Genomic DNA, 245,776 nt, shown 5'->3' on the forward strand with positions numbered 1-245,776 from the left:
AGCAGGCAGTTAATTCAGGATGTCCAGACTTTGATAATGCACCTTTTAAAACAACTTTAAACTGGTATTTCAAACAGCAGTAAAATAATATTTTTTTTCACTGCACATACAAAAATCACATTCTCCCTTGGTCCCAAAGTACAGGGGTTCTATGCTAACTCTATATGGACTGTAGCTTTTGGCACCCAGTACTCTCCTTAGTTTCATTTGATTTATTACAATTTTTTTTTTGAGTAATTTGTTTTTTTTGTTTTTTTTTTTTTAATAAAATTTTACAAAAATGGTCACAAAGTGCTCTCGTGCCCCAGTGAATCCCCCCATGTGAGCTGTCTGGGATCTGTTGGGCCAAAAGTCCTGGCACCGCTCTTTTACTATTGGGCAGAAAAATTCATCCTTTTTTCAGGGTTACCCCCAGCTTTTTCACAGCCTCCACTTCTGCCAAGGAAAAGCATGTTGCCCCACCCTGTGCTTTTGCTTCCTGAAAAGCCACACTCACACTGCCGTTTTTTCCTAGGGCTCCCCCCTGCTTTATTATCAGCCAAATTGTTTCTTTTTATTTTATGATGCTTGTATCTTTAAATAGTCTGTTCAGTTGGTGTTGAATATTGAATTCTGCAGCTTTAAGACTGATTCCAGGAGTGAAAGAGGAGAGAAAAAGTGCAGAATTAGTTATCAGAAACTACACTGACTCCCCTGCATTCCTGCTCACAGACCTAGTTGTCTGCAGTGGACAGCGGGAGAGAACTCTCTTTTGCTTTTTGGTTAGGTTGTTTGTTTTTTTTTTTTTTTTTTGTTTTTTTTTTTTTTTTTTCTTAACCAATTAAAGTAAAAAATTCCCTGGAGTGTGTTTTTCTTCTTTTTTTTCTTGAATTATTTAAATTTGCTCTGGACTGAAAACCCAAGAAAGCACTGGAAGCTCACACCGTAGCCCACCTAGCCTGGCCTGGGCCAAGGCATTTCCCAGTACTGAAGGAACTGATACCAGACTAAGTAAGTTAAGCTGCAACTTACAAAAAAACCTTCTTTTGAATCTGTCATCTTTTTGAAACAATAAGAAGTTTTGTTGTTTAATATTGTTCATTTTTATACTGAAAAGTGTTTTGCCTGTTAAATAAATAGTTATTTTTTCCACTTCTCTCTGAGGAAATATTTTTTTTCTTTAACTAATTAAAAAAAGATTGCTTAAATTTGTTTCTCAGAAAAATTCTATTCAAAAGTTTCTTTCTAAATTTACCTTAAACTAAAACAAAGTCCTTGTGTCTACTAAAAATATGATTTCTTCATTTTGAGAATCTACTTTCAGCTTTATCAAGGGGTCTTCTGGTATTTTGGTTCATATTAAATAAATGAGCCCCTGACCCCTCCTTAGTTTTCTTGAATTAATATTTTTTTTTTTTTTAATGACAATAGAAACAAATGTGTCCTGTACCCCTAGAAACAGGAAAAAAATTTTGTAAATGTTCTTTTTTGTGACAAGAAAAGCACATAGGTCTTGTGTCCTCAGAAGCAGGACCTGATTTTTCTTTCTTCTTTTTATTCTTTTCTGATAAATTCTTTGTGTTTGTGGCTGCTTGTATTTCTTGGATTGCTGTCATTAGAATCCTGGCTTTAATTTTCTTTTCCTCATCTCTCCGAACATACGCTTATTGTGCTTTCTTTAACAACTCCTGAAGCTCCTATCCTGCTAATTTTTCAATTTTTCTAACTTTTTCCTGATGTCCCCCCACTAAGACTTAGCTACAAATTGTGTTTTCAAAAGGACCTGCCCTGCTGGTGTATCGGGGTCTATGCTTGAGTATAACTGCAAATCCTTTTCTTTTTAGTCTCTTTAACCATTCTGCCAGGCATTCATCTTTCTCTTGGTGCTCACTCAGACATTTCCCTATATTTTGTCCTCTGGGCATTGCTTCCTGAATACCTTGGATAATCATTTACCTGAAATCTCTCATATTTTGCCTATGTTCTACCTCCTGATTATTACAATTTGGATCTGCCATAGGCCATTTCTGATCTCTTTGGTTTGGCTTCTAATGATCTCTATTCTAAGCCTGTATTCCTGACTATCTAATCATTTCTCTCTTCCACTGTAAACAAGATTTCTAAAATAGACTGCAATTCCACTCAGGTGTAAATATTCAGTCTTAATAACTGATCTAGTTTCTTTGCTACCTCAATATGATCTTCTGGCATCCTGCCCATCTCTTTCTTAAATTTCCTAAAGTTCCTAGTATTCAGGGGAACACTCACGTAACCAATAGGTCCCTGTCCTGGGGCCAGATTTGCCATTGGAACCTCTCTAAGAGGGTATAATCTATCTTCCCTTCCTGCTTCCTCACTCTCTTTGTCACTTTCTTCCTCTTGTTCCCTTCTGCCTCTAGTTCTGTGTGCTACTGGCTCGTCTTGAATAGGGGGTGCATCGGGGACCAAGGGCTGGACAGGCTGGCCAGGCTGTCTGTATGGGGGTGGGAGGTGATCTAACGAGTCCCATGGCTTTAGCCAGTCCCTTCTTGCTGCCCGTCCGTTAGTTTGCAAAGGGTATAACGAATAACCTTCTTTTTCTTGCCTTTGAACTATAAATTTACCCCCCACACACTTTTTGGAAGCCACAAAGCAGCATATTCACTTTTTTTCCTAATTAAAATGTTGTTTTGAACTCATATATAGATTTAAAACCTGACAAATCTAATCTTCAAATGATTTAAACTCTGGCCAGTACAAATTATTTGCACAAATCTTTTCTTTTCTCCACTCAAACATACAGTACTGTATAATTTTCTGCTTACTTTTTCTCTTTGGGATTCCCTTATACTTTAGTATTGTAACACTATCCCCAGGGGGCTGTCCTGAGGAATCTCGCTCCCCTTCTGGGAACCCCCTCTTGGTTCCCAGGCACACTGGGTTCTTGTGAATTTTTCTCACACTTCACAACCCCTGGGTCAGAGATTTTACTTTTCCTCTGACCCATCTCTGGCGGCAACATTTCCCCTGCTCTCTCTCATTCGTTCTGCAGTTCAACTCCTTCGCTTAATATACCAATCTCACTTCTTTTGCCAAACACTTGTTTCCTACCTAATTCCTTCTTTTCCTTTTATTCTCTCCCCAACCTCTCTTTCTGACTATTTTCCACAATTCTTTCTTAATCACATACTGAAACTTCCATCTATTATCCTCCCAACAGATAGTTGAACCTGGTTCATTTACTCCCTTCTTAAATCACTTCTTTCGAGCATCAGCTCCCTTCTCAAAGACTTTTCTCGTGAGTTCTCGGGCTGGGACTTTCCCTCCCAGTCCCTCCCGGGGTATTCACTTGCTCTCCCCTTTCAGACATTCCTCACTCACACACAAGCACACAGCCGCCCCCTTTACCCAACCCCATGGTACTCACACAGCCCATTTTCGCACAGGGTTCTTGTGCACAAGACGTTTTACGGGCACCTTTCCCTTTCTGCCGGCGTTCTCACGGGAGCCTTCTTCTTCTGGCATGCCTCCTTGTAGCGAGCTTCTTTTGCTTATGCTTTATTTTAATTTGGAACTCCTTTTCCAAGAGAGCCTGGTCTAGCCTTGGGACCACCTTAACAATTGGTGGGGAGCTCCTTCCCAAAACTAGCCACTCTTCACTTGGACTGGAGTTCCCGGGTTTCGGCACCAAATTGTTATGAATGATGTTCTATTTTTCTCAATTTATCAAGCAACAAGATTAAATTTAATAGTAAGTTTTTAATAGTAACAAAATGAATACAATCAAAGTATTGGAGATGACAATTAAAGTATTGGAGATGAAACAATCAAAGTGCATATATTTAAGAATATACAAAATTTGGCAGTAAGTAATTTAGTATAATTGAGGTTCGTATAAAGCATAAGCAAAACCGACCGGGGAGGGGCTCCCCTCCGACCGGGGATACGGGGAGTGGTTCGCCATTCCTCACGTAGCAAAGCATCCAGGCTAACAATCCCACTTATATACTGTAGGCTACAGAAGTTTCTAGAAAGCTCCTCCTAGTTTCTATTCCTAAGATCTACGTAACTATACTGCACGGCGCATGCTCTACTAATGGGTTAGGGGGTCTCTTATCCTTTTGAGGGTCTTATTTCCGATGAAGGCTCATCATCTTCATCAGTGACCGAGGTGTGACCTGCAGGTAGCGCAGGCGCCCTGTGTGACTGAGCAGATGTTTTCCATAACATGACTTTAATTAAGTCCCATGCTTGTGATCATTCCATTTTTGACAGCTTCAAGGTTGAAGCTGTATTTCTAGATGCCGCTTATCAGACCTTTGTCCTTCGACTATTCTTATCTGACTTTCTTCCAACCTCCTTCTTCGACTCCCAACATCTGTAAGATGTCTTTTATCCTGTCTCACCCATCTCCCCCTTCTCACTCTGTAACAATTGTCTTCTATTGATCTAAATACAATTTTGTTAATATAGTTACAACTTAATTAGCACGAATCACATTTATCACAAGCAGCCACTGCAGCCCATCCCATGGAAAGGAGAGGGACAAGGCTGAGCCATCTCTACCCAAAGTCACCCCCACCCCAGCCAGGGTGCCCAGGGGACATCCCAGTCCCCATGCTTCCTTAGTGAGAGAAACGAGGAAATCAACAAGATGCAGAGTCACCCTTCCTCAAGGAGAACAGATCCAGGGGAGATGGGATCAGCCCTGGGATCACCTGCACACCCAGATGCTCTGTACAAAACTAGAGAACACAGGACAGGGCAGCCCAGAGCCCCACTGCCCTGGGGGATAGAGAAGGGGAACAGAGAAGGAGACAACCATGAGCTCTCACAAACACCTGAGCACAGGAAAGGCCATCACAGCATACCCAGCTCCAGCTGCACCTTCCTTGGGGTGCTCAGGGCAGCCCTGGCTCCCTCCTGCTGCACCCTCAAAGCACCTGAAATGCTCCCAAAGTAGCATGAAAATGCTCAATGACTGCAAAAGCAGACTGGATATTCCCAGGTTCCCTGGGAATCCCCAAGCACTCCTCAGCACAGACCTACCCTGAGGCCTCTGCACCTCCCAAGGGTGGCTCCAAGGATGGTTTCTACCCTCAAAATCCAACACAGATGCAGGATTTATGACCCAAGGCCATTACCACAGCAGCTCCTTAAGTACTTTACCTCAGCACTGGTATTTCAACAAATCCTCACCAGATTCCTGCTGTAACTCCTGACTGACTCCTCATAAGGAGCAGGATGCCTGCTCCATGGGCTGGCACAGCCACATTGTAAATGACCAGACAGAGCAATGCAGACATGAGTAAAGGCTCCTACTCCTCCCACTTCACAGGAGCCTTCAGGAGGTGCTGAAATGGCAATGAGGAGATGGAACACACAAAGGAATACAGCTAAAGATCTGCTCTTTAATTGCATTTATTAGAAACATGGACAGCAAAACTCATCCCATCTCACATGAACATAAGACCTCGGTCCCCTCAATCAGTTACCCAGGCAGCAGAGGACACAAACATCATGATCAGCATAGAAAAACACTGAGGCTGAGTGTGGCTGTGTCAGGACGAGCCAGAAGTGCTTTCCTCTGGCTCTGTTCTCCAGCAAAGAGACTTCCTGCTCCATCCACAACATTGCCCATTGGCACAGCACAATCTCCATCTCATCTCCACTCCAGGGCAAAGCCAGCGCTGGCAGATCACATTTCTCCAGACAAACATCTGGACACACAGGCAAAATCCACAGGGAGCACTGACACCAAGTCATGGTGGGCACAGGTTTCATTCAGCCATAGGAAGAATCTCCAGTGCTTGGCAGGGGGCTTGGAGCCCACGTGTCAGTCACACGTGAAGAAGAATTTTTTACGGAGGAAATTGAAACATCCTGGGATCTGCTTGTACCTCCCCTTGGCAGAGACAGCGTGTGCCACCTGGCAACAGAAGAGAGGCTGAGAACAGGATGCTCTCCCATCCCTTGAAATCAATGGCTGCCATGCCAAGGTGGCAAAGAAGCACCACAACAACCAGACAATAACAAGGTGATTCTGTAAGTCCTCTCTCCCTCCACATTGGACTTTTCTCCTTCCCATGGAGAACAGAAAAAGTATCTGGGGCACCCACACTTGTAGGCAGCTTTGGCAATATTGAGTCAACAAGGCACACAAAGGAAGATGTTGATCAACCTGACTCATTGCATATCCCTGTGCACTGTGCTCCTCCACCCCCAGGACAAGCTTACAGAAGCACCCAAATCCCATCAGCTTGGATAGGACAAGACAAGATATTTTTTAGCAATTTCTTCAGAAGGATTAAAGAAATCCTCTATTGCCAGGATTACTCCTCACTGGAGAAACTTCCAGTGATTTTTAGCAGATGGAGGCCAGACATTTTCTTTGTAGTTAAAGCTCTCTGCAGTACCTCCAATTAGCCCATCCCTAAACTCAACACACAACATCCTCATCCCATTTTTGAGTGTAGGCCTCCATGCCCCAACTGATCACAGCCCTATTTCCTTCATCAACAAAGAGCAGAACAAAAAAGACATTTACCCTCACTAACATGTTGAGCAGATCTTCTGAATGGGCGTACTGCTCCAGCACATTATCCAGCGTTTCCACGTACCATGAGCCACTCGACTTCTCCCTCCAGGAGACAAAACCTTCAGAGAAAGAAGGGGAATGTTATGCCAAAACTCAGCTGCTGTTCTCATCCAACAAGCTCCTGCTGCTCCACAGAGCTGGATTGTCTTGAATTGCCCCATCCTTGGCCATGAAGCTCCAACTGTTTTGCTAATTCCCCCATGCTCAGAAAAGGATTTGCACAGGCTGTTTTACCTGGAAAAGTTGAGTAGGAAACCAAGATGTCACCGGGTGTGGGCAAACTGGCAATGGCATCGGGCTCATCCACATTACCCGATGGAACCCGAAATGGGGTCGCATCTGATTCCAAAGAACCCCCAGGAGCTTCCTCTTCAGGTGAATCACAATCCACTAAAAAGCCTTGATCTCTTTGTTCTGAAAGAAGCAACAACAAGACAGCTCCTGACATTCATCCCACCCAAGACATTTACAGTTGTGAATCATCCAACTTTAAGAAAAGATGGGCAAAGAAAAGGACAAAGACCCTAGAACAAAACAAGGCTTTTTGGCATTAGGCTGCACCAGTTGAGTCAAAGTCATCGGTGGTTTATACAAAATTCCTCACTATGTGTGAAGAGCTGGAACAGCCTCTCAGCACATGGTAAGAGGCAGCTGGTGTGAGAAGACAGCTGGAGAGAGGGGCAGTCGTTGAACAGACAGGGAGCCAAAGCCACAGCCTGACCACATCTCCACAGCCCAACGCTACTGGAGCCAACACAAAGATTCACCTCCACCACAGGCCTGGATGAAGAACAGTTTGGGTTTTCCTCTCAAACTCGGGCAATTGGACCCATTGAAATAGTTCACAATCTTTTCTATGGGAATGGGTTTTCCATCCGTTCCGTAAACGCCTCCAGGAAACTGAATATGGCTCGTCTGCAAGAGGAAAATGCAGGAGCTAGTGACATGGAAGGCAAGGCCAGGTCTGAGGGAGCCCATTTCCCATCAGGTGCTTCATGGCATAAAGGTACCAGAACAAATCCTAGTGTTTGTGGGAATACCTGTTGCCAAGTCAGGGTAAGGGGACATCCAAGAGACATTTGAAACACACTAAAACCAATTCAACTTCTATTATCTGTATCCTCCAGCAAAGGAATTCTTCATCCTCTGGTACAATGGGCACTTACCATACACCATTTCCCTAAGAAATGCCTCTCCTCATCCTTCAAGAACTGACTTGGAATAAACAGGCTTTATTGCTAATAGCATCTCCCAGTCAGAGCTGGAGAACAGGAAGGACTGATTCATCACAGCATGAGGATGAGTGGGACCTCCCTTCAGTTCCAAAGTATTGACCCCAACTTCCAAAATAGGAAACACTTGCCCACTGTCACCACTGGATCAGACCACACCAGAGAAACTCCTGTTTTCTTTAACCCAGAATAAGAGTGTAACTCTTTGAAATGTACTGTGATGGCAGAACAAGGTTTTGCCAAACCACTTCCCTCTCACCCTGTGTGAGACCACAGGACAGGGAATTGACCCTTTCCCATGCCTAAGGAACAAAGGGAGAGATGGGACAAACCCACCTGGCAGCCATGGGAAAGGATGACCACAATGCAGCAGTCCAAAGCACTGTGGTCCTGCCGTGACAGCTTCAGCAGCTCCAACACCATTTCCTGTGTGGAAAACATCACAGTGAGAGTCTTTTGAACCATATTTCAGCCACAGGTTACAGCCAGGCCCTGTTCTAATTGCACTGCCATGGAGCCAGTCAATCTCTGCCACAGGATAAGATGATCCCCAAGTACAGCTGGCAAAAGCCATTGGCAGAGAGTGAGTATTTCTGCATCTCTGCCCTTATTTAACACTGGCTGCTTTAATCACACAGATCTCTCACCTCTCTGCACTCTTTACAATGCAGCACCACAAACCAAAGCACATTTCCACATGATTTATCTGATGAAATCCACTGCTTCTGACTGGGAGCAGGTGGGTGAGCAGAGAACTATATTTTACTTTCAATTGATCAAGTTCCCCCTGACACTTCCAGTAATAGCCAAGGATGGCACAGACAGACATGACACAGCTGTCTGAGCTATCCCAAAAACACAGCCTCATCAAATCCCTACAAATCACAACCAGGACTCAACATTTGTGCAGAGGGATGAAAATGTGGAAGGTCCTCTCTCCTTCTGCAACTGCAGCTCAACAATAAAGTAAGAGGATGCAAGTGGTTCATTGCTTCTTTGTGGGAGGTTTTGGGGTGTGCTGCCAACACAAGACACATCCCCTAAAGCATTCCCATCACTTCCAGGGGCTCACCTCTCATCCCTCATGTGAGCAGGATACACCCAGCCTCACCTGAGCTTTCAGATCCCGCTGGGTCAGGACAGTGAAATGCAAGGCCTTGAAGCGCCTCTCCAGCTTCTCACAGTCAATGTCAGAGCCCTCTCGGGTGGACAGGCCCGAGTCTCTGGAGAAATTGACGTTATTGAGGATCAGGCAGTGTCCACAGGGATCAGCTTTCATCTCATATTCCTGGCAGGGACACATCACAATTAAATTCCCTCTTATTCCAAGTGCTTGCTGGCTAATCCAGCAGGATACAATGCCAGTGAGGAATGGGAGTCTTTATAGTGGCTCACTTCACAGCTTTTTCTTTTCTCTAGTCCTAAGGATGGGTAGAAGCACCCATTCTCCACACACATCAGCAGCCAGGAACAAGAAACAACCCACTAAACTGGGAAAAACCTTTGTGGAAAACCAGCTGCTGCTTTATCTGCATATTCAACATCAATTTGAAATTTCTGGGAAATTCTTTCAGGCAGCATCATCAAACCTCTCCAAAAGGAGCCAAGAATTTGTGTTATCACTGTGGTAATCTTAAGGAATATCTGGCTAATGACTGACTCACTCTGAGACCATTGGCCCTGTTACAGCTCAGGGAGTAATTGCTCAGGTAAGATAAAGTGAGAACTAGCTCTTCCAGAAATATTTTCTGGAGTCACCCATGAGGAACAGAGCTTTTGCCCAGTAGGGAACACTTTCAACCTTCTCAAATACTAACTTGGTCACGACTCCTCTTGTCAACAGCTGAACCTACAACACAAAACAGACACAGGATTCAGCTCACCACACTCCACAACAAGACCACACCTAGAGTTCATGTCTTTCCCAACACATATGAATTGCCCTTCCCACCATACTGGAAACGAGCCTTTGGCATGGCTCTAGGAGTGGAATGTGGCTTACCCCGGGCTGGCACAGGACGTATTCGAGGTCTTTCACTCTCTGCTTGGACTGGGATAGACAAACGTTCGTGAGGGGTCACATCTGTAATGACATGGGACAAAAATACAGAATACGAGTCTGAGATCAAAAGTTTCCACTGCTGAAAAGTGTGGACATACACATTTAGAGAGCTAGGGAATTACAGTTTGGAAATTCTTTTCAGGCCTGAATTTCTTCTGACTCTCAGCTCCATTCCCAGGCTGACAAGCTGACTGCAGCTTCAGTTAGGGAGGAGTCTCCCAGGGTGACAACATGGTGACAAACAGAGTGGAATTCATCATAAAGATTAACACCTGGTGTCTTTCTCGTGGGATACATCCTGAGGTGCTGTCCCAAGGATGTTTTTCCCAATTGTCCAATGAGCTCCTGTCCTGTCATAGCTGCACATAACACACTTTAAATCCGGGCTGTCTGTACAATAAATTGGCCTTTTTTCCCCAAAGAGCTCCGTGTGTGTTGCTGTCCTTTCTCTCTCCTTTTAGCGCAGTGACCACAGAAAAGCAGGACATACAGGCTGCCCTGAGAGGCTGTGGAGGCCCATCCCCAGCAGTATTCAAGACCAAGTTGGACAGGGCTTGGAGCAACCTGGGCTAGTGGAAGGAGTCCCTACTCATGGCAGGGGATGGAATGAGATGAGCTTTAAGGTCCCTTCCAACCCAAACCATTCTGGGATTCCATGATCCTCCCAACAGTCACCTCTACCAGGATAATAAAAATCAAGACTTCCTGGAGTCTTGCCCACAGCAAGAGGGATCCCAGCTGCCAACCCCAATGCTGCTGTTTGCCAAACACACACCACCCCCTCAACACTGACTTCTCCGCTGTTTTTCTTCCCGCAGCTCCAGCTCCACGGGCCGCAGGTCCGGCAGCTGCGGAGGCACCGCCTGGGATTCACACTCCTGGAGCAGCATCTCTGCGAGGCTGCCCTGCCCAGTGTCCCTCAGGATGGATAGGAAGGCGGGGAAAGCCTGCTTCCCTCGAGTCTCCAGGTCAGTGATCAACTTCCGGGCTTGGTCTCCTCGGCTGCCAGCGCTCTGCAGAGGGGAAAAACCCAAAACAGGTGTTCATGCAGTGCCTTCAACCGCTCTGAGCAGGGCAATGCGGGATCCACACCCAGGACATGAACATGGGGTAAACAACAGCAAAACTGAGTGGAAACAGTCAGAGACCCCCAGCCCTGACCTCTCTCCAACAGTGGTCATCACTGAGACACCCAGCCCAATAATGAGTCTAGAGGCAAAGGGGAGAAGGAGCACCCCAAGTCTGGTCCCTGGGGACAAACAGGCACCCCTGGGTTGTCCCCAGTGTGTAAGACAGGGTAAAAATACCCCCAAGCCTGCCACCTGTAACCAAGGGGGGAAACAAGAATACCTTAAGGGTGTCATCAGATTGGGATGGAGACACAAAGAGAAACCCCTAGAAACCCCTACACCTGGCACTGCCTGGGGCTGGGGACAAGAAGGGACAAGTGGGGGCTCTCAAACATTTTATTCGCACAAGAACCAACCCCAGGCCTTGTCATCAGAGTGGGGGGACAGAGAACCATCCCTCTGGGCCTATCACCAGTGCTAAAGGGACATGGAGTCCCCCTATGAGCTTGTCACCAGAGTGAGGGGACCTGGAGTCTCCCTTGGACTTGAGAGGACACAAGACAATCGCTCCCATGTCTGTCACTACAGTGAGGGGCCTTGGGGGCCACCCCACAGACCTGTCAGTGGGCTCAGGGGGCATGGGTTCCCTCTCTGGGCCCAAGGGAATATGGAGCCATCAGGGTGAGGAAACATGGGGGCCACCCTTCAGTCCTGTCACCAGGGCTCGGTGACACAGGACCCTCCCTTGGGCCTGTCCCCTGGGTTCAGGGGATGCAGCAGCTACCCCGCCATGCCCGTCCCCGGCTCTCAGGGAACACGGACCCTCTCGGGCCGCCCCCGGCGCTCAGTGTCCCGCTCCCTGCCCACCTGCAGCTCCTCCAGCATGGGCCGGGTGAAGATCCCGCGCTGCTCCAGCGGCTCCCAGAGCGGCTCCACCCGCAGCGCCGCCACCAGCCGGGCCCGCCCGCGCCGCAGTGCCCGCCGCTGCTGCTCCTCCATGGCCCGAGCCTGGGCTGCCGGGACTGCCGCCGAGCACCGGGACCGCCGCCGAGCCCCGGGACCGCCGCTGAGCACCGGGACTGCCGCTGAGCCTCGGAACCGCCGCCGAGCCCCGGGACTGCCGCCGAGCCCCGGGACCGCCGCCGAGCCCCGGGACCGCCGCCGAGCCCCGGGACCGCCGCCGAGCACCGGGACCGCCGCCGAGCCCCGGGACTGCCGCTGAGCCCCGGAACAGCCACTCAATGTCTGGAGCCGCCGCCGAGCCCCGGAACCGCCGCTGAGCACCGGGACCGCCGCTCAATGTCCGGAGCCCGCTCAATATGTCCGGAGCCGCCGCTCTGCCCCGGAACCGCCGCTCAATGTCCGGAGCCGCCGCTCTGCCCCGGAACCGCCGCTCAATGTCCGGAGCCGCCGCTCTGCCCCGGAACCGCCGCTCGCCGCCCGGAAGCGCCCCCGTCTCCGAGTCCCAGAATCACACACGGGGTGCGGCTGGAAGAGCCCTGGTGTGGTTCAGAAGAGTCGTCCCAGAGCAAACGAAACAGAATTCCGTCCTTTTGTGTTTTGGTGTTTGGTTGGGTTTTTTTAAAATACCTCCGGGGATGGACACTCCGCACTCTCTCTAGACACTGTATCACCCGCAAAGTTCTTCCTCATGTTCAGATAGAACTTCCTGTGCATCAGTTCCTGCCCGTTGCTGTCCCTGCAGACAGGGACGGACAGGGACAGACGGGGCTCTCCTCAGCTGTGTCTCCTCTCGAGGCTGAACACCCCCTGCTCTCTCAGCCTTTCCTCAGCAAGGGAGATGCTCCATCAGCCTTCGCTGGGGAGGAGCCTAGAGCTGGACACAGCACTCCAGCTGTGCCTCCCAGGGCTGGGCAGAGGGCCAGGGTCACTGCCTGACCTGCTGCCAATGCTGCTCCCAGTGCACCCCAGAGCCTCTTGGCCCCCAGGACATTCTGCTGGCTCCAGGACAGCTCACTGAGCATGGGACCCCCAGGTACTTTGTGCAGAGATGCTCCAGCAGGTCACCCCTGCCTGTGCTGGTACTTGGGGTTCTTCCTCCTCAGAGGCAGGACCTGAATCTGCCCTTGTTGAGCATCATTAAGTTTCTCTCTCTCCAATTCTCCAGCCTCTCAAAGTCCTGCTGAATGGCAGCACAGCCTTCAGGTGCATCAGCCACTTCCCCAGTTCCATATCATCACCAAACCTGCTGAAGGTACATTCCACCGCTCTGGCCAGATTGTTTATAAACAAGTTGATTAAGACTGGGCCCAGTATAGAACTTTGGGGAAGCCACTGACTGCAGACCTCCAAGTGGATCATGCCCTCTGAGCTCTGCCACCCAGCCAGCCCCTGATCCACCTCACCACCCATTCATCCAACCCACACTCCCTAAGCCAACTGTTGTGGGTTAAGCTGAGCTGGAATTTAGGCACTACGCAGCTACTTGCTCAACTACCCCCTTCTCTTCCCCTCCCAGTCCGCCGAATGGGAAGGAGAATCTAAGTAAAACTTGTATGTTAAGAAAATAACAGTTTAATGATTGAAAATAAAGTAAAATACAGTAGTAATGGTAAATTATAACAACAATAACAACAACAATAACAATAATAAAGGGGAAAGCAAGTGATGCACAATGCAGTTGCTCAGCTCACCACCCACTGACTGAGGTCAGATCATCTTCCTGAACCCAGATCAGCTCCTTCCTTCTCTTCAGTCACTCCCCCCAGTTTATATACTGGGCATTCTGTGGTGTGGAATATCCCTTTGGCCAGTTCAGGTCACCTGCCCCATCTGTGCTCCCTCCCAGTGTGAACCTCCTCACTGCCAGAGCACGAGACAGGAAGGAAGTCTTTGGATAAACACGACTTAACAAAAAAAAAAAAAAACAAAACAGAATCACAGAACATGCTAAGTTGGAAGGGACTCACATGGATCATCAAGTCCAAGTCCTGGTCCTGCACAAGACACCTCAAGAGTTACATCATGTGCCCAAAAGTGTTGTCCAAATGCTCCTTGAACTCAGACAGGCTCAGTGCTGTGCCCATTCCCTGGGGAGCCTGTTCAGTGCTCAACCACCCTCTGGGGGAAGAACCTTTTGCTAATATTCAACTGAACCCTCCCCTGACACAGCTCCAGCCATTCCTTGGGCTCCTGTCACTGTCACAGAGCAGAGATGAGTGTCTGTCTCTCTTCCCCTCAGAGGAAATTGTAACTGCAACTGAGTCTCCCCTCAGTCTCCTCCAGGCTGAACAGACCAAGCGCCCTCAGCTGCGCCTCTTCTCCTCCAGGCCCTTCAGCAACTTCACTGCCCTCCTCTGGACGCTTTGTAACATCTTTAATCTCTTATGTTGCGGCGCCCACACCTGTCCACACTATCCCAGGTGAGGCCGCCACAGCACAGAGCAGAGCAGGACAATCCTCTCGCTGGCCCGATGCCCGCCAGGACACGGCTGCCACCATCCCCATCGCAAACCCAACCCATGGCACTGCCGCAGCCCCTGAGCCGCCATGAGCTGTCCCTCAGGGGCTCCTGAGCCACCATGACCTGTCCCTCCTTGGCTCCTGAGTCACCATGACCTGTCCCTCAGGGGCTCCTGAGCCAACATGAGCTGTCCCTCAGGGGCTCCTGAGCCACCATGACCTGTCCCTCCTTGGCTCCTGAGCCACCACGAGCTGTCCCTCAGGGGCTCCTGAGCCGCCATGAGCTGTCCCTCCTTGGCTCCTGAGCCACCATGACCTGTCCCTCCTTGGCTCCTGAGCCGCCATGAGCTGTCCCTCAGGGGCTCCTGAGCCAAGATGAGCTGTCCCTCAGGGCTCCCCTCGGAGCACGGCCTCACGGCAGCCGCGGTTCCCCGGAAGCGCTCGGTCTCCATGGGGACGGCGGGCGGGCGCGCCGGAAGCGGCGGCGCTCGGTGCGGGAGGGCGGCCCGTCCGCTCCGTGCGCCCGCGGGCCCCGCCGCACCATGGAGCCGGGACGGGCCGGCTGCCTCCTGCTCCTCCTGCTGCTGCCGGCGCTGGCAGCGGCCGCGCTGGGAGAATTCGACCCGTACCGCGTGCTGGGGGTCGGCCGGAGCTCCAGCCAGGCCGACATCAAGAAGGCCTACAAGCGGCTCGCCCGGGAATGGTACGTGCTGCCCTTGCACCCCCTCGGCCCGGCCCCGGCAGGGGATCCCGGTGTGGGTTCGGTGACAGCGCCGGGCCCTGCGGTGCCATGAGCCGCCCGGCCTGGCTGTGCGTCCCGGCTGCCTCGCAGGCCGCCTGGCACACGTAGATGCTCCATGCCAGCGATACTTGCTGTAAAACCCTCTGGAGTCTGGCTGCAGGGGAAGAAGTTCACCCAGAGTCTGCTTATAAGTCTACTTATTCTCCCAGAATCAGGATACAGGGGGGAAAGTTCTCCCAGAGTCCGGCTAGGGTGGGAAAATTCTCCCGGGGTCTGGCTACAGTGTGAGGTGGGAGGAAGTTCTCCTGAAATGTGGTTGTGGGGGGAAAATTCTGGCAGAGATTAGCAGCAGGAAAAAGGTTATTCCAAAGTTCTCCCAGAACCAGGTTACAGGGAGAAAAGTTCTCCCAGAGTCTCGCTGTGGAGGGAAAAGTTCTCCGAGAGTCTGGCTACAAGGGGAAAAAGTTCTCCCAGAGTCAAGTGATGGGGGAGGAAGTTCCCTTGGAGTCTGGCTGTGGGGAGAAAACTTTCTCCCTGGGAACTTCTGATACACAAAGGTTGAAGTCTCAGCTTGATGCCTCAATGTCTAAGGGTTGTTCAGTCTCTGTGCTGTGGAAGGGAAATGTGTTGGCTGCACAAATGTCATCAGCTCCTCATGTAGTTGGTGTGTGGTGAGGAGCAGGCTTATGGCACGGAAATAAAATTAATAAAGTAGGTTTACCTGCAGCTTTTAGAGCCCATGTTGCTCTATGTGAGACATCCCCGAGGCCGTGGCAGGAGGTGATTCAAGGAAGAACCAGGTAGTTATGTAGGGCAGCAGCCAAGGGAGGCATTGCTAGGAAGGAGACACGCTCCCTGTCCTGGACTCAGGCTGCTAGGGATGGAGCAGACAGAGGGACAGGTCCACAGGCACACAGCACACATCCCAGTGCTGCATTTTGGGATGGGCTTTGGGCAGGGACAGCACGTGCTGGGTATAAATCTGATCTCAGCCTTGAGGATGTCACTGCATGCTCTCTCTGCCCATGTTCTTCTCACCTCCAACAGCTCCCCCACTGACCCCTTTTCCTGTGGTTCTGCCCCATAGGCACCCTGATAAAAACAAGGACCCGGGAGCAGAGGACAAATTCATCCAGATTAGCAAGGCCTACGAGGTAACACGTGCTTCCTGTAAACTCCTGCCATCGTTAACATTAAGTGACCTTGTTTTCCATACGTGACTTTGTGTTTTCCCGGTGTATTTCTTTGTGGAAAAGGTGCTTGACTCTGTGGAGGTGGACATTACCCACCCAAAATATTTCCTCAGCTTTGTTGACAGAGCTGGGGTCACCAGCATGGTTTCTGCTGTAAATATTTTGCTACAGGTCTGCCCTGTTCTGCCTAAAAAGCCTCAAAGGAGAAAGGAGTGGGTATTCCCCAAGCTCTGCCTGACTGGGCGGCGTCTTGACTGTGTCACACCTACATAAAGCATTTTGGGGTGATGTAAGCAACGTTCATCATCACAGGAATTCAGTCACCCCAAATTATTCTTAGCAGTAGTTATTTGCATGTTCTGGAAATTGGTTGCTCCAGTTTGTGGCAGCCAAGCCCATGGAAATCAAAATAAATCCTTACTTCCCTGCTAAAAAAATGCAGTTTCTCTGCAGGGCTTCTGGCTGCTCATTGAAACTTTTGACACTTTCTGAACCCTCCAGATTCAAAGAGACACCAGCCAGAGCCACTCCAGAAAAGAGTGTTTGTGCTCAGAACACAAGATATTCAGACCCAAGGAGCTGTTGGTGACAGAAGTGGGTACAGCAGTCTGGATTCAGGGGCTCCTTTTCTTTGGGCTTTGAGGATTTTTTTATCTAAGAGCCTAAGAAGAATGTGATGCTTCCTTTTTCTAAATATTTCTCCATCTGATGTGCAGCAGAGGCTGCACATTCCTTATGTTATTTACTGAGGGATTACAGTCAAGGCAGCTCCCCCCATGGTTTCAGGCAGTCATTTTTCTATCATTTACTTTCCAGATTCTCTCCAACGAGGAAAAGAGGGCAAACTTTGATCGCTATGGAGATGCAGGGGAAAGTCAGGGCTTCTCTCAGCAGCAGCATCGCCAGTTCCACCGCTTCCATGATGGCTTCTACTTTGATGAGTCCTTCTTCCATTTCCCTTTCAATTCCGAGAGGCGTGACACCTCTGATGAGAAGTATTTGCTCCACTTTTCCCACTACATCAATGAAATCGTGCCAGATAGTTTCAAGAAACCTTACCTCATTAAAATCACCTCAGACTGGTGCTTCAGCTGCATCCACATCGAGCCTGTGTGGAAGGAAGTTGCTCAGGAATTGGAGGCTCTGGGTAAGGATGAGGTTATTGATGTTGGGTGTGTGTCCCTCACCCAGTAAGGCTGCAGTGGTTTGCCTTCAGGTTTGTGTGACCCAGTTTAAACTCTGTGGATTTCCTCAGGCTTTTATCCTAATGCCCTCCCAAACATTCCTAACTAAAGCAGGATGCTGGGCAAAGGAACAGGTCATCAGTTTTCCACTGGGCATTTGGGTTGCTGGGGATGTGACAGGTGAACCTGGTGCTCTCCTTTTGCAGGAGCAGGAATCGGCGTCGTTCACGCGGGGTACGAACGGCGCCTCGCCCATCACCTGGGTGCCCACAGCACCCCGACCCTGCTGGGGCTCATTAATGGTAAAATAACCTTCTTCCACAACGCTGTCGTTCGTGAGAACCTGCGGCAATTCGTGGAGAACCTTCTGCCAGGGAATCTTGTTGAAAAGGTAGGTTCTAGCAGGGGTGTCAGATGCTGCTGCTTCTCTCTGCCTGGAGATCCCTCTCTTGTTTCAGTGGCTAATCTGTTTAATTCAGGCTCCAAGCTGATCTGTGTCACAAAGCTGCAAACCCTGGTGCTGTCAGAAGCGTTCACACCCTGCAGCTCTGTAACACTTGTCCTTTAAAAGAGCTGATCCTGCTACTAGATGTTCACACCAGTGATTCTAGTGGGGGCTGACCCCAGCTGTGACACCCCACAGCTGCCAGGGCTCTACCCAAGCTATCCCTAGGACATGAACCTGCTGGATTTCACTCCTCTCCTGCTTTCTCGGCATTTCATCCAGCAAATTAGGGACTACTCGCTACCTCATAGGACACATCTGCTAAAGCTCACTGGCACAAAGTCCTGTTTTGCCCAGTTTTCCTTCAGACCTTTGAATAAGTAAAACCTCCTACCTGATAAAATATTCCTGCATTTCAGCCTTATGGTGGTTTTTGACAGAATCCTAAAATGCCCACCGCCCCTGAGATGTGGCTGGATCAGCCCCCACAGCACTCTCACCTGCCTGGCCTGTGCTTATGGCCTTGTTCACCTCACCTCATTTTCCCTTGGGATCATTACATGGGGTCACCATCCCCAATGGACTCTTGACTTGTCTTCTGGGTATTGGAGTTATTGGACTTCTCGCCCCAAAAATAGGGATCGTTTCCCCTTCTGCAGTAACTGCAGCCATGTATGTCCTTTCTGAGAGGTATCACACCTCAAACGGAGCAGATTTAATGAAGGTCTCGGGTGCCTTTTAATCCTTGGCTTCCCGTTATACACATATATATATATATATATATATATATATATATATATATATATATATATGGTCCCAACAAACAAGAGAATAACAGTGCTGTTGGCATTGACTTGGAATGGCATCAACAGAGGCTGCAATAACTAAGAGGGCTGAGAGAGATCAAGAGTGATGGTTTTAATTCACTTATTAATCAGGAATATATGTTGAAAAGACCAACCCAGAGTCTGCTTCCTGCAACACCTGGACAGCCTGTTCAGGCTCAGCCCTCCTTTAGACACCTCATTGCAGAGTGTTGCTGGTGTCTGACAGCTTAAAGGTTAAACTAATGTTCTGCTTCTGTCTGAAGATTACAGATAAAAACTACATCAGTTTTTTGTCTGACTGGAGGAAAGACAACAAGCCCCACGTGCTGCTGTTCGATCACATGCCAGTTGTGCCATTGTTATACAAGGTAATGTAATTTCTCTCACTGCATCATTGATAAATCCAGATGTTCCAAATAAAACACTCCACTGCTGTGAGCAGAGGTGGACTGATGCCTCTAGACCTCACTGACTGGTTCAAGAAGAGCAAGGTGATTTGTGCAGGTTGTAAATGACGTGGCCAGGCGACCAGCTTTGTTAGGAGTCTGTTTCTTTACCCTTCATGGGTGTGAAGGTACAGCTGTGTTCAGAGGTAGCAGCGACACAGATGAACAGCCTTTATTGGGACTGAGAGATGTTTGTGGCATGTTGCTGAAAATCCCATTTCCTAAGAAGCCCCTGCTACCCTACAACATGTCAGGCTGTAAACAAAGCTGTGGATCCCTGCACAATGACTAAGAGGACACAAAATTTGGTTCAGTGAGGGAGAGGGAGGGTTTGCACCTCTCACAGCATATCTGATAGCATTCAAACAGCAGGAACCGTTCTTGGAGCAGTCACCACAGGCACCTGGGGGAGAAAATGTTTACTCTGTGACATAAACACTGCTGGGGATTTCCTCCCTCCCAGCTGACGGCCTTTGCCTACCGCGATTACCTGTCCTTTGGGTACGTGTACGTGGGACTCCGAGGCACTGAGGAGCTGTCCAGCCAGTACAACATCAACGTCTACACTCCCACCATGATGATCTTCAAGGAGCACATCGACCGGCCCGCTGACGTTGTGCAGGTATCACTGAGCCCTTCCCAAGAGCTTAGGGAAACGGGCACAGAGCTTTTCTGATCAAGCTGGCCATGAGGGGGTGGGCAGTGGTGCAGTTTGGAGGAAGAGTGTTCTCAGCTTAAACTCAGGCTTTGGGGCAGGAGAGGGAGTGTTAGGAGGAAGCTTGGGGCACTCCAACCTGTTGGGGAGGGGGGCACATGTAACTTCGCAGTGTTGGGGCCTCAAAACATCTTGGGTGATTGCAGGGAGGACCACAAGGGTTGGCAGCCTTTTCCAGGAACATCCAGCAGCTTTCCCCTCCTCTTCCTACTGATTTCTGACTTCTGCTTTCTTGGTCCTTGCCAGGCACGAGAAATGAAGAAGCAGCTCATTGATGACTTCCTTTCCCAAAATAAGTTCCTCATGGTGGCCAGACTCACCAGCCAGAGGCTGTTCCAGGAGCTGTGTCCTGTGAAGAAGTCTCACCGTCAGCGGAAGTAAGTGACGTGTCCCTGTTTTATTCCCCAAGGCTCTGGGGCTGCTCCTAGAGTCACTTTTGGTTTGATTCTGAGGGAAAAGAGCAATGACTACATTGGATCATGCTCAATATCCACACTGTCAGAGAGGTTTCTGGCTCATCAGGATCGATTCTGGCAAGAGGAAAGGGGTTGGTCATTCCCTCTCACCTCCAGACTGGCTCTTAATCTCACGTCTTGTTGTGTCACCCAGGCACTGCGTGGTCTTGCTTACTGGGGAAGGAGAGAAGTTTGCTGAGGCTTATGAGGCCTTTTTGACTTTTGCTGTGGCCAACACAAAAGACACGCTGAAGTTTGTGCATGTCTACAGCGATCGGCAGCCGGAATTTGCAGACGCCTTGCTGATGGATGAGGAGAAGTATCATGGAAAATCAGCTGTGAGGGTTTCCTTTTATTTTTTTAATCCCTTCTTCTCTTAACCTGTCATTTGATTGATGCTGTACTTTGATCTGACACCTGATTCTGGGCAGTGGTTTGAAATGAATCATCTGTCTAGAAGAAAACAAAAGCCTCTTTCTCTCTGACATCTGCCATGCTCTTGGCTCATCCAGGTGGTCATTCTGGAGAGACGCAATAATGCAGGGAAGATCGCCTATAAAGCCTTGGAGGAGGCCTGGCAAGGCAGCAAAGAGGACAACTTCATCCTCCTGGATCTCCTGGACCAGCTGAGGACAGACCCTGGCCTTCTCTCATCAGAGACTGTTGTGGCAGACCTGAATGACGAGCTTGCTCCTGTAAGTGCACAGCCTTTCCAGATTCCTGACAACCATGTGTTACCTTTGTGGACAGTCACATTATGGTTGTTCAGGCACTATTTATATTATAAAATAACAAGGCAAAACTCTTAGAAGATTTCTTACTTACAGAAGGAAGCTCATGGCATGCTCCTAATCTGTTGGGGCTCTTTATAGCAGTTTTGTCATTTAGTTTTCTGCTTTTCATTCTTTTTCAACAGATGTTCCTTATCCGATGGTTCTACTCCACACTGGACTACATCTCAGACTGCTGGGACAGTTTATTTCACAGTAACTGGTACGGACTGGGCATCCACTGTTGGTATTCACTGCTTCCCTGTCACTTTATTTTAAAACAGATCCAATTTTAGCCTCCTTTTGGGTGGGAACAGGACAGCACTCAAAAACATGATGGTCTTTAAGACCAAGAAACAAGCTGAGTTTCTAGGGAAGGCAGACAGGATTATCTGACATAAGCAGGAACCAAAACTGAGACAGAAAATGTGAACTCACAGATCTAACTGCTGCTTGCACATCTTCCCCTCAGGCGAGAAATGATGCCACTGCTGTCCTTGCTCTTCTCTGCACTCTTCATTCTCTTTGGCACCGTTATTGTTCAGGCTTTCAGGTGAGTGCACACCAAAATGCCCTCAGGGACAGCTCCCCAGTCCAATCCCAACCTTACACACAAAATCACCTTCCTCTGCAGTGATTCAAGTGACACAAGGGACGCTCCACCCTCGGGGAAAGAAGAAACGGCTGCAAAGACGGAGAAGAACGACGTGAACTTCAGCAAAGAGAGTAACAGGTTCCCTCTCTTAACTTCTCCAGAATGTTTTCTGCAGAAGCATTACTCAGGGAGCACCTGTGCAGGGAGGGTTAGTGAAGAGTAGAGAAGTGCTGATGTTGCACATAGTGCAGTTGTTGTGCAGGGCAGTGCAGGCACAGCAGGGAGGGAGGAGCAGTGTGCAGCCAGCACCCAGCCAGCAAGGACAAGGGGACACTAATCTGCTTATTAAACAATTCCCACCAAGTTTGCCCAAGACAGCGTCCTCAGGGGATAGGTAAAGGTCTGACCCACTCATTGAGGGAGGTGCAAACCAAGCCATTGCACCAGTTACACTGGCTTTTGCTACAGGGCACAGGGATGGCTTGGCATAAAGGGCTGGCAAATGCACTCACAGTTTCTCCATTCTCAGTTGCTCCCAGTCCCTTGTCCCCCTTTCACCCAGTCTTTTTGTTGCAGCAGGATTCCCAAAAAGGGCTTTGTTGAGGTGACTGAGCTAACGGACATCAACTACACCAGTAACTTGGTGCGCTTGAGGCCAGGGCACATGAACGTCGTCTTGATCCTGTCCAACTCCACCAAAACCCCCCTGCTCCAGAAGTTCGCCCTGGAAGTCTACACATTCACAGGGTAGGCTGGGCCTTCTCCCAGGCTTCTGTTGCAGTGTTAACCACTCGTGTGATGCTGCTCTGGTGACACATGAGGAGGGGGGTTGGCTGCATGGCCAGGACTGAATGCTTCTGGTGAGCGAAGCGGCCTCTGCCCTCATCAGTGGCAGTGAGGCACCAAAAACCCAGACTTGGTGTTCCCAGCCAGACTTGGTGATGGTGGCCAGAGGGGTCGGTTGCTGGTGCCACTTTAGCTGTACCCAGTTTTTGACAAATCAAAAGCACGACAGTGCTGCATACATTGAGCTGAAAAAGGAGCTGTGGCAACACAGAACAGCCCTGCCCTTGCTGACAATTCTTTACCTGTTGAATAGGAATCCAGCCAGACTCAGGACACTTGCTAACCCCACTGTCTTCTCTGCTCTTCCTCCAGGAGCAGCTCTCTTCACTTCTCCTTCCTCAGCCTGGACAAGCACCGAGAGTGGCTGGAGTATCTGCTGGAGTTTGCTCAGGATGCAGCCCCCATCCCAAACCAGTACGACAAGCATTTCCTCGAGCGTGACTACACGGGCTATGTCCTGGCTCTGAATGGCCACAAGAAATATTTCTGCCTCTTTAAGCCTCACAAATCAGGGGACGAGGGGGGAACCCTGGGATCATGCAAGGATTACGATGCTTCACAACATGTGGAAGCCAGAGGGAAATCCTCCTCCAGCCCAGGATCTAGGTCCATTAAAAACAAATTACACAAATTGTCCTTTTGGATGGAACGCCTTCTAGAGGGTTCCTTACAGAGGTTCTATATCCCCTCGTGGCCCGCACTAGACTGAGGGATTTTACAGAGATTCTAAGGGGACAAACTTTTTATGAAGATGACAAGGGACAGCTCTTTCCAGGAATACTCAAACAAGCGTGATAAATGGACCTTAGGATTTAGGTGAACTCTCCTGGGGCTGAACACGTGCCGCGTCCGGAGCCCGGGAGCGCGGCCAAGCGCAGCCACGCGCCCTGCACCGCCCCGCCGTGCGCTCGGACGCCACACGACCGAAGAGCCAAGAAGTCTGTTCTGCCCCTCTTGTCCTGCCACATCTGCTTCCCGAGTCGCCCCCGTCCCACCTCGTTTTACCTCGGCTGAAGAAATCCGTGACTTGCCTGGGTCCGGACCAGCTGCAGCCGGTGATGCAGGCCGGTTCTCCCTCCCCGTCCCCGTGTGCTTAGCCCATGGTGCATGGTGTAACTCTGGCAAGACCCTGCAGACCCTCCAGGCCCTGCCCCTCCAAAAGACCTCCTCCCACCAGGCAGTCGTACTCTCGGCTTTCCCCATGGTAAGTGATGCAGAATCCAGTCAGGAGGATCTCCCTTGTAGCAAACCTTAGCTGGGACTTCCCCGTGGTGCAGCCTTGTGGGCAATCTGCATGCTTCGTGCTCCTCCTGTCATGGTTCCACCTGCAGCTGCACTGGCTGAACCATAACAGGGAGGGAAAGGGCATGGCCGTAAAATACTGTCAAAGTGTTGAGCCATTTAAATGTCACATTGATTTTTCAGATGCCTTTTCTGCTTCTGTCGATTTTAGACTATGTATCCTAGAGCCATAACTTTACCTGCGTCCTCAGATTGTAGGCGTGAGCTGCTATGAGCCAGTAGATGTGTAAAAATCTACGTAGCTGCCAGGGAGTCACTTGGGCTCCTTGCAAACACCTTTCCAGCTGTAGTACAAACCAACCTTCCTTTGTATCGAGGAACCTCATCCTTCAACGATTGTATTCCTGAAATGTTGCCCCAGAAGTGCTGTATCATCAGACCGTTGCGTGCGTGTGAAGCTCCTTTGGTTTAGTCTGGGGTTGAGATGTTTGGTTTCAGCCTCTCACCCATTCTTACCCCAAACCTCCATGTCTCCACACTCAGGCTGCTCCCTTGGCTTTGTGTTTGTTTTCTTGGGTATTTCTTTCATCTTTGGAAGCGGTGGGGTGTGTAAGGTTAGAGCAGCTGCACAGCCCTGGGTTTGGACTGTGCTTTGCTGTAGCAGTGCCCCGGCAGCTGCTTCCAACACCACAGGGAAAGGGTGGCCCTGGGTAAGGCAGCAGCCTTGTGGCTGCTTAACACTCCTCAAGTGACCAAGCAAGGCAGCATGGCTTCTCTTTATGGCCAGGACTGAAATCTTGCGAGGTTTGTTCTTCCTTTTCACTGCTCCAGGGCTGACATTGGCACCCAGGCCTCCTCCTTCTGTGGATCTGGACCCTGTGGCACCGTCAGGCTCTGGCACTGCCAAAGCACAGGGATAGGGGCCACTGGCCTTTGCCACAGGGCTTGGAACACAGAGCACTCAGTGAACACTTGGTGTTAATTCCAGGCTCAGCCCTTACCACCTTAGTTACCATCTTAGCAGAGCAGCCAGTCATAGGAATAACTGCCCCCCTGAGCTAGCTGCTAAATCCTGCACAGAAGCTGGGAATACTCTATTCACTGTACTCCCTACATGCCCTAATTGCTCCTAAAGCCTTGCTTCATTGCATTTCCCCATCCTGAGAGCAGACTGGCATGCTCCAACCCCCACAGGTACCTCAGATCCCCTGTAAAACATGTTCAAATAAAGGCTGCAATGCTACAAACCATCCCTACGTGAGGTTAGTTAATTCCAGCCCACTGCACTCTGGGCTGCCAAATGAGGCACTAAAATAGAGGGAAGGAAGGAAGGTGAGGTCTTCTCCCTGCCCAGGAGCTCCTGTGAAGGTGCACAGGCAGCACTGACAGAGAGCAGAGAGGGAGCAAAACACCAGCCTGATGCTTCTAGACTTTATTTCCACCTGGCTGGAGCAATCACCACAGCATTCCTGCACTTTTCTCACAGCTTGCAATGCAGGATGTGGCTGGAATAGATTTTAGCCCAGCAGAAGGCTCCACATAATGTCTTAAACATTTGCAGTAGCAGAACGCTCTCTGGATCTCTGCTGTCTCTTCAGCTGATCAGAAACAAGGAGAAAACCCTCAACTCATGAAAAAAAGTGCCTAGTTATGCTATAGCAAGGGAACTCAGCCCAACCCTGAGGAAGGGGAGAAGGCTTTATGGCCTTCACATCCACTGTGTGTGTTACATGTTGCCAGAATCCTTGGGTTTATTTTCTTTTTAGCACGGGTAACCTCCCCTTTCAGCCAGAGTCGAACTGAGGGCATGCTTGTATCACTCCACCTGTGCCAGCTGCAGCTGGACAGGAGCACAGCTCCTGGATTTTTATGAAAACTTTTGCCTGGGTTGAAGCAAAAGTCAAGCTGCTCTGACCCCTGGTTTAGTTGGCTGCAGTGCCAGCGTGGCACTCCAGGTGTTTGCTGGATTGAGACCACGGTCAGAGCTGCTTATCCCAGGATCTGCCCTCTCCCAGCAGCCGTGAGCCATCACCCCCATCATCTTCTGAACACTTGAGTGATTCTGTTCCACACATGGTGATTTGTAATCCAAAGATTGAGGAGATTCGGTCCTAGTGCACTTTCCTAGCGAGATCTGAGCACTGTGCCAGTGCTCAGAGCTGAGGCAAAGGAATACAGGCCCCGGAGTGGAGATTGTTTCCACACTCCTCCCTGTCCCTGTCTCCGCCCTTCACCCAGAGCAACCAGGAGCCAGGACACAAGCACAGCCTGACAAGTAGGACTGAGAACTAGGTACCTATTTTGCACTTTTGATACTGGGAAGGGGGGAATTAACTTATTTGGCAAACTTGTCTTTTTTTTTCTTTTTTTAATTTGGGGGGTTTTTGTTTGGTTGGAGTTTTTTTTTTCTTTTGGGTTTTTTTGTTTTGTTTTGTTTTGTTTTTGTATTTGTGAACAGGCACTGATGTCATTTTGTTTTAAGACAATTACAGGTTTGCAACCAAAATAAACTATTTTAATGTGTGATGAGGTGGCTCTGTGTCTCCGTGTACAAACCAACCTCACCTCCATGTCCTCTCAGAAATTTCAGGAGCGTTAAAACATTCCTACCATATGAAACTCCTGGTTATTCCACCAGCAGGAAATCTAGTCAAATTTATCTCCCTACTCTCAGCAGGAGGCTCAGGCCCCCTTCATGTCCTCCCTTTTTCTACATTCATTGTCCTTCAACATCCTAATGGGACAAACCTTTTACCAGTGACAGTTTTTCCAGGCGCCCTGTGAGATGGGTGAATCATTCCTGAGGCAAAATGGCATTAGCTTCATCTATCCCTTTCCCAGGCTAACTTCAAAGCTCCAGACCCCAGTTAAATGGGGTGTCTAGCCTGTTCCCTACACTTTCCCAGATTAGAAGTGCCTTTTCTAGCAGTAAATGGCGTTTATTTCATGCTGCAAAGGCCACGCTGGCTGCAGCTGGCTGAAGGGAAGGGGACGTGGAAAGCCTGGCAGAGGACACGAAGTAGCATTGCCCCAGGGCAGGTGGGAACTGCCCTCACAGTGTCTTCACTCCTGGGAGGACACACAGCATCTCAAACAGTAGGTTTGCCCCCAGAAGGGCTGTATTGCCTAAAAACAAAAAGACAAATAAAGGAAGAGGTTTGTGCATATCCAAGGGCTTTGACCCACAGCCGCCTGTGCCAGGCACTTGTCTTGCCCTGAGGCATCTTCAGACTCACCAGAGACATCGTACATTGGTGCGACTTCCACAAGGTCACACCCCACTATGTTCAGGCCTTTGCAGCCACGAATTATCTCCAAAGCCTAGGGAAAAATGGATTTGGGATCAAGAAACACATCTGACCTAGCAGACCAGTCTGGACTCTGCTTTCCCCATATTCCAGTAAGGAAAGCCAACGTCTCTACAGACCAAATCCTATCAGTTCCATATTTCCCTTCCTCATCATCATGAGGAAATATTTCCTGGCCTCCCTAAACTTCCACTGTGCTGTGCTGGTGAAACGATCTCCTTTAAAGGGAGCAAAATAGGGGAAAACCTGGGAAAACTGGGAATGGCAGCAGTGTCCCCCTCACCTGTGCAGGTGTGAGCCCGGCTATCTCCGGAGTGCCAGTGCCCGGGGCGTAGGCGGGGTCCAGCCCATCGATATCGAAGCTGATGTACATTGGCTTGTCCCCCATCTGTGCCCTCACCTCCCTCATCAGCGGCTCCAGGGACTTCATCCAGCACTCCTCAACCGGGACCACCCGGAAACCCTGCGGGAGCACAGACACACAGGCGCCTGCTTAGGGAAACGGGGAGGATGAGGAGTGTGGAAAACGAGGCTCACTTTCCTGGTAAATTATAAAAGGTGTAATAAAGGATAATAAGAGACAAACAATAAAGCAAAAGGTTATACGGCCAGGTGCTTGGCCTTCAGGCAAGAGCACACCACTAACTCAGAAAATACTTCTTTAAATGCATCAACATGTTGCCTATTCATAGATCTTCATGCATTATTCAAAATCATTCCCCCCAACCTGAAAATCAACTTTTTTTTTAAATTTCTCCTTGTGGTTCCATCCTGTCAGTACTCCCTGATAACAGAAGATCAATAAATTCCTTCCCTGGGGTCTGGCGTCCATCACCAATAATCCAAGAATGTGAAAAATTTCCTGATTATCTTTTTTACCATTCTCTGAGTTAGTTACATGAACAAAAGCTTTTTACATCACCGTTTTATAGTCCAAGAAAAATAAATATTTATCACACTACTATTTCTAAGTTTTGTTAATAGCAGAACTAAAAGAAACTATATTCATACAGCAAAGTTTTATACATATACATATACATACACATAATACATATAGCATTCATTTTCATATTTGCAAAAGGCCAATAATATAATATGTACTTGTAACAAGGAGCATCCCCCGCCCTGCTGGGGAATATCCACGGGGAACAACCCTCATTCCAGGGCGAAGCTGCAAAGTGCACCAGGAAACTTCCCCAGCCACATTTTCTAACTTTCCACTCAGCTGACACTCAGCGAGCTGGGAGTGCTTGTCCTACAGACAAGGGCTGGCATGGAACAAGAGGCAAAAAATGCATTTATTTCCCTGCTGAAGCCAAGTAAGCATTACTGACATGATATTTGTGGCAGTGAGAGCACACAGCGCCGGGCTGTGAATCACTTTACCTGTTCCCGGCAGTACTTGTAGGGGTCGGGGTCATAGGAGGAGCCTCGGATGCCGATCTGCACCACGCGGCCGCAGTCCAGCAGCCCTTGCTCCGCACAGCGCCGGAACGTGCTGCCGTGGTAGATCTTCTCCCCCAGAGCGCTGTCCCCGGTGTCGGTGTGAGCATCCACGTGCACCAGTCCCACGGGACCGTGCCTGCTCCGGACAGAGTGGCCACGTTAGTCCTGTCCTGTGCATGGTGGCCCTGCCGACAGCAGGGACAGCAAACCAGGAGCCTTCCTGAGGCTCCTTCCCAGGTCTTTTCATTTCCAGATGAAAAACTTACTTTGCCGCCAGGGCCTGCAGGATTGGGTATGTTATGGTGTGATCTCCACCTGCAAGAGGACACAGGGAAGAGGGGGAATACACTACAAGAGCTGCTCAGTGCTCATTACTTTTGTTTCCAAGTCGTTCTTTCCCTCTTTGCATTTATCCTGCACTTATTTATGCAGGGCTTCATTGTTAAAGGGAAACTAACACTCCCAGGTGCAGGTTGCTTCCTCTCCTGGGTCCTCTCTTCTCCTGGTCTTCCTTCTAGGGAGGCCCAGATATGCAGGACTGTTGCCATGAATTTCTCTGCCTTCTGATGCTTTGATGTTTATACATTTGTTCAACAGTTCCCATGCTCTCTGCTAAACAAGAATAGTTTACATTCCTCAGCATGAGGAAGAGAGCATCTGACGGACAGGTGATGAGGCCAGTGAAGTCAGGAGGTCTTATCATCATTGTCCAATCCGTGTTCATTGTTAGATGTCTTTAAATAGACAAGTCATGTAAATAAAGTACTCTTTTCCTGTTCACCTAACCTGGTGTGAGGAGCCTCTCCTTTTCCCCTCTCGTGTGGGTGTGACACAGCACCTACCCAGGACTACCAGCAGGGACAGCCTGTGGAGCAGGACCCTTGATTGGGCATATAAATAGACATTCGATCAGCTTCTGAGGACGCTGTAACTGGTGACTTGCCCCTCCTTACTCCACATACTCACTGCCTTCAGCGATGCCAAGCAGTAACAGCTGTGAGCTTGAACGTGCACCCAAATCAGGCCTCATGCAAAGCCTGGTGCTCGCTCAGCTGGAGGGACACAAGGGACAAAGCCTGCTCTTGCTTTGGGTACTGCTCAACAGGACACCAAAACCACGTCACTAGTTGTATTTACAGACTGACCCATCCTCCTCATTTTTGACCCAAAGGAAGAGACATCACAGAACATTCTGTTCAGCAGAGAGCCTGTGAATTTACCCATGATACAGAACAGCCCAGGCAGGGGACAGATTCATCCTGCCAAGCCTGGATTGAACGATGGGAGGAAGAGTAGAGGGAGTTTGACAGAGCCAGGACGTGGCAGGACAGGGAGACACGGGCTCCTTACCCAGGGTGAGGGGCACACAGCCAGAGGCCACGATGTGCTGGTAGGAGTCCCGGATGAGGCGGCAGCTGTCGGGCAGGTTGTAGAGGTTCACGTTGATGTCCCCGATGTCAGCCACCCGCAGGGAGTCGAACGGTGCCGCCCCGGTGCTGCTGTTGTACCTCCTCAGCATCGCGGACTCGGCGCGGATCTGACGCGGGCCGAACCTGGGTGATGGCACGGCTGGGAAACAGCAGCAGGCATTGTTCCCAGCGCTCCTCTCAGCACAGGAGAGCCGTGCTCCATGGCCAGAAGGAAGCAGCAGCTTCCCCGGCCGGCCCTTACCTGGCTCCCGGCCGGTTGGATGTGCCCGTGTCCAGCGGAACACCAACAAATGCCACGTCCAGTCCCTCTGCTGACGCCTGCATGGGAAGCTTCATCATGGAGCAGACCCCCACAGGCCGGGCCACCAGCAGGGCACTGGGGGGCACATTGAACTCAGAGCTCCAGCAGCTGGGGGCTCTGCTCCCTGGGAGCAGGGGCCGGAGGAACCCTGCAGATGCACTGGCTCGGGAGCTGGAGGTGGCCGGAAGGGTCGGGGGCTGCAGGCTGTGGTGTGAGGTGGTCACCATAGTGGTCACAGCCAGCTTGGGAGCGCAGAGCCCAGCTCCCCGGGGCAGCAGCTGGCTGCAGGCAGCCCAGAGCAGAGGCCTCATCCTGACCCACACACTCCCACCCTCTGTCCCACCGGGAACACAGGGGTGCTGTGGAGCCCGTTCCCAGCTTGGGAAGAGCACCAGCTGCCTCTGCCAAGCCTCCCTCCAGAGATCAAAGTGCACCAGACACTCCACTGCCCGGGGAAGGGCAGAAATCCAGCCCAGCCTCCACATTCACCCTCCCAGTCACCCCCTTTCCCAATGGCATAGTCCTGGCAAACACCGGGAACAAACACGGCAGTGAGGGGCAAGAGCCTGTGCAGGGATTAGCTGGACAGGACAGGAGGGACATGCTGGGAGATGTGCCCCAGTTTGTTCCCCTAGGGCATTTGCAGACAGACAGCATGACACGGCATTTGTTGCATTAACAGCCTGTACTTTTAACCTGCACTCCACAAAAGCACCCAGAATGCTGAAGAATCATAAAAACCTCTCGTTAGCGGAAGGCAGAAGGGAAAGAAAACAAAAGGGAAGTCTGACCTCAGCAGAACCACGGAGGGACAAAATGCAGGCACAGGGGAAGCATTAACAGGGATTTAAGGACCAGAGGGACAAGTTGCAGGACAAGCATTTTAGGCCATTTTTAAGGACAGAATTGTAACAGTTTCCAGGGGCAGCAAGTTTCCAACGAGTGGAATTCATCAGCGCAGATAAAACCCTGATTGAGCAAATACAAACACACTTGATACTGGATGGCTCCAGCCCCTAATTCTGCTCTCTACTTGTATAGAGACTGGACCTGGGAGAGAAAAGGAAAGACATGGAAATGATGTTCATGGTAGAAAAAGGGCTCAGAGTAGAGATCCACCACAAACAAGAGCATTTACACCTCAAAAGGCTCCACAGTGTCCAGGGCATGGGACTCACTGCCAGACCCAGGCACACACAAAGCAAAGGCAGCAGAAACACACTGCAAGAGGTCAGTAATGTAAGAAAGAGCAGCACACACTTTGGTTGGGGGTCAGATCAATGTTATAAAGGTCTTTTTTGCAGGTTTTCCCCCTCAAGAGCTCATTTCCCCCGATTCTCCATGCTCTGTGCTCTTTGCTGCACCAGAACAATGTGCAGAACCCTGAGCACAGGTTACCCTGTGATGAATAGGGTTATCAGCCATTGTCATCCACCTGGAAACTGCAGGAGCAGCCAGTGATTTACCATGCAGGAGAGTACAAAACACATCCTCAAGGCAAGGTCTCTTCCTCTTTGGGAAACTCCACATGGAGTAAAACACCATGTTCAAGAGTTTAGCACTGGAAAGAGCTAATTTGCATTTAAGACACCCCAGAACCAACACTCCACAGCCCAAATTGGATTGAGAGAACCCACACAGCCACAGAGCTTAATCTTTAATTTATTGTGCAACAAGCATAAATAACTTTCTCCCCAAGTTCCTCTAAACACAATTATAGCCACGAAATTGAATGCTGTTTCATAAACATGGCTGTTGTTATTTAAAGATTGATGTCTCCCATCTTCTCCACCAAAGGATATTAATTCATTGAAGGAAACAAAGGCAGGTGAAAGAACACTAAGCTCTTTAAGCAGGGGCTGCTGCCCAACCTCAGTTTGTTTGGAGCATTGTCCCTAACAGGAGAGTCTGACTCAGCCTTGGACCCCGGGGCAGCCGTCAGCACAGTGCTACAACAGATAAGGACAATGAGAAGCGGGATTTGAGGATGATGTGCTTCCACTATCCTGCGTACAACTGAGAGCTCTTTAGTGCTGCTGACGCTCACGTTACCAGGCAGCATCTCATCAGGAAATTTTCAGGCTGTCATTTCACAGCTCAGAAGAAAATGAGTTTCAAATCACCCTGGTTACCCAATAACAGAGACTGCAGGTCCCTTTGTCAGCTTGGATTTCTGTGTGTTGTTTAAATTGTGATGCAGCCAGATAGTGCCTCCTCCCAGCCAGCCCTCTGAAAGGAATCTGCTTCCCTCAACACACAACTTACGAGTCACTTAATTCCCAAATGGGAGCAAAACCAACCATGTACCTCTGGGCACCTGCAAGGTCCACACACCCTCCCCCCAGAGGGTAAGGAAGCAAGGGCATCTCCTCTAGCAGGGACAGAAAAGCAGCGTGGTTAACACTTGCTAGAGAGAAACTCAAGCTCCTAAACACAGGCCTGCAGCTTGTTCCCTAAAGCACTACAGGACTCCAGACAGACAGAAAGGACAGGTTCCTATGTGCCTTTAAAAAGTGCCATTTATGTGGGATGCTCGTGTTCCAGGTAATTCCTTCACCCAGACTGGCTTCTCCAGGCCAGCAACAGGAATATTGCTGCCCAGAGGTCTTCAAACTCGAGGTTTGCCAAGAAGCACATCTTCATTTTGGTTTCTACCTGGCTCTTCTCTGCCAGCCTGTTGGTGAGCAGGGTGGCTGCAGACTGGCAGAGCAGCCAGGCAATCATCTGGTCAGGTTTCAGGGTCTTGGATGTCACAAAACTGTCACCCCAGAGGCTCAAGTGCAGCACGTTCGCAGCCACTCTCGCAGACAACCTCTGCAAGAGGAAGGGGAGGGGAGATTAGCTGATCCTGCTGCACGCAGCCACATCACCAGCATGCCCTGGGGCCCCCCTAAGGCACCACCCTGTCAATTAGAAAGCTCTTTGAGACTATTACTGTATATATATATATATATGTATAACGTTGTGTGTAACCCTCCAATGTGAGGTCTGCTCCCAACACAAATATCTCCTGAAATCCCTGAAATGATTCAGCACCACTCAGCAAAGACTTTTTTGGCTTTGATCCTTATGCTGTCCTTTGATCCTGCAGTGAGATCTGGATTAACCCCTGCACCCATAGGCCTCCAAGGCAAAATGATCCACCAGGGATACTTCCAAAGAGGATTTCTCAAAGGCAACAGCTTCCTACCTTGCTGGGATCTCTCTGAAGCAGCATCTTTATCACCTGCCTCACTTCGAGGGGCACGTGGTCGGGCAGGCTTGGCAGCTGGTCCTCCTGGTAACTTCTGCTTTCCAGAGCCGAGTCCCCGTGGCCATAGAAAGGATTAGGCAGGCCCAGGATTTCGTAGGCAATCGCTCCAACAGCCCAAGCATCAGCTTTACTGTAGTTGATCACTGTGCTTGGACCAGGTGACGCTGTGATCACCTGCCACAGAGAAGGGGCTTCTCAAATAAACAGCTCGAGTGCAGCCTCTGTGCTGAAATTCGATTTTTAATGCTCAAACCAGTGTTCTCCCTGTAATAAACTTAGACACTGGACCCAAAGGTGGGTTGCACCTGAATCTGTGGTGTAAATATTCCCTATTGGCATGCTCTAAGCCTCTGGCACTGCTCAGCCCACTGGGGTGCTGGGCGGAGTCTGAACATTGCACTGAGGCTTTAGCCCTGACAAGCATTCCCAGAGCCCCAAGGGCTGTCTCCTGTTGGAATTATGGAGACAGGAGACCTGCAGATGAACAACCAACATCACAGCAAGGTGCTCCAGGCCCAGCAGACAGTTAAGGGTGTCTTGGCTTTTATTAGGCTTATCATCAGAGAAATAAAAAGGAACTGTAAATAATTTCACAACCGCCTTGAACTTCAGCCAAAAGCTACCGTTGCAACACAAGGACTGTTGCATAAAATTCTTAATAGTTACATGGAAAGGGACCTGCATAAAGACTAAAGAGTAAATTCGGGAGGGGGAGGGAAGGCTGATTCTGCCTCTTAACACCAACTGATTATGTTTCACCTGTTAGAACTCAAGATGTCTATTTGACATAGTTCAGCACAGATGTTCACCAAGCCTAACTCAAGGCAGGACACAAACCTTCTATGCCACCAAAACTTTTAGCCCCGACAACAGGACAAGCAGAAAACCAGCAGCACAAAGCACTGCTATAGAGGGATTTACCTCAGGTGCCATAAGGCAGCCATTGCCACCCCGATCCACGTAGGAGCTGGTGAAGGGCAGCCTCAGGCCAATGTTTTCATCTGCCAAACAGCAGCCAAAGTCAGTGATGACCAGCCAGGGACAGCCAGCTGTGAACAACACAGGGCTGCCAGAGTTAGGGTTCAGTTTGGGAGCACCAAATACCACATCACATCAACACCCAGCTTAGTGTCCTCTGCAAACTGACTGAGAGGGCATTCGATCCCCTTACCAAGACTGCAGGTGAAGATATTCAGTAGAGTAACCTGGTCTAGTGGGAGGTGTCCCTGTCCATGGCTGGGGGTTGGAATGAGAAGAGCTTTAAGGTTCCTTCCAACCCAGGCCATTCCACGATTTTATGATTCCAAATCCTGAGCCATGGGGAACAGATAATCCTCTGTGTCACCTGCCTCTTGGGCTGCTCTCCAGGAAGGCAGGGTGGATTCCAATGGTCTCTCTGTCTCTCTCCCTGATACTCTTCAACCAAATTCTCCCACTCCTAATTACACAGACCTGCCTGCCTCCTATTGCTTCCACCAATTTGAATCTCAATCAGACCAAAAAAGAGCTCAGGTAATTAAAACTGTTATTAGAGGCTGACAGGAGAACACGTCAATGAAAATGCTGCATCCCTTCCCTCCCACCCCATGTTTCATCATCCCAGGGTGCAGCACTATTAACCTGGCCATGCAGTGGGATTTTAACAGGCTCCCTGTACTCTTTGGCTTGGAAAGACGACAGAGCCAAGAGCCTGAAGCAAAGGCTCCTGCAGCATCCCAAATGTGGTGTTCCCAGATGCTCCAGGCAATGCTGGCTGTGCTCACACAATGCATCACCTCAGCAATGCACTCTGTCCATGGTAATGACCCAAAACCTCAGGCACACACTGGATCAATGACTTGCTGCAGTGACAGCAAACACTGAGCTGAAAACTAAACCTGAGATTATTCAAAAGGTTTGATGCTTCTTTCCCCAAACACAAAGCTGGGTGGGACTTCCCTGAATACCAATGTGACCGAACCACTTCTGTGAATTAACTGGCATTTATCCTCAGGGATCTACGTACCAGAATCAAATTCAACCAGAATGTTGTCAGACTTGAGGTCTCTGTGTGCTATTCCATGTCGAACAAGGTGGTCCACACCTTCCAAGAGCTGCAGAATCATCATTGTGGAGAGGTGAACATCTGGAGTGTTCTCCTGCAGATACTGGCGCAGCGTGCAGGGGTAACTAGGCAGAACAAGAGAAAAAAGGGAATTAGCGTCCTGGAGGCTTATCACTGGCAGTTCAACCTCAGTGTTGGCTCATCTCATCACTGATTCTACTCCATCTCTAGCAGTGTGCTCAGACTAGTGGTGAAGTTCGGGCTTAGAAGGGCAGACAAATGGGGACAAACTCCACATTTCTCACTTCAATTTGGGGTAATTATTAAAAAGAACGGTTTGTCTTCATTGTGGAAGCACAGTCAGAACCTCAAGGACTTGGAACAGGTCCTGGGAAGCGTTTCCAAGAGCATACTCTGCTCTTTGGCAGCAGCCCAGACCCAAGCTTTGCAGGGACAGAGTACCCAAGTCACGTTAAGCAGTTTCTCTCCACCTACTTCTTCATGACCAAGAAGAGCGTGCGGCTGTGACCGATCCCTCTGGGGTTCAGGCTCAGTGGAAGGACATCAGGATAGTCAGCAAAGGCTCCAGGCAGCAAAGGGACAGAGGATGTGAATGCTCGGATCACCTGGATTATATTGGGATGAGGTTGCAGCTTCTTCCTCCCAAGGACAGGTTTTCTGTGCAGAGAAAAGACACCACAGATTGCACCAATCCCTCAGTCAGTTCTGATGGATCACAGGCACACTGCTGTTATTGCTTGAATTATTTTTCATTATTACAGCCTGTTCTCCACACCAAAGGGTTCCCCAGCAGTGAGCAAACACATTTGTTCTGCACTGGAAGCCTCATCAGAGGGAGATTTAAGTTGCACAGGGTGGATTACAGGACTGCACGTTAAGCAAATAGTCAGACATTCACATCCTGGAATGCATTCACTGAGAAAGACATGGCCCATTTCCCAACAAGCATCTCAGCCCAGTGTTTCCCAGGTGGATGCAGAGCACCCTCAGCCCTATGGACCCACTGCAGCAACAGGCATCTCCCAGCACATTCTCCAGAGCTCAGAATCCACCCCAGGGCCTCCCAGAGCAAACTGAGCCAACCAAGGTCTCACAGGGGCTCTGCTGTAACTGGATTTCCCTATTCACAACGGCCAAACAGGAAATAAGGTGCTTTACCTGCACTACAAACAAAGCTTTGATAAAAACCCTCACACATAACATGCAGCTTTCATTTTACTCAAGCTCCACTAACCCTTCCATGCTGCTAACAAAGGCAGAACCAGGCAGAGGCTGCTTATCTATTCAAAAAGAGCTGCAGCAGCTCTAGAGAATAACATCCAAATGCAATTACTTTGTTAGATATAATAAAGGTCAACTTCACACTGAGAGTATCAATTTGAGCCCTCTATTTTATGGCACAGGCAGGAAGCTCTCCCTACCCTGAAAAGCAGGTTACCTATTTGTCTGCAACACAGATCTCTCATCCCCTGAATGTCAAATATCCCTTTGGCTGCTCTAGTGCATTCCCAGCCAGCCACGGGCACAGCATTCATTATTCATTTGTATTGGCAGCCGGGATGGATTTGAAATTTAAATCAGACAATCTGGGCTGTGGACTCCATTGTTTCAAATGGAACAAAAAGATGAATTTCTGAACAAAAAGATAGCTAACTTGAGGTAATTTAGAAGTTTCCATGAGATTTTCCACCTTCATGCTGTTTGCTTATTTCCCACTCAGGTCAATGAGCAGGAACTGAGTAATTTCCATTTTCCTTCTCACCAGTTTTCCTGCACAAAAACAGTTTCAACCTCCCTGTCCAGCACCCATTTTACACCAAACCAGTTCTCAAACTTCACAGTCAAATTGTATTACAGTGAAATCATTTGATGTTTAATACACTCAAACTGTTACTGATTGCAGCAGTGCAATTAAAAAGCATCACAATACAAATTTAAATGGTGCTTAACCAGTGGCTCCTCCAGCCTTTACCTCAGCAAATGCCAACACATTTCAATACAGGGAAACTAAAGACACAGCCACAGCTACCCACCTGACCCTGGTAGGACCCCAAATTCTCCCAAATTATTGATGCACCCTTCCAACCTCCTCCTGACCACACAGTTTAGCAATGCAATTCCCTGCATGCCAACAAACTTAAAAATCTCCAGGTTTACCTGCTTTCAGCAGTTATTCTAGAAAGCCCTGCTGTGGACACACACATTTAGAGAGCTAGGGAAATACAGCTTGGAAATTCTTTTCAGGCCTGGATTTCTCCTGACTCTCAGCTCCATTCCCAGGCTGACAAGCTGACTGCAGCTTCAGTTAGGGAGGAGTCTCCCAGGGTGAGAACATGGTGACAAACAGAGTGGAATTCATCACCAACATTAACCCCTGGTGTCTTTCCCGTGGGATACATCCTGAGGTGCTGTCCCAAGGATGTTTTTCCCAATTGTCCAATGAGCTCCTGTCCTGTCCTGGCTGCACTAACACACTTTAAATCCAGGCTGTCTGTACAATAAATTGGCCTTTTTTCCCAAAGAGCTCCGTGTGTGTTGCTGTCCTTTCTCTCTCTTTTCAGTGCAGTAACCACACCCTGTCCACCTTCTTAACAGTGCAAATTGCTGCAGAATTCATCAAGGGATAAAATGACACCTTGGCAGCTCCCTACCTGCGGCCAGAGGCAGCTCCGTATTCCCCGGACAAGGCGACACCCGTGGCTGGGACGAGCTCTCGGCCCATGGCATCCAGGATGGCTTCACTCGAGGAACCAGCCTGCAACAACAATCACACCGAAATCATTCAGCTCCTAAATCATCCAGCCCCAATGCAAGCTGAGAGCAGATAATCCTGATGCTGGCACTGCGTCTGGAGCTGCATCAACTGAGACCAGATTCCAGGACTTCCCTCCCTTGAAAATCAAGGAAAGCAATTAACTAATTAAAGAGTTCACCAAGGGAGGCTGCAAGGCCTTTATTTGCAGAAAGAAATCTATTTGTCTCTTCAAATTAATCCCTGACTGTCAGCAATCCAAACTACATTTTAGCACTCACTTTCAACTTCCAAATTCAAGTGGAAAAGCCCACAGCTAAATGCCAGGGCACTTCTGGAGTCCAAGGGATTCCAGATGTTGGCATTTTGGAAGATTCTCTTGAAATATTCACTTGTCACATCAATGGGGAAAGCTACATGGAATTTTTTTAAACATGGAAGAGCCACATTAAGGAACTGGATCACCAGTCACCCGGGCTGGGAAACACTGGAGCAGATCTTGGACAGTCACTTCACGGCAAGGGGACACAGCAGGCAGGTTACTGTGCACCCTGAGACCACTGAATCTTCAGGAAGAAAACCCACCTCTGTCCTGACACTGACAGGACACCAATTCCTAAAGCACTGGCAGCAGTGGCTTTGCCCTTCTTAGACATTTCCAATAGAGCCAGCCTCAGAAAACCTTTTCTTCCCAAAGCATCACCTTCATACCCACCAGCTCCAGCAGCAGCTCTCAGTGCCTCTTCCAGAGGATGATGAATGCTAATTACCTCGCTCTGGGACTCTTTGCTAACACTCAACGTCTCCAGTGTCACCTACCAACAGCTTTGTTGTGACACACTCATCCTGCACTCCATAATTAGTGCTTTCAACACTTCAGTATTAAACATTCCAGCCAGAATTCCCAGCAACAGCCACAGGGGATTCAGTGATGACTCCTTACCGAAATGTTCCACATCATTTTAATAGCTAAGGGAAAAGCCCCTTTTGGTTGGTGCTTCACTACAGGCTCCTCTTCAGCCTCCTGGGAAGCTGAGCCACGGTCCTGCTGCACGGCCGGGAGATGACTGCTCTCTGCATGATCCCGAGCACTGGGAAGGAAGGGAATAGCTGCCTCATACACAGCAGCACTGCAGCCCTTCCCGATGGGCTGGCCGATGAGATATTCCTCCAGCTTGAAGCCCTGCCAGCGGAAGGAGCTCAGGGGATCTTTCTGTGGCTTGTTCTTCCCAACAAACACGGTCTGAAAGGAATATGAACACAAAAACCCGCTCAGTTATCCCAGACTTCCCAGCAGGAGAACTTGGTGTTTCAGTGGTATTACATGTCCCGGTGGGTTGGTCCAACCTGAAAGTCTCAATCAGAGTCTAACCACTGGGCTCAAATCACTGTAACCACATAAAAGATCATCTGCAGGCCATATATCTTTATCTGATACAATTCACCCCTAAACCAGTCTTTTCTAAAGGTGTCCTTTTCAAGGGAAGAAGAGGAACCAGGAGGGGGAGTCATATGCCTATCTAGAATATAAATATATTTTGCCCAGAGAAGCTGTGGCTGCCCCATCCCTGGAAGTGTCCAAGACCAGGCTGGACAAGGCTTGGAGCAGCCTGGGATATGTCCTGTCCATGGCAGGGATGGAAAGAGATGTGTCTCAAAGTCTCCTGCAGCCCAAACCATTCCATGATTCTGTGGTCGTGTAAAGAAAAGTTTAACTAAACACTTCTGAAAACAGAGGCATTATTACACTCTTCTCCCTCTCCATAAATAAATCAGGCAAACAGCACTTCAAAGAAAATCCAATTAAAAGCAGCAACAGAAAAAACAGTGGCCTTTTTGTGGCAGACGACTGTGAGGACTGGTTAGTTTGAGGAAGAGTGAACCTATAAAGGGAGGGAGCTGGGGGAGGAAATCAAGAGACGTGGGAAAACAACACACAGGAGGCTGTTCTGGAGTTTCCTCACAGTTCCGGTCTGGTGATGCCCCAGCTGTCACCTGGACTGATACAAACAAGTGGCCTTCTCTGTAAGCTGCAGCCCCAGAGCACCGGTGACACCCTAGGGATGTGTCATCAGACACAGACCCAGGGACAGCAACTGGGACAACCCAGCGAGGACAGAGCAGAGAAAGCATCCTGAGAAACTTCAGAGAATGTATCTGCTGGTCGGTGGAGCAGGTGACAGCTGGCTCTGAGCACCAATGGTCTATTTTTAGCCAGGAAATATGTTCAGCCCCATCCGTCCCCTGTGCCCTGCCAGGATGGCCTGGCCCAGCACGACAGGGTCCCCGTCTGTCTCAGGCAGAGGGGATGGACCTGGGCATCACCATCCCTGTCCTGGAACATGAAACCCCCATCACCAGGGCCCTGAGCCTTCCCTCTGTGGGGGGACAGGGAGTGAGGGTCCCCTGCTCTTTAAAGTACCTGCTTTAGGGTGATGAGGGGCTGTTGAGAGACTTCCCCAGCACCCTATTTTTGGGGAGAAGGAGGTACCTGTGGGGCTGCTCCCAGCAACCCTCCTTTGGGGAGATGCCTGAGGGCTGCTCATTGCAGCACCCCCCACCTTCCTTGGGGAGAGGTGGGGAGGTGTCTGGGGGCTCCCACAGCAGTGATCCCCCTTCCCTTCATAAGGGGGTGTCTGAGGGGCTCCACAAAACAAAGCTGTCCCCTGCCCTTCACCAAGGGTGTCTGGGGGGCTCCCCACAGCAGCGACCCCCCCCTCCCTTTTCTTTCAAGAATCCCCCTCCCCTTTATGGATGATGTCTAAGGGCTTCTCCAGAGCGCTGACCCCCCACTACCATCAATGGGGGGGTGCCCAAAGCAAGAACCCCCCTTCCCTTCATGGAAGGCGGGTCTCAGTGACTCCCCACAGCACTGACACTCTGTGACGTTCATGGGGGCGGTTCAAGACGCTCCACACATCAAGGATCATCCTCTCTTTCACGAAGGATGTCTGGAAAGCTACGACCCCCTGTGCCCTTCTTGTGGGGTGACTGAAGGTCTCCCCCGCAGCAAGGACCCCCCCCCCATTCCCCTCACGGAGAGCGCCCGGGCCCCTTCCCACCTGGATGTGGCGACACGCCGCCTCAGCCCGGCGCTGCTCCTCCAGGCGCGGCTCCACCAGGCCCAGCGCCATGGCCAGCGCCAGGCAGACTCCGCCGCGGCCCCGCCGCGCAACAGCCGCCAGCCCGCCCGCCGGGCCGCGCAGGAAGAGGCGGCGGGCGGCCGGCAGCCAGGCCAGCCAGGGCCGCCATGGCGCGGGCGGCGCGGCGGGCGCGGGGCCGGGGCTGGGCCGGGGGTCGGCGCGGGGGGCGCGGGGCGCGCAGGGCGGGCGGCACCGCGGGAGGAGCCGCAGGGCCCGGGCCAGCAGCAGCCGCACCGCCATGGCCGCCGCGTCACCGCAGGGGGCGGGGCCCAGAGCGGGCCAATGGGGACGGGACACGCCCGGTGACACGCCCATGGGAAGGCCACGCCCCCTGAGACGGGACGGGGACGGGAATGGGGAGGGAGAGGGAATGGGGCACGGAATGGGGCATGGAGACAGGGATGGGGAGGGACAGGGAATGGGACACGGAATGGGGCATGGAGACAGGGATGGGGAGGGACAGGGAATGGGACACGGAATGGGGCATGGAGACAGGGATGGGGAGGGACAGGGAATGGGGCACGGGGTGAAGCGTGGAAATGGGCATGGAATGAGCACGGAGACAGGGATGGGGAAGGACAGGGAATGGGGCACGGGGTGAAGCGTGGAAATGGGCATGGAATGGGCACGGAGACAGGGATGGGGAGGGACAGGGAATGGGACAGGGAGTGGGGCACGGAATGGGGCATGGAGACAGGGATGGGGAGCAGGGCATGGCAGTGGGGCATGGAATGGGGCATAGAGCAACACCTGGAGCAGGCGTGGAGTGGGGTACTGAACAGGGCATGGAAGGGGTCATGGACTGAGGCATGGAATGGGATGTAGAGGGGGCATGGAATGGGACACATAGCAAGGCATGGAGCAGGATATGGAAGGGGACATGGAGAGGGGCATCAAGCAGGGCATGGAATGGGTCACGGAGCAGGGCACAGAACAGGGCACAGAGCAGAGTGCAGCCACGGTGAAGCCTTGTGCAATGCAGGGCATGGAGGACACAGATAGGAGTGCCTTGGCATGGAGCACGGCACTGCCCTGGGAACAGCCAGGGCACAGCCCAGTGTGTGGAATCTTCAAAACCACAGGATCACAGACTGGTTTGGGCTGGAGGGGATCTCAAAGCCCATCCTGTTCCACTCCTGCCATGAGCAGGGACATGTTCCACTATCCCAGCTTGCTCTAAGCCCCATCCAAACCTGGCCTTGGACACCTCCAGGGATGGGGCAGCCACAGCTTCTCTGGGCACCCTGTTCCAGAATCCCTTCTTCCCCTGCTGCCCATGCCATGGGATCAGCCCCACAGCCGAGGCACATCCAGCCTCTCATCCACCAGCATGTCTAAGTCCTTCCCAACAGGAGTGTTCTCCATTGTCCAGCCAGTAAGGATGCTGGGGGTTGCCCTGACCCAGGTACAGCACCCTGCACTTGGCTTTGTTAAACCTCATGAGGTTCCCAGGGCGTATCCAGCACTCTCCAGCCCTGCTGGGGCTGCAGGACAGCCCCAGGACCCCACTCCTTGTGTTTAGTCACTTCCTACAACTGCAGGACATAAACCAGAAGTGCTTTTATTTCACTTGGACATGGCAGAAATGCTCAACCCAGCGCTGGTTGGGAAATGTAACAAATTCATTTATCATTGTATTATAAATCAATACAATATTGATCAACAAGTGGCATTACCCTGGAGGCACAAAACCCTCCAGAAGTCCCCAAAAACACCTTGTCCTCTTCTTCACCCCAAACAGAACAAAAGCAAGGAAAACAAGCTGGGGAGAAACGAGCAAAGGACACGCTCAGTGTGATAAACATCCTGTTCTAGCAATCCACCTAATCTGGATTGGTTTACTAATTACTAATTACTTCTGGGGTTGATGGACCTTTTCCTTCTTGGTTTTGCTTCTCTTTAGAGCTGAAGGATCCAGCACTTTCCCAAGCAATGATTTTGCATTATTCAGGAGTGGTTTCTGTACCAAAGGCTGTTTGAGCTGTGCATCAAACCCATGCCCTCCCTTGCCTACAGGGATGTCTGGACAGGACTTTTACTAATTACAGGGGATTATTTGATTTTTCCATTTCCTTGGGGCAAGGTGGAGCTGGAGTCTTCGAATCAACACTGAATCAGAAGATGAGCCAGAGGAACAGGCAATTTAACAGTATAAATACATTTCCCCCTGTGTTGTTCCCGAAAGTTGCTTACAGGCTGAGGAAATTGGGGAAAGCCATGGTCCCCTGTGCCTAAGGGCAAAGGCTGGTGGTGGCCACGCTGCTCAGACCTTCTTCAGGTCCTCAGGGCCAAAGGAGAGCGGCAGCAACTCCTCCAGCCTCTTGACAATGTAGGTGCCATCTGCTTTGGTCAGGTAGACATCCCAGTCTGTGCCAAACTGGAGGAGAAGAGGAGAAACAAGAGCCTGATGAGGGAGAAGAAGGGAAGAATCTGCATTTCTTCCCCAAATTATTCATATACCCCTTTTTTTCAGGCTCACAGGGAGCATCTCTCTCTATTGCATGCATTTTGGGTTGGCTTATCAGCATTACCTCCCCCAGAGGATATTTTGGGCTCAGATCCTGTGTTTTTACCCCACCAGCGTGAGCCCCAGTACCTCTGAACCTGCTGAATCTGACCCTCGAGCAGAGCCCTGCAACCCATTAAATATTAACAACCCAAAAATGGGCTGTGGGTGCTGGGATTCCTGCAGGGGAGGGAGACAGAGCCGGACAGGATCTGTGGGAAGCTCAGCTTTTGCTGGAAAATCCCCATTTTCAGGCTTGCAAGAGCCAGAGCAAAGACTCAAGGGCAAAACCCTGCACCCGGAGGAACAAACCCCCTTGTGGGGGGCAAGCGATGGATTCCCACTGAACACCCACTCAGGGCTGGAATACCCCTTTCCCAGCAGATAACAGAATTTGAGGAGCCTGGAGCCAGCCCTGGGGCTGAGGATGGGGAGTTGTACCCTCCTTGGTACCTCCAGGTGTTTCAAGGGGGAGATGCCTGGGGTCAGGGAATGGTGTCTGGGGTCAGGGGATGGTGTTCTGGGGTCAGGGGATGGTGTTCTGGGGTCAGGGGATGGTGTTCTGGGGTCAGGGGATGAGCCCCACATGAGCTGTCACCTCTCTCATGACTTGTCTGCAGGCTCCACAGGGCGTGATGAACTGGTCCCCCATGTCACTGCCAAAGAGAAGGGCACAGAGCTCAGTCCTGAGGTCAGAGGAGGGGAGAACACCTGCAGAAGACCTTCATGCCCAGATAAATACAAAGCCACAACAGATTTGCCTCCCAATTCCTCCAGAAACACCACGCAAAAACTTTATTTCCCTCCCCAAAAGACGGGGCTGCTGCAAAAGCAGCTGTCCCTGAGGAGCAGCAGGGATTCTGCTGCTGGTTCGCTATCCCATCCCTCACCATTCCAGCTCTCGGAGCACCCTCACCTGGCGATGGCCATGGCTTTGAAGCTGGTGTGCCCCTCGGAGATGGCTTTTTGAATGGCGGCGCGCTCGGCACACATCCCAAGGCTGTAGCAGGCGTTCTCCACGTTGCACCCTGCAGGGACAACTCCGGCATCAGCCACCCCACACCCCACCGGCTCATTTCTTAGGGAATTCACAAAGAAAAGCCATTTCCCCTGCTCCCCCTGTTTATTTTCCCATCTGCTGTGATCTTTGGCTTGGTCCGGGACGGCGCCTGCCAAGAGGCAGCGGGAGAGGACGCACAACACCAGCACCCCGGCATGACCCCGCTACACCCTCATACACCACCCGGGGCTTGCTGGGGACTCCCCAAAATCCCCGAGGAGGGGTGTCTCAGGTCCCCATCTTACCCGAGAAGATCTCTCCGCCGGTGGTGAGCAGCGCGGCTCCCACCGGGAAGTGGCTGTAGGGACAATAGGCGCAGTTTTTGGCCTCCTGGCTGCGGCGCAGCAGGAGCTGGAGATGGTCACCCTTGGGCTGGCCCGCGGGGACAGCAGGGACCGGGTGCTGCCCGCCTCTCTCCATTCCTGCACCCGCCTGCCCTGCCCGCTGACGCCGCGGTTAAATATTTCCTCGCCTGGAAAATAGGCTGGCCGGGACGCCGGGATAACGCCCCGGCACGCAGCTCAACTCCGGGAAGCATCCTCAGGGGCAGCCCTGGCCCCCAAAGCATCGTGCTCAGGGATTCCCACACCTTCTCCCTGCCTGCTGCCTCATTTTTTTCCATTCTCCTCTTTTCATTATTTACTTCCTCCTTTCTCCGTCCTGGCAGAGCATTTTTCTGCCGCCGTCCTAGAGGGTTTTTTCCTCCTCAGTTCAAAACTGGTTCTGTGGCTCCACAGGAAAATGCCGTTAAATCATTCCGGGGGGGAAAGGAACAACAGCTCCTGATCAGCGAGATCAAAAGAAATAAATTACTATGACTGAAGGCATAAAAAAAAATACCTGTGTATATCACATTTTCCCAGGTCTTCTAACTACAGGCAGCAGGGGAAAATGGCTGAAGACACAGGTGGTCAAAAGCCCTTTTTGAGATGCCCTCATGCTGGAGCCCAAATTCAGTTTGGCTGATGCTTCCACGGGAATCAGCCCACACAATGTAAAGGGTTCCCAGGTGATCATCAAATTGCTTTTTAATTAAAGATTTCTCTATTTTTCCCCTTGCCCAAGGAGCTTCCTGCCCCATTTTCTAGCTGCAATGATGGGTTTCACAGCCCCCAGGGATTTATCACTGGGATTTTTATCTGGTTTGTTGGATTTTGGGAGGTTTTGGACTTTACCTGCTGGTTTGCCAGCAAATCTTGCTGCTGAGGAACCACAAGAGGCTGGGAAGCAGCATCCAAATTGGCAGTGGCTTCTGATGGGGCTGAAACAGAGTATGGGACAGTAGAACCACCACAGGCACCCCAAGAAACCAAATTTGGGATGCTGAGATCGTTATTGTCCAAGGGATTACCAGGAAATCCACCTCCCACATACTGTGAGGGTGCTTGTTCCCTCTGGAACCCAGTCATGACAGTTCACCACTTGCCAGGGCAGTGAGTGAGAGGAGCCCTGCCCATAACTCTCTTTTTCACCTTTCAAGTGCAAATCTAGGTTGTTTTGCCCTATATAAAATGCGGTGCAGAGTCTCCTTTGCCCCACAAAATCTGTGAGAAAAAAGGAAAACCAGTCCTAGGGCAACTTGTGGGATCAAAGCAGAGCAAAGGGACACCACAGCCCTCCCCCCCGACCCAAATAATGTGGGATCTGTAAACAAAGAAGCTTTCAGGGTGGGTTCACACCTGCCCTCTCAATATGAACACGGAGCAAGTAAACACAGCTCTCACCTCAGTCAATGAGGGCAAGAATAGAAATTATGAAAGACAGAGGCTAGCATGGATAGAAATCTTCCTCATTAGCACTAATTCCCTAATTGCCATCTCCCCAAAACCATCCTTGCACCAAGAACAAACCACACAGCCCATGTTTGCATCAGAAAAACTGAAAAACAGACTAATTCATGCATTTTTTATTATTTTGGCTGCAAAAACCTGAGAGGCTGTCAAGGCCGCGGCAGTGAGAGAGTGGGGCTGGTGCTGTCTGCCTGTGAAGCTGCTATTTTAAGATTGTATTTGCTTCACTCAAACTGCAGAAAATCTGGGAAGCTGCTGGGAAATGGCTTCCTGTTCCCTGCAACACCCCACCCTGGTTTTCTTCCCCAAATAGACTAAAAGTGGGGGCACACGGTGTTATTTTACCCCTTTCTCCTCCCCATTTGTCAATCCCAAGGCAAACAGAGCATCCCCAAGCCCGGGGGTCTCCCTGCTTTACATCCAGATGGTTAAAAAAAAAAAAAAAGGTGGAAATCAGGGTTTGAGCCAAAGGCACTGAATCCTGAGCAGCCTCAGACTCCACTGCAGGGCTGAAACCTTGCAGTGCTCCCCAAAACAACACTCCGAGCTGTGCCATGGGGAAATAACATTCCATTTCTCCAGGAGAGAAGCTGTCCTAGGGCCTTGGCCAGAGATAAAAGCAACAGGTTAAAAGCTAGCTCAGCCCAAAAGGAGAGGAGAAGCAAGGAGATCTGTCTGGCTTGGAAATAACAGGGGCAAATGGGAGGTTTGGAGGAAAAAATGCCAGCAAACCTGCAGGATCTGCAAATCCTGGCACACATCCTTGTGCAATGTACTGATTTGGGGGGCGGAAAACCCCACCTTTTTGTCGTTCCAGTGTCAGAAGCCATATCTGACCCTCCCAAAATCATTCTCTGGGTGGGAAATTAAAGAATTACCCCTCACGCCGGTGGGATTCGGCGCTCAGGGTCTGGTTGCTGCGTGGGGTGAGGGGCTTGATTTTTGCCGGGGCACGGAGCGAGCACGCACGGAGTTGGTGGGGGCCGCTACCCGGCGGGGGCCGCTCATTCACCGACGGGGGGCCGTTCGTTCACCGGCGGGGGCCGTTCATTTACCGACGGGGGCCGTTCATTCCCCGGCGGGGGCCGTTCATTTCCCGGCGGGGGCCGTTCATTCACCAGCGGGGGCCGTTCATTCCCCGGCGGGGGCCGTTCATTCACCAACGGGGGCCGTTCATTCCCCGGCGGGGGCCGTTCACCGGCGGGGGCCGTTCGTTCACCAACGGGGGCCGTTCATTCCCCGGCGGGGGCCGTTCATTCACCAACGGGGGCCGTTCGTTCACCGGCGGGGGCCGTTCACCGGCGGGGGTCGTTCACCGGCGGGGGCCGTTCGTTCACCGGCGGGGGCCGCTCATTCCCCGGCGGGGGCCGTTCAGCGGCGGCTCCCCGCGTGCTCGGGGAGGTGGAGCAGCCCACGGAGAGAGCGCCGCGTCCCCGCAGCCGCCGCGTCCCCGCAGCCGCCGCCGTCGCTCCCGCAGCATCAGGCGCAGGCGGCGCCCGGAACGCGGCGGCTCCTCGGCTCCGCATCCTCCGTGGGCTCCGGATCGGATACGGCGGTCCCGCTGCTGGGGTAGGGGCTTCACCCCCTGCTCGGGGGGTGCGGGGACACCCCCCCAAACCGGATTGGGGTGGTGGGGGGGGTGGTCCCGCTGGTTGCGAGCGAGGCCGGGATTAAAGGAGCGGAGTCGAGATGCTGCCCTGGCGCCGGAGCAAGTTCGTGCTGGTGGAAAATGAACGTAAGTGCAAAGGCAAGAGCCTGGGGCCGGGGCTGAGCTACGCGGCGCTGCTGGCCGGCTTCCTCCGCTCCTGCCCGGACCTGCTGCCCGAGTGCCCGCTGGAGCGCCTGGGCAGCGTCTTCCGCGGGAAGCGCCAGAAAGTGGAGCTGAACAAGGAGGACCCGACGTACACGGTGCGGTACCTGGGCAATGCCGTCACCCTGCACGCCAAGGGCGAGGGCTGCACCGAGGAGGCGGTGGGCAAGATCTGGGCCAAGAGCGAGGCGGGCGCCGGCGGGGCCAAGATGAAGCTGACGCTGGGCCCTCATGGCATCCGCATGACGCCCTGCGAGAAGGGAGCCCGCCGGCCGGGCCACGCGTACCTGCTGCACCGCATCACCCACTGCGCCGCCGACCGCCGGCACCCCAAGGTGTTCGCCTGGGTGTACCGGCACCAGGTGAAGAACAAGGCGGTGGTGCTGCGCTGCCACGCCGTGCTGGTGTCCAAGGCCGACAAGGCTCGCGCCATGGCCCTGCTCCTCTACCAGACCTCGGCCTCCGCCTTCAACGAGTTCAAGCGCCTCAAGAGACAGAGCGATTTCCGCCACGTCCAGCAGCAGCTCCTGGGCGAAGCCATCGTGCCCTTGGTGCCCCTCCGCAGGCTGCTCAACGCCAAGTGTCCGTACCGCCCGCCGGCCGAGCGGGCCCGCTGCGCCCCTCGGCTCAGCTCCATCCTGGAGGAGGAGGAGGAGGAGGCCTTCGGCGCTGGGACGCCCTTGGGGGACCCCGAGCGAGCGGCCGTGCTGCGGCTGGCCAGCGACATGAGGGGGTGCAGCCTGCGCGGGCCCCGGGCTGCCGTGTGCTGAGCGCCGGAGGTCACCGGGCATGAGGTGCCCTCTCCCTGCGCCCCAAGCCAGTGCTGGACCCTCCTCGGGGATCAATCTGGACAAGACAGCGGCTCCGCTTGCAGGAAGACCCACGGTGGGGTGGGTTTGCATCCCAGGGATCCCACCCCAGCCCCGCACATGAACCTGCTCTCGTGCCTCCTCCACAGTGGCCATAATAAAAAGATTAATGTGTGTTTTCTGCGGTGTGACGGCACCTGTGTCTCGGCTGGAGCCTGGTGGATGACAGAGTTAAGCTCGGCACTGAGGCAGTTTGGGGGGTTTGTGCTGTATTTACCCCTCGAAAGGAAAGCCAAGGAGGGGGGCTGCGGTGTCCACAGTGCTTTCCTGCGGCACCGAGGGCTGGGGAGAGCTGCTCCGTGTAGTCATGGCAACTTGATTTTTAAAATATAGAGCTGGGGGACGGCTGTGCCGCCCACGTCGCGGGAGCAGTGACGGGGGTTTAGCCCCTTGGACCCCACTGGAGAGCAGAACTGGAGAGCAGCCCCTCACATACACACTCCAAATTAGCACCAAGGGCCTGAAGATCAATAATTTACGAAAAATTGCTATTTTTTTTCTTCCCTTTTTGCTGCTTTCCCAGAATGAGCGATGGTAAGAAGATGGCGAGGTGAGGGTGGGGGGGTATTGTGTCCCTGCCACTCTGCCATGGCCCTTTGTGGGACGGGGGTAAAGGACTCTGCAAAATGGGGCTGGGGGCTGCGTCCTGAGGCTGAGCCCTCGCAGTGGAGCTGGACTGATGCTGCTGCCCCACAGCCCAGTGAAGGGTTGTAACCCCTTCCCCAAGGTGCTGCAGGGCTGGGATTTGGGGAAATATCCCCCCCCAGCCACCGGGGGACATGCTTTGGTCTGACCACTGCTCCCCCAAACTTAGCAGAAGGGTGAGATTTGTGTTGCCTTGCCATCCCCAAGGTGGAAGGGGGGGGTACGGGGGATGCTCCCACTCCCTCCGCACCCGGGGGCATTAGGATTTGGGGCTAGCTGACAAGATCCTAAGGGATGACTGGGATTTGGGCTAATCCCCCCTCAGATACTGGTGAAGCTGAAGTTTGAGGTCTTCCCCAGGACCCCAGGGTGGAGGTTTGGAGTAAAGGGGTGGAGAGGCTGCGACCTGTCCCGCCCCGCCGAACTCCCGAGGATGGGGTTTATCCCCCTAAAGCTCCCTGGGGCCGGGACCTGACCCGCAGCCTCTGTGGGGGTGCAGTCTGTGCTACCCCCGCACCCCAACAAGGCTTTGCGGAGTCCCCATGTCCCCCCGTCCCCCACCCGGCCTCGGCGGACCGCCCGTCTCGATGGCGGCGCTGCGGCTGCCAGAGCGCCGCTCGTGACGTCATCACCAGGCGCCGGCGCCGCCGGGCGGTTGCCGTGGTAACGGCAGGCCTGGCGGCCATGGAGGGCGGCGGGCGGCCCTCGGCCGCACAGGCCGTGCTCTTGACCGCCAGCACCGCCATCACTGCTCTGCTCTACTCCGTCTACCGGCAGAAGGCTCGCGTGGCCCGCGGGCTCGAGGTGCGTGCGAGGGGTGCGACAGGGGAATGCATGGGCCCGGTCCCCGGGCCGCGGCCTGGTCGCGCAGGCTGAGCCGCGGCCTCTGTTTGCTCCCCAGGGCGCCAGGAAGGTGCGGCTGGACGGGGACCTGCGGGCCGTGCTCCTGGAGGCGCCCGGGCGCTGCGTGCCCTATGCCGTCATAGAAGGTAGGGTCAGGAAGATTAATCCAAAAACACCGGAAGTTTGTGTCCAAAAAGGAGACAGAGGAGTCCTATAACTTTATTCGAATAAAGGGAGAGGCCGTGGGCATTTCGCATGGGGTGTCTCAAATTGCTAGAGGACGCAGCCTTCCTTTTTATCCTTGTTACCTGGCCACATTTCCCTCTCTCTTTCCCCACTGGCTGAGGTACTTGAGAGGTACAGACTTCCTGAAATGCCTAATACCTAAGAACCTCTTCTAATAACCCCACCCCCCCCCTTTCCTTTTCCTTGTGCCAGTCAGTGGAATTCATAGAGAATTTACGGGTTTTCCCATTGTTTCTTTTATCTCTCAGTATCTAGTTTTATCTACCAGCAGACCCACAGTTTGTTTGTAAAGACAAATCCCTAATTTCTTTCAAACAGGACCCAAAGCGGTGCCCCAAATGGCACATCCCACCCCACGGCTGCTCCTCACCGGGGGATTTCATCCCCAGCTCCTCCTTCTGTGCCTATCAGGTCATATCCTCCCTTGCAGCCACAGATCCCTGACAACCCTTTTAACCACATTTTAACCCTTTTCTAGAATGGTTTTGGTTGAAAGAGACATTAAAGCTCATCCAGGTCCACCTCCTGTCATGGCCAGGGACATCTTCCACTGTCCCAGGTTGCTCCAAGTCCTGTCCAACCTGGCCTTGGACACTTCTAGGGATCCAGGGGCAACCACAGCTTCTCTGGGCACCCTGTCCCAGGGCCTCCCCACCTCACAGGGAAGGATTTCTTCCCAGCAGCCCATCAAAACCTGTCAGTATGAAGCCATTCCCCATGGTGCTGTCACTCCAAAGTGACTCCTGTCACTTTGTTTAATGAGCACCTCGCCTTCCCCTTGGACTCCCGTTGCAGGTGTGGTGCGGTCAGTGAAGGAGACCCTGAGCAGTCAGTTTGTGGAGAACTGCAAGGGCGTGGTGCAGAGGCTGACACTGCAGGAGCACAAGATGGTGTGGAACAGAACCACCCACCTCTGGTATGTGCCTGGTACCCTCAAACACCTGTGCTGCCCTCGGGGGGGGTCTGACACCCTGAAGTGGCATCAGGCATGGCCAGAGTGACCAAGTGCCTCAGAGCTGGATCCCAAAGTAGCCCCCACAGTGACAGCTGCCGGAACAGAGAGTGTTTGGCTGATTTTAGGGCTTTCACAGAGGGGCTGGAGGAGAAGAGCACGTTAAATAACCCAACACAGGCTGAACATTGATCAGCCCCACCTTGTTACAGAGGTGGCCAGAGGATGGCATTCCCAAAAAAACCTCACTTGCAGAACAGAAATTAATTGGATTTGGGTTATCCCTGCATCCAGGGGACCTGAGGAGGATCCCAGAACTGCTGAAACAGAGCCCAGTGATGCTGTTTGATAAGCATTTGGTAACACTTATCAAATTGGGATGTGTGACACGTGGTGCTTCTCAGGGGATGGTTTTGACAGCTGGGAATGCCACAAACAGGTGAGGAGGAAGTAGATGTGGATGGAGGAAACCATCCAGTGCTTGTGGAACACTGAGGTGAGGGTGGAGTGGCCTGGTGCACACCTGGATAGTGCCGTGAGGGGAAAAGTGCTCTCCAGAGATCCCCATCAAAGAAACTCCACTGGGAGTCCCCAAAACCAGCAGGTCATCCCATTCCCATCAGGGGAAATCAGTTCACTTCCTCCCCTTCTCCCTCCCCAGGAATGACTACGAGAAAATCATCCACCAGAGAACTAACACCGCCCCCTTTGACCTGGCCCCTGCCGAGGCCGGTGCTGGTGTCACTGTGCGGGTGATGAAGCCTCTGGATGCTGTTGAGCTCAGCCTGGAGACGGTCTACGAGAAATTCCACCCCTCTGTCCAGTCCTTCACGGACGTCATCGGTCACTACATCAGCGGGGAGCGTCCCAAGGGCATCCAGGAGACCGAGCAGATGCTGAAGGTGGGCACGGCCCTGACCGGGGTGGGAGAGCTGGTCCTGGATAACACCACCATCAAGCTGCAGCCCCCGAAGCAGGGCATGCCCTACTACCTGAGCTCCCTGGATTTCGAGTCCTTGCTGCAGAAACAAGAGTCTGGCGTCCGGTTTTGGAAAATCCTGACCATGGTTTTCGGCTTTGCCACCTGCGCTGTGCTCTTCTTCCTGCTGCGGAAGCAATACCGGCACCACCGCGAGAGGCAGCACCTCCGGCAGATGCAGGAAGAATTCCGGCAGGCCCAGGAGCGCCTGATGAACGCCGAGGGGGGCGAGGTTCTCAAAAACGCCTGCGTGGTCTGCTTGAGCAGCACCAAATCTTGCGTTTTCCTGGAGTGTGGCCACGTCTGCTCTTGCCACGAGTGCTACCAGGCTCTTCCCGAGCCCAAAAAGTGCCCAATCTGCAGGCAGGGCATCACCAGGATGGTTCCCTTGTACAATAGTTAATGTTTTGTGATTTCTGGGGGGGAGATTTTGGATTTAAAGCTGCCACTGGCAAAGGGGTTTTTTTGCCTCGCTGCTTGGATGGTGGATTTTGGGGAAGGGGAGGGAGCTTGAGGGAGGGGGTGCTTCAGCAGTGGAGCAGAGCTGAGTCTGAAAAGATGACTCTGCAGCTTGCTCATGCTGTGCTCTGGAGGTGTTTTTGAGAGAGGTGATTCCTTGCAAAGGGTGAGGTGCTTGGGGGAGGTGCAGCTTGAAGCTCTTCTGTTAAGGTTTGGACTCTCAGGGTTTGTGTCATGGGTACAGAGCCTGCAGCCCCTTACCCAGCTGATAAAAACATGGGGAAAACAAAAATAAACTGTATTAAGGGTTCTGAGAGGCTGCAGAATTCCTGTGAGGCTGCCAGAGGGCTGAAAGGCCTAACAGAGCAGGAGGGGCTGTCAGAGAGCTCATACCAGGGGGTATGAACACAGGTAATTCTCTGATTCCCCCCAACATGGCTTTGTCACACCAAGATATGAGGATGGAGATGTGAGAATGCTGTGGCTGATGGCTGTGCTTGGCTTGGGATAGCAGATGGAGTGTGAAGTAATAAAATAGGACAAAAAGTGTGTCTGTGTCGGATTATTCCCTGGGAGTGGTGAGGTTTGTCCTCCCTGAGGTGGACACAGCCTGGATCATCCCGAGCCATGAAGGAGAATGGCAGAGGGGGGAAACCTGTCCCCCTTGCACTGGACATGACAGTCACCACTGTCCCCTCATGACACAGGTGGTGCCAAACCCCTAAATTGACACAAAGAAGGAAAATTCCCTTCCCTGACACCCCCAGTTTGCCATAAATCCCATATACACCCAAGAGGGTTAATGGACCCAAAGTGCTGCTGCAATTAACATATGCTGGGGAGGACAATTAGAGAAACATTCCTGGGGAACAGCTGAAAACTCCAGGACTGAGACAGCCCCTGGACACCCCTGCTCCATCTGATGCCGGCAGAGCCATTCACATCCCCCAGGCACATTTAAAAAGAAACATTCCCGTCGACTGGCATTTAAAACCCCCTGAATTTAACAGTGAAAAAATGGGTTGTTTCCTCATCAAATATTAACCAGAGCAGCCAGGCAGTGTCCGAAGGCCATTCCGGCTGTGAGGCACAAACCCACGGCTGGGTTTTGGGGAGGAGCAGGTCCCTGGTTATCCCGGTGCCGGGAAATGGGCCGCGTCCCACCAGCTGTAGATGGCGGTGGCTGCCTGCAGGGCGAGGTAGCCCTCGAAACAGAAACCCAGAGGGAGCAGCTGGAGCACAGCTCAAAAAGCCACACTGCAGCCCGAAAACCCAGAATACAGATGGAAACGACAGAATCCCATCTGCTGGAAGAGGTGTCCCTCCTCTCCAGGGGACCAACCACCACAAAAAGCCTCGTCCCCTCACTGGGGACAGCAAGGAGGTCAATCCCCCTCAGACCAGAGCAGGACATGGCCTCGAGCCTTGGCGTTTTGCCCAGGAATGGAGCACCAGGCAAAGCCTAAAAATACGCTTTGGAGGGGCTGTGCTTTCCCGATACCCTTCGCCTTCTGTTTCCAAGCTTTCCCTGTGATATCTCGGGCGTAGCCGCAACCTTATGTAAGGAGCTGACAGCTCGGGGGCGGGTGGGGGTGCAGGGGAGAGGGGGAGAGGCTTGTGCAGCTCTGGGGGCTGAGGATTTCAGCAAACGAGATGGAGATGGGAGCAGCCCCGGGACAGTGCACCCCAGCCCTGGCACCACCAGGCACCCTGTTCTTACTGTGCCCCATTCTGCTCGACGCCAAAATGAGCCAGGTTCCTGATTCCAGAGAAATCCTGTAACTCAGCCTTGCACAAACAGGTTCTTTGCTGCTGCTGCTACTGTCCTCCTGCTCCACTTTGTGGGAGATGCACCACAGGTGCCTGAACACCCCAAAATAGCTGTGGTCTGTCCCAAAATGTTATCTCCAACCTTCCCATCATTCACTTTGCCAGGCAATAACCCCAATGATCCACGCTGTTGTGGCACCTCTCCATAGAAAACCCCAAGAAAAGCTCACAGTGACCCACAAGCCCTCCTGCAGTGCCCCAGGAAAGGCTCTGCAGGGACGGGTCCTGGGGGCCCATAGCCAAGCACACCCAGTCCCCCCATGCTGCAGCCCCCCACGAAGTGCCAGAGGTCCCCAGATGGCTCATTCCTGCTGGGGCCATGCCCAGTGCTCCTGGGAACAGGGCTGGGCTCCCCAGGGATGTGGAGGAGTTGGTTCCAGACTTTCCAGGAGTGGCTGGGGGGGCCCGCTCTGAATTCCCTAAACGTGTCTGTGAGGTAATCTGGGCTCCCCACATGCGGCTATGGGGCAGCTCTGGGCTCCCCAGAAGCGCTGTGGGACCACCTAATCTTCCCGAGGGTCCTTGTAGGGCCTCTCCGGACTCCCCAGAGATGCTGAGGGGCAGGTTGGGGAATCCTGAGGATGAAGCAGGGCAGCTCCGGGCTCTGCAGGATGTTTGCCAGGCAGCTCTGGGATCTCCAGGGATGCCGTGCAACACCCCAGGACAGCTCCGTGCTCCGCAGGGAGCCTGCGGGGCAGCTCCGGGCTCCTTGAGGATGCTCCGCGCTCCTCGGGGACGCTGCGGGGCAGGCGGCGGGGCAGTCCCGGGGATCCCCGGGGTGCGGGCTCAGCCCGCCGGGGCGGTGCCGTCGCCGGTACCGGGGGCCGAGCCGGTCCCGCCCCGCCCCGCCCGGTCCCGCCTCCCGCTCCTCTATCGCCGCCGCCGCCGGAGCCGCCGCCGCAGCCGCGGAGCCGCGAGCAGCGCCGGCCGGGCCGGGATGTGACGGGGCGGCTGCCCCGCGCCCGCTGCGCCGCTGCCCCGGGCCCGCGGGCCCCGCGCCCCGGGAGGCTGTCGGGGGGCGGCGGCGGCGGCGGGTCCCCCCCCGCCGCCCCCATGTCGGAGGGGCCGCCCTACGGCGAGGGGCAGCTGGCGGGGGACGCGGCCGTGGGGCAGCTGCCCTTCCCCGTTCGCCTCCGCGGCGGTGACGGGCTCCTGGCCGGCGGGCAGGGCAAGCGGCCGCCCAAGCTGGGACAGATCGGCCGCAGCAAGAGAGGTGGGTGCCGGAGGGAGCGGGGCGCGCCGGGAGCTGCCCGGGATGCAGCCCGGGATGCAGCGGGTATCCCGCGGGGTGTTGGGCATCGTGTACCGGGGACCTTCCCCGGGGAGGCGGGACACCGGGGACCATCCTCAGGAATGGGGCATGATGACCGGGCTCCCTGAGGATATCCCGAGGACCTTCTCCAGGGATGCAGGGCACTGGGGACCGTTCCCGGGGACAGGGTATGGTGCACCGGCCTCCCTGAGGGATGTTGTGCATCGTGTTCCGTGGCTCTTCCCCGGGGATGGGGCTTCAAGCACCTTTCGGGGATGCAGGGCACCGGGAGCCGTCCCCAGGGACGGGCACGATGCACCAGCCTCCCTGCAGGATGTCAGGCATCACGTCCCAAGGACTGTCACCAGGGTGTTGGGTAGCCAGGACCTTCCCTGGGGACAGGACATGGTGCCCTGGGCACTTCACCGGGTATAGGGCAGCAGGGACCTTCCTCAGGGACAGGGCATCATTCCCTGGGGACCATCCGCAGGGCACAGAGGGGAGGGGACCTTCCTTGGGAACAAGCCCTTTGCCAGGTGTGCCCAGGGACAGGGCACCAGTGCCGGGGGAGCGATCCTGGGGTGGGGACACGGGGCACCAGGTACCCTGCGGCGTGTCGGGCTCCGTGCAGCTTTGCCAGCAGCCGCACCAGGCATGTGGGACCCTTCCAACACCCCCCAGGGTGACCTTGGGCGAGGGGAGCACGACGGCAGAAAATTCATCGCGCTTCTCTTTCTTTCTGCTTTCTAGTGGTTATTGAAGATGATAGAATTGATGATGTGCTGCAAAACCTCTCCGAAAAGGCCCCTCCCGGTGTTTAAAGCCTCCCTGGGGACGCTGGGCTGAAGCCCGGGGTGGGGTCGGTTTACAATGGCACAGGTGATCGGCACAAAATAACCCCGAAACACCGCAGCGACCGCCCGAGCGCCGGGAATGCCCAACGCCGTCCGCGCCCGCCGCATCCCGCGGCACCGCCGCGCGTCCTGCCCTCCGGAACGCGCGGAGGGGAGGGCGGCGAGCGAGCCACGGATCCCCAAACCGTAATAAATTAAAATAGATATATATATATATATATATGTAATCGGGAAAATAGTCACCCGCTTCAAAGCCCTCACCCCGAGGGACGGACGGAGGAGTCACGGCTCTGAATTACTCGGGATCGCTTTTGTCGGGCTGATGAACCTTGTGCCGCGCTAGATCGGGGGGTAAGAGGAAAGGGGGCAGCGGGAATGGGGGGGGAACAGCCCCTGGGGCCTCCCTCCGGCCAGGGTTGTTCCCAGCGGGCACCTTGTTTACATTATTTAATCTTGCAAAAATGAATCCGTGCACTTGGATGTACCACGCTATCCCCTTCTGTATGAGTTTCTTCTTTTTTTTTTTTTTTTTATGTTGGTGTCTTTGGATGTTGGGAAATTATATAAAATAGACATATATATATTTAATTTTAGTCACGTTTTAAGGTTCTCGAGGGGGAAAACCAAAACTTTTATAAAGGAAAGGCCTGAAGGAAGAATTGCTGGTTTATTTTTTAAGGCTTGTACTTCTTGGTTGCTGTGAGCAAAGGGACAGATTTTATATGTACAGGGGGGCGGGGGGGATGCTCAGCTTTTCTAACTACCATGCAGTCTGTAGTGTGGGTGATCTTGGTTTGTTTGGTTTTTTTTTCCTTATATTGTGGCAGTTTTCTCTCTTTAATAGACTGTATTAAAACATATCTATAAAAGAAATTATTTAATGTAATCACAAGAGTGCCAAACACTTGGAGATGCTGGAGGGCAGCGATTCCCTCCCCGAGACGAGCAGCACTCGGAGCTTTCTGCTCTTTCTAGGGCTCGGTCGATCTCTCGTGGGGTTTTCTCTGACTTCTCTTTTCTAATCTTTCTTTTTAACTATTTTGCATGACGTGCATAAAAACAAAAGGGGAAAAAAAAAAAGGGTGGGGGAACAAAAAGCGCCTCTGGCGCCCGGGCTTGGTTCTTGTTTCTGTTTGCGATTGACTGACAGACCTCAAGGCAGGTTTTTCTTTCTTCCTTTTCTTAAATATTGTGTATGTTGCACTTTTATCCACTACACAGGGCTATTTCTGCAATGTCCGAATAAAAAGGAAAATGAAACAAAACGGAAAAAAAATTATAAATGCGGATCTGCCGTGTTTTCCCGTGGGCTGCCAGGGCCCAGCGCCGTGAGCATCCCTCCCTGTCCACCCAAATAATCCCAAAATAATGAAGGAAAACCTCCCCACTTTCTGTTACAGACCCCTGTTCATGCCGAATAACTATCTGTAATTCATATTTATTTGTGGGGTTTTTTTGTTTGATAGGAAAATGTTTCAGGGGCACAAATTTAATAGAAAAATTCAACATTGGGTCCTGAGAGTGACTGTTGTGGATGGGGAATAAAAGGTGGCTTCCCCTTCATTGATGGGAAAAGCTGTGGAAAATGGGCATTTTCATTGTAGTATTGCCTCCCTTCACCCCAAACCCCAAATCCTGGTGTTAAAAAAGGTCATTATCCCTTCTGCCCACTCCACCGAGGACACAAGCCAACCTTTGTGCTTGGAGAACAAAGGTATAATCACGGATGGGAAACAGGTCCAGGGATGGGATTTTATTGCAAAGAAAAGAATATATTGCAATTAAAGCAGGATGCTGATGAGCTGGGATTTGTATAGGATGACGTAGGGGGCAGATGGATAAATTTGGGGTGGCACATGGAGCTGGAGCCATTTTTGGGGTGTGAAGGCTGCGTAATGCTCCCCTCCCCACCACCTTTGCTATTTATTGCTCCATTTTTAACCAACATAGTCTCTCCCACATCCAGGATATGATGAAGAGCTTTGCTAAACTGATCCCTTGAAAAATCCCCAATTATTTTCATTTTTTCCCCAGCAAGTTCAGCTCCGAGGTCGCGCTGTGTGGGTTGGACTCAGCACACACATTTTTGGCTCCAGGATTTTCTATGCTGGGGGATCTGCTGCACCTCCAAAGCATGAGATGGCTTCCAGAAAGGAGTTTTTCCTCTCAAACTAATGGGTTTTGCCCCAGTCAGCATCTGGGGGCGAGCCCAGGGCTCTGGGAGAGCAGACACAGCCAGAGAGGAGCAAAGCATCCCACACGTGCCAGGGACGCAGCGCTTGGGAGCTCATTAGACACAAAACCACGGGCTGGATGCAGCACTGCCTTAATTAAATTTACCAAAAAGCCCCTTTTTTGTGAAAAAAACTGATCTATGGGTCTGCCAAACCAGATTTCCCACTTTATTCCATACATCAAAAGACCTCTGAGTGCTTAAACCACCCTGAAACCCAGCCCCATCTATGGATGCTCCCAGGATGTGGAGCAGGCACAGCCCCGGGATCCTCCCCAAAAAACACCTGGGTGCCCGAGAGAGGCCAGTAATGAACCAGAGGAAGCCTGAAGCTAGAGGGGGAAGGGAGGCTGAAAGAAGAGGAGATTCTGCTAAATTATAAACCGCTCTTTTATATGCATCTTTCATGCACGGCGCATAAATAATGGAGCAGGAGAGCCCGGCTCGCTCGCGTACGGGAGGATGCGGGATGGAGGGGCGAGGACAGAGGGATTCACGAGGGATGCTGGGGAAAGATGCGCCCAAGAGACCGAGCCGGGCATCCCGCACGGCCGGGAGATGGTGTTCTGAAGGAGGATTTAAGGATTAAGCTGGCCCCGGGGCAGGAGTTTATTGCATACATTATTTAACAGATGGCCCAACGCAGGCGGCGGCTGCCTACGGTCTCCCCGGTGACCTTGGCTGGGAGATGCCGGGGCCGGGAAGGGAGCCTGGTGCCACCACCACGCTCCGGTTACAGGGATCAGAGGGGAGGGAAAAAAAAAATCCGAACCAAACCCTAGGAGCCAGCACCCAGCAGCTCCAGAGCCAAATCCCCATGGTAACTGCAAAAATCCCCACCCAACCCTGCCCATATGGGCTGCTTGTTTTGGCAGGGGTGGGAAAAAAAGGAGGAAAAAATAAAATGTATAGAAGAGAGCCACTTGCAGGTTTATTTACCGCAGGAAACTTGGCACCTTTGGAAGAGCAGCGTGCGGGAGGGACGAGCGAGATGCAAAGGTCCCAGTGACACCCAGAGCACTTGTGAAATCCCACTCCCATGCCCAGACACACGCTTTAATCTCATTTTCCCAGGGATTTTGGCGTTGGGGGAAGGTGCTAACACAGCTGCTCCTGCAGCAAAACCAACCCTGACCGCTTACACCCAGAACCAGGGCGGATCCTCATTCTCTCTAAAGCTGCTCATTTTCCACAGGCTTTTAAGGCATCAGCTCCTGGAAGCCCCCCCAGCATGACACCAGCCCTGGGGGGGCTCAGAGCAATGGACAAGGATTTTGGGGCTGCATCAGTGTCCCCACCACCCATTTCCTGCATCACTGAGGCAGTAATCAGAAAAAGAAACCAAAATTGAGGGTAGTGTGTTGCAGCCAGGGCAAAGCAGAGCAGAGGAAGTGGGTGAGTCCCCCAAAGCTCTTCCCAAAAGGACACCCATGAAGCAACTGCCCAAAATAAATATTCTCTCTCTCTTTTTTTTTTTTTTCTTTCCCCTCCTCCATCAAAACTAGGGCATGTTAAACTAGGCCAGCACTCCTAAAGTAATTTATTTATCATGGGGGGAGAGAGGAGGGACAGCATGGACTGCAGAAGGGGATGCTCCATCCTACCCCTGAATGCCATGGATTTAAGGAGTAAAATGGGTCAGTTCTTCCCTCTTCCCTTGTTGAAAAATCACAATTACTCAGAAGGAAGCAGCTTTAGTGACCTTTGTTGAAGAAGACACAAAAATGGTCATTTTAACGGTATCAAACCCTTTTTGATCCGTTCACTCAACTGTTTTCACCGCTGGGGTTTATGTTTTGTATTGTGGCATTAGACAGAAAATACACTTTAGAAAAATGAAAAATGGAAAAAGATGTGAAAGAAATTTTACCCTCCTTAAAAGCTTGGGTTTTTTCCCCTGTTTTTTTAACATAGGAATGAGAAAAACCCAGTGGCTACCCAAAATCTCTCCATCCATCCCTTCCAGGGAATGATGCTTGCCCAGAGGGGATTTGGGATGCTCCCCCATCAGTCATGGCCTTGGAGCTTTTCCGAGGGCTTTACCTTTGCCTTTGGGTTTCCCCGTGGCAAGAGTGTGTTCTGGTTTGGATGGACCCCCAGTGTTGTTTCTTTGGGGGGCTTTGGGGCTGAGGGTTCCCCTTCCCTGGGATCTTTGTCCCATAGCCACTAGAGGCCACTGGGGCTCTGTGCTCCCAGCTGATTTATTCAGGCAGGACAATTGGACACACATTGGCACCCAAAAATCTAAAACGGGCAAATCCACAGAGGCAGCAAAACTGGGGAAAGGCAGGGCAGGGCAAGGTTGTCCCTGAGCTCTCTTGGTGTCCCCAGGGGCATCCCCACACCGGGACCCTACAGGGAACAAGGGACACTTTTCCCAAATCCGGTCAAGCCACTCAGCTGCTCAGACCTGTGCTGAGCACCAGCAGGAATTTTGTGTGTCCTGCCCCAAGGTAAACACCCCCAGAGGACAGGGCAGTGCTGCCCTGCATGCAGCATCCTTCCTGGGCTCACCAGGAATTTCATGGAGGGGTCAAGAAGAGGCTCCCATGATGTGGCATTCCTTACCTTGGGAATATTCTGCAAGAAAATCCCCAAATCCCCGCTGCTGCTGCCTCAGGGAGCCTGGGAGTGGAGCTGCCTGCCTCCCCAGGCTCCTCATTTTCATTTTGCCTGGAGTTAAATTTTTCTAGGATATTCTAAACAGCCGTTCCCACTTAGGAGGGAAACATCAGACATCTTCATTTACACACCGCTCCAGGTGTCAAACTGTTGCATGACAATAACAAGTGGGAGACACCTCACCAAAAAAGAGAAATTCCAGCCGGAGCCAAATGCAGCAGCAGATGCTCAGATAAAACCCAAACCTGAGAACAGCACCAGGCTCTGCAACCTGGCCCAAGCCTTCCCAGAGAAATAGTCAGTGTTTGGGAGGGGGATTGTATTTTTGGGGAGGTTGAGATGTCTGTGCTGCCTCACATTTGGGTATTTTCAGACCCTCGATGGCCACTGCCTTCTCAGGGCTGCCCCAGTTCCCAGCCTCACTGGCTTTGGAAGAAGATTCCCTGGCACAGATTCTTCCAAGACAATTCCTCCCCTGAGTTTCAGCAGGATGTGCCTCTGGTAGCAATTGTCCTGTGAAATTCGTGCTGGTGATGCAACACCAGGAACATGAAGGAATCTGAAGAAAACCAGAAGAATTTGGTCTCCCCTCCATGCTATAACACCTCAATTATTAATATATATAGTATTACATTATATAATACTATATAATATTATGTAATATACATGGTATTATATAATACATACAATAGTATATCTGTAATTTTTGCAGAGATCAATGTGACACCCGCACGAGCCCCTTCCTTTCCAGACATCCCACCCTGCTCACCCTTCCCATGGGCACAGGGGAGCGGATTGGGAACATCTCAGAGCCCTTGGTGCTTTGTGTGCACAACTCAAAGCATCAGCCCCTGCTAGGGGTGGGGGAAAGAAGAGAAAATAAAGGAAAATAACCAAACTACAAAAATAAATCCCCAAACAGGCCATGTGACACAACACTCTGAAATACCCGGCGGTGAGTCACGGGTGTGGAGATGGGGCTGATCCAGCTCTGACTCAGCCCGGGCAGCCGGTGCAGCCTGTTTGTGTCCCCCCCCACAGCTCCTGTTTCCCATTTTTGCTCCAAACCTGCTCAAATATAAATAAATACTCTGTGACTAAGAGACACGTGGTGGGGCTCAGCCTGAAGCAGCCCCTTCAAGCCCCCCGAATTCCTGATGGTTCCACAAGGGCTGGGCACACCAGTATCCCACAAAATCCAGGTCCGGGGACCATTGAAGTGTTTTTTAAAATATGTATTTTTGGAGGGGGAAACACACACACACAGGAGGTTCTTGCTGATGCCACGTCAAGGAAGCACTTGGGATTTTCCAACTGGCTCTAATTAATTAGTATTTTCTCATCTTAGCATCGTTTTAAACATGAAGCACCAATTCCCACCGGTCATAGACAAGGGAAGCCAGCACAGAGCAGAGTGGGGTGAAGCTTCATTCCAGGACACCACACTGGAGGGGGCTGGTGGAGCTGGGATGAGACTCAGTTCCCACCTGGGTGCAATCCAGTCCCAGCCACAGCATCCTACAACATCCTCAGAGGAGTGGAAAACCACAAGAGATGGCTGGTTTTGGAGGAGATGCCTTAGGAAAGCTGCCCTTGGGTTATTCTCACTGGATCTGGACAAATGCATGGGGGTGGAACACTTTATAGCTTTTTTTTTAACCCCCCAGGGTGTTTAACCTCCCGTGATTCTCCGGGTGGGGTTGATCCCAGCCTCATCCCGGGCTAAAGCACCGTCCCTGTGCTGCAGGGTAAGGAAAGGCAAAAGGCAGGATCAGGATGAGACCCTGGCAGCATCCTCAGCATCCATAACCAGTTGCCATAGCAACAGGTTCGGTCCCAGATCGGCAGCGGGTGCTGGGAAGCAGGAATGAGGAGGGAGCTTGTGGGGACCCCATGAGCAGCAAAAAATAGGGTTTGGTAAAAAATCACTTTGCACCTCGGTGCCTCGGGAGCGAGGGGAGGCTCAGGCTGGGCTCTGGGAGCTGTGGCCCAACACAAACCCTCCAGGACAGCCCTTCCAGGGAGTCTGGGGAGCTGCCCCCATCCCACCACCCCTGCTCGGCACAGATCCCTGTCAACCCAGTCCAGGTGTATCAGCATTCCCAGTTTAATTCCCAGCTGGGAAGCCAAGAGCTCTGCTACAACCTTCTCTGGCTCTAGCCAGGAGCAAACAGCCACGAGACCTCAGAACATCCATCCTAGAGCCCTGAACTCCGGGAAAACGCACACCTGGGGCACGATCCGGAGGGAGAGCTCGGATAGGGATGCTCTGGGAGTGGGGATGCAGGATAAGGATGCTCTGGGTGTGGGGATGCAGGATAGGGATGCTCTGGGTGTGGAGATGTCGGATAGGGATGCTCTGGGTGTGGAGATGTCGGATAGGGATGCTCTGGGTGTGGGGGTGCAGGATAGGGATGCTCTGGGTGTGGGGATGCAGGATAGGGATGCTCTGGGTGTGGGGATACAGGATAGGGATGCTCTGGGTGTGGGGATACAGGATAGGGATGCTCTGGGTGTGGGGATACAGGATAAGGATGCTCTGGGTGTGGGGGTACAGGATAAGGATGCTCTGGGTGTGGGGATACAGGATAAGGATGCTCTGGGTGTGGGGATGCAGGATAAGGATGCTCTGGGTGTGGGGGTACAGGATAAGGATGCTCTGGGTGTGGGGATACAGGATAAGGATGCTCTGGGTGTGGAGATGTCGGATAGGGATGCTCTGGGTGTGGGGATGCAGGATAGGGATGCTCTGGGTGTGGGGATGCAGGATAGGGATGCTCTGGGTGTGGAGATGTCGGATAGGGATGCTCTGGGTGTGGGGATGCAGGATAGGGATGCTCTGGGTGTGGAGATGTCGGATAGGGATGCTCTGGGTGTGGGGATGCAGGATAGGGATGCTCTGGGTGTGGAGATGTCGGATAGGGATGCTCTGGGTGTGGGGATGCAGGATAGGGATGCTCTGGGTGTGGAGATGTCGGATAGGGATGCTCTGGGTGTGGGGATACAGGATAAGGATGCTCTGGGTGTGGGGATGCAGGATAAGGATGCTCTGGGTGTGGGGGTGCAGGATAAGGATGCTCTGGGTGTGGAGATGTCGGATAGGGATGCTCTGGGTGTGGAGATGTCGGATAGGGATGCTCTGGGTGTGGGGATACAGGATAAGGATGCTCTGGGTGTGGGGATGCAGGATAAGGATGCTCTGGGTGTGGGGGTGCAGGATAAGGATGCTCTGGGTGTGGAGATGTCGGATAGGGATGCTCTGGGTGTGGAGATGTCGGATAGGGATGCTCTGGGTGTGGGGGTGCAGGATAGGGATGCTCTGGGTGTGGGGATGCAGGATAGGGATGCTCTGGGTGTGGGGATACAGGATAAGGATGCTCTGGGTGTGGGGATACAGGATAGGGATGCTCTGGGTGTGGGGATACAGGATAAGGATGCTCTGGGTGTGGGGGTACAGGATAAGGATGCTCTGGGTGTGGGGATACAGGATAAGGATGCTCTGGGTGTGGGGATGCAGGATAAGGATGCTCTGGGTGTGGGGGTACAGGATAAGGATGCTCTGGGTGTGGGGATACAGGATAAGGATGCTCTGGGTGTGGAGATGTCGGATAGGGATGCTCTGGGTGTGGGGATGCAGGATAGGGATGCTCTGGGTGTGGGGATGCAGGATAGGGATGCTCTGGGTGTGGAGATGTCGGATAGGGATGCTCTGGGTGTGGGGATGCAGGATAGGGATGCTCTGGGTGTGGAGATGTCGGATAGGGATGCTCTGGGTGTGGGGATGCAGGATAGAGATGCTCTGGGTGTGGGGATACAGGATAGGGATGCTCTGGGTGTGGGGATGCAGGATAGGGATGCTCTGGGTGTGGGGATGCAGGATAGGGATGCTCTGGGTGTGCCGATGCCGACGGGCCCCTGGTCGCCACCCCCCGGCCGTGCCCCGCCCGCGGCACTGTTACACAAGGCTCCCGGCGCTTGCATAAGCGGCAGCAGCATGTGCAGCCTCAAGGAGGGAGGAAAAGTGAGCAGGAACCACGGCCCCAAAGCCACGCCTTGGGATGGATCCGTGGCCAGAGTCCCGCGGGGTCTGGAGCAGGGCATGGTGCAGCCACTGCTAAACCAAGTGACACAACTCCCTGCAGCAGGACTGACCCCATCCCTTCACCATCCTTGTGGAGAGACCAAAACCAGCAGGAATTCAACCCTTAACGGCTGTAAAAAGGCTGCAAAAACCCCCAAAGCCAGCGAGCAGGCTGCAGGATGCCCTATGGCATCCAGTGCTCTCCTGCTGACACTTCCAGGCTGGGACTTGGGGTTAGTCCCAGGGGAAAACCATTTTTTAAAGCCTTTTAACCAAGGAGGTGCTGGGGAAGCTTCTTGCAGGGCTTGGGCTCCTGGGGAGCCTCTGTGGGGCAGGACACCCGTGGGTGAGTGGCAGCCCTGGGCTCCCAGTCCTGCTCTCAGGAGTCCTGCTCTCTGCCTTTAAACCAGCACCACACCAGCACCCGGGGCTGCCTTTGGCCAACCCTTGGTAGTTTGGCACAGGGCAGCTCAGCCTAAAACATGTTGTTCATTCCATAAACCACGTTGTTCATGCCCTAAAACACGTTCATGCCCTAACACACGTTGTCTCTGCCTGCTGTGCTGCTTTGGGTCTGGCTCAACTCCACGGCTGTCAGTGAGAACACGGCCAGAGAGGGTTGTAAGAACCTGCAGGGCCAACCAAGTCACCTTTCCCAAGGGATTTACACCCTTTACAGCCTTCCTTTCCAAGATTCCCAGGTGCTGTGTTCACTGCACTGGAGCTGATATTTTGACTCCAGTCCTTCCCACCCCACAAACCCACAAGCTCTCACTACCCATACCCCTTGTTTTCCTGCCTTGTACAAAGAAAGGATTAAAAATCACAACAAAAAAGCTAAGAAATTATCTAATTTAATGAGCAGAGAAGCCCACAGACCTCTAGTTTGGCTTTTTAAATATTAGAAATATCATACCTGTGTCTTGAGAAGATTTAATGATTTTAACAATTACAAGGGACCCAAAGAGGCTGCACTTGGAGGGCACAAGAACCTGCAGGACTCATGTGCATCCCAGCCCAGCACAAACTTCCCACAGCAAAGGGAACTTTACAGATGGCACAGAAAGAGAAAACCAGAAGTCATTGCACAGGAGGGGCTGATTCTCCTGATTTAAATACAATCCCCCCAAAACCCACACAGCAAAGCCACAGGCACACCCAGAGCTGAAGCAAACACTCACCAGGGACCCTTGGGCAGTGTTGCTGCTTCCTTGCAGCCAAGGGGAAAAATTTCCATCCTCCTTTATATAGGGAATGACTCTATGGGGACAGCAGCCACCCCAAAGGCACAACACTGGGACAACCAGCTCACTGGCAGGGTCAGACACCCCAGCCATGCACCCATCCCTCCTCTGAGACACCCCCAAAACCTCAGCCTCAGGCCTCATAGTGCCTTCAGGATAAACAAACCCCAAAATCTCAGAGCCGCTGCCCTGGGAGGAGAAACAGCACGAAAGGACACAACCCCCAGGTGCTCAGAGAGCTCCCAGCCCGCAGGTGAGCATCCAACCCTCTGATTGCCACTAAAAGCCATTGTGAAGGTGGTTCTGAGCCCAGGGACCCCCGGAGCCCCCCCAGAGTCTGTGTTGTGCTGGGGTGCAGCAGAGCTGCAGGAGGCAGCGAGGGCGATGTGTGAAATCGTGGGGAGCTATTTTTGCTCCGTGTCAGCACCCACTGACAGCAGCACCCTGGGAACACAGAGAAGCTCCAGGCATCTTTTTTTCCCCAAGTGAAATTCACCTGTACATAACTGCACTTCCCCAGCATCGTGAGGTGTGGAGCTCGCTGCTTCTGGGCTGGGGAGCTGAGGGGCTTGGGGTCAAAGTGAGCTGCTGGCATCCTTAACATCATTTAGGCTCCCAAGATTCCCCCTTATCTGATGGGAAGAGGCTTCTACAAATCCCTTCTCTTTCCTTCTGCTCAGGGTCACTCTTTTTTTCCCTTTAATTTCTTGGGACTTGTAGCGAGGCCCAGGCAAATGCAACTGATTGTGTAACATTTTGCTCAAAAAGCTTCTTAAACAGTCACATATTTCTATTGGATTTCCCTTGCCCTTCACTGCTGATTACTGAAGTATTTATATATAAATAGAAGCTGTCTTCCCCATAATCTGCTTGTTTCTCCTAATTAACTCAGGGCTGCTCTCGTTGGGCTGCTCAGCCCTTGGGCTTTGGGGGTGCCAGCACCCAGCGGCACTCAGTGAACCCAAATCCGCCAAATTTCTGCTGAAATTGCTTTTTTAGCTGATTTTGAAGAAGCGAAACCCTCCTTTCCAAACTTTATGTGCTCAGTATCTGCCCCATCCTCCCAATCCCCAGCTCAGGGAAGCACTCAAATGTGATTTCTTCATCTTCCTCCCTCCACACAAAACTTTCCCCTAATTCAAGGAACGTCTCGATTTGATAATTATTTTAATCATTATTACTCATCTTTCCCCTTTCTTCCCCCCCTCAAAACTTCGTCCTGGGCCTGTCAATCACTTTAATAGCTGTTTACAACCTATCATCAAGTCTTGCATAACATCCACATGACTTCACTCAGATGCCTCCGACACCCAAAAGCTGCCCCTGGGCTCTATTTTAGGAGTGATGGAGCCCACGGCACCAAATGGCTGCATCCCCCGCTGGCGTGCCCGGGGTCCTGGGATGGGGAAAATCAAAGTGAAAAACACGCCTGAAGCAAAACTCTTTTGTAGTTAACACAAGGCAGCTCCACGCTGCTCCCTGGGTCAGGTTTGGGGGGTTTGGGGGTTTGTTTGGTGGGCTCAGACCCCCTCCCCAGCATCGCAGGTAGAAGTTGCATCAATTTGGAGAGATGGGGAGCTAAAAGCATCTGGAACAGCGCCTGGATAGCAGCGGGTGCTGCCGGGGGGTTGTGGCTGGGGTGCGACCTCTGCGCCCCCTTCCCACCCCTCACTGGGACACACGCACACCAAACACGGCAAATTCTTTTAAAAATGTCATTTTCTAGCAAAGTTCTGCACCCCGTCGGCGGCGGGGGACGGGGCAGAGGCGCAATCTGTGCTGGAGCTGCTGCCAGCCCTTTTCCTTCGGCTGGCTGGTGGGGCGGGGGGGGACACGACGGCTCTTTTTTAAGCTCTGCCGTCCTCCTCCTCTCCCTCTCCCTCAGGTTTCATAACCCTTCAAAGCACGAAAAGGCTCCTCCGGCTCCTGGCTAATGAGCCCCTGCGGAGGAGGAGCCGCTGCCCTGACAGGAGCAGCAAAATCTGAGCACCGCGGGTGTGATGGGGACACGGAGGGGTCCCTGCGGGGTCTCTCCATAACCCCAATTTGGCCAATTCTCGCCCCAAAACTCCCCTTGGCACGAGGCTGCCCGGGATGGGACGTCTCTCCCTCCCCTTGCAGGAGCTGCGTGCAAATATTTATTTACACAGCATAAAGGGGGTTGTTTATTAAGCTATAGCTGACAACTGTATCCAAACTAATTTCTCTTAATGAGGCGCTTGTGGTCACCCCGGTAACAGCACCGGAGTGCACTTCTTTAAGGAAAATATTTACTGGGGTGAAAATCCCCTTGGATGCAAAGAGGGGGCTCTGAGGAGGCCTCTGGAGATGCTGGGGCTGGTGACACCAACCCCCTTCTTGGGAGACCTCTCCATCCCCGGAGATGGAGTCCAGAGAGAGGAAATTGGGCCAGAAATGTCTGGTTTTTGTGATATATGTATAGGTACAGAGGTCACCAAAAGCATCCGGGGGGGTCCTTGCTTGCCAAGGAGAAAATAAGGGATGGCAGAGCTCCTACATCCTGCTTGGGATTGGAAAACACAATGGCTGCTTTATTAATACCTGTAATTACAACACTAATTAAGGAAGGTGTGGGATGAAGGCAGGATTTTTGCTGCTTCCTTGCACTGACCAAGGTGACAGGATAAACTGTGCAGAGAATTGACAGCAGAAGATTTTTCAGCTCCATCTCTGCCTCAGAGAATAATCAAACCAAATTTCCCCTGATTTTTAAAATCCTGGATCCATCAGTTTACCAAATGCTGTGCAATCCAGGGCTTGCAAAACCCAACTCCCCAAAACCTGAAGGAAGCTCCTTATCCCCTCTGAAACCCAGACCTAATCTCACACACTAAATCATGATGGGGTTTTGGGGTATTTTACTGAACAGCCACACAGTGGCCAGGGAATCCCACCAAGAACCCCCCCCAAAGCAAAGGACTCACACTGGGAAGTAGAGCAGGCTGTGATTTACTGGGACAACAACACTTCTGCAACAACAGAGAACACGACTGTGCCAAAGCACCCAGCCAGCAAACCTGCAGCACCTGCAGCACCTGCAGCACCTGCAGCACCTGCAGCACCGCCACACTGGGGACCCAGAGAGGTGACACCAGAGCAGAGACCAGAGGGGCTGCCTGTGGTTCTGGGGGCCTCAGCGAGGTGACATCAAAGCAGAGACTGGAGGGATGCTGGAGGTTCTGGGGAACCCAGAGAGCTGACACTGAAAGCAGAGACCAGAAGGAAGCTCCTGAAGACCCAAGAGAAGTGAAATCACAGGAAAGACCAGAAGGATGATCCTGGGGACCCCAGAGAGGCCACACTGAGAGCAGAGACAGGAGGGATACTCATGGTCCTGGGGACCTTGGAGAGGTGACACCAGAGCAGAGACTGGAGGGGTGCTCATGGTCCTCAGCACTGGTTTCCCTCCTGTGTCACCCCCAGACACACAGACACGGGACAGAAGCCTGCTGGGACAGGCAAGGCTGCTACATGCCAAGGAAGGGAGCAAAGGCAGCGGGTTCGGGATGGGCTCCGTGGGCATTGCAGCCACACTGCAGACTGTGGCACACAACTCCCTCCATAGGCACTTGATCCTTCAATCCCAGGCACCCTGGCTCTGCCTGTGAAGCTCCAAAGGCACACGTTGGCTGCAAGGGATCTCACAAACTCCTGCTGGGATTGCAGAGGGCCTGAGGGAGCCCAGCACCGTGTGGGTGTGATGGGGTCTGGTCCCAGTCTCCAACTGGTCTGGCTTCTTTTTGCGTGGCTGGGCTTGATCCTCCTGGCTGTGTGAGCAGGGCTGCTCTTCACGTGGTCATTCCCAGCCCAGATTCCCTTTGATCCATGACATGAGCATGTTGTCAGACCTTTGAAAGCTATCTGAGATGGCAGGAGCCAGGCAGGAGCCTCAGGAAAGCAGGGATTTGGGGCTGAGGGGCTGCAGTGGGGGCTTGGCAGTGATTCAGGGCTGGGAAGAGGCATCTAAGCAAGGACAGGGAAAGTGGAGCAGGCTACAAGATCTGTTCTGGAAACTGGGCTGAGACCAGAAGAAACCAGGATTGGAGGGAACTGCTGTAGCTGGAAGTGCTGATCCAGTCGAAAATAAAAAGCATCTACTGCAGGCAGTGGTAGGTTCCCTTCCAGGGCAAAATCCCGACTGCTGAGTGCAGGATTTTGCCCAGGCTGCTCTGTTTGCAGGGTTTGCTCTAATAAACACACACATCCCTGCAGCAGAGCAGTTGAGCTCCTTGGAGGCATTTCCTTAAGGATAGATCCCTGCTCCTGTGCCCTCACTAACCTGCCCAAGCTTCCCTCCTCCTGCTCTTACACACTGCCCGGGTTGTAGCACAGCAGGTTGAACTCCAGCTTTTCATCCCAGTGACGGAGCAGCACAAAGAGCTGCTGGGCTGCAGCTTTCACCGCGGCCAGGCTGGATCCCTCCGGGAAGCCCTGCCCGCTCAGCCACAGGCTGGCTTTGGCCGCCACCAGCTCCCACTCGATGAAGAAGGAAGCTGAGCTGTGCTCCAGCCAGGCCAGCGCCACCGCCGTGGCCCACAGCATCCCCTCGGGCTCCGTCTGCTGCTGCAGCTCCACGTCCAAGAGCAAAGCCTGGAGCTCGGAGCCGTCGCTGTCGCGGCCCCGGGCACCGTCGGCCCCGCACTCGGGAGGGGAGGAGAAGCTGCGGATGGTGATGGCAGGAGGGGACAGATCCCTCTCGGCTCTCAGGGCTCGGGAGATGCTCTCGGCTGCGCTGCCCGACACGTGCCTGAGGCGGCCGCTGTCCTCCAGCACTGCTCCCCGAGCGATGTCTGCAGTGCTGGGAGCTTTCCCTGCTCCCCGAGCGATGTCTGCAGTGCTGGGAGCTTTCCCTGCTCCCCGAGTGATGTCTGCAGTGCTGGGAGCCTTCCCTGCTCCCCGAGCGATGTCTGCAGTGCTGGGAGCCTTCCCTGCTCCCCGAGCCACATCTCCAGGGGTGGGAGCCTTTCCCTGCCCACCGGGGACCAGCAGCTGCTGGCTGGAGTTCAGGACTCGGTGCTCCGAGGAGGGGCTGCTCTTCTTGGGGCTGTAGGAGCCGGAGGGGCTGAGGGACAGGCGGTGGCAGGCGAAGGGTGATGTCCACTTCAGTTTCTCCATGGGGATGTTGATGGCATCACAGAAGGCTGAATTCAGAAGGAAGGCACCGCAGGCCAGCTGCAGGGACACCTGCAAGGGATGATGGGCACAAAGGGAAGCTTTGGCACACCAACCACTTGTGGGTAGCTCAGGAAAAAGGGATACATGGAACAGCTCTCCATCTCTCTGAGCAGGTCAGTGGACATGGTTGTCAGAGACAGCAGGAGGGAGATTTGGGGGGATCCTCCTCTGCTCCCCTGCAGTGACCACACAACCCCACAAGACCCAGGGAGGAGCTGCTCACCAGGGGAAGGTAGTCCATGCTCTCATTGTCACCCTCAGAGCTGGCTTCGCTCCCTCTGCCTGCAGATTTACTCATGAAGCCTTTGGCAGCTCGGACCAGCAGCATGGTTTTATTGAGGGTCAGCCTGTGAAAGGATGAAAAGGTGTTCGTGCCCTCTGTGCTCATCTTGACACCACCCTCCCCCCCAAAACCATCCCTGCTGCCCAGACACTGGCACCACGCTCAGTCCCTCCTCTCCCCCTGCTTGTGTTCACATCAGACCCATGCAGGTGAGAGGCACCTGCTGAGGTCAGAGGAAGGTCGAGCTGGCTCATACCTGGCAGCAAAGAGCCTCTCGATGGATTTTTGGGCTTGTGCAGAGGAAGCAGACAGGCTGTGGAAAGGCCCTGGGGAGAAACACAGTGCTGGGGTTACAAGATGCTACAGGGGAACAAAAGGGAGCAGAGCCCAGGCTCTGGGACATGGGCTTGTTTGGCTGCTGAATCTTTGGCAAAACCCTTCCTCTCCCCTTGCCTCGTTTTTCCTATATGGATTATAAAATTTCCATACCTCTTAAAAATGAACCTGGGGGAGATTTATACCAAAAGCCACATCAGGTTCCATCCCTTGCACCTCGGAATGAGTCAGGCTCTGTGCTCACAAGCCCAGTTTTAGGTCCTAAATTTTTTACAAAATTCCCCAAAACTCATCAGAAGCCCAAACCACAGACTCGATGGAGCTGCACCAAGTGCCAGCAGCTCTTTCCCTACCTTCAGGGGCACGGCAGCGCTCCCAGGCAGAGGAGGACAGGGTGCTGGAGGGTGTGGGGCTGCTCTCCTCAGCATCTGCAACCAAGGAACCACATCAGCAGCCAGCCAAAACCAGCACCTTCCCTGCCATGGCACGATGGGGTTAATGAGCCTCTTCAGGGCTCTGTTAATTCAGCTCTGGCTCTGACAGTGCCAGACAAGGTCCGATCCAACTCGTCTTCATTAGTGGAGGATTTGGTGACAAGTGAGTATCTCACATCCCCCCTGCCTCTAATTACAGCTGTTTCATCCTTCGTGTTATCCATGGTATGGCTGCCAATTAACTTCTGAGCACTGTCAGCAGCAGGACCTGTGATTTCAGGGTTTCAGGGGAAATTGAAGCTTCCTCACCATTTAAGGAGATGAGCCCCAGCCTGACACGTGTCTGGTGAGCACCGTATGCAAAGGGAAGGCAGAATTTAAAAAGACCAGAGAAAATGTCTCAAACCACTGAGATCTCTAGCAGCAGGAAGGAGATAAAACCCCAGGGAATCTTACTCATGCTGTAAAATCCATAATCTCCATTCTGGCCACACACTGACTGAGGACGTCCAGGGGAACAGCCACGCTGCCTTCTGTTTCCAGAACTCTTCTCTTTCCTCTGGTTGCTTTGCTTGGATGTTGCCCCTTGGCACGAGAGAAGAGAATGGCCAGTGTTAGAGAGGGACTGGCACAAGCATGATGGCAATGAAACCACAGAATGAGCTTGGTCAGGAACTGGAGTGACAGGACAAGGAGGAATGGCTTCAGACTGGAAGAGAGTAGGTTTAGATGGGCTATTGGAAATAAATTCTTTGATATTTGGTGGTGAGGCCCTGGCACAGGTTGGGCTGCTCCATCCCTGGAAGTGTCCAAGGCCAGGTTGGAAAGGGCTTAGAGCAGCCTGGGACAGTGGAGGTGGTGGCAGGGGGTGGAATGGGATGAGCTTTAAGGTCTCTTCCAACCCAAAACATTATGTGATTCTATGGTCACCTTTTCCCTGGCCATGGGAAGAGGTTCTTGCCACCAAGAGCTTGGCCATGGCCTTGGGGATGGGTCTGGTGCCAAATTGTGCTGTGGCTTCATGAGGTTTACCTTGAGAGAAGTTTCCCAGTGACACCTTCCCCGCCAGGACAAAGTTCCAGCCCTGTGCCAGCCCCAGGTTACCTGTGTGGGTGTACTGGACCAGGGAGGGCAGGTAGGAGCTGGTGCTCAGGTCCACGGGCACAAACACTGTGTACTTGCTGATGACATTACAGGCCTTGCTGGTGTGGACAGCGCTGAGCTGGAACCGCCGCCCAGACCCTGCCACAGGAGGGACAGCAGGGTCAGAGCCCTGACAGGGCCCTGTGGGCTCCCCTGCCCCTCACACCCAGCTCCCAGACCCACCTCTGTGCTTGGGGATCCCTGCCCAGCAGGGGCTGTATCCCTGTGTCCCTCTAAACTCTGCCTACTGCTACTCCTGCTCTTATTTCACAAGCCCAGATGCACTTCAGGGTTGACACAGCCCGGGGATGTGTGTGGCCCAGGGCAGTGATGTGTGGCTGCTGCTGGACTTGGATGCCACTTCCCAGCTCCGAGTGACTAACTCCTTAAAAATAACTGTGTTACCTCATGCATGAAGCAGAGGAATCACAGAATCATGGAACATACTGAGTCAGAAGGGACCCTCAAGGATCATCAAGTCCAACCCCTGCTCCTGAGCAGTGAGAAGGAATATGAGCTTGGGAATGATCATGTGCAGAAGCAGAAGAGCACAAGGCAGCTGAAAAGGGCTGTTATTTGGGAGCTGTGTGAGACATTCCCTAATATTTCACCACCAGCAGCTTTTGTTTTCACTCCAGAGGCTGCTGAGACTGCTGGAAAGCCTTCCCGAGGCCAGGCAGGGTCTGCCTGCAGCCAGCTGTGCATTACCATGCTCGATTTCACACTCCCTCTCGGCGAGCTGCTCGAAATCCTGGATGAGTGACTTGGCTGCCAGGTGGTGGAAGGTCTCACTCCACAGGTCTGTGTCACCATCCTCCTGGCTGTCCCGCTCTCGGAACAGAGGGTGGATATCAAACGTGACTTCCCACTGCACAGGCTCGTTGTTCCTCAGCCCTTTCACCACTGCCTTGCAGAGGGTCCTGGGGGAGCGTGGGGAGCCACAGGCAGCGCCAATATCCAGGTCCTGGGGCTCCCAGTCGGAGGAGGTCTCTGTCTCAAAGGTGAGGGATGGATGCTGGGCAGACTCTGCAGAGAGGGGAGAGGCAGATCATTAACCACCTCCCTGGGAGCTGAATTCCCCACTGGCACCACAAATCATCATTAATACTTCCCAGTTTTCACACGGTGCCACCAAACCCCTGCACGGACGGGCTCCCTGCCCACGGTCCCCGTGTCCCGGTTACCCAGATCCCCGGGGCTCCGGCTGCCCGACGAGGAGTGCAGGCTCCTGATGCCATCCAGCGCTTCCAAGCCCCTGGCTGGGGTTTCCTGCAGCCCCTCTGGCAGTGCTGGGGAGGTGGCATCGTGGCAGAAGGACACACAGCTGTGCTGGAGCAGGGCCGGGCGCCGGGCACCTGTGCCACGGATCCTGGTGGCAGAACCGTGCGGGACGGCCGGGAGGGGCTGTGAGCAGAGAGATGTAAGGGCTGGATGTGCTGCAGCCAACGGCACAGACCTGCCCTGTGCCCTCTGATCCTGGCACAGACCTGCCCTGTGCCCTCTGATCCTGGCACAGACCTGCCCTGTGCCCTCTGATCCTGCCTCACACCTGCCCTGTGCCTTCTGATCCTGGCACAGACCTGCCCTGTGCCCTCTGATCCTGCCTCACGCCTGCCCTGTGCCCTCTGATCCCATCTGCTCCCTGCCTGACCCCAGCGAGGGATGCAATCACACAGGTCCTTCCTTCTGCCTATTCCCGGCTGGGATCCGTGCCCAAAGCCTCCACCGGACCTCGGGGTGTCCCCAAGGGACCCTGGCCCCAGGGGCTCCTTACCCAGACACACAGAAGGTGAAATATGAGTTTCATCCCTCCAGACATTTTAATGACTTCACTTGGGAAGCAAAGAAAAGAAGAGAGACAGAAAGATCAAGGACCAGTTGCTTAGTAACGAAAGGAGAGAGGCGCAGGGGATGGGAGAAAGGAATTTTTATCTTTTTATCTTTTCTTTTTTTTTTTTTTTTCTAATGAGACTGTTTCTCCACTTTCAGGAGACATGAATCCCCCACTCCTGCACCTTTGGAACCACATCCCACACAGATGCTCCCCTCTGCAAGGTCTGGGTTTCATCCCTGTCCTCAGGGCTGCGAGGAGATCCATCTAAACCAGACTCTACATTCCTAAGACATCACCAGCAAGGAACAGAGGTGGTAGAAGGTGGCGGATGGAAGGTTACTTTCTCTGAGTGACAACAAGGATATGACCTCCACCACCACCACCTAAATTTTGTTGTTGTATGACACCACCAGCAAAACGGAGAGCCAGGCAGCTCCAGGCGTGATTTACCAAGCTAATATTGACACATCCTGCCTGACCCTTTCTGTTCCAAACCTGTTCCCTCTCCTGCCTGAGCTCTCCTCCCAGCCAGAGGAATCCAGCTGGGAATGGAGCTGGGGGTTTAAGCTGCCCATGGCTGGTGCTGACCTTTCCTTCCCAGCACGGCAAGAGTGGAGATGAGCTGAGGGCTCTGCTTCACACCCCTGAAAATGTCAAGCCCTGGCAGCAGGACTGGGAGCCCTGGCAGCAGGAGGGATAGCAAAACCAGGCTGCATTTAATTAAGAGCAGGCAGCATACTGTTAACCATTTACTGCCCTCCAGAAGGGAGTCAGTTCCACCCCTGCCCACACACCGAGGGCAGGAGGATGCTCTGAGCACCTTCCCAATCCAGGGAATGTTGCCAGTACCCCTAAAACCTGCTTGTTCTTGGTCACTGATGCTGTTCACCCCTCTCACTGCTGTAGCCTGAGGGCAGAGGTCTCATCCCTCCCTGTGGAGCCCTGACCCTCCTTTCCCCTTTGTCACCTCATCTCCCCTCCCACCCCTCACCCAGTGATCTCTAACCCACAGCAGAGGGGAAATGAAAGTCCCCAACATCCCACTCCGAGTTTCCATGGGAACACAAGTGCTGCTGGTCCTCCCAGCCCTGCAGATGCTGATTGCAGAGCAAAGCATCCCAGCAGTGCCAAGGATGAGAGAAAACTATCCCTATCCTTCCCACAGATCAGCTGAAAAATCTGCCCAAATTCCACCTGCTGCAGGCAGGGGACAAAACCCTGTTCAGCAGATGTATCATCACACAGGCTCACATCTCATCCCGATGCTGTGTAAGGCTGTGGTTCCAGCTGGGAATCTGTTTTGGCACTGAATTCCTTTTCCCTGCCGGGCACAGAAGTGCCACAGCCATGGGGAGAGTTTGAATCCTAAATTGTAGGGAGATAAGAAGGACCAGATGAGCAGCAAGGTGAAGCACAGGCACTAAGGGGAAGGGGAGCAAGGAAAAAGCAGGCTCCCATGGGGAGGGACTGCTATGGGATATCAGGATGGGACTCTGCTCCCTGCTTGGCTCATTTCCCCCGTGCTTGTGATGTGCTGCAGGGCTATATCTATCATCTATATATATTATTATATCTATTATCTATATATCTATATCTATATCTATTATCTATATCCATTATCTATATCAATATTTTAGGGCTAGTGTGAGTCAGGCCCTTTCCCTAAGGCTCATATCCACCTGATATTTTCCTGCTTCTCCTTGCTGGCTTCCACCTGCAGGCAAAGCCCTCCTGGGGCATCACCTACCTGGACATCCACCTGCCAGGGCTCGGGGCTGACCTGCTGCAGGTCCTGCAGGTGAGTTTTTCGGAGGGGGTTTTTCACCAGGGCTGTGCCAGGGTCGCTGGCTGTGGGCACCTTCCTGCGAGGCTCGTGGTCAGAGATTTGGGTGGTGCTGTATGCTCGTCTCCTGGACAGAGCCTTCACATCCATCCCTGTGATGGGAGAGAGGATCAGCTCCACTCTGGATGGGATCAGCCAGCACCATCCCCGTGGCTCATGGTGGGAGGCAGGGAGCCCTCCCCAGGGTCCTGCCAAAGCTCAGGGGGCCACACTCAGCCCTGCAAAGTTTTAAGCAAAGCAACGAAACCACAAAAGGAAATAGAAACACTCATAATTCCTGGGGATGTCAAGAGAGCAGGTTGGGAAGGTTTTGTCTGAGGAGTTTTCAGCCAAAAAAAGCCTGACTGCATTTCCCCAAACCTCCCTAGAGAAGACAAAGGGTTTACTAATGAAATTTAATTAGTGCAGACACGCTCCTGTCAGAGCAAGACTAAAATTTGCCTTGGAAAGACACGATTTCTCATTGCTTTTGACAAGTTTGAGGGGATGCACAGCACAGCTTCTCTTGGAATAAAAGGGAAGAACATCCCATGAGTAACAGAGGTTTCCCCAGATCCGGGGTGCAGCCAGCTGCTTTGTGCTACACGCTGCTGACACAAACACGCAGCCAGGCCATGGTGGGGAGGAGTGACACCCTGGGGACGGGGCTTTGGATCCATTCCCCCCACTCCTGACTGGGAAGCTGCTTTGCAGGTACAGGGATGGTCTAGCAGAGCTACTCATTTGCTCACTCCACTCCTCCTCACACGGCTTGGGAAGCTTGTAAATAATTATGTGGCCAAAGCTAAAGCTGCTTTGAAAATCTCCAGGGAACCCAGCTCACCAGGGCTTCCCTTGATTTCCTGACAGGTTTGGATAAAACATCCAAACCAAACAGACTTGCTCAAGCCTCAGGAGATCTGTCATCTCTCCTGCAAACTCCTCCAGCTCTTTGCAGCTGAAGACATGTGAAAATCAGGCAAAATAACTGAGGGGCAGTGACAGGAGTTTGATTAGAGAGACAGGGGCGTGTACAGAGGAAACCTGACCCGTGTCCGTGTCCGACTCTCCCCCAGGATCTCTGCCCACGCCCAGGCGGTCGGGGGAGTGCTTGGTGGGGCAGGAGCCCTCCGAGTCTCTGGAGTGGTTCCAGCTCTCCAAGCCTGCTCCCTCTTCCTGGGAGTGGAAGAAAACAGAGCTGCCCGACTCCTGGGAATGCATCATGCTGTACCGCCGCCTCTTGTCCTGGGGGAAGCACACAGAGGGAACAGGTCCCACCACCGTGTGTGGCCACCAGCTCCCAGCTGGGACAGGCTGCACCAGCATCCCTAGGCACTGCTGTCCCCAAACCCCCACCCAACACCTTCCTAAGGACACAGCTGGGCAGCAGGAGACACCCCCCGACCATGCACAGAGCCAAGACTCTGGTGCACACCCCAACACTCCCCACTCCTGGCACAGCCCCACAACTCACAGATCTGGGGTTGGAGAGGTACGGGGAGGTGTCACAGATGACACCATAGCTGAGCAGACGGTCACCAGGGAACAGGCAGCTGCTGCTGACAGGGGACACCAGGGCCTCGGTGCTCTCGGGAAACACCCACTCCACAGACACATCACTCAGGACTGGTGCCATCGCCTTCTTCAGGGACCTGATCATCTGCAAAGGGCAGGGGAGGGAGGTTCAACACCAGCTGGACACGGTGTGAGCCACGGTGCACGTGCTGTGTGCTGCAGGGAAGGGGAACATTCCCTCAAACAAACCCATCAGTTGATTCCCACCCTCTCCTGACAGCCTGCTTCCTCTCAGTCTACTCTGACACCCATCCCAGCACCCCCATCTCCTCGGCACAGTTATACTTGACAGAGGTTGGTCTTTTCCAGCTGAAATGACTCCATGATTCCATGATTTTTTACCATGAGCAGATAGTGATGGAGCACAGGGCTGATCTCACATCTCTGCCAGCCCAGAGCAAGGTGGGAGTTTATGGCCTGAGGGATCTTTCTCTGATATGAGACTGCATCCCTTGCTCCCCTCCAGCACCCAGGAAACGCTGTCAGCCTTCACTGGTCTGAGCCCCAGCCCCTGTCCCGAGCCCAGCCCTCACACACTGATGTTTTTGGAACAGCTCATTGCTGGCACAAGTCCCTGCCAGAGATCAGCAATGCTGTGCCAGTTACACATGTGGAGAAGACCAATATCTGCGAATACCTCATGGACAAACCTCCCAGGGAGCCATCTACATGAGCTTCCCTGCACGCCAAGGGAACTGAACACCGGATTTAGAGATAGAACAGCTCAAATATTCCCTATTGTTCCCTGCTTTTTCACAGGCTTGGAAAGACACACCAGGCTGTGTTTCATAAGGCCATTAATTGACGCCTCAAACTGCTGAAGGCACCGAGCTGCACAGCCTGAAAAGCTCTTATTAATAGCTCTTATTAAACACCTCTCTCTTCACTGTCTTTGCTTTTAATTTACATCAGAAATGTTGATGCCATTCTGTCTTAGAGAGGTTTTTGTGTGCTCCAGGCTCCTGCAGAGGGTGGAGCTGCAGAACTCCTCCTTGAGAGATCAAGAAAGTAGGAGCTGGCTTTTTGGAGATATTTAGGAGCTAAAGACCCAATTCTCTGTGGGTTTAGTCAAGCAGCAGGTGACAGGCTGGGCTCAGTGCATTCACCAGGGGACAGAGCCATCCCTGGGCCGGATTTGAAGCACACGGTTTTACTCTTCATGGGGAGAGAGGGAATGGAGAGGCTTTAAAGTCAGCTTAATAAGCAAAGCCATCACAGCACATTCCTCTCGCTCCAACCCCGAGTCCTTCTCGCCTGAGCAACGCCAGGGCTGAGCCCGACTTCAAAACTAATTGGCTGCTTTGATGCCGGTGCCTCTGCCCCGGCCGTATCTGCGGCAGAGCTGCCTTTGAAGGCAGAGCTGCTGCACCGCAGCCCCCAGCCCCAGGCAGAGGGAAAAACACCCTCCCACCCCCCTGGAGATGTTCTTTCACCCCCTCCTGCTCGCCCACCTGCTGCCAGGAGGGGTTGGGAAGGCAGGGCCGGGATGGGGAGTGAACCTGCTGGGAGTCTCGGTGAAGCAGAGCATCGTTCCAGCCCCACGGGGACTGGGGGCTCTACCTTGGGCTGCAGCCTCTCATCCTCCTCCAGGAACTCGGAGCTGCCCCTGGACACGGCAGCCAGACCCTGGACCAGCCTCCTGCAGGCGTTGGGCCCAATGCCGAAGCTGTAGCACCTGCAAAGGGACAGGGAAAATCGGGATCCAAAGGAAAATCCAGCCCCGTGTAGCCCACACTCTCCCTCAGATAGAAATTCCCTCTGACTTTTTCCCACTGCTATATCCAGCAGAATAACCAGCCCCTCTTTTAGGTGGGTGGCAGGAGGGTTGGGAACCTCCCAGTGCCTAAAGAAGCTCCAAGGGAGATGGAGAAGAACTTTGGGCATGGTCATGGAGTGACAGGACAATGAGAAATGGCTTCCCACTGACAGAGGGCAGGGTTAGACTGGATATTGGGAAGAAATTCTTCCCTGTGAGGGTGGGCAGAACCTGGCACAGGGTGCCCAGAGAAGCTGTGGCTGCCCCTGGATCTCTGGAATTGTCCAAGGCCAGATTGAACAGGGTTTGAAGCACCCTAATCCATGGAAGGAGTCCCTGCCCATGGTAGGGGGGTGGAATGAGATGGGCTTTAAGGTCCCTTCCAATCCAAACCATTCTGGGGTTCTGTGAACTGCCAGCCCCTCCCTCTCAGCAGACCCCAAACCCCTTCCCCAAAGACCAGCCTTCAGCAGTGACACTCAGGGGTTCCCAGCAGGACCTCAAGCCTTCCCTTCCTCTGCAAACACAAACAAGCTGCTTTGCTCTCAGTTCAGCTCTTTTCCCTGCTGGCTGTGGTCAATAGCACTAAATATCCATTAATTATCTCTGCTTCCAATGAAAATAAACATTTTCTCAAGGAAGGAGGATCAAGCCAGGTGAGGCTGCTCCCCCCAACTCTCAGGTCTATGAATTAGGATTTTGTTTGGACTGAAGGCTGGAAGTCAAGCTAAGTGGGGATGGATGTGCCAGGAAGCCAAGAGGATGGGAATGGGTGGGATGTGGCATTTGAGCAGGGCAGTGGGCTGCTGAGACAGAAAGCACCTTCAGCAGCAAACTGCATCTGCACAAGGGGCTTTTCTCTTGCAGGGTTTTAATCCTCAGATGGCTGCAAATCCTAGGCCAGTCTCACACCCCTCCTAAATAAGGCTCTGACCTTCTTTTAAGACTGGCCATGCCCAGGACTCTCCCTCCCAGGTTCACCCAAGACCATGCTCGAGCTCTGATTGCATTTAACCCTCCCCTGCAGCTCCACAGAGCAAGGGGTGGGATGCCCTCTACACTGGGAAACACTCAGACCTCTGTGCAGGTACAAACCCACAGAGCAGCTTCCCTCATAACCCTGAAGTCTGAGAGATGGAAGAGGAATCAAGATTTCTTATATTTTTCTCATGTTTTGTGCCCCTTAAAGAGGCAGAGGAGAAATCAGAACAGCCTGTGATCAGGGCTGGGGAGCCAGGCTGGGAACTCGTGCACAAATTAGCTGCTTTTTACATTGCTCCCTTTCAGCATATTCAATTCTGCACAGCCCCATCCTGGAAGCAGCTGGGGCCAGCCCCAGATGTGCTTTAAAAAAAAATGGAAAAAAAAGCAAGGAAGATTGTTGGCGTGTCAATCTCTCCTAGCAGGAAGCATCAGCCGAGAGCTGTGAAGTTGTCAGCTCAATTATCCAGCTTTTGATTGTTTAAAAAGCATCTGAACTTCTGGGATCCGTTCCAAACCCTTTGAGGTTCTCCCATGGCTCAGAGCAGCAATCTCTCCTGCCTCTGTCTCTGAAGTGGGGATGTCTGTGAGCTGGAGCTGTGCTCAAGGGGAGGCACATGCCAGCCTGTGCCAGATTCTGGCCCTGCAGGGCTCAGTGTGTACCTGGTGGAGCACGAGTGGTCCCGCAGCAGCTCCAGAACCTTCCCGGTGTTGCTGATGGCCCCGGCTGTCAGCACAAAGAGCAGCCGGGGGTGGCCCCTGTGGATGGGCTGGCGGGTCACCCACTTCAGGGGGGATAAGAGGTTGATGCTGCCCATATCAGCCTGGATCCTCCTGATGCTCTGGCAGGCCATGGCCAGGCTCTCCTGCCCAAAGGAACGGTGGAATTGTCAGCACCAGCACCCTCCGAGCACCAAGGAGAACCACAGGAGATGCTGAGGGAGTTGAGGTTGCTCATCCTGGTGAAGGAAAGGCTTAGGGGAGACCTTAAAGCCCCTTCCAGTGCCTAAAGGGGCTCCAAGAGAGCTGGAGAAGGAGCTGTCCTCATCCCTGGAGCGACAGGACAAGGGGGAATAACTTTAAGCTGGAATAGGGCAGGGTTAGATTTGGTACTATAAGGAAATTATTTACTATAAGGGTGGTTGCCCAGAGCAGCTGTGGCTGCCCCTGGATCCCTGGAAGTGTCCATGGCCAGGCTGGATAAGGCTTGGAGCACCCAGGGAGAGTGGAAGGTGTCCCTGTCCCTGTGAGATCCCTCCCCACACAAACCAGTCTGTGTTTCTGTGGACTGTGGGTTCACATACCTCACAATAGGCTTGGCTGACAGGAAAGAGGGTCTTGAAGGTGGATCCAAAGCCAATGATGTTGAAGAGACACTCTGGCATCAGGCTCTTGAGAATGACCAACAGGGCATCCTGAGGGGTGGAAAGCAAACAGACACCAGCACACCTGAGCTCTCCCTGGCTGCCCCAGCTCCCAGGAAAAGCTCTGCCCAGAACCATCCCATTTTATCCCCACCTTCATCTCTCAACAAACCAACTGCTTCTTTCCCATGTCTCCATATGACCCTGCTCTTTTCAAAGTCCCTTGATGATATTTGGGACCAGAAGCAGTGAGGAAAACGGGGAGTCTTTGGGGAAAAAAAGACAACAAAGAACTGAACAATTTTTTCTGTTTGTTTTTAAGGGATTCAATTTGTGCTGGCAACACAGTGCTGCAGCACAGAGCTGGTGGGTGAGAAGCAGAGTGTGAAATTGAGAAGTGCGACACGCAATGCATCTGAATGCCTAAACTCGAAGAAAATAAACAAACAGCTTTAAGTTACACAAAAGGAAAAGCCTCCCTCATCTCCAATTCTCTTGTATTCATAGCTGGTTTCAATTAAAATAACTGGGAGACAACAGTTTTAAGCTATTTTCTTTACCAGAGGTGGTTATCTAATGTGCCTATTCCTAGGCTTTACATAAGGCAAGAGCAACTCGAATTGTCACAGTGATATTGTGGACAAGTCCAGGACAGAGCTTGTGATCAGCAACTGAGCAAGAGCTGCCTAAGGAGCTCTTGAGCTTGTAGGAGCAATTATGTGGCAGGAGAGGAGGCCCATTTAAAGCAAGTGTTTATTTAAAGCAAAATGTAAAGCAAAGTGTTCAGGAGCAGCTCAGTTCTATTTAAATGCTGATCAAGGCAGACTCCTGCCAGTCTGCCGAGGGCAGCAGAAACCTTCGAGCCAGCCCCTGGAGGAGCTGCCAAGGTCAAACAGGCACCAACTGCCTCCCTGAGTTGTCCTACCAGAGGCAAAGACCAAGTGAGGGACACAGTGAATCCCCTGCCCGGGTCCAGCAGGGATGTGGTGCCAGGTCAGCCCAGCTCCCAAAGCCTGTAAGACTCAGCACCAACACAGAGCTGGAGCACTGAAAATCAGTGGAATGATGTACAAGAACAGGGCTGCCCTTTAACAGGCTCTGGAGTACTCAAATCCAAGCTGTTATCTCAAACCTACGAGGATATATTTATACCACTGCTCCCAGATGGCTCCTGGGATGCTGGCTCTTCCAGATCTCAGTGCTGACATCCCATCTTGGAACTCATTACAAATACACAAATACAAATTTCCAAATATTTCTCTTAAAGCACTTCCCAAAATGGGCAACTGATGCCTGCTTGCTATTTCAGCAAGCAGAAAGATTTATTGCTTCTTCTGGTAAATATTGATCTTGATCCTGTTGCACTCCATAGCTATATGGCAACTCAATAAGGAGGGATGTTTGCTTCTAGAAAAGTCAATTCCCAATTATTAGTGCAGTTTTGCCAGCAAGCACCATCACAGCCTGGCTCTTCTCCCTGCTGCATCAGGGTGGGAAAGGAACTGGCTGCAGGAAATTTAAATTTAAATCCCTGAATTTTCCACTCCAGCTGCTTTGGAAGGATGCCCTCCTGCTCCACACGGGCCCTTCCACCCCATCCCTGAGTGCATCCTGAGGCTGCACAGCTCCAAGACTGTCATGCCATGCATCCAGGCAGCTGAGGATGATGCAGAAGGTTCTACCAATCAAAACCCACCCAAACCCTCTCAGAACAGCCCCTGCAAGGTCCCTGGTGTCTGCAAGTGACAAACAAGGATGGGACACTCGAAGGAGGGACAGTGAGTTTCTCCATTGAGGTATCTCCTCCAAAATTTCCCTCAAAATAGTTTTTCCTGAAGGGGAACAGCTTTTTTCCTGTTACTACAGCCCTCCTGCCATGGGGTTTCCATTTCAGGACCTCTAAGAGAAGGGCTCTGATCCTGCAGGTCCCTATCCCCAGGGGACAATCCTGCCTCCACAGAGGCTGCAGACACTGTGGTGCCCAAACCCAGCCATGCTGGGAGTCAAAAAGCAAAACTCCACTGTGAGACAAGATTCCCAGACTCCTAAAGATGCTGGGGGAAGGGGGTACAACTCCAGAGATACCCTGCTCCCCTTGGGAACAGCCTCCCTATCCCAGGGGATGTGCTGCAGCCATCTGCAGGCTCCCCAGCATCCCCATCCTTGTTGCTGAAGGTGTCTGTCCTTCTTCAGCAGTTCCCATGGAAACTGGAGGCAGATGGGAAAAGAGATGTGCTAAAAGATGGACAAGCTCAGGAATGGGTTCGTGGGAACCTCATGAGGTTCAACAGACCAAGGGCAGGGTCCTGCACCAGGGCTGGCTCTGGGTAAGAGCTACATGTGACAGGGGAACCTCAGACCCACAAAATACCCTGACAATGTTATTTTTTATCTAGAGGTCTTGACACACCTCCCATAACCATCCACACCAGGCTGCTGGTGTTCATTTGTGTTTGGAAAAGGGATGTCTCATGGTTAAATCATTTCTGTGGGTTCACAGAGGTGCCCATCAGCAAAACCTCTCTTAATGCATGGTCAGCACCTCGCTCCCCTTGGAGCTCCCTGGAGGTTTCCTCCTAGGCAGCCATCAGCCAAAGTCCTCCTGGAGACAGGGAGAACTGGAAAAGGGATGCACAAGACATGCCAGCAAGAGAGGGAAGGAAAATCATTTTGCATTTTATGTGCTGATAGGAAGAAAGGGAAGAGACTGGGGGAAATCACCTTCATTGCAGGCACCAAACAAGTGCCATGGTTACCCCATAATTACCCCCCATCCCCTGATAATGAACACTTATGCTCTCAGCACCCCCACCACTCTCTCTCATTCATCCCTGTTGACAGGCAGGTGCTTCCCCTCCTGCAGGTACCTTGGCACGGCTGATGTTCACACCACTCATGCTCCTGCTGCGGTCTACCAGGAAGATAAACTCTCCCTGGGCTTTCCTGAGGCCTGGCTGCACAGTCCTCAAGTCAGGGCAGAAGTTGAGCATGATGACAGGGTGGTGGGGGATGTCCTTGTTCAGTCGCTTCCTGATGATTTCCATCTAAAAGAAAGCAGGAGAGAGCTCGAGAGGTTGGTCTTTTCACCCCATTTCAATTTGAGGGGAATCAGAGCAGGGCTAAAAATGTGAGTGCATGGCCTTTTGTGGACCAGAATCTGCTTGTTCTGGCCCCAGAGGTGACAACAGCAGAGTGGGCCAAGGTCCAGGTCCTGTTCTGTCCATACCCACAGCATTCACCATCCCTGCAAGTGTCCAAGGCCAGGCTGGACAGGGCTTGGAGCAAGCTGGGATAGTGAAAGGTGTCCCTGCTCACAGGAGGGGTGGGACAAGGTAAGCTTTGAGGTCCTTTCCACCAAACTATTCTGGGTTTATATGGAGCAACTGCTCAGATAAACTCAGATAAAAGCCTGGAGAAGAAATCAAAAGACCTGGCCCTATCCAGCACCTTGCAAAACTGCTTCTCCAAACATTTCATTAGATCCTTCCCAAAATCCTGGTCCATTAGCACAGCTCAGCATCCCACCGAGGCACAGCAGAGTTTTTCTCCGTGGTCACTCATTAATGAAGTGTGAGATGCAGCCCTTGATCTGCTGCATTCAGCACTCCAATTCATTCCTGCCACCTCTGGTTTGCTGCTTTTTCTGCCCATGTCTTTTATCACTTTTCTTTGTAGGGATTGAAAGGCTTTGGAAAGCTGAACCGTCTGCTCTGGCCGTGGTTCGATAGGAACCTGCACGATCCCTGCACTGCACACAGCTCCAATGGCTCTCTGCATTTTCTCTCCTTCTATTTCAAGTATTCATTACAAATGGGATAAAATTAAACTGGTAAAAACCTCTTGTGCTGGGCTTATAATGTGCTGTTATGTGTGTATCAAGCAGTATCACAGCCTCAGCTGCTTTGGAGGGAGCTCCAGGACTCCACATCAGCCCAGCCGTGGCCTTTCATCCCTGGGACTGAGTGTGGAAACAACTCCTCAACAGCAGCTCGATCCTCAGGGGCCCTGTTTGCCTCTTTTCTCCTCTTTCTGGCTGCTTTTCTCCTTGGTTTCACAGGGAGTAAACCAGACCCCAGATAACTGGGCTTGTTTTCTCCAGCCATGACTCATATACCTCAGTCTAAGAACTGACGACCAACCTTTGTTTTGTAAAACTCACCAACTCCCAGTGGCTCCACACACACACAGGCTCTGCTTTCAGCTCCTCTGCCTGAGTGCTGCTTCTCTGACCCAGTGAAAAGACAGGTCCCACTCACAGGAACGAGCCAAGCTCCCACTCATCCTCCTGCCTTTCCCTTCTATGCTATGGGGTATAAATTAATCAGCTGCTGAGAAATCAAAAGGCTTTTTCCATTTCCATTTCCCTCCAGCCATATGACATTATTTTCTTTAACAACTTTTCTAGTTTATCACATTCCAGACTAGAGTGTTCCTTGCTGTCTCTGTCCAAATACTGAATCATGGCCCTGGACCTATCCACAGAACTGCCTGGAATGCTCTTGGGTATCCATGACATAAATTTCCTGTGTGATCAGGATGAGCCCATATTTTGGGATTTCTCACTGGCTGGAGAGAATTTTACAGGCAAATCTTCAGTAAACAGCTTCAGAGGAGCTACTACAGGTCAGCCAGAAAAGAAAACATCTCCTCACCTCCCTTCCATTTCCCCTCACCCATTATCCAATTACAGTAAACTAATCAGATTTTGTCGAGGAAAGTTGATTCCAGTGTGCATCCATCCCCACCAACCTACAGCTGACAGCATCCAAGCCTTTTGCATAACAAACAGAGGGAGGAGAATTAATTATCATTTACTGCTGAAATTTCTGGGCTAATTTAATTTAAGCCAAGAAGTGGCCAGTGCCCTGCTCTGAGCAGCAGCAATTCCAGCCCATCATCTACCCCAGGTATTCCAGGCATTTCCTCTGCTCCCTGCAGTCGTTTCCCAGTCCTCCCGGGGCACAGGTGGCTTTCCTGTAGGGAAAAGTCTCCAGAATGATCCCCCCTGAGATAATTTGACATGCTAAAGACGCAGAAATAATTAGGGAGCCATCCGAGGCGTAGCGTGGGAGTTTCATCTGTTCCACCTGCCACACACTGAACACAATTAGAGGAGATGCCTGCAGAGTCCCAGCCCTGAGAGAGAGAGTGGAGGGCAAAGGGAAGGGAGGAGAGGAGGGTTGACAAGTCTCTGGTAAAAGGAGAAATCTCAGCAGCACGGGGAGGCACCCCTGCAGCAGGTCTGGCATGTCTGCCAAGAAGGACCCGGGGTCAGACACGTGGAGAAGGAGTTTTGGGGGAAATTAGCATCCCTGGGCACACAGGAGAGCCCTGGCTGTGTAAAACAGGAGCTGTCAGCCCCAGCTGTGGCCACACAAGCACAACCTGTCCCTTAGGGGAAGATGCCCACCCTGGAAATCAGGAAGGCTCTGAGCTGTCTGCCCCTTTCCACTGATCCCAGACACGCCAAAGTGTTGGGCTGTCACTCATTCCTTCAGAACTGCTGGAAGACGAGGCACAAATCCCAGCACAGATATTTTTCTCTTTGCTGCTCAGCAGAACAAAGAGAAGTCTCTCCTACCTTGTCTTCAGTTCAGCTCATTATTCCCAGGAAAATCACTTCTTTCTTTCTGACAGCTACCCAGAAACAGTAAACATTTACTGAGCAATTAAAAGAATATTTTATTCTATGTCATTGCAATAATTATAATACCCTTAATGGTATCACAATGCACCTCTCTAATTATGCTATGCTAGACTAGCACTAATTATACACACAATAACCATCTCAGAGCTCCTTCCCCTCTCAGTTTATCAGCAGCACTGCTGAATTTCCCCCTCTTCCTCCACACAAGCCCCTCTCTGAGGGAGGATGCTGCAGGTCTCATTGGGACAGTGTAATATCTGATGCTGGAAACACAGAATCATCTTCTAGCTCAGCTTCAGTCCATGGAAAGCCTCAGCTGACACCTGCAGCTTGTGTTTCTCACCTTTTTCTTGGCACTGGGGTCTTTCTTAGTGCCTTTAATGAAATCGTTCTTCCCCTTCAGGTGTCGTTCGTACTCTGCAGGGGTCATGTCACCCTTTTCCATTAAGACGTGGGGCATGTGGGGCTCTGGAAATGCAGAGAATTGTGTGAAGAACAGCCCTGGTTACACTTTGGGTCTGGCAGAGATGCAGGCACTCTTGGTTGGGAAAACAACTGTAACTGTGAGCTGGGGAGCTCAGAAAACCCTGAGAGGGGCCAGGATTACCTCCTGGAAGCCTAACCTTGACAATATTTGCAACACCAGCACTAACCCAGCTGTCTCCAGAGCTACAGACGAGGATCCCAGGAAGAGGCAAGAGCAGCAGAGGGGAAGCAGAGGCCACCTACCACTTGGATGAATCAGGATCTCCACGGGTCTGTCGAAGGTGTGTTTGTTGGCCAGAGTGATCACGATGCTCTTGGCAGAGGGAGCCGAGGGGTCGGCGTCTGCCCGGATCTCGTGTGTGGGGCTCTCAACTCCTGCCCGGGGAAACCCAGGAGCCAGCAGGGATTGAGGATGGGGGAGAGCAGGGAGAAGAAATGACAAGGTGGCAGAAGACAGGAACCCATCTTAGCATCAACCCTGTACTGGTAAATCCACCCCAGCACCGTGAAGGTGCCAGCACAGATTTACATTGTGGAGGAGGAGTGTGGACATTGCCTTGGGGAGGTGATAAACCAGCCTTGTGCAGCAGGACAGCCCCAGTGCTCTTACCTGCCAGCAAACACGGCCCCCGGATCTCCAGGTGGAAGCTGAACTCATACTCAAAGGGGTTGGTGGCCTCACTGTCCAGCAGCTGAGCCAGGCAGAACCTGCTCCCCTGCTCCGGGCTCCCCGATCCACAGAGGTGTTTGTCCCTGCAGTCAGATAAATCCAAATAAACCCTGTGAACATGTTCTATCCCCCCAGGAACTGCAGGTCGGCCAGAGCCAAAGCCTACAGCCACTCTCCAGCCTCCTGCAGCTCCTGCTCAGCCAGCCCTGCATTCCCCAGGATCCATCCCACACACAGCCCACCCTGTGGTTTTACATACGATCGGAGCGGGTGGCTGGAAAAGCTGCTGGCATTCTCCAGGCTGGGCTGGGGGACCCTGGGGACACACACAGCTGGCAGAAGGACCCTCACCACCCCACTGGGCAGTGTCTGCAGCTCAGAGGAGGTGCTGATGAAGATGGAGACACTTTCCAGGGGAGGAATCATGCCCAGGCTAGCCACAAAAACGATCCTCTCCAGGTCCTCATCCATCATAATCCTTCCTGCACAGAGATTGGACCACATCAGGTATTGCAACCATGGAAAATGCTCCTTTCCAGGCCTCCCACAACCCCCAGGCCTGGATCAAACACCCAAAGCTCCCACTGCACACGTCAGTTTTCTCTAAAGAGCCCCAACTTCTGCATCACTCCTTTGGCTGCTCAGCAGCTGCAGTGCTTTTCAAGATGGATAAGAGTGACACTTTTGGCATGAGCACAACAACCCCTCAGCCTCCCAAAAGGAGCTCCCTTGGTGCCACAGCATACACCAGCCAGCACCCCCTGTCACCTCCCCACTCCCCTTCCCCTCCTCTTCTCCCCACATTCCCTAAAACACCCTCAACCCCCTCACCACTTCCATCACCAGCTCTTCCAGGGGGGAGGCTGCAGCTGTTGAAGTAGGTGCCATCAATCTTGGCTTTGTCTTTGATCTGCACTGTCACGGTGCGCTGGGACACGGCCGCCTCGAAGCCCACCACAGTCGTGCCCTCGTCCAAGGGGTACACAAAGAGACCTGCCAGCCAGGAGGAGTGTTAGCAACACCCACCTCTTCCCTGCACCTACCGGCCAGGTCCCTCTTGGCACTTCCCAAGTGGGAAAAAAATCCCACTTGTGGGATTTTTCACACCCAAAAAGTTGTAGACTTGGACACAATACACTTGGTTGTGCTTCCCACCAGCATCTAAAGCTTGAAGGCATGCACAGAAACCCAGCACTGGCATATCCTGACTTTGAAGTTCTCATTCCAAGCTTCACTCCTTAAAACTTGCCTTCCAAAGCCTGGGGGTCTGGGTTGTGGTAGGTGAGCAGGGCTGTCATCCCAAAGGCGTAGCCGCTGACACAGGATGTCACCTCGGACGCAATGAGGGGCAGCTGGGAGAGGGTGGCCCAGTTCATCAGCCCTGGCATCTTCCCGAGGGTCTCTGGGTGATGATGGAGAACTGGAGAGAGAAAGGTGAGAATGGATGTGGAGCCCAAAATGTTTGCATGGCTCTGCTCTCATTCTGAAGCCCTGAGGACAGAAAGGTGAGTGACCTGGGAGAGGATGAGACCCGGATCAGACTGCAGTGGGGATGGGGAATGGAGCAAGAGCCCAGTGGGAAGACACAAGGAAAACCCTTGCCCCAAATCCCCATTGGTACAAGGGAGGAGGTTCAGATGAAACCTCCCTGGCTGGGCACAGACAGCCCCGGAGGTCCATGGCCCCCAGCACCCACACTGCTGGAGTCTGGGCAGAACAGTCTTAACATCTTTTTCTGTCCCTCTTTCCCCTCATTATCCTCCAAACCAACAACTTTCTCCAGGATAAGACTATGATCATGAGCGTTTTCTTCTGGGGAAGGAAGAGTAGGCAGGCAGAGCCAGACATCCTCCTGCCCTCCCCCCCATGCCCTTGCCCATCCTCATCCTCGCTGATTTCGGGGAGGTGCCACTGCTCTCTGCCCTGCATCTCCAGATCCTTCCTGCAAAGGGCTGACTCATCCCTCCCTGTGCTCAGCCGGCACATTCAGATGCAAAGTGACTCCTTCTGCCAATTACATCCCAACTCTTTTCCCTAAGCAGGTTTTTCTCTGTTACAGCTCCTCTCCTCCAAGCCTCAGGGTTTTAAAGGAGACTTTTCAGGTGGATTTTAGGGCCACATCCCGCTCCCCCGGGGAAGCGGGAGAAGTTGCTAGGCAGCAGTTCTCCCTGGCTGGCTCTGCAATGCTTTATGCAGTGATTTACGAGGCCCAGGAGAAGCCAGCAGCACTGAAATGTATCAGTTTATCATTCCCTACCAGTCCTGCGTTATTAAAACCCACCTTTATATGCAAATGCCACAGAGGACATCAAGGCCACGAGCTCGATGAGTGCTCGGGCAGGAAAACGGCGTTCAGAAAGGAAAAAGGGAGAGCAAGAAGGGAAATGTCCAGGATGGGGGAGAGCAGCCAGGGAAACCGAGCCCAGGAAACAGCAGTGAAGATGATGATGATGATGGAGGGCAGTAATCCCAAGGCACGCCCCTGAATCCCGGCCAAAAAACTCAGCCATTCTCGATTTAATCCACCCTTCCTTCCACCACAAACGCTGCTTATGCCAGGAGCTGCCCAGGAGGTCGGGGATGCGTCCATGGGGATGAACAGGAATCCTGCCTGAGCCAGGGAAGGCCACCCCACACCGGGATGCTCCAAGCCATGCCAACAAGGCTTGGGAATTCAGGAGCTGGCAAGAGTACACCTGCCACAGGGAGAGATAATGAAGGTCCCCTCACTTCGAGATGTGGCAGAGGCCATCCAGGTATCAAGGAAGTGATTTAATGCCAGGTGGGGGAGGAAGGAGGGGGAATGATTTTACCTTAGGGAAGAAATAATAATGGGAAGAAGCTCTCATCCAGCTTGGCACAACAGGAATTCATTACAGGACTGCCAGAGGGGTGAATTTGGGCTCTAGGAGTGTGACTTCAGCTTGGAAGCAGGGACTTAGTGCAGAGCCATAGGTGAGATCCAAGCCCCTCACATCTCCTCACCCATGGAAAACTGGGGACATAGCTCCCATGGGAACCACTCTGCCAGCAGGGATTTCTGCATCACCTGGGCCAGGACAAGCACTAAGGGACCCTTGATGAGATGCAGAGCCCTGTGCCATGTCCTGTTTAATCCAGCCAGGAAAGTTGCACCTCTCCTGCAGCTCCGAGGTGGCTCAGAGGAGCCTGGCACCAGCTCCTGTGCCAGCCAAAAAATCGGCCCCACAAGGACAGGGAGGGCTCAGAGGGCTCTTCCCAGCAAAAACCCTTTGATAGGGGATGCTGCCAGCAGAGCCATGGGGCTGCTCCACACAGCTCGTGTCACCAACGCCATCAAGTGACTGCAGCATGGAAAGGGAGAGAGCAGAGAGGTTGGAGTGAGGAAGAGCAGTGGGAAGGCTGGAATCTCTGCCCTGTGCCCCCCAGGAGCTCAGCACCGACCCCTTGCCTGCTCCCCATCCTGCCTTTGCTGCTCTGGGATATGTGCTCAGTCTCCATTCAGGCCACAGGGCCTGACTCTCAGGATGGGACCCAGCATCCCAAAAAATTAACAACAGCTTGACACTGCACAGGGTACCCCTAGACCCACCCAGTGCTCAGTGTCCCCTCACTGCCACCAAACGTGTCCTGCCTCCCACACACAGCAGGTGTGGGGTGATCCCACAGACCTGGCCAGGTGCCTCCCACCTCACCCTGCATCTGGAGAAAAGGGAAACCACTGGTTAATACCTTCAGCCCTCAAAATACACCTGTAATTGTCAACTAGAGAGCACCTCAGAGCTGGGGACACAGACATTGTCCCTTGGCCAGCCTGGCACACCAGGCTGCTACTGCACCGAGCTTTTTTCCCCCCCTTCCTTTGTAAGCATCCTTTCCATGACAATCCCCTGCTCTTCCTGGCCGCGGAGGGGAGGGAGGCAGTGAACCGTGATCACCCCACTCCAGGCAATACCCTGGGCCAATTCCTGGTCCCGACTGCCGGGGAAGGCGCTGCTGCCGCCGGTGCCGGTGGCGAGCAGGGAGCGCGGGGCTGCGAGCTGGAGCACAGGCTCCAGCCCCTGCACAGTCTGTCCCAGCACTCCCCAGAGCCTGGGCATGGACTTTATGGGGTGGGAAAAGGTGTTTATGTGCCTGAAAAAAAGGGGGTGGTGCCTGGAGCACTGCTTGGAGCTTCTTGGGAGTCCCTCTGTGTCTCTAAGCACTGATGTGCCCTCAAAAATATTGTCTGAGCATGTGGAGTAAAGACAGGGGCAGAATAATGCTCCTCTGAGGTGTATTGAAAAGGAAAACAGAGCAAAACTGTGAGCACACAGCCTGGCTTCTGGCAGGACCCGACTCCCAGGAGCGGGTTGGGGTCCCAGCTGTTCCACACCACAGGACCTGTGGCATTCGCAGCCGACAACAGGACAGGGAGAGCCAAAGCAGGAGCTGGGATAAAACCCGACACAGCTCCACCCGGCTCTGCTGCCTGTAGGGCAGGAATCAGGGGCACCCCGGCTGCTTCTGCCCCCCAGGACAGGAAGGCATCCGTGTGAAGCCCAGCCCTGATGCCACACCTGATGTCAGACGCATTTTTGAGCGGCTGAGTCACTGCCCCGCCCTGCGGTCACCCCTGACCGGCCACAAACGGGTTCCCTTGGACATCTGGCCTCCAGGTCCGAGCTACACCTGGGGCACATCCCCAGTGCTCAGAGGTTGCCTGGTTTTCTGCAGCTGGGTAAAATATTCCTTCCACGTCGTCTGTCTCAATCAACACTGACATCCAGTGGCTCGCCGGGATGACGACAGCCGGAGCGCCCTGTGGAGATGTACAAGTGGAGAGAGATGGCCAAGGACGCCTGTTGCACCACAGCCTCCCATCAGCATTCCTGGGCAATCACCCAGGGAAACAAACTCGCCCCTGTTTGCAAATCCAAGACAGGAGAAGCCTTGCACTTCCCAAACTCTCAGGGCTCTCAAGTAGAGTCACCCTCGGAAATTCTCCCTGGTTTTCAGGGGCAGCAAGGCTCAGGGAGCTGCTGAGGGACCCCTGACTTCACCTGCCTGATCCACATCACTGCAGGTCATGACTAAGACATGCAGGAGCCCTCGAGCTGCTTTATCCCAAAGCTTGAGGCTCAAACCTGGCCAGGAAACCGAGATCAACCCCCAAAATACCTCTAGGAAGCAATAGGAGGAAATGGGGCTTGAAAAAGCACCCAGAGCACTGTCCTGTGTGGAAGAGCCATGGATCCACCATGGCAGACCTGTGAGATACTCTCAGGAAAAGCTACAGGAATTGTTCTCCCATCTCCAGCCTTCCCTTGCCTCAGTCTGCAAGTGGAATATCCCACTTGATGGACAACCAGGAAAACAGCCACTGCAGACCCCCCAAAGGGTGACAACACGGCAGTGACAAGGATTCCTGGCCCCAAGGGCACCCTGAGGCCTTGGATATGGAAATTGGAGAAAGGTTGGGAAGCAGCTGCTCCTGCCAGAGCCCAGTGAAAACAACTTGGTCCCCCTTCCCGAGGTGATGCAGTGCCAGGCTGGGACATGATTGACAGCCCTGGCAGAGACAGATTTTGGGGAATGTCAGCTACAATGCTGGCAAGTGTCTTGGACCACCAGCCTGGCCCAAGAGTTGGGTCTCACAGACCTGGATTCATGTCCCAAGCCCCTTCCTAGAGCTGTTTATCACACATTTCTGACACAGGGGTTAGTTAACCCCCACCTTGCTGGGCTCACAGCTGTGGGGAAGATCTCTGGGCTGAGCCAGAGGGGGGTGTTGGCCCAGACACCCCTCAGCTGGGCTGCTTCCTGCTTGGGGTGCATCCAGATCCAAGGAGGATCCACACAGGGCCCCCAGGAGCAGCACTGCCCTTCTCCATCCACCCCTGTCCTGCCCTGCCCCAGCCAGTGTGGTGGATTCCAGCCAGGTCTCAGTGTTTTGACCCTTACAGCCCCCCTCACCCTGCCAAGGTCACTCCTCCTTCCCCAGACAATGTGTCCACAGACGGGTTATCCCACTTTGCTGCCCAGGACAGCAACAGCCCATCATCCCCAGCACCATTCCCCCATCCATCCCTGTCCTCTGCCTGCACTGAGACAGACACAGTCACTACCAATGTCTGTACAATTTTTGGGGAGGGATGGGATGTTCCGGGACTCACCATCCAGCTGGGAAAAAGCAAGGCTGGGAAGCAGCAGCTTGCAAAGTGTGGGCTTGTGCCTGCACAAATATTATGACAGGGATTTCTTCAGTGAGCGGCTTTGTGCTGGGATCGTGCACAGCCTTGGGAAGTGACACACACACACACCCCTCACACCCACCCCTGCGGAGCTAAAAAGGTGCAGGAGCAACTGGAGAGTAGCCACTGCTTTTCTTACCTTTCCTGGGAGAGAGGAGGAGGAGAAGGAAGAAGGGGATGGGGGGGTTGGAGCAACTTCACCCACTCTTCCAGCCCCTCTGCGGCTGGGCTGGGGGGGCAGGAGGGGCAGGAGGAATCCCGAAGGCGACAGGCACGGCTGCGGAGCGCTGTCTCTGGAAGACAGGGAGAGAGGGAGATGAGGAGAGAGGGAAAGGGAGGGAGAGAGGGAGAGGAGCAAGCGCCGGGGCTTGGGGTGGGGGAGCGCTGCACCAGCAGCCACCTCAGCAACCGGTGGTGTCACCCCCCGGACCCTCCCCACCGGGCACCGGGGCTGGAGGAACCCGGGGAGTCCGGGGGTCCCGGGGGGGAGGAAGGCTCTTACCGAACCGGCTGCAGCAACATGTGCCCGGGGAGGCTCTGCCCGGAGCCGGGAGGGTGCCTGGCTCCCCTGGGATGGGGGGGGATTCCGCATCCCCAGGGTGGGGCTCTCGCTCCCCACCGCTGACTCAAAGTGTCCGGAGCTGTCTGGGTGACCATCATCATCATCATCATCATCATCACCCAGTGGAGCCATTTGTTTTGCCAGGGAGGTAACCATGACAATCCCCCCGAACACTGTGGCGGTTCCCCCTCCCCTCCTGAGCCCGGGGGCTGCAGGGGAGGGAAAGGGCGAGGGGTGAAGCCCATCCGGGAGGAGGAGATGCCCCCGAGCTGGGCAGGCTGGTGGGAAAAAGAGGCTGCGAACTCCCCTTACCCATCCCCACAATTTGTCTCCCCGGGATTTTCCGCAGCAGCTGCTGGAGGGGAAGAACCCACCGCATTCACCTTTGTCATCCCCTTCCTCTTTCAAAGGAAACACCCCAAAGCCCCCCAAAATCAGGATGATTCACTGCTCACTGGCCTTCTCTGCAGCCCTAGGCTGGATCTCTCTTCCACCCTTGCTGCTGCCCCCATTCCCATCTCAGCTCATGCACTCTCTCCTCCTCAGGAGCACCCAAAGCCCCTCAAGCACAGCCCCCATCCGTGGGGGTCCAGAAGGACCCTCCTCGCAGGAGCAATGCTGTCACTGAGGGATGCCCCTGGTGGGATACAGTCCCTGCCCCGAGCAACTTACCCTTAAAACCAGGAAAAACAACTTGTAGAAAGGGGAAACTGAGGCAGCTGGAGGGGCACAGACTTGGACATTGTCCCAAAGCAGAGCTGGACACCGAGCCTGGGTCAGAACACACCGAGGGTAAAGCTCCTCTTTCTCCCCCTGGCCTCCAAGGACACATCCATGCCACAGGATCAGGATGACCAGACGTGGCATCCCTAATGACCCATCTTGTTCCCCAAGAACAATGTGTTTTAGAGGAAATGGCAAGAAATTCCACAAACAAATGCCTGTTCAAGATTTTTTCCTAAGCCCAGCTCCCAGGGCTGACTTCAGCCCTGAACCTCCAGAATTTATGATTCTTGCCAGACAAATAAGTCAGCTGTGGAAAAACCCATGTTCCGTGTTCCCAGTGCCTGTAAATGTTTGTTTACCACAGCTTGGGGCTTCTAGGAAGAAAATAACATCAGGAAAAATCCTGGGATTCAAACCAACAAATGTGGTAGCAGCAGGGTATTTAATTTAGAAGACAAAGCAGCATCTGACATGGTGGACATGGTGACAGGAGGACACACATGGAGTTGTTTTGGGGAGAATTAATATTTAGTGCTGATGTTGAACCTGTGTCACAACAGGCATCAATGAGGTGATCAAAAGTGCTGTCCAGAACAGCTCACAAGGGCCTCCAGCTGGTGTTTGTTCCTCCTCATCTTCTCCAGGTTGGCTTTGCCCAGGACACCCCACCATTGATGAGGGCCAGCCCTTCCCAGGGAGCAGCAGGGGGGAATGGGATGGGTATAAATGAGGAAAAACCGGGGAGAGGACAAGCTAAAATTAACATTTGAGGTGACCTAAGTGTATCTCTAAGCTTGTGGCTTTACCCACCTGGGGCCAGGCAACAGCAGCATCTCTAACCACCACAGAGGAGTATTTCCAGTCCTGGTTCATGCCTGGGTGGATTCTGGGACTGGTCAAGCACAGGACAGGCTTTCCAAGTTTATTATCCAGCTCACTCAAGTGTGCAAGTGTGGTGCATTTGTGCTGGGAGATTCAGATGGGCTCAAAACTGAGAATAAAAAAAAAAAAGGAAAAAAACAATACTAAACTAAATCTCCTGCAGGATGGAGAGCAATAAGCACTTCCCATGATCTCCATGTGTGCCCTCTATGTAAATGCCATTTTGCTCAGCCTGGAATGCTCTGAAGAAACAAATAATCGCCCTTTGGGAGACTGTGATGATTAAAAAGTGATGACAGGAATGGGCAGGGACTGCCTCCTACTCCTCTTTCTCCTCCTCATCCTCCTCCTTCTCTTCTTCTTCTTCTTCTTCCTTGCAGCAAGTTTGTGTGCGACCTTGTTTGGTGTGTAAGAACCAGAGGTAATTCCAATGAAATTCCACCATCCAACCTCCACCATTGGGAGATCTCTCATTCCAGCACAGCCAAAGTCTGCTGGTGAGGGGAATTAAGCATTTATTTAAATTAATCTGAATATTTATCTCATGTTAAAATGAATAAATATGTAATTATATGACAGCAGAGTCTCCAGCAAAATCAAGGACCCTGCATGAAACCCAAAGGAAACCCACACCTCCAAGAGCCCCTTCCTGCTCCAGAGACTGAGGAGAAAAGTCCTTCCTCATGGACAGAACAGAGAAACACCCACCACAGTCACACCTCACTGACAGGCTGCACAGCCCTGCAAATCCCAAGGAACTACTGCAGCCAAGGTCAAGGAGCAGAAAGCAGGCATTGGAAGGATCTGCCCCCAGCCAATGCTGCCTGATCACCGTTGTCTTCTCAGTGCTTCTGTTTTCCTCTCTCTAAAATGGGACTAATCCCAATTAAATGTGCTTATGGAAGGTGTGTCTGCAAAAAAACATTAAATTGGAAGCATGAGCATGTCAGCCTCTGGGATTTCCCACATTCATCTTTATTTTTACCCTAATTAACTAATTAATGTCTCAGACTTGCCTTTGGCTGCCTCTTCTGTTCCCTTTGAAAATCTCCTCACGTTCAGCTCCTGTGCTCAGCATCCTCCTGTTGCCATGGAAAAAAATGCCATGATGTCACCTCCACAAATAAAGCTGCCAGACCCCAAAGTTCACATGTGGGGCTGGGGAGGGATCCCAACAGATTGAGGGACATGGGGCTACCACCTCCAAGCAGGAAACTGAATTAGATGGAAAAATATCAGATGATGATATTTGATAATGACAGGATTTAGTTTTAAGGAAAAATCCGACCATGGTTGGTGTGAGGAGCAATAGTGAAGGGCCCAGCCCTGTCTGGGATAAGATTTCCCAGCATACAAAGAAATAACAGCTCAGATGGAAGTTTCAGGCTGTGGGAACAAATGAAGTGTCTCCATTCAAGGGGAGGGGGAATACTGAGTCAGGGAACTAATCCTTGGTTTGGGAACTTGTGGCTGATGCCTGCAGGGTTGGCCATTTTATTATTTCTGCTGCATGGAATAAAAACACAAATTCAGATCCTCCCTGAGAGCTGCTCTGTCTAACAAGGCTCAAGAAAGGGAACAGCAGCCCAGCGAGGAAATCCCATAGGCTATTCCAACACTTCTTTCATTTCAACTTGCCCTTTTACTCCTCTTTATTCCAGGACCTTTGAAGAACAGGTTTGATACTGGGTCTAAGCCAGCTCCTGCCCTACAGCAGGAGACAGGACAGAAATTACTCTTGGAGTCCCTGTCACTTCTACACCTCCATGACTCATCCTACTACCTTGTTTTCACCTCCGTCCCTGTTCCAGAGACAGAGCTGCAGTTCCCTCACAAATGTCACATTATCTGTGTGATTTTCCCCGGGTCTGGCTCCCAAAGGGACTCCATTCCCTGGGAAACAGAAGCTCCAGTCTCACGCCAGATGGGACAGCAGGACCTGACCCCATGCCCCAAACCAGACAGGGGGCACAGCCCCAGCCCCACACCACACAGGGGGCCTGACCCCCAGGGATGGCCACGTCACACAGGGGACTGAGCCCCACATCAGGTGAGACACAGACCATAGATCAGGGTGCTGATCTCAGCCCCACAGCATTCAGGGCACCAGGCCCTGACCACAGGACCCCCAACATACAGGGGACCTGACTGCCCAGCCCCACAGAGCACAGGGGTCAAAGCCCCACAGAGCTCACAGAGCTCACGGCCCCACAGAGCACACAGGGGTCACAGCCCCACACTGCACACAGAGCTCACGGCCCCATAGAGCACAGGGGTCACAGCCCCACGGAGCACACAGGGCTCACAGCCCCACACAGGGTTCACAGCCACACAGAGCTCACAGCCCCACACAGGGCTCACAGCTTCACCCCACACCGTGCCCACCTCCTCCCTCCTCACGCACCCCCGAGCTCTCCCCTCACCGCCCATCCCCGCTCCCCTCCGCCCCCGGAACGCGCTGTCCCCGGAACTCCGGTGCGCGGCCGCGGTGCGCGGGGCCGGGCGGTGCCGGGGCGGTGCCGCGGGTGCGCATGCGCTGTTCCCGCCCGGCGCCATCGCGGCTGCTGCGGCCACCCCGGGCCGGCCATGGCCACCGACTCGTGGGCCCTGGCCGTGGACGAGCAGGAGGCGGCGGCCGAGTCGGTGAGTGCGCGCCGGGGCCCGCGGGGGCTCGGGATGGCCCGGCCCGGTGCAGCGGCGCGGGGTCCATCGGGCTGCGCGGCCCTCGCCGCCTCCTGACAGAAAACAGCGAATACAGAAACCTTTTTTCGTCCCATTTTCTGCTGTGGGGGCAGGGAGGGCCCGGGGTATCCGATTGTCCCTGGGCTTGGGCTCTTCCTTTATAAACAAAACCCCCAGTTTGTATTTATTCATTTATGTATTTATTTACCGACCATTATTTTTAAAATTTCTTCGCCTTCATCTATTTTTTGCAAAGGGCAAAGACGTCCCTGCGGTCCCATTCACCCTCCATCCAGACACTGCACCGCTTCAGCCACTCATCCAGCCTCACCTCTGTCTTCCACCATCCAAAACATCCCTCTTTCTCTCATGTTTTTCTTAATGAAAAGATGTAACTTCGTACCTCAGAAAAATTGTTTTCTGTTTTTTCTGTGCTTGGGCACAGAACACTCACTGAGTCCCTGGATGTGGGGAAGACCCTCAGGGCTGCTCCCCCTGCACATCTGAGGTGGTGAAACAAACTCATCCTGGGCCAGTCCTTGCCAGCCAGGACAGTGCATGGATCCTGTTTCCATCCTGAAATGCTGATTTTCTCCCATTTTCCATCAGCAGAACCATTAGAGAGTGGAGGCTTCAGGACAGAAAATAACCATTTCCCTGCGTTGTCATTTCAGCTTAGAAAAGCTTATATTTCTGTTAAAACTCCTGCTTAGAAATAGTTGTGTAAAAACTCTTGAAATCAAGTTCCTCTTGTATCTTCATCCTTTCCAGTTGAACAGGGTTTGTGCAATACTTGGTAAATCCAAAGCTCTGGTTTTCCTGGCTGGAATTAGAATATAGGGAGCTATATTTGATTTTGTGTTTTTCCTCATTTCTAGCTGAGCACTTTACACCTGAAGGATGAAAAAACCAAACCAGATGCCAATGGTGAGTTCCAACTGCTTAGATAGGCTTGGAAAGGGTGGAATGCTTCCCTGTGGGGGTTCAGAGCACTGCTGCTAAAGTAAATTCCTTATAAATCATGATATTCCAGAAGAACTGAGATTAAGCAGCAGCACAGACTAAAAATTTTGGTGTCTCAGGGAGCTGTCTGAGCAAAATCCATTGGTGTGGTTGCTAAACTCCACTTGCAGCTGGAGCTTGGGTTTCCTCTGCACAACAGTGCAGTTCTCCTCAGGAAAATGAGCTGTTCTGTAGCTTTTCCCAGGATATTCCAAAGCTCTGGGGGTGTGGGCTGTCCCTGGAGCCTGACTTCACCTGTGCCCCCCTAAACCTGAACCATTCCAATGCAGGTGCCGTTGTCAAGGCAGATGACAATGTGGAGAAGACGGAGGATGAGGAGAAGGGTAAGTGCCTTCCCAATAAAAAGCTTTGGCAAGGAAGTTAATTTAATTTAATTTAATTCTATTGATTTAATATATATTTAAAGTAAGTCTGCCTTATGTCCCAGGACTGCTGATCTTGTATCCTGCCCCAAGGACTTAATTGTAAGACATGTCCTTCCTCCATAACACTTTTAAAGGCATTGTGTCCTGTAATAACTTGGGAGACTCCTGGATTAGAGTGGAGAGAAATAAGGGGATAGCAGTATCCTCAAGGCAGGACTGGATACAGGAGCAGTTGGATAACCTGGAGCTGGGATTGCTGTAGCAACCAACAAGTTGCGTTTATGCAGTGGCTGTTCAGAGGTGGGTAAAGGCTCAAATTCTTTCAGAAGATGGTTTTAGGAAACAGATTTAGTAGCAAAACCTCAGTAGCAGCAGTTTAACCTCATTTGGATCTCCCTTATCCTCAGCCCTTGTGTTTTGGCTCTGAAATCTTTCAAAGTACTGTTTATCCTCAAACTTTCCTTAAAAATAAAACCCTAGGAGGTGTCTGCCTGTCAGAGTGAGGGTTGAGGAGGCCTTACCCTGTCCGAGGTAGATGTTAAGCTAAAATAATTTTAAATAAGCAGACATCTGGATCTTTCAGGTCCCCTTAGAATAGTGCTCGTTTGATTTGTCTTCCTGGGTATCAAATGGGGAAATCTCTGGGATCTCTCAATGTCTCATCCAGGAGGTTTGGGCTCTTCAAGCCATTACACTCTAATGAGGAATTTCAGTATTTGGAGGGATCTTGTCCCTTTTAACTGGCTCAGGAGTTCATTGGGAGCAAGACCTGGAACAGGCTGTGACTGATGGATTTTTGTTTCCCAGAGGACAGAGCTGCCCAGTCGTTACTGAACAAGCTGATCCGCAGTAACCTGGTGGACACCACAAATCAGGTGGAGGTGCTGCAGAGGGACCCCACATCACCCCTCTACTCTGTCAAGTCTTTCGAGGAGCTGCGCCTGTAAGTGCCTGCTGGGATGAGCAGAGCCTTCTCTGCGTGGAGATGTTAAATCCTGGGATCAGATTTATTAAATAGGCTCCTTTATTACTGGATTTTTCAGTTTGTCATGGGAAGCTCAGGGAGAGAGAGCAGTTTGGCTAAAACTGCCAGAGCAGTTGTGAGTTTGGAGCTCATCAGGTAGCTGGAACTGAAAAATTCATGTTCTGAAAAGTTCCCTGGTTGCATAGGAGATACCACTTAAAAGTAGATGGATTTGTGTTTCAGGTTACTTCCAACCTGTCATTAATAATTGAGTGTATCATTTGTGTTATTTAAATGCAAGGAGAGTTGGTTTATCTGAGTGCCTGGTGAGGGTTTCCATCTGAAACAACAGCAGTGAACAGCAGAAAGGGAAAAGCTTATCTTTTCCAGCAATACTGGATTTATGTACTGGAGAGACCAGTATTTTCTGACTTCTTTCCCACTGAAAACCTCTCCCAGTACAGCCTTCAAGGGACGGTGACTATTTAAGGCATAGTTGATGGGTATATGTATTAATGTGCTGAAGATTGCCTCCTGTTGGGATTGTTGTGCTTGCACTGATCTCAAGTTTGTTGCTCTACAAGCTCTGCAGGAAAATGGGAGCTAAAGAGCCTTCTCCCCATGAAATACCAGGATGTTTTGCTTTGTTAGTGTTTGTGGTTGAATGTCTACAAAAAGAAGCTGAGGTCCTGCAGTGCCTGTTAGACTAATTCACTCCTATGTTTCAAAAGGCAAACAATCCCAGGGAGTTAATGACAGGGACAGCCAGCCTAATTGAGTCTTCATTTTGTTATGACTCGGGGTATCCTTGGCAACTGGTGCAGAGTTGGGCTTTGTCTGTCCTTGCTTGGAGCAGCACAAGGTTACATTTTCAAAGAGCTTTTGTTCTGGCCATCGTTGGAAAGTAATACAAGATTTTTGCAAAAGCATGTCGTGCTGAATAGGAAGTTACTGCAGTGGGAAATGTGGGCAGGATGTAACCTGCCTTGAAAGGAGAGCCCTTCTGAAAGCACTCACAGCATTGAGCAGCAGCTGGGGGTCATCAGATGAGAGTTTCCAGCACCATAACCCGGATTTGGGTTTTTCTGGGGTCTTCTTGTCTACACAAGTGTCTGCTGAGAGTAGAAAGCTCCCTCGAGAGAAAGCAGCAGATGAGAGTTTGCTGGCTAGCAGTGTCACCACACAGTTCTGGGTGTGAGGGCTGGCTTGCAGCCACGGATCACAAAGTGTAGTCACAGCAAACCGAGCTAATTATCATTCATTTACCTGAGCCAGCATTGCTCAGCTGTATTACAGAATGCACACAACTTTCTGAAGTCCTTGCAAGGATCTCATGATCCCTTTTTCCTGTTCCTCACGCTTTGTCCCGTGTTTGAGTCATCGAGGAGTGATAATTTTGGCACCCAGATTAGACATAGCTGAGGAAATGGGATTGGCCTGAAGGACAGGATTAACGTTTTCTGCTCTGGGATTCCTGGATTGTCTGAAAAGCTGCTTTGCACCAAGCAGTGCTGGCCTTAGACACGGGGTTTGCCCTGGAGCTGGGACATACAGGCTGACTTACTAAATCCAGGGATTTTTACAAAGCTTCCTGTCCAGACATCCTGCCGTCACTTGTAGCTTCCAGATGCTGACCATAGTTATTTCATGGGTAGGGTTGTAGCAGGGACAGCTCTAGGATATCTTTTCAAGGGTTTTTCTCACTTTTTTGTACACAGATGAAGACTAAATGGACTTAAATAGGTCATGATACAAAAATTTCTCTTTTCAGGAAACCACAGCTCCTGCAAGGAGTCTATGCCATGGGCTTCAACAGACCATCTAAGATCCAAGAGAATGCCCTGCCCATGATGCTTGCTGAGCCGTATGTACACATTCTTTCTACTCTCTACCAGAATTGAATGATTTGAAAGGTTCAGTGTGCTGCTCCTGAATTGTGGATGGGAGGAAGGTGGTGGAGAAACTCTCAGAGTATGGAGGAAGGGTTCCCATGCCACCGTCTTTCTGTGGTTATTAACTTTGTGACAGCAGCCCTGGATTTGTCCTTTTCCTAGGGCTGGTACTGAGCATGCAGTGCTGTGGGGTTTGGGAGGTCGTTGCCATTTTCCTCATTAGTTTGGGAATAAAGAATACGAAATAGCTCAGAAATCCTGGGTGGGCAGGAGTAGCTGAGGTGCTGATTTTCCTCTTCACAACCCTCAGCTGGAACATGTAAGGTACTGAGACACTGGGGAAGACGTGTGAAATGGGAAATTACTGGGAGACAGCCACAGTTCTCCTTCCAAATCTACATAAGTGAGAAGTGCTGAAAGGAGAGTGTTGGGCAGGAAGTAATTCATGGCTGGTGAAGTTGGCCATGGATCCAGAGCAGGGGTAGATGTGATAGGATTCACCCCCTGAGCTGTGCCTGCTGTGCCCCCAGCCCGCAGAACCTCATCGCGCAGTCACAGTCCGGTACTGGCAAGACAGCTGCCTTCGTCCTGGCCATGCTCAGCAGGGTGGAGCCTGGGAACAAGTATCCACAGGTAAAGTTTGGGATGTGGCTGTTTCAGGGCCTTCCCTGGCGGTGCAGTGCCATCTAGTGAAGAGCCTGAGCTGCTGGGAGGCCTTCAGATGTCAATTCATGGCTTGATGGAGCCATGGTGTTATTTCTTTAAACTGCTTAAAAGGGGTGGAGGTTTGGGGATTTATCAAAATGCCTTCAGTGCTAAAGATGCGGATTTTGGTCAAAGCTTGTTCCTGTCAGTCCTTTCCATGCATCACACAGAATGCCATTGCTCTGTGAGGAGTTAAATCTATCTGTGAGGAGTTAAATCAGAGTAGTGCAGGCTGAAAGGGGTTGGAAAGTGAGTTTGTGGTGGAAGAGAAGATAATTCTGACAACAGAGCAGACAGTGCCTGGAGAGGTACTTTTTAAAACAGATTTCCTCATGGGATGGTTGAGAAACTGTTCAGCCACTTGCATGTTTGTCTTGAAGAAAACTTCAACAAGGATTTTAAAAAGTAAGTGTGATAGTGTTGATCACCTCACTCGTTCTCCTTCTGTTCCTCCAGTGTTTGTGCCTTTCCCCAACATACGAGCTGGCACTTCAAACAGGAAAAGTGATTGAACAGATGGGAAACTTCTACCCGGAGCTGAAACTTGCATACGCTGTCCGAGGCAACAAACGTGAGTAAGGGGATACACCACAAACAGGAATGAGGGAATGGTGCTCCTCAGGTGCACCAGAACAGTCAGGTGGTGAAATAGCTGGGTCAGAGAGGGCTGGAGCATTTCCCTGTCTGCACAGCCACCCTAGAGCAGCCCTTCCTTCTGTCTCGGCAGTGGAGAGAGGGCAGAAGATCTCGGAGCAGATCGTCATCGGCACACCTGGCACCGTGCTGGACTGGTGCTCCAAACTGAAATTCATAGATCCCAAGAAGATCAAGGTGTTTGTGTTGGATGAAGCAGATGTGATGATTGCCACCCAGGGCCACCAGGACCAGAGTATCCGCATTCAGAGGTACAGAGTGCTGCCACAGGGACGGGGGCTGCAGTGGGACTGCTGTCCTCACCCATGAGCCAGCAAGATTGAAATGATAGATTAGCTCTAGTCCAGGGGGTTCATAGAGGCACAGTGTCAAGGGATGACAAGCAGTTTCATTTCCTTTCAGAATAAAAATCCTGTCCCTGGAGCAGGGTTTATTCCTTTTTAAGAAGGTAAGTCTGGATGCCTGTGGTCCATGAGGGAGCAATCATGGTGGGTAAGCTTGGTTTCACTCTTTCCAGCCACTGAAATAACTGGTTCTAGGGTTATGGTTTTCCTTTGCTCATAGCATGAATTCCATCAGGATATCAGGAGATGACAGTGTTGTGTGGGAACCCTCCCTATTTCTCTCTCTCTCTTTCAGAATGCTCCCCAGGGATTGCCAGATGCTCCTGTTTTCAGCCACTTTCGAGGATTCTGTGTGGAAGTTTGCTCAAAAAGTTGTTCCTGACCCAAACATTATCAAACTGAAGCGTGAGGAGGAGACCCTGGACACCATCAAGCAGTATTATGTCCTGTGCAGTAACAGAGATGAGAAGTTCCGGGCTCTGTGTAACATCTACGGCGCCATCACCATCGCCCAGGCCATGATCTTCTGCCATGTGAGTGTTTCCAGGGAATGTTAGTCCTGGTGACCCCCTCAGAGTCTGCAAGTGCTAAAACCAATGGTTTCCAGAAAGGAACTAAGAACAAAATTCCCCTTTTTGGTTTCTCTGGCTCAGTCTTTGAGAGAAATCCTGAAAGCCACGTTAGTGCTGGCTGGTTTGAGTCTCTGGGTTTGTCCATCCAGGAGACAACACTGGACTATTTTATTCCTGAATGGTCATTGTTATCCCTGAAGTCCTCTGACTCAAAGATCAGAGTAATGAACATTTTTCCAAAACTCTGAACTACTGGAAAAAAAAAAAAAAAAAGTGGAGTTGGAAAATGGATGAAAATAGGGCAGAATGAGGGATTGGAAATCTTTTGCTTCTCTAGCTGATACAGAGCTGTTCCTGGGACTTCATTTCCCTCAGGTAATTGAGGATGCACCTCTGGGATCTCACTGTGAATCATACTGAGACTTAGTTTTCTGTTTCTGGAAGCAGCCATAATAATTTTAAGGGAAAAAAATCAGTGCTGACAGCACAGAACAGTCAAGCAAAGTGAGCTCAGACAGGATGAAAGTGTTTGGAGTCTGCTGCAGCAGTTGGCTTTTAGGCTGTCTTGAGACATAATTGGAGTTTTAAAAACTGTTCAAAAATTCAAGGCTGTGCAGAGCCTCTGTGGGATTTCACAGCTACATTCAGGTCTGACCCTGCCATTTTCCAAGCTGAGTAGTTGTGGTTTTGTGACAATTTTCATGAGTTTTCAGTGTACACGTGTAGTGTCAGCAGAGTGAAATCCAAGGAGCATTGCACAAAGAAAACATCCTTTATAGTTAAGTACTCCTGTGGTGGCTGAGGTGTATTGTCCTCCTGATACAGTTTTTAAGGGAGACAAAAACAGCAGCCGCAGAGCTTCCAGCGGGCCCCTAGAGAGATTTATTGCCACTTCCCAGCATTAAAACCTGTCCCAATTGTGGGGCTGGCTGTGTTGCAGACCCGGAAGACGGCGGGGTGGCTGGCGGCAGAGCTGTCCCGGGAGGGCCATCAGGTGGCCCTGCTGAGCGGGGAGATGATGGTGGAGCAGAGAGCTGCCGTGATCGAGCGCTTCCGAGAGGGCAAGGAGAAGGTGCTGGTGACCACAAACGTCTGTGCCAGAGGTAGGGCACGGGGGAATGGGGCCAGGTGATGCCTTAGGATTTCAGCTTTTGTATTTTCATGTATTTGTAACCCTGCAGTTCTTTAGTGTGAAACTCTAAACTCCACACACAGCGTCAGCTGCTGCTCTCCCATTTTGGTCACACACAACAATTCCTCTCTGGGCTGGCAATCAAGGACACCTCACTGCCTCAGGCCCCGAGAAATGGAAACAAAAGGGAGCTGGGGGGAGCAAATTTGGGGTAAATGACTTCATTACCTGAAGCTGTAATTGGAGGATTAACCCCCAATATGCAAATGGACCAAACTTATAAAAGTATGAAAACCTGTGACCCGTGGTCCATTTTTGGGTGCAGCCCCTAGGGGCCTGCCCTAAATGTACTGAAGGGCCCTTAAATAAATACAAGTGCTTTTTATTCCCTTAATATTGTCTGGCCTCTGTTTTTAGGTAGCCCAAAAAGGCATCACAGGGAGGACTGGTAGCAGCAGTTCCTAAGATAACAAATAGCCCTGGCCAGCCTGCAGGAAGAATTTGCATCCTCAGGTGTTCCAGTTGGGAGAAATTGGTGTCCTTACACTGCATGCCTGTGGGCAAACACAGGTTTCCTTGTTGGCTTCCTGCTGCTTGACATGGAAAAGTCCATCCTGTGAGAATCTGCCACCAAGTCTGTCTTGTGGTGCTGACATTCAGGGTTTGCAGTGAACGTGTGTGCCCAAGAACAGAAAACTGGAAAATAGTGAAATCCAATTCACTGTCCCAGTAGGAATTTGTGGTGTAATTTAACATCCTAGAGCAGTTAAGACAGGATTGTACGTGGAAAAACACAAGTGATCTTTAGAGTTTTGCAGATAAGGAGAGAGTTTCTGAATTATTTAAGTGCTGGTAGAATTTCCAAAATATTTAAGTGCCTTTGGCTGTTTCAGTGGGACTCTCTGCCCTAACAGCTTGATAGTTTTTATTTCCAAGTACCCCATGAGGATATTGTGGAAAAACTCCACAGTCTGAGGAGGCTGTTCCTGCTCCAGAAAGATTTAAGTTGTGTAACCCGATGCTTTCTGTTTGTCAGGGATCGATGTAGAGCAGGTGTCTGTTGTTATCAATTTTGACCTGCCTGTGGATAAGGATGGAAATCCAGACAACGAGACCTACCTGCACCGGATCGGCCGCACCGGCCGCTTCGGCAAGCGAGGGCTGGCCATTAACATGGTGGACAGCAAGCACAGCATGAACATTCTCAACAGAATCCAGGAACATTTCAGTACGTACCCTCAGCCTTTCTCCTTTCTCTGAACTCTTGAATCACTGCAGAATTTGGCTTGTTGGATGCTGAGCAGGTCTGAGGGTGTTTGTTGAGCCTTAAACGGGTGGCAGAGGAGCACAGCAGGAATGTTTGGTGTAGCATCCCTTGGGATTGTGACCTGCTGCCTGTGACAGGAGCAGAATAAATCAGGCTGTGTTTGCTGGATGCCTGCATGGTCCTTGAAGTGGATGTTCCAGGGGGGGCCTTTGATAAAAGGAAACAGTTTTAATTGATATTTTTAAAACCTGACTGAATTCCCTGATAAACCAGAACTCAAGTCCAGCTAAGGAGAGCAGCATTCCCTTCTCTGCTCAGTGTTAAAAAATATGAATATTTCTCTTCTTTCCCAGACAAAAAGATAAACAAATTGGATACTGACGACTTGGATGAAATTGAGAAGATAAATAACTGAAATAGCTGCTGGAACTGGTGTGTGCCCTGCTGTGGAAGCTCTCCCACTACAATTGGATCAGCGTTTGGATTGGCACAGCCTCTCGGCTCGTCCGAAAAGGACTCTTCAAGATATGAGTACACAAAAATTACCTCATTTTAAAAATTGCAGTTGGACTTCAAATTGTGCAACTATGGGGAGGAAGAGGAAATGTTTACAGAAGCTTTTAACATTTCTTAGTTTAGCCTTAAAATGGGATGATCTTTGGAATTCTGAGAAATACACTTGCCAAAAGAGAGGCAATAGGGAATTATCTAAAATTTTAAAAGCAAAAAAAAACATTGCCTTTAATTGGAATAATGTGTAACATTAACCTGATCAGTTTAAATTCAACAGCTGAATATATAATGGACATAAGGAAAGGAAAAAGAAAAAAAAAAAAAAACCGGAAAACCTAAAAGCCCCAAACAAGGCAGCTGGTTTTTGGCTAAATACTCAACTTGTACAAAGTAGGATGTCATTCTCTGTGGCGCTCCCCTGAGCTCTTTAAGACTCATTTCTGGCTTTCTGATGGATTTGTCCTGCTTTTCCTCACATAAATTGTCCTGAGGATGTCTCCAGTAGCTCCTACTCGCAAACACAGGTGCCGTGTCGCTTTGCTGGGCAGTATTTTCTTTTCCTTTGTCCTGGATTTGTTGGGATGGCTGCTCTGATTTGGGTGGTGGTGACACTACAGAAGTTCATCCCAAATGTTGAACCTGGCTAAGGTGTGGGTGGGTGGGGTGGGAGGGGCAGTATGAAGGGAACTGTACTCATTAAATTCACCGTGTAATTAAATGCACCGTGCTGTGAAGCTCAGCATGGATAATGTACAGAGCTGTTGTGCTTCACCCATCAGATACAGGAATAAAAGAACAAAAAAGTCATGATAGCCTGGATTGACCAAAAAAATTTACCCTTAGAACACCAAATTCACCTGTTGCAGTACGTTTCAGTACCAGAGTTTTGAGTTAAATTGCTCAGCCAAATTGCAGGTGGGAAGTGCTCCATAGTGCAAAGTAAATTGTTGGTCCCTGCCCCGGGTGTTCCGTGGAGAAGGGAGGATTCCCAGCTCCTGGAGAGGGAAGGATGGTGCCTCCTGTGTGCTGGGACCACTCTTGTGCACACAGCTGGACACTGTGGGCTGTTCCCCCAGCCCAGTCTCCAGAAGAAGGAGGCTCCTGAACCAGACCTTAGGGTGCACAGCTCTTTGTTGGGGAGAAATGGGACATGCATGAGCAGCCATGGGCCTGCTACTCAGTGTGGGAATCACGTCAAAACAAATGTATAAATTGTAAATTTAAACTGAATTGTTTTCTTTGCAATTTTGGCCATCATATTCTGTTCAAAGACAGGAATATGGATCCTTTTACCAAGTAAAAAAAGGCTCATTTAAAATGTACCTAAAATTTTAGGAAATTGTGCACCCTTTTATCAATTTGTATAAAGGCTTTAGTGAAGAAAAAAAAAAAACAGCTTAAAATTAAACCTTTTGTATTCTGGGGTGTATCTATTTTTATTCTGTTGGAATCCTATTTAAAGTGGCAGGTGAGTGAGTGCTTGTGTGTGGAGTGGCAGACTTGATTTAATCACCTACTCTCCTAGTACAGCTGATTGACCTGGTGACAGCAGAGTATTGGGTTGAATTGTCATGGAAGCTGCTGCTGGTCCTGTGTGCTGTTTCTAATGTACTTTTAATTGGAATTAAAGAACACATACTGAACAATCCCTTTGCTGACTTCTTGCTTGAGTACTGTGTTGGTGTTTAAAAGCCTCAATAAGGACATTCTCAGCCAAAAGTTTTATATTTGTGACAGAATTAATTTGAATGCTGAAATTCTTAAAAGATTCCCACAAAGAAGTTTGTTATATGATGCCACACCATAAAAGAGGACAGATAATCCCCCATGCTTCTTGTGCTGGGCTGCTAAATTCTCCCCAGAACAGTTCTGAAGGGAAGAGAAGGAGAACTGAGGGAGAAAAGAGGTGTTTTCCCTGTGCTGTGCTTGCCCAGATCAAGACTTGGTATTTTTTGCCCATCTTTGGAGATGCTGTAGCATGGGTGAGGTGATCAGAACCAAACTCCTCCAGCTTTATCAGGAGGAACATCCTCCAGCACGAGCCAGGTTACTGAATTGTCTGTTCTGTTCTTGCTCAGAGCCCCTGGGCTCTCACAGGTGCCTGCTGGTCCCCAGCTCTGCTCACAGCTTGTCACTGATGCAGAGTGCTTCCTCCTTGGCTGCAAGCCTGCACTGAGCACAGCACACAGAGAAACTTCAGCAAGGTGGTGTGGGGAGCAGCTGACCATCCCAAGGCAGATTTTGGCAGCCCCTGAGGTATTTGCCATCATATCAAAAGCTTCTTAAGAGCAGGTGTGATGGATAAACCTCAGCTCATGTAAATAAAGTTCAAGTTTCAGCCCAAAAGGTTTTATTTAACACAGGATGGAAACACTCTGAAATGTAGGAGTAACACAGTGCACACAACAGGCAGAAATAGAGAATTAACTACCTAATAGTGAAGGAAACAGGGAAAATGGTGCCTGTTACTGAAACCAAGTGAAATACTTTGTGATTTTGTTGAAGACATCCATGTGTTTCGATATCTGGGATTGCTGCTGAGTGATTCCCATCACCAACAGCAGCAGGGACCACTGTTCCATCAGATGCTGGTTTTACAAAGCTGCTGGACCCTGAACACTTGATTTAGCATCAGGTACCACACTCATAGCCAGCACCAGCAATCAGCTTTCTGCTCCTGTTGTGTTTATGCTCCTGTGCTGAGTTGGTTTGGTAGTTACACTGAGCTTCAAAATAAATTGGATTTGCCTCAGAACATTTAAACTCACTCATCTGTGTGGCAAGTGGTCCATTTTTAAAGGAGATTAAAATCACTGCCTTTGAAACTAGAAGATATTTCTTTTTTTTTTAGCACAAGCATATTGTGTTTGCCTAAACCTGCAAGTCATCCAACCAGCCTTTTAATGATGGTTTACTAAAGATGGCTTATTCCTTGAGCCAATTCCCAGTCAAATCCCATTAATACCTTATTTTAAAATTCCCAAAGCAGCACTTGCTTCTTGAACTAACTCACTTCAGTGTAGAGGGGTTAAATGGAATTATCTGTAGCATCTCTTCTTAACTATCCACCTAATGATCACATGAGCTAAGTAAGAGAAGGAAGACTAAGGAGAAAATCCTGCTGCTTCCCAAGACAGCCAAAATAATAACGATTTGTTTTTAAAAAGATGATTTAGTCACAGTTAAGAGCTGGACTGAGGTTACCCAGAAAGACCTGAACACTCACAGATATTTTACAATCAATCTTGCAATTTAATACTTCACAATAACTCATTAAGGTGTTATTACTGTTATTTCCAGATGGTCTTGGGGTTTGAGTTCCTTTTCAGTCTCTTGAGAAGCCGTTTAGGATAATGATACTGAAGGTGGTCCTGTAGCTAAACCAGTTCTGTTTCTACTTCCTTAAATGCTGCTTCTGCATTCAGAGAAGTGGTATCTTCCCAAAACACAGAAAAGGACAAGGGGAGAGGTCTTGGAAACCTGAGTTTACAAAGAACATCAGCAACTTCAACAAACCAGAAAGGCTGAAGGTTGGAGGTGCTGAGGCAGAAATTTGTGATGGCACAAGTGATACAAGCTGCTCTATGAATCAGGTTTATGCATGTGAAATACTATTTCAAATACTATTACATATCCATAACTCTGCTTCACAGGGATTTTATGGGAGATGGAAGATAAAGAAGTAGGTGCAGAAAGCATCAGACTCCATTTTTTGGAAGAAGCAATGCCCCCCAGTGAGCAGAAGGACCTACAGCATCTCTGTGAGCCTAAAGATCTGCTGCATCGTGCTGCTCATCCCATCGGATGCACAGCACGGACTTGGGCAGGATCCCGCACTCCTGAAGGGACTTGGTAAGGTCAGAGAAGCCCCTCCGGGGAACCTCCATGGTTTCAACCCTGCAGTGTTGGTAGTTGGCCAGCAGCTTCTGTCCTGCCACGGCAAGGACTGTGTGGAGGCTGTCAGAGGGCTTGAAGTGGTGCTCAAACCTCTGCCCAGAGGGAGATCGGACAGCGAGCAGCACACGCGGCTCTTCCGGGCCCGCAGGGAACACCCGAGGGCTCTCCTGCCTCGCCTGCCTTCCCCACTGCTCAGGGGCACAGTGCCCGTGTGAGCTCTCTTCAGTGGGAATGTCACTTCCTGACAATGTGCTGGCAGATCCCTGTCCTCCAGAAAAAGTCCTGCTGGCTTTTGGAGCATCCTCCTTTCCCTCACTCACTTCCAGCCCGTTGGTCCGTTCAGCCAACGCTCCCACGGCGTCGCTCCCTGCGCCCTTCCGGATGATGGAGGGGAGCACCCGGTACTTGTTCAGGGAGGAGGAGGAGGTCTTCAAAGGCACTTGCTGCAGGAGCTTTGGGATTTTCTCATGAGACACCTGGGCAGGTGGGAACACTGGTTTTGTGAGTGCTGCTCTCCGGCTGCTCACTAATTCCCGAGGAGAGGCAGCCAGGGGGGAAGACGGCACATGGCACGGACAGGCTTCCATGCCCTGACGGTGGCTCAAGCTTGGCCTCTGTCCCTTGGCAGATTTGGGTCTGGAGACGTGCATGGGGACGGTGCTGGCCCACGGCAGAGTGGCTGTGGCCGAAGGGAGGCGGAGCTGAGCTGGTGCCGAGTCCCAGAAAGCCGCTGTGGCCATCGCACCTGCGGGCTGGGAGCAGAGGGAAAAGTTACAGGAACTGGCCAGGAGAGTTCAACCTCCCCGAGACTCCCACACTGTGCTGTGTGTCAGGTAATAACAGAATAAATCTGGGGTATCACTGCATTCTCTGTGGTGCAGTAAGGGCTGAGTCACAGAGGGTAGGAGATGTGTTATTTGTAGGGACTGGCTTTGGCAGGAATTGTGTAAAGTTGACCCAGAGCTTTGGGGAGTTGTGCCCTTCGCCACTGAATGTAAGGTTTTGATGGAAAGAACAATTTCTTTCTTCTGAAGCTGGAAACTCAGTGCAAATGGGAAATGAGTGAAGCTCAGAGCAGAGGGATGAAGAGCAGCTCTGGGAGAAGAACAACCTGCAGAGCTGCCTCCAGCTCGGGGGGCCCAGCAAGGGAAGGACATGGAGCTGTTGGAGAAAGTCCAGAGGAGACACCAGAATGATCAGAGGGATGGAGCAGCTGTGCTGGGAGGAAAGGCTGAGAATTGGGATTGTTCAGCCTGGAGAGAGGAGGCCCCAGGGTGACCCAATTGTGGCCTTCCAGTACCTGAAGGAGCTGACAGGACGATGGAGAGAGACTGTGGACAAGGGATGGAGTGCCAGGACTAGGGGGGAATGGCTTCCCACTGACAGAGGGCAGGGTTAGACAGGATCTTGGGGTGAAATTGATCCCTGTGAGGGTGGGCAGGCCCTGGCACAGGGTGCCCAGAGAAGCTGTGGCTGCCCCTGGAGCCCGGGAAGTGTCCAAGTCCAGGCTGGACAGGGCTGGGAGCAGCCTGGGACAGTGGAAGGTGTCCCTGCCCATGGCAGGGGTGGAACAAGATGATCTTTAAGTTCCCTTCCAACCCAAACCCTTCTGGGATTCTCTTCTAAACCAAACAGAGAGAACAGCCCCTGTGGTGCTTTGCCAGCGATGCGTTCGTTATTTCACATTTCATTTCTCCTCCAGCCCAGCACGGCCAAGGCAGAGTCCAGCACACCCTGCCCAGCCCCAGCTGACAGGCCTGTCCCTCCTGAGCCTCCAGCGAGGGGGACAGGGACACTCGCCCAGCTGACTCATCCCAGCTTCCAGGAGCCTGTGGGAGGGACAGGGGCTGCACCTTCCCCTTGCTGCTGCTAACAAATAAACTCCAGGGCAACAACGCGCTGAGGCGGAACTCCCAAACGCAAGGGAGCACTTACAATACCCCCAGTAACGCTGCCACTTAAACCCCCAAACAACCAGCCTGGCAGAAGCCCTGGCGGGACCCTCCGGCGGTGTCTGTGCTGCCCAGCACGGCGTGTGTTAGAGGGGACAGGCTGAAAACACAGGGTCTGCTGAGGGGTGGGGTGGGCAACCACAGCCAGGGAGGGCTGTGCCCACAGGTGCCCCCAAAACGGTGACCCCAGGGCCTGGGAGGCTGGGCACCTCACACCCCTGACCTGGCATCTGATCTGGGCTGGCTCAGGCTGGGAGGGACAATGGCAGCTCGTCTGGTGCCACCTCCCTGCTCCAGCAGGGCCAGCCCAGAGCACGGGCACAGGCTTGTGTGCGGATGGGTCTGGAATATCTCCGGGGAGGGACCCTCTCTGGGCAATGTATTCCAGGCATTTAAACAAGGCTTTCCTCATGTTCAGGTGAAACTTGCCGGGCATCAGTCCCTGCCCACTGCCCCTTGTCCTGGTGAGGGCTGGCACAGCCCAGGCAGAGCCCTCAGTGCCACAGCAAGGCCAGGTCTGAGCCCACGGCCGCGCCCCGCCGGCAGAGCCCGGCTCTCCAGCACGGCTCCAGAGCCCCAGAGCCGGATCCCGGTCCCTCCCCTGGTCCCGCTCCTTCACCCGGTCCCGGTGCCGGTGCCGGTCCCGCAGCGGCCCCGCCGTCCCTCACCTGTCCCGCGCCCGCCGCACGGCGCCGTTGCCGGGGCAACCGCGGCACTTCCGGGCGCGCGCCCCGCCCCGCCCCGCCCCCCGCCGCGCGCCTGCAGCAGCGCGAGAATGGGAACGGGGAATGGGAATGGGAATGGGAACGGGAACGGGAATGGGAATGGGAATGGGAATGGGAATGGGAATGGGAATGGGAACGGGGAACGGGGAATGGGAATGGGAATGGGAATGGGAATGGGAATGGGGAACGGGGAACGGGAACGGGAATGGGGAACGGGAACGGGAACGGGAATGGGGAACGGGAACGGGAACGGGAATGGGAATGGGGAACGGGAATGGGAATGGGAATGGGAATGGGAATGGGAATGGGAATGGGGAACGGGAATGGGGAACGGGAACGGGAACGGGAATGGGGAACGGGAATGGGGAACGGGAACGGGAATGGGGAACGGGAACGGGAATGGGGAACGGGAACGGGAACGGGAATGGGGAACGGGAACGGAGAATGGGAATGGGAAAGGGAATGGGAACGGGTTACGGGGAACGGAGAATGGGAACGGCAATGACAATGGGAATGGGGAATGGCAATGGCAATGGGGAAGGGGAATGGGAATGGGGAACGGAGAACGGGGAATGGGAATGGCAATGGCAATGGGAAATGGCAATGGGAATGGAGAATGGGAACAGAAACAGGAACAGGAATGGGGAATGGGGATGGGAATGGGAAATGGAAATGGGGATAGGAATATGAATAGGGATGGGAACAGGAACGAGGAATGAGGATGGGAACTGAAATGGGGGATGGGGAGGGGATGGGAATGAGGACGGGAATAGGAATGGAGATTGGGATGGGGATGGTAATAGGAACAGGGATGGGGATAGGGACAGGAATAGGAAAGGGAACAGTAATGGGAATGGGGACAGGAACAGCACTAGGAACAGCAGTGAGAACCACGATGGGAATGGGAAAGGAAGCAGGGATAGGAATGCAAAAGGGAACAGGGTGGAACAGGTGGGAGTGGGACAGCTGGGATGTCCCAGGGATGGATCCAGGTTTGGGACAGCTGGGATGTTCCAGGGTGGACCAAGGCCTAGAACCAGGGCTGGGAATTAGCTGGGATGTCCTGGTGTGGATGCAGGGATGGGGACAGCTAGGCTGTCCTGGGGTGGATGGAACCAGGGCTGGGAATAGCTGTGACATCCCAGTGTGGTGCCAGGGGACGTCCCCAGGCTCAGGGACAGAGCTGTGGGCTCTGCTCAGGGCCATGGCGTGGCCTCAGGCCTCAGTGTGGCCCAGGAGCAGCCCCAGGACATTGGGAACATTCGTCCTGCTGGACACGGAGGAGTGGGGGGAGCAGGGGGTGGCTCAGGGGCCTCTCACAAACTCCACCCATAGGTGACCGTGGTACCCCGGGGTGTGCCAGCCCTTCCACAGGAATTCCCATTCCTCAAACCCACCCAAAACAAAACCACGATGGTGTCACCCTGCTTAAATACCCAAATCTTTGGGATTTAGCCCTAACACTTTAAAACCAAGATGTTACAGCCTGTCCTGAGCAAAGGCAGCAGGATGGGAACACAAGACAGGGTTTAACCTCCCTGTGACATTATTCAGTGACCACTGAATCAAACCAGACAGATAAACCTCAAACTCGTGAATTGTGATGAAAACACCTTTTTAAAATTACACTTTGCACACAAGATCACAGGGGACCTAAAACAACTCTTTTGAAGGAGTTTCTTTGTGCTGGGAAAGCTGCAGCTGTGAGGGAGGGTGAGTCCTCCTGATCCCCCTGGCTACAAATGATCCCTGAGTCAGTTTTCTTTCTGGGAACACTTCACATAATACCGACCTTTTCCATCTTTTCCTGTTAATCCCTTTCTAAACCCACTCCTACTTAAGCAGCTGCTGCTCCCACTAACAGATGCCCATCGAAGGCAGCAAGAAACAAGCAATAAATTTCCACCATAAACTTGGGGTCTCCACCCTGCGAGGTGGGAAGATCAAGGCGAACCTGTGCACTAAAAAGAAATAAAATAAGTAGGGAAATAGTTTCCTATCAGCTCACCTCAGCCCAGGATGTTTAGCAATGTTGCAGATCAAAGCACACGAGGTATTTACACTTCAGTAAGATCTTGAGCAAACAGATGGGTGGCTGATACCCAGCTCTCCTTGCTCCATAGGAAGGCTGAAAAGTTCCACATTTCCAATGGCATAATAATTTCCATAGGTGGTTTTTAAGCCTTGAGTTTGTAGGTTAGTTAAAGACAGAGTTTGGCTTCATGTGGCCACTCCCCTGAGTGGATCCTCCACAGAGAGGGAAGGCTTAAAACGAGGAGATTTGGTTAAAAGTACGTGTGGATCCCAAATCCACACGATTCCATCCCTCTGCTCTCCATTTATGACTCTGGACTATGCTTTTCACCCAAATTTATCCAAACTCTACAGCAAAACCTCAGATTTTCTCTCCAAATCTAAGGGCCTGCAATGCCAAAGCAGGAGCAGCACAGACAACAATTACCACAGTGGGGAAAACCTTCTGCAATGGGAATATTTTGTGAAGGAGGTGGGAAGGGGTTGATTAATTTATTATTAGGGATGTCCTGGTTTTGAAAGTCAGGTGGGGAAAGCAGGGGTTGGGGCTGTAACTCTGGTATTTTAGAGTGGTTTCTTGTGCTTATGGCAAGAGAGGAGGCAGGTGAGATGTCACTCCCCATCCTTAACAGGCTTGGATGGGGTTTTATTCCACTTGCAGCAGGAAATAGAAGCTTAGAGGGAAGGAAAAGCCTGGGACAGAGAGCTCTGCCACCTTGGAGGGCAGCTGAGAGGTGACATTTCTTCCAGTGTCAGCTTTGGTGGCTCTCAGGAATTTCAGCAAAGGTTTCTCTTCTTGTCTCCAGTCCAGTCAGTCATTTCTTTAGAATTCCCAACCCAAATTTCCCTGCCCTAGGAGCGTGCTTAATCCCGGAGGGTGGGGCTGTGCTTATCATTCAATACCTGCATTTGTGTCTGTGTTTGCTCTTGGCCCCAGGGTTTCAAGAGAAAACAGCAGCTTTTGTTCCTTATCTCCTCTGGTTTTCTGTCTCTTCTGTGTTTCTGTATCATGTTTGGGGTATGGTAATTAAATAAACTGTATTCCCAAAATATTCCAAGTTGGGTTTTCATGGCTTTTCCAGCCTTTGCTGCTGGTGGTTTAATTTCACAGACCTCTTGCCCCCTGGGCAGGACAGGAAAACTGCAGACCCAGGAATTGCAATCCTGGTGTTTGCTGTTCTCCCTTGCGATTTGGCACAGCTGGATTTGGATGCAGCCATGGATTTGAGGGGGCAGCTGCATGGAAGGAGCTGAGGGAAACCATCTGAGGCTTCAGGGGGTTCAGCTGGAAAAACTGAGGAAACACTGAGCCCAAAGTGCTGCCTCTACACCTGGAAAAGGATTGAGTGGCCTCTGAGGTGCCATCCTGGGTGTGAATCACTTTTATCCCATTTCTCCAGCCACCAAATCTCATGGATTTTAAAACCATGGCCATGGCCTCATGCAGGGATGGAGATGGCCTCGTGCCCAGTGATGAGCAAGATGTTGGAGGGAGCATTGGTGCTCACTGCTGCGGGAAAACTCATGGTTTTGGGGGAAGAGAAGGATGGGAATCGGCTCCCTGCTCCAGGCAAGCCTGGCTTAGGACGACTGACACCATCAGCACAGATAGAGGAGGGGGTGGGCCTCGCAGGGATATAAACCCACCCCGCTGAGCCGGCAGCGCTGGAGCTGCAGGTCCGGGTGGGGTAAGGAGAGGGGATTTCAGTGCCTGGTGCTCACAGGCAGCTCAGGGCAGGGGGGAAGGCTGCAGGTCCTGAGCTGCTCCAGCAGCCCCAGGCAGGCCAAGCCCCACATCCCAAAACTGGGCTGCAGAACCATTGGGAGTCCCTCGGTGATGTGCACCCACAGTGACACCAGTGTCGCCTGAGGGGCACACAGCTGGCTTCATGGCCCTGGCGTGGGCTCTGGAGAAGTTCCTGTCCTGCCCCTGGATCATCACCTGTCCTTGTTCCCTCTCCAGGGCAGCCCCAGGATGAGGAATCTCTTCCTTGCCGTGCTCCTGGCTTGTGGTAAGTGCTCTGCTGTCCCCAGAATCCACCTACAAACCCTGAGCCTTTGTGCATAATTCAGGCTTTTGTTTAAATCTGGCAGTTTCTCTCTAGTGCTTGGTGTAGAACTGCAGCAGTCCTGGAGGGCTTGGTGACTGGGAGGCTTTGGGATGCTGAGATCCGTATTTATTTTGGGAGGCCCTGGAGCCTGTTGTCACCTTTCTTGCCTGTGCCAAGCCCATGGCTGATCCTGGTGATGGGGGATTGCAGTTAACAGCATGGCAGAGCCAGTCCAGAGGCTCTGGCCAGACCAAATCCAGAAGCTGTAAAAGCCAGACTGAAAAAGCCATCCTCCCTGAGAGGATGGCCCTGGCATAGGTTGCCCCTAGAAGCTGTGGCTGCCCCAATCCTGGCAGTGTCCAAGGCCAGATTGGATGGGTCTTGGAGCAACCTGGGATAGTGGAAGGTGTCCCTGCCCATGGCAAGAGGTGGAACAAGACAGGCTTTGAAGTTTCTTCCAGCCCAAACCATTCTATGATTCCATCATTCTGGAGGAGGGGATAAAGCTTCTCGTGGTTCAAATCCTGACAGTGCAAATTTCCAGTGATGCCAGACCGATTTAATGCCCGTGCCTGGAGCAAGGTGCAGGCAGTGTCCCCGGGCTCCCTGCCCTGTTCTGTCACGATCCCCCCCGCCCCCCGTGTCCCTGCAGGGCTGCTCCCGGCTGGCACCAGCGTCCTGGAGCTGGAGCGGATGATCCGGGCGGCCACGGGCAGGAGTGCCCTGCTGTCCTACAGCTGGTACGGCTGTTTCTGCGGCATCGGGGGCTCCGGGACCCCCGTGGATCCCACCGACCAGTGAGTACCCACAACGGCACCACCATTCCCAGCCCCGGTCCCTAAAAGCCCCTCCCAGGCTCTGCCTCCCAGCGCTGGGTGCGGGTTTGCAAATCTTGCCTTGCCGCCTCTTCCTTCGCCTTAAATTTGAGGCTGGACCTTCCCCTGCCCTCCAGGGACCATGGTTTGACGTGGTGTCCCCGCAGGTGCTGCCAAGCCCACGACTGCTGCTACAGGAGGCTGAGGGTGGGCAGATGCAGCCCCCTGATCACCCCGTACAGCTTCACCTCCCGCGATGGGAACATCACCTGCAGTGAGTACTGAACAGTGGGGAACAGCACTGCTCCCCCAGACACCTCATCCCCGGGACAGGGCACTCAGGAGAGCATCCCCTGTGTGCATCCAGCCCCATCCCCGGAGCAGGGCACTCAGAGCATCCCCTGTGTGAATCCAGCCCCATCCCCGGCCGGCTGGGATAATGAAATGGGCATTAAGGATGTGGGCAGGTTGGGGAGGGCAAGCACCAGGACACGCTGCTCTTTCCCCTTCCCCCTGGTGTCTCTGGCCAGGAAAGGCACCGCAGGGCTCCGTGTTTCCCCCCCTGTTTGCAGGTGATGAGCAGAGCTGGTGCAAGAGAGAGACGTGCCTGTGTGACACCGCGGTGGCCTCGTGCTTCGCCAGCACCCTGCATTCCTACAACGATTCCTACCGCTTCTACTTCAAGCTCCAATGCCAAGGAAGCAAGCTCCAGTGCTGAGGAGGGGGAATCTGCACACAGAGTTCTAGATTTTGGCTGGTTTTCCCCAGCAAGAAAAGCCTGGGTTGGGGGCTCAGAAAAGGTAGAGCCCCCGAGGCTCCCTGTGCTGCTCAGGGTGAGAAGGGAACACACACCATGGATGGAGACTCAGCAGTTCCTGGAAAGACACACCAGTTTCCTCTTTTTTGTCCCTTCCTCCTGTCTTGGTTTCATTTCCCAGTAAAAATAATAAAGAGATACAATAAAAGGGATGCAAACTGGTTCTCCGTGGTGTTTTTCTGTAAGGGCTGCTGAGACTGAGGCACTGCAATGGTGACTGCCGAGTTTGGGGAGCACTTCTGCATCCCACATCTCAACCACATTTGCCTGACACCCCAACATTTCCATGGACAGGGCTGTAATTCACACATCTATCCCAATGTGGAGCTCTAAGTTTGGGGAACAAGTTACCCAGAGCAGCTGTGGCTGCCCCTGGATCCCTGGAAGTGTCCAAGGCCAGGCTGGACAGGGCTTGCAGCAAGCTGGGACAGTGGAAGGTGTCCCTGGCTGTGGCAGGGGGGACACTGGATGAGCTTTAGGGTCCTCTCTAGCCCAAACCAATCTGGGATCCTATGAATTTCTAGTTCTAGCTCACAAGGCACATCCAAACAACTCTGTGAGGAACACTAACAAACCAATCCCAGGAACACAAGAAGAGGCTTCACATCACAGTGATTTTTAAGTTGTATATAATTTTTATGTTCCTCTTGTCCTGATTCAGGACAACCTGAATCACAGCTCAGCACAGGGAGTATCCCCAGTATCACAGGAGTATCCCAAATATCTTCTGGGGTGTTTGGCTTCTGGCACGTGAGGATTTTACTAGGACATAACTGCTATTTTATATTTATTTCCTGCTATAAACAATTCCATACAAATAATTTCACAAAAGCACGTTTTCTTATGCAGACACACTAAAAGCAGGAAAACAGAGTCAGTAAACAGATGAATTGCAAATTATTAAAGAGGCAGTAATTAGCCTGAGGAGCATTAACGGGTTGTGAGTAATTCAGATAAGGCACATGCCAGCCTGGGAGCATCACTCGTGACACCAGCGACAAAGCGGAGCCAGAATCAGGGCTTGGCTAAAAACTTTGTCAGTGGAGGACAATAAAAACCCTACTTTTCCAGCACATAAGACAGAAAACACAGACAGATCACCTTCCTTCCTTAACGTCCCTGCCAAACCAAATCATGCGATTCCATGACTCATGAAAATAAGGGTTAACGAATAATCATCCAAGGAGGAAGGAAGATTTCAAAGCCTTAACCACCTACATTAGACAAGTGCTAATTTAGGAGGGCAATTGATGACTAAATGGTTTCTGCAGAGGGGTATAATGATGGGGCGGAAAAATCATAAGGAGAGAAATAAAGGGAAGTTGCACTTTCTCACCGCAGAATATTCATTTTTCTTTTCTGTTTTCTCATGGTGAGTGAGGGTGTAATCATCCAGTGTCTGCCACCCTCCTGTCTGCAGGAACTGCACATTTAGAGATGTGTTCAGTTTTGCCCATAGATTTTTCCCAAAGAAGTGATAATTCTCCTTGAACCACCTTACACCACCTTGAAAGCCCCAAACTTGCTGTGTCCATGCCCAGCCTGAACCAGAGCTGTTCTTTTCCCCCTTGATGCTCCTTGGTTCTGGGAAGGGCAGAGGAGAAGGCCCTTGGGCACCTCTGGCCAAGGCAGAGCGTGTTTGCTTCCTCCTCAGGCTGGAAGTGACGCTGCTGTTCCACCTCATGCCACCCAGCACCCATCCCCAGCACCCACCCCAGGCGTGGGATACCGAGCTGGGGCTTTTGGGGATTTCTGACATTCTCCGGAAAGGGGAAGGATGGCACCTTCTCCTTTGCAGGGAAACCCAGTCAGCGAGATTTGGGTCAAAGGAACCCCAGGCAGGTGGGAGCAAATTATATAAAGCAAGTCCAGTTGGCTGCAGGGCACTGCAGGGCAGCAGGGCTTTCCCAAGGTAAGTGGGGATGGAGGATTTCTTTTCCTTCTTTTCCTCCTTTCACCAGAAACTGTGGTGTAAGTGAGAAGTGCTGTGCTGGGGAAACAGGATTGAGGGAGATGCTGCCTGAGAAACCAGCCCAGAAGAGGAGCAGTGGGTGCAGCCCTTGAGGGCTGAACACCCCTCCAATTTTTCTCCCTTTCTCCTGATTTTGCTTTTTCCCACCCCTTCCCCATCTGATTCCCATCCCTAACGCTTTGTGCTGAAACAACAGGCACATCCTTACCCCCCTCATCACCCCTAGTCCCCGGAGAGAGGGAGAACCTCTGCTCCTGGATGATGAGGAAAGACAGAAGGTGGTTGGTGTAACTGAGAATGGTTTGGTTTCCTCCCCCAGAGCTGAAGGATGAACTCTCTCCTCGGCCTCTCTGTGCTGTTTGTGTGGGGTAAGCATCCTCAGTCCCAAGGCTCTCAGTGCAGCTACATCCATTGAAATTAGGACCAGGCTGGTGATTTCTTCATCTCTCCCTATCACCAGCTCTCCCAGACATGCAACAACTCTCCCGTGCCAAGCTGGGAACACATTTCCTCTCCACTGCATTATAATTTCTAAGACATCACCACCCTGGTGCCAATCTGGGGGCTGGAGGGATGGAGCTGCTGTTGGGGGGCAGGGAATCAGTGTGATCTCCCTGATTTCCCCCCTCCAGGCTTGTCCCCAGCCCACGGGAACCTGCTGCAGCTGCACCAGATGATCTCAGAGGTGACAGGGAAAATTGCTCTTCTGCATTACGGCTTCTACGGCTGCTACTGCGGCCTGGGGGGCAAGGGACAGCCCAAGGATGCCACAGACAGGTGAGAACCCACTTAAAACCCCCCTGCTCAGACATGTTCTTGAATATCTGAATATTTTGACATTTGTGGGGTGAGGGGGAGAAAACTTCATGCTCTAAAGCTTCGATCTCTTGTGCAGATGTTGCCAGCTGCATGATACTTGCTACGAAAACCTCCTGAAGTACCACTGCGATGCCAAGACACGGCTCTACCACTACAACTACCACCGTGGCAGGCTCTCCTGCAGTGAGTATGACCTTGGAAAAGGGGGTGTCACCCCCCAAAGCCAGGACTGACCCCCCTGGGCTCCCCTCGTCCCGCAGGACAGGGCTCCCGGTGCGCCTTCTTGTCCTGCGAGTGCGACCGCAGCCTGGCGCTGTGCCTGAAGAGAAACGTCGGGAGCTACAGCAAACGCTACCGGTTCTACCCCAACAAACGGTGCTGATGCTGGGATGTGGGGCCGGAGCACCCGCGGGTCGGCGCCGGGATCCCCCTTCATCCCTGCGCTGACCACACCAGAGCTGCTGCAACTTAAATCAATAAAATAAACAATGTTCTTGTTCGACGTCCCCCTTCCTCTGAGAGCTGGGCAGGGAGAGAAATCCCCGTAAATAATCAACATCTTCCCAAAACTTTCCAGGAACTCGGTGTCGGCCCCTGCGTCACTCGAGGCTGCAGCCCACGGGGACAGGGGGGCTGGCCGGCGGGGAAGGGGCGTAGCGTTCCCTGGGTTTGGGACAGACGAGGCATTTTGGAGCTTCCAGTCGGAGCTCGAGGGCTGAACACGGAGGCCAGGCTCTCCCCAGGAGGACAGACTGACAGCGAGGAAGATCCCTGGTAAGCAATTCCCCCCCTAACCCTGCTGCTGTGGAAAGAAAAATCCGGGGGGATGGAGGGAGGAGGCAGCGGGAGCCGCCCGTGCCTGCAGGAAAAGTGCAATCCCTTCCAAATGGAAACGCGGCTGGGAGGCTGCACCACGCGGGGAGGGGTGCGCTGCTGCCAAAAGAGGGGGGACAGGAGGTGAAAAATGCTGGAGGGGTGGGACAGGAGGTGGGGGATGCTCAGGTGCCGGGGCAGCTTCAGAAACCACTTGTCAACAGGCAGCAGCACTGATGTGAGGGGGCACAGCTGCTTTCCTCCCTCCAGATTTTGGGGGTTGATCCCATTTCAAAGGAAGCTTCTCACGGCAGCTCCTGTCAAACAGGCCACGCTGCCTGGCTGAGCCTGTCCCCTGTTTCTTCGCCCAGGCCCAGGTGAGAGGAAGATGAAGGTCCTGCTGGTGCTGATGATGATGTTTGCCTTCTGTAAGTGTATCCCCGATTCACAGATGGGAGCCAGGCTCATCCCCAAACTCCTGAGCACTCCTCAGGGAGACTCCCATTAAAGCCTCATTCCCTCCCCAGTTCCCCAGGTCTCATTTCTGCATATAACTTACGAAAAAAAACCAAAAAACTAAAAACAACAAACTCATTTTATGGTCACTCTAGGTGTATTCACAGCTCACGGGAAGCACCCACGCACGTTCACACCAGGACTCGAGGGAAGCACCGTAGGAAACCTGACTGCCCACGGATGCTACTCGGGATTGGGCACCTCGAGGGCTTCAGTGGATCGGTACAGTCAGCGCTGGCCCCAGAGGGCTAACGCTGGCCCCAGGGTAACCCCGGGGCTCTGCACAACCCCAGTAACCCCACCCGAAGCTTTGCAAAGCGCAGACCAGGTGTTTGGCAGCAGCAGGAAGGAATTAGATTTTCGGGAAGCAAGGAAAGGGAGGCAGTGTTCACCCCTCATTCCATCCGGGAGTCAGTAGGGTGGTGCCAGTGACAGCTGCCCGGTGGAGAGGCCCGGTCCTGAAGCCAGGATGCGGAGCAAGGCTTGCACGGGGAGGCAGAGGCTTGGCGTGGGAACGGGCAGGACAGAGAAGCTTCTGGGTGATGCAGAGCAGGAGAACGCAGAGCTGGAGGCTCTTCCCACCCGGCTCGCCTGTGTCACCCACCTGTGTCAGGTGGGGCAGGAGCAGCCGGTGCCACATTCCCGGCGAGCCCAGGCTCTCCTCCTCCCGCAGGTGCTGCCTGCTCCGAGCCTGCTGCTATGCCAAGCTGGCAGCGCGGCGGTGCCGCCTGGGACCCGCGCAGCCCCTCTCTGTGCCCCGGGCAGGGATCCCCACCTGCAGTGAGTGCTCGGGATGCCCCTTCCCAGACCATCCCGTTTCCCGGGGAGCTCGGGGAAGGTCTCAGGTGCGCTGAGAAGGTCTGTCCCCGCAGGGTCGGGGTCGCGGTGCCAGCGGGCAGCGTGTCGCTGCGAGCGGGCGGCTCGGCTGTGCCGGGCTCAGCTCGTCCGGGCTCAGCTCCGCCGCCGCGCCGGCTGCCGGGGACGAGCCGGGCGGTGCTGAACCAAAAACTCCCTTTGTGAAAGCATCTCCGGGCTGATCCGCGAAGGGACGGTGCCGGCAGCGCTCCTCAGCCCTGGCGAGCCTCCTCCTCGGGGCCTTTCGGCTTCGAGGCGAGGACAGCAGCTCCCCGGTCACGGCATCCGAGGAGGGGGAGCAGCGCTGCCGTGATGCTCCAGCACAGCAAAACAAGGCAGGAGTGGACACTGCGGCTCGTCCCGGTGGGGATGGGATGGGGAGCATCCCCCTTGGCAGCCTGTCTGCTCCCTCCGCTTCCTGCTTCACAGCAAATCCCCTCCTCTTGCTCCAAAATAAAACCAGAGAGCCTAAAAGCAGCGGTTCCCAGCGTGTCGTGACTCAGCCGAGCCCAGTGACCACCCCTCACCTCTCAGACAGGTTTCCTCTTGAAGTACTCAGCAAAAATGACACTTGAGAGGTGACACAATTCACCCCTGAATTGCCTCAATGTAGCTTCAGGCCTGAAAACCTTCAGGCTATGAAAATTTCCAGTTTTTCTGAGATATGGGCAAGTGGAGGCTGGTGGAAGGGCTGGGGGCAGGCACGATGGCGTGGGAGGGATGGGCTTGGACTTCGATGATCCTTGTGGGTCCCTTCCAGCTCAGGACATTCTGTGATCCCCGAAATCTCTGCTCTGACAGGATGGCCAGGAGCTTGCCTCACACCCAGTGCTGAACAAAACAGAGTTCTCACCAGAAAAGAATGTTTTGGCACAATTCTGCAACAGCCCTGAGCACATTCCTTAGGAAAAGGCAGTCCAAGCAGTGGCTGCTTCCCCCCACTTCAGCATCACCAGGTTTTGTGTCTTGGGGTGTTAACCCCGGCAGGTCCCCGTGCTCCAAACCACCTTAGGGGGGCTCAGCAACGAAATAAAACCACAGAAACAGCAACAAAACACTGTTTCCTCAGGGGCTGATGTCCAGCTGGAATTCTCACCCTGGATGGCCCCATAGCTGAAACCAATGGCACCAGGAAATAACCCTGAAATCAGCGATACTTCTGCCAGCTGTCAGCCAGGAATCAGGCCCTGCCACCCCCCTCCAGCCATGTGGAATCCTGGGGTTTCCACAGAAAAGGGAGACAAGGAAGGAACCCTTTGCACAGCAGCTGATGATTGCAGAGCATACATAAATCAAGGATCAAATCCTCACCGAAATGATGGATATCCGAGACAGACTGCAGGCTGGGATTAACAGAATCACACTCTCCCTTTGTAAATTCTGGGTGAATTTTAACCATCCATGAATTTTCCTGCTTGGACATCTGGCTGTACAAATCCATTCATACAAATCCTCCAAATGCTGAACTTTTAGCTCAGATACTGCATCCCCTCTGAGCATTGCAATAAACCAGACTGCAAGAGTTGTAGTTTTCATACCATCAAACAAAATCCACAGCTTCCCAGCAGGCATTTGGCTTTGAGGGGGGGCTTATTTCCCATTTGGAGAAGGGATCCTGCAAACCTGCCACAGGGAGATGGGCTGAGGTGGAGAGGCTTTCAGTGGAGCTCAGCCAGTTTGATGGACAAGAATTCATCATATTCACCTGTGATAAAACTGTTGTGGACTTGGAAAATCCTGAATTATGGCAAATCCTGGTTTAGACAATTAGTACTAACCCAGGGGCCTACTTAAATTAGCCCAGAGAGCTGATGAGACAAAGGGCCCATGCCAGAGGGGGGAAGAGATTTTGCCGAGTTCCCTTTTCTCAGCATCTCTCCGATTCCCACACAAGTGGCATCCTTGTTCCGTGCCTCAGTTTCCCTACCAGCCCTGGGGGGATTTCCTCCCCTGCCTCAAAGCCTGTCCATGCTGGGGTTTCCCAAAAAGCAGCACAGATCTGTTGCAATCTCTGCCAGAAGATATCTGCTAAATGACTGTTCAGTACCACCAGTTTAGTTAGAAATTCTCCCTGAGCAAACGACACAAGCAGCCTCTTTTCCCCCCACCTTCCATCATACATCACCTGCACTTGTCTTCCCTGCCACTTGCATTATTTTGCTTCTAAATAAAGGCGAACCACACACCTCATGCCATGAGGTATTTGAGAGCAAAACAGAGTGCCCAGCACACGAGGAGAGGAATAGAGCATCCCCACATGCAGAGGGGTATCTGGGCACTGAGAAAGCCCCACTGTCAAGAAAACCACCAGACACGGCCTCTGCTCAGCTCTGTCTCCAGCCACAGCCATGCTGGGATCTTCCTCCACTCCCAGTGTTGTATCTCACCCACTCTGGCAAGTTGGAAGGGGAGGATATTTTGCACTGGCTGCATTTTCTCCCTGCCCAGGTAAGTCGGGATGGAAATGTAAGACACAGAATGGTGTTTTGTAGCAAAGACATCAAAAAACTGTCATCCAGGAAGAAAGTGGATCATGGAATAACAGACTCCTCAGACAACCACATTCTCCCCCAGTGATGGGCAGGGACACCTTGTACTAAGTGGTTCTTGTTCTCCCTCAAGTTCTCTCATGTTACTCAGGCAACTACTGGGAATGCACCCAGAGCCATGCACAGACTCGACCCCAGGCTGCCCCACACATCCAAAACCTCCTGCCATGACCTCCACCATACAGGACATCCCACAGCCAAGGTCTCCAGCAGCACCAGGACACCTGCAGAGCAGCAGGACCATTATGGGGAGCATTGTAAATATTTGCCCACTCTGGCTCTCTGGAGGAGGGGCCTTGCTGAGGGTGCACAGCCATAAAAGGTGTGACCAGGGACACCTTGGGCTCACCAAACCCCAGAGCTGCCATCGCCAGAATGAAGCTCCTCTCGCTGCTCCTCTTCTGTGAGTACCCTGGGAAAGCCCACAGGACAAATGCTGTCCATAGACACACGGGGAGGGTGAAATGCTCATTTTTCCTGTGGAAAGGTGGGATGGAAGGTTGCTTTTCCTGGTGCTCCTAACCTCCTTTCTCCAGTCCTAGGACTGACCTTTGTCAGCTGCGACTCGTTCCAGTTTGCACAGATGATTAAGAAAAAGACCGGGAAAGGAGCGCTGGCTTACAACGGATACGGCTGCTACTGTGGCTTGGGGGGATCCAAACAGCCCCTGGATGCCACTGATTGGTATGTTGGGACTTGGTGAAGGCAGAGCAGGTGTCCCCAGCCCTCCTCACCTCCCTGGGTACAGCAAATGGAATCTTGTTCTTGTTCCTGGGGATGGAAATAGCAGTGAGAATATTGTTGCTTATCCTTAAAGCCTCTTTAGAAGTGGTTCAGCAGCCACAGCAAAGATGCATGTTGTTGATGTTCTGCTCTATTGTCCCAACTGTCCCCTGCCCTGAACTGGCTCTCATGTCCCCAGGTGCTGCCATGCCCACGACTGCTGCTACAGGAGATTGGCTTCCGCCGGCTGCAAACCCATAACGACCAGATACAAATTTGACATCGTAGGAAACAGTATAATCTGCGGTGAGAGCGGGGTAGAGCTCTGGGCAGGGGGGCACAGCCACCACACTCTTGGGGAAACTGGGCTTTCAACATCCCCTTTAGACCATGCTGGCCTGGAAACCACACAAAGTGAAGTGGGTGGAAATACAGGAAAAATTCCAGGAATAAGGAAATAAGTGTTTGCTGGATTATGGCGAAGTTTAGAGCTTGGAGATTTCCCTGAGGAGGGGCCTTGTCCTTCCCAAGAGGCCAAATACCAAGGGTTTGAGATGACCCTCCATCCTGGATGGGGACCTGGCACAGCCACCCTGATTCCCCCAGAGCAAACTCACTGTTCCACGGAGCAAAGCAAAGCCCATCCCAGCGATCCAGGCAAACACCCACAGACACATCAGGCAGAAAGTGAAGTAAATGTTCCTTCCCCAGGGCCAGGTAGCTCCACACTCCAGCCATGAATCCACCTGAGACACCCCTAACTCAACAGAGGGGCTATGGGGACAGTCAAAAAACACCCCCTGACCTTCACACCCTTCACCTGCCTCCATCCCCCACAATTTTCTTCCAGGAGCTGGGAATTCGTGCCAAAGAGGGACTTGTATGTGTGACAAGAGGGCAGCTGAGTGTTTCCAGAGGACAGCCGGCTCCTACCGCCAATCCTACAAAAACTACCCCAACTTCAAGTGCAAGGGCTCAACACCCTCCTGCTGAACACACCTGCCAGGCTGGAACCAACAGAAACCCTTGGAACTGGGGGGTTCTGCCTTCCCTGTGGCACCAAAAAGGTGTCCAGCACCTTTCCCCAGAGCCTTAGCACAGGAAAAACCTGCTTCCTGTGGTTAATAATTCATAACAATGAGAAAAACCCTGCAAATAAAGATCTGTTTTAAAATTGAGACCAGTGTTGTGTCTTGGGAATTGGTGGTGGAAGGGGTAGGTAAGAGCATGGAGCTGGAGGATTGATTTTTTGAAGAAAATGTTCCTTCCTGCACACATTTTCTCTTAAAAAATGAGCAGAAGTGCCATTTTAGCAGACAACCAGTAAATCTTAGGAGCGCCAGAAAAAAAAAAGCCCACAGAAAAAGCAGGTGGCTGCTGCATCCCAACCCCAAAGCAGGCTCCAAACCCAGCTTCTCCCCAGGAGCTCAGCCTCAATCCACAATCCAGCCCCATCCCACTTCTAATGACTGTTAAAGCAATTAATACTCACTGAAGGCAGGGGGGAGCCCAGTGGTGGGGTCTCAGAGGTTTGGGTGGCTCTTTCTTGCAGACAGACATCTCTGGCTGCAGCTCCATGCCCCACACCAGAGCTGATCCCAAATTAGCCCTAATTACCTCTAACAAGCCAGGGCTGGCTGCATCCTGGGCCTCGATGGAGACACCTCCAGCTGTAATGCTGCCTCTGGAGATGTCATCTGCCTAAAATAAAGGAGTTTTAAGAGTAATTTATTTGATTTTCACCTCAGTGCTGAGGGCTCCTGCCTGACTCTGTTAAGTGCTTCATTACAAGCAACAACACCCCTACCTCACGTTCCTACATTAAATGTGGTATTTTTATAACTCCAAACACTCATTTCTTCTCATTTTCTACAGCCAATAAGGATTCTAGAAGCTGAGACAGAGCCAATGCTGCCTTCTAAGGCTGGTGCCTCCAGCCAGGAAGCTCCAAGGAACCACCCCACAGCTCAACACCAGCACAAACCATCTCCCTTTTATCCAACACTGGATTATGGATTGTTCTTCATGCCAAATTTCACTCCCTTTCTGCAGTTCCCAAAGCTCTGCAGACATGGAGACCATGGGTGATGTGGCAAAGCTGTGAGATAAACCAGAAGGCAGCTCCTAAGTAGAAACAAGGAGCAGCACGGGCAGAAAACCCTTCCCATACACAGATGTGCTTATGGAGGTCAGCCAGAACCTGCCTAAATGCTTAAAACTTCCAGTTCAACTGAATTGCTGACCTGCAGGGGCAAGATTCGGGAAAATAAGTCCAGGGAAGATGATGGTGGGAAATAGGATGCAGGGAAAGTGGCTTTCTACATCCTCCTGCTGTGTATTCACCCTTGAGAGGCTCACAGTGACCCTGCTGCAGCAACAGCCAAAACACCCTCAAATTTGTCAGCCAGCAGCTAAAAACAAACAGTCATCCTCCCCAAATCCCAAGGGAATATCCAGTGCTTATTGTCTGTCCTTGGCCTGCAGATTACAGAGCACTCAGCTCCACCAAGGAGTAAACACACACCATGGATGAATCACGGTGATGTTCTGCTCATTTCTTGTCTCCCTTCCTCCTTCCAGAAAAATCCATGACCTGTTTACAAAGCAAAGTCACTGCATAAACTGAGTTCTGTTGCACAAAGATTCCCCAGGAAAAAAAAAGTATACATTGAGAAGGTGGAAATTGCAACAGGAAAAATATGGAATAGACAAAATCAGTTTTAACATCTTTGGATATGGAATGGCTGTGCAGGCACAAAGCTACCCTGGCAAGATAAAGGGAATTTGACTGGTTTGTCAAGATTTATGAGCCCAACACATTAAGAGTTTATTTTAATCATACTGCCCTAGGAAATGAAAGCATTTTCAGCCCCAGATTTTGTTCCATGTATCAGAGGCCAGGAGCTGCAGCCAGTCTCTCCCTCTGCTGTTTGTGGTGCTGTTGCAGATCCCCCTTCCACCCTCACACGATGGGGTGAGCTTTGAGTTCCCTCCTCAGCCTCCAGGACAACTCCCTTTACACCTCTCAGCTTCTGGGCAACAACGAATCTCTTATCAGCTCTGTCTCCAGAGGACAAAATCCCAATTCATTTAAGATTAAACCTCTTATTCACAGTGCACAACCTCAAATTCTTATCTTTTCAAACCTGCAGAACACACCTGCTTTTCAGACGAAAATACAGGACAGGTCAGGACACAGTCACCTGTACTGCCTTGCCAAACCTGCTGCCACAACTTATCACCCCCTGATGGAACCTGCACTTTCTCCCCACTAAGCTGTGACTCATCTCTCTTTCCACTACTGTAAAAATGACTGTCTTGGAAAAAAGGAAATTCCTACACCACCAATTCTTCCAGAACTCCTCTTTTTATTCTTCAAGTAACAACAGCAGAGCACACCAAGTACCAACCCAGTTCTTGGCAGTTCAGTAAAAAAAACCCATTTGAATTTCCATGCTGATTAATAAACTTTCAAGCACAGACAAATTTTTAAAATGCAACACTCCTTACTTCTAAAAAATCCCTTTCCCCTCTGCCCTGGCTGATGAGGTGTCTCCAGTGTGTAAGTGCATGTGTGCTTTCTTCAAGCTTAGTGCTTGTTACAAGCCCAAAAACCTGAGAGGAGCTGAAACACTGTGAGCCATCATCAAAGGCTGAGTCCTTTCACCCTGATCCAAATTTGCAGTCCTACAGTGGAAAACATCACAGGAGTCAAGCTGTACATCCTACTTGGTGACCTCACCAAAATGAAATTTAAGATGAAAAAAATCCTACCCTGGACAAAAAGCTTGATTTATGAAGTGAAATAAATAGACAGGTTTCCCAGGGATCACTGCTGCTTGGAAGCTTGTTCCCAGGACTCTTGGTCCTTTGGCTATACTGATTTCATTTGGAGACTAATACCTATCCAGCTCCTGCCTTAGACTAAAGCCCTGGAGTAGCCCAAAAACTCTGGAACAGAGCAAAGGGGATGAGATTCCAGGTGTCCAAGTAACAACACTCACCAGAAACTTCAAGCTTGTTCCTGTCACTTTTTACCAGATCAGAAGAATCAGCTCTGCATTCCCATGAATCCACCGGGATTATTATTTTGGCTTTTTTTTCCCCCTACAGGTCTCATCTTAAAGGAGCTGACCCCAAACCTCAGCAAGCATGGATGCAGCAATCCCCATCTCCCTCCATGTATTCATCACTTCTGAACCAGCCCAGTGCAAGGGCAGCAGTTCCAGTGAGATTAGAACTTGTCACTGCATTCCTGCATGGCAAACAAAAGAGGAATGTCATGTTTGAGACAGTGCTGGCTGACACATTTTGCTTTGGAAAGGATTCTGGGACTCTGTTGCCTTACTTTATTTGAATTTAAATAGAAAAAGAGCCACCAGAGATATTCCTGAGTTGAGATCCGTTAAACTTTCCCTGACAGCAAAGTAAAATAAAGCTCCTCCAGGCATAACCAAATAAAAGAAAAAGAAAAAACTAAATCAGGCACATCAAGAGATGTCAAAACAAATCTGACACTGTTGTGTAAATAAAAGATTCTTATCATCATCTAACCCCAAGATTATAGACCCAAGTCTCTACTTCCTGTTAAGTTTAAACAACTCTTCTCACCACAGGTTGATGCAGAATCAATGAGCAATTGTCCTCCTCACAAGTAAAGGAAGAGGAAGTTCTCTTGTGCTTGGAAATCTCAGCAGAGATGGATTTTAAGATAACCATGAGTGCCTGGAAATTCTCCCGGGGGAATTTTGTCTTCATCAGTTTTATTTGCTTTACTCATCAGAGCACTGAGTCATATGTTTAGGGCTGCCATGGCCTTCACCAGGGTGACGTGGTTGGCTGGCTCTGCCTCTGTCCTGGTGTCTGCACTGTCCCTCTTGCTGGCCAGGACCTTCTGCCGGTGCCTCTCCTCCTGCTGCTTCTTCTTCTCCAGCCACTGCTGCTTCTTCCTTTGCTTCTTGGCTACCTGAAAGGAAAGCATGGAAACACAAAGTTCAAACCACACGTGCTCTGCTCAGCTGGGGAAAAGTAAAAAAGGACACAAGCAGATACCAAGGCAGCTGCCAGAGGACATTACTAACTATTTATCAGGACTTTATTCCAAGTTGTTTTGGGAGGAGTGTCGCATATCACCAGGAAATGTTTGTGGCAAAGCAGTCACAGCTGCAGCAGTGACAAAATGCAGTGAGCAGAAGCTCTTTTAAACTGAGAGAGCTGCTGTGCAAACCATGCTAAGGCACCCCCCAGTCACTGAAGGGTGTTCACGGTGCTGCCCAACCCCTCACACACCTTTGGGTTTCTGCTGGCCCGGTTCTCTTCCCTGGATCCAGCTCGTCCCTTGGCGTTTTCTGCTTCACCTTGATGCAAACTCTGATTTCCAAAGATTCTTGAACCAGTTCCATTCTCTTCCCACAGTGTCCTGCTGCTGCAGGATTTCTGCTCCCTGCCCTGGGGCTCCTGCTGCTCCTCGGTACCTGCCAACAGCAGAGGTTCTCCTCAGACATCTCTACCCAGGAGCTGTTGCACTGTCAGCCAATTCCTTTTCTCAAAAGTCCTGGGTTTTTTTGGAAGCTGGATTGAAGCTGCCCTCACTAACAATCTTCCTGAGCACAGAAGGCTGAGGTGGCAGCACACAAACCCCACCTGTCCTGCTGCTGTCCCCAACACCAACATCACGGTCACCCGGAGCCCCAGGTGACAAACTGTGCACTCACCTGTTCCTTCCCCTTCCTTCACCTGCAAGATGGCAAATATTGCAGATTCCACATTGTAGTCCTCCACTTCCAGAATGTGGCTTACTAAATCCGTGTCCTGTCCACAAAAGGGGAAGGAGAACACTGAAGAAGTTCAAATCTCTGACCTACATTCACTTAACAACACCTGCACCACTGAGAGGAGGCTGCTGCTTTTATGATCATTCAGTTAGTCTGTGCTTCATTTCTGAAAGGGTGAGGGGGAAGACCTTAAATTCCTGAAGATATCAGAAAAAAGGAATACACTGTTTTCAGTCTAAATTTCCCTCTTGGCCCTTTCTGTTCTAGGCACCTGCACAGTGCCAACAGCCAAGAGTCACAGATTATCCAGTTATCTGGGATCTTCAATACCCCCAAAGGAGTTCAGAACTTACAAGATTTGTTTCCATGTGAATTTTATGAGAGCTGCAAGACAAGCCTTCCAAAATTATTAAGCATCCACAAAAAAGGTGGCATTTCACCTGCATATAAGAGTTGATTCTAGGATGAGATGCACCCTGATTGATGGCTGTGGTACTCAAGTTTGTACAAGACGAATTTTTCCCAGGACTACTTCCAGGTTTGAACATGAAGCACAGAAAGGCTCCTCGATACTTACTGAACACCCAGTAGCATTGCACACTTTTTGTACAGCATCTTCCCTCTCCACTTCAGTCTCATCTTCAGAGCCACCCTTCTGTGCCTTCACTTCCTCTGCCTTACTCGAATCGTTCTTGCAAAGCATCTGAAGAAGATCCCAGCAGATCACACAAACATGCAATCCAAAACAGTCTGACATCGTAATAAAAGTAATTATCATGGCACACTTTTCTGGGGAGCATCCTACACCAAACCATCTTGGAAATTGTGTAACTTCAACCATTACTGAGAGCTTCCCAAATCTCCTGCACTGCTGAACAAACTCCAGTGTACTACAATGTGGACACACGTTCAGAGAGCTGGGGAATTACAGCTTGGAAATTCTTGTCAGGCCTGGATTTCTCCTGACTCTCAGCTCCATTCCCAGGCTGACAAGCTGACTGCAGCTTCAGTTAGGGAGGAGTCTCCCAGGGTGAGAACACGGTGACAAACAGAGTGGAATTCATCACCAACATTAACCCCTGGTGTCTTTCCCGTGGGACACATCCTGAGGTGCTGTCCCAAGGATGTTTTTCCCAATTGTCCAATGAGCTCCTGTCCTGTCCTGGCTGCACTGACACACTTTAAATCCGGGCTGTCTGTACAATAAATTGGCCTTTTTTCCCCAAAGAGCTCCGTGTGTGTTGCTGTCCTTTCTCTCTCTTTGCAGTGCAGTAACCACACTACAACATCATGAATCACAATAAACAAGCTTTTAAATGGATTATTTTAGAGAATATTAGAGAACCTCAAGCACAGCACAATTACTCTTCAACAACAAAAAGGGAGATATGAAGAGAACAACTACATCCAGCTGTTCCATTTCCAGCTCTTTCCTCCCTTCCCTTTGTTTTTCCATTTGAGGTGCATGATTACATCATTTAGATGAGGTTGCTTCCAACATCTCATATCACAGCACCAGCTTTGGATTCATTTCCAGCCCAGAAGCTGAAATCCTCCTTCCCGGCCCCTCCCGGGAGAGCTAGCAGCATGAGCTACAGTGACCTCAGGGCTTTGCTCTCCCAGCACAACACAGAGACCCAGCTCCTCCCTCCATCCCAAACGAGAGTGGAAACGAGCTGGCAGCATTCCTGAGCTGTGTCTGTCACCCAGAGGTGGCTCAGTCCCACCTCCATCCGAAGGTAGGCTGGAGATTCCGAGTCGTCGCTGATCCTCCTGACGCTGTCGTAGTGCTCCCCGTACCTGTAGGCGATGTGCAGCTCCCTGGCATCGCTCCTGTCTGTGCCCCGGATCTCAACAAAACAAACCAACTGCAAATGAGCATTTGGAATCCACCTCAGGATTTTCAGAGTATTCATTGTTTGCAAACACTGTGAAGGAAGCGAGTGTGTGGCTGCTGGAGCATTTGAAACAGGAAGTGAAGAAAGTTTGAAAGCCAGATGTAAAATATTGGGCAGTTACATCAGAACAAACAAAATGTGGAATGAAAATATTTTTGTGGAAAGCTCAGAACTATTTCCTGAACTTTCCACAGGAGCTATCAGTTTTCTCATCATCTTCCCAGAACCAGCTTCAGCAAGAACTCCCAGGGAATGTACCATGTCATTTTACCCTCAAATATGAGGGAAGAGAGGCCATTCAGGTGACAGCAACAGTGGGAACAATCACTCAGAGTAAATTTTGGTCTGCAGATGCTGTTTTAAGAGCATTCCAAGCAGTTGTGTTTTGTTTTTAAAAGAAAGCAAACCCATGAAAATCTATTAACTCCATTCAGGAGCTCTGTTAATAACCAAATGTTGCTTTGCTTTGTCAGCACCAAGTTACAGCAGTTTCCACAGAGAATTCCTGCTCTGAGTATTATCTGTACTGATGGGACTATAGTTCCCACCCCGATTAGCAGTGTCTCAAACTGTTAGATAAGAGCTACACAGCATTTCAGCTCCTGCCAGGAATGCAGAAAATCCCACTGCACTTGCAGACCAGCTTGGCTTGACCTGGCAGCCCAAGTTCAAAGCCCCAACAACTCTCCTGGAGCAGACGTCAGCAAGCAAAGGACCAGAACTCTTTGCTTTAGGGCTCCAGAGTTTCCCAACCCTTTTACGTCTGTGAATTGCCTTATCTCAGCTCCCAGACCACACACCAAGTCACCTTCCAGCTGTGTCTGCAGTCTGTGCTGCACTAATGGCTTCAGGTTTTCCAACAAATAATTCTCCATTCATCTATTTTACATTTGCTCACCTTCAGATTCCAACTCAACACTTGGTTATGCTTAACTCCTGTTTTCTATCCTATTAAATTATTCAACTGCTGAAACTTGGTGAGATTTATTTAAAACATTTCTCCTCTGCCAGAGCTTGAATAGGTATCTAACAAATCCCAAAGCTCTTTAAAGACTTCAAAATTAGCCAATTTAGCTCATTAGAGAAGCCTCTTTCCACTTTGGAGTGGGCCCAGAAGAGGCCTCCAAATTGATTTAGAGGGATGGAGAAACTCTCCTATGAGGAAAGGCTGGGAGAATTGGGATTGTTCATCTTGGAGAAGAGAAGGCTCCAGAGTGACCTAACTGTGACCTTCCAGTGCCTGAAGGAGCTGACAGGAAAGATGGAGAGAGACTGTGGAAAAGGGCCTGGAGTGCCAGGACACAGGGAATGGCTTCCTACTGCCAGAGGACTGGGCTGGATGGGATATTTGAGAAGGAATTCCTGGCTGTGAGGGTGGGCAGGCTCTGGCACAGGGTGTCCAGAGCAGCTGTGGCTGCCCCTGGATCCCTGGCAGTGCCCAAGGCCAGGCTGGACAGGGCTTGGAGCAGCCTGGGACAGTGGAAGGTGTCCCTGCCATGGCAGGGGGGCACTGGATGAGCTTTAGGGTCCCTCTCAACTCCAACCAACCTGGGACTCTCTGATTCTGTGAACACACTGAAACTGATAAGTAAATGAGAGCTGCAGATTAAAAACAGAGGGGAGAAAAAACCAGCCTGTTATCCAAAAAGCCAATAAAATAACCTATAAATCTCAGCTAACTTGAGTCTACAGTTGGATTCCATGATCTTAAAGGTCTTTATCAACTTTAACAAGTCTATAATTTACAGTCACTACCAAAAAAGAGGTGTTCAAAGACCAAAAAATTCCATGCTGCACCTGAAAAGAGCTTTTCTACTCACAGCTCTCTTAACTCACACCATTCTCAAGGGCCTGAGACAACCCTTCACTAACAACATTGCTCAGGCAAGACAGAACCTGATCACAAACTCTGTATTGACATCCTAACATGAGGTCAATGAGAGGAGATTAAAGAACCAAGTCTTTCAAAAGGACATCAAAATCTCAGTAAATTATAACACTGAGCAACAACACATAAAACCACTCCTGTGACCTCCCCTGCAGGGTCACTGCCTCTGCACAGGCACTTCACCCACCTGTCCCACTGCCCATGGCTGCCTAGAAATGAGTTTAAACTTGAGTTCAGGAATCCACGTGAAGCTGTTTTGAATGTACTTAAGACGTCACCGACAGCTTTCATCTGGTTTTTATCTTTATTGCCCTGTTTAATCTTTATACTTCATTGGCTCTGTCTGTAAATAGAGGCCAGAAACAATCCTGACTTGAATATACGTTCTCACTTGCTCAATGACCAGGCAGACTGAGCATTCCAGTGTGGACATGCCATGGAAAAACAACAATTAAGAGAAAACAAGGGACGTGGTGCATGTTTCTGTGCCCCTCTGTCAGAGGAAACCACACCACACAGTCCTTTCCAGGAGCTGACTGAACACCACTTTAGGGTTTAAAATTTCTTTTAAAACCTCGCTTCTCTATCTGTCAGAAACCTTGGCATTCCACATCCCACGTAGAATTGATGGAGCTTCACTCCAACACAGTGCATGCCCTGCTCTACCCTCATTTCCATCTTCCTGAATCTTATTGTACAGGTTTCCTTAAGCCTAGCTCAAATTCCAGGGAGCTATGCAGCCCTTCAGAAGGACTCACCAGATTGGAGAGATGGGCAGGGAAGAACTGCCTGAAGTTCAACAAGGAAAATTCAGGTCCTGCCCCTGAGGAGGAACAACCCCAAGTACCAGCACAGGCAGGGGTGACCTGCTGGAGCATCTCTGCACAAAGTACCTGGGGGTCCCATGCTCAGTGAGCTGTCCTGGAGCCAGGAGAATGTCCTGGGGGCCAAGAGGCTCTGGGGTGCACTGGGAGGAGCATTGGCAGCAGGTCAGGCAGTGACCCTGGCCCTCTGCCCAGCCCTGGGAGGCACAGCTGGAGTGCTGTGTCCAGCCCTGGGCTCCTCAGCACAGCAGGGACAGCTCCTGGAGCAGAGCCAGTGAAAGCTGCAGAGGTGATTTAGGGCCTGGAGCATCTCCCTGCCCAAGAAAGGCTGAGGGAGCTGGGGCTGGTCAGTCTCAAGAGCAAGGAGACAGGACCAGATGATCCCAGTGTTGTCCCCTCCAACCTGACCCATTCTGGGATTCCTATCAGAAAACTCAGCTCAACTGCAGTCTGATCTCCATGAGACAGAGCATGGCACTGAAGCTCATAGCTTAAAACCCAAGTAAAACACACTGCTCTGCCTCCACAAAGCCATCTCTCAGGTACTCATTCTTTTCTTTCCCTCCCTTCTCTCCTAGCCAAAATCTCGAGTGTTCTCCCTCTCCAAAAACCAAGCACAGCTCTGCACCATGCCCATGATCATTGCAGCTACTGTTCTTTTTTAATAAATCAGGAATTTTCCACATAATTTATATCCCTCGGGAAAAAATCAGGCCAAAATGTAGAAGCTTTGTTTCTCACCTGCCACAGTGGAGCGTTGAGCTGATGAATAACCACATTCATTTGATTGTTCCTTGCAAAGGCCACGATAGCATCATTGCCAGCAAAAGTACCAGGCTTGGCCAAATTGGCAACTAAAGGAAAAAACATTCGTAAGAGCTGAAACCTAATTTCTGATACTTCATACAGGGATAACAAGGGGTGAGATTTCAACATGAGCCCAAGAAATTCTGGAAGGGAAATCCCATCTGTGAAACAGTGAGTGCTGAGGCAAGAATTTGGCTGCAACATGAGTTAATGCATTTAAATGACCATAGAAATATCTAAAAAAGGCACTACACTCTTAGTCTAAGCAAGGGCACGGGTTCTGTTAGCTCAGAAGGAGGAGTGCCACATATTGAGTGACCAAAGCACTTTCATGCATCACCTGCATGGTACCTGGCACATCAAAGGTGGTATTTGCCTCTGGTTTTGGATCTTCCCCTTAGTTCCCAGGAGGAAATACTGAGTGCCAAAGAGAAAGGATTCCAAAAAAAAATCAGCCACTCACCAAAACAGCCAAATACCCACCAATATTCAAAGCAAACTAGACAATTTTTCTTAAGTTCCTTTTGAAAGCACCTAATTTTTTACTCCTAGCCTTTTTGGTCTCTCTTTCCAAGTTTCTCCTAAATTTAAATAATTTCCAAGACAAATTCAATGCGGATTATACAGCTCACCTTCCCACAGCATCACAACAGCCGTGAACATAAAGTGTCTGCTTCTAAAAACTAGAGAGGAGCCCTAAGGGAGTTCTGAGATGAGGAACTGGTTAGTGAGGAGCTGCTCTAAGGAGATGCAAGCCCATGACGCAATGCTGCCTCCCAGGATGAGCCCCTACCATGTTTGTCAAAGGGCACATCATCCTCCACGAAGGGCTCGAAGTCCCCGCGCTGCCTCACCATGAACTGCACCGTGTCCTGCCGGTGCTGCAGGTGGTTCCGGGAGTGCCCCTCCAGCTGGTCCCCCAGGGCACGGAACAAGCAGTTACTGCCGGAAAGGAAACGAGGAGTGGGTGTGTGAGGCAGCAGAAAGAATACGAGGTCACAGGGAAAGGGGCTGTGCTCATTCTGCCCAGTTTAGCAAGGATATGAATGCAAAGGAGAGCTCATTCCCTGTGCTTTGAATGGCTGCTGCTGCTGGAACAGCTGGGTTTGAGTGATCGTGTCACGGTAAAACTGCTGGGCCAAGCTCTCACACTGACACCAGCCAAGGGACATAAAGCAACAAAGGACAAAGCAATGCCCCACTGAGCAACTTCTCAGCAAAACGTTTACTACCCTTTCACCTTACAGAAAAGAAGAGGGTGAAAGTGTTCCATAAGAACATTTATGGACCTTCCTATGCTCAGTTCTGCTGGACAGTGGAGCCCCCGGGCCCCTGGGCACCAGGGCTGGGACTGGCCGAGCCGTCGGGCCCTATAGAACCGCGGAGAATAGCAGAGATCCCTGAGAGGTACAGCGGGGATCTCCTCATCCCTGCGGAGCACAGGGCCCACTTCAGCCATGAGGGGAAAATCCTCGTCCCCCGGGACACGGGGAGGAATGAAAGCCCTCGGCCCCGGGGACACGGGCTCCCGTCAGCCCGGGAGGAGGAAGCCGTCAGCCTTCAGGGCTGCATGTGCGGGAATCACCGGCCCCGGGGTTACTGGGGTCACCCGTCGCGGCGCTCACCCATCTCCCGGCACCTCCCGCAGCTTGAGGCCGAGGGCCCGGAGCTGCCCGGCGAGGCCGCCGCTGTCGCCCGGAGCGGGGCCCGGTGCCGGCCCGGTGGGAGAATGCCGGGGCCGGCGGCCCTTCCTGGCGGCGGGCCGGGCCTTGGCCGCCTGTTTGCGGGACATCCCCGCCGGGACCGACGGCACCGCCGGCACCGCCGGCACCGGACACGGCTCACGTGACCGCGACAATGGGAGCGGATCACGTGACCACGGCGCCGGGACGGCTCACGTGACCCACCGTCCGTCCGGGGGATGCTCGAGCAGGAGGAGGACGCGACACGACACGACACGACACGACACGACACGACACGACACGACACGGAGGGCTCCCGGGGGAAAACTGAGCCTGCGGATCGAGAAGCGGCAGCGGCGAAGGGAAGGACGGCGCAGCCAAGCGCCGGGAGCGGCGTGTCCGCGAGGGAAGGCTGGGGAGGCTGCGGAAAGCAGCGCCACAAATCACCAGTGTTGTACCAAAAGCTGCCGGATTCCGGCTAATTGGCCGCTACTGCTAATTGCCCAGGAGCAGTTCCCTGCTGCCCAGCACACTCCCGACCCTCACGGTGACGCCTCGCACTGACCGCACGGGTGGGCGCTTTGTGCTGCCGTTCTACACGAGGACCGTGTTCCACCCCAGCCCGTGGCTGCTCAGCCCCCATCACTGCTGCGAAATGAACTGGCAGAAAGCAGGGAGGTGAGCAGATGGAATAATGGAATACCCGCGAGGTGGCACCAGGAGAACAGGGCTGAGACGAGCGGCGGGGCGGGAGCGCAGCCGAGACAGCAACCATTAATTAAATGTGTTAAGTGTAATAAACTGAACCTCCGCGTCTTGTTTCCTCTAGCTCTGAGAGAGACTCCTCACAGGATGCTGGAAAAGGGGCACAGCAAGATGGGTGATTTGGCTGGATCAGGGCTCTTGGGGAGGATTTCCTGCCATCCTTATGCTCTTTGGCTCTTCCAATTGTCCCACAGCAACCGGGTAAAGGATTCGGCCAGCAGCAGCACCCAGCAGGGCATTGCTGTGCCCATGACTCGGGTTTTTCTGCTCGTATTGTGACAGAAACTGCCCGATGCTGTCAGAACTGCTGCACATCAGCCGAGTCCAGAGGAGGCCACGATGAGCAGAGGGATGGAGCACCTCTCCCATAAGGGAAGGCTGGGAGAACTGAGATTGTTCAGTTTGGAGAAAAGAAGGCTCCAGGGTGACCTAACTGCAGCTTTTCAGTACCTTTCTTGTCAGGGAGCTGACAGAAAGACGGAGAGAGACTGTGGACAAGGGCCTGGCGTGCCAGGACATAGGGGGAATGGCTTCCCACTGCCAGAGGGCAGGGTCAGATGGAATATTGGGAAGAAATTCTTCCCTGTGAGGGTGGGGAGGTCCCAGCACAGGATGCCCAGAGAAGCTGTGGCTGCCCCTGGATCCCTGGAAGTGTCCAAGGCCAGGCTGGACAGGGCTTGCAGCAAGCTGGGACAGTGGAAGGTGTCCCTGGCTGTGGCAGGGGGGACACTGGATGAGCTTTAGGGTCCTCTCTAGCCCAAACCAATCTGGGATCCTATGAATTTCTAGTTCTAGCTCACGAGGCACATCCAAACAACTCTGTGAGGAACACTAACAAACCAATCCCAGGAACACAAGAAGAGGCTTCACATCACAGTGATTTTTAAGTTGTATATAATTTTTATGTTCTTCTTGTCCCAGGTCAGGACAACCTGAACCACAGCTCAGCACAGGGAGAAGCTCACAGGAGTATCCCCAATATCTTCTGGGGTGTTTGGCTTCTGGCACGTGAGAATTTTACTAGGACACAACTGCTATTTTATATTTATTTCCTGCTATAAACAATTCCATACAAAGCATTTCATAAAACACATTTTCTTATGCAAACACACTAAAAGCCGTAAAACAGTGTGAGTACACAAACTGATTGCAAATGATTAAAGAGGCAGTAATTAGCCTGAGGAGCATTAACGGGCTGTGAGCAATTCAGATAAGCACAAGGCACATACCAGCCAGGGAGCATCACATGCCAGCCTGGGAGCATCACTCGTGACACCAGAGACAAAGCAGAGCTGGAATCAGGGCTTGGCTGAAAACTGCCAGTGGAGGACAACAAAAATCTGTTTTCCAGCGTGTAAGACAAAAGAGACAGTCAAGTCACCCTCACCTACTGGTAGAACACAGAGCAGATAGACATGGAGCATAGATTCATCCCAAACAGTTTTAAACTTTATGTTAGGAGTGTAGTTGTCCTTCTTGGTGTCTGTTCCAACTTTCAACATCTGCAAGGTGTTTTTATATTGTTCTAATAATTAGGAATCAGGAAATTTTAAGACATTTCCATCCTTGCCATGGAAACTGACAGAGCAAATTTGAAGCTTCTAAACTATTGTAATAGTGGCAAGTCTGTTTTCTACTTTCCTGGATGTTTTTAACAGCATGAGCTTGCTGACATAGAGTTATGTGAAATGCAAAAGAAAATTCTCTTTTTAAAGATGAATGAGTCCTGCAGTTCACCAGTCTACTTCCAGACATTCCTGCACTTTGATACCAACTTCTGCAACTGAGAGATACTCAGGCTCCTAAAATTTGAGGTCAGCCAAAAGTCCATCAAGCACCACCACCTGCCACGTCAGCAGAAACACAGCAGTGCTCAGACACTTTAATGAAGTTTGCTTATGACAAACCTTCCATTTCTCAGCAAATAAGAACAAGTTCTTCTCCCCTCATCCCCCCCTCCAGTGAGTTTGTGAGATTAGAGCCTTCCTGAACTCCTTGCCCTCCTCATCTGCAGTTGTTTCATTTCTTTCTGCTGCTCCTCTCTGGGAGGGAGGGCTGGGACATGGGGGCACAGGCAGTGTGAGCATTCAGGTGCACTTCAGGCTACCAGCGTGGTACTCTGTGCCTTCTGCTGACCTCATCTGAGTTTTTGGGATTAGTGATTCTTCCTTCTTTCATTCCTTCCTTCCATGGGATTCTTCATGAGAAACTATCTGTATTTTACTCCCCAAATAAAAAGACAGAAAGAAATTAGAGACTGAGGGATTTTGTTCAGGCATTTTTTTCAGATGAGATGAATATTCACAAAACCACTCAGGAAGGGCATTCCCAAGTGCATGAAGTTGTTTTTGGTGAACACCACAGAAAGAACATGGTTCCACCATCTAGGACACTGATCTTGCTTTTAGGTTCCAGAGCTCTCTCATGGACACTGAGAGACCCTGTGTGGGCCTCAGTCATGCTTCAGTTTGTACTGGGAACCCTCTGATGACTAAAACAAACAGGACAAAAGTTATCCTAGGATGGAAAAGAGATACCCTAGGATAAAAGAGCTTATAACAATTGGACATTCAACAGTCAAGTCAATAATTTCAATCTCATTCTTCACTTGGTGCTGTAGGGTATTAAGTATTTCTAAACCAAGAGCAAACTTCCTACCCAGAGAGCTCAAAATTGGTGATACTTACACTCTAATCAAAGCACTGCATTCAGCACACCAATGTTAGAAAGAGGTCATTCCCCCAAGCCTGTCACTGTCCAGCAAAGCACTGTTTAGAGAACAAAAAAATTGCTTTCAACTAAGAGGGTTCTAATTTAAAAATAATGATGGTATCTGGCTGTCAGAGTGATCTGCTAATGCCATGGAGTCTGCTTCTGGACAGGAATTGCCCACTGATATTATCAGTTGTTGTAAACTGTCTTGGCTGAGAAATCAATCATTAACTCTGGTCCCCATGTCATAAAAACATCGTATTGTAAGAGCATGACTCGCTTAAGGTTCCCACTAATCAGTCAGGCATACAGCAGGAATACAGCAACACATAAAAGGAGCCAGAGACTCGGGAAATCCGTCAGCTAAGGGGAGACAAGCTGCACTGAGGTTTATCTCCATGGAGAAATCCACTGACAAGCCAAACAAGGAAAACAGATCGTCAGCTCCTGGAGTACTGCAGGCTGAGGCAGACGGTCCCGCACCCGCGGCGGGAGGTGCTGCAGAAATGAGCAGAGCAGGATCCGTAACACAAAACTCAAAACACAAGAAGAGAGTGGGATTCACTGAAGAGTGTACTGAAGAAATGGAGAGACCTTCAGGAACAGAGAGAGACAGTCCTGCTGCCTCTGAACCAGCAGTTTTGGAACGAGACTCTCCAAACTCACAGCCGCTTGCTGTGCCAACGAACACAAACTCTCCTGAAATGAGCACGTTGGAAATGAACCACCAGTGCTCAGACACAGCCCCTCTGGATATGGACTGCATGATCTGCTTCAACAAGTACAGCATCTACAGAGTCCCAAAGCTCCTGGACTGCCAGCACACCTTCTGCGCCGTCTGCCTCAAGCTGATCCTCAGAAAAGAGGAGAACGTGTGGATAATCACCTGCCCTCTTTGCAGAAAACCCACCTTCGTGTCAGGAGGGCTCATCCGCACGCTCCAGAACAAAGAAGACATCCTGGAGCGCTTGGAGAACCTTGACTCCAACCCTGAGGTGTACATCTGTGCCGTGGGGCTGGATGGCAATAGCTGGACTCAGAGCAGCCAAGACATTTTAACCAGAGAGGAGAACAGCCCAACACACACCAGCCTGGCTGTGCAGAGACTCGTGCTGCTCCTGCTGCTGGGGGTGATCCTCGCCATGCTCATCCTCCCATTTATGTACTCGGGGAGGGTGAAATGGGTAATTTGTCTCCTGCTTACTTTGGGGTTGCTCATGTCTCTGATGCTTTGTTGCGCTCCTAAATTCCACTGCAGGTGCAAGAAAGACTCCCCCAGCCCCTGCGACAAGGAGATCCACATTGTTACTGTTGCCTGAAAGAACTGATCTGCGAGTCCCAGAGATCAGGGACTGGGCCAAAATGCAGGCTGGGCACACCAGTGAGTTATGGACTTAAAGCAATCTCTCAGAGAATAAATTCAACAGTTGGCTGAGCTGGCTCAAGGCCAAGGCACATTGTTGTTAAATCTCATTACTGCAAACAAAATGAACTACTTATATGTTGATATTTATGTGTTTTCCACACAATTGGTAACCCAGACTAGTAATTGTGTTGGTTTGCTTTTGCCGTTTTGTTCATGTCTGTGTCCCCTCCTGATCAGCCCTGCAGGATGTTATCTGGAACACCCTGGAGGTGATGTCCTGCAAAACCCCACGGCTGCTGTTCCCACTCTCTGAACACACAAACACCGTTCCTTGGGACAGTGTGGGAAAAAGGCTGCTAAATCAGGCAGTGGGGGTTTAGAAGAGAGTAGTTTTAGCCCAGATCATCACCTTAATCCCTGGCAGGGATGGGAAAGGGACTGGGGAAAGGGATGTCAGTTGAATGCCATTTAAAGTTACACACAAAATTGGAGAGGAAGAGGCAAAACCAACACTCCCAATCTTGAGTCTGTGATGTGCAAAGGGCAAGGCTAAAATTCCCCACATTATTTAGCACAGAAATAGTTCCTCTCACCTGCATTCCTTTATCTGGCAACCTGCAGGACCTCTCTTCTTGCCCTCTTTACATTGCCCTTGGAATTGCTCACAGAAAACAGAAATCCATCAACTGCTGCGCCACACCATGCGTGATATATCTAAATGGAATGTCTCCATTAAATTTAAATAATATTAATTGCTCATTGACTTCTTTGTTTCAATTCCTCGTGGACAATTAATGTCAAAACAATTCCTAGTTTCCTTATTGACAGGAATTGCTGCTGAGAAAGTGAATTAGGGAGTCTGCAGAGGTGAACTGGTGAGTAAAACAAAGCAGTAATGTGTTAGAGTGCTCCTGCATTTAAAAAAATACTTAGTTACTAAGAAAATACCCTGAAACTCAGCTAAAATTAAACTGAAGGGGAAAAAATAGATTTCTCTAGTTAAACGACATGTTTAAGAGTGTCAAGGATCTCACGAGACCTTGGATCAGGTAAATATTTGTGTTTGATAAGAATAGAAACTGATGTCCTGCAGTTACTCGGTATATAAATATACAGAGTGTCTCACAGCAGATAAAACGGATTAGACTAAGAGGGTAGGAGCTCTTGTGCTCCTGAAGTCTTGGAAAACACAGGTTTGTTTTCTGCCAGGCACGGGAGCCTTTAGGGGAAATAAATCCTTTGGGTTTTCTCATCTCTTTGGACAGCAACAGGCTTACTGCAGAATACATATGACATTTGCTAATAACCAACCAGAAAAAAAGCTTTCCAGTTGGGAAAAAGGCGGTAGTTTTAAACCCAAATACTATATTATTCCAAATATGAAGATTGGACCAGATATTTAGCTGCACTGAAAATAATTTCAAAAACACTGGGCAAGTCCTTCAGCTCACAGACAATATTCTTGTCGAGGTCCCTTCACCAACACCAGTGGCTGACTGGTACTGTAACGGTCTGTAACAAATGTATTAATATTGCCCTGAACAGATCACTCACAAGGGATCCTGCCAGCCCATGTATGTTTTCAGCACATGGGTGTGAAGAAATGAGAACAAAATTAACATGATCAGTAAAATCTGTTACTATGCCTTTCCAAAAGAATTGTTTTATTACACTACTTTCTACAGAGTCAAAAAAAAAAAGAAAAAAAAAAAGTCAACAGGAAAGGGCAGCATACAGAAGTGTGATTTCCAGGGAAAGACTAGCCCTCTGAAAGAATCCCTATGGACCCACAGTTATGAAGCAGCACCTTCCAAGATTTCCTTCAGCAGTTCCACAGAAATGTTTTCAGCCTGAGAGCCATGAACACCCAGGCAGTTCAGAGTTCACAGAGGCTGGTAGCAGTCATGAAGCTCTGGAACCTGCTATCTTTTGAACAGATTCCCATCTGACAAGGTAAGGCTCAATAACCATGCAAGACTTTGAAGAGGCAATTAAGTTTATAGAGAAAAGGCTAATGGGATTTATTCCTACTCCAAAATGTAAAGGATTTGTTTGTTCTCAACTTTTAACTCATGCTGGTCATTTTGTTAAGGAAATTTTAGCTCTTAAGTCCCATGCCCTGTTTATCGTACCTGCCTAGCTCCTGATTTCAGATAGTGACTGGGTAATAATACACTATGGCCTGAAATAGAGGGAATTGTATGTGGACACACACATTTAGAGAGCTAGGGAATTACAGCTTGGAAATTCTTTTTCAGGCCTGGATTTCTCCTGACTCTCAGCTCCATTCCCAGGCTGACAAGCTGACCACAGCTTCAGTTAGGAAGTTTCCCAGGGTGATAACATGGTGACAAACAGAGTGGAATTCATAACAAAGATTAACACCTGGTGTCTTTCCCGTGGGACACATCCTGAGGTGCTGTCCCATGGATGTTTTTCCCAATTGTCCAATGAGCTCCTGTCTTGTCCTGGCTGCACTAACACACTTTAAATCCGGGCTGTCTGTACAATAAATTGGCCTTTTTTCCCCAGAGCTCCGTGTGTGTTGCTGTCCTTTCTCTCTCTTTGCAGTGCAGTAACCACAATTGTAATGAGAAATGAGGCTGGGCAGCATCACCTCATCCCTCGCCATCCCTTCATCCCTGGCCATTCTCTCACATGACCTCAGGCTCAGCTCGGTTGTTTGGAGCATGGTGCTGACAGCACCAAGATCGTGGATTTGATCCCTTCTACCATTCACTTAAAGGACTTGGACTTCATGATCGCTGTGGGTCCCTTTCAATGCAGAATATTCTGTGATCCCCTCAGTGCCCTCCATCCCCTCAGCCCAGCGCTGCTCCCACCCTCCCGACACACTCGGCTGCGCCCATGGCGCAGTGCCGGCGGCAAGGCCGGGCCGGGCAGGAAGGGGCGGGTGCCGCCGGCGGCAGTCGGTGCCGGCTTCCCGGTGCTCGGTGCTCGGTCGGGCCGGCAGCAGGTCAGGGCCAGGCCGATCGGTGGGAGAGGGCCTGGACGGGCTGAGGGGTTAGCGGACTCTCCCCTCAGGCCGGGCGGGACCTTCCCCTCAAGCCGGGACTCTCCCCTCAGGCCGGGCGGGACCCTCCCCTCAGGCCGGGACCCTCCCCTCAGGCCGCTCCCTTGCTCCCGCCGCTGCCTCCCTCCCCTCGGCGTGGCCTGAAGCGCTGCATTCCGTCAGTAAGTGCGTGTGTTGGATGCGCCGAGACTTCGGACGTGAAGGACTCGTGGTAAAAGCGTAGATGGCAGTGTCCGCCCTCACAGCTTCCCCTGCTGAGTTGGTGCCTTCACGCTTGTCAATGTGCTGTTCCCTCTCCGCAGCTTTGCTCACTTCATTCTTGAGGACATCGCTTCTGATCCGCTGCTGTGCAAACCTTAGGATGAACCGAATTAAACACGCTCACTTTTCCAACTGCTTAAGCTTTCGGCTTCTCTGTGTCTCTGTCCCCTCGAGCTCTGATCCCTGTGGCCCATCCATATCGCATTTATGTGTTCTTGCATTGAGACAGAACTGTGTTCATACCTCGGATCACGGATTAAAAGCAGAGGCTATGGTGCTCCCAGCACCTCTGGAGCCAAGTGCACGTTCCGAAAAATTCTCTTTTTGCCCAAACACTTTCACAGTCCCAGCGTTGTGTGCGATGTGTAACCACAGTGGGGCTGCGCTGTCCCCACTGTGCCTTAACGGGACTGCCCCGGCTGAATAATTACCCACAATCGCTTCTCTGAAGTTAATTAGATGCCTCATTAACTTTGGGCAGTTGTGGAGATGTCGCTTTTGTCACAGTTTAGGACAAACGCAATGCCGCCCTGTCTGTATTTCCTCTTTCAGCTGCAGGGAACACGTGTATCGTGCAGCTTTAGATCCCCAAAGGAATTATCTTTCTCCTCTCCAAACAGGATTGCATGACCTGCTGTATAAAATACACCATCTCTCAAGAAAACAAACGGCTTTGTGTGAAAAATGAGAGCTATGGAAGTGATAAAAAATTCTCTTTCAAGTGGCAGTTCAGATTATGGCAATGGTGTTGATTGCTGAACCACATTGTTTGAGGCAGGGATCAGAATTCCAGTGTCATGAGACTTAAAAACTTGGAATAAATAACTTTTGGAATCTAACTCTCAATTCCCTCATCTTGGATTTGTAGCAAAACTTCTTGGCCCAAATTTTCTTTAGTAAATCACACATTGCCCTTTTATTATGGTGTATGTCTGAAAATCCCAAGCCTATTTTTTCCTACATGTTTATAAGGGAAAAGATATTTGTGTAAAGGGAAGTACATGGATCTGAGCATCTTCAGAGCAAAATCTTCCAGAAACTTCCTCTGGGTATTTTAGCTTCTCAGCACTCTGAATTATTTGTTGCATGCCAGGAGCCACCATGGTGTTGCTCCATTATTGCTCCATATTTTATGTTATTAGGAAATTAAGTTATGGTTCAACAGTTAAAAGGTCATGGATCAGTTTTTAGCTGCTTCACTTTTCATATAAGCCCAAGTTAAGAAATCAGTAAATTGATCAGGGAAGGGGGTTTTGTTTTCAGTGCTGTCTCCCATAATGTGTCCATGTTGTGACATGACAAATAATTGTAAAAATAGTGAAACTTTAGCAACAGATTATTCTTTGGAAAATTGTTCTGGAAGTTTGGATGTTTAAGGTTTCTGAGTGGGAAGACAGGACAAACACCTTTCCTGGAGGACCATGACAGATGGCATGCAGATAATAAAATGTCTTTTAAAAGAGCAGCTCCTGTTGCACTTCTTTCTTTTAGGGCTCTAAAATGATCTCATGATCTATAAATGGTGTCTGCATCCCCTGGGAGTCACTCCTAGTGTCATGGGCTCCTAATTCCTATTTAGCCAGGGTGTGGAAGAAAATAAACATTTTAATTTGAACTATAAAATGAAATGGGTGATTTGGGCCTCTTAGAAACTGATTGGATCTAAAGGAAATCAGTAGAAATTCCAGGAGGTGGACGTGAGCCATGGAGCAGGTTGTTACCCAGGCTGAATTTGAAATGAGATATTGTCACCTCTGCATGAGGTCTCAGTTTGCTGCTGGCACCATCAGGACAGCAGCTGGAAGCCCTTTCACTTGGAAGTGTGCACAGCTACACTCTAAAAAATCATATCTTGGCCAGCTCAAGGTCTGTGTGGTCCAGGGATCTTGTTTTTAGGGAAAAAGCAGTGGCAGGTTGTATGGAGGAGGAATATTACAAGCAAAGCACAGCAATGAGCATGGGACACATCGAAGTCCTTCTCACAGGCTGCAGCTGGACTCAACTTTTCTAATCCTGTCAGCAAAACAAGCAGGAGCAATTTGGGCTGAGGATGAGAGAGGAAAATTATTTCCCAGGCAGCTGTACTGGTCCCTGTGCCAGGTGCAGAGCTTTTATTTTCATGTTATTTTTGCAGTAAGTGTGGGACTGAGGCCTGAATGGATCCCAGTCCTTTTGCATCCCAAAGGGAACTTGTCCTTTTGCAGGTCAAAATATTTATTGACAGCTAATTTTGTACAAAACGTTTGAGAATTGGTGAAGTGTTCATCTGTGTCCTGTTCCTGTGTCTTTGGTCACAGCAGTGTGTTGGGGGCAACAGACAAGCTGGATCTGGCCAGACTTGACTTAGCAAGTGTGGCAGTAAAACCAAAGGCAATTTGTCTCCTCACTTCCTGGTTTCCAACTGTTTGCTGTTGGTTTTTTTATGATGCTTTTTCCTCCTCGAACTTGCAGGTGAAGATGGCTGCAGAGAAGTGGAAAGGCTGGGCTGTGAAAGAGCAGGAGGAGGCTGAGCCGTGTGTGCTGCTGGGCCGGCAGCTGCCTGAGCCCGGCCGGTTCGCGTACGCCGCGCTCTGTGGGATATCCCTCGGCTGGCTGTTCCCTGAAAACGAGCACAGGTACAAGTGGAGCCAGGGCTGGCCAGGGCAGGTGGATTTGGGGTATCAGACTCTGTGCGGGGTCTTCTGAAGTTGGGGGAGTGGGAGATCTTTTCTCTCTTGCACCTGTAAGACTTGGACAATTCAGCACAAAACACATCCATTAACACTGCAGACATCAAAGCATGTTCTGAAGCAAGGTCTAGCCCCACTCAGATTGTTTCCTTGTTTATTTAGCCAGTTTGGTTAGCAATTCACCTTCTGCTAACTACTGATGCTTTGATTTTTGTGTGAATTTGAAACCAAGGACTGCTCAAAGCTTCCAGAAATGCCCAGTTAATGGAGCCTTGAAACAGCCACTTGTGAAGCCTTAACTGCTTCTGCTGCCTTACAGCTCCTTCAGGACAGAATTCATCAAGGGCTTTGTGAAGTGGCTGGACCTGCCTGATGCTGTCTTACCTGCCATGACAGCCTTTGCCGATGGCTTAGGAGGTGAGGGCACAGAAACTTTCACTGAAATTTTGCTGAAGGATCCCATTTTGAAAGAAAATCCACTTCTCATTACCCAGGTAAGTCCATGTGCTCGCCTCAGCCATGTTTGCTTTGCAAAAGGAGTTTGTTGTATCTGTCTGTTTGCAGCTGAAGTGCTGTTGGTGCAGTCAGGGAAATAAGGTCAGTATTTCTGATAGGCATTTATTTATAAGCAGCTGTGGGAGGACTGGCAGTCTATCCATAAAGACCTCATGGAAATGATGAATGTGAAGCATGGTCACTGTCTGCTGAGTTGTGTCTTTGATGGTTTCACTCTACAGAGCAGAGAACTGTGTTACTGCAGTGGTCTCCATTCATACACGTGTTATACAGATTTTAGTGACACCCTGAACACAGTAGGCCTGATTTTCACTTGTTTAAAAGCCCCTTTACTATATATGTATCACAAACCACATACATGCTCCAAGGAGCACAATGTTTAAATGTCATTTTCCCAGAGTACACTTTGACCAGGAAATTACTGTGACTTTATTTTCTTTCACCGAGGAAGTGAAACTGGGACTGTTCCGTAATGTTCTGCTGTAAAAACCGATTCAAAGATAAAAGAGGTTATGCATTTTGGCACCATTTTCTTTTACTGGGGAAGATGTCATCCAACCTCACGCCATGCAGGGTCAAGAGAGCATTAGGCTGCTGCTGGTGCTGCACAGAACGTGGACACTGTCACCCTGTTCTGTGCCACCTGTGCCAGACACCCTCCGTGCAGGTTGTTTAAGGGCTATTCCACACTCACCTTGAGCAAAGGCCTGGCAGAACAGCAGATGTGAGAACTCAGGAGATAAGGGAGTAGTGAACTTCTCTGGTCACCATGACCAGCTCCCATTTCCTCAGCTACCATTTCCTCAGCTACCATTTCCTCAGCTACCATTTTCTGTCTCCTGTCCATGAAATGCCTCAGAGGATCTGCTCCTTATCCAAATGTTCCAGTGCCCAATGTCCTACAGTAGTACAAAGACAACAACAGAGATCTTAGTTATTAATTTAGAGCAGATCTTCACAATTAAAAATGTCTCTTTGGTTGCTGTTTCCTCAAATTCAATACATCCACACTCATTCCTTCTGCCTTGATGTGCTTCCTGTGTAATTTCCTTCATTCTCTCTGCCTCAGGATGGATTCTCTACATTGGGGCAGGTTTTCCTGCGTTGCTGCTGAGTTTATTAAGGGTGAGATTTAGCTTGTGCTTGCTCCAAGCTTATGCTGCATGAGGACTCCATGTGCTTGTACAAAAGTGGCTCTGGATCAGCAGGAACACATGGGATTTTGCTCTGACAGGAAACTGAGGAAATCCCCTGGATTTGAGTGGAATACAGAAACCATAGACAACTTTGATCAGTTGGAAGCAAAGATGAGGAATAACTATCAGTCTAGTGCTACAGCAGCAATCCCTTATACATTAATCTGCATGTGGGCAAGGTGATTGATTTTGTATGAGGACAGACAGAATGAAAGACTTCAGTAGAGCAAGGCAGCAGAGGTGTGTCTAGAGAAAAACACTGGAGAAAAACACTGTGTGGGAAACCTCAACGATAAGCTGAGATCAGCTTTTTCCTTCTTACCTGGAAATAAACAAGCTAAGGGACAAAGCTTTATGAATTATTGATCTTTTGCTTTATGGTGCTTGTGCTCCTTTGTATTCAGCTAATGCTGACGCAATATTTACTGTTTATTAAGTATCTGCTTTAATTGCTTGGTGTATTCAGTGTCAGGGCCTTGCTGGCACTAATGCTGCATTTTTGAAGGCCCTTCATCTCAAAGGAGCTGAAGGGATGATCCATGAAGTCAGGAGATTAGATATGAGCTCACCATTGATTCAATGAACATCTGAGGATTATGGATTGTTATCTTTGTGTTCATTGCAGATGACTAATACAGGCAGATGGTGGAAAACTGAGTCCTTTAAAGACAGTAGTCATAGCAGGCTGTGGGTGTGGTATGGGAAGGCAGTGCAATAAAAGAGGTGTAGAATCGGTCACAAAATGTTAAAAATTCTTGTTAATAATATGTTTTTTGCTCTCAACATATTTAGAATGCCTATTTTCCAGGAGTTTCCTACTCACATTCGCTGCAACGTGGATTTGGGGCTCTCTGTTGTTAAAGAAATGGGTTTTGAACTTCCATCAACTCAGAAAAAGCTGGCAAGGACTGAATAAAGATTCCCTTCTTTCATAAGGCTTCTTAGTCATATGGGTGGTTTTCTTGTCATAGAGTTTTGATGGAGATTCAAAACACTGACTTCAAAATAAGGCTGCAATATAACAACTGCTGCTTAGGGAGGAAAACAACCCAGTTGTGAACTAATCTAATCACTACTGGTTGGATTCCAGCTGCCTGTATGTGCACTATGTGCACAGCCTAAACTGCAGCCTGAATCTCAGAGTGCTAACTGGCACGAATGCCATAAAAACATCCCAGTTTATCACCTGATTACCTACGTGCATCCCTGACCTCTTGAAAGGCACTTGTGTACATGCCTAGGCCAGAGTTATCTGGGGTGGTTTGACAGGGAATCACAGAATCACAGAATCACAGAATCACAGAATCACAGAATCACAGAATCACAGAATCACAGAATCACAGAATGATGAGGTTGGAAGAGACCTCCAAGATCATCGAGTCCAACCTGCCCTAATACCTCAACTAAGCCATGGCACCCAGTGCCACATCCAGGCTTTTGTTAAACACATCCAGGGATGGTGACTCCACCGCCTCCCCAGGCAGACCATTCCAGTACTTTATTATTCTTTCTTATATTTATATCATATAATATTTTCTATAATATATATTTTTTATTTTCTATTATATATATAATATTTTATTATTTCTATGATATTATTTCTATTTCTATTTCTATTTCTGTTTATAAAAACTTTTTCCTGATATCCAACCTGTATTTTTCCCTTGACACAGCTTAAAACTGTGCGCTCTGGTTCTGTCAGTGCTGCCTGACATGGTGACACGGGTGATACTGGGCAGATAGGGCGGGACCTGAGTCACTGTCCCATCTCCCTGACCCTCACTCAGGGAGAGTTCATTATCCACAAAAGAAGAGTTTATTGGTCACAAACCATCACCCTTTTCCAGAGGCTGCTTACATCAGTCCATGGAAAATTGTGGCAACAAGGTCACAAGCTTCACTTTATTCTTGGTCATCTTTTTGCTCAAGGCTGCCAGCCCTGCACCTTCTGCTGGGCTTTGACACCTCTGTGCCAGCCCTTTGCCCAGAAATGCACCCAGAGAGGAGGTGATGGTGCCCACATATCTGATCCCTCATGCTTTGGGAAACCAGTTACATCCCTCCCTCTGGACTGGTGTCTCTAATTCCCACATTCCACCAGCCAGCCTGGGGAGCAGTCTGCAGTTTGTCCCTCTTCTGGTTGGTTCAGGGTGGTTTGTTCTGCATTCTGTACTTCTCAAGTGTAGGAATCTCAGATTAGTGATGTTTTTACGATACAAACTGTGCTTGGGAGCTTACAGGACTAATAATCATAAACTCTTTGGCAGCCTCCTACATCTTTGGCTGCATTTTTTGTGTTCCCAAAGGGCTGAAAGGATTCCCTGTAAAATTCAGCTGTGCTGTATTTGTGTGTAGGAGAGGGAAGCAGCTCAACTGAGCTGGTGCTTAATGTAGTCACATAAAAAGCTTAGAATTTGTCCAGTGGCAATAAAAGAGGAGAACACAGTTGTAAAAACACTGGCCTTTTTTCATGGATTTATCCATAGAAACCATCTATTGCATTGATTTGTTTTTCTGTTTTTTATGCTAAAGAGCCAACACAGAAGTCAAGACCCTCAAACTTGACAGATGGCCATAAATTCTGAGTTTTTTAACTCACTTAATCCAAAGGAACTTCATGCCAGTTCAGCCTTACTGCCTAGAGCTGTGAATTCCCAGAATGCCAAAGAAAATAGGGGCCATTAGAGGAACATTCAGACCTGTTAGTGAGGTTGCATATGTGAGTACATAGGGAGCAGAAGGCATTAGAGTGGGAGGATTAGAGCCCTGTTCCTCCAAACTTTTAAGTCTGGTGCAAGATAACAAAATAACAAAAAATGTGGGATGCCTCAGCATATACCAAGCATTATCTGCTTCTGTCCAGTCTTTTGTACTGGTCTTGGGAGAGTTTTGGACTGGTTTTGCTCTGTGCTGCTTCACTGAATTGTAACTTTCTGCTTCTCACTTATGAACTGAGCTGCTGCAGTAATTCAATCAGTCTGATGGGTTTCATGCCTCCATTTTGATCTCTCCAGACCTACATCATCAGTTTTAAATTGAATATTCTTTTTTTTTCTCTCTTTAGGACCTTTTATCCTTCTCTCTTCAAGATGGTAAGTTTACTTAGCAATTGTTCTTTGTGAAAATAATACAGTTGAGTTTACATCTGATACTTTGCATTTTTTTATCCTATTTCATCTCAGTTTCCTCTCTGCAAAAGCTGCACACTCCTTCCCTGCATACCCTTCAGGAAAAACAACTCTTATGTTAGGAATGGTTAATAATACCCACTGAAAATTGAACAGCTCTTCACCTCTTTACCTTCACCCACCATGCATTGTCAAGCAGATGTAAATGGTGGTGGAGGGGGGTGATTTTTCTCCAATGTTTCCAGGGAAGCAGGTGACCTCTTGCTTTAGGAAGGCACTAAAGCTGTTATAAAAATCTCAGCCTAAAATCTTTTCTCCTGATTGCCTAAAAAGAGAAAAAAAAAAAAAAAATCAGGGTATAAATTCCAGAGTGTCCTTTGAAGCCCATTATAAAGAAACGTGATTTTTCTCATATATTATATTACACATAAAACAATTCTCTGGTTTGCAATCCATTACATGGATTAGTCTGATAAAATTAATGAAATAAAGACTGTCTGCTGAACAGAATGTTCATTTCTAAAAGAAGCCTGGATTATATCACTACTTGCATTTTTTAAATCTGTGTTTTAACATGTTCTCACAGAAAGAACTCACTGGTTGCTGATTAGCCTGTTGCACTGCAGAACAAAACAAGTTTTGTTCCTGCTTTGTTTTTAATGGAAAACTGACAAGTCCGTTATTGAAAAACAGCTTATTTTGTGAAGCTGGAATTTAGGAGAAATATCTTTCCAAGTCTCACTGCCTTTCCACCAGGCTGGTGAGGAAGGAGCCCAGCAGTGTCAGCAGACAGAGAAAAAAAAAAAGAAAAGAAAAAAAGAAAAAAGAAGGGGGCTCGTTACACCTGCCTGGACTTGCAGGACGTGCCACATTTCGGGGAGGAGTGAAATAAATTCTGTCCTCATTTCTCAAGTAAGCACAAACCTGATCAAGGATGTCATTAAAGGTCACAGAATTAGTTTGGTATCTTGGTAATTATGGTAATAAATGAACAATCTTATTGCCCAATGTCATATTTGATTTACGTGCAGTAGATATCACAAACATTCTTCATTATTGAGTCTTGCTGGTATCTTCACCCACTCTGAGAAAAACAATTGTGTTTTTCATCCCAGAATACACCAAGAACCATTTATAAAAGCCAGACATCAGAAAGCAGTAGATGCTGCGGAAACACCTTCAGGAAGCAAGAGTTGGCACAAATAATTTAAAATCTATTACATTTAAGATGTCTTTTCTTCAAGAACACCTGCTTCCAAAACCAGGACTAATCAGTTCTGTTATCTGGTGTTGTCTGAGTGCTCTCTCCACTCCTGCATCTCCAGCAGGGAGTGCAAAAAAAAATTTGTGCGTGGTGCTGCTGGGGGAGCTGGTGTGTAGCTATACAGCTTTACACTCATGAGTGTCACCAAAAAAGAAGGTAAAGCTTTTGCATGGAGCTGCATTTTTACAAATGGTGCAGTCGAGGTGGGCTGTGCCCAGTTACCCACACAGACATGTTTGATATTTCCAGTTAGCAGTGGTCCTGCTGCAGCATTTCTTTGTTGAAAAGTTGCCAGCAGGCCTCTGCCACAGAGCATGGAGACCAAAGGATCTGAGATCTTTTTCCTGCCACAGAGGCATTACCTGCAACCTGGTGTGGTGGCTCTGTTCACATGAAAGAAGGTTTTCCCTTTTATCAGTCTCTTCTCATGTTCCTGGAGGAAAAAGAGAGCCTGGGGGGAGGAGCTGCTCCGTGACACATTCCTTGAGCACTCTGCTCTTTAATAAACTGTGTGATAAGACTGACCAGACTGATTTCCTGGGCTTTTCTCTCTTCAAGGATCCTATGATGCTCGAGCCAGGGTGTTGATCTGCCGTGTCAGCTGGTTGCTGAGAATTCCTTTGGATGATCTGGAAGTCCTGGAGGAATCTCTGCTTGAGAGCCTGAAGGACCAAAAAGAGGAAGAGTCAGAGTAAGAACATTTGGATTGACGTGGTAATCAAGAAACGCTGCCAATGCTCAAAAACTTCGCAGTAATTACTTGTGCCTAAGTCCAGTCTCTGATTATTCCCAACATGGCTCTTACTGTAATCATTTATGGCTTGATTAGGGTTGCAGAGCCCTCACAACACAGACAAGCAGAAAAGTTCAGCATTCTTAAAATCAGAGCTGAGACCTGGCCTTGCACACTGGTAGAAGGTGTTCTGCACTGAGCTGCCTCCTTTCCTCTTTCCAGTTGCCTCTCAAAATGTAGATTCTGCATAAATACATCACAGAGATCTGTTGTCTCTTGGCCCAATATCCTTCAGATAGAACTGCCTCTTGCAGAATGAAGTTCCTACAGATAATCAGGATTAGATCCTCAGCTGTTCATTGTCTCTGGATCTGTCTAAGCATCTTTAAGAGACAGCTCAATAACTCCTGTTGAAGGGACATTTCTGAGGGAACAGGCTGAATCTTCAGATACATACAGACCTGGCTCATAATTCTATGTTATTAACATAGGATTAAGTTTTGTTCTCTATAACAAATAAAATAAGAATATAAGAATATAGGAATATCTTTATTGGAATAGAATTTTTTATTTTTATTATTCTTTATTTAGAATAAAGGAATATCTTTATATTCGTCTCATCAGGCAGGAATAGTGTGACAGTTTAACAATATTTAAGGCAGTAAACATGTCCATAGTGGACTTTCAAGGGAAATATTTTCATCTGTCAACTCAGCAAAGGATTATGAGATCACGCAGGATTCTAATGAAGCCTTTAATGGACACCCTTGCCATGGTTCAGCTCAGATGTTCCCATGGGGTCCAGCATGTGATGGGTATGTTCCAGTAACAGCTGTATGTAAATAATGCTTAACTTTATAGCGCACTGTAAAAAGGAAAAGTCAGAATAATCTCAAAGATCATGGACTGCTAAGTGTTTGGTGTGCAGGAGCAAGGGTTGGGATTAATGGGCGCTGTTTTGCTGTAGTTTGTGGAAACTCAGTGCTGGGCCTTTAAACTGTGTCTGATAACAGCAAAAGAACAGCATGGATTTCAAACCCTGCTGCCAGCCCAGTGGGGTTCTGTGTGTCCTCTGTGGACAGAGACAGGGATTCCTAGCTTTTCCTTTGCCCAAATTGCATCCATGGGAGTAAATGTCTGTTGGATAAAACCTCCTTATGGTGGGAGGAGCCCAGGACTGCAATGTGAGCACACTGTTATTTCTATGCTAAAATAAGGCTGAGATTTGTGGAGAATCCATGACCCTTTTTTTGGTTTGAAGTTAGGAGTCAATAGAGAAAGGAAGCAAAATATAAGCTTGTCACCACCTTGACCTCACAGAATTTGGGGCTGAGAGCACCATCATGTACTTGGGATGTTTCCAGCTTTGACCAGCAAGAGGTTTTGGAACAGATATAACCAACCAGGAGTTTGGCAGCTCCTGCACCAGTGTTTTTACTGATATTTGTTAACAGGAGGTTTTGCTCCTGCCTTTGATGCTGTGGATATGTTGAATTGAGGCCTAGAACCTACAAGATTAAATGTATAATCCTCTAAAGAATAGTGCTCCAACCATTTAAATCCACGTTAGTTGCACCAAATGTGCTCTGATCTGCAGGTGAGAACCTTTCTTTTGTACACAGCTCTGTAAGAAACTAGAAAATATCACAACATTTGCTTGCTAGTGTGTGTTCCTGCCACTTTTCCTTATTGGAAAATGACCTGAAATTCCCCATAACAATCTCTCTGAGCATAATTTGTGGTTCAGGCAAGAAGCTGCACATCTGAGCTCAGTGAGGGTAGAGAAGTACCAGAAGCAGCAGTTAATTATGACAGTGGATAAAAGCAGTCTGCTAATCCAGTGATAATGGTAATGGAGGAGCCATTAGGAAGCAGCTGCTGGCAGCTCCAGAAGGGAAGCAGTGACAGGCAAAACTTCTCCTTTTATTTACTGCATCAGCAGGCAGGATTTAGCTGCCACTCTCCCCACATAAATCAAACTGCTCATTATTCCATCTGACTCCAGGTTAGACATGTTCCAGCTCTCTTGTCATTATTCTCAGGCTGATACACAGTGCAGTGACTGTAAAAGCTGCTGAACCTCATGTAGAACAGAAATTGCTGGGTATTGCCAGCCTAGGTATGAACAGCCTGGCTGCAGCACTCGTGTAAAGAACTCCAGGAGCAATTTTATCCAAAGCCAAACATTCAGAATTGTGACTAAGGCACAAAGTAGAGCATTTTGAAAGGATGAGAGGAAATGGCCTCAAGCTGCACCAGAGGAGGTTCAGGTTAAATCAGGAGGAATTTTTTCATGGAAAGGGCTGTCAGACATTGGAAGGGCTTTCCCATGGAGATGGTGGAGTCCCCATCCCTGGAGGTGTCCAAGGAACAACTGGACATGGCACTCAGTGCTCTGGGCTGGGTGACAAGATGGGGACTGGGAATATCTTGGGCTTGATGGTCCTGGAGATCTTTTCCAAGCTCAGTGATTCCATGATTCTCTGATAGCCAAACACTGCTCTGTCCATGGGGCTGTAGAAGTGGCTGTGCTTGTGCAGAAATTGGAGAGGTGTTGCTCTCTGCATCTGCACAAGGTCATGAGCAATGGTTTTTTGGAGGGTCTCTGTGGAGACAAAGTCTGTGTGACGTGCAGGTCTGTGGGAGTTCTGCCAGTGAGTGCAGTGACTCAGGGATTTCACCCACTGAGCTCCATTCTCTCCTGCTGTGCCTCACAAAGCTGCATATTGTTTAGGACTTGTGTAAAATTGTCTTAATCAAAATTACAGTGTGCTTAGGGGGTTCCAGGAAGGATTAAGCAATTATATGGATAATGAAAATCCAAAATTAGGCCAGGATTAACAGGGAAAATATCCAAGTTTGGAAGCAAGATAAATTGTCATGTTTCAAGGCCTGGATTAACTGCTGTGTAAACAGGCCAGAAGGAAACAACTTATTCCAGGAGCCTCTATTTCTCCCACTTTCCTCTGAAATTGAAGCACTTCTTGTAAGACACTGGAGAGAAATAAAAAGTAGTGGCTAATAAGTGGTATTTGTTCCTTTTAGATTTATTTCTCTCTTTTATCTCTTTCTGATAAGCTTGTTAAAATACACCTTAAATGCACACTGATTCCTATTATTTTATTATATTGTGATATGCAATTAGAAAGTAGCTCAAAGTAAACACTGCTGTTGGAAAACAGTTTAATTACATCTCTATTTGTTAGCACAAACTACCCCATTCCCTTTTATTTCAAACACTTCTCCCTGTTTCTTTTTAGCTTTCTTGTGGTTTTTTAGGACACTTAGGCAGCATATAGTTAATGAAATGCTTTTGACTTTTTGTTTCTTTTTTTTTTTTCAAGCTTCAGCCCTATTAGGAAGGGTTTTCTGAGTAAGTAATATCTGTTGGCTTTTGTCAGCAATTAAATCGTTTCAATTTAAATCTGTGGTCCATTTAATCCATTCGATTTAAATCTCTAAATCCATGCTCATAAATCTCGGTGTGCTGTCACAGTCCACACCTGCATGTTCCATTTTACTGTTCCTGGGAGGGAAGTTACACTGAGAAGAATAAAAGCAGATTCTGGTGCAGCATTGTTATCCACTGGGCTTTTCCCTGAGTTTTTGTATTTTTAATCCCCTCACAGAACTGCAGAAGTCTCAAGAAAAAAGAAGGAAAGAAGGAAAAAGCTGAAGAGATACCTGCTGATTGGTCTGGCAACTGTTGGGGGTGGAACAGTGATTGGTGAGGCTGCCCTTGGCATTTTGGGGACACAGCACCAGGGACAGAGAGGTAGAAAAGTATTTTCAGCCCCACAAAAATAAACAGCAAAGACTTATCTGGAAAAGTTATTCCAATGTAGCTCCACTAACTGGGGGAAGTATTAAACTGGGGTTGTCACCCTTAAAAATGTTTTCTTCTTCTTTGCTCTCATGTTATAAAAGGATCAGATCTTCAACTCTGAAATCGAAAGTGTGAGATTAGATCAAGGTTTCCTGAGCAAACAGAGCACAGCTCACCCCAGATCACCACATAGTCTTCCTCTGACTTTGAAATTATTCATTTTTTTGAAGTCAGTCGAAGAATTTGGGCAGACATTCAGGGCCTGGGGAGGCTCTCAGGAAGCCCCTTTGTTGGACATGCAGGAAGCTCTTCCAGCAGCAGTAGCAGCATGCTCCCAGCACAGGGAAATGCCTGCCTGGGGTTTTTAAGGGAAAATAGTTTGGTGATATCTCTTGCTGCATCCTCAGGTCTGACAGGAGGCCTGGCTGCCCCTCTGGTTGCTGCAGGAGCTGCCACAATCATCGGGAGTGCTGGAGCAGCTGCTTTAGGATCGACTGCTGGGATTGCTGTCATGGCATCCCTTTTTGGAGCAGCAGGAGCTGGTCTTACTGGTAAGAGACTGACCACACCATTCTCAGCCACTGGGGCACAGAATCTTGCCTGCAAACACAGTTAATGACCCCACTGAGCTCTCTGCAGAGTGATGGAAGCGATTTGTGTAATCTGTGAGATTTTTTGTCTCAGTGCTACTGTGCAACCTCTGGTGACCAAATAGGGAAAGAATATTTGGTGTGTGGTTAGTGAAGGAAATGAAAACTTGCTGCTTTGGGTTAGAAAGATGCTGCCATGGAGAAAAGCAGCTGTTGCAGCAAAAAAACCCTTCTGCTGGATTTCCTCAGATCACACAAGCTCAGAAAGATCATGTTGGCTCCTTACCAAGCTATAAGTAATGCATGGGCTGACTGAGGGTTTTGGAAAGGAAAAAAAACCCTCTCCAGATTACCAGATTAATTTCTTAACGAACTCCTACTGTTAGCAGAGGGTGTCCTTTCTGTGCCTTCTCTGAGCCATGTGTTTGTTCCTGGCTGTGTGTAGGATACAAAATGAAGAAACGTGTGGGAGCCATAGAAGAGTTTGAATTCCTCCCACTTACTGAAGGGAAGCAGCTCCACATCACCATAGCAATCACTGGATGGCTGTGCACTGGCAAATATGGTAAGAGAATGATGAAGAAGCTGAGAGGATCTCCAAGAGCCATGGCTGTGTCCCACTCCAGGCTGAGTTTGTGCTCACAAAGCACCATGTCTGTCCCACATTTCCATGGCATGCTAACTGAACCACATCAATTCTCACTGTAAGACTTTGCAACCCAATCTGCAATCCCAGGCAAACAGAGGACAAAAAAGAGGGCATAAAGTTGGTGGTGATTGCAGGACTGAGAGCAGCCATAGCACAATCGTTTCTGTTAGGAACTGTGCATGGTTTTGCCAGGAAAGGTCTGTTTGGGAGATGATTGCCAGCACTAGTATGAAGTGTCTCTGAGACCTTATGTTTATCCTCCAGGAATTAACAGAAAATAGTGTGTTTTTACTCTCTCTCTCTCTATCGGCCAGCTAATGAGGTTTATTGGCAAGAAAGTTCTGTCAAGTCAATCCTGTTCAGCACAGCACTCCGGAGGTGACTTACAGGGGAAACCTTGAAAGGTCTATAGTGCTTTATTTTCCAGTGTATCTTGTCATATAAAATATGTCACCTGTCTGCTAATGTGCTCAGCAAGCTGACTGCACAGCTGCCAGTTTATTGAGAAACACCATAATTAACTCTGGATATCATTAATGCAGAAGGATGTCTCACCCTGTCACTTGTCAGGCTGCAGTTTGCTGTCACAGGGAACTTCTCACTTTGCAGTGCTGTGCTTTGGCTTCTCTCTTTACTTGCCAGAGGTCCAAATCCTCAGGGCTGGAGGGCTCCCAGGCACAGTTAGAGAGGCAAGTGTGTCCCTCCAGGAACCTTTTTGTGTCTGTTTGCCCTTAAAAGGGAGTTACAGATGACACACATTCTTCTTCCATAACTAGCAATCTGCTAGAATGTTTTAAAGAGCAAAACTAGGGTTGTCATCCATTTTCCTCCTCATAGCAGTGTCTGTCTGTGTACACACTCCTTCAATCAGAGGGACTGAGGACAGCAGTTTTATGGAATTTGCCACCTTGTGCTTTTGGAGCTGCCAGTAGTTGCCAAGCCTCGTGTCCCCAGATAAGACAAACCACTGTGGGGATCTTGTGTGACTTTGTGCAGCAGCTGCCTCAACCTGACTTGCACTGTTTGGAGAAGGAACAGTGTAGTGGGAAGGCTTTTAATTAATTAAGATGACAATTCTGCTCTGCTCTTCAGCGTTGATCTGTCATTAATAGCATTTCTAGAATATTCCAGTGCGCTGCAGATTCTGTTCTGATCCTCTGTTGGGCTCCTCTTGCCAAGAATCAGCCATTGTGTTCTCTCCAAACATGAATTCCATCTTTGCCACCTTTCCCAGGGAGCTTCACAGTCCCATGGAGCAGCATGTTGCACTCGAGTGAGCAGTACTGCCTGGCCTGGGAATCCAGGTACCTGATGGAGCTTGGCAATGCCTTGGATTCCCTGCTGAATGGTTTTGTGAACATGATGGCTCAAGAAGCCCTAAAATTCACTGTCTTGTCAGGTAAGAAACTAAATCCTATCAGATCTGCTTGAGTGGCTCTTGTGAAGTTTCAGTATTGAAGGAGCTTTCCTAAAGAGGGAATGTTTTGGAGGAGGCAGTGCCCAGCAGAAGTGACCTGAGAACCTCCTCTACCACACCTGTAATTTAGGTGTGCTTTCCTGGACTGTTGAGCCACCGTGCCATTGAGTCATTCTGTTAAAGTTACAGCTGGAGACACCTTCCTTCACCTGTGACTGTTCTTTCCCCATGTTATTACACATTTACTGCTGCACAGAAATGTCCCAACACTCAGGTAACACTTACTTCCCTATGCCAGAATATCTGATTCTTTCTTATCTTTAGTCCAGCAAAGCATTTCTCAGCACAGCTATTGGGAAAGAAGAGCTGGAGATGATATAATCTCCTAGGCTTAGCCTTCAACTTCAGTGAACTCTCTTGATTTTGAAGTTTTCTAAGAGACCTCTGTGTGTTGCAGGGATTGTGACAGCCTTGACTTGGCCAGCATCACTCCTGACTGTTGCCAGTGTCATTGACAACCCCTGGGGAGTGTGTCTGCATCGCTCTGCTGAAGTGGGCAAACACCTGGCACATATCCTGCTCAGCAGACAGCAGGTAACTGGCCACAGTTATCCAGGAATAATGCCTGGATGGGAATTGGAAAACTTCACCCAGGGAGGTGAAGTTTTCTAGTCATGCTGGTTAAATGGTATCTTTCTAGGGAGACAAATTTGTTTAATAAAACAAAAACTCAGAGTTGCTGCAAGTGAAGGTGACCAGCAGATATCTGGCTCACTGAGGAAAAGAAGGTTCCAAGTGGATGAGAAAAATCCTGCTGAGATTTGTTCTATTTAACCTAAAGCTTTTCTCTATGAGGAAGAAGAGATCCATGTCATAGATGATCCATAGTTTAACTATGTCACAATACAGCCTACAGAGAAGTGACAGAAGTCTCTCTGAAAAGGCTTGAAAAAAAGACTTTTCTGCCCCTCAAGAGCCTGCCATCATTTGCTGGGCCAGCACTGGTTTTTGCTGGCCACATGTTTGTCTCACACCACTCATTGCTGATTATAGAGGAGCCCGAGGGGAGCCATGGTCCCAGAGATGTCTCAGCAAGGTAGAACAGCAGAGGAGGAACAAACTTGATTTCTCATAAAAACCCGATCCTAAAAACTCAATAAACTTTATTTCATACAACCCTTTCTTTTGCTATGGGGCATTTGTTCCTGCCTGTAAAGCATTGCTGTTGTAAAAACACATTCCAGTGTGCTGGAGAGTCTAAAACTAGTTAATGAGATGTCTGGGGTGTCACTCCCACACCTGCTCCCTGGATATTGCATAGACCATTTTTCATTGATGTTTGGATTAGGCTCCCTTTAATCTTGCAGAAAATCTTAGTAGGCTATTCAAAACAAAAGCTTAAAAGCCACATCATTTTTTATAATCATTGCATGCTGCTGCTGTCACTCAGCCTGAAATCTGGAAGTGGTCAGTATTTTTGTATTAGAGCTTCTTCTTCTGTGTAGTGAAACATTTCTAGGAAAATTTTGTTTCTTGAGTAAGGTTTTCATTTGGAAATTTCAAACCAACGACAGCATCTCCTTTGGTTCTGTTTGGAACATGCTCTTTGCTGTAACTTCTGATAGTTAGATTTTTGCAGTTGATTTTCTGAAGACTAAAACATACAAAATATTCAGTATGTAGAATTCTCCATATTGAACTGGGCATGGCTTTGAGACCTGATCCCCTTGAAAGTGACCAAATTGCTCCAGTATTTCACAGGTGATACACAGGCAGGTGCTCTGTGTCTCAGGCTCTCAGGGACCCCAAGCCCTGTCTTTTTTCCCAGAGAAAACACCATTTGGTGGCATTTTTTCCTCTCCTTCTTTCTCAGGGCCAGAGACCTGTCACGCTGATTGGCTTCAGCCTGGGTGCCAGAGTCATTTACTTCTGCCTGCAGGAAATGGCTCAGGAAAAAGGTAACATTCACCTTTTAACCATTTTTTCTTTTATTTTCCTTACTCCTGGTGGAGAATTTTTTCTTCCAAGAGGAAGAACACAGCTTAGCTCTTTTAGGGTAGGACGAAACAAAAAAAAACCCAAACAAAAAAAAGAAGTTTAAATGCCCTTGGATACAAATTCTGCTGTCATTTCCCCCAGTCCAGCAGAAAAAATCCACTGTCTTAAGGTTTCAGGGGGTCATTTTGGTCTGTAAACAACAACATGACATTTGTGATCAGCCTGGAGCTGCCTCTGCACTGCCTGATCCCAGCAGAGGATGCTTTGCCTTTCTTGGGAGCTCTCTGAAGCTCTTGTATCTGATTCCCTGAGTCCTGCCTTCCATTTAAGTCACTGAAATGCCACTGTCATCTGCTATTTTCATGGTAATTTTCCCCCAAAGTCAAGTATAAAACCATCTGCCAATTTATTACCCATTGTGGTTCTGTTTATTAATAGATTTCTATTTTTAATTTAGGAAAAAAAATGAATAAAATCATTATGATCAGTTGATGGAAATTGTGTCTTGGAGCTGAGTCAGCAGTGAGTGTGTGCAGCCTGCCTTCCCCCACGTAGCAATTTAACTCATTAACCATTCAGCTTCACAATAAATCATAAATAAGGAATTTTATAAAGGAAAATGTCCAGTAAAGTCCAAGAAAGTGGGAACAAAGTCAAGTGAGGATGGAGGTCAGGACTGACAGCTGTGTGCCAGAACTTCCCTTCTGATTTAAGATAAAAGTCCTCAAATACAGGAATTCTGTTCTCAAAATAAATCTAATCAAATCCAGAATAATCCTTATGGAGTTACACTGAGGCCAGAACCCAGATCCTAATCTGGCCATAGATCTACACTTTTTGTGTCCAGAGAATGCTAAGGCCTGAGGTATTTCCAGGTTTTTATTTCAGTCTACAGGCTCTGGAATGACACGAGCCCATAGCTTAGGGAGGAAATCCTTAGGGGTCTGGAAGGTTGGCTGCCACTCCAAAGAAATCCAAGTATCCTGGTGATGTATTAGAACAGCTCTCACTGTACACTGATTTTTCAATTCCTTAATTGAATTCTGAGAGCTGAGCTGTTTGTGAGATGAAAAGCAGCATGTTTAGCACAGATTGCCAAGGCGTTCTCACAGCACATTCCAGAGCAAGCCACAGGAGGAGCAGAGCTGGGACCTGGGACAGCTGAGACTGATTTGGGTTTGGACTTGGATGTCTCACACGAAAGGAACACACGGCCTCGTCATGCAGGGCTCGGTATCCAGATGGCAGTGGCATTGCTGAAGACAAACAGCTCATGATGGATTGGCCAGTGAAACACCATGGCAGGAACTCAGACTTTGTTCAAATGCTTCTCTGCAAAGCCATGGCATAACCTTTGGATACTTCATCACGGATCATTTGGGGAGCCAGAGCTCAGCAGGTTTCCAGAAATGCCATCATGGCAGAAGCTGGAGTCAGTGAGCCAGCAGAGACACGTTACTGCGTGGGAAGATCATTGCTCTGATTTCTTCATCGTGATTCCCATGCCTTTTAGTAAATAATCAGTAATTAGCAAACGAATGCAAATTGATGATGGCTGTTCCCACCAGAGACTGAACCTTGAAAGGCAGCTGTGTGTGACAGGAGTGAGGTGTCACACACTGGTGTTTGGTACTGATCACAGCTCATGTGACCAGCATCCCACCAGGCTGTGATCCCTGCTGTGCTTGGTGTTGGAAACACTGCTGCCAACTCTACCCTGCAACATGTGCACACAGGCAGAGCTGAATCCCAGCCCTGTTGTCTCTCCCTGCAGTCAGGACTGATGTGCTGAGGTGCTTTCCCTTTCCCAGTGAGTTGCATCCCAAGGGCACAGCAAAGACCAGCTCCCAGGACTGGTTATGGTCTCTGGGACAGCTTCTATCTTCCACATCTTTTCTGGAGAAATCATCTTAATCAGGTTGAATTTTAGCCTCTCATTCTCACTCTGTTCTCACCTGCTTGGACTTGATTGGAAATTTTTATTTATAAAACTCCTTATTCAGTAGCCACTCTCTATAAAACATGGTTAATGAATTAATTCTTTTTCACTGCTTTTGCAGACTTCATTATTCTTCCTCATCTAAAAGATTTACGAACTGTGAAATACATTTCATTTATCTTGAGCCTCAGCTGCTCTGCAGGCCAATGATCTGTTCCCAGGTTTCTGTCCTGTCAACATTCAAAGAAAATGAACATTTTTCAGCCAAGGCTAAACATTTTTGTTTTGTTCTGAGCAGGCAATAAGGGGCAAAGGACTGGAGAAACAAAAGCTTCCAAAACCTTGCCCAAATATTCAGGATCATGATGAATTAGCTGCTTGTTTATTCAGTTGGCTCACACCATGGACATGGAATTTAGAACCTTGGTTGGAATGAGCTTCCCCTTAGCAAGGCTCTGGGTTTCCTTTTGATTGCCCATGATTATGGGAGCAGGGCTTTATTGCTCACAGATTACACTCACAAAATTGAATTGCCCTTTGCTCTTCTTGATTAGCAAAATTTGCTCAGCAATAAGAAATAATTCAAGGAGAACTCATTTGGATTTGTCTGGCACTGGGATTTACATGGAGAAGGATGCAGGCACTGCAGGCAGCTCCAATCCTTTACTGCCATATCGGGGAAGGAAGCTCAGTGATTTACATTTGAAAAGTACCCAGGCAGTACTTCTGCCTCAAATGTTTGGTTTAGCTAGTGTCTGTGGAGCCTGGTTTCCCACAGGTGCAGAGTGTAGATTTGGAATGTTCTGCTCATGAGTCTTCCATTTAATTGCTGTGGCATCAGAGGCTTCATCTCTCTTTGCAAAGATTTATGGAAGATACTGATATATTGTTCAGGAGTTTAGGAAAGTAGCAGAGCTGCCCAATATTTCTCATTCCATCGTTATTCCTCCTGAAATTGCTCAGCTGCAGGTCTCTGATAAGTGAGGAAGATTTATTATGCTTGAAAGTCAACATTGCTGTTCAGCAAATCAGGTCTGGGCATTCAGGTTACAGCAGAAGAAAATCAGTTTGATGGATCTTCACTGGGTGTTGGCAAGTGCCTCCATTGTTGCTGCTTCCAAATCAATATGCACAATTTGGGATTTCCTCTTGCATGTTCAGGTCGTGTTTTTCATAGAATCAGCTGTGGGAAGGACTCTTCATGCCTCATGTATGACATTTGCTCACTCTGTGGGATCTCAGACCTTTCACCTGTGTCAGAACTCTGTGCAAACCCACATCAGTGACTCTGCAGAAAGACCTTTCCAGAGGTTTCCAGAGGCTTGCTGCTCAAACAGCATTTTCCTGCACAGAGGCCAGGCCACTTCTCCCTTATGCCATCAGCTTGGTCCTTTGCACTGTCTGAGGATCTCAATTTTTCACATTTACTGCCTCCAGTGAATTGTGGACACTTAAATGTATGCAAAGTTTTATTTATGATCCTCCTTTCCATTGTTTCTGTCTTTCAAATTGAAGTCACCTAAATGATGATTTTTCTGTGGTGCACAGAAATAATTCTTCTTCATATATTTTCTGATCCATCTTCTAAATCTGAACTGTTCTCCTTTCACCTTGACAGACTCACAAGGGATCATTGAAGACGTTGTCTTGCTGGGAGCTCCAGTGGAAGGAGAAGCCAAGCACTGGAAAGCTCTCACCAAAGTGGTGTCAGGCAGGATCATAAATGGCTTCTGCAGGTCAGTGTGTGCTCAGTGCCTGGCCTTGTGGCCTGGAAATGGTTTGGGGTATTTATCTCTGTCAAGCATTTTGTAAATGCTGGTGAGGACATTGATTCAGCAGTGCCAGAGCCTCGTCCCCTGCAGGCCTCTCCCTCAGGTGCACTGGGAGCTTCAGGAAGCACTTGGAGGCTTTGACTCAGCTCTTGGCTCTTTGTGCCATGGGAAGCCCATGTAGGTCCTGTTCATAGAGGGACAGTGTTCTACCACTCACAGCCTAAAGTGTGTTTGTGGGTGTAATCTGATATATTCTAAAGCCCCTTTACATCTCAACTTTGTGTGAAGAGCCATAAATACAGCAGTTAAGTTTGCTGACTTAAAGAATGGTAATGAGAACCTATAAAAGCTTTAAGATGCAGTTCACTTGTGGCTGCTTATGGGGAAAAGGATGTGAAAATCACAATGGAAGGGAAGAAGCTCAAGCAAATTGAAGGGTTTTATAGCTGGAGTGGGTTTCTGGTCAAGATACTCCACATGAACAAGATATTTAACTTGTAAAGGAAGAATAGCTGGAATAGCTGAAGCAAATTTAGTAAGGATGTGAAAGAATACAAAGATTGCCTTCAAAACAAATACCAGCCTTTTAAAACCACATTTAAAAACATTTTAGAAATAAAAGCAGACAACTGTTGTGCAGAGCTATGGGAGCTGCTGGATGAGAAGAGGGAGGTTCAGAGGTCTGAAACAGCTGAAGCAATCTCAAAAAGCTATTAAGTATTCAAGTGACAGCTTCAAACCTAATGACTGTGTCTTGGAAGATAATTGTGGCAGGAACACTGCTTACCAGCACAATTAGATAAGGGGAAATTAAAACCAAGGAATGAAGTGGGGAAGGCTAAGAGCATGGGGAACTAAATTGAGAAATAACCAGGAAAGAAAATTAGCAAAGAACCGGTAAGTCAAGACAGTTTATAAGCTGAGCCCTCAGGTCAAGGACAGGTGAAAATGCTGCTGGTGTTTTCCATGCACACATAGGTGGAAGGTGGGGAGGTATTGTGTTACTGTAATTCTAACAGAGTGTTTGAACTTAGAAAGAATAACTAAATAATTTAAAGTATTCAAGGTTAAAACAACAAATTATCAATCCTATCTCTCAGCTAGGCTGGAAATCGTTGCTTTTGTCCTCTTTGGATCCCAGGATTTTCAAGGATGCTGGATGGAAACACCACTTGCAGTGTTTCTTCCTGTGCCATAAGGAAAATCTGCCTCCCCAGGAGTGCTCTGATTTCCACTAAGGAGCCATAAAGGATAGAAATCATTGCATATAACTGAGTTCACCCAGAAAATGTTGTTCCTCTCTGTGTTCTACAAAAAGAAATTTCACTGTAAAAACTTTTGTGTATCCATTTGCTATAACACAGACACACAAAAAGATCTTGTTATAGTTTCTAAATCTGCCTGTGCTGTTGGAATAAAATACAGTGTGTGTGTGTGTGTGTGTGTAGAGTGTTATTCAGGTAACATGAGGGGGAGCTGGGGGAGGGAATTGAGAGATTTGGGGAATTTCTGTGAGGATTGAGGTAGAGAGAAAAATTATACAAACATTTTGTGGTAAGGCCTCACCTGATTCTCATTTCTCTGGTCTCTTGCTTGTACAAAGGGTGGCCTCGTTCTGTCACTTCAGGAGTAACTATTTAGGTCGGATAAATTACACTGAATAGAATTCCTGTGAGATCAGATTTGAGCCCAGTTGTTGAGCTTCAGTCGTTGCTCTCCTCTGGCTTTGGAATATTGGTACAAAATTTGAAGGGGACAGGGCGAGTGAGAGCCCTGTGAGCTGTCAGAGCTGTCCCCTCCCACTTAACAATGGCAGGGTTACAAATTCCCAGTGGGAAGCCTCACCCAAATCAGTTGGGCTGGCTCAGCGTTTGAAAGAACCCACACCTGAGCAGCGTGAATGTGCTGTAAAGGCTTGCAGGGCTCTGTGTAGATTTATAACTCCTAGTGTGGATTATTTGGGAGTAGCCAGGAATGGGCACCTGTGCCAGGAGCATTTCACCTGCTGCCATCACAGAGCACAAATCCCACTCATGTCCCTCTTAAATGTGCTCTGTAGGGTACAGAGGCATTTCAGTGCCCAGATTTTATGCTGTTGCTCAGCTCAGAAGAGTTTTGTATTTCCTTCTCTCCTCATACCACAGACTACCCTGAAACTGTCACAGTGACTTATGGCACTGCTTTAGAGTGGGAACAAACTCTTCCTAGTTCTGTCACTGAAGCCATGTATTTCTACAGTACCTATAAATCAGGAGCACTCCCAGGGGTTTCACAGTCAATATTTATGTCACAACATGAGTGTTGTGGGTCTCAGCACCTTTACAGCTTTATGGGCTGGAGAACTATCAGTACATGAAAAAGATGAAATACGTCAATGTACAATCCCTAAGCCAACATAGAAATAAACAGAAGGGTCAGATTTTTAAACTCTCTGCAGGTAAAGAGAGGACAACCATGGATCAGGATTCAGTTCAGACTTACACCCCTGTGTCCCAGAAACCTGCCTTGAATCCAGCAGGTGATTCCTAATGTGACTGCTGCATCACACAGACCTACAGCAGGTCTTGGTCCAGCCATCACTGTGTCTGAGTAGTAACACACTGGAAATGTTCCAGGTCAGGCTGGACAGGGTTTAGAGCAGCCTGGTCTAGTGGAAGGTGTCCCTGCCCATGGTAGGGGGTGGAACAGGATAAGCTTTAAGGTCCCTTCCAACCCAAACTGTTCTGGAATTCTTTGATTCCACATGGCATTGGATGGGCAGCAGGATTTATTCCCACTCTTCTCTACTTCCAGGGGGGACTGGCTGCTGAGCTTTGTTTACAGAACCTCCTCTGTCCAGCTCAACGTTGCAGGCCTCCAGCCAGTCGACCTGGATGACAGGAGGATGGTGAACATGGACCTTTCCTCTGTAGTAAGTTCTCATATTCTCTTTTTTTCTCCATGATTCTTTGCCTGCAGCACTATAACCCCACACTCACTGTGCTGGGGAAGCTGGGGACTGAAGAGAGCCCCTCTAGGTACATTGTCCCTCTTTCCTGTCTTTGAGAGAACTCTCATCCACACTTCCCTCTGGATTTTGTGGCCCAGCTAGAGCTCAACACTGAGCAAAACAATGAGAATCTACCTCTCCTGTTGGATTGTTTGAGGTTTTTTGGTTCTGACATATCCCATAGTGGAGACAGAAGATGCTGTTACTCCTCAGGAAGGGGCTTTGCTGTCATAGAATCATGGAATGGTTTGGGTTGGAAAGAGCACAAGCCCTGTGAGTGTGGATCGTGGGGATCCTGCTGATCCTGGGATCAGCAACTGGAAAACGTGGCTAGATCTCAAACACGCGCCTGCACAGCACGTGCAATCCTCTATCTTATCTCATTGGAGCCTTCCACACTGCTCAGGTTCAGCCAGGGGCAGGCTCCTTGTACCTTGGTCCCCAAGGCTGCAGGAGCCAGAATTGGTCTGGAATTACAGCAGTTCTGTGATAGCAACGGTTGTTTTGCCAGCTCCTGCTGCCTTTTCAGAGTGTGTGTCTCTAGGAAACAGGGAGAGATTCACTGCTATATCTGGGAAACATTTAGCTTCCTCAAAGCTATCTGGTGTCATTAGTGATAAGCCACTGTTAGAACATCTGGCAATATATCTAAGCAATATTCAACTCAGCTATCTTTAAATCATCACCACATTGATGTCTCTTCCACAGAAGAAGTGAGCTCTTCCACAGAAAACTATGCAGAACTTAACTTGTGTATCCATATTCACAGAAATCTTGGACATGCCATTGTGTTTTTTCCATATCTTAGTGGTTTAATTTATTGTTTACTCTCTGCAAACTGGAAGTTGCCCAGCAAAAAGCTCAGGATACTTCCATGGTCAGCGTTCCTGCCGTGACTCTTCTTCCTAAGTGTCCCCACAAGCTGACAGGGACTGCCAGTGTTGCTCTGGAGCTAAAGGCACTTTGAAGAGCTTTTAGATTTTTTGGAGCACCAGCTTGCTGAGCCTATAAATACCCAACTGTTCTCAGTTCATTTCATTCATGACAACTGAGCTCTGCACAGCCCTTGGCAGCACACACAGGGCTTGGTGCTGAGCAGAGAGAACAAACACTTGGAGGAGTAAAACAGAGGCTTCTCAGGAGGAAGGGCTTCTAAACACATGGTGGAGGCTTTTAAACATGGTCCATGCATCTTTGCATCTCTCTGGGTTGTCAGCATTTCCACACACTCCCACATCCATTTTCTCACCATCCCAGAGCTGCCAGTGCTCATTTGCTCTCTGACATCTGTTGCTGGCATGAAAACGGCCCAAGATGCCAAGTGGTGGCACTAGGGTGACATTTCCTGTCTGTCAGTCCATGTCATCCCTTTCTTTTTGTGTTCTCTCCTTCTCATGACCCTCTGCTTCCTGAAGCATGAAACCCTCCAGAGCCCTGCACACTTTATCCTGCCTGGATCACAGCAGCTTCTCCACTCCCCTCAGAGGAGCAGGATTTACATTTCAGCTGAATGAATAACGTTTGCAGAGCTGCTCTCTGCTCATCTCCCAGGGCTGTGTGTCTGCATCCCAGCTGCCTGCTGCCAGCACTCAGTCCCAGTGCTGCTCTCCACAGAAGGAATTTACACTTCCATCATCTCACTGCAAAGCTTTGGGGAGGAAAAATCTATATTAAGTAGGTGTCATTGGCTTGATCCATTTTCCAGACCACGGGAAGAAATACAGTGCATTCTGGTGAACATTTTAGAAATAAAAGGAGCTAGAATGGGGAAGGAAATATCCAGGGGCAATATTTTTTAAAGTGGCAAGAAAGCAAAGATGATTTTGCTGCAAGTACAGTGCAGTAGTCTAAGAGAAAAATACATAGTGATATTTAGAGATATATAGAGATACAGGTATTTTCTTTATGGAGACCAGCTCCACTCCTGCAGATGCCCTTGTTGGAGGTCCCTGTGAGTGTCCTGCCATGAGAAGGACAAGCTGTGATAGAAGAATAAAGTAGAACTGATGCAAAGGTGCTCAGCATGAAAATATTACAAAGGCACTGTCAGTATTTTTGGCATCTCCCAGTCCATCCATAATGAAAATTGGTCTGGATCCAAACAGCTTGGTTCTCTTTGCTGTGGTAGCACCAGAATCCTCAAATGAGTGGAGGATTAGGAGCCCTCAATATAAACAGGAATTCACCTCCAAGGCCTCCGTCTCATGTCTCTCTTGATTAGTGTGTTTTTTATCTGACTGTCAGTAAAAAAGCAGAGAGAAAAATGTCCTCCCACTCAGCAAATGCAGTTATAAAATCCTTCTTCATGGTTACAAAGGGGCTGATTTATTCTGTGGATTTATTTGACAGCACCTGTTAGAGACCAAGGAAGTCATGGAGCTGCAGGGGATTATCCTGATTGCTGTTTGTTCCCAGGGGATTTTGTTCAGTACAGTCTGAATTAATATTTGAATATTGCAGAACTGCTCAGGGAGCATCTTCGGGGAGGCTCAGAAGTCAGCAACAAGTCAGGAATGGGCAGTTTGACACCAGCAGAAATCAGGGATGAACTTGCAGGTTTAGAGGCAGTGAGAGTGCGTGGCTGGAAGTCCAGTGGAGAGCAGGGATGGATCTTGGAATAGTGGAATTGGTGAGGGGGTAAAGCTCTCAAGAGACACTGAGGCCAGTTGTTCCCATGTCCCCAAGTGTCACATCCACAAGGCTTTTAAATCCCTCCAAGGAAGGCAATTCCATCCTTGCCCTGTGCCAGGGCTGAACAGCTCATTCCATGGAGAAATTTTCCCAAATATCCAATGTAAATGTCCTCTGGCACAGACTGAGGCCATTTCCTCTTGTCCTCTCACTTGTCACCTGGGAGAAGAGACCAGCCCCCTACCTGGATCCACCCTCCTGTGAGCTCTCAGAAAAGGGACCAAAATTCCCATTATGAAGGGAGAGAGATTCAAGGCAGTCAGGTACATCAGTACCATAAGCAGATGGAAAGTCTGAATTCTGTGAAATCCAATTGATTTGGCACTTCTATGAGTCAGGTTTTTTACCTCCAAACACATTAACTTGTGGTTTTTTTCCCACTGTATTCCCAAGACTTGCAGGAAAGAACTAATTGTGGTTACGAAGTGTGGATTAATTAAGAACCCTGGGGAGTTGGAAAGGCAAAAAAGGGTTGCCAGTATATCATTGCTCCTTTGTTCACTTGTTCCCAGTGAGCAGTGCCACCTCCCCAAGAGCAGGATCGGAGGAACAAGAGCTTGGAGCAGAACTCAGCTTCAGGCAGCTGCCTGCAGGAGCTGGGAGAGCCCCTGTCCCCTCAGGGGAAGGTGCAGGGCTTTGTGGAAACAATTCCATCTGTCTCTTAGGCTGTGAGGTCACAGAGATGGCTTCCACAGCCCTGGAATCATCAGTGGCTTCATCTTCTGTGCTCCTTGTTGCTGTTGATTTGGGAGCTCCAAGAATCCCACATTAAATACATATTCAGTATGTTTGGGACACAAGCAGAGGGTGCTGGCAGTGTTAGAACAGAGGAAGAAACTGAATAAGCTTTTCCAAAAAAAAAAAGGTTCAAATGAGGCCATTAATAACTTGCAGTTTGTTTTTGCTTTGTGGCTGACAAACCTCAAAGGCCAATGTCCCTCCTTGCTCCAGCACACACAGACTGCTCGAGCTGGATGTGCTGTGGGGGAGCCTGGGGGTGCTCAGCTGCTTCTAAAGGCAGAGAGAACCATTTGACAGACTCGTATTTTGTAAGGCTGGTGCCCAGATTCCCGAATTCCCACAACTGGGAACCAGCAGAGTGCCACAATTTCCTGCAGGTCAGGATTGTCCCATTCCACCATGGTGCCTGGAACACGTGTGTGTCCTTCCACAGGAGATTGCCACGTCACCTGTGGAGTGTTCACAGCCCCCAGCTACCCTGGGAAGGGCTGAATTCCTGGGACTGCAGCTTCTCCTTCAGAAGAGCTGAGGGCACCAATGCCACGTTTGAGTGACCCATGGGTGGTCTGTATTTCCATCAAACACAGTCCAGCAGAGGAAATTCACTGTTCATTAGAGGAAATTCACTGTTCATTTGCAGAGCCAGCAAAGTTGTGATGCCAGCACATCTTTCTCCTGTGGAACACAGCAACTGGCATCACAAATCACCTTTGATAGATTTTCTATTCCCCCTTAGAGCACTTTGCACGTGGAAATGGGACAGTCCCTGCAAGTGCATGCACTGCACCCCCTGTTCTTTCCTGCTTTGCAGTGGGCAGGTCTGTAGCTGTTGGTTTTGCAGGCAGCTTTCCCCATCCCAGCCCTTCCTGGAGCAAAGCACTGGGAGTTTTCCCAAAGTACTGTTCAGCTGGATTCTTCAGGAATGGCCACACAGAGCCCAGGCAGGTGAATTAAAGATAGAAAATCCAGGCTTTAATTTCCTCTCTTCTGCTGGAACACGAACACTGATTCTGTGTTATTTTTCTGCTCCCTTTGAGCTCTGATTCTGACCTGCTCAGCTAACATGGAAACAAAATCCCAGTGCAACAGCCAATTAAAAGTGTTAATCAAGGGGAAGGCTGACTTTGGTGACACCTTGTGCACATCATGGGTTTGAGATGCTGCAATTAGAGCAGCTGAATTATTGATAGAAGCTGAATGTCACTGAAATGCCATGAAAGTGTCACTGCCCTGGTGACACTGGGGGAAGGGGAGGGCTTAAACCTACTGCAAATCCCCATGAGGAGGATTTCTAGGATATCACATTGCTAAAGAGAGATGTGTCACTACTCCACAGCTCTTGGAATTTCCCAAATGCCCAGGACTTCCTGGCCAGGTGCATTATTGCCATCAGCTCATAAGGGATGAGTCAGAACAGGTCATTGTACCCAAAACCAGCAAAAATTCCTTCAGTTAATCTCAGGTGACATTGTTTTATGGGGTTGGGCTGAGAACCTGGTTTGAAAACAGCACAGATGGTAATGTCTGAGTTGCCAAATCTTGTGTATTCCTGGAGCAAGATGGGGAGAAGGGTGACAATCCCTTTGGGTGTCACCCTCTGCTTCAGGCTGGTCCTGCTGCATCCTTTTGACTATGGAGACCAAACCTCATCTCAATGTTCTTGTGTGGAATCCTGAAAAATTTTCCATAATCCTGGTGTAATCAATATGTCCAGTATTTTGGGTCACTAGTGGCCTGCTGTGCTTCCTAGTGGCAGACACTTGGGTCTCCTAAATGCTTTCTCTTGGAACACTCCAGTGTATCAATCCAGTCTTTATTTTTGGGATCTCTTGTCCTCTATGGCCCAAGACATTATGTTCAAATTATTTCCCAGTGATATTTATATGCACAGCTTATGCTGGGTCTTTAAAAACACTCTTTAAACCATCAAATTTAAATAATTCCTACTTGGATTAGCACCAAAAAAATGATTATTTACTTGTAGCTACCATATAAACAAGTGGTGGTCTCATTGGGGAGAGCACCAACAAAAAATAGTCCACAGCAGCTCCACAAACAGTTGAAAAATCAATGGAAGAGCTGTTTCCTTCAGTGGGATGGCTTGGAATGAATTACTGGCAACAGAGAGAAATTTGTGAATATTGCAGAATGTGTGAAGGCACATTTCCCTTGAAACTCTTTCAAGGACTCTTTACTAATTCAGAATATTAATTCCCAGTTTTGTGTTGCCTGTTGTCACTATTGTACAGCTGCTCTCCATTTGTCCCTTAGACCTCCAGAACCTGATTCCTCCATTTGCTTCCTGGGTTTTTCTTGTTATATTCTGTATTTTACTCCTCTCCATCTTCTTCTTGGAATTGATGGAGGTAAATTGAGAGTAAAGCTGGCAGAGATTTTCAGCAGTAGATGAATCCAGCAAAAGATTACTCAGAATTTTCAACATTGATCACAAAACAAATCAGAATTTGATGGAAAAAACTCCTAGAAAAAGCTCTTGCCTTGGTGTGGAATTGCCTGAGGGTGTCTGAGGGGAACATCCCTCAACTACCACCCCAGAGGTGACAATGACTGGATCAATCTGTTGTGGCTGAAAGATGATTGCAGGGAAAAATTACAGTCTGGCTCCAGAAATATCACTGTAATGAAAGGGGAACTTTTACCAGTCAAGCAAGTTTTGAAATGAGAAGGAAAATAAGAATTGAGTGTCTTATTCTGTCCACAAGGACTGTGATTGTGCAAAGGGATGATGTGAAAGCAAAGCCTCTGAGCCTCAGCAGAACAAGTCTTTATTCCCTCAATTTTTCAGAGCAGATATAGAAACATTGAAGAGGAATAATGCAAATGGCATTGTCAGGATTTCCAAAATAAATTCAGCTCTATCAATTTTTCCTCAAATATATTTTTATTCGTTTCTCAAGGGCTGTTGGTGCCTAGGATGCAACATTGCTGCAGATGCCAAATTCAGTTGGTGAATTGAATCAATTTTTAAATAAATCCATTTAAATTGCAGCTTCTGAATTAGTGGATGTATTCACTGTTCTCACTTTGAGAAAACATTGTTTCCTGAGAATCCAAACAGAAGAATTTTATTCCTATTCTAACTTCATTCAGCACAGCCTGTGTCAAGCTATGTTGAATGTTTTCTGTTTCCTGCTGTGCAATCTGCTCTGTCTCTGGATTTTCCAGCTCCTCTGCCCAGGCTGCATCAGGGCTTTGCTGTGAGCTCTCAGAAAACTCTGGGAAAACTCAGGACATTTCCTGCCAGGTGAGAGTTGGGGCTCCAGGGAGATCTTAGAGCCCTTTCCAGAACCTAAAGGGGCTCCAAGAGAGCTGGAGAGGAACTAGGGACAAGGGATGGAGGGACAGGACAAGAGGGAATGGCTTCCACTGCTAGAGGACAGGGTTGGATGGGATATTGGGAAGGAATTGTTCCCTGGCAGGGTGGGGAGGGCCTTGCACAGATTCCCAGAGAAGCTGTGGCTGCCCCTGGATCCCTGGCAGTGCCCAAGGCCGGGCTGGACAGGGCTTGGAGCAGCCTGGGATAGTGGGAGGTGTCCCTGTCATGGCAGGGGTGGAATTGGAGGATCTTGAAGGTCCCTTCCAGCCCAAACCATTGTGGGATTCTGTGGATGCCCTCTGTCATGCAGGATGTAGCCAGACTCAGAATTAGGGCTTTCACTGACATGTGGGAATATCTGTGACCAGAGCAGCCTGCCAGCTTGGCAGAGCTGACTGGATTTTGAGGGAGAGCCTGGCAGAGCTTGGGATCCATCCTGCAATCCATCAGCCTGTGCCACCATTTGGGCTGTGTGGCTTCAGAGGAAGCATCCAGAACTGAGGAGATTTTGGAAAGCAGCAGGGAAATTTGAAACAGAAACAGCTCCTGGACCTGCCAGTTCAGTTCCAATGCTTGTCCTGGACAACACATTCACTGTAGCCTTGGGAAAGGGAGAGTAAATAATAACAATACCCAGAGGGGCTGAGCTGGCTCTGCTCTTTGGTTTCACTGTGTGTGTGACACTCAGGGCAAGTGAGGGCTCCTGTGATTATCCACTGAGCTCCAGAACCTGCAGCTCACTCCAGGAACTCCTTCACTTCCCATAAAATACCATTCACTGTGAAAACAGACAGTATTAGCCAAAAGGGAATCCTGAAGAATCCCCTCCAAGGTTGTTGCTGCTCCTGCTGAAATAACCAAGCTCTGCAGATATGTTTGAACTTGAGGTGACCTTTTGCTGCAGAATAAACTTGCTCTGTGCACTTGATGGGCTTAAAACACATCAAGGCAGTGAAATTCTCAGGAATATAAGTGACCTGTGCATTCCCCACCACACTGCTTGCCTCCACAGTGGTTCCCTGTGAATCCATGATGCGTTTGGTGAGAGGGAGCAGGAGGAAGGCACGGCTGAGCTGCCCTGTCCTTCCCCTGCCCGCAGGGAGCAGAGGGGTGAGGGACACTCAGCTGAGCTCTGGCAGCTCTGGAGCCCTGCAGAGCATTTGGAACCATGTGCACGCCTGTGTTGGCTGATGGGATGGGTGGAGGAGCTTTTATTGAAGGACACTGGACAGGACCTGAAGGTTCCTGGCACTGGAGTGAGCAATGCAGTGTTATCTTGCTGTGTCGAGCTTGTCCCTGTGACATCACTGTTATGACCGTGTTGTGACAACAGTGTTGTGACTGAGTCGTGTCTGTACCTGAGTCCTGGCAGTGGCAGGGTCTGGGGAATGTCTCCTTCTTCCTGGCCCTTCCTGTGCCCTCCCCTTGGCAGCACCTGCCCCTGCCCCTGCTGTGTTCCTGGAGGTCAAACCAGAGACAAGCCGGAATTCTTCATCCTCTGGGTCCAACAGAAACCCTTCCTTGGCAGTTCAGTCATCACAACTGATGGTGCTCAGTGACATTTTGGATACTTTTGGGTGGCTTTGGACTTGAAAACCTTTCCAAACATGCTGAGCTGATGGGCTGATGGATCCCTCTGGGCAAAGCCATCAGCTTTGTTCTCTGGAGATCCCTGGCGTGGCACTGGGGTCCTGCAGCAGCAGTGCCAGAGCAGCTGGCTCGTGGGTCCCAGTGAGTCAAAGCATCCATAAAGTCAAATATGGCTGCGAGAAGTCACCTAAACCATCCCTATGAATCCACTCCACTGCTTTCCTGAAAAAAGCAGAAATGTATTTGTTCTGGTGCTGAGCTCACCCTTCCTTTTGTCCTAAGTTCTTCCTGCACTTTGTTCTGTCAAATATTAGAATAGTACTGTATTTCCCTTTAAAGTTTTTATTGACAACGTTGTAGATGTTCCCCTCCCATCTCCAGCACCACCTGCCCAGCAGAGGAATTCAGGTGTTCAGACTGAAGATGAAAACAGGCTTTAGAGAGCTGGAATGGCTGGGTTTTCCACCAGCTTTAATGGCTTTAAACTGGCAAGGCAGTTTGTTTGCTGTTCTTTTGCTGGTGGCTCAGTGCAGCAGAGAAGAGTCCTCCTTCCTCTTACACTTCTCAGGGGTTACTCTGGTCCAGCTTTATGGAATCTTCTCCTCTGCTGTCCTAGAGACAGGACTGAGTTTCCTTGGAAGAGATTTGAGCAAAGCTGCAGGAGGGACAGACTCCCACGAGGTCTCAGCTTCTCTTTCAGCTGCATGAGCTCCTCAGAATGGCTCATACCCAGCATCTCTCAGGGATCCTGGTGCTCAGGGAAGAGGAATTCCCTGTTGTTTTAGTGGAAGCTGCTGGATATACTGAGGAGTAATGAAAATCAGTCCTTAGGGTGGCAAAAGAAATTTGTTCTCTCTGACTAATGACTCAGTAGCACCAGGCTGAGAATTCCCAGGGCAGGGCAGGCAGATGGTGTGACTGGAGAGGCTCTGAATGCAGCAGACCAAGAGCCTTCAGCCCTTGCTCCCAGTAACTCCAGTCCCTTCCTGCCTGCCCACCATCCCCAAGGCCGTGCTCATTCCTTCCTCCAGCCCCCCTGCCTGAGCAGTAAAAGGGTTGTACTTTTCCAGAGGACAATGTCCACAGCTCCCAGTCCTTCCACGGTTATTTTAATTAACTAATCTGTTCAAAACACCCAGAGCCCGTTGGACCATCTGGATGGATTCAAGTCACATATTTGTTTTCCTGATGTGCTGATTAAATCCTTCCCTTTGCTCCAAGCCTCAGTGCAGCCAAATGTGCCCCTGCAAAGCTGCTTCACACAAGCAGCTCAGGGGGTTGGATTTGTGAAGAAAAGGTTGTTTTTAGCTTTGGGAGAGGTGTGCTGGGAACCTTGGTGCTGGCACAGCCATGAATCCCACAGTAATTTGGGTTGGGAGGGACCTTAAAGCTCATCCAGTGCTACCCCCTGCCAGGGACAGGGACACTTTCCACCATCTCTGGTTCCTCCAAGCCCTGTCCAACCTGGTCTTGGACACTTCCAGAGATGGGGCAGCTCAAGGATTGCTCTGGCACCAGGCAGGAGCAAGCAGGAGGTGAGCAGAGGATCCAGGGCTGGAATCTTTACAAAGCTCTTACCATCATCATCCTTTCCTGGGGGAGGCATCCCTGTGTCTGAGAAGCAAGAATCCTGGGACTGAGGTTATGGGTATTCCCTGCCATGGAAATTCCCTAATTACTAACAAGGTTTGGGAAAATAAAAGGCCAGGACAGCTCTCTGGCTGGGTCAGGAAGATTTAAACTGCTAAAAATTGGATTTACCAGAGATGCTGAAGCATCTGGGGATGCTGTTGGTACATCAGGCACTCGGGACACCTGGAATGGGGAAGGAATTTCAGCCTCTCCAGCCACATGGCCTTTAGCATCAAGAACAATCACCCACAGAGGAGATTTCCTCTCCTCCTGTGCCCTTCTTGGAAGGGAACTTTCCAACATCCATCTCAAAAAGGGTTATCTTATAGTGGAATTCATCTTATAATAAAACTGTCTGGGTTTTTACACGTACTGTTGACCTTTATTTGGTTTATGAACCCATAATTCCTGGGCTCCCAGTTTTATACGGGGTGGGATGGATCAGTGCAGCTTCCAGCAGAGACTCTCAGCTTGGGAGCTGTGTGAGGTTCAATGACTCTGTCCTAATTTAAATAAAATAATCCTGGCTTTTACGAGGGAGCTGAGGCACCTGGAGGACACCTTTAGCAAGAGCAGGCAAATGAACCAAGAGAACTCTCCTGCCTGGGTGTCTCTCCCCAGGGCAGAGCTCCTCCTTTACCCTCCTGGCACCCAGGATTTGGGGAGTGGAACTCAGCCAGCTCCAGGCTTTTAAACATCTCAGAGGAAAAGTCATCCAGCACCAGAGTGTGCCCCAAACACTGCAGTCACTTCAGGCTGGTTGATGGACACCTGCACTTACCTAGTGGTGTTCAGAAAACATGTGAATGTGGCACTTGGAGGCGTGGGTTAGTGGTGGCCTCGGCATGATGGACTTGATGATCATAAACATTTTTTTCCAACCTTAACAATTCCACGATTCTGTGATTTTTTCCAGCCTCATTCTTTCCATCTGTCAGAGCCAAACCCAAGTCTCTCAGCAGGGGTGGCTGCTGGGATGAAGGACTTGGATCTCTGTGGGTTCCTCACTCACAGGATTCTTGTTCCCTGCAGGTAAACGGCCACCTGGACTACATGAAGCAGATGGACACGATCCTAAAAGCCGTGGGCATTAAAACCAAGGAATGCCAGCCAGAAGAGAAGGGCAGTGGCAGTCTTTTTTCCCCTCAAGCCAAGAAATCCCAGCGGGCAGCTGGCAGCGAGGCTGGGGGAGAGGAAAACACCAGGAAAGAGGAGGATGAAGCTGGGGGTGAGGCTCCAACAGAATTCCAACAGAATTCCTGCAGCTCTGCGCTGGGAGAACCCTCCCCTCCCTGCCCAGACTGCTCACACAGCACGGACAGCGAGGACCAGGCAGCGGGGAAAGGAGCAAATTAGGGCAGAGCTGCTCAGCCAGCACAAAAACCGCTGTCAGCACATCTGTGGCACTGGGATTCCCAGAGGATGGAGCTGGCGGAGCTGCAGCCGCAGTTTCCAGCCCCTCCGGAGAAAAGCGTGGCACTGGCGTGGCACCGGATCAAAGTGCGTGGAGCAGCCCCCACGGCAGCGCCCCGAGGGCTGGTTCCTGCCTGGGGCTGCACTGAGGGCTCATTCCTGCCTGCGGCTCCTCGGGAATCCGAGACAGATCCATCCAAATCCTTGCAGGGAGCAGCTGCACCCCTCGGCACCGTGTCCCTGCTGTGACTGGGGGAAGGAGGTGACTCTGAGGGGATTTGAAGCATTTCACAGAGAGGGGTTCGCTACTAGGAAATTAAAAACATTTTTCCACTGGAGATGAGTTTGGTTTGAGGATCTCAGGTGTGTTCCAGGCTCTACCTGCCCCACTTTGGATGGATCCACATCTGCTCCCTGGCTCTGCTGACCAGGAGGGGAAAGGCTCGGGCTGCCAGGTTTCCTTCCCCTGCCTGCTGCAGGTTTGCTGCCAGGGCTCGGGCACTTTCCCATCTCCAAGACTGTTTCCCTGTCTCCAGATTGGGGTTGGTGGGTGCTGGAGGCCCTATTCCTATTAGAAACATGTTTGGGACCCTGGGTGAAAGCAGCAGGAAAACCAAGAGGCTTTTGGATGGTTTATGAAAATTCCTCCCAGGGTCTCCAAGCCAACAACCCACTAAGACTTTGCTTTTGTGTCCCAGACATATTTTTTAATTGGCTTAGGACAAAACCAATACTTGGCACAGGATAAACATGGATGTGTTTGATTTCTACCTCCTTCCATAAAGTGAATTGGCTCCACCCTTTTCATCCCCAGTCTCAGAGCAGAGGGAAGGACCCGGCTCTACATCCCCTGCCAGCACAGCTCCAGAACCTTGTGGGAAGGATCCATATTTCCCATAAAAGCCCTTTTCTGGCCTGTTTTGCTGCTGAGCCCAGGCAAGTGCCTGTGGCAGGAGTGTGGCAGGTGGGCAATTCCCCTCTGGAGCACCTCTGGGGTTTTATACTGTGCTGCAAGGGAGGGTTCAAACTCTCCCATCCCCATCTGAGGGGTCCTGTTGACTCATGAGAGGGGAAATAATTGGGATTCCACCTTCCAATTTTGGTTCACACAGTGTTCTCCCGCTCCTCCTCCCTACTGACCCAGCAGCCACATCAATCCCCCCTCTCCTTCCACTCCCAGCTTCCTGCAAACCTTACCTGCAGATCATTCCTCATGGAGTCACACACAGGCTGGTTTGGGGGTGATGCTGTGACCCAGCAAAGCACCACGGTTTGGATACAGTGCCTGGCAATTCCTCTCCCTAAATCCAGCATCCCAGGGGGCTCAGACCTGCCCAGCTGTGACCTGGAGTGGTGCCTCGCTGGAGGTGGGAGGGACTGGCTGTGGGATCCCACAGGGATGGGGCTGTTTTACAGCTGGAGTTGGTGCTGTTGGCTGCAGGGGTGGGATGGGATTTCTCTGCTCATCAAACACCTAATCACACAGAACTGCCTGCATGAGACAGTAAGGAATTATTGCTTTTGAACGTTTGGCTTGAAGAGGTGACTCTCCTTCTCTCTCTGTCCATCTCCCAAGGCTGATTTGGTACCTAACAAACTTCTAGATTCCACGGTGCCTTTTTCTGCTCCTTTTTAACTCGAGTTGTAGTCCAAGCTTGTATTTATATAAGACCATTGTGGGAAGATGTACATCTTGATCTGGGTGCTCAACACCAGCCCCAAGCTCCATCTGTGGCAAAATGCATTGAACAGTTTGAGGTTTGAGCCTGTTCTCAGCCCTCAGTGTGTCGTGGTCACTCATCCTGTAGCAAAGAAATGCTGGGTTGGTCCTACAAACTCCTGTTCCGTTCTGGAACATCCATGGACTATGTGGACAACAAAACTGGAAGTGGCCTGGAGTGTGGCTGCTTCTTCCAACATCCCAGGGAATTCCATGTGTCTGTTTGGATATCAGGAAGTCCCAGGAGAACAGTCTTGGAATTAGGCAGAAGGCTTGGAGGGAAGGGTCCAGGGAGGGCACAGCAGCCCAAAGGCACTTGAGGAAGAATTTACTAAAATAATTTGTTTTATTGATTTTTTGAAGAGCCCACTTGTCACATTTACTCAGTGTTCCCTCTGCTTATGACTCTGGGGAGGGGGCTGGCTTTGTCATTTAAAATACAATATTCCTTTAGATTCTTATTTGAAGGGAGGGGGGAAAAGTGTAGTTTTTAATTGCATCATCAAGGACATGATGGATTGGAGGGATGGTCCCAGGTGCCAGGAGTGGGAAGCTGTGGGATGGAGCCTGTGGGAGGAGCAGATCCCATTACTACCCACGGAGCCACCATGAGTTGCACGCCACACCCCCACTGAGCACCCCAAAATCAATGTTGGACGTTCTGCAGCAAATTCAGCCCCTGCAGTGCAGCTCTGCCTGACAAGACACAGCAGTGCTGCTGAGCTGGAGCGTGCTGTGTGACAGGAACCTGAGACAGACACTCCAGTGAGGAGATCCAGCTCCAGGGAGATGTGATGTTCCATGGGCTGGAGCACCCCAAACCTCAGTGTTCCTGCTGAAGCAGCCCCAGTCCTCTTGTCCATGAGCCACAGGACGTTTTTCCACCACTCCCCTCGGTGTGCTGGGAGGAGATCTGCTGAGCTCTGTGTGCAAAACCAAGCCTTGGTTTGAGCTTAGGGAGACAGAGAGTCTGGGATCTGAGGTTCAGACTCACCGGAGATGGAAAGGCCACAGGAAGGGTTATGGGATGGTGACTGTGAGCACAGGAGGGATGAAAGAGAGACAAGGCAGGTTAGTTCAGCAGCAACACCTGGCTTTGCACGGTTTGATCCTCCTTGTGAGAGTGCCTGGGGCCACCGTCCCCTCCATGAGCTGCTCCATGGGAGAATCTGGGACATGGCTTGTGGCAAATCAGCTCCCAGAGGGTTTGTGTTGAGCTCCTGGGGGATCCTTGCCAGCACAGCCAGCTGTGTGTGCCCTGCTCAGGCCACGGGGGTGCCGAGCTGCAGCTCCGAGTCCGGGGGCTCGGCGTCCCAAAGGCTGATGGAGCGAGCAGCAGGGCCGGGGGGGGCTGGGAGCAGCCTGGGCTCACTCGCTGGTGCCCCAGAGTCCACAGAGTCAGTCTCAGCCTGCAGGCTGAGCACGTTCTTGAGGGAGGTGGCAGCGCGGGGCCCGCTGTTGGAATTCCTCATGGACAGCGAGATGGCGCTGGGCCGGGGCTCGGCCGAGCGCCGGCAGCAGGGCAGGAATTTGCCCATGGCTCTCTTGAAGTCCCTCATGAAGAGTGGGTAGATGATGGGGTTCATGGTGCTGTTGCAGTAGCCCAGCCAGGTGAGCACATCGAAGAATCCCGCCGGGACACAGTCACAAACTGCCTGGAGGGGACAGAGCAGGGATTAGCAGGATTAGCAGCCTCCCACCTCAGCCCCAGCCCAGAGGAGTTTCCGGGCACACCAACATTCCCCTTTCAAAGGAAACCTTCAAATCTCTTCTGAAGGGCTTTTTCTTTGCTGTTGGCTCCCTGGGAAATTGCATCCTTGGTCCCAGAAGTCCAGCAAGACCTTCCAGTGCCTCCAATTGAACCCAGTTGGATTCCAAAGGGAAAACTTCTGGAAATGCAACATAAAGCCCCCACAGGCTCTTACCTGAGCCACATTGGTGACGAAGAAGGGCAGCCAGGCCACGAAGAACATGCCCAAGAGGATGCCCAGGGTCAGGCTGGCCTTCAGAGCCTTCTTGCTGTGCTTGTTGGTGAACCTCCTGCTCTCACTGCTGGCCAGGGGCTGGCTCGGGGCTCGTGGGACCTGTGGCCACAGAAAGGGAGTGGTGGGCAACTCTCCCTGGCATCAGCACTGGCCTCTGCCCAAGAAAAGTGGCATTTGGTGCTCCACATCCTGCAAAAACCCTGTCAGTAATTCCCTTTTCCGAGGGGCAGGAGCTGGTCACACACCACAAGCCCTGAAGCACAAATTAGGAAGGGGAAGCAATAGAAACCCTCAACACTGAGAGTATTATTTTATTTACTGTAAAATCGGGTGTTTGTGATTAGGCTGCTCTTTAGAGAAAAACCTAGCTCACTCTATGTGAGGATAAAGACTGCCCTAAATAGGCAGCTCCAGCTGCTGATTACAGCAGCAAACTAATTATGGTTTTAAAAGCAGGACATGAAACATTTCAGCCTCCAAACACCATAACCCAGCCCTCCATCCCCTCCTGCAATCTAAAACTAAGTGATTATCTCAGCCGTCCCCTGGAATTAAATGATGCCCTGTTGCAACTCAGTTTCTGGCCCAAAAAGAGAACAAAAATCTCTAAAATGAGATGAAGATGAAAAAGGTTAAAAGATTAAATTCGAGGGTTCCTTGGCTGAACTGGTGTTCCTCAGCCAATCTGGAGCTTCAAGGAACCTTTTGGGCCTCAGCTGAATGACAGGGGATAGATGCTGCTCTTCCATGGCACAGCAAAGCCCCTGAACATCCCCTGACTCTGTGGAGTCCAAAATCCTGGCATCCTGTGAGAAAACGAACACTTTATGATATTGTCTGTTTATTCTTTAATTCTTCTTTTCCTTTTGACTGTCTAGTGCAGCTTGTTACGTGTGGGAGCTGGCCAGAGTCCTGGCTCTGCTCTTGGAGGGAACAAACTAAATCAAGGTATTTAAAGGCAATTAAGTTTGCCTTTTCCCTGTAGGATATGAGGTCAGTAAAGCCTATTACAGGGAATTAAAGCTGTTAGATTTAGTGGCAATTACCTTCTGGAGAAATACAAACAAGTGCAGCCACGTTTTTGTTATAAAACCCACACACTCTGGTTCCACCGGCGAGCGCACGAGGAGGGGTTTGGCAGCTCCTGTTATAGAGCAGGTAACAAAAATAGAAGCTTCTGTTCAAAATAAGGTGCTCTCGGGAATGTGGCATTTGCTATTAGTTAAAATCCTTCTCCCCCGTATGTCTCACACCCACCACGGCCAAGATTTACGAGTGGAAAGTCAGATAAGATTAAACCCCTCGGAGATGACGCCAGCCAAGAGGGGGGCGAAACAGCCTTTATTTTGCACTGCTGAGCATTTTTGCCTGAATCTTATTTATTTCTCTGCTTCTGCTCACGCTATTTCTGTGCTCATAAGCAGCCTCAGAGCTCTCCATTGCTGGGACAAGGCATGGGGCACCTCAGAGGACGTCAGGGAGGTGGATGTTGCCCAAAATCTCCCTCCCTGCGGTTGCCAAAACTGGTTCCTACCCCGAGGCCATCCAGGAGGCAGAAACAGCGCAGGCACCCAAATTGTGGGGTCTGCCCGAGCAACATCCCTGTGGGCACCTTACCTGCGGCGTGGCCTCGTCGGTGGTGGCCACGTTGGAGGCCAAGGAAGCCACCTGCACGGCCTGCTTGCGCGCTGCCAGCAGGATGCGGCAGTAGGTGAAGGAGATGGCGGCGGAGGGCAGGAAGAAGGTGAGGCAGGAGGCCACCAGGGCGTAGGGCAGGCTCACCAGCAGCCGGCACTGGTCCTCGTCCCCACGGCCGGTGACGTTCAGGGGCCGCACCTCAAACTCCAGCTCGTGCCACCCCATCTTGATGGGCAGGAAGGAGGCCAGCGCGGCCAAGGTCCAGGTGGCCAGGATGAGCGCCAGGGCCCTGCAGGACGTCATGCGCAGCTTGTACCTGAGCGGGGACGTGATGAGCAGGTAGCGGTCCAGGCTGATGACGCACAGGTTGAGGATGGAGGCGCTGCAGCACATGACATCAAAGGAGGCCCAGAGGGAGCAGAAGTCCCCCCGCAGCACCCAGCGGCCGTAGAGCTGGTTGAGCATGGCCGGGGGCATCACCACCAGCCCCACCATCAGGTCCGACATGAAGAGGGACACCAGGAAATAGTTGGAGGTGTTGCGGAGGGAGCGCTGGGTGACGATGAGGAGGATGAGGAGGAAGTTGCCTGCTGTGGTCAGCAGGATGATGAAGCAGAGGAAGGCGGCCACCCAGCTGCTGCCCACGAGCAGGGAGTGCTCCCCCAGCACGCTGGCATTGGGGGCCCCCAGGTCCCCCTCCATGAGGAGCCAGGGCAGGGCTGGGGACCTTCTCTGGCGTGGCCTGTGCTACGTGATCATCACCGGGGCTGGGGAGGCGAGATCATCTCTCTCTGCTCTGTGTCCGTCCTCCCTCCTCCTCCTCTCCTCCTCCCTTCCCTCTCTTCCCCAACTCTGTCTCTTCACTGGCATTCAAGGCAGAGTGACATTCCCAGGAGCCGATCAGCAGGACAAAGGTTCCCTCCCCATTACTCACAGCAGTTCCTCGTGTCTGTAAATCCCCCTGCTCTGGAATGTCCCTGGATGCTGCTTCTGGCTGCTGGGGACGAGCTGGATGGCAGGGTTCTCAAGATGCCAGGGATGACAGGATGCTTTGGATACCCTGATGCTCTGGATGCACTGGACCAGGGAATAATACAACACCGAGGTGCTCTGGATGCTCTGCACTCAGGATACTTCAGATGCCGGGGATACTCTGCATCCCAGGATATTCCGGATGCCAGGGCTGCTCTGTACCCAGGATACCCTGGACGCTGCGGATGCTCTGGACTCCGGATTGCTCCAGATGCTGGGGATGCTGCTCCGGCCCCCCGAGGCTCAGCTGTCGCTCCTCAGCTGAACTGAGCTCCCTGCACAGCTCTGTCCCCGGGGTCCCAGCGCTCCTCCGTGCCCGGCGCTGCTGCTGCTGCAGCCGGAGCCGTCAGGAGCGGCAGAGCAGCTCACGCCAGGACAAGGATGCTGCTCCCAGCCAAGCTCGCCCGGGAGGAGGAAGATCCGGAGTGTGGAAGGGATTTCTCCCGCGGCAGAGGAGCGTCCAGCCCGCAGGGAAGTGTGAGAGTGGGTGTGTGCAGGTGCCAGCCTCACTTTCACCTGCTGCTGTGGATGCTCACAAAGGATGCAGAAATGCTGATCGAGGAGGTGGGGCTGGGGGGGAGAGGAGGAGATGAAATGAAGCGCTAATGAAAACGGAGATCTGGGCTAAACTCCACAAAGTGGCAGCCGGAGAGTTCCCGTTCCTGCCTTAAAGAGACAGCCCCGTGCTCTGCCATCCCTGCCATCTGTGTGCCAGCCCTGGAACCCTGGCTGGAGGCACCTGGCAGCTGGGCCAGCAGGTCAGTGGCCAAGCCCAGCCAGCAGCTCTGAGTTCCAGGCTCCATCCTCCACACTGGGTGATAAAAAGCAAAATTTTGCAAACAGCTGCACACAACAGCGCTCAGGAAGCAGCCTGAGCAGATACTCCAGCAATCTGCAGCCAGGATGGAGGAGCAGAGACAAGGGAGAGCCTGGCCCCTCTGCTCCTGGGGCAGCCTGAGGGGCAATCCTGGATGGAGTCGCAGCAACCTGCCCTTTGACAAGTGAGAGGCAACATGTGAGAGGAGCCAGCTCAGAAAACCCTTCTGAGTCTCTGTGTGCAGCTGGGAGTTCCATGCTGCCACCTCCATGCTCAGGGCAAACACCTCAGGGTGCTGGAGAGGGACTGCTTGGGGTTTTTTTAACAACCCAGCTACCCAAAGGTGGGATTTTCCCAGCAAAGGGCTGTGATTTCCGTTGGAGGAGACCAGGACTGAGGGCAGTGGCTCCAGCACAGAGCAGAGCTGAGGGTGTGCCCCTGGCACCCACCCTGTGCTCCCAGCGCCAGGCACTGCCAGCTGCTGCCAATTCCTCCCCAAGTGCCCACTAAAGATTTCCCTAGCACGCCTCCCTGGGAAGCTGTGCTGCAGATGTGTGGGTCAGAGCCAGCTGTGCACCCCCAGCACTGCCCAGCCCCCCACCCCAGGACAGAAATCAGCCTCTTTACCAAGCCCTGCTTTTCCAATCATCTTTCCAACAAATTTGTTGTGCTTTTCCCAGTGCCTGAATGGGCATTCCGGGTCTGGAAACCATCTATGAGCAAGGAAGGCAGGGACCCAGCCCAGACACACACAGGATCTCTGTCAGGCTGCCACTGGAAACAGCTGCTGCCACTTGTGCCAGGACAGGCTCTGCCCTCCCCCTGCTTCCCCAGGACCCTCTCCTCTCCTTGGATGCTCCCAGCCAAACCTCCCCGGCCACCTCAGTGTCACATTGTGCTGGCAGCAGTCCCAGGGCAGTGCACGCATGTGTGAGGCTCTGATTGCAGCACGTTTCCTTGGAAAAGCCTTTGCCCCAGGAAACCCTCACTTCCCCAGCCCATCTGTGCTGGCAGCAGAGAGAAACCCCACCCTGAGCTCACCCTGAGCAGCTTCCCCAGCCAGGATAAGTGAATGCAGCAGCACAGATTTGTCCCAGCTGGATCCACGGTGAGGAAGTGATGCCATAGTGCAAAGCCAGCCTTGCTTCTCAGCCCTGCTGCATCCCAGCATGAGGAACATCCCAGTTTGTCTCCAGAGCTTTTGCTTCTGAGAAGGAGAATCACGAATCATGAATCCAGAATCATGGATTGGTGGAATGGTTTGGGTGTGGAGGGACCTTAAAGCTCATCCCATTCCCAACTCCTGCCATGGGCAGGGACACTTTCCACTACCCTAGGGTGCTCCAAGCCCCATCCAACCTGGCCTTGGACACTTCCAGGGATCCAGGGGCAGCCACAGCTTCTCTGGACAACCTCTTCCCAACATCCACAGCACATCCTCCACGCACGGGAGGTTTTGTACACTTGGTTCGGATGAGTTTGCTGGGGAAGTGAAGCTGAACTGATTGAAACAAAATGTGTTTAAAAAACCTGCCTTAAAATGATCCTACCATTGTCCCTGCAAAAGCTTCTCCATGCTGGCAGCTGTTCCTGGCCTGTCTGTGCTGTCTCCCTGTGCTGATTTTCTGGACACATCTGCAGGGATTATGGACCCCACCAGCTCTGCTCTCCAATACCATTAGCAGGGAAAGCAAAACCAGGTTGTCAACAGCCATCCAAGTGTCAACATGCAAAAAAAAAAAAAAAAAAAGAGTGAGACAGAGGGAGTCAAACTGGGAGTTGAGAGACCTCAGTGAGGACATACAGGCAGTCCAGGGCTTCACACAGCAACGTACAACAGTGCAATGCACTCTTGGGATGTCCTTCCAAGCTTTAACTGGGATGGCTCCTTGAGTTTGAATTTGGGCAGAGCCTGGCTAACTACCTCGATTTATGGTTTCATCTGCACACCAGCCCTCCACTGCCTGCCCCTGCTGGAGCTCACCTTGGATGGAACAGAAGTGGAGGTGTTCTGCTCCAAACACCAAGAACTGCAGCTCCTGGAGTTTACAGGAACAGCCCCCTGCTAAATCCAGCCTGTTTCCAAGGTACACCAGTAAAAGGGCCTCATGATGGTGCTCAGTGACCACCACAGACATCTCTATCTTTTCCTGGCACTCAGGAAAAGCTGTCTTCCTTGGGAAGACACTTCACAGCCTAAAAACATTGTGGTAACACACAGAGCACCTCTAGCCCTGCCAAGCCCTCCCTGTTCATCCCATCCCCTCCATTATTGCCATTAAGGCAATTCCTGCCTTAATGCAAACCCTCTCCCACTTCCCAAAGCACAGACCTGCTCTTCCAACCTGTGCAGAGTCCCCAGAGCCTCACGGAGGGAGGCAGTGAGAGCTGGCAATAAGGACTGGTGTCAATAAGGGGCAATGAGAGCTGACATCAGTAAGGGGACAATGAGAGCTCTCTGCTGGCCCAGCACAGCCTCTGGCCCATCTGGGAGCTGAGGGACCTTTCCCAGGGTCAGGCTCAGACCAAGGAGCATCACTGGTCATTCCTGGGGGCACATCACTGATCATTGCTGAGGGTCCATCACTGATCATTGCCGAGGATCCATCACTGATCATTGCTGAGGATCCATCATTGATCATTGCTGAGGGTCCATCACTGATCATTGCTGAGGATCCATCATTGATCATTGCCGAGGACTGCCCTGGCATCAGTGGGGCCGGAGGTTTGCAAGGGCACACACTGCCCTGCCCTGCCCTGCCCTGCCGTGCCCAGGAATGCCTGATCCCAACACCCTTGGGAAGAGCCCTCTGGCTCCAGCCAAGGTGCTCAGCCCCTCCTCATCTCCCCCAAGGGATGTCCGGCGCTGTCCGAGTTCACCTTCCGGAGCATTCCCGGGGCTGTGAGCATCTGGATGCCAGGGAACAGCCGGACCAAGACTGTCACCTAGTGGCAACAGCGCTGGGGAAGGTGCCGTGATCCCAGAGATCCCACAGGATCCCACACAAGTGGGACCCACCGCGCCCAGCCCCAGCTGCCCTGCAGGCTCCCAGGGCCACATGCAGCCCATATGCTCAGAATTTGGGCTCGGTTTTCCTTCCAGCAGCTCTGTCTCCTCCTTTTCCCAACCGGGATGCAGCAGAAACTGCAGGAACCACGGCTCTGCCTGTCCTGGACCCTCGGGCACCGTTGCCTGCCCTGGTGTCAGCACTGCCAAAAACCAGACATGCATCAGAGCACTGAGCAGTGGAAGTCAGAACTAATTTATTTAAGAAAAAAAAAAACCCAAAACTTGTCAAAAGGAGGGGGAGGCATCGATTACAAGCTCTGGAAGCTCTTGTCAGGACAACTCCAAGGAATCAGCTTTATACAACAGAGAGAGAGGGGCAGCAGAGGCCGTGCCCACCCCGAGCCCCAGCCCTGCCCCAGCACTCCCTGCCCAGGGACGTTCCAGCCCTCAGCCCCTTCTCCCTCCACCACCATGGAAGTGCAGCAGGGAGAGGGGGGACAGGGGTGGAACCTCCCCTGAACTCCCCAATCCCCTTCCCCTGCAACCCCAAAAGGTGAAGCCCCAGCACTCATGACCCAAATCCCTCATCCCCAGGGAGCAACGTGGAACGTGGTGGCCCTGGGGACAAGCAAGGTGAGGGTTGTCACCACCAAGGCCCCCAATCCCCTCACATACAGCCCCAGAGGGGCATCCTGGGGCAAAACCCTCCCCAAGAGCCACCTGATAGAAAGGGTTGGGGTTGGACTGAGACCCAGTGGGTGCCAGGAGCATGGGGCACCAAGGGGCTCCACGCTGAGCCCCTGTGGGCAGGCAGGGACAGAGGAGGCAGAAGGGCTGCTGCTGATCCCACCAGCCCAGGAGAGATGTGGATCCCTTGTGGGACTGTGGAGAGGCTGCTCCCCTTCTTCCTCCACACTGGGCATGAGGAAAGCTCAGCAGGACTCAGAGGGCTCCCCCCAGGGCTGGGAGCCTGCAAAGAGCCCCAGGAGCCCGACCAGAGCCACAGCCCCTCGTGCCACTCCTCTCAATATATTATTATCATTATGTGCAAGTAGTTTTGCATCAGGAAAGGCCGAGCCCTGGTGTCTCAGCCCGCAGCTCCAGCCTCAGCCCTGCCTGACCTCGGAGCCTCCCGGGATGTCGGGGGCAGCGATTTGACAGGGAAGACTCCGGCACCCCCCTCCCTCCCCAAAGCCCGGCCCTGGCCCCCGCACAGCCCTGCCGGGACAGTCCACAGGGGCCGGGTCACTCCTCGCCCTCCTCCTCGTGCTGGTGGTGGCTGGAGGCCGGCGGCTCCTCCAGCTCCGGGTGCTGGGGGTGCTGCAGGGCCGCGGGCCCCTCGGGGGCCATGCTCTCCTCGGCGTTCAGGTACACGTTGAACAGCGCTCCCTCGGGGCTCGGCTCCTTCCCACACGCCTGGCAGCTGCAGTGCAGGATCTTCTCCACCAGCTTGTCCACCCTGGGGATCTCCTCGTTGCCCGGGCAGTCCAGTGTCACCTGGGCAGCAGGACAAGGACACAGTGATGTGGACACACACGTTCAGAGAGCTAGGGAATTACAGCTTGGAAATTCTTTTCAGGCCTGGATTTCTCCTGACTCTCAGCTCCATTCCCAGGCTGACAAGCTGACAGCAGCTTCAGTTAGGGAGGAGTCTCCCAGGGTGAGAACATGGTGACAAACAGAGTGGAATTCATCACCAACATTAACCCCTGGTGTCTTTCTCGTGGGACACATCCTGAGGTGCTGTCCCAAGGATGTTTTTCCCAATTGTCCAATGAGCTCCTGTCCTGTCCTGGCTGCATTAACACACTTTAAATCCGGGCTGTCTGTACAATAAATTGGCCTTTTTTCCCTTTTTTCCCGTGTGTGGTGCTGTCCTTTCTCTCTCTTTGCAGCGCAGTGACCACACAGTGAGCTCAGGCTCCCGTGGTGGGAGGTCTGGCCTGCCCCAGACCCTGCAGATTTGGGGTGGTTTAGGCCAGGTGTGATGGGTTTCCATCCATAGAAACAAACCCCTGGTCAGTCTGCAAGGTGGGAGTTCTCTGGGAACTTTCAGACACTCAGGGAAAATCACAGACTCATCAAGGCTGGAAGAGACCTTCAAGCTCATCAAGTCAAACCATCAACCCAGCACCTCCAGAGTCACCTCTACGCCATGGAATCACTGAATCATTAAGATTGGAACAGACCTCCAAACCCATCAAATCCAACCTATGACCCATCCCCACCTGTCACCTCACCCAGAGCACTGAGTGCCGTGTCCAGTCATTCCTTGGACACCTCCAAGGGACAGGGACTCCACCACCTCCTTGGGGAGCTTTTCCCAAAGCCTGACCACCCTTTCAGTGATTTTTTTTTTCTTATATCTAATCTAAACCTCCCTTGTTGCAACCTGAGGCCATTTCCTCTGCTCCTTTCACCTGAGACATGGCAGAAGAGACTGAACCCACTTCACTCCCACCTCCTTTCAGCACCAAGCCCAGCAGGACACAGCTCCCAGGCACTGCTGGCACTGGAATATCAGTGAGACAGCAAAGGCCACCCACAAGAGGTGATGCTGAGCATCCCAGGTAGTTTGGACTAAACCCTCTCATCAAATGTGAGCTGAAAGTGAGGCAGAGAGCAGAGTCAGTTCCTTGGGCTTCTCTTGGTTTGTGGCTCTGCCAGGATCAGAGGTGACATGGAACTGTGAGGTCTGAGGATGACTGGCTGTGGGAGGAACTTCTGCACATCAAACACAGCCAAATGTCCCAAGGGGGAGCAGGTGACAAAGGGAGAAAGGGTGAGAGCAGGCATGTGGATAAGCACAGGGATAAATACTGCAGGGAATGACAGGGGATGGTTCTGCACATGGAGAGATAGCAGATCATTCAGCAGAGCTTCCAGCAGCTCCTTCCACCCAGGCTTCTCAAGACACAGTACAGCCACCTGAGACACACCCTGGAAGGAAACTCTGAGTGGGAAAAGCCCAGAGAAGGAGAAGGACTGGCCCTGAAGTGGTGTCAGAGCAGAGCTGAGGCCCCATGGAGCAGAGCAGGATACTCACAATTTCCCACATGGACTGGGCTGGCATGCAGGAGTCGCAGTGAACCAGGGACTCTGTGGACTGGGGGAAGGTGTTGGGGACGCTGTAGCTGAAGCACTGTCCCAGACAGGCCCTGCAAAGACAGCAGGAGGGGTGGGGGCTCAGGGGAGGGGCTGCTCTTCCCAGCAAAGGCAGAGATTTTACCTTCCCCTGGGACAGAGGCAGTGACAGCCCCCAGAGCCCCTCCAGTGCCACCAGCTGCCTCTACCCTGGGCTGAGGGTGGGTCTGTACCTGTTCTGGATGGATTTGGACTCGCAGCCGCTGTGCCCCACGATCTGGGTGATGTTCTTGGCCTCGCACCAGGCGCTCTTGTCCGGGAAGAGGGCGAGCTTGTTGATGGGCGGAGGAGCAGCCAGGAGCAGCGCTGGGAACAAGGCCCCCACCACAAACCATAACATCATGGCCAGCTCTGCCAAAATCCTACACCTGCACACGGAGACAAAACCATCAGCAGCAAAGAAAACTGCCAAAGCAGCCCATTTCTCCTACCCTGTGGTCGTTCCAAGCACAGGTCCATCCCCAAATCCCCCTCCAGAGCCACTGCCAAGCCAGGGCAGCTCCCAGAACACTGCCCATGGAATGGGATGTGCTACTCTGCCTCTTTCCTCTTCCAAACACACTCTGGGCCAGTCAGATACCCGTGTTACCTCTCCTGAGCTCTGTGCCTGGGATAACAGCAGGCTTTTCCTCATTTCCCACCACCCAAAGCTGGGCTGGGAGAAGTTTGCAAACCAAAAGTCTCACTGCCACGAGTCGAGCCAGGCTAGAGAAGTCCCACACCAGAGAAATGTTTTTATTTGAGGAAGGAACAAGCTTTCCCACTTTCCCACCTTGAAAGCCAAAGCTGGCCTTGCTGGGGACCCCTCTCCTCCAGGGAGTGCGCAGCAGGTGTCGCTGCAAGGCAGCAGCACGCAGGGACACGTGGAAACCTCAGCCCAGAGGCTGGAATCCCGCAGGAAAGAACAATACAACGTTTATTTGTACAGAGCCACTCGAATTCTGCAAAGGGTTATGCCGAGGATGGGAGCTGGGGCTGCAGACAAGGGGGGTTTGTCACAAGGGCAAACTAAGGCTTGGCTTGGAGGTCACTCCTCACCCCCAGAGAAATCCCCACGAGGTTTCCTTGCTCTGCTTTCCAGCCAAGGTGCCTGAATTAACACTCCCAAGTCGCAGGGGAAAGGCAGATGGAAAAGCAGCACAGAAACAGGGAAATTTTTTCCTGTGTGGGGTTTGGATGGAGTCATGGCAAAAGGCATTTATACTTCCAAGGATATTTGTTAGAACCATGTTATTTGTTACTCCCTTCTATTTATTTATCCAGACGATGATCCACAGCCCACACTGGAAAGACTCCTGTTGATTCTCATGGTTCCTGGGCCCAGCCCTCTAACACTTGCTGGGAAGGAGAAGAAAAACGTCCTGATCCTCCAGAGTCCTCATGCACACCCCCTGGGCTGCAGGACCATCAGAATTATCTCAATGATTGAGATGCCCTCCTAAGCACTCAGGGATTTTAAGATCGTTATGGGATTTTGCCCTGTTATCCCTCCACTGAGCTCAGCCTCCTGCATCTGAATCAAGAGACAGATGAGAAAGATTCTTCCCTCTCTTCCATCCTACAGCACACAGAAAAGAGCATCCTCATTCACGGGATCTCTGGGGGAATCTTGTGGTGTCTCTCCTAAATTTCCTCGTTTTCTGGTGATAGAAGAACCACAGTAAGAGAATGCAGCAACACCTGCAAAGCCCTGGCTTTGTAATCCTCCCAGCACTTGTGGGGTGTGAATCCATGGGTCCCTCGTGGGAATACCTGCACCAAGGAGACTTTGCAGGTGTTGGCTGCAGATAAGCAGAGGGTTTTAACTCCTGAGCTTGCACTGCCACTAATGAGACTCGTGGGTTTAAATACATCTGTCCTGAAGAGGACTCTCGTGCCTGAGGGGGTTTTTTTTCCATTTCAGTGGGGAATTCTGCAATTTCTGAAGGAAGAACGTGGCTAAGTTGCACACACAGACTCACACGCACTTGGCTTGCTTTCCCAAACAAGCATCACTCATTCCTCAAATGCCAGCAGCTCTGTGCTGAGGAATCCTGCTCCCAAAGGCAAGTCCGAGATCAGAGCTGGGATGTGACCCAAAGAGCAATCACAACCCCCCGGGGATCAGCCCAAATTCCTCTGGAGTCAGCACACAAGTTCACTTCCACATGCCTTATTACAGAGCAATTTCCTTCTTTCCTAAAAAAGGTGAGGTTTTTCCAGGTTTCTGTGCATCTCTACCCAGCTGCAAAGAGGCAAATATTCCTGTCTGTGCTGACAAGTCCTGTTTCCTGGGATCTGTGCTCCTGGAGGGAGGTGTTCCACGGAGGTGTCCCTGCAGACCCAGTGCCAGAGGCACGAGGGATCCTGTCCCAGCATCTGGGCTCCCGTGAGGAAGATGAGTGAAGCTGTGCTCTGCTAAAGCACTGGCCTGGATTCAGAAAAGCACTTAAACATGTGCTCAAGCCTTGTCCTGTGCTGAGCAGGGCTGTGTTTGTAACCAGGGCCCCAAGCGCTGCCAGTCCCCTTTGCGAGGAGTGGTGGAAGAGTGGGGGATTGGGGGATTCTCCAGCAGGGGAATTGGGGACCCCCAGCAGGGGAATTGGGGACCCCCAGCAGGGGAATTGGGCACCCCCAGCAGAGGAACCGAGCACCCGTCTGGAGCTGGAGAAATTCCAAACATCCCCCATTCCTCAGCACTGCTATCCCCCCCTGTCCTGCCCCTTGAGCACACCACATCCACAGCACACGGTGTTTTCCTTCTCCCAGGAATGTCCTGGAACCCGCAGGGCTACTTTTCGAGTAAGTTACGAGGTTTATGCCAGTGCCTAAGAAAACATGGGATGCAGCTGAGTTTGGGAGGGAGCCGGGGCTGGGAGCAGCGTGTCCACAGCTCAAAGCAGCCATGCGAACAGAGCTGCCACCAGCACCATTCATCTGACAGCAGCCACAGGGATGCAGACAAAAGCACCGTGTTCCTTCTCCCCCCCGGCTGGGAAGGGAAGGGAAAAAGGAAGACGAGGCACCCGAGCAGGTTTGCAAACTCGCGATTAAATGAAGGCATTGAGCACATTCCTCCGTGACAAGCTAAATTACACGTTGCAGCCCAGAGGAACAAGTGTGACCCGGCGGGAGCAGCCACTTCCCGGCACACAGGGGCTTCTTTCTCTTCCCCCCACCGAGGCACATTTTTTTCCTCTCTAGTCAAAGCTCTTCAAGCAGAAAGTTCAGCTCAGTTCCGGCAGAGCCACCGGCCCGTGAGAGTCTCCCCCTGCTCCTCTGCAGGGAGCCCACGGCAGCTCCCTCGCCATCCCTGCAGCAGCGCTGGGGACAAAAATGACTCAGCCAGAACCTGGCACATCCCAGCTCTGACACAAACAACTTCTCAGCCTCGTGGTGAGCGGCTCCCGAGCCCTTTTCCAGCCCTGAAGGGCGGCTGGGTCTCGGGGTACCACCCCAGCACCCCTGGGAGTTCTGCTGACAGCTCAGATTCCCGGTGTGGAGATCATCTAGTGCCACCTCAGATGTTTTGTGTCACCTCCTTCCGAACCCCATCCCAGCACTCTCCGCAGTCCCTCCAGCAGGGAACAGCAGCGCCTGGAGGCAGCTGGGGAAATCTCCATCGTTACATCGGCCGCAGGACAATCACTGGAATTACCTCGGAGGCCACGTTCCCACCATCCAGCCCACAGCTGTTCCCAGACATTTGGAAACCAAACACTTCTGGAGGAAAATAAAACAGATCTAATCAGTTTTACCCTCTTTTTCCAGTGGGAAGTTTACACCATAACACAAGACAAGCTTGCAGGTGGACAAGGGGAACGTTTCACGAGTTGTTTAATGTGTTTAGAGGTATTTTTCTTATCCAGGATCTTGCAATTCTGCCAAATACAGAGAACCACACACACAGGTAGATTGTGCTCAGGGCCACATGCGAGGCACTGCAGCCTCTGAGAGACAAGAGCCCCCCAAGCTTTACAAACATCACCTGGCCAAGGCTCCCAGCCTGTGAGCACAGCACAGACACAGCGCCCACCCCATGTGTGACTCGGGGATCCCTTTTGTGACAGAGATCTCAGCAGAGATGGGCAAGGTGAAGGTTTTGGCTCTTGGTCTGGCTCAGAGCTGGGATCCCCTCCTGTCCTGCCCCCCTGGACACAAGGCTGTCCTTCCTGGTGGAGCCAGCTCCCCGCCCAGCCGGGCTCTGAGCAGGCTGGTGGCAGACAGGAGTCACAGCACTTTGTGTGCCACTGGTTACTTGTGACAAGAGCTGCCACACGGAACACAGGAGGGCCCAAAGATGCTCCGTGCCTCAGTTTCCCTGGCTGCAAGAGCAGGGCCAGGGGAGCTCTGAGTGAGCTGATGGGTGCAGGGAGCGTGGAAAGCACAGGGAGGTGTTTGCAGCACCAGCTCCCTTGGACAGGAGCAGCCGCCCAGGCAGGAGGGGGGGCCTGGCTGCCAGCAGCCCCTGCCCCACATTCCTGCTGGAAGGTGCTGGGGGAAGGCACAGGGTAGGTGGGAGCCAGGTAGGGACAGGTGGGGGAGTCACCCCAGGACACGGCAGGGAGCTCTGCAAGGTGTGGGATCACTCCTGGCTGTGCAGGTGGCCAGGAAATGCTGAAAGGAAAATTCTTATTTAGGCACCTAAAAGGATGCAAAGCCACAGTAAAGTGTCTGCGAGGTGGCAACTGGGAAGAAACATCCCAGCAAGATCCAGGGCACGGCTCTCCTCAGGCACGGGATTAGGTCTGTAACTTCTCAACACCACTGGGGATTGGCTCGTAGGAAACTCAACTCAAATAATATTTACTTACATGGAACAAAACAATTTATAAGCCAGCATTATTAAGAGGAAAAGCTTAAATCTCAACTGCAAAAAATTGAAAAGTCACAGTGTATTGAAAAACATCTATCAAAACAACAGATGTTATTTAAACCTGTTCTTATTAGATACTTCCTCCTTTTTGAAATTTGCATTTAGCTAAAACTTTACAGTTTTGGGGACCCTTACTGTAGTGACTGTAACAGCCCTAAGGAATCTGACTGAGGTACGATATGGGGAGGGGAGAGGGAAGAGAACTCTGCACTGAGAATGTCTGGAGGTAATTCTTCAGGACAGCAGGACACAAAAGTGCTTAAATGAGCACAGAAATCTCTCCCGAGCTCAGAGCTCCAGTCTTGCTTCGCTGAGCTGCAAAATCTGGGGAGAAATTACAAAAAAATAAACAAGGAACTACCACAGGAAGACATTTGATATTTAACAACCACAAGAATCCATCCTAAGAACTTTTTGATAGTGGAGCAAAAGCTGTGTCTTTTCTCACTGTGGACCTGGCTGTGTCTGCTCCTTTCAGAAGCAGATGTTGGAGCTTCCCTTTCTGTAACATATTAATTTCCACTCAGGCATGGTTGGGCAAGTCACAGAAATAAAGCAGAAATAAAGAAAAGCAGTACAGCATTTTTAAAGCCCTCTGCCCCCCCCACATTGGCCAGAATGCCAAAAGATGATGGTACATTGAGAGTTTTAATCTGGCTTCTCGACCATGCACTGAGCACTTGGGAGATTCATTTTTTGCAGTTGGATAAAAAAAAAAATCCAAGCTGCTTTACCTACAAAAGTCATTGCAAAGCTACCTCTGGATTTAGGCTTAGGATGGGGTCCTGAAGGAGCTCTGCTGGAAAAGGAACACACTAATGGCCTGCAGAAGAGGCAAGAGTCACATAAACAGTTTCTGGTAATTTATTTCAATTGCTCAATTTCTTCAGCATTAAGAACAATCGCGGCCAGGAAAATGCATCAGTCTAAGGCTCAGGAACATATCCTGGACCAACACCTCCACTCCTCCTTTTTTTGAAGAACGTGGGGCTCTGCAGCCCCCAAAAGCAGCAGGACAAGTGGGATGGGAGCAAGGATCAGCTTTGTGGGGAGCTGGAAAAGAAGCCTAGGACCAGATCAGCTTTGTGGGGAGCTGAATACAATCTGGGACCAGATCAACTTTGTGGGGAGCTGAATACAATCTGGGACCAGATCAACTTTGTGGGGAGCTGAATACAATCTGGGACCAGGCTGCAGCAGCAGCAGTTCTGGGGAGCAGCCTGGGGAGCCCCAGCTCACGGGGCACAGGGGGTGCTGCAGGCTCTGGCCAAGCCCTGCACGGGGCAGGACTGGTCTGAAGCTGTGTCTGGAGCAGTCCCAGGGCCGGGTCGGGGCCGGTGCAGCTGATGTGAGCACAGCTGGGAGCAGCGTTCCTGCCCGGGGCCTCGCTCGCGTGCCTGGACCTGAGCGGGGCCCGGCTGCCTCCTGCTTCTCCCTGGAGCTGGTGATTCCCACACGGCCACAGAGCCAGGACAGCCAGCCTGGGACCCAGGGCATTGGATGTGCAGGAGAGTGGTAGGTGTCCAACAACTCCTTTGGAAATCCCATGGATAAGAGGGATTTTGCTGCTTTCTCCAACGCTGTCCCTGGCCCCTGTGAGCAGCAGTTTCCCACCCAGCTGGGAAGGGAATTCTCCTCCTCCAGCACAGCACCACTACGGGAGCCTGACCATCACCCCTCGCCCAGGGCACCTCCCAGAGCACCTGGCTCTTGCTGGAGCTCGGTCACTCCCATTCCCTGAATCCACAGCCTCTGCTCCCTGTTGGATCACAGCTCTCAGGGCACTAAAACCCCTGGAGCCTGCGGGAAGGGCTCCGGGAGGCGCTGCCTTTGCCCGGGTGGGATCCGCAGGCAGGCACCGGGCTCTGCCCCGGGACAGCTTCTCCCAGCAGGCCCCGTTCTGCTCTCACTCACTGTGAGGTAAACTGGGACCGGCTCCTCCAAATGACTCCACTGGTGCAAATGAGATCAGAATCTGGCACCGCTCGTCTTACTCAAAACAAGTCTAACTGGAACCAGATAAAACCAGTTCCAGTGCAGAGTGGCCACCAGGATGATGATTTTTTTAATTCCTGCAGGCAGCGAGGGGAGCTGTCTCGGATGCCAACCACGCTGGCTTTCGCCTGGCTCGGTCATTCATTACCAAACTTGCATAAAAACCCAACGCAGCAGGGTTGCGCCTGCAGGATCAGGTTCCCAGCTGCTGGAGCAAGAAGGGGAAAGAGGAAAGGAGAAAAGAGCTTGTGGATGGAGCCGTGGGTCTTTCAAGATCCTCCCTCCCTCTCCCTTTATTCCTGTTCAGGCCATATCTTGGTCACAGCAGCAGAAATTCAGTGACCTGATGTGGTTTTGCCCTCTTTTAGTCTCTGCTTTACAGCACACCAGCCTCCTCAGTTCTGATGGCATAAACCAAATGTCTGTGTTATTTACCCATGGCACTGACCAAAGCACAAAAACACATGGAAGTGCAAGGCCAGAGGGGCTGGGAGGTAATGTAACAGCTCATGGCCCAGCTGGTATTTTCTGTCACTACCAGGGCTGACCTCACATTTGACATTTAGACAGTTTCTCCTAAACTGCAGGATTGGGCCCACAAAGAAATCACAGTGTGACCCGAAGAGCACTCCCTTCCCCCCCGGACAGGTTGCTTGAGCTCTGTGTGAGAGAAGAAAGAGGCTTAAACCACATGTGAGAGTGACCCGAGCGCTGGCTCCATCCTGACACCATTTCCAGAGCTCAGCTCCACGGGGCTGCGATCTTGGCTGGAACGGGGGCAGCAGCCCAGCCCAGCTCCACAACTGCTGGGATGGGTGCTGGGCTGCTCCATTCCCACCCTCAGTGCTAATTTATGTCCAGGAAAGCCCTGGCCCCCACAGCCCTCCCTCCCTAAAGCACCGCACAAGAAACAAAGGTTTGGGAACAGCAAGCACAGCCCTGCCGGGGCTCACAGAGGACAGACCACCCCTCACTCCCGCTCAGGAACTCCCCCACAATGACAATTTTATCAGCTGCTCGGGTTTTGAAGAGTCTGATTTGAGCGGCTGTGAAGTTTCTCTGCCCTCAGCCGTGCTGGACCCCCGTTCTCTGCTCCTTGCTTTGTCACAGGGGACGCAGAGCCGGGGCGAGGGTGTTTTTTTTCCAGCAGACTTCGAAACAAAAAGAGCAGGAGCAAGGCCCAAGGACGGAGCCAGAACCTGGCTCTGCGTGCCCCGTGGTCGGATATGGGATCTGGCAGAGGAACTGCTACAGCTTTAATGGGAACAGCATGGAGTTTGGGCAGGAATCAGTGCCCAGGAGTTTCCTCTGCTCCTCGGGCAGGTTTCCCATGGCTGCACCAGCTCAATCCGCCCCCGGCAATGCCAACACACGCTGCAAGCAAAGTTCCTCCAGCACGGGCAGGTCTTCAAGGCTCCTCGAAAAGCACTTTGGCTCAGGGCCCATCCTGCACCTCCAGAGCACCCAAAATTCCCTCCAGCTCCACTGGTTTCCTTGCTCCAGAAACAGGAGCGGGCACTCGGGAAGGCTTTTACTCGTTTGCCCTTTTTGTGAGACCACAAACTCCCCAAGCTGGAATTCAGTGCTGAGAGGTCACGCCAAGAGCCCGGATTCTTCTCAGGGCTGTTTGCAAACACTTGGGATTTTTATACTGAAGGCAAATTCCATTTCCCATCCTGCGGTTTGCAAATTTGAGGCGAGCAGCATTTTATGAGATGGGAGACTGCCTTCAAAAGGCAGAAGTGCCCGGTGTGTGCAGCTGATTTTTGGCTGGTTGGACATTGCAAAGAGGGCACTGAGTTCTTTGGCTAAAAATACAAGGGAAAATATGGGTCTCTCCATATTGCTAGGATCTTTCCCACTTGTTTCAGCAGGGTGCAGATTTTTCCCAAAAAACCCGCACGGAAAAGCTACGGTGTCCTAAATCCACAAACACTTCATACAGGCTGAATTTTTAATTTGATAGGGTTAATCCTATATGTAAAAGTTAGATTGTGGAGTGGAGCAGAACTTGCTGGTGCTCTCGTAAGAGAAATGTTAGTAAGCAGTAAGGGATTGTCCAGCAATGAATGCAACTTTAATGCAGCCTGAAAGTGAGCTAAAGCATGTTCTGTTCCCAAAACACCTACCAGAGAAAAAGAGAAATCCTCACTGATCTTAAAATGCAGAGACTATTTTATAGAACAAATAAAAATCGCTGCAGATCCTGAGACAAACTGAAATGCTACGTCGGGGTTCAAAAAACAGGTAGGGATATGTTGGATATAAACTTTACAGTAAGTGCTTAAATTATTTCCATGAAACAAGGATGTAAATTAATCCCCGGGATGAACTTTTCAAGGAACAAAAGTTTACTGCCTTGCCATCGGGAAAACTTCTTTCTTTTATGATCGTTGAACCACCCCGCGTCCGCTGGCGGTGTGGTTAATCGATACTGAGCGTTCCCGTTCTTCCCTCGGCACTTTTGTTCCAAACCCCGGCAGGGATGGGAAGGAGGGAAGGACTCTGTACCACAGATGTGCGACCGACACAGCGCGGCTCCCAGGCTTTTATTCTATTTCAGCTAAAGCGGCGGTGGAAATAGTTCAAGGATTGCAGCGCAGAACCCCCCAAGTCCGCCTCATCTGCAACCCATTTCTGCCCGTGGCAACATCCTCATCCTCCCGACCATCCATCACCGGCGGGGTGGGGGGAGAAGAGAAGGGAGAGGAAAAGAGACGGGAAATCTGGTGCGGGGGAAAAGCAGCAGGTTCGGGGCGGGGGCGGGGGGGGCACACAAAGCCAAGGGCTACTCACCAGCCAGGCGACGGCGGGCGCATCCCACGGGCTCCGGGGCCCGGCGGTGCCCGGCGGCTGCCGCATCCCCGGCGCGGCGGGGCGGCCACGGCGGGCGGGCGGGCGGGCGCTGCCGCCTCCCTCCGTCCTTCCCTCCTTCCCTCCCTCCCTCCCTTCCTCCCTTCCTCCCCCCGGTGCCGGGCTCCGGGCGGTGCCGCCGGCCCCGCTCGCGATTGCACAATCGGGCTGCGAAGGGAGAGAGAGGAGGGGAAAGGAGGGAGGGACAGCGGGAGGAGGGAGCGGCGGCGGCAGCGCCGAGAGCACCGAGAACCGAGAGCCGAGGAGAGCCGGGGCACCGAGAGCGGGCCACGGAGCTCCGGCAGCCACACGGGCCGTGGAACCCCGGCAAGTGCTGGAGCTGCCGGGGAGAGCCCGCTGGAAACACCCGGGCACACAACGAGGGGGATTCGGCCGGGAGAGCCCTGGGGATGTCCCAGCACTTGCTCCTACAGTGGCACAAACAGTCGGGATTGGGCTCACTGATCACCAACAGCTCTTATTTAAACACAATTCGTGATAGAGAGTCCGTGGGGCAGAGTCCTGGCTGCAGAGAAGACTTTGGGAAAGTTTTCCAGCCGGTTTTCTCTTTTGCTTTTCCTTCCATTTCCCTTCCTCTTTCTCCTCTTTTTCTCTTTTTTCTTTCCCTCTTTCCCATTAAAAAACCAAAAGGCAAGCCCCATTCACGGCTGTCTTTCAGATACGAGAATTGCTGGAGACGGAAGGGCTCTGTTTCTGTTAAGGCAAAATGATTTTAAAAAGGCCCCCACATTAAACACTACCCAAATCAAAAGATACCTGCCAGGCTTGGCTGGGTTTTGCTGGCTGCTGTTGGTGTGAGGATTTGCATAGAGATCAGAGAAGCAGGAAGGGGAGATGGCGAGGAGCAGCAGCTGTGCAGGGAGAAGTGCTGGTGGTGCCCTGGCAGCAGCTGTGGGGAGAGGCTTTGGGGCTGGGTGTTTGCTGGAGGAGGCTGCAGGCTGCCAGTGAAGGAATGATTTCCTGCTGCCAGTTCCTTCCAGCTCCAGGATAATAGGATTTGTAAACAGGGTGGCAAAAAGCTGCTTCCAGCATCACTTTCTTATCCTGCTAAATGCAACCTACCCAGCCCTGAACTGTACTGCACTGCTCAACTCCTAAAGGGCCAACAAGAGGAACAGCCTCTAGCCATCACCACACCCCCACACGAGCCCAAAATCTAATTTCCCAGCATTTTCACCCATTGCTGAACCCAGGCCTTTGACCAACGCTCTACCTGCTCCCCATGGCCAGCAGTAAACTCCTGCCCAGGAAGCTACTTTATTCTGAATAATATGAGTGAAATAAGAGACATCTGAGGCTTTGAAGCAAATTCTCACAAGGAAAAATAAGATGTAGATGCAACCAGCTACACAGCAACAGTCCATGGGCATTAGAGTGAAATTCAGCCGAATGTTTGAGGTCTATGGTTCAGTATTTGGATGGGATTTGTGGGATCCTCAGCACTGGGGTGTGATTGCTCTGCTAGGAGCTGTGAGCCAGCCTGCAGTTCATTCACTCCTTCCTACTATTCATCCCTGTTCCAGTTCTGTAAACAGCATGAAAGGGAAACAGCAATCTGTGGATCTGGGGGTGGGGAGGCAGGAGGAGCAGGGTTCAGGTTTTCTGGTGTCAGGAGGAACAGGCAGAGGTGCTGTAGGACAGAGCGGCTTGGCTGGGGGATGAAAGAAGCTGCTGAAAGGCTGTCAAAGCCCTGGGCCAGGACTTTTCCCCTTCTCCCTGGCAATGTGATATCACAGCCAGAACAAGGAGTGATGACCTGATGCCTGCAGATGTCATTTGGACAGGCTCGGGCTCAGAGCAGAGCTCTGCAGGGAGGGAGAGCAGGGAAAGGAGCCGAGCTCCCCAGCCAGCCCCTCTTCCCTAGCCAGGGGCTCTGGCTTCAGCAGCAGCTTTAGGATCTTGCTCCACACCTCACCCCGTTGTTTAGCAGCTCCCACTCCCCACAGGCTCGGGGGAATTTGCTGCCTGCCCCAAAACAGCCCTGCCAAAGCACAGTGATGTTCTCCCACAGCACACTGGAGTCCAACACAGCTCCTCACTCTCGCCTCCACAACAGCCCATTCCATACTGGTTTTCCACCAGGTACACACAGCCCTGCCCAAAACATCCACACCCCCCAGCCTTCCCCCTGTTGCTGGATCACCAAGGCTTTGTGCACTGGGACACAAACCCAGGACATCCCTCCCTCACCTGCTGTTGCTGTTTTGGGCTCCTCACAAACGCCCACAGTGCCAGGGGTTCCCTGCTTGTCAGGACAGGACCTGGCACTGTGGGCGTGAGAATTAAAAGGGTGTATTTGTAAGTTAAAAATGAAAGGATTTCTTTGATTTGTGTCAGTGTGGCGTCCAAGGCTCCCTGCCTGCCCATGGTGAGGTGCTGGAAAACACATGGGGGGAAAGGTGAGTGGGAGAATATTTGTGTGTGTGTCCATGAAGGGCTGCAGGGAGCAGTGTGGGGACACTGGCCCTGCACATATCCCACAGCTGGGTCTGAATTCCAGCTCTTCCCCCACTGCTGTTTTGTTCCTTGCCCCTTGCATGACCCATGAGGGACTAGGGGGCCAATGTCTGGGTCTGCCATGGACCCTGCCCATGGGTCTGACCAGACCCCTGCCCTGACCCTTCACCTCTGCATCTGATCTGCAAATGGGTGCAGAATTGGTCCCTGAAATAAAGACAGCTGTTTATCAGCTCCCTTCTGAGGAGGTTGGATCAAAGTTGATCAAGGCCAGGTTGAACAGGACTTGAAGCAACTTGATTAAGTGTGAGTGGCATCCCTGCCCTTGGCAGGGGCTGGAACAAGAAGATCTTTAAGGTCTGTGCCAACCCAAACCATTCTGTGATTCCATTCTGTGATCCTCTTACCAGACCATCACCTGCTGGGATTAAACTCCAGCTTTTCGGTTCCTAAATAAGCCCAAAGACATCTCCAAGATACCAGGACCCCAAAGTGCTGTGTCAGGGCATACCCACCCTGGGTGAATGGAGCACTCGTGCCAGGAGAGAGACAATGATTGAACAACTAAAAAAGCTGAGGGATGATTTCCCACCTCCACCTCAAGTAGGTGGAGGGAGGGAGGGGACAGTGGTGGCAGGGAGGGTGTGAAGACCACATCCTCTCACTGCTGTCTCATCTGTGCAGCTCCAGTGCCCAGGGCAAGCATGGATCAGAGCTTACAAGCACCGTTCTTGCTTGCTAAGATTCCCCCAAAGCACGTGGGTACAAGAGCCCCTCACTGCTCCTTCACACCTCCCTCAATCCACCAGGAGCACTCACTGAGCTTCACAGCCTGCAGGGAGGCAAGGAGAGGCCGGAGGGAAGGTTCAGCTCCAAATTCAGGAATTTGGAGCAGCAACCTCCGTCAGGCTGCAGGTTCAGGACACCAGATTTGAGCTCTGTGCTGAATTCCTGTGCAGGCCAAGGGGAAAGGCAGGAGTCCTGCTGGCAATCTGGCTGGCTTGGACTGCAAAGGCAAGATCTGGGGACAGACCTGGCTGGCAGGGACTGCTCAGGAGTGAAGGAAAAGGATTTATCATCGAGCCCATTAGCAAACATGTGGGCTCAGAGATGCCCTGGAATGCAGCTCGGCAGCGGGGTGCTCCTCTCCTGCCCGGCCCCGGCAATGTGAGCTCCTGCAGGCTCCCACTCCAGCCAGCTGTTTCCTCTAATCCCATCAGCCTTGCCTTCCAGGGGGGCTGCGGGACAAAGTTCCCTCCCCTTGGTCACTGGGATTAGTGGTTTCTCTGTAGTGCCGTGCCAATGCATTCTGGGGCCCTGGGGCAGCAGTAAAAACGCTCCCCTCCCATCCCTGAGCAAGTCCAAGTGTGTTTAATCACTGCTTTTTCCACCTTGCCCGATCACTCCCCACTCCCAGGCACTCCAGGCCCCTCCATCCTCCCTCCCTTGCTTTCCCAGCAGTTCAGGTCATGCAAAATCCTTCTCCCATTCAGTTCATGTCTGCAGGGGCAGTTCTGAGCAGCTCTTGGGCTTCATTTGCAGGTGCCCTCATCCCTGCAAGTTCAAACAGCTTTTTTTTTTCTTTGTACTTCAAAAATAACCAGTTTCCTCCAACTCCATTACAACCAGTTAAATCCCCTCTGATAACCATCTTATTCTCTGCTGCACAACTTCCCCCTGCTGCAATCACTCAGAACCTCTTATTATATTAATTATTTTTCTTGCAGCACTGCCTGAAGGCCCCAGCCAAGCTCAGGCCTCGTCACAATAGGTGCTTGTGTGTGTTCAGAGACAGTTCTGGCACCAAAGCTCCTCTGAACTGTCAACCAGCAGGACAAACTTAGAACATCCACATGTGTGCAGGGAACATTTTGCACATTACTGAAAGGAAACCAGCACCCGCCTGAAACGGGGTGACTCACAGAGCAATATTGCATGGGAAGAGCCTCATGCACAAACTCTCTGGCCTTGAAGAAAAATCAGAGGCCTTAAAGTGCCAGTTTTTCAAAGTCCTGCTAGAGCAAGTGTCAGCATTGTTTAGAATTAGGATGACTGAGGAAAAAAGGAACAATAAAAAAGAAAAAAGAATATATGTGCTTTTGTTAGCAACTAAAGCTCTCAGTTCACAATCTTCCCACCTTCCAAAACACAAATGAAAATACTATTCTTAAAGTGATATTGTGATTTTCATAGTTTAAAGGGTCTGGTTCACAACATCAGAAATGTGGGACCCTGAGAAATCTGCTTATTGCCTCTCTCTCCTCCTGCCCTGGAGCAGGATTGGGATTTTTGAGACTATTACTGCAGCTGATGAGGAATAAAATGAAAGTGGCCGTGAGTTCTCATGTTATCACAGCTTTCCTGAACAGGCTGAGACATCTGTGTTAGACTAACTGCATCGCTCAGGTTTTAATTTTGGCAGCAGTGGTTGCTGCAGTGCATGACAAGAGTTAAATCTGAAGCTCCAGTGAAATAATCGTGGGTTCATCCGGTGCTTGGAGGAGTCACAGTGACCTTGCCTCTATCTGCCAGCCTACCTCTATTTATACCTAATATGGATATAAAATCCATGACTTTGCAGATAGTAAACTAGAGCCTCCCACGAGCGTGTCGCCTGCTAGGATGCTCCAAAGGATTTAAAGGAATTATTTCTCAGGCCTTAAGAGAAGCCAGTGCACTCCCTTTCCCTGTCCTGCCTGTGGGGGAAACAGCAGGGTGATGTGTGCAGCCATTCCAGAGCACCTCCACTCGTGCAGCTCCAGCCCCAGGCTTCCATCCATCATCCAAAGATGTATTTATTGACATATGAAATACCCATCTCTCGACAGATTATCTATGGAACTGTGTCATCTTCAGAGAGAATTAAACAAAAAATGGGCCCCGTGCCTGGAAAAAGGAGCGGGGGAAGCGCTCACCATCAGCCATTCCCTCAAACAAACCCAAGGAAAACAGCCCAGGAGGGAGGAGCTGAGGAACAAAGCAGCAAGGAACAGCACAGAAATAGGTTGTCTTTCCTCTGAGGTCCACACCAGGGACATCATCAGGGAGTGTCTAACGAGCAGGGTCCTCAAGCTGAAAACACTCTGCCTTTAGTTCAGACCACAGGACTGAGACCAGGAATTCTGCAGGCAACCTTTGTGGCCTTACAAGTTTCAGAGAATTTATGGCCAACGAACAGAGTTGGATCATCTGATCTGAATCCATGTGTGTTACAGGTCATTGGATTTCACCCACTCACTCCCAGGTGGAGCTCAGTAACTTCCATGTAAGATGTCAGGGGTTGGAAAGGCCTCCCATGGCTCTCCCAGCCCATCCCAGTCTGGAATTCAGTGTCTCAGCCTCCAGCCCTTGCTTCTCACTGTGCCTCTCCCTGTGAGCAGCAATCCCTTCAGTTCCTGGGGTTCCATAATCCCCCAGGCTGTGCCATCTCCAGGTATTATCAGTGTTTGTTGCACCTGGATGCTGAACTTCACATTTGACTGGGCCAAAATCTATATTGCTCCACTTTTTTTTCTCTTACACAACATCCCACCTAATAGCAGTTACTTGTCTGCCACCCTTTTATATTTACTTCCAGAAGGGAAGTAATACAAATACAAATACAAATACAAATACAAATACAAATACAAATACAAATACAAATACAAATACAAATACAAATACAAATACAAATACAAATACAAATACAGATACAGATACAAATATAACCTGTGCCACGGCCTCCCCACCCTCACAGGATAGAATTCCTTCCCAATATCCCACCTAACCCTGCCCTCTTGTCCTGGCTCTTGTCCACAGTCTCTCTCCATCTTTCCTGTCAGCTCCTGCAGGCACTGGGAGGCCACAATGAGGTCACCTCAGAGCCTTCTCTTCTCCAAGCTGAATAATCCCAATTCTCCCAGCCTCTGTCACAGTGGAGCTGCTCCCTCCCTCTGATCACCTTGGTGCCTCCTCTGGACTCTGCCCTGCAGCTCCAGGTCCTTCAGTCCAATCCACAGGGAATGCACGGCTCAGGGGAGCAGTCATGGGTTTGGGTTTAGCTGTTTGTCACTGCTGACAACTTCAAGTGCAGCACCGAGGGGGAGGAAGAATATCCTCTAAAACCTCTAAAAAGAAACACACTCCTTTGCATGATTTATGAACTGAATTTGAACTGATCAGGGCATGACCTTTTCCAGGAAGGGGCATCCACTCCTAACGCAGAGCTGGAGGCTTTACAAGCACCACCAATAAAGACTAGAGATGAAGAGTGATTTATTAGTCACCAGCAACTTTCTAAGCATCTTTATAAGCTCCAGGAGGTGGGTATCCAGCACCAGGAGGAGAATCCAGCTCCAGCAGCCTGCAGTGCTGTACAGCAAAGTGCTGACAGCCAGAAGGCACGAGAGAACGGCCATCCACAGCTGAATTTCCATAAACTGTGCTCCCATTTAGCTTCGATCTCAGTTAAGCATTTCACTGTGGGTGGGCTATAGGCTGGACTCTCAGAGCAGTACACACACAGTGCACATTGCATCCAGCTGCCTACAGAGCTGCCATGCCAAAATTTGCACCAGTCCTACTTCCAAAGGCAGGAGTGGGGTGGGAGATGAGGAGAAAGTTTATTTCTTATTATGTGGTGTGTGTGGTATGGGGGTAAGTACCAAACCTTCTGGCTGGGAGCAGAAGAAGGGTCAGCAGTGCCTCGCTGGTTCAGAATCTGCTGGAAAATGGGCTTTTTTTTTCCCCAGTTCCACAAGCCTGTCCCTTCCAGCTGCAGCATCCCCTGAACCTCATGGCATATTGCCACCACAGCAACCTGCCACCTTTAGTCTGCTTGTGCACCCACTATTTGCACTTGCAAACAAGCACCTTGGTGATTTCTTTTGCATTGCTCCCAAACTCAGAGGGAACCCAAGAAAAACAGCTGGGAAACCAATTCCTCCACCTTTGGAGAATCATCCATGTGAGCTCCCTGGAAGAGTTGAGTTGCAGCATCACTGCTGTGTTTCCAGTACTGGAGAGGGGCTTTGGACACAGGCCTGGAGTGACAGGACGAGGGGAATGGCTTCAGACTGGAAGAGGAGGTTTAAATTGGATACTGGGAAGGAATTCTTCCCTGTGAGGGTGGGCAGGCCCTGGCACAGGGTGCCCAGAGCAGCTGTGGCTGCCCCTGGATCCCTGGAAGTGTCCAAGGCCAGGCTGGACAGGGCTGGGAGCAGCCTGGGACAGTGGAAGGTGTCCTTGCCCATGGCAGGGTTGGCACTGGATGGGCTTTAAAGTCTCTCCCAGCCCAAACCATTCCATGATTCCATGGTACTGGATTGCTGCTTTCTCCTTGATTCTTCCTCTTTCTCAATCTGTTACCTAAATTCATATTTAAGGTAGATTTACTAAGGCATTGACTTTCTCCTGGTATTATATTTATATTCTTCCTAACACAGCAGTGACCTTGTCCATGAGGCACAAAGAACTGGGAATATATTTCAGTATTTTCTCTCCTTATCAGATTCAGATAATCACCCAAGTCAATATTGAGGATCACAGTGGTTTATACCTACTAGTGATTCCATAAGCTATCAGCCTCTGCACAGTGAAAAGTCATTCTCAACTTCTTAGGGATTTGCCAGTAAGAATTTGGGGCAATTTGAAAATAGCAAAGGGTGGCACAAACACTTTTGGAGTCTCCCAGTCTATGAAGGGCAGCCTTCCCCTGAGACTCCACCACCACATGAAAAACCAGTTGGGAAGGATGGGCTGCTGGACTCCAATCAGTGTCTTGGCTGCACACCACATTCCCTGCACGACTTATCCTGACCTTGCCTACAGCTTGTCCCATCTTTAAAACGGGAATTACAAACCCTCCTACCTCCCTGCAGCCCATCTGTTTAGTTTGTAAATTCTCCAGGGCAGAGGCTGGTTTTTATTTGTGTGTACAGCACCACATACAGCCAGGTCCTGCTCTTGGCCAGGGCTGCAGGCAGGACTGGAACACAAAGCAATGACGGTATCTTGATCAAACATGAACAACTCGGATAAACAATAGAAAAGCAGCTTGATATTTTTTTCCCCGCTGTCTCTGCTTTTCCGTGACTTGTTTATTCATCTCAAAGCCTCAGCAGACATCTAATCAAGCTGTTAAAGAGGCAGATTTGTGGTCAGTTGAGCACTTGGGGAGTTGTTAAACGTTCAAAACCAGTTCTAGTCAGCAAACAGCTTCTTTTTTTTCCCCCCTCTCCTGGGTAGTGATATGGTTTCCTTACTCACTGTATACTCCTATTACAATTGGGATACAAGCTCTCTCCTAAAAGGTCTCATTAAGTTTGGGTAGGGACACCTGCCTTTTTCAGCCCTATCTTGTTTGCACTTTTTGGTCCCGATCCAAATCACGCCACAGACGAAGCAATGATTTCAGCAGGCTTAAGAAAGAAGGAAAAATGTGATAGTTTCCAGATGAGTGTATTATACTAAATTTAACATGCCTTTTGGTACTTAGAATTTCCACTTTTCCCCCTTCCATTTATGCAATTAGAAATCAAGCATCAGGAAACTGTTCCTATTCCAGGCTCAGTGGGGAAGGGTACAGGCTCCTTCCCAGAGAGGGAAAAAGGAGACCTGTCCTCACAAGAAGATATTTTGCACAGCTTACACGGACAGGTTCAAAAATAGGTTTGGGACAATACATCTTTAATTAAATAAAGCAAAACAAATACAGATCCTTCACGTGGTAATTATATGTGCATATACATATATTTATGTACATCAACACAGACAACAAGAAGCAAGGCAGCTGTGAAGAAAACAAAAAAGTGAAGCTTTTACCCCATTTAAAGAGCAATGACAAATTTAAATTCCACTTCTAGAATTGTGCATTATTTTCACACTCACCCATGTTGATTTGAACACCTTTGTTGTGATTATTCTCACTCTAGCAGTAAAGGACACACTGGGAACTGATCTCTACAATCGATATCTCTGAGTTCCAGGGCCAGAAGAACTACTTGATCACAGCCCACAGCAGCCCAAGGTAAGAATTAACTCTAGGAAGTCCTATTTGAGCTGAAGCAGAGCAGGTAAGGGCAGGATGACTCGTGAGCAGGGACACTAAATAAAAATGGAACTCATCATTGGCAGGAACTGAAGCTCTCTGTGCACACTGACAGTCTCTCTGTGTGGTGCTTCCACTACTTTTGGTTCTCCTGGGTCTTGCCCAGGCTGGTGCTCCTCTCTCCAGCAGATCCCACTGGCTCCCCAGACTGCAGCACACACACAGAGAACTCAATAAAACCCCTTTCCAAACCACAGAGGAGCTATGGCTCCAAAGTACATAGTTCCAATTAAAAACTGGGGCCAGATAAAATGATTCAAAATTGGGAAGAAAGAAATATATCCTGTTTTCAATAAGCTGTTTTGACCTGACTGCTGAATGCAGTCCGGCAAGGGAGGAGGTGGAAAAACAAGGACATGCTGGAGCAATGGTCCTGGATGGTATCATGCTCTGACAGCCTTAATGCTGCTCTGGCACTGGAGCTATTTTATTTCACAAGTTCTTTGCTCCAGGCGAGCTCTGCAGCGTCTGTTGACTCTGGGCACAGCTCGACACGTTCCTCCAGAGAGCAGGATCCACAGAGAGAGCCCAGGAGAGCTGGGCACGCAGGGCTGAGCAGCACCCACAGCTCCAGAGAGCAGGATCCACAGAGAGAGCCCAGGAGAGCTGGGCACGCAGGGCTGAGCAGCACCCACACCTCAGGCCTGCAGGATAAGGAGTTTCTCTGCAGCCCTCTGAACTACAGCCTAGCAGTCCATGCCCTTCCTTTACTGGCATGGTTTAAAAAACAACTATCACACAGCTTGTTTTCCTTTCTCCTATCTGCTGTGCAGAATAGGAGGAGTTGTTCTGTCACTTTTCCATCTATCAGCACTCACCATGCAGCACAACAGGCTTTCAATAAAGGCAAGTTCTGCATCAACCTAAGCAATTCCCTTTCCCTCTTGAGACATGCACTCACTCCTTGTGCTACATGGACATCACACAAATGTGGGACAAAGAAGACTCATGTCCATAGCTAGAAAACCGTGCTGAGTAAAGCAGCAGTGAAGACAAGCTCCTGAGCCAGGGGAGGAGCAGCAGGTAATGTGCCAACAAGGCAGCACAAGGACTGGGGTGGATGTAAAGAAGGGAGTGCTTAGAGCAGTGTCTTGCCAAGGTAATGAAGAGCTTTAAGTAGTTGTGACCCATTCCCAGACACTGAAACCTCTCTGTTCTCCCACAGAAGAGGGGTGCAAAAACAATCAGCCTAAAAGGTAAGCTGAGAGCCAGATGGCACGAGGATGTGTTTAACTCACCCACTATCCTGGGAAGTTTCAAACAGGGGTCACTCCGTGACCCAAAGCTACAGGAGACAGCAGGGCCTTGCTGCATCCATCACACAGTTTGGATTTACCTCTTTGGATTCTGCCTCTTCTGAGAGGACAAAATTCCAATTTTAAAGGGCAACTGTACAAACAGGACATAGGAGTATTTATATTCCTCTCCAAACACCGGCACAAGCAGCAGGGGTCTAGTGGTGATTTATGAGGTGGGAATGCTTCTTTGAACTGATGCTGGATGGGGGTTGCTCTCAGGACTGGGGAGGAGCAGACAGGGCTGGCTGTGCTGAGGAACTCTCCCAGTGGCCCAGGTGGTCCCAGCTGCTGGCTACTCCAAATGAAGTTCTCTCCTTCCATTCTCCCTTTTTCTCACTCACATACAAAGTCAACACACCAGAGAAGGCCAATTTTCTTTTATTTATTTCCCAGAAGAGGTCTTCCTTGTACTTTTCAGACACTATACAAAACAAGCAACAGACCTTTGTTTCATAGACAGAAACAGTTTGTTGGAGTATAAAGAGTTACTGGTGATCGTTACTGAAGAATGTTGGCTTATTCCAGGGGCACTTCAGTATTCCTGAGGAATAATCATTGATTTCTCCTTCCTTCCCACTGGGATAGTCTCAGCCATTAGTCACTGTTCCTGTAAAGCAAGAAGGTTATATTATTAAAAAGCCATTTGGGTTCCTTACATGGAAGGTGCTGCAGGATGTAAAGCAAGTCACAGAGCTCTGTAACATTTCCAGAGGCTGTGGGAATGTTTTCATCCTTTGCTAAAGCAAAAGGTTGTATATGGAGGAATTAAGCAGCTATTTTCATGTTTTCCTGCATAATCCTCCATTCTGATAAACTGGGTACTTCAAAAAACCCCACATTATTGGTCAAGTTAACTATTCACAGGCTGAAGAGAAATCAAAGCCTTCTTGTGTTCTTGCACATCAATATAAATCCACATTCCTATCAAAGTACAGGACTGTGAGGTTTGGGTGATAATACAGGATAAAAACCTGAAAAATAGGGTATTTTTCATTTTGCAAGGAAATCTAGGCTGTGTAATTCACAGCCATAGCATTTTAAGCTTTGAAAAAATCACAATGACAGTGACGATGCTGATTTTAAATTCTGCTGACAGTAAAAACCACTCGATCAAATTACTTAAAAAGCCCTCAGAACATTCTGACCACAACTTAGAAGTCTTCTGGACTTTAAGCATTCTTTGGTCTAGATGAATGGCTCCTGCACTGGTGCTGGGGTTTCATGATGAAATTTCTAACCCAAAGGATGGGCAGTGTGATGACCCAGGTTGCAAAGTCACTCTGACATCTCCTGATTATTCAGAACCTTGAAGGTCCTCAGTCCTCTCATTCTGACTCAGGATTCAGAATTAAGAACTTGATCCTGAAGAATGAACAATCCCCATCAGGTAAAGGCCTGAGTAACCTGGTCTGACCTCACAGCTCACCCTCATGACCTCCTTGAAGTCCTTTCCAACTTGAGTTCTCCTGTGATCCTGTGAACTTGACAGGCTCAGAAAACTAGAAATAATTTTGACCAAGTTAATATGTGCTACATTTCCCTCTAATAAAGTTGATTTTTTTGCAGATTCTATCATTTTGACAAGTTAGCATTTGAACAGAACTCCGTTTTGTAAAGGAAATCCTACAAAGTTTAGTTATAACAAATTTTTCTAGGAAAAAAACAGATGAGTGATAATGCAACAATATTTTCCATGTTCCTAACCAAGAGAAATGAAATAATTTTGTTGTAATAACCCTGGAGCCATTATCCATGACATGACATTTTGGAGGGAATTAATGACATTAACCATTAGATGGCTTCATCTGCATTTTCCCTCTCTCAGCCTCTGTGGCAGAGAAAGCAATGGAGACAGTGCACTGGAAACTATTTGTCTTGTGCCAAGCAGGCATCTGAAGTGTCCTTCCAGTTACCTCATGCTTCCAAGGACCACCCTGCTCCAGATTAGTCCTTAATCCAAATAAAATCCCTTCCTAGGGTGACCAGACACTGCTTTCTGCTGCCCAACATCCCTAAGAACAAGCATCCTTGAATGGATAATGCTCTCTCAGAACATGTGAGCAGTGCATTTATCTCTCACATAAAGCCACAGACATGTCATTCCAGCTTTTTTTTTGGAGACATAAACTGGAGAAACAACCTCAGGATGCTGTGGAGTACCAACACATTTTAATGTTAACAAATCCAAACAGATTTTTGATTCTGGGCAGTGGCTGGCAATGCTCATCAGCTGCATCCAAGTCACTTTCTCTATATTGCTCTCCAAATATTTTATTTGTTGGAGAATCTTATTATTTCCCTTTAACAGGCAGCTGGAGAGAATATTTGTAAGCAGCTCTGTCTGGTAGGGCTGCAGAAGGCTGGCAAAAGCTCATCTGCAGTAAATCCAAGGAGGACAGGGCTCAACTTGCAGCTCTAGAAGCACCAGGAAAAGCCTGGAAAGCCCTGCAGGCCTCCTGCACCAGGCAGGAGCAACACAGGAGGGATTTCTGCACTGTGTGTCCTGCTCCTGGCAGAATGTGTTACCTCAGTATTTCTGAAGTGCTGAGGTCACTGTAAATATGTCCTGGTGGATACCTCTCCAGCAGTGTAAGTGAAACCATTTAACCAGGCCATGGCTCTGTGGATCCAAAACACACACCCACATTCCTTTTGTTTCCAGATGCCTCAGTGATAAATTACCCTGAGAACAGCCCCAGCTCTGACACAAGAAGAAATTAAGAAAATACTAATGGAGTCAGTTTGTGGACTGGTGCACTGCAGCCAGCTTGTGACTGCACAAATGGCTCCTGCTAATTAATCAATTCTTTAACATTTCACTTCAGCATGGTAGAATACTTAAAAATCTTTTACTTCAGCGTTAATACTGAACTCATTGAAATTACAAAACTGCTTACAGGGTACATTTTTTTCCAGACTAACTACTACATTACTATGCAGACAAACAAGCCACAAAACTTACAAGTGATCAGTGTTTTCATATTGAATAAAAAAAACCCAAAGCCCAACAGAAGATCAAAGATCCACTTCCACAGGCAGATCTACCTGACATGCCTGACATGACTTTCAGTTTCTTCCCAGCTCATCTCTTTTAAAGTCTGAAGAACCTTAATACTAGTTTCGTTTTTCTGCTTTTCTGACATGTATTCTTATTGTGTTTTCAGATTGTGGGAAAACCTACCTGCAGGATCTGTTAAACTAATTCCCTGTATTCAGTCTAGTAAATTTACTGTTAAACACACCAGATATTAAAGAACAGGAGAACAGTCCAGCTTTGGCAACACAAGTTTCTTCCTATTAGCACTCCTTTGGGAAAGGCACAGGAATAGCCATGTAAATGGATAATCTGACTTATAAACAGTTACCAACCAGTGGTAGGTAGCATTGAGAGCTGGGTTTTGGTAGCATGGGGGCTACAGAGGTGGCTCCTGTGAGAAGCTGCTGGAAGCTTCCAGCATGTCCAGCAGAGCCAGTCCCTGATGGCTCTGAAGATGGACATGCCACTGGCCAAGCTGGGGCAATTACAGATGATGGGAATGCCTCTGTGATTACACATGTAAGAAGAAAATCAAAACAAAGGTGCAGAGCTTTTCTTCTAGCCAGAGGAGGTGAGAACATGTGAGGGAAACAACATGGGGACACCAAGACCAGTGGAGAAGGAGGAGCAGGAGGTGCTCCAGGCATTAGAGCTGACATTCCTCTGCAGCCTGTGGTGAGACCATGGTGAGGCAGCTGTGCCCCTGCAGCCCATGGGATCCATGGGGGATGCAGGGGATCCAGGGGGGATGCAGGGGATCCATGCACAGCCCATGGGATCCATGGGGGATGCAGGGGATCCATGGGGGATGCAGGGGATCCATGGGGGATGCAGGGATCCAGGCACAGCCCATGGCAGAGGTGCCCAGGCTGGAGTGAGTGGATGCCTGGAGGAGGCTGTGACCCAGGGGAAGACCTGGTGGAGAGAGGGGACCCCTGCTCCCAGGCTGGCCTTGAAGGACTGGACCCCATGGAAGAGTGACCCACACTGCAGCAGTTTTGGGGGACAGTTTACCCATGGGGGAATTCATGTTGCAGCAGTTTTGGGAGGACTGCTGCTGGTGAGATCGAATCCACCCTGGAGAAGTTCAGGCAGAACTGTCTCCTGTGGGAGGCACTCACAGATTCACAGGGGAAGAAAACCTCGGGTGATGAAATGACCAAGATCCCACCCCCCTGTCCCCCTGTGCTGCCTGTGGGAAGGAGAAAGGGGATGGGGGGAAAAAAGTATTTCAAGGCCTTATTTTACTTCTCATTATCCTCTGATTTTGTTAGTAATAAATTCACTTTGCAACTTTAAGTTGAACTTGAAAACACCCTTGAAGTGTTTCCTCCCAGTCCTTAACTCATGAACCCTTCATTATTTTTTTTCTCTCTGCTCTGCCCAGCTGTGGCAGGGGAGGGCAAGCGAGGCTTTGCTGGGTGCCTGGCATTGGGCCAGTGGCCAACCATGACACACTGATACTTACTTTTACAAATTTACCATGGAGAAGGTATGGAGACTGGAAGTCATGTTGACAATTGGAATAAGCCATTCCTAACCCCATCCCTGACCCAAATGCAATTGGCCATGTCTTTCCTGTGGAAGAGGCAAGCAGAGAGTAAAAAGTAAAGTCAAGGAAAACTGTTTGTTTTACATTGTTCTATAAGCACCAAGAAAGAAGAAATTACTAGAAGATGCATTCTAGGCATTTTCAAGTTCTAAAATCCTCCAAGCCAGCCCATTACAGTAACAGTAACATGTGTTTAGAATTTAACAGAGAGCAATCTCTGAATTCAAGGTATTACTGAAAATTATTCTGTTTTAAAGCACAGCTGAAGAACTAAGATCAGTTTTAAAGCCCTGGCAAGGCTGGCATAAACTGATGTCGAGACACATGGCTCCAGTGATTTGGCTCAGGGCTTCCTGCCACTCCAGGATTTGGGCTGAACTCGGGAGCAGCTCAGGGAGGTGCCATGGAGAACATCCTTGTCACACAACAGCTAAAAGTTTTGGGAACTCCATTCCAATGGAAAAGACAGGACAAACAATGGAAGAATTGGTCTAACAAGCTGATTAACTTTTATGTGCCTCAAAGACTTCTAAGTGTACCTACAACAGATGGAAAGTGGGAAGCAGGCAGCCAAGATTAATGCAGAGTACTTACTTTTGAAGAAGATGACTGAGAAAACAATTCCTAATCCAAATCCAGCACCTATAAGAAGAAATGCAGTGGGTGAGGATAAGGATAAAACAAAGTAATGGAAAATGATTTACTTCTTTACAGTAATTCTTTATTCCAACTCAGGGATATCAGACTATGAACATCAGACTATGACTATCCAACTACATGTTAGTTCAGCACACCAAACCAGAGAGTTCTTACATAACAAACCTGAAAAAAACAATTCTTATTTTCTTAAATAACTGCAAGCAGCTAATTCAGATTAGAATCCCAACATATGCAATAAGTACATTATCAGAAATATCTGGGAAACAAACCAGACTCTCATCCCAGGGAACGTTCCTGAATTTCTGTCACCATCTACAATGTGGAATTAAAATTTATTTGGCTCATTGTCAGCAAATGAGAAACACTTAAATGAAAACTTATTGTGTCCTTGAGCTTCAGATTCTGCAGATGAATATCTCATTGTATTTCATTTATCTCACTACTTTAACTGCTTCAATGTGTGTCCTGAGGGCAGCAGAACTTTGAAGCTTTGTGTTACCCTATACCTTACAAAGAAAGCTCCAGGCTGCTTATCTTTCACATCCACAACATTCATTATGGAGCATATTTAAACACATTAGGAGTGAATGACTTTTCACATCCTTATACTATACATAGAAATAACTGCAGCAGTTGAAACAAAATTATTCAGCGCCGCTAAAAAACTTGGCATATTTAAAAATAATTTTTGCTTTCCTTGGAAGGTGAGCTTATGATTTTGTGCAAGATGTCAGGCAAGTCTGCAAAACTCCTCTCAGGACCCAATAAATATCACAGTGAAAACTTGCAGCTGAGTGGCCAAATTCTACCTTTAATTATGTCCACTGAAGAGAAGGATTTTAGATAAGGCATGGAAATGCCTTAAAAAGAAAAAAAAAAAAAAAGTCAGTCATGCATATTCTCATTAAAAAAACCAAACCAACAGCTTCAGGTTTATTTTGCAGCAAACACATCCTGTTATGGGTTTCAACTCTTTCCTTTCAATATAAGAAATTAAATATTATGAGTTTGTTAATTAAAATACATCCTTTTTTTAAATATTCCTAAAAGCACATGATCCTGTTGAATGCATTAGTAATTGGGTTGAGTCCAGAACAATGCCAAGGAATCGTGTACCCTTGTGGCATACAGGATGAGGTTTCTTTTTTTTAAGTTTCCTTGTGTCCTTCAAAATTTTTTCCTTGTAAAAAGTACATTGATAGTTTCCATTGAAGAAGATTACTCAAAAAATACTTTGAATCCTCAGTACTTTAGGATGCACCACCTCGTACCTTAAGTAAGCATCCCACGTTTTTTGTTGATTATAAACCCCTGAATATTAGGACAGAGGTGAGCAAACATGAACTGAGCAAAGCCCCGCACGTTCACTGTGTCAGTACTGAGCTGGAAAAAAACCCTTTTCATTTTACTACAGATTTTCAGTTGTGCCAGAGGTAACTACGTTACCAGGTCATTACAGCTTGGGAGCAGACTTACAAAACATGCAGGAGAGAGCTCTGAGCGCCCTCCAGGCCATCCTGCATCACCCCCCCGGCACTGCCGAGCCCGAGCCCGGCTGCAAGGTCAGCTCCTCACTCTGACCATTCGAACACCTAAGGGAAAGCCTGGGATCCTCACTGTCTGCTCAGAGCTCAGGGCTTTGTGCCTTTCAGACATAAAGACACCCCCTGGAGCAGCTCGTTCAGACCCCAGCAGCCTGGGACAGACATCAGGCCACAGGCTCAGCTCACTCCTCCAACCCCGGCCCCTCCCAGCAGAGCCTTCCTGCTCTACCTCTGCAGCCGCTGCTGCCTCTCGCACGGTGTTTGTGCCATTAATGATAGTTCTCCATGCCCTTGGTGCCCGGGCCTGGCTGCTCTGCCAGCCTGCTCCTCCAGCCCATGGTGCAGCTGGTTTGCTTGGGCTGCTGCACTCCAGGACTTGGTGGGGGGATTCTTTCTGCACTATTTGGAGTGTCCGGCTCAGCACCCTGCCATGAGGGAGCAATCCCAGTCCTGCCCTTCCTGTCCCTAGGAAGATCCCCTCTGCCAATCCAAACAGCTTAGCTAATCAATGAGAAATGATTTACAGGATGACAAACTCTGCATCATCTCCATGCATAGCCTGGGCAGTTTCTAACCTCACCACATTTTCCACGTTACCAGTCAAACCCATATTCTTCTCACCAGCCTGGTGCTGAACTGCTTCTTCTCTTGTCTTTATACAACCCTGCACTAAGGAAGCATCTGTAATTAATACAGTTTCTTTCAATTTATTCCAGAAATTATCATTATCTCGTACTCTCTTCACTTCCTTCAGATGTTCTCTCACATTACAGCCCCTCTCTAAGGGCTGCACTCACATGCCATCAATGTTGCTTCCTGTTGGCCATGAGGAAGCTACAGGATACACTTAAAAGGTGAAAAATTTATTATTTATGTCAACTGCAATTCAGCTTAAGCCTAAAACACAAACTAGGCCTTCCCCCACACCAATATCACTGTTAAACAGATGTGGTCCAGCACAACTGACTTAGGAAAAACTACTCTGTCTTTAGAAAGCTTTTTCTGAAACAGCTCATTTGAAGGGATCATTCTTCTTCATCAAACACATTTTTGGTGCAATTTTAGAGGCTGTCATTGCACTTTATTCCGGGAATAAGGAGTCTACAGTGATAATGAGTAGAAAAGATGGATGGGAAGATAGCTATTGCCTTGCTTTAAGTAATGAAAATGCTACAGAGAAGTGAAGGAGATCTGACAACTAATGGGTTCTGGCCCTCTGTGCAAGAAGGCAACATGAGAAACAAAGGCAAAAAAGTACTTTATCTTTCCTGATCTCACAGGCTCCTTGGGTCACTCCTTCCTGACTGAGGCACAGAGCACAGCCTGTGCTCCAAACCACGCTGATCACAACGCCCCAGAAACACGAGCTCTGCCCCTCACAGCAGCCACTGCATGTACAGCATTTGCTCTTTTCTACTTGGTTTGAACAGTTAGAAGTTGGTTTTAACTTAAAACCAGAACCTTCAGCTACATTTAATTCATTAGCCCATCTGGTTAAGAACCTCTTTCTGCGGGAAGTTTGTCACTCATCTTCATTCCACTAGAAAGTATTTGTGGTTATGTGGTCATTTCCTGTGTCTCCAAGACCAAGGGGGAGCAAAACCATCTTGCCTCGGGAGCAAAGTAATGCATTTCACTTTAATTCTATATAAAGTTACACCAGAGATAAACAATGGCAGAGCTGATGATGAGTTTTACAGGTTTAAGTTCTCACATGCTCCATTTCCTCTTAAAGAGGCAACATGTCACTTCAAAGAGCCTCCCACCTGAGCAGGGGACACTCCAGCTGTTCCTCCTGAAGATCAGCACCTCTAGGCCGGCCTTTAACTTCATAACAATAAAACATGAAAGGTTTATCTTACAATAAAAACAAATGAACATGGAAAAGCAAAGGGCTTGATCCACACCAGGCACATATTCCCTCTCTTTCTTGCATGACAGACTCTTTGGAGGAAAAGGCCACAGGAAAGAGTACAACCCATTTTTCACCTTCTCTGACAGTTTAAAATGTTTAACTAGAAAAACAGCCTCTTCCACCCCCCATTCATCACTTCAGCCTAAACTCATTTACAGTGTCACCAGGGGACAGGACACTTGTGTGGACACCTCAGCCCTGCTCCCCAGCCACACAGAGCGGCACAGCCACACGGAATTGGCATTAGGCAGCAAGCCCAGGCGCCAGAACTTTTTCTTTCTGCTTTTTTGGCTTTTACACCTTCCAAGAAAAACGTCCCAGTACCTCCAATCAATCTAACACGCAGGAGAGCACGTGCTGTATACCCAACAGGACATCATAAAAGTGTCTAGGAGAGAAACACAAATCTTCAGGATGGGCTCCTGCCCCACAAGAACATCTGGGAAAAGCTTTTTCTATAAATTTAATCAACAGTGGCTCCAGCAGTGATACTACACGGTTCTTCCCTAGGCTACCCAAGTAGCTACAGGCTGAGGCAGCTACTAACACAGCCACACCTAGATGTACTTTGCTTCAATAGCTTGAAACTTAAAATAGAAGGATTAAAATATGCTCATTGACATCTGGCAGATGTGTTGCTGTTACTATAGCAGCTGGAAGGTTTTCAATTACTTAATCCCAAAACGAAAAGTATTATTTTCCTTTGCCATTCCACACACACTAATACAAAACTGAGAGCTTCAGCCTCCAATCGCACTCTGACAAGATACATAAAGAATTGCTTTGCAAAAATGTGGAGGGAAGTTTCCTTCATACACCAGGGCCTTCACAGGGCAGCACTTAGCACCAGTTAGAAATCCGAGACCATGAAATCACTTATTTACGGAGAGAATTAATTTTAAGCAGACTCTTTGCAAGGTCTTAGTGGCAGGAATCAGATTTTCTTCAAACACTAACTCTGAAGCTTTCATTCCCATCTCCCCTGTGGTGTGGATTGTTTGCAGAGCAGACAGAAAAATGAGCATGGACACTAGAAGAAAACACAGTGAAATTATATACCAAGTACTCAAGAAAGAAGCAGAAAAAAAGAGAGTTTTGTTTTATACTAGCATCTGACTGTAGTAACAGAGAAAAACTGGAATAACAAAATATTAATATCCAAATATCATTATAATCCAAAATCCCAACATGCTTTCAGGGGCTGCTTTCACCCTTAAGCACTCAGGGTCAGGTCAAGTGCTGCTCAAAGGCAAAGCCTGGGTAAACATCAGCACTGCTGCAGAGGCACAGGCAGCAGCACAAAGGGCCCAAGGAACCACGGGGACACTGCACCAGAAACTCCAACCTCACACCAGAGACTGCTGAATGAACTGTGAGACCTCAGGGCACAAACATTTCCTCCCTCCTTCAAAAGGGGAGGGGGAGAGGAGTGGAAGCTGCTGGATGATGAGATAGTGCAACTTCCCTGTCAGGGTGGGCAGGCCCTGGCACAGATTTCCCAGAGAAGCTGTGGCTACCCCAGCCCTGGAAGAGTCCGAGGCCAGGCTGGATGGGGCTGAGAGCAACCTGGGGTGGTGGAAGGTGTCCCTGCCCAGGACAGGGGTGGGACTGGATGAGCTTTAAGGTGCCTCTCACTCCAAACCATTCTGGGATTCTATGATCAATGCTGGACCAAGCTTTTAGACAAATCAGGGCTGTGCTTGCTTTAAAAGCTCCTATATAAGAAATCATCAGTATTCTCATAACACAGAAAATACCCCTGTGACAGGAAACTTCACCTCGTCTCACTGCAATTCCATGTTCTGCTGATAAAAACAGTAACCGTGCTGGAAAGAAATATTTAGCAGGAGTAAACACAGCACACTCAGGGCTTTTGCAGCCCAGCTATGAGGGTTGGCAATGCTGCTGCTTCACACCCACTCAGCACAGGCTGGCCAGTACTGACGTCTGCTGGCCCAGCTCAGAAACAGAGATAACCGAGAGCAACGAGAGTTTCAGGGGCATCTCACTGCCAGGAATGAAGGGAAAAGGAGCCTCATCCTTCTCAAACCACTTGCTATTCAATTATAATTACCAAGGATGTGCAAGTAGCCCTGAAAGGATTTTCTCAGAAAACTGTTTCTGATATTAAAAAACCAACAAAGTCTTGTTCCCACCTACTGCTGTAACTTCTCAAGGACCAAACTTCAGGATATCACTTGGCTACAGCCCCTTTCCCCTGGGCACTGCCACTGCATGCCACCTTCAAAAAAGGCAGAGCTGGCATCTCATCACTGCACTAAAGCAGAGCTTCAGGAAGTCAGGGCATTTTGGGCTCATGTCCCATGGAGCAGAGCTCAGGAGGTCTGGGGTTTGCAAAGGCTGCAGATGGATTGTCACAGCTCCTCTTCTCTTGCTCCAAAGGCCACCAAGAGCTGGCACAGCTGGAGAGGCGCACCCCAGCAGGGCACAGCTGCCTGACACATCTGGAGCTCCAACCAAGGGAACTGCAAGGCATGTAGGTAGGAGAAGACCTGGATTTCTAAAGTTTCCTGTCTTTTTCTTCCAACAGAAGGTAATACTCCCTTAAATTGTAAATGGACATTGTATTCAGAGCTCTGCTAACATCATAACTAAATATTGCTGTTAGATTTTGGACTAAAAGCCTATTCTCAAAACAGCATTTGCCCACCTCTTCCAAGGAAAACATTTTTTGTTGTCTATGCTGCCTCCCTGCACAGCCTGAGCCACGAGCAGTCCATGTTTACACTACTTGGGCTGCTGCAAGACACAACTAGTAGAGCTGGATCTTCTGTACAACCAGAAAAAGAACTTGGGGTTCCACGAAAGCTCACACAACAATGCAGCTGTGTGCTCACATGATATCCACGTTCTCCAGCACTAAAAACAAAACCCCAAAGAAGTTTGGAACAAGCCTTCTGGCCTGGTAGCTAAGACTGGATGGCCACGATACAACTGCCAAGCAAAAAAAACACTTCAAAACAGGAATTTCAGGATTTTTGTATATTTAGACAAAGTCTAATCCAGTTTTGAGAAAGTGTAATCAAGTTTTATCATTATATAGACTGACTTTATCTTATTCATAACCATGTGAAGGATTATTTAAAAATACTGACATTGCAATCCATACAATGATCCTTTCTGAAATATCCAATCTGTGGAATGACACAAACAATACAATTTCATCCTTGCCATTAACAGAACAGCTATTCAAGCAGGCCAGATGATGAAAGGCAGAAGAAATCATGTTAACAGTTGCAGGAGAATTCAAAGTGCCCTTTTCTCTTTTAAAAAAATCCCTATTAAATGGAAATTAGAAGCATTTTATTTTCAGATGTCAAAACAGAGGATTAGAGGAAAATGAAATCACTACACTGGGTTATTTACAAGCTTCCAGGCTGAATTTTGGTCAGTCACAGACATACATCAAAACATTTCTCTTCTGAAAAAAAATTAACTTCAACACAACAACTTCACACATCCAAGTCAAGAAGCAAAGAGTTTCCTTAGGATGACCTTCCAGTATCAGGGAAATTGCAGCGTTCAACTCATTCAAAACAACAACAGACTCAAAACAAACCAAGACATGCAGGCACAAAAACCTCCCTCTCTTCCACACTACTCTTTATTACCTCTCTGTCCCCTGGAAACAGCACATAATAATAATTTGTCCAAAATTACAGCCTTTCAGCAAAATAAAACCACCTCTGTCAATCTTTTGTGAGTAATTGTCTCTCCAAATAAACAGCCGTGAGCCATCAATCAGTTAAACAAACAAACCAAGCCTTTGAACAGGGTTTGGAGCCCGCAGGACAGAGGAAGACCACACCAGTGTTTACTTCATCACCCCCCCCCGCAGAGCTGTGCTGATGAAAAGGAAGAAATGGCAGCGAGGGCTGGGGAGGACACAGCAGCTGAGGGAGGTTTGCAAGCTGGGAAGGAAAAGAAAGCCACACAAGTTCAAGTCCCTGTTCCCACACTCCAAACAAACAAGTTTTCTGTAAGAAAGTAACAATTAGCTTTTCTGCATGAAAATCAGCATCAGAATTTAAAAAATGAACGGAAATGTAAATTATTTAAATGACTGCCTGGGTGAAAAGCCCTGAGGATGGTGCAAAGCCAGAGGCAGCAGGACCTGGATTTTCTGTCAGAAACCCCCGGCCAGCTAAGAAAGCACAAGCCAGTCCCCTGCACACAAACACTGTGCCCACAGCTACATCTGCAATGCAAGAGGAACAAAACCACCTGGATACAGCCATATCATTAACAAAACAAATAAATATCACCCTAGGAAAAATGAGGTGACCACAAGCTCCATTTAACAATGGCTCAATGTTCTCTGCAGGCAAAAAAAAGTTTGGTTAACTCTTTGAAATTAAATATTGTCCTAACAACGTCCTCTAACAACTAACAACTGCCTGACAACATCCTCTGTTTGGAACTAACAGGAAAAAATTAATACTAAAGTACAGGATCCACACAGGTAGTGACCAAGAGCTCGAAAACATAATACAGCATTTCAAAAGATGCAACACAAGATAAATATTTATTTTGGAAGTTTTTGTGGCAGGAGATCAATTTTTTTTTCAGGAGCTTGGTCTCCAACTGAAACAGTATTGCACAACTACAAACAGAGCTAAGGACAAGCCCTGACTTACACAGCATAGTGGGAATCCTGATGGGCTAAGGACAGGCTGGAATTCAAAGCACATTTTTGCTAATAAAGCCAGCCTGAGAGCTCTACCTCCCCTTCACCCCCTTTTCTGTTTCTCATGTCCCACCAGCCCTCGCACTAATCCACAAGAGTTATCTGTCCACAGTTCCCACAGACACTGCATGCAAGACTCCAGAAATTCTGTGCTTTCCTTTATTTAGAGAGTCTGGAATGGGAAAACACTGGGCTAATCACAATGTTTGTTTTTCCCCAGCCATTGGCTGGGAAGATCTCCCTGGCTGTAGCACTCGGGAAGGATGTAAAGGAGCATTTGGGAAGGAAATTGTGGCCACCAAAGGGAAAAGTCTCACAAAAAAAGATGTTTACCAAATCCTGTGTCCCATGTAACAACTAAATCCTCAAGTAAAAAAGTATATTTTCTTTCCAGTAAAACAACCACCCTTGATAATTTATTGGAAACTCCAGCAAACTTTGCAGTAATATTACAAAACCAAACAACCCAACCACTCGTGGTTTTAATGTCCCTGCAGAGAAAACAATTATTCCCACTGGGATACCACGGAAAAATTTGTGTTGTCAGCACACAGTTCATGCAGGAGGCTGCCAGTACAAATGCTTCAGTCACTGACCAGTTTTAAAAACACACACACCAGAAAAGTGCCCTCAGACATGAGAGAAACACGTGTGAGCCCATGCCACTGGGTTTGGTGTGAAGATGCTGCAGCACAGGTGACCTTTTTGGGCAGTCTAATAAAAAACTGAGATGTGACTGAAATCTCTGCTCAGCATCCTTGTGAAACCGACACTGGGAATCCTCAGACTGGAGCACCAGTGCACAAGGCAAAGCAGGTTCTCTTTCTTTTGTTGCCACTTTAGGGTGGAAGAAAACAGTGAAGCAAAAGAAAGGCCCACTGCAGAGTCAGGAGTGCAGGTGACAGACACCAAGCCCAGTGGTGCAGACACATCTGAAGGACAGGGCTGTCCAGAGGGACCTGGGCAAGCTCAAGGAATGGCCCATGGCAATCCCATGGGGTTTAACAAGAGCAGGTGCTGCTGCTGCACCCGGGTCAGGACAACCCCCAGGATCAATCCAGGCTGAGGGATGAAGACTGGGATTAGCCCTAGGGAGAAGGACCCGGAGGTGCTGGTGGGTGAGAGCTGGGCATGACCAGCCCAGAAACTCCCTGTGCCTTGGGCTGATCCCCCAGTGTGGGCAGCAGGAAAGGGGGGACTCTGCCCCTCTGTCCCACTCAGGTGAGACCCCACCTGCAGAGCTGCCCCAGCCCTGGGGCCCAGCACAGCAAGGACCTGAAGTGAGTCCAGAGGAGGCACCAGGATGATCAGAGGCATGGAGCAACTCTGCTGGGAGGAAAGGCTGAGAGAATTGGGATTGCTCAGCCTGGAAAAAAGAAGGTTTTGGGGTGACCTCATTGCAGCCTTTCAGTACCTGAAGGGAGCTGACAGGAAAAAAACTGTTTCCAAGGGCCTGGAGAGACAGGACAAGGGGGAATGGCTTCCCAATGACAGAGGGAGGATATGGTTGGATAATGGGGAAAAAAATCTTCCCTGTGAGGGTGGGGAGACCCTGCCACAGATTTCCCAGAGAAGCTGTGGCTACCCCATTCCTGGCAGTGTCCAAAGCCAGGCTGAACAGGGCCTGGAGCACCCTGGGATAGTGGAAGGTGTCCCTGCCCATGGCAGGGGGTGGGATGAGATGAATTTTAATCCAGCACAAACCAGCGTGAGATTCTGTGAAATCAACTCTGCATCCATTTCTTTCAGCCTCCAGGGCAGAGGATGTACAGGAATCTGACATGTACAGCTGTGGCATGGAACAAGTTCTTGTTTATAATTTGGCATACTTAATATTTTATGATAAAGCAACCAATGCTATGGAAACATAAACATGTCCAAATACGTTTGTCAGACAAACCTGAATAGAATTTCAAAGGGAAAAACACTGCTCTGGAGCACTTGACACTTTTCAAAGGTCTGTTATAAACAATGGAAGTTTCGGTTTACTTAAAATTATTAAACATCTTTTCTAATGGAAAAGTATTAGGCAACTAAAACCCCCGAGTTCCTCATCAGCTTTCAAGCACAAGGCCACTGCAGCAACAAGAAATAAACATTCGCATTTCCCAGATATTATTTATGGTTCTAAAAGAGACATCTGTACCAACATGGAATAAATATCTTTTGTGTCAGATACTGCATTTATCGGTCTATACATTGCATTTGAAGATCTGGGTTTGTAAACACATTGTGTGAAACCACAAGCCCTGCCTGGTGTCACTGTGCAGGTGGTCACAGGGCAAGCACGGCCACCAGAGCCATCACCACCCCTAAAACTCACAGTACTCAGTGAAATCTCGTGAATGGTTTGCTGCAGAAAACTGAGGCACGGGCATAACTCTCACTTTAAGGGCAAACAAATATGGAAAAAAACCCAACAGAACTGTTCCCCTACTTGAGGAAAAGGCAGAACTACAGGGCTGGGACACGGCCGGCGCTTCTCAATGTCACACACTCCACACGCTGTACTAAGTGACACGTGCCAAAGCCCTCAGCGTGTCACGCTGCCTATTGCTTTTAATAAACGCAGCCCCCCTGGCACACGGAGCGATGTGAACAGCTCTGCACACACTGACTCCAAACCCACCGTCGCAGCAAAGCCGAAGGCGGGCGAGGTCGCCTAAAGCCAGGAGCCGGTGGCGCCTACCCGCCACTCATTCATTCCACCCGGGAGGCTTCCCAGATTCCCTACGGAGCCCAGATTTCCCACGGAAACCTCCTACCTCCAACACAGGGAGTAGCCAGAGGTCAAACACGCCCGGAGCGCGGTAAGCCGGGGCCGAGCCGGGGCGCAGAGCTGGGAGCGGGCCCGCCGGGGGTCCGAGCCCGCGGCCAAGGTCACCTTGCCAGGCCCGGAGCCACCGGCTCTACCCGACGCCGGAGGCAACGATGAGGGCGGATCCTCGGTACACCTCGAGCCTCTCTCGGGCTCACAACCGCTCTGAGGCGAACCTGGGGCGGCGGGGGACAGTGGGCCTCGCGCCACGGGGACACGCCAACGGCCGCTCTCCCAAGTTCGGGGAGCCTGGGGGACCACCACCGCTCTTCCCCGGGCCCTCCCACTCTGTCATGCCCGTGCTGCCCTTACCCAGCTTGACGGCGGAGTCCGCCACACACCGGTCCCACTTCCTGCCCAGGTCGCCCTCCGACGCCATCTTGCCCGTCCCCTCACCTCCTCCCCCGCGCAACTCTCGCGAGACCTAGTACTCCACCTATCGCCCGCACCGGCAGATCTCGCGAGATTTCGCCGTCGTTGCCACGGTAACCGACGGGAGGGCGTCATGGCCGCCGCGCCCGACCTTGGGCCCGGCCCAAAATCCCCTTTTTACCCTTAGGATCCGGCCCAAAACACCGTTTTCCCCCGTAAGACCGGGCTCGCCACGTCCCCAGGCTCCACCTCTCCGTCTAGAGCTCCTGCTGTGTCCTTGTTAGCCCTCGTCTCCCTCAGCCTATGGCAGCGTCCCTACCTCCTCGCAGGCGCCCGGCTTGGGCCCGTGCCCGCCGCCCCCCTGCCCGCAGGGCTCTCGCCTCATGCATGGTAAGAGCCGAGCTGTGCCAAGTTTCTCACTGCAGCGTTGGGTGCATCACTGGACACACACACTCGTGTAGGTTTTCCCTGGCAATGGTCCTACATCCCACACAGCTCCTGCATCACCTCAGCAGGAGGAAGAACATTCCGTGAGGGTGGCAGAGCACTGGTGCCGAGGGAGGCCGTGGAGTCTCCCTCGCTGGAGACATTCCAAACCCACCTGGAGGCATTCCTGTGTCACCTGCTCCAGGTGTCCCCGCCTTGGCAGGGAGGTTGAAATGAATGACCTCCAGCAATTCCTTCCAACCCTAATAATTCTGTGATTTTTGTTGTCTGGCCTCAGCTGCTCTTCAGGGCCTGAAATGACATACAAGTATGTGACAGCTGTTGTCAATCCCTATCAATATCCCAAGAATCACCTCATTTTAAGAGCAACCTGGGCTCCCAATATTATTTTTTGAGAAAAGGAGCTGAATAAACTTCTGTCACATTCAAGAAGTTATTCCACACAATAGGTTGATAATGAGAATCACAGAATGATTTGGGTTGGGAGGAATATTAAATTCATTCAGTTCTACTCCCTGCCATGGGCAGGGACACCTTCCACTATCCCAGGTTGTTCCAAGCCCCATCCAACCTGGCCTTGGACACTTCCAGGGATTCAGGGGCAGCCACAGCTACTCTGGGCAGCCTGTGCCAAGGTCTCCCCACCCTCACAGGGAGGAATTTCGCCCTGGTAGATATATGTATATATTTCCTAATTTTAGAGGAAGTGGTTGTGGGAAGGACTCCCATTGACTTCTGGTGCTTCAGCCCATCCTGCAGCGTGCTACAGCTTTGTGGAGCCAGCAACATAACTGTGAATGTCTTCAAACCTACTAGAATGAATTTTGTGTTGCAAATGGTGTGTAGGCTGCCTGGAAGGCATCCTCTAGAAGCCGTGTGAAAAAAACCTCAGGGTGTTTGTCAAGTACTAATGTCCCCATTCACACTGTGAGGCAATTTTTAGCTGTGATTACTTGTTTTGATTTCTTCAAGTTCTGGCAATTTTCTTTATTGAGGTGGAGGAGGCCCTGCTGCTTCATAAAACTGCAAGTTCTTTTGCAAGTCAATTACAGACTAAAGCCACAAACAGAAGTGAAAAATTCTTGAAGTTGGCAGAAATTTGATTAAGTCATTGTTGGTTTAGGTCTTTAATTTATCTTAAAAGTACAACTGGTTTTGATCTAGAGTCACAATGGAAGATTTTTACTTTTAATTGGTTTGATTCAACTCCTTCACATATCACGGAACAATCACAATTAACCATTATTTTCTCTTCCTTGTAAAATCTAAATGGCTTTTAAAAACTTGGCTTAAAAGGCACATGGTTAAACTGAGATTCAAGAGGTTTCCCTGGAGAAGGCAGCCCTCGTTCTGTAAGGGGATCTTCCTTTTCTCTTCCTCCCCCTGCAATTTGCTCAAAACAGTCTGCATTGCTGCATAGTTGGTATCCAAAATAGAACCACGCATCGAGTTACTTATAAAAATACCAACATGATCCAGCAGTTTTTTCCCCAAATAGCTACAGAAGGGCTTTCTGAAACCACTGCCCCAGCAGTGCCAGCTCCACCCTCCCGTTTCCAAACAGCTCTGGAAAATATCAAGAGGGGAAAGATAACTTGAAGCTTCCAAAATAATTCTTTAATTTTCATCCTGAAAATTAAATTCCAGAAGGCAGTGTTTAAAACCAACCCAGAAATGTGGTCTTCTGTTGGCAAAAACAAATGCTCAGTGCAGGCCAGTGTAGTCTCACTTCACACTTACTCATTTTCAGGCTGTTGGGATCCCTGGAAAATGCAGTTTTTCGGGATGAAGGAAGCAGTGGTGAGCAGCTGGATTGTGAGGCACATCATAAAGGCTTGTGTTGCTGTGTCTCAATGTATCCTGACAGCCTCACCTCAGGACCTGGTGCATTAACCCTTTCCAAGGGGATGGAATAGTTCAGGATAATTGTTTTGAACGTTCAGCTTCCTTTGGAGAAATTACTCTGCTGCTTTTAAATCCCAGAGTCACTGAGTGATCAGAGGGGGCTCTGGAAAACGTTATCCATTAAGGATCTAGAGCACATTCTCTGTACCCCTTCCCCACTCCAGGGAAAAATTAAGGCAGGAGGGAATGTGTCCAAAGACAGGCTTTTCTCTCCATTGCTATAGTTACTTGGCAGTTAGTCACAGTGTAATATCAACTATTTATTATTGTGGGACTCCAAGGTGATGTTTAGAACATGCGGTTTTGAAAAACCTTTTTTGCATTTTACAGCCCAGCATGTGCTGTCCCAGGATTCCTTCCCTCCCTTCTCCCCTCGTGCTCTCCCCCTCCTTTCTTTCCAGTAATAAGTGTATGAATAAATGGAGGAAATTAAGCCAGAAAGCTTCAAAATGAGCCCTGTATTTCTTTGGTGGATGTCACCTTCTAGTTGAAGTAGGTTCAGACCTTGTATTTCTGGTTTTGTTGATAATATACCCCTGACTGAGTTGTGTATGGAATTAAGCACTGCTCATTAGGAGTTAGACACTGATTAGGTTTCCAGCAGAATGCCAGCAGATAAGGCAGAGGCAGGACTGGGGATCTCAGATGAATAAGTACCATTATTATTCTTCAAAATTGCTGCTTCCCTGGTGTCCAGTGGAAAATCCATGCAGAGGGCACAGCCAGTGCTGTGTCCAGTTCTGGGACCCTCAGCACAAGAAGGGCAAGGAGGGGCTGGAGCATGTCTAGGGAAGGGAGTGGAGCTGGGAAGGGGGTGAGGGAGCTGGAAAGGGGCTCAGCCTGGAGAAAAGGAGGCTCAGGGGGGACCCTGTGGCTCTGCACAACTCCCTGACAGGAGGGGCCAGTGAGGGGAGTTGGGCTCAGCCCAACCTCAGGCTGGGCCAGGGGAGGCTCAGGGTGGACAGCAGCAGGAATTTCTTCCTGGAAAGGGTTGTCAGGAATAGGAAGGGGCTGCCCAGGGAGGTTTGGAGTGCCCATCTCTGGAGGTGTCCCAGGAAGACCTGGATGTGGCACTCAGTGCTCTGGGCTGGGGACAAGGAGGGGATGGGGCACAGCTTGGACTCGATGGTCTGGCAGGGTTTTTCCAACCAGGAGGATTCTGTGGTTCCATAGGTGCACCTGGAGGTGAGGAGCTCCTCTGGAACTGCACCAGCCCAAATTCAAATCCTTTTCAACAGAACAGACTTCCTCTCAACTGTTACATCTGCCTTCTCCAGTTCTTGTTTCAAAACTTCCCAGCAAGTTTCTTTTAGATCTTGAACCTTCCCCAGCATGAGAATATCACCTCTTATCCTATTTTTTCAAAGAATCCTAAAGCATCCCTTGTGTCATTTCCCCACTGGATACTAATTCACTCTTGCTCTCCTCTTTTCCAAAGAATACACATGCAGCTTCTCCCATAGATTTAAATAACATCAATCACCTCCCACACATATATTTTTTATTTATTTTCTGCCAAGATCTGCACAGGAAGGCAGCAGTGTAGGAGTTATCTGCTTGTCATGGTTGACACAGCCTCGGTGTGGGCCCCCACTCCCTGTTTCCTGTACTTCCAGAACAATTCTTTCCTGTTGCAGAGAGCTCAGACCTGGGTGGGAACCTCCAACTCTCAATCTCCACTCCTGTGTGTTGGGTTTTTCCTGCAAACATAAGCCACATTCACCAACAGACATTGATGCTTGTCTCTTTGAAAACCTTTTAGCTATCCAAGCAACAACAACAAAAAAAAAAACCCAACAAAAGTCTGAGGAGAAAGAAACCCCTCCTCAGCAGGACTTTGCCCTGAAATGGGAAAGGTGCCAGTGACTGCATTAAGCCTCCTGTGCTGTCCTTATTGATTTGATGTGGAGTCTGTGCTCTGTGCAGTCAGATGCTGTGGGGTGAGCAATCCTCTGAGGCTGAGCTGACTTGCATTAGGAGGGATGGTTTGTGCTGCAGTGAAACATCCTGCAGCCTTTCCACGGGGATCACCTCCACGTCAATTAGCACGTTCTGTGCCTGTGCTGATGGATTTCCACGCTGCTTTGCTTGGATTCAGTGTGTGGTGCTGCTGGTTCCAGCTGTCAGGTATGGCTGGTTGAAGCAGAACTTGGAAAAATGGGACAAGATGTGTCACAGCTCATTGTGCTAATTCTGCTCTAAGCTGCTTTTGCCTTGAACATCAAGTTTGCCCCAAAAATCTCGGCAGGAAAGCACTTGCATGGAAACACTGACCTGAGTTTTTGCCAACTCTGAAATCCCAGGCAAAAGCAGTGCTCTGACATTTCATGTCTCTATTTTCTCTGTACTATTTTGTGATCATTTTTTAGAATAGTAGAAAGAGAAAACCTCCTTGTGCTGTATTGATGAGGTTGTCTAATGAATAAGCCCATGAAGAAGTGCTATTTTTCAGCCTTTTAGTCTGTTTTTCCATTCGTCCATGTCTCTGGCTAATTCTATACAGATTCTAACTACTGAACCGTGACCATTGTATTAAGAAAGAATCCAGGCAGACCCTTACAATTCTTTTGGCTGGTATATTAGCAGGCTTCAAATGAAGTGCAACGTGTCAAGGAAAAAGTAAGGGAATGGAAAGTTTTGTTTCTTTCTGCTGTATTTAATCAGCTTCTCCTTGATTCTTTTTTAATGACAAGCCACAGACATTATTGCTAGTTAATGACCAAGTTTGACAAGAATGTTCTCAATATTTTCTTTGCTCAGGCTAAAGACAGCTCCTGTCTCTCAAGTTTTCTGAGCTGAAAATACAAAGTTAAAGGAGCAGCTGCAAGAAGAGGAATAAAGTGTCCTAGGATATAGCTAAAGGGATTCCTGCAGTGCATGGACATCTTGGGCTGCTGCTGGGTTTATCCTTTCCATTAACCAAAGGAGCAGATCTGCTTGGGTGCTGATGGAGTGGAAAAACTTCTGGTTCAACACCCTTAGTGCAGGGAGGGGAATGCCTCAAACCTCTCACTAAATGGGGCTATGTTGTTTTTCATTAAATGTGGTATTTGGAGTTACTCATCAGTTCCTGCAGGAAATGGGGAAACTCGAAAAACTTTTCAATTCCAAGAGTACACTCAGCAAAGCTGCTTTGGATGGGGGACTTTTTAATTGTTTGTGTGCTATTTTGACACTGTGTACAAATATCTCCATAGTGAGAACTATCTGTGGCTTGAACATAGAATTCCAAGACATTGGGTAGTGTTGTAGGTACCTTTTTCCTATATTAGTTTCCAAGAAACACTCGGTTTTCAGCCTCAAACCAAGTGATGCTGCTGTTTTACTGACTCTGACTAATAAAACCCAGCAAGCTAAACTTTACCATTGCTGGAAGACTCTTGCAGCAATAAATTCAATTTATGAGAAGTCCTAATAAAAAGTTTACATATCTTTCAAGTGCCATGAAATAAAATGGGCAATCTGACCA

The 245,776-nt window shown here is 50.3% G+C and overlaps 21 protein-coding genes and 1 long non-coding RNA gene across 43 annotated transcripts; 11 read left to right on the forward strand and 11 right to left on the reverse strand.

The window, feature by feature from the left end:
• Positions 1–5,363: 5,363 nt before the first annotated feature.
• Positions 5,364–12,264, reverse strand: CASP9 (caspase 9). Its single transcript, XM_014881727.2, has 10 exons — positions 11,788–12,264; positions 10,644–10,863; positions 9,791–9,871; positions 9,606–9,637; positions 8,900–9,076; positions 8,125–8,214; positions 7,324–7,471; positions 6,791–6,970; positions 6,506–6,615; positions 5,364–5,887 (listed from the first exon to the last, which is right to left on the reverse strand). The coding sequence occupies exons 1-10, from the start codon at positions 11,917–11,919 to the stop codon at positions 5,795–5,797; spliced, it is 1,263 nt and encodes a 420-aa protein (XP_014737213.2). The 5' UTR covers positions 11,920–12,264; the 3' UTR covers positions 5,364–5,794.
• A 2,606-nt stretch (positions 12,265–14,870) lies between these two features.
• On the forward strand, positions 14,871–26,329 carry DNAJC16 (DnaJ heat shock protein family (Hsp40) member C16). Of its 2 annotated transcripts, none has more exons than XM_014881757.2 (14): positions 14,871–15,046; positions 16,173–16,239; positions 17,095–17,425; positions 17,669–17,853; positions 18,998–19,102; positions 19,644–19,802; positions 20,142–20,272; positions 20,505–20,688; positions 20,863–21,045; positions 21,267–21,343; positions 21,593–21,673; positions 21,755–21,853; positions 22,292–22,462; positions 22,874–26,329. In XM_014881757.2, exons 1-14 carry the CDS (start codon positions 14,886–14,888, stop codon positions 23,268–23,270), a joined length of 2,331 nt encoding a protein of 776 aa, XP_014737243.1. In that variant the 5' UTR covers positions 14,871–14,885; the 3' UTR covers positions 23,271–26,329. The 2 variants fall into 2 exon arrangements, with proteins under 2 accessions (XP_014737243.1, XP_088034724.1); XM_088178598.1 differs by having other exon boundaries at positions 22,295–22,462.
• A 392-nt stretch (positions 26,330–26,721) lies between these two features.
• Positions 26,722–31,776, reverse strand: AGMAT (agmatinase (putative)). Its single transcript, XM_014881772.2, has 7 exons — positions 30,229–31,776; positions 29,908–30,110; positions 28,824–28,872; positions 28,498–28,693; positions 27,395–27,574; positions 27,040–27,124; positions 26,722–26,929 (listed from the first exon to the last, which is right to left on the reverse strand). The coding sequence occupies exons 1-7, from the start codon at positions 30,771–30,773 to the stop codon at positions 26,856–26,858; spliced, it is 1,332 nt and encodes a 443-aa protein (XP_014737258.2). The 5' UTR covers positions 30,774–31,776; the 3' UTR covers positions 26,722–26,855.
• A 156-nt stretch (positions 31,777–31,932) lies between these two features.
• On the reverse strand, positions 31,933–41,771 carry PINK1 (PTEN induced kinase 1). The gene is made up of 8 exons (XM_014881752.2): positions 41,421–41,771; positions 39,302–39,601; positions 38,258–38,361; positions 36,081–36,263; positions 35,547–35,710; positions 34,463–34,590; positions 33,479–33,715; positions 31,933–33,102 (listed from the first exon to the last, which is right to left on the reverse strand). The coding sequence occupies exons 1-8, from the start codon at positions 41,739–41,741 to the stop codon at positions 32,842–32,844; spliced, it is 1,698 nt and encodes a 565-aa protein (XP_014737238.2). The 5' UTR covers positions 41,742–41,771; the 3' UTR covers positions 31,933–32,841.
• Positions 41,772–43,046: 1,275 nt separating this feature from the next.
• CDA (cytidine deaminase) lies at positions 43,047–46,007 on the reverse strand. The gene is made up of 4 exons (XM_014881753.2): positions 45,313–46,007; positions 44,924–45,035; positions 44,606–44,663; positions 43,047–43,878 (listed from the first exon to the last, which is right to left on the reverse strand). Exons 1-4 carry the CDS (start codon positions 45,485–45,487, stop codon positions 43,765–43,767), a joined length of 459 nt encoding a protein of 152 aa, XP_014737239.1. The 5' UTR covers positions 45,488–46,007; the 3' UTR covers positions 43,047–43,764.
• A 1,826-nt stretch (positions 46,008–47,833) lies between these two features.
• Positions 47,834–49,655, forward strand: FAM43B (family with sequence similarity 43 member B). Its single transcript, XM_014881666.2, has one exon. It carries the CDS (start codon positions 48,547–48,549, stop codon positions 49,435–49,437), a length of 891 nt encoding a protein of 296 aa, XP_014737152.1. The 5' UTR covers positions 47,834–48,546; the 3' UTR covers positions 49,438–49,655.
• A 229-nt stretch (positions 49,656–49,884) lies between these two features.
• Positions 49,885–54,209, forward strand: MUL1 (mitochondrial E3 ubiquitin protein ligase 1). 2 transcript variants are annotated; one of them, XM_088178599.1, is made up of 4 exons: positions 49,885–50,070; positions 51,083–51,170; positions 52,066–52,186; positions 52,884–54,209. In XM_088178599.1, the coding sequence occupies exons 1-4, from the start codon at positions 50,068–50,070 to the stop codon at positions 53,602–53,604; spliced, it is 933 nt and encodes a 310-aa protein (XP_088034725.1). In that variant the 5' UTR covers positions 49,885–50,067; the 3' UTR covers positions 53,605–54,209. The 2 variants fall into 2 exon arrangements, with proteins under 2 accessions (XP_088034725.1, XP_014737264.1); XM_014881778.2 differs by lacking the exon at positions 49,885–50,070 and adding an exon at positions 50,814–50,985.
• Positions 54,210–56,528: 2,319 nt separating this feature from the next.
• On the forward strand, positions 56,529–58,879 carry CAMK2N1 (calcium/calmodulin dependent protein kinase II inhibitor 1). The gene is made up of 2 exons (XM_014881657.2): positions 56,529–56,703; positions 57,493–58,879. Exons 1-2 carry the CDS (start codon positions 56,544–56,546, stop codon positions 57,561–57,563), a joined length of 231 nt encoding a protein of 76 aa, XP_014737143.1. The 5' UTR covers positions 56,529–56,543; the 3' UTR covers positions 57,564–58,879.
• Positions 58,880–70,730: 11,851 nt separating this feature from the next.
• VWA5B1 (von Willebrand factor A domain containing 5B1) lies at positions 70,731–98,261 on the reverse strand. 6 transcript variants are annotated; one of them, XM_088178650.1, is made up of 24 exons: positions 98,018–98,260; positions 97,655–97,808; positions 95,842–96,083; positions 92,553–92,723; positions 92,147–92,296; positions 91,563–91,785; positions 91,244–91,386; positions 90,877–91,008; positions 90,491–90,615; positions 87,368–87,544; positions 84,441–84,551; positions 83,800–84,002; positions 81,960–82,074; positions 80,299–80,484; positions 79,874–80,069; positions 78,750–78,937; positions 76,353–76,572; positions 75,877–76,194; positions 75,130–75,267; positions 74,482–74,610; positions 73,945–74,019; positions 73,512–73,581; positions 73,196–73,319; positions 70,731–72,981 (listed from the first exon to the last, which is right to left on the reverse strand). In XM_088178650.1, exons 3-24 carry the CDS (start codon positions 95,855–95,857, stop codon positions 72,103–72,105), a joined length of 4,089 nt encoding a protein of 1,362 aa, XP_088034776.1. In that variant the 5' UTR covers positions 95,858–96,083; positions 97,655–97,808; positions 98,018–98,260; the 3' UTR covers positions 70,731–72,102. The 6 variants fall into 6 exon arrangements, with proteins under 6 accessions (XP_088034776.1, XP_088034774.1, XP_088034779.1 ...); XM_088178648.1 differs by having other exon boundaries at positions 92,135–92,296; positions 98,018–98,259; XM_088178653.1 differs by lacking the exon at positions 73,945–74,019 and having other exon boundaries at positions 92,135–92,296; positions 98,018–98,261.
• A 1,136-nt stretch (positions 98,262–99,397) lies between these two features.
• Positions 99,398–101,881, reverse strand: LOC148221259 (uncharacterized). Its single transcript, XR_015808409.1, has 3 exons — positions 100,702–101,881; positions 99,614–100,596; positions 99,398–99,490 (listed from the first exon to the last, which is right to left on the reverse strand). It is a non-coding gene; the product is annotated as an uncharacterized LOC148221259 (long non-coding RNA).
• Positions 101,882–102,219: 338 nt separating this feature from the next.
• LOC106856433 (ATP-dependent RNA helicase DDX19B) lies at positions 102,220–113,444 on the forward strand. The gene is made up of 12 exons (XM_014881749.2): positions 102,220–102,328; positions 103,246–103,294; positions 103,660–103,713; positions 104,563–104,698; positions 106,491–106,583; positions 107,142–107,244; positions 107,773–107,887; positions 108,044–108,221; positions 108,610–108,847; positions 109,827–109,989; positions 111,055–111,246; positions 111,639–113,444. The coding sequence occupies exons 1-12, from the start codon at positions 102,272–102,274 to the stop codon at positions 111,698–111,700; spliced, it is 1,440 nt and encodes a 479-aa protein (XP_014737235.1). The 5' UTR covers positions 102,220–102,271; the 3' UTR covers positions 111,701–113,444.
• A 676-nt stretch (positions 113,445–114,120) lies between these two features.
• Positions 114,121–118,383, reverse strand: UBXN10 (UBX domain protein 10). The gene is made up of 2 exons (XM_014881750.2): positions 118,316–118,383; positions 114,121–116,447 (listed from the first exon to the last, which is right to left on the reverse strand). The coding sequence occupies exon 2, from the start codon at positions 116,433–116,435 to the stop codon at positions 115,566–115,568; it is 870 nt and encodes a 289-aa protein (XP_014737236.2). The 5' UTR covers positions 116,436–116,447; positions 118,316–118,383; the 3' UTR covers positions 114,121–115,565.
• A 3,998-nt stretch (positions 118,384–122,381) lies between these two features.
• LOC106856387 (phospholipase A2, membrane associated-like) lies at positions 122,382–124,146 on the forward strand. The gene is made up of 4 exons (XM_014881671.2): positions 122,382–122,418; positions 123,110–123,254; positions 123,440–123,546; positions 123,845–124,146. The coding sequence occupies exons 1-4, from the start codon at positions 122,382–122,384 to the stop codon at positions 123,988–123,990; spliced, it is 435 nt and encodes a 144-aa protein (XP_014737157.2). The 3' UTR covers positions 123,991–124,146.
• Positions 124,147–126,700: 2,554 nt separating this feature from the next.
• On the forward strand, positions 126,701–127,262 carry LOC148221260 (phospholipase A2 group V-like). Its single transcript, XM_088178607.1, has 3 exons — positions 126,701–126,838; positions 126,957–127,063; positions 127,141–127,262. Exons 1-3 carry the CDS (start codon positions 126,735–126,737, stop codon positions 127,260–127,262), a joined length of 333 nt encoding a protein of 110 aa, XP_088034733.1. The 5' UTR covers positions 126,701–126,734.
• Positions 127,263–127,455: 193 nt separating this feature from the next.
• Positions 127,456–129,538, forward strand: LOC106856460 (uncharacterized). 2 transcript variants are annotated; one of them, XM_088178604.1, is made up of 5 exons: positions 127,456–127,654; positions 128,065–128,121; positions 128,305–128,431; positions 128,883–128,989; positions 129,082–129,538. In XM_088178604.1, exons 2-5 carry the CDS (start codon positions 128,082–128,084, stop codon positions 129,207–129,209), a joined length of 402 nt encoding a protein of 133 aa, XP_088034730.1. In that variant the 5' UTR covers positions 127,456–127,654; positions 128,065–128,081; the 3' UTR covers positions 129,210–129,538. The 2 variants fall into 2 exon arrangements, with proteins under 2 accessions (XP_088034730.1, XP_088034731.1); XM_088178605.1 differs by lacking the exon at positions 127,456–127,654 and having other exon boundaries at positions 128,008–128,121.
• A 2,435-nt stretch (positions 129,539–131,973) lies between these two features.
• On the forward strand, positions 131,974–133,442 carry LOC106856364 (group IIE secretory phospholipase A2-like). Its single transcript, XM_014881648.2, has 4 exons — positions 131,974–132,016; positions 132,150–132,297; positions 132,536–132,642; positions 133,187–133,442. The coding sequence occupies exons 1-4, from the start codon at positions 131,989–131,991 to the stop codon at positions 133,327–133,329; spliced, it is 426 nt and encodes a 141-aa protein (XP_014737134.2). The 5' UTR covers positions 131,974–131,988; the 3' UTR covers positions 133,330–133,442.
• A 2,242-nt stretch (positions 133,443–135,684) lies between these two features.
• OTUD3 (OTU deubiquitinase 3) lies at positions 135,685–145,392 on the reverse strand. Of its 2 annotated transcripts, none has more exons than XM_014881647.2 (8): positions 145,153–145,392; positions 144,321–144,469; positions 143,462–143,574; positions 139,838–139,960; positions 138,688–138,813; positions 138,051–138,147; positions 137,626–137,810; positions 135,685–137,302 (listed from the first exon to the last, which is right to left on the reverse strand). In XM_014881647.2, the coding sequence occupies exons 1-8, from the start codon at positions 145,317–145,319 to the stop codon at positions 137,129–137,131; spliced, it is 1,134 nt and encodes a 377-aa protein (XP_014737133.2). In that variant the 5' UTR covers positions 145,320–145,392; the 3' UTR covers positions 135,685–137,128. The 2 variants fall into 2 exon arrangements, with proteins under 2 accessions (XP_014737133.2, XP_088034728.1); XM_088178602.1 differs by having other exon boundaries at positions 139,838–139,978.
• On the forward strand, positions 145,387–152,503 carry RNF186 (ring finger protein 186). Its single transcript, XM_088178603.1, has one exon. The coding sequence runs from the start codon at positions 149,085–149,087 to the stop codon at positions 150,003–150,005; it is 921 nt and encodes a 306-aa protein (XP_088034729.1). The 5' UTR covers positions 145,387–149,084; the 3' UTR covers positions 150,006–152,503.
• Positions 152,504–152,991: 488 nt separating this feature from the next.
• On the forward strand, positions 152,992–189,780 carry TMCO4 (transmembrane and coiled-coil domains 4). Its single transcript, XM_088178601.1, has 14 exons — positions 152,992–153,297; positions 155,799–155,962; positions 156,336–156,510; positions 160,793–160,820; positions 162,679–162,811; positions 166,483–166,580; positions 167,087–167,230; positions 167,715–167,834; positions 169,153–169,317; positions 169,793–169,929; positions 171,209–171,293; positions 174,891–175,008; positions 177,838–177,955; positions 189,057–189,780. The coding sequence occupies exons 1-14, from the start codon at positions 153,265–153,267 to the stop codon at positions 189,378–189,380; spliced, it is 1,842 nt and encodes a 613-aa protein (XP_088034727.1). The 5' UTR covers positions 152,992–153,264; the 3' UTR covers positions 189,381–189,780.
• On the reverse strand, positions 153,239–197,768 carry HTR6 (5-hydroxytryptamine receptor 6). Of its 11 annotated transcripts, none has more exons than XR_015808385.1 (8): positions 197,671–197,768; positions 194,760–196,382; positions 193,083–193,241; positions 190,635–192,812; positions 188,806–189,207; positions 162,483–162,782; positions 161,029–161,181; positions 153,239–157,431 (listed from the first exon to the last, which is right to left on the reverse strand). XR_015808385.1 is itself a non-coding variant. In XM_014881724.2 (4 exons), exons 2-4 carry the CDS (start codon positions 195,480–195,482, stop codon positions 192,420–192,422), a joined length of 1,275 nt encoding a protein of 424 aa, XP_014737210.1. In that variant the 5' UTR covers positions 195,483–196,382; positions 197,671–197,768; the 3' UTR covers positions 184,230–192,419. The 11 variants fall into 11 exon arrangements, 1 of the variants encoding a protein (XP_014737210.1); XR_015808389.1 differs by having other exon boundaries at positions 153,239–153,441; positions 157,227–157,431; positions 188,806–192,812; XR_015808387.1 differs by having other exon boundaries at positions 153,239–156,747; positions 157,227–157,431; positions 188,806–192,812.
• Positions 197,769–199,869: 2,101 nt separating this feature from the next.
• On the reverse strand, positions 199,870–213,366 carry NBL1 (NBL1, DAN family BMP antagonist). 3 transcript variants are annotated; one of them, XM_088178693.1, is made up of 5 exons: positions 212,430–212,537; positions 206,421–206,485; positions 202,957–203,151; positions 202,686–202,797; positions 199,870–201,136 (listed from the first exon to the last, which is right to left on the reverse strand). In XM_088178693.1, the coding sequence occupies exons 1-5, from the start codon at positions 212,493–212,495 to the stop codon at positions 200,885–200,887; spliced, it is 690 nt and encodes a 229-aa protein (XP_088034819.1). In that variant the 5' UTR covers positions 212,496–212,537; the 3' UTR covers positions 199,870–200,884. The 3 variants fall into 3 exon arrangements, with proteins under 3 accessions (XP_088034819.1, XP_088034820.1, XP_014737175.1); XM_088178694.1 differs by lacking the exons at positions 206,421–206,485; positions 212,430–212,537 and adding an exon at positions 213,264–213,366; XM_014881689.2 differs by lacking the exon at positions 206,421–206,485 and having other exon boundaries at positions 212,430–212,551.
• A 10,345-nt stretch (positions 213,367–223,711) lies between these two features.
• On the reverse strand, positions 223,712–240,006 carry MICOS10 (mitochondrial contact site and cristae organizing system subunit 10). The gene is made up of 4 exons (XM_014881692.2): positions 239,896–240,006; positions 228,533–228,580; positions 227,855–227,964; positions 223,712–223,956 (listed from the first exon to the last, which is right to left on the reverse strand). The coding sequence occupies exons 1-4, from the start codon at positions 239,960–239,962 to the stop codon at positions 223,948–223,950; spliced, it is 234 nt and encodes a 77-aa protein (XP_014737178.1). The 5' UTR covers positions 239,963–240,006; the 3' UTR covers positions 223,712–223,947.
• Between the last annotated feature and the right edge of the window lie 5,770 nt (positions 240,007–245,776).

This window comes from Sturnus vulgaris, chromosome 25, assembly GCF_052056855.1.
Source record: "Sturnus vulgaris isolate bStuVul1 chromosome 25, bStuVul1.hap1, whole genome shotgun sequence".
Taxonomy (NCBI): domain Eukaryota; kingdom Metazoa; phylum Chordata; class Aves; order Passeriformes; family Sturnidae; genus Sturnus; species Sturnus vulgaris.

Coding starts and splice junctions, on each gene's coding strand:
- UBXN10 (XM_014881750.2), bottom strand. CDS start 116,435: ATGGCCACAGCGGCTTTCTGGGACTCGGCACCAGCTCAGCTCCGCCTC.
- LOC106856387 (XM_014881671.2), top strand. CDS start 122,382: ATGAGGAATCTCTTCCTTGCCGTGCTCCTGGCTTGTG. Junction 122,419..123,109: donor TGCCGTGCTCCTGGCTTGTG/GTAAGTGCTCTG, acceptor GTGTCCCTGCAG/GGCTGCTCCCGGCTGGCACC. Junction 123,547..123,844: donor CGATGGGAACATCACCTGCA/GTGAGTACTGAA, acceptor CCCTGTTTGCAG/GTGATGAGCAGAGCTGGTGC.
- VWA5B1 (XM_088178648.1), bottom strand. Junction 90,616..90,876: donor GATCCTGATTCATCCAAGTG/GTAGGTGGCCTC, acceptor CTGCATTTCCAG/AGCCCCACATGCCCCACGTC. Junction 73,320..73,511: donor GAGAGGCTCTTTGCTGCCAG/GTATGAGCCAGC, acceptor ATCCTTTCACAG/GCTGACCCTCAATAAAACCA.
- FAM43B (XM_014881666.2), top strand. CDS start 48,547: ATGCTGCCCTGGCGCCGGAGCAAGTTCGTGCTGGTGGAAAATGAACGT.
- CASP9 (XM_014881727.2), bottom strand. CDS start 11,919: ATGGAGGAGCAGCAGCGGCGGGCACTGCGGCGCGGGCGGGCCCGGCTG. Junction 9,872..10,643: donor GGAAGAAAAACAGCGGAGAA/GTCAGTGTTGAG, acceptor ATGTCATTACAG/ATGTGACCCCTCACGAACGT. Junction 5,888..6,505: donor TGCTCAACATGTTAGTGAGG/GTAAATGTCTTT, acceptor TTCTGTTGCCAG/GTGGCACACGCTGTCTCTGC.
- OTUD3 (XM_088178602.1), bottom strand. CDS start 145,319: ATGTCCCGCAAACAGGCGGCCAAGGCCCGGCCCGCCGCCAGGAAGGGC. Junction 139,979..143,461: donor TCAACGCTCCACTGTGGCAG/GTGAGAAACAAA, acceptor GCTCATTTGCAG/TTGGTTTGTTTTGTTGAGAT. Junction 137,811..138,050: donor GAAGGAAGGGGAAGGAACAG/GTGAGTGCACAG, acceptor TGCTGTTGGCAG/GTACCGAGGAGCAGCAGGAG.
- HTR6 (XM_014881724.2), bottom strand. CDS start 195,482: ATGGAGGGGGACCTGGGGGCCCCCAATGCCAGCGTGCTGGGGGAGCAC. Junction 193,242..194,759: donor CCGACGAGGCCACGCCGCAG/GTAAGGTGCCCA, acceptor CTGTGGCCACAG/GTCCCACGAGCCCCGAGCCA. Junction 192,813..193,082: donor TCGTCACCAATGTGGCTCAG/GTAAGAGCCTGT, acceptor TGTCCCCTCCAG/GCAGTTTGTGACTGTGTCCC.
- RNF186 (XM_088178603.1), top strand. CDS start 149,085: ATGGAGAAATCCACTGACAAGCCAAACAAGGAAAACAGATCGTCAGCT.
- NBL1 (XM_088178693.1), bottom strand. CDS start 212,495: ATGCGGCAGCCGCCGGGCACCGCCGGGCCCCGGAGCCCGTGGGATGCG. Junction 202,798..202,956: donor TCCAAATCCATCCAGAACAG/GTACAGACCCAC, acceptor CTGTCTTTGCAG/GGCCTGTCTGGGACAGTGCT. Junction 201,137..202,685: donor CCCAGTCCATGTGGGAAATT/GTGAGTATCCTG, acceptor CCTGCTGCCCAG/GTGACACTGGACTGCCCGGG.
- LOC148221260 (XM_088178607.1), top strand. CDS start 126,735: ATGATCTCAGAGGTGACAGGGAAAATTGCTCTTCTGCATTACGGCTTC. Junction 126,839..126,956: donor CCCAAGGATGCCACAGACAG/GTGAGAACCCAC, acceptor TCTCTTGTGCAG/ATGTTGCCAGCTGCATGATA. Junction 127,064..127,140: donor CCGTGGCAGGCTCTCCTGCA/GTGAGTATGACC, acceptor CTCGTCCCGCAG/GACAGGGCTCCCGGTGCGCC.
- CDA (XM_014881753.2), bottom strand. CDS start 45,487: ATGGAGAGAGGCGGGCAGCACCCGGTCCCTGCTGTCCCCGCGGGCCAG. Junction 45,036..45,312: donor CGGCGGAGAGATCTTCTCGG/GTAAGATGGGGA, acceptor TTGTCCCTGCAG/GGTGCAACGTGGAGAACGCC. Junction 43,879..44,605: donor GCAGACAAGTCATGAGAGAG/GTGACAGCTCAT, acceptor CTTCTCCTCCAG/TTTGGCACAGACTGGGATGT.
- LOC106856460 (XM_088178604.1), top strand. CDS start 128,082: ATGAAGGTCCTGCTGGTGCTGATGATGATGTTTGCCTTCT. Junction 128,432..128,882: donor TCGAGGGCTTCAGTGGATCG/GTACAGTCAGCG, acceptor CTCCTCCCGCAG/GTGCTGCCTGCTCCGAGCCT. Junction 128,990..129,081: donor GGCAGGGATCCCCACCTGCA/GTGAGTGCTCGG, acceptor CTGTCCCCGCAG/GGTCGGGGTCGCGGTGCCAG.
- CAMK2N1 (XM_014881657.2), top strand. CDS start 56,544: ATGTCGGAGGGGCCGCCCTACGGCGAGGGGCAGCTGGCGGGGGACGCG. Junction 56,704..57,492: donor GATCGGCCGCAGCAAGAGAG/GTGGGTGCCGGA, acceptor TCTGCTTTCTAG/TGGTTATTGAAGATGATAGA.
- MICOS10 (XM_014881692.2), bottom strand. CDS start 239,962: ATGGCGTCGGAGGGCGACCTGGGCAGGAAGTGGGACCGGTGTGTGGCG. Junction 228,581..239,895: donor GGACTCCGCCGTCAAGCTGG/GTAAGGGCAGCA, acceptor TTCTTCTTATAG/GTGCTGGATTTGGATTAGGA. Junction 227,965..228,532: donor CTCAGTCATCTTCTTCAAAA/GTAAGTACTCTG, acceptor CCTCTTCCACAG/GAAAGACATGGCCAATTGCA.
- TMCO4 (XM_088178601.1), top strand. CDS start 153,265: ATGCGCCGAGACTTCGGACGTGAAGGACTCGTG. Junction 162,812..166,482: donor CAAAAAGAGGAAGAGTCAGA/GTAAGAACATTT, acceptor ATCCCCTCACAG/AACTGCAGAAGTCTCAAGAA. Junction 167,231..167,714: donor AGCAGGAGCTGGTCTTACTG/GTAAGAGACTGA, acceptor GGCTGTGTGTAG/GATACAAAATGAAGAAACGT.
- DNAJC16 (XM_014881757.2), top strand. CDS start 14,886: ATGGAGCCGGGACGGGCCGGCTGCCTCCTGCTCCTCCTGCTGCTGCCG. Junction 17,426..17,668: donor TCAGGAATTGGAGGCTCTGG/GTAAGGATGAGG, acceptor CTCCTTTTGCAG/GAGCAGGAATCGGCGTCGTT. Junction 20,273..20,504: donor AAGTCTCACCGTCAGCGGAA/GTAAGTGACGTG, acceptor TGTGTCACCCAG/GCACTGCGTGGTCTTGCTTA.
- LOC106856433 (XM_014881749.2), top strand. CDS start 102,272: ATGGCCACCGACTCGTGGGCCCTGGCCGTGGACGAGCAGGAGGCGGCG. Junction 104,699..106,490: donor TCTTTCGAGGAGCTGCGCCT/GTAAGTGCCTGC, acceptor TTCTCTTTTCAG/GAAACCACAGCTCCTGCAAG. Junction 109,990..111,054: donor CACAAACGTCTGTGCCAGAG/GTAGGGCACGGG, acceptor TCTGTTTGTCAG/GGATCGATGTAGAGCAGGTG.
- PINK1 (XM_014881752.2), bottom strand. CDS start 41,741: ATGGCGGTGCGGCTGCTGCTGGCCCGGGCCCTGCGGCTCCTCCCGCGG. Junction 38,362..39,301: donor AAATGATGTGGAACATTTCG/GTAAGGAGTCAT, acceptor TTGTTGTTGCAG/GCTGGTTCCTCGAGTGAAGC. Junction 35,711..36,080: donor CTCTTCTTGGTCATGAAGAA/GTAGGTGGAGAG, acceptor TGTTCTGCCTAG/TTACCCCTGCACGCTGCGCC.
- AGMAT (XM_014881772.2), bottom strand. CDS start 30,773: ATGTGGAGGCTGGGCTGGATTTCTGCCCTTCCCCGGGCAGTGGAGTGT. Junction 28,873..29,907: donor CTGTGTGCCCCTCACCCTGG/GTAAGGAGCCCG, acceptor GTCCTCTTGCAG/GTGGAGATCACACCATAACA. Junction 28,694..28,823: donor CTGCAGGCCCTGGCGGCAAA/GTAAGTTTTTCA, acceptor TGTCCGGAGCAG/GCACGGTCCCGTGGGACTGG.
- LOC106856364 (XM_014881648.2), top strand. CDS start 131,989: ATGAAGCTCCTCTCGCTGCTCCTCTTCT. Junction 132,017..132,149: donor CCTCTCGCTGCTCCTCTTCT/GTGAGTACCCTG, acceptor TCCTTTCTCCAG/TCCTAGGACTGACCTTTGTC. Junction 132,643..133,186: donor AGGAAACAGTATAATCTGCG/GTGAGAGCGGGG, acceptor ATTTTCTTCCAG/GAGCTGGGAATTCGTGCCAA.
- MUL1 (XM_014881778.2), top strand. CDS start 50,866: ATGGAGGGCGGCGGGCGGCCCTCGGCCGCACAGGCCGTGCTCTTGACC. Junction 50,986..51,082: donor GCGTGGCCCGCGGGCTCGAG/GTGCGTGCGAGG, acceptor TTTGCTCCCCAG/GGCGCCAGGAAGGTGCGGCT. Junction 51,171..52,065: donor GCCCTATGCCGTCATAGAAG/GTAGGGTCAGGA, acceptor CTCCCGTTGCAG/GTGTGGTGCGGTCAGTGAAG.